Here is a 288,358-nt window from a genome sequence, read left to right on the forward strand (position 1 = left end):
GGACTATTTTATATCCCTTGAATATTGGTCGTGACATGTCACGACCGTCCATACCCAAACTTACGCCCATGATTTCAAGGGCATTCTCCTTCTGAAAGACAAAATGTTGAAATTATTACCTTTGTTAAAGGTATCCAGCAGGTACTCTTAAAGACATTGTAGGAGCTATTTCTCCATTTTCAGTTAAATCTTAGAATTTAGATTATTTAGTATATTTGTATTTTTTTTCTTATTTTCTAGCTGATTTATAATTAGAATATTTGTTTAATTTGTTATTTAGAATAGGTTTTTGGCTAGTGATTCACTTAATTAGTTAATTAGTTTCAGTTTGGGACGTGGGTGTGTCACAGTATAAATAGGAAGGTTTTAGTTAGGTCATTATGCACGTGGGTGGTCATATGATTTTGTACCAGTTCCAGTATCAGTCAGTCCCAGTTATGTCAGTTATCAGTCAGTCATCAGTCAATCAATGAGAGAACAGGTGCAGGAGTCAGAACAGGAGAACTAGTAGGATCCTGTGAAGCCTGCAACTTGTTTTTATCTGGAAATTAGAATAAACTAACGAAAGAGCTGCATTTTGACTGTTTTGATCCCTTTTTTTGAACTGCGAAAACCAGAAACCCACGGTGCATCAGGTGACTATTTGAGTTTAATTCACTTTGCTTTGATCACTTTTGAGTCTTGAGTTTGAGTTTTGGACAAAAAATCACTACAGACATGGAAGAAAATGTGTTAAATGTTTGTCCTTGTTCCTCCTCAATCTTGTTACATTGGTGATGACAATGCATCTTTTGTTAGTAAATATAAATCAATAAACATTTTGAAGACAAACCATGACTAAGCTTGATCATTGTAAATAGTATGTAAAAGTATGCATTTATACAACAAATTACCCAATATACATTCACTGATAAAAGACAGACAATTTCTATAGCAGCTTAACAAAAAGACTTCCCAGGAAAGACACTTTCCTAGTCATTTAACTGTTTTTGGTGTCACTAGTCATTTAAAGTCAGCCTCTATACTGTTACATGCTCACACTTTGCTTCCGCCTCCTGATTGTTTATTTTTGTTTTTATTGTTGGCACCTTTGACGGTTCACTGATGGGGGCGGGGCACAGCCAGCCCAGGTGTTTTAGCTGGGCTGGTGGCGCACCTGAGAGGGATGAGTGATGGTGGCGTGTACGAAGCGGCCGCAGCAGCTTCGTTTTGGGCGAAGAAAAATTAATTAAGAATACGGTGCGGGAAGGCTCTGGACGAAAAAAAGAGTGCCTTCACCTCGGGACGGATCCACCCAGAGGGGAGTGTCGGAAGTTTTGGCCGGGATGAAGTTTGTTTTTGTTTGTTTGGATTTGTTTTGGAAAAACCGACTGGACGCTAAAGCATTTTAGCACCGGGGAGCTACATGCCTGCCAAGATCAACCACGGACGAAATCACCAGAGGTGCTGGTTTTAGAAAAAGAGAAAAAACTATATATATTAAGATAAAGAAAAAAAACCCTATTAAACGGAGCGGCGGATGAATGAGAGATCGCCAGGGCTCGCCCTTTTCCAATGGATGCCAGCTGGTCAAGGAATATGATCTACTGATCAGACATCTAATGTAAGTCCCGCCACACTGTGTGCTCCGTCAGGTGCCCAGTTTTGTTTTCTTTACTTCGTTCCTTTTTGTGTAAATTATTACACACTTTGTTGCAGCCTCTTCTCTCCCGTAAATCAGCATTAAAAAAAATGTATAAGAACGAGCCAGTGTGAGGATAGCGGGACGTAACAATACTCAAACTATGATTACTTCTTTTTGGACAGTGGTGATAAGTCGGTCACTTGACGCCAGTCGTTGCTGACATTCTTCAATTGCCTAAAACATGAGCACTAAAACCTTTAGGTAATCCATAAACCACTATCATCCTAACAAAGTAATAGTTCTTACTTTTATGTGTCTTTCCTCCCAGCCCTTGTAAAACTGTCTTCTCCTTTCCTGGTAGAACAAAAATTGTACAACAACAACAACAACAACAAATGATGATAAAAATGTTAACTCACATTTTCTTGGTCTGCTAACAAAGACTCTTCATACTCTTCGTCTTGCTGGGACCGCAGAGATCGCCAATCTAGAAGTGTCTATTGTGAATACAGCACAGAGATTGTTAAAGTCAACATCAGAAGTAAGATATAACTAAAATGCATATATTGTTCTTGAAATAAATGACCTGCTCTTTCCCCAAATGTTGTGTGTTGGTACTCTCCACCTCTGGAGAGACGTCCTGTACTCCTGGTGCAGTTGAGGGTTCTGGAAACAAACTGCTGGACATTGCTGAGGTTGAATAGGTTACCTAGACATGACCAAGACATTTCAAATTATAGTGGAAGATATTACTTTGGATATACCATACTACATAAAATTATTTTTGGGTACAAAACAATCATACCTGTGACACATCTGCTAGTGGTAGAATGTAGAGTCTGCTTTTGCCAACCTTTTCCTTCAGCTCCCTCACAGAATTCTCTTGTAATTTTTTACCTTTCGTCCTTTTCCAGCTCTTGCCAGTTCAAAGCCAACCAGATTTAGGCTGATGTGTGGGTAGCTTTGACACACAAAGTTATTCAGTTCAGACAAGCTCCAATTCAGGTTCATTTTGGAGCTCCTGGTTTCTGTCCCCTCTTGCTCAGGGTTGCCTGAATAATCAATGGTGACAAAGCAATGTAAAACACAATAACAAAGAACAAGACATTTCAGTTTAAACTCATCAACCCGCCAGATGAGTCTGGTGAAAGAGTAAAATTATCATGAAGTGGTGAATTAAAACCCAAATGGAAATGTTAAAAGCAAAAGTAACTCCTTCTGTCACATTATGTGGGTGTATGAAATAATGTATTTTTTTTTTTAAATATGCCCACCTAATCCATGGTTCTTCAGTTCTTCGGTTGTACATCTGAGGGAAAAGGGAGAACGTCAACATTAGGGCCAGAAAGCAAGAAAATATTAGTCTTCCATTCAGGGCTCGGCAGCCTCCCAACCAAACTACAATGAACACAACAGAATCACACCATTGATCCGCCATAGATGCTAACTGGTATTCTATAACATGGAGTGTGCTAACTGGGGTTGCCACCTTTCATAAGTTTCAATAAGGAACGCCCACCACGGCTTCTCATGTAGATTATGAAAATTGTGAAACTAAAATGGGAAAGCCAATAATTTCATTTCTCATAATGAACAAAGACTGCGATGGACTGGCTACCTGTCCAGGTGTACCCGCCCGCTGCTGGTGCGAGATGGGAACAAATCATATACACAACAAATCGCTTCCCATATCACTACAATACGGAACGCAAAATACTGGACTATTTCGTATTTTATAGGGCGAATAGCAACTCCAGTGCTAACTAAATAGGCTACTTAAATTTTCCCAATTACTATTTCATTATTCCACTAGCACGAAGCTAACGTAGCCTGGTAAGCTACAGTTATACAAACCCACATCTGAACATCCACTTACCTTAGTTGCAGCGCTGAATATTGTATTAAAAACACGAGCATTTGAGCTGGACTGACCTGACATTGTGGACCACGGACTAGCACAATAAAGTAGCCTAAAGCTAGAATGCCTGTCCGCCAAAATGCTACGTAAATCTGAGACATTTTGACTAGACAGAATGTTAATTCAAGATATCAATAATGTCATTTTGACTAGTCAGAATGTCAATGTAAGATATCTTAAATGGAAAAGCTGAATAATTCAAGATATCTCTAATTCATTTAGATACACTGCCTGGCCAAAAAAAAAGTCGCCACCAAAAAATGGTCACACTCTCTAATATTTTGTTGGACCGCCTTTAGCTTTGATTACAGCCCACATTCGCTGTGGCATTGTTTCAATAAGCTTCTGCAGTGTCACAAGATTTATTTCCATCCAGTGTTGCATTAATCTTTCACCAAGATCTTGTATTGATGATGGGAGAGTCTGACCACTGCGCAAAGCCTTCTCCAGCACATCCCAAAGATTCTCAATGGGGTTAAGGTCTGGACTCTGTGGTGGCCAATCCATGTGTGAAAAAGATGTCTCATGCTCCCTGAACCACTCTTTCACAATGTGAGCCCCATGAATCCTGGCATTGTCATCTTGGAATATGCCCGTTCCATTTGGGAAGACAAAATCCATTGATGGAATAACCTGGTCATTCAGTATATTCAGGTAGTCAGCTGACCTCATTCTTTGGGCACACAATGTTGCTGAACCTAGACCTGACCAACTGCAGCAACCCCAGATCATAGCACTGCCCCCACAGGCTTGTACAGTAGGCACTAGGCATGATGGGTGCATGACTTCACCTGCCTCTCTTCTTACCCTGATGCGCCCATCACTCTGGAACAGGGTAAATCTGGACTCATCAGACCACATGACCCTCTTCCATTCCTCCAGAGTCCAATCTTTATGCTCCCTAGCAAACTGAAGCCTTTTTTTCTGGTTAGCCTTACTGATTAGAGGTTTTCTTACGGCTACACAGCTGTTCAATCCCAACCTCTTGAGTTCCCTTCGCATTGTGCGTGTGGAAATGCTTTTGCGTTCACAATTAAACATACTCCTGAGTTCTGCTGTTGTTTTTCTTTGATTTGATTTGACCAAACGTCTAAGTAATCGCCGATCACGATCATTCAGGATTTTTTTCCGACCACATTTCTTCCTGGAAGACGATGGTTCCCCACCATCCTTCCAGTTTTTAATGATGCGTTGGACAGTTCTTAACCCAATTCTAATAGTTTCTGCAATCTCCTTAGATGTTTTCTCTGCTTGATGCATGCCAATGATTTGACCCTTCTTAAACAGACTAACGTCTTTTCCACGACCACAGGATGTGTCTTTTGCCATTGTTGTTTAAGAAATGAGGAGTTACTCATTGCATCAGCTGGGGTTAAATAACTTGTTGCCAGCTGAAAGATAATCGCCTATGCAGTACTTATCCAATAGGAGGCTTGTACCTATTTGCTTAGTTAAATCCAGGTGGCGACTTTTTTTTGGGCCAGGCAGTGTATCTTAAAAGGAATTTTGACTAGTCAAAATTACAATTCAATATATTTTTAATTTAGTTTCGTCTAGTCATTATTTTCTTTTAAGATATCTATAATTTAGTTTTCACTAGTCAAAACTACATTTCTCCTATCCAAAAATACATTTAAGATATCTTGAATTATGGTGTCATTTGACTAGTCATAATTCTTTAATTAGAATTATGACTAGTCAAAACTAAAATTGAGATATCTTGAATTTACTTTATGACTAGTCATAATTTAATTGTAGATATCTGAAATGTGTATTTCAGATGGTCAGTAATTCATTGTAGATATCTTGAATTGAAGTCTCCATACAAGTCAATGGTAAATCTGACGTCATTTCGACTAGTCAGAATGTAGTTAGAGATATATCAAGTAGATATTTTGTATAGTCAAAATATAATTAGAGATATCTTAAATGTAATGTAATGTAATGGCAGTAAAACTATGGCAAGCCGTCTTAACATAAATTCGGTTGTACTGTCCTTACATTCAAGATATCTCGAATTGTTTTATGACTAGACGTTTTAGCGATTTAAGATTTTTAAGATTAAGAAATAGAGAGACAGAGAGAGAAAAGGGTAAACGTGTCAATTTGTAACTCAGTTTTTCACCGAGAGGTGGGTAGACTGTGAGATTATCAACCATTCAGCATAGTTAGCTTAGCTGTTTGCCTCCTTTTCACTAGCATTTAATGAATTAAGGAAATATACGGAAGAGGATTAGGGCCACTGAAAAAAAAATTATGGCCCAGAAAAGAAAAAATCTCAGAATTCTCATGTAAAAAAAAATAAAAAATTCAGTGTCCCAGAAAAAAAATAATAATAATCAGTGTCCCAGAAAAAAATTAAATAAAAAATTCAGTGTCCCAGAAAAAAAAATAATAATAATCAGTGTCCCAGAAAAAAAAAAAAAAAATAATCAGTGTCCCAGAAAAAAAAAAAAGATATGATTTTTTCTGGGACACAGAATTTTTTATTTTATTTTTTTACATGAGAATTCTGAGATTTTTTTTTTTCTGGGCCATAATTTTTTTTTCAGTGGTCCTAATCCTCTTCCGTAGAAATAAATTACCAACATATTCATATATTGAACTTGTCCCTGTACCTTTTACTACTCTTAACAACAGATGAGTCAGTCAGCAGCAGCTCTAACCCACGTCCCTCCTGACCCGTCCTCTCCTAGTGAAATTGAAGCTGCAGTATGTAACTTTTATAAAAGAAAAAAAAAAATTTTTTTTTTTACTTATTTGTTAAAACTGTCATTATGTTGTGACAGTATGGTATGAGAGATAATCTGTGAAAAATCTATTTCCTCTGCCTTCTCCCAGTACTATATAGAAATAGCTAATCAGAGACGGGAAAGTGCTGTCAATCACAATCTCATGTGGCTGCTCATCCCTATGCTGCAGCTAACGCAGCCTGTTGTGCTATGGTAGCTATGCTCAGTCTAGCTATGCTATGACAGCAGATAAACATTTTTCCTGTAATGATAAGTTGTTTTTCCACCATTAGCACATTTAGTAGTGAGTGAATGAGTTGATTGACAGCGCTAAGACCAATCAGAACGCTAAGACTGATTGGTTGTTTTTGGCCAGAACGTTGCATTACTAGCAATAGTAATTCAGGGAGCAGGTGGAGGAGATTGATTGTTTTCACAGATTATCTGTCTCATAACAAATTGTCACGACCAGTTACTTTGAAAAAGTAACTTTAATCGGATTACTGATTACTCCTTGAAAAAGTAACTTAGTTAGATTACTGACTACTTGATTTGGAAAGTAACTAAGTTACATTAAAAAAGTAACTTTTTTAGTTACTTTCAGCTGCTGCTAACAACAACTCTCTGCCTCCTGTGAAAATTACATTGAGCTTTGCCAATACTTAATTATAAGCTATTTTATAATGGTAACATCAACAATGTGTCTCACTTATAAGGTTGAACTGAAGAGGAGATTGTTTAATAGTTACAACAGTACAAATAAAAAACGTGATTAATTTGTTTTCCACTGTTGTCTGGAAAACTCTAAGAAGGATTTTAAAGCCCCCATACCCCCCAGCCTCCAGGTTCTGCGTTACGGCCCTGCGTTTGGTGTCAAAGCGCAGCACACAGAGCTCCTCCTGCAGCTCCACAACTCAGATGGCTGCACAGATTTGTGACACTTATCTTAATATTAATAATTATAATGGCGTTAAGTTGACATTATAATTATTGGCAACTACGGACATGTTTATTCGTGGTTGTTTTCACGTTTATTGCGCTATTCAAATTAGTCTCGATATTTGCAGTTTTCTGGAGCGCAACGCGAAGCTCGACGTCACTCAGAGGTAATATATTAACTTGACATTAACAAAGACACAGCGGGACGGATTATCCGGGAAATGATGGACAGGGAGAGCCTGACTAAAACTACCTTAATGACGGATAAATTCTGGGATTTATTATGAGTCTCTGCTTATTTCCAAGCCCAAATGAGCAACTTCACGCTCAAAAACAAGCCCAAAAAGGCGCAACCCGCCACTCATTAAATTTGCAAGCGACTTAAAAAACAAAAAAAAATCCCAAAGACGCTTATAATAATTGGACAGAAACTCAAAATAGTTCCAGATTTTCCACCAACAAAATGCGCATCTCCCTCCATTTACATTTCTGTCGCATAGAGACGTTGGTCACTCGACAAGACGCGTAGAGGAAATACGATTAAATAACAAAAGAAGATAGTAACGCACAGTAATGTAAAGTGATTTCGATAAGTAACTGTAGTCATATCCAGTAGTTCATATCACTACTGGATATGAAATAGCAACGCGTTAGATTACTCGTTACTGAAAAAAGTAGTCAGAGTAAAGATACCAAAGGAAACTATTGCAGTCCTCATGCATTTTCCAGGCTAACTGCAAAAAAACAAAACAACAACAACAAAAAAACAATGGGTAATGCTCCATAGATGAGCTATTTTGTTGCGTGCTTGATATGTGAAATCAGGTGATCTGATTCCTGTTCTTTTATCTTAATTGTAACAGTTACTTTGTAACGCGTTACTGACATCACTGGTCACGACATGGTGCCAGCTCTAACAAATATGGAGAAAACATTTTTTATTAAAGTTATATACTGCAGCTTGAATAAAATGCAGCTACATAGAATTTTTTGAGAAGTCTGGATTTCTTCATGTATATTTTGCATGTTGCCTGTGACTTGCTCATGGGGAGAGACATTTCAGTAATCTAAAACTAATAAAAAAAATTAAGCAACCTACTTGCTTAATGTGGACTGGTGGATGTAAAATTCATGAGCAGTAAAAATTGTGCTAGTTATCAGTCTTGGACCAAAGAAAGCAAGGCAATTGCAAGCCTTTAAAATTGTGAAGCTTTTGATGGGTCAGATAGACTCAAAAAACTGTAACAGCAGCTGCGTGGGGGGACCCAATTTAATTTTTTTGTCATGGGGCCCAAGATTGCTATCAGCACCCCTGGTTGCCGTTATCAGCTGTCAGCTGTTGCCGTTTTCTGCTCAATAAAAACTGAACAGAAATTTTCACCAAAGACACCTGAGCCTCCGTCATGATTCAAGAAGCTTTCACTCCATAACAGCTTAGTTTGGGGCCAGCCCTGATGTTAGTGAATATTGTATTGAGGAGGACATTGGATAAATGGATATTTGACTAGAATTGTTGCTCAGCCAGATTCAAAATGTACATTCAAATATTAAAAGTGTGTGTCCATCTGCCCTTGGCAGCAAAGAAAGAATATTATGCTTATTCAAACTGAACTCTTTAGTTTTCTTGCCTGTCTAAAACCTGTTTTGATTATCCTTCCATCAACAGTCTCATGGGACAATCACTTAACCCCAGTAATTAGGAGGATCATGGAAGTCTTGTAAAGGGGAGAGGATGGGGATGGGGATCATGCAGGTTTTTCAATTAGTAGTCAATGGCATCTTTGAGGGTTCTGATATAGGCAGGGATACAATATATCATCACTTCCCTCGCTGATCTCTGGGGGTCTCTTCATTATCAGGCCATTGTCACCTCTGTCAGTGTAAATGTGAAAGATGGGGTGTGGATTGGATGTGGATGATGATAGAGGGATGGAGTCAGGTCTTGGCTGAAAATGTAATCTTCAGTGGACCACTCTAAAATAATAGGCCTCATGACCTCTGAGGTCTATAATAACACCAGACCTCTCCCCTGTAGCCTCCGTCTGCTAATCCCCAGACAGTTCTGATGGTGAAGAGATCCTTCAGTAAGAGTACTGAAGGCTTAACCATGAATTGGGAGCAATAGAAGAAAATGACCGCAGCTCATTTGTTCCACTACATTTCTCAAACTGTTTAGAATTTTGAAGCCTTGAAAGTGACATTTTTTAAATTTAGGAGATTAAATTAAGGACTAGAGTAAAAACCATTTTTTTATTGTTTAGGAACTCACTTCAAATTAAAAATACAGATTGTTTTCAACATAGTTCTATTTTGCATCATACAAACTGCTGTACAAATGCTGCATTCAATTGTGTGACATTCTGTCTGTTATGCACCTATGCATAACATGCATCCTCTTCACTGCTGCCTTGTCTCTTCAACAGCTTGGGGAATAGTTAAGTTTGTACCAACAAGCTCACTGAAGGCAGAACAGAGATGTAAGATGTAGAGTGCAGGTAGCTCCCCAGTGCCAGCATACTGATTCATCACAACAATGGAACATACAGGAAGCACACTGTGGCATCGCAGGTGCCACAGTGTGCTTCTATTAATCAGAATTAATAGACCCAAGTTACAACGGAAAGTCAAATGATGCCTGATGAGTTCGCATGTGGGTTTAATGACATTTTGAAACCAAAAAAATAAACTACCATTCTAGTTCAGAAGAGGAATCATACAGAAAAATAAAGAATGCAAAACCACTGTTTCTTTTGATGTAGGGGGAAGTGCTAGGGGTCTAAACCAAATCAATATCACTGCACAACTGTTTGGGACTAGGAGAGGAAAATGCAAATGAACCACTGCTGCCAGCAGGAAACCTATGGCAGCATGTGTGTGGCATGCATAATGATCATGAAGAAAGAGGGTATATCCCTTGTGAGTAAGTCTGCACAACAATGATTACAGACTGGTGAATGTGTCCACCACTACACAAGAGGCTGTGATTCTGATGCAAATCAAAGCTGCTGCACCCTCAAATAAATCCATTCTTCCCAGCCATGAAATGAATAAGTGTGCCAGCAGCTAATTTATAATTAACCACAGCAATTCATAGAGCATGTAGAGCCTAGCCCTAGAGCACCATCTGCTGGGCTCATGCTGATTCAATGGAACCATCCACTTTTAAAGAAATTATCCATCAAAGATGTTTATATTAAGAGATGAACTCTTGTGAATTTAATGTATACAGAAAATTTAAATACCCTGAATTTTGTTAGATGAATTATATGGACACAAACTGAACCAGGGCTCTGAGATGGACTGGTGACCTGTCCAGGATGACCCCACCTCTTGCCAGCTGACCGCTGGAGACAGACACTGACACCCCTTGCGACCCGATAAGCGTGTTAGAAAATGGATGGTTGGGTTTATGGAAGGAAATTGTACCAGGTTCAGCTGGAAGTTGTCCGGCCTTTTTAATAAGCCTCTGAATACCAAACAGCTGAAACCTACATGGTGGCTCAGTCGGCAGCACTGCTGCCTTGCAAGCAGATCCTGGGTTCATATCCCAGTCTGGCGTTATCTGCATAGGGTTTGCATTTTCTCCCTGAACATTCATGGGTTTCTCTGGATCCTACAGTTCTGTTAGGTTGATTATTCTCTAAATTACCTTTTGGTGTGAGTGTGTAAATGCATGAGACAGCCCCTAAGCCCTCCCACCTCGGCGACCCTGCAATGACAAGCGATGGATGAAAGATACAGAAGATGGGAGGACAGGTGAAATCCCTTTTTCCCCATCCCCACCCCAAATTCAATCCCTTCTTATCCCTCCTTTTTATTTCCATTCCAAAGAAAGATACAAGACAGAGAGCTCAGGCCCAGATCTGCTCATCTGCACACACAGTACAGGTTAATGGGAGGGATACGAGAGGGAGCTCAGGCTGCTGCTGATTCGTCAACCAGTGACATGCAGCTTCTCCGCAGTCGAATCTGTCATTGTTAATCAGGAGCAATCTCTAAACAGCCAGCAAGGACTATCAGAGAGGTGAGCCCATTGCTTTTCAGAATGAAACAGATGATAAATCATTTGTACATAATTAGTGTTCGGCAAGGTTACAACTGACACGTATTTTCATCTTAATTATGGGGGAAATTTGTTCCATTAATTTAATTTGGTGTGCTTGAGTAGCTCTGCACCTAACCAAGTTAATCTTCCTCCTGTCAGGCTGGAAATGGACTCAGGCCTGGGATTACACAAGAAAATGGGCTCTTTCATTCTTCTCACATACCAACACACACACACATGCACACACATCCAAGACAGCTAAAAGATCAATCTGCGTCCTTGAATCTTATCTGGAGTGTGCAGAAAAGAAGGCAGAGGTAATGTGGGCATTACAGTTTCTCACCATCTCTGAATATAACACAGCATAGAATGGCTAAAAGGAAGACAGGGAGCCAGTGCTAGCTGTTGAATTCTACTTTGCACAGCATTAGACTTTATTAGGTTGAGTAACAGAGAAAAATATCTATTTTGTCATGACGCCTACTGATGGAACCAGGAGAATACAGTGCATATGTTCAGAGACTTCATGACTGTCTGTCACAGGCATACGCCCAAGCAAACCAGACCTCTCACCAGGCTGAAAGTCAACAGAAAAATACTATAACCAGAAGGCAAAGGGTCAGATTTTCAACCAAGGGGGACAGAGTCTTAGTCAAAGTCTGTCATGAGGAAGGACGGCAAAAACTAGGGGACAAGTGGGAGTCGCAACCTTACATTGTGGTGAAAAAGCAACCCAACATACACATACACATATTTGTATGTGGTGCGACCAGAAAACAGTGATATTGAGAGGGTGGTCCACCAGAACCTTCTGACACAATGTATGTTCCTCCCAGTAGACATGAACACAGCAGAGGAGATTGAGCCACACACAGCAGAAGAGTTGATGGAGAACACAGAGGATATGACAGGACAAGCCTCTGGAGTGACCATGCAGGGGATGGAGCACTCAGAGCCAGAGAAGTTGGAGGAAAATGTGGAGAACGTTGCAGGTGAGACAACAAATAAACAGGTTGTTTTAGTTCTCTCCCTGGTGGTAGTAACAACCTTCTCAGCATGTCAGTATTCTTCCTAGGCCTTTAATGAGCCATCATTTGATCCAGGTGCGTTAAACCAGGGAGAGAACTAAAACACATGGGATGCCGGCCCTCGAGGACCCACTTTAGACACCCCTGCTCTACCCACTGTGTCACTTTAGTGAGTGAAGAACAAACACGTTTTAAGCAAAAATGTGCCAGACACGATGCCTATTTTTAAGTGAGACTTTTCTTTTATACACAAGCTTTGTTGTTTTAATGTTATTTTCTGTCTGTTGAGCCTGTTGTGCTGTGATATTGAAAGACACAGTGACACAGGGCCATCACTACATCTTTCAGGGACCTACATTTTTATTTACATTCAAATATTTTTATTTTCAATGCTAAAAGAGGCTTTTGGACAAACAAGAGATTTTTAGAAGTCTGATCTTAAGGACATACAATTTGGAGGGAGAAGCTGGGGACAGATGTTCCCCCTTTTTCCCACGTAGAGCCACCCTGTTGTCACCTGCATAAAGCAATGAAAACCCAGCTTGATCACAGCTTTCATCTGCTCAAATGTATCTAATGTTGTTGGAGTCGGTGAAGCTCTGAAGGCTAATTCTCATTTTATTCCACAAAGCTTTACAAAGGTTTAGTAATTGGTCTGAAGAAGTGGTTCAGCAGAGAGTAATGTGGAGAATGTCATGATTTTCAATGGAATTCTCTATTGTCTCTTGAGCATTCAGGTTGACAATCAGTACCTGAACAGATGAATAGTCTATTATTGCATCCTGTCCACCTTAATAGAGTGTCTATCAAGTGTAATGGCTTTTCTTTTAAACTCTCCTGTGTATTCTGAAAAATAGCTGTGAGCAGGAGAAAAGAAGGAAGTTTGACATCAAATCACAAAAATGCTACTTTTAGACACTTCAACAGCAACCCTCCTTCCTTTTCATAGGAACTTTTAGTTAAGCCCAAAATTATTCTTAATTAGATTATGATGATGCCAGGGAACCATTCTAACCTCAAAGACTTTGAGCTAACCACCTAAAATAATAAAATTTCCCATGGAAACATGTAAAGAAGGTGGTCAGGAAACTAAGCAGGGTTTAGATGTCATTGTTAATATAAGTTCAAACAGACAAGAACAGCTAAATATTTTTAATCATGCAACATTATCGGAAACTAACTTCTTGATTGAATTAAAATATTAAATTTAAATCTGCAATGGGTAAGACTAACTGGGCCTAAAGATAGCTCAGAGTTGATATCTGAATGCAACAGATTGTTGCTACAATGTTTCTCACCAAATGCACAGTATTGTAACTGTCCTGGAAAACTCCTTTAGCATTAAGTTGCTGCAGAGCCGTTTCAAAAGTCTTTCTTCCCAACAACTACCAGACTACATAATCACCACTGAAATATTTAAAAGACAAATTCATTCACAAATACAAACATATTACTCTTTAGTGTCACTGGCTTTATGTTTACTCACAGCAACGCAGCACTAGTGTGGTTAAATTCAATGGCCATATTTCACTTTCTGCAGTATCTACACTCATTCAGTGAGCTAGAATATTATTAGAAATGTCATTTATTTCAGTCAGTCCATCACAAAGTGAAAAACACTATACAGTCAAAGATTGATGTTTAATATCTTTCTATGAAAACATATTTAACATTATAATATTACATCAAACCAAAAAGTACTATTTTTAAAAAGAGAAACATGGGTTTCATGAAAAGTTTGTTAAATATCTGGTTAACTTTTATTTTTCTCCAGGTACTTTTAACATGAGAAATGAGACTCATCAGGATGTGTGTTCTAACAACTGTATACAGGCTGTATAACACACTGCGTTTGTAAAATTTGGATTCTAATTAGCCCCAATTAAAATTTTATCTTTGGTATTTTCTGGCTGTTCCAAGTAAAGCCCAGGCTATGGATTATTCACATTAAATATTTTTATAATAAAATCAGTGTATATTTAAGAATTACTGTAATTTTTTGCATTGAAATTAAAGGTTTGATCAAGCCCTCAGGAACAAGGTTTACAGACAGAACTCAGTTTCAACAGATTACAACCCAGCAGAGACACATTTCTGATCCCTAGATACAGATTTATTTCATTATCCTTCTTGGTCTTTTTGCTATTTTGTTAATATATATATTTAATGCCATGGCAGTTATATTAAATGTTTATCTAATATCATTGCTGGTTTTACCTTAATAAAATCTTAGATTACAGGAAACACACCAAAGAATTGACCATATTAGATATTTTATTAATACAGCTTCACCAATGTCACAATGCCTCATTAGATCCTCCCATCTTTTACACTAAGCACACACTTTCCCACAATTTATCCAACAATAAGATAATTATGGAAAAGGAGCAGCACACACCAACATGATGATCTGTAAAAAGCAAACTGCATTCCACTGTCTGTTCACAGACACACAAGGCATTGAAATTACACATTTATTTAATCTGCTTCATTACTCAGTTGATATAAATGTGACTGAACAGAAAAGATGAAGCATTTCAGTTACACTCGTATTTCAAATCATTTTAAGGGAAATGTAATTTTTTCTTTGACATACATGATAAAATTAATCGGTCCAAAATTGTTCTAGTGAAAATTGCTGCCACTTTCTGATCTGCATGGACTTCCCCTAGCTACTAGCAACCACCTTCTTGTTGTTCTTCAGCAGTTCCTCCTCAGCCATGGGATCAATGATGGCCCCCAGCTGGGTGACCACTCTGGGTTTGGTGACCTTTTTCACAGTTCGCTCCGTGTTCCAGGCGCGGCCAAGTGGTGAGCGGATACAGCTCTCAAACTGTGCATGGTTCTCAAAGGGGAATGGCAGGGAATGAACCTGGTGGAGGCTGACAGAGGTGTTCCTCTTCTCAGAGATGATGACACTGGGAAGATGCTGGTCTTTCCTTGGTGGAGGAGGGGCACTCTTAACCCTAAACCTTCTGCGCTTTCTTTTTGGTGGCTTTAGACCCACCCCCCCCCAGTCCCCCCAGCCAGGCAGGGTGAGGTCTATCACCTTTGACTTCCCTTCATCCTCCTTCCTCCTTTTATCTTTAAGAAAGTCTGAGATTACATCATCTCCAGCAAAAGCTTCCTTAATCAGTCCTCTTTGGTCAATCTTAGCTTCTGGATCCTCAGAGTCTGTGACAGTTGGAGTAAATGGAACTTTGATAAGCTTTGTCTCTTTAGTGAGAACTTCTTTCAACTCTATTCCTTTCTTTTTCCTTTTGCCTAGGTGCTTCTCTTCAGAGGGAGGGGCTTTTGTAGTGGGAGGCTGACTGGGTTCATCTGATGGCTCATGAGGGAGAAGCTCCAAGTCTTCCACAGTCCTGATCCTCATCAGCCTCTCCTCCAGCAGAGCTGACCGCTCAGAGCGGTCAGTTGCTTTTGTCTCTTTCAGGACATTTTCTCTTCCTCTGGAGATGCTTGGGGGCTCCAACAGACAGCTGTCATCACTGTCAGAAGCCTCCGACTCGACCGCTGCAGCTATGTCCTCTGTCACCCCCTCTGATAAAACACCTCCTGCTGCGTCAGACTCCTGAGCTTGGTGCAGTTTCCTCCTACTGTTAAACTCTCTGAGGAGGGCTTCCTCTTCTGTTTCCCCAGTCTGACACTCCTCTTCCTCCTCTTCCTCACTGACTGAGGCCTGTGCTGCCTCAGTCAGTGCGTCACTCAGCTGCTGCTGTGCTGGTTCTGCAGATAGCTTGCCTTTCATCCACGGATTTGATGCATCTCGACCATCCACTGCATCGTTCACAAAGTCAGGAAGCATATCAGCCTCATCTGCTGCTGCCTCCTCCTCCTCATCATCATCATCATCATCGTTGAGTGGAGTAATCAGCCTTTGAGTGAGCTCTTTGTTCATCTCCAGCTGCTGCTGCATAGCTTTGCGAGCCTCTTCGTCATATTTGGCCATGATGGCCTTTGACTTGGCCCACTTGCTGCTGTTCTGGTGTTTTAATGTCATCCTCTCCTGCATCCTGGCCAGCTCCATCTTATTCAGTTCCTGCAGAGCAACTGCTGGATCCATCTGAACCATCTCTTCAAAGTGCTTCAGGAATTCCTTCCGCTTGGCCTTGTTCTGCACTTTGTGATACTTCTTGCTTTTGATTTTTCTCTCTCTCCGAGCCTTGGCCTCATAATAGGACTGCAGGGCCCGGGCTTTTTGCAGCTCAGCACGGCGGATCTTAGCCTCCTCCAGGCTCATGGCCTTTACTGACGCCTCCTCAGCAGGGGTCAGAATGGGGTCAATAAGGGGCTGCTTGTTGGCAGACAACAGAGCAAAGATCTCCTGCTCCAGTGGAGTCCGAGCCTTCCAGCCCACCACCAGTCTCTCTACAGGTCTGGGGCCGGCCGGGTCCCGGTTCAGAGGGAACAGCAGCTGTTCGGCCCTCTGGTTCTGGGTGATAACGCCGTCCCAGCGGCTCACCTCTGATGCTGCCTTCTGGAAAGCCATGTCCCTCTGGATCCTCTCAGTCTCTTGTTTGCTCAGAGGAGATTCAATGGTTTTCTTAGAGCGCTGCAGATTCTTCAACTGCTTTTTACTTTTAGCTGGAACGGCGGGGGTCTTTTCTAAGCTCCCGATCAGATCCGACAGCTGGACCTTACCGGGACCACCGTCAGGGTTCACGGAGAACTCGGACATTTGTCCGGCCGCCTCAGACCTCTCCCCCAGCGCCTTCTTCCTCTTCCCACCCAGCGACCTGATCCCCTCCAGCAATTTTTGCCGTTTTCGTTCATCCTCTCCCTCGTCCTCCTCGCTGCTCATGGTTTCTTCCTCTGCTTTATCCATACCGCCTTGTTCTTCTTCTTCGTCTTCATACAGCAGCTGCTGATCCCCCTCGCTGATGGCAGGATCACCGCAGCTCACCATTAACTTCTTTTTATTACTGTTTTTCTTGGAGACTTTCGCCATGCTAAAGACCACACTTAGCTCAACCTCACATGTGCCCCAAACACAACCACTGTCGCAACGCCTGATCGTAACAGGAGCAAAAGTGTCGCAAAAATGTTTCCGTCTCTTTGTAAACTTTCCTTCCTTGGGTTTTCTAAATTCTCTTTCCACGAAGGAACTTCTCGAACCTACAAGCCACATCATCAGATGGGTGATGTAGAAATCATTTCTTTGAGATGAAATGATGTCGCAATCATTCAACTGTTTGTAGAAAACTTCTTTATGTGATCAGATTTAAAAGGTGCACTCTTTCACTGCTACTGCAGAAAACGAAATGGGCTATGGGAACAGCAAGCTATAAATACTTGGCATACATGTTAAGATATATTGACTAACTTGACTTGACAGTGCAAGTCACATTTTCTTCTCTGTTAAAATAAGGGATGCAGCCTTTCCCATTTGTGTGAGCTGCTGCCCTCTGGGAGGCGCCATAAGGCCAGTTATCTTCCGATAGATGGATGGATGGATGGATGGATGGATTTTAAACAGTAGTACTGTGATCACAGTAGTATGCTCCAATTAAACATTTGGTTTATCATAATTGCTAATGAAGTACAGTTTTTAGCTACATTTCAATGTCCTTTATTTCTCAGCTTTGGATGGAATGAGCAGGAGAAGGAGCTTCATGCTGAGGCCAGGCTGCCTTAAAGAGAGAAGCATGGTCTTCTTTTTGAATATAAGAAACGGGCAAATGCAAATTTTAAATATGCCCTCCGTTTTATTAAAAGAAATGAGGATACAATGAAGTCTAATTTGCTTGCAAGAAAAATGCAAAACAACTGCACACATGATTTCTGGAAGGAAATAAAGAATATGAATAATTATAAAACTGGTCTGCCAAAAAATATTGATGGCGTAAATGGAGCAAAGGGAATTACTCAAATGTGGCAGAGCATTATTATGAACTATTTAACTGTGTTAAAAGCTCCTCGTTTATGGCGGACAGTGTTACACATGATGAAGACGTGAAGTTTCATTTTAAGAAACTTATAATGCAGTTATGGTCCTAAAGAATAATAAGGCCTGTAGTATGGATGAGGTGTCTGCAGAGCACTTCAAATGTTCAAGCAGAAAACTCTTCCCTTTGCTTGCTCTGTTTTTTACTGGGTTTTTAGTCCATGACATTTTAACTGATTCACTCTTAGCTGTTATATTAGTGCCTATAATAAAGGATAAAGTTGGCAAAATAAATAACAGGGATAATTATCGGCCCGTAGCTTTAGCCAGTGTATTATCCAAGGTTCTGGAGAGGATTATATTGAGTAAGATAGAACATTTTCTACTTACTTCAGATAACCAGTTTGGTTTTAAATCACAGCATGGTACAGATATATGTCTTTGCTTTGAAAGAGATTTTAGATTTGTATAATAGGTGCAACTCTACAATTTTTATGTTTTATTGACGCTTCTAAGGTTTTTGTTCAGGTTAATTATGAAAAGATATTTTATAAGCTACAGAACAGAGGGGTTCCCAGATCTATTGTTAGAATTTTGTCCTTTTGGTACACGCATCAGTTAATGTACATAAGATGGGGTAATTGTGTGTCAGTGTAACCTGGTTGTATTTCTCTTTTGTTATAATTACACAAAATATCTTTTTTTGGTTATTTGTATTGTTATTTACCTGACTGAAACACCTAAAAAAAACTGTCATTGTTTTAGCCGTGTTACTTTAAGAGCGGAAGCCCCTCCTTTTTATTTCTTCTTCTGTGGTATTGTCTTTAAATAGTTTGCGCCCCTTACACCCTCCCCTTTTGTGATGTTGTCCTGCGGGAGAGGACTTGGAGCGGGCAGCCTATAACACGGTTGTTTTCTATATGTTGTTCTCGTCAGAATAAATCGAGAAATCATCCTTTTAAAGACAAACCGTGTCTCGGCCTGATCACTTAATAAAACCAGCACAACGCAGAAAGGATCCGGTTACATCAGCTCTTTTTAAAATAAGAAACAGGGTTAGACAGGGAAGTATTTTGTCTCCTCTTCTTTTTAATGTATATATGGAAAAAAACCCAAAAAAAAACATAGCACTGTTACTGCCACTTTAAAGGTTTGTAATGATCTTATCCAGGCTCCTGATAACAAAAAACATTGTGTTGCTTTGTTTATTGATTTATCAAAGGCATTTGACACAGTAAATCACAAGCTTTTAATTGAAATTCTACACAGGATTGGGCTCTCACATCAAGCTACCATGTGGGTAGCTGATTATTTGTCAAACAGAACCCAGAGAGTTCAATTGGCTGGTGTCACTTCTTCTATTCTCACTATTTTAAATGGCGTACCTCAAGGCTCAGTTCTGGGTCCGCTTTTATTCTCTATTTATATAAATAACTTGTGTGACAATCTGTCAAATGCTTTTTACCATTTTTATGCAGACGATTTAATAATATACTGCTATTCTGCATCACTATCGCAGGCAATACAGTATTTGCAGTCTGCTTTTAGTGTAGTTCAAACACGTTTACAAACTCTGAAGTTGGTTTTGAATGTGGATAAGACAAAAGCAATGATTTTCTCACATGCTAGAAAACTACCAGAAACTTCCCTATTGCTTACCACTGCTGTAGGAGCACAAATCGAGTTTGTCAGTAATTATAAATATCTTGGTTTTATTCTAGATAATGAACTCTCTTTTAAAAATCACATAGCAAATCTACTACGGACATTGAAAATGAAAATTGGGTTTTATTATCGGATCTTGTTTTACACTCAAAGCTAGAAGAAAATTGGTAGCAGCGACATTCCTGCCACTTTTGGATTATGGAGATGTTTTATATATGAATGTTTCGACCAAATGTCTTCAAATGCATTGTGTCTCCAGTACACAATGATACTGTGTATCATTGCTCTTTAAGATTTATAACCGGTAGTAGACGTTTGACACATCATTGTGATTTGTACGCAACTGAGAAACAATCATTTAATGATCCTGATTTATAAATCTCTACTTGGGCTAACCCCAGCATATTTATCCACTCTCCTACATAGAACTGTCAGTTCTCGTTCTCTTCGCTCCAATAACATTATTCTTCTGCATGTCCCACGCTTTCAAACTGAAAAAGGGAAGCAGGCATTCAGTGTTTGGCCCCCACAGCGTGGAATCAGCTCCAGTCTGAACTTAAGATGTCGGAAATTATTTCACTGGACTTATTTCGAGCCGTTCTTAAAGATAGGCAATAAGATTCTATGAAACAGTGTCATTGTTTTTACATTGTTTTTATTGTCTTATACTTGTGCATATGTATTAATTGTTTTTATCTTGTAACCAGGTTGCTATGTATTGCAAATTTTTTGCCCAGTTCCCTCTTGAAAATGAGATCTAGATCTCAACAGGGTTTACCTGATTAAATAAAGGAATATGAATATGATTTATCAAAGTGGCTGCAACACTGTGGGACAGGGTGGTTGTGGGACCATAATTAACCATCTCATGTATGCTGATGATTTAGTTATTTTTAGTCCTTGTAGTAATGATCTTCAAAAATTATTGAGGACCTTCTCAATATATGGTCAGGAGTATGACATTATGTACAGTGCATTGAAAAGTAACATTATGATTATAAGAACCAAGGAGGATCAGAAGTTGGTACTTCCTGACTTCTTATCTGGTGTTGTTCCTAAAGTGTGTACTGCTGTCAGATACCTGGGGCATTAAATAACTGATGATCTGACTGATGATATGGACATTAACAGACAACGTCGTTTAATGTATGCACAAGCCAACAAGCTGGTACACAAGTTCAGGATGTGTTCTGTCTCAGTGAAAGTGGCTCTCTTTAAAGCAATCTGCACTTCTCTGTATGCTGTTCACTTATGGAGACAGTATAAACAAAGCAGTTTACAGAAACTCCAAGTTGCATATAATGACGGAATGAGGATGCTGCTTAGGATGCTGAGATGGACTAGTGCTAGTCAGTTATTTGCTGGTGTCTCCACTTTTCATACTGTCTTATGAAACCTTCTGTACAGGTTTATGTGGAGGTTACGTGTTTCTACAAACAACATCATCCAGATACTAACAGATATTTCACAAAGCTCAGCCAGGTCTAAGTCCAGAATGTGGAATCACTGGCGGTTTTGCCTTTCTGTAAATCAGTGACTTCTACATGTGATTATTGTCTTTTTATGTGATTGTTTTTTTAATTATTAGTATTATTTTTCTATGGACCTATTTGTGTCTTTAATAAAGTTGCTGCTGCTGCTGCTGCTGATGTACATTACAACATGCTTCACTATCCATTACAGTACTGCAAACATTCCAGTATGCAGAAGAAAGAATTACAAAACACTTTCCAGGTGATTCAGATTTATTCATGACCCAAATGTGCAAATAATGTTACAGCAAGAATAACAACTAAAAGACAAAGTATGTTAAAAACAATAAAACATACCAAAAAAGACATCAAAGATAAATCATTACGTAAGGGGAAAGGTACAGCAGTGTATATCGTCGTCGACTGACAGTTGCTCCAAACATCAGTGATACATGGAACAGCACCAACAATACGAGCCCCCCTACCTGGTCCTGCATTAAAAAGAGAAATTGCTGTAGGAACAAAGGAGTGTTTGTACCTGTTACTTTTCATATCTGAGCCAGAAGGTAGATGGTGAAACTCAGCATTTAAATGGTGAGAGCTGTTAGCAAGAATGGAATTAGTTTTCCTGATGATCCATCTATTGAAAAAAATTATATTCAATATATTCACATTTTTCAAGAGTACATTGCCAATATATTATCATAGAATTGTACAAATTGTCAGTATATTAAAAGTTTACAGACAACTTGCTTATGAAAAATAGATACACTTTAGAGGAAATGTGAAATATATTTCACCAAGGATAGAGTATTATTTTAATACAATGTGACAGTATTCCAGTATTACTCCAGACAAACTGACATTTCTCCGTCCTAAGAACAGTGAGGATCAACGACAGAAGATTCCTATTCACTGGACCACTGCGCTTTACAGAAACCTACGAAAAAGAACAATAGAGCAGTTAAACAGAGAAAGTTCTTGTATTTTAAAGAGTACAGAAAAACGGCAAAGAAAAAAGTAAGACAATTTTAAGACGTTGTGAACTCGCTATGTATGTGACATCATCAGAACTGATGATGATTGGGACCTGCTGCCTGGGGTGAAAAAGCATTTCTGGGTGTCTTCTTTGCCTGTTTACATATGGTGCTGTTTTTATGCACACATTTTGTACTTTTTTCATACTCAGCTGATATTTCTGTTACTCTGAGTATGCTATTTTTAATAACTGCAACATTTTAAAATAGTGTGAATTTACCTTTCTTATTCTTATTTTTCAGTTTTTATATTATTTTACCTTTTGTGAGTATTCATTTTATTTACCTGTAACTTGATGATGGTACATAAATTTTCCCACTGTGAATAGAAGATATTTCTATTATATTCTATTCTTTATTGTTCTCAGTTTATTTTATTCTATTCATTCAGATGGACTTGTTAAGTGTGAACAGAATGCCTCTCATGTTTAATTTTTGTATTTTTACAATTGTATTTTGTTGCAAAAGTCTCTATAAGTTGGTTGAAAATAAAAAATATATCTGGATGTTTTATAGTACTGGAGAAGATAAATTACTGAGAATTATGTTTTTGACCTCAGACAGACAGAATGAAAACTGTATGAGGGAAGGATAAAGCTGGGGCTAATCTCCATTAATATTTTTCCTAAGATATTTTGTTTTATTGATTAAAAACTAAATATTGGAAGTTACTGCCTGAGATCTGCTCAACAGACTCTGTGATGACAGAGCCATTACACCACAGCAACTGGAGGTTCTAGACAAGCGTCATGAGATCATGACAGCTGAGAGTCTGAATTGTTCAGGGTTCCTGAAGTGTCAATCCAACCCTCCCCTCCACACCAAGTTTAACAACAAAACTTTCTGGCGGAACATCTATTCACTTTTTTTTCATCTATTCACCTTCCACTTCCTGAAAAGTATAATTGAGCAATTTATTTGACATAGTTGAATTTGTCTTGGTTAGTCATACAGGATTAACCAGCTATTACAATTGGGAAAACATGGTAGGTACAAGATGTGACTATTTCTTTCCAGAAGACATAGAGGAATTATATTGTTCTGTTTTCATTGTGCCAAAAATCTTGAGCAAAGGGAACTGGTTTTTCATTTTGTAACATGCAACTGGACAACAGGTTTTGGACAACGTGTCTAGCTCAGAGTGTTATTATTATTATTTATTATTTTGTGAGGTACTTTAAAAAAGACTAAATTAATCGAGAGTATATACAGTAGTTTGAGTAATTGCAGGTTGGTGTCCTAATCATCACCTCATTCCAGTTGGTGGCGGTAGTACACCAAAACGTTGCATGTCAACCGGACAAGAAGAAGATCATCCAATAGTTCGATCATGTGACGTAGTCATGTGACTCAGCATCGCATTTCGTTCATCATGGCGGCGACTGCGTCTGTCTTCCTCAGAGTGAGAACAGGATCGAAGGTTGGAGCAGAGTACGACCAGGAAGGCCAGCTGATCCAGGTAGAGTTAAGAACCGGTCCGGACAGACAGGTTCCATCGAGTTCAGCTTAAACTACAGAACAGACCGAATGAAAAGTGGATGAGGATCAAATTGGGGCTAATCTCCATTAACACACAGCTGTCTGATTGTAGCTACTTATGTTATTCAGGTGGAGAGCAGAGAAGATGAGGAACAAACCGTGAAGCTGGCAGAAATCCTGGAGCTGCTGCTGGCTGCGGGTTACTTCCGGGCCCGCATCAAAGGCCTGTCCCCATTTGATAAGGTGCTTCATCTAATCAGCCCCAGCAGGGGCGGATCTAGAAAAATATCTAAGGGGTGGCAAGAGGGGGGCAAGGATTTTTCAAGGGTGGCAGCATATATCATTCTCACATTTAGCTTACATAGACCTAACATTGGACTTCATCTACTTGTTGCAAAATATTGTTTTTAACTTGCATTGTTTCAAAATGAGCTTCATGTAGCACTGACCACCAATAATCTAGTCCATGGTTGAAGTGTTCTAGTTTTGGAGCTAAAAAAATTTGGTTTTAGATATTATCGAATCATTGCAGAATAATCCAGACCAGGGGTCCCAAATCTTTTCATGGCATGTCCCCCACAAACAGAATTAGTTTCTGGGTGGGGACTGCTTTGGGAATCCACAGACAATGCTACAAAATATATAAAACATCAACTTGGTATGTTTCTTTTCACTATGTAATAATTATTACATTAGTTTAGCATAAATGTTGCCCATACTGTCTGATTTTTGATGGTTATGACTTCTTGCGGTTATTTTTAGCAGTGTTCTTCCAGGGTTTCCCCCAGTGTATTTTAAGCCTGGTGGGCCACCAGGCTTTACTTGCCTCTCCTCCACCAGGTTCAGAAGCCTTTTTTATCTTTTTAAAAAGGTTTTCCTGTACACCAGTAAACTACACTATGTGTATAATTATTAGACAAGTTTTAGTTTTGACCATAGCATCATTTTCATGCATATTTTCCAACTAAAAGCTGTATATACTCAAATGCTTATTTAATATAAACATATCAACTGATATGTATTTGTTTAATGAGGGAGAGTGAGGCCTATGGAGATCAACACTCTATATCAAGTTGTGCATAATTATTCTTTTCCTCTTTCAAAATGTGCCAAAAAAGAGATTTAAGAGACTCTGAAAAGTCCAAAATTGAAAAAGTCTTTCAGAAGGATGCAGCATTCTTGAAATTACTAAGATATTGGGGCGTGATCATAGAACCATCAAATGTTTTGCTGCAAATACTAGTCAACAGGGTCGCAAGAAATGTGTTAAGAAAAAAAGATGTAAATTAATTGAGAAAGATTTGAGAAGAATCACATTTGAAGCTACCAGGAATCCATTATCTTCCAGTGCTGTCATATTTCAGAACTGAAACCTACCTGGAGTTCCCAGAAGTACAATATGTTCAGAGCTCAGAGACATGGCCAAGGTAAGGAAGGCTGAAACCCGAGCACCGCCGAACAAGACCAATAAGTTGAAACATCAAGACTGGGCCAAGACATATCTGAAGACAGATTTTTCAAAAGCTATATGGCCTGACATGAGTGACTGTTGATGGACCAGGTGAATGGGCCTGTGGCTGGATCAGTAATAGGCACAGGGCTCCACTTCACATCACATCAGACCCCAGCAGGGTGGAGGTGAACAAGTTGGACCTTAATCTACTTCCAGGTTTTAGAAGACACTTTCTTCAAGCAGTGGTAGAGGAAAAAGTCTGCATCTTTCAAGAAGACCATGATTGAGACAATGCTCCAAGGCATACATGAAAGTACTTCACTATTGACTAGCCAGTAAAGGCTTTAAAGATGAAATAATAACAAAGTGTGCCTCTGCCTCACAAAACCTAAACCTCATTGAGAACTTGTGAGCCCTTCTTAAACAGGGGATTTAGGTGAAGGAAAACAGTACACATTTCTGGACAGTGTCTGGGAGGCTGTGGTAACTGCTACACAAAAAGTGTGTGGAATCCATTGTAATGCAGTGTTAAGGACTGCACACGTTTCTGTGGAGGTAACCATTGTTTACTCCAGAAGATAATTTCAGGACATCTGCTCCAATTTTATGCTAATCAGTCTGCTCCTTGGATTGAAAGAAATTTCAGCTAGACTTTCACTATTTTACTTGGTCTGACCATACTGTTGGTGATTTTGTTGTGGCTTCATAATTGTCCACCAAGAGAAGAAGCTGTTGTAGTTATGAAATAAAATCTAATCGTAATGAATCTCTCCCATCACTCTGTGTCTTGCAGAAGTCTTCATTATTCCATCTCTCTGAGCTTGTTCTTCCTTTGCTTTTTCACAGGTTGTTGGTGGAATGACCTGGTGCATAACCACATGTAACTTTGACATAGATGTTGATCTACTCTTCCAAGAAAATTCCACTATTGGACAGAAAATGTAAGTGATATGATGGCAGTGTTCAAGAAATCTTTTGAGCCATTTCTGCTAAACTTGCAAATGTGAGTGTCTCAGGCAAGACGTTTTGAAACATGTAGGACACTGTACTTGCATGCTGCGGAATTGCATTTATTGAAGGGACATTGTAGTGACCTGATTGAATATATATTCAATAAATGCAATATATATTTATAATATTTTTGTTCAGTATACAAGTGGACTTGTATACTGAACAAAAATATAAATGCCCCATGTCAGATATTGCTGCCATTTGGAGTTAACAACTGTAAATGACCATTTGCTGACATTTTATTGTACAAAAGTAATATTTCTCTTGATTTGTGTATAATTTTTAATCCAACTTCCTGTCAGTGAGCATTACTCAGTGAGTTGTTTTTTTACTTAGTGCATGGCTGGGGCATGTCCAGTGGGTGAGCAATAACTGGACAATCCTTGGACTTGGGACAATTAAAGGCCACCCCAAAATGTCAAATTTTGTCACAAGTCACAATGCCTCAGATGTTGTAAGTTATGCGGGAGCATGCCATTGGCATGTTGGATGCAGGGACTTCCACCAGAGCAGTAGCTGCACGGCTCAATGTCCATTATTGGACCATTGGCCGTTCAAGAGTTTTTTTCCAACACACTGGCACTACTGCAAATCGACCTCATCGGCCACGTGTGACCACTCCAGCACAAGATCGCCACATCCGACTCGTCCATCTGTGGAATCGGCTAAGACCAGCGACACACACAGCTGATGAGACTATTGGTTTGCACAACAGATGCATCACACCTCAGACTTCTGTAACCACCTACGAGAAGCCAACTTGGTCAAAATCAAACTCCTCAACCTGACCCCTATCATGTTCAAAGGACTGTCAATCTGCCTCAAATGGTCATACCACGATGTTATCAATGGCAATATGAAGATCAGTAATTACTGAAAATATAGTTTGAGAACATTTGGGTTCTGTATAACCCAAATGTTCATAAAACTCTTATATTTGATATGGAGCGTTTATATTTTTGTTCAGTATATATTTGACACTGACTTTAAACATCATGGATTATAATGCTATACATACAACAAATTATAGCTGCTGCTTTTGATGAGGACAGTTATATGCCTGGCAGTAATGTTTGTGATCATTGTGAGAGATTTGATGAACAGCACTTTGACACCAACTGTAGGACATTGAAGGGCTACTGTACTTCTGATTTCAGTGTGTTAAGAAAGAAGATAAAGAGCTTCAGTTAATAAGAATTATTTCTGTGTTTTATACAGTACAGACCAAAGGTTTGGACACACCTTTTAATTCAATGAGTTTCCTTTATTTTCATGACTATTGACATTGTAGATTCACACTGAAGGCATCAAAACTATGAATAACACATGTGGAAATATGCACTAAACAAAAAAGTGTAAAACAACTGAAAATACCCCTTATATTCTAGTTTCTTCAAAGTAGCAACCTTTTGCTGTGATTACTGCTTTGCACACACTCTGCACTTTCTTGATGAGCTTCAAGAGGTAGTCGCCTGAAATGGTTTTCACTTCATAGGTGTGCCCTGTCAGGTTAATAAGTGGGATTTCTTGCCTTATAAATAGTCATGAAAATAAAGAAAACCCATTGAATTAGAAAGGTGTGTCCAAACTTTTGGTCTGTACTGTATATTTATGTTCATGTCAATCTTTGACCTTCATGTTGTCAGTCACACTTAGTGTTTACTACAGACTGTTTCCTGTCTGGGTTTTTGTTTTGGTGACACGCCAAGATCATAACTGGCTTCTAGCCTTTCCTGGAAACATGCCAGACTTAGGGAGGCATTTAACATAAGCATTAATATTCAACTCAAGGGACAGGCACAGATAGACACTGCACCTGGCCTTTTTCCTCTGGACAAATAAAGGGCCCTTCTGAAATCATTTTGTTTACATTGTAGTGAGTCCCAGGGTAGCATTTCTGGATTCAAAAGTCTATATTACCTGTTGCCCCACATTTTTGTGATTTTGCCTGACGAGACTGCTTTTAACTGATATCCATATTTTCAGATTTATGTTCTTTCATAGTGTCCAAAATGTGTGGAGAGGGTAACTGATTTCCATTTCCTGGGGGTCCACATTGAGCAGAGCCTCACATGGAACATGAACACCTTCGAGCTGATAAAAAAGGCCCAGCAAAGACTGTACTTCCTGAGGGTTCTCAGGAGGAACAGCATCAAGGAGAAGCTGCTGGTGTCCTTCTACAAGTGCTCCATAGAGAGCATACTGACCTACTGTATCTGCGTATGGTATAACAACAGCACTATGGCTCAAAGGAAAGTTCTCCAAAGGGTTGTGAATACAGCCCAAAAAATCATTGGCTGCCCTCTCCCCTCACTGGAGGACCTGCACAGCGACCGCTGTCTAAGAAAAGCACAACACATCACAAAGGACACTTCTCACCCCGGACCTTCTCTGTTCACACTGCTGCCTTCAGGCAGAAGATACAGAGCAACCAGAACAAGAACCAACCGTCTCAGAGACAGTTTCTACCCGATAGCAGTAACAAAACTAAATGCAATCAAAAACAACCATTAATCATCATAAATGATGTATGTGAGAATGTGGCTGTTCTTTTTTTTTTTTGCCAGTTTGTTGATTCTTGCGTTGTGTGTGAATTGTGAGACAGTTATTTTTTGTTTTTGGGCATGTGCACCGACTGATGGCACCCTTTGAATTTCGTTGTCCTTGTGACAATGACAATAAAGATTTATCTTATCTTATCTTTCTGCATAATTGCAATCTTTTCACAGTGACAGATATTGCATTATTTGTTTTGGTTGTGTATCTAAAAGCTTTTATTTTGTGTGAGATTCTCTTTGATATTTAAAACTGTTCTCAGTTTTAAATGTCAAGTCCATTCTTTTCATTTTTGTGCAACTAAAGTATCAAAAGACCTACAAAATAAGTATTTCTTTGTTTACAATTTCAGAAGCTATAATTGTGTAACACAATGCCAACAGGAGAAATGTTTGGTTATTGTTGATGAATGTTCTATTTTTTTTGTCTGTTTCTTTAGAGCCCTGACAGAGAAAATTGTTTCTGTTTTACCAAAGATGAAGTGTCCTCATCGCCTGGAACCCCATCAGATCCAAGGCTTGGATTTTATTCATATTTTCCCAGTGATACAAGTAAGATGCATACTTCCATTAAGCATTTTAAAACAGCAAAATTATGATAGTTTTTACTTTAATTCAGTCATCACTCACTTAATATGAGTACTTTGCTTATTAGAAAACATTAAAACTACATAAGCTAGACTGTGTTCCAAGCCACATAAGTTTCTCATGACAGACAGCATGAGGGCATGTTCAGGTTGCACCACTTAATTAAATTTAAAAGAAGTCTGGTCATCAGCGGTCCACTGGATGAGATTCATACATTGATATCTGCCGTGACTCATTAACTTCTCTATACATTAACTTACCAACACTTAGACTAAGCGGTGACAGTTCAGGTGACTTCAAGTTTTGTAGAGTTTTTTTTCTTTAATTTTTTCTTTTTATTTAAGTCATGTTTTGGTTGCATGTGCATTGCCCTGGCTTTCTTTGGACATAGATTATTGAATGTTCCTAGAAATGGACTGTTTCCATTCTTGCTGTTGATTGCTGCTCTGCCTCTTCCACATACTTACAAGAAGTCAGGTTTCCAGTTGCGTACAAGATCACTCAATGATTTCTTAATTTTATTAACATAAACCAAAGAAATATTCACAATAATATCACACTGTGTGGAGGAAGCTGCCACAGACTTCAGACAGGATCAGTGTCAGCCCCACCCACTGACTGACACCAACTTAAACTTATTAGAAATATTTCAGATCAAACCACCCAGTTTGTGGTAAATAAATTGCAACAATTTAATGATGTTATTTCTGCACTTTCCAGTGAAGATATTGACCTTGAGTCATAGCAAATTCAGAAGAAGTTGTCTTGACTTTTTGTTTGAAGCAGCCAATCAAATGTCTGTTCACTTCATCCATAAAATTCAGCGGGACTATCCACTAAATTTGATGGGTGAAGTTGGCAGTTTAAACTTTGTGTTGAAACTACTGTGTTTCAACACTAAAACATAGATGAGGATAGGAACGTAGATCGACTGGTCAATCGAGAGCTTCGGTTTTGACTCGGCTCTCTCTTTACCACGACGGATCGGTACAGCGCCTGCTTCACTCCAGACACTGCGCCAATCAGTCTGTCGATCTCCCGCTCCTTTCTTCCCCCATTTGTGAGCAAGATCCCGAGATACTTAAACTCCTCTACTTGGGGCAGGACACCCCCCGACCTGGAGAAGGCACTCTACCTTTTTCCGGCTCAAGACCATGGCCTCAGATTTGGAGGCACTGCTCCTCATCCCGGCCGCTTCACACTCGGCTGCGAACCGCTCCAGCAAAAGGTGTAGATCACGACCTGATGAAGCCAACAGAACCACATCATCTGCAAAAAGCAGAGATGCGATCTTAAGGCCACCAAAATGGATCCCCTCAATGCCTTTTCTGCGCCTAGAAATTTTGTCCATGAAAGTAATGAACAGAATCAGTGGCAAAGGGCAGCCTTCGTCACTGTCATTGCCCACAAGAGCGTGGAAGTCCCCCAGCAGAACAAAGGAGTCCCCAGGAGGGGCACTCTCCAGAACCCCGTCCAAGGACTCCAAGAAGGATGGGTAATCTGAGCTGCCGTTTGGCGAGTAAACACCAACAGTCAGAACCCGTCCCCCCACCCATAAGAGGAGGGAGGCTACCCTCTCCGTTCACCAGGGTAAACCCCAACGTACAGGCGGCAAGATGGGGGGCAACAAGTATGCCCTCTCCTGCCCGGCGCCTCTCACCAGAGTGGGCATGGGCAACTCCAGAGTGGAAGTATGTCCAGCCCCTCTCAATGAGACTGGTTCCAGAACCAGAGTCATGCATTGAGGTGAGACTGACTACTTCTAGCCAGAACTTCTCAACCTCACACACTAGCTCAAGCTCCTTCCCCACCAGCGAGGTGACATTACCCTTCCCAAGAGCCAGCTTCTGCAACCGAGGATCAGATCACCAGGACCCCCTCCCTCGGCCACCACCCATCCCACACTGCACCCGACCCCCTTTGGCCCCTCTCGCAGATGGTGAACCCATGGGAGGGGGGACCCATGTCTCCTCTTTGGACTGAGCCCAGCCCGGCCACCAGACGCTCGCCAACGTGCTCCTCCTCCTCCCCCGTGATCCACGTCCGGGCGAGGGAACACCAAATCCAAAGTTATTGTCCATCATAAGGGGTCTTAATTATATCTTTAATAAATTACTTCACTTGTTATTTCCTGTTTTAAAAAAATGAATGACTCATTAATTAATTAGTTCATAAACTAGGTTCATTATTACTTGTTGTAATTTGATGCTCTCCACTCTCCATAGCACTTGGTTTGTTCTTGTATTGCATGAGACATTTGTTGTTGTTTCAGTGGTTGGTGAAGCGAGCCATAGAGACGAGAGAAGAGATGGGAGATTATGTGAGAGCCTATTCCATTTCTCAGTTCCAGAAGAGCCATTCCTTCCCTGAGGTATAAGCACATGGTTAGAACAGATGCAGAATTCTTAGACTGTGCAGTTTGCAGATTGTCATGGTGGGTTCTGCAACAAACTCTCATTTGTCAGTAGCTATATTATCTAACTGTGTGGAGTTTCTCTGTCATTAATCTGCAAAGTGCCGATATTCTATGTAACTGGTCCTCTTAGTAAGAACAATAACAAACTTATGCCATTGTCTGTATTGCATCTGAAACATTTTATTTTGAACTTCATGGCAAAGGCTGTTAATATTTAAATGTGATTGCTTGGTGTTCCATTTTGAATTTGCAAAAATCTCTACATTGTCACACCAGGGGGTATGTGTATGTAGAATTTTATTTAGAGAAAAGCTTGATTTTAGTACAATTTTGAAAGAGGCTGTGTTACGGTCCAACCAGTAAGGCACAAGGATAAAGGGATATAAAAAAATATTTTCTATTTATTTTTCCAAAAATTCTTAACAAAAGGCTTTCAACAGCAAATCTCAAAAATATCACAAAATGGGCCCAAAAGAAATCATCAACTGAGGCATACCTAACTCAGGATAACAAACCAAAACTGACCTCACACAATGAACACACAGGAATTTATACACAAAGACTAGCCTACACAAACGGGGAGGGGTGGGGAAGAAGACAAAGACAAACAATGCATAAACATAAACAACTAATTCAAACCAACACATTTTGACTACAACACAACTGTAACAACAAAACAACCTAACACCAAAAATGTTTTAGCAGTTATGCTATTAGTAGAAAGAGACAGATTCTTCATCATCAAGTCCCCTGCTTCCAGCAGCCTGATGGTTTGTTCCACTTCCTGGTTTGCCTTTCAACCAGTCCTCTCCCAAAGCCAGTCCTTTAAACTCAGCAAAACAAAATAGCTAGTGATCCAAATAAACATAAGGTGTTTACTAAATGTGTGCACCCATAATAGTAAGCAACCTAATGCAATAACCAATGCAAAAAAATGAAATTCTACATATATTATGTGAAAACATAATAACATTTACATAAATACTAACACTGGGGAAAAGATGGAGGAACCTCCACAGGCTATAACATAAAATATAGAAAAAGTGAAGCAAAGTGAGTATTTTCAGGATGCAGCCAGTGCAGTATAGAAGTGCTCCTACTTCTCTAGCAATGTGTTCCCAAATTATAACCATAAAGTGGTCTATACTGTATTCAAATTCAGTTCAGTTCACAAATACTTTATTGATCCCAAAAGAAAATTAAATGTTGTTGTAACTCATATTAATTCAAAGAGTTATCTACAAAGAGTAATTGTAGATAATGATGGCTGTTTACTGGAAAGGTCTGTAGTGGTCCGTAATGGAGCAAATTTGAAGAAGCCTCTGACTGAAGATACTCTGATTTCTCAAGATAGTCTCATGAAGAGGATGGTCAGGGTTCAGGTTCCACAGTCATCCCCAGAACAGAACCAGCCTTCTTTATCAGACTGTAGAGCCTTTTTAGGTCTCTTGCTCTGATGCTGCTGCCCCAAGAGATGACAGCAGAAGAGATGATGCTCTCAACACACTTGTAGAAGATCTGCAGCATCTTGCTGAAGGATCTTAGCTTCCTGAAGAAGTACAGTCTGCTCTGTTCTTTCTTATAGATGCTTCACTGTTGTATCTCCAGTCCAGTCTGTTGTACAGATGAACACTGACGTATTTATATTCCTCAACCACCTCCACTTCTTCTCCCATGATGGAAATGGGGTTTGATCTAATCCTGTTTCTCCTGAAATCTATAATCATCTTTGTTTGGTTTACATTCAAGATGAGATGATTGTTCCCTCACCATGCCACCAAGCGGTCCACCAGCTCTCTGTACTCAACCTCTTGTCCATCTCTGATAAACCTAACAACTGCAGAGTAATCTGAGTATTTCTGTACATGACAGAAGCCGGACTTATGCTGGAAGTCTGAAGTGTAGAGAGAGAAAAGGAATGGTGAGAGTACAGTTCCCTGTGGTGCTCCTGTGTTGCTGATCACCTGGTTAGACATACAGTCCTTCAGTCTCACAAACTGTGGTCTGTTTGTCAGGTAGTTATAGATCCAGGTGATTGCTGAAGCCTCCATCTTTGTCTTCTGGAGTTTCTCACAGAGCAAATCAGGCTGAATTGTATTAAATTCACTGGAGAAATTAAATAACATGATCCTCACAGTCCTGCCTTCTGTGTCCAGATGACAGTGGGTTTGTTGAAGCAGGTGTATGATGATGTCATCAACTCCAACTCCATGGCGATAAGCAAACTGCAGGGGGTCCTGATACGGGTTTGTCTGCTTATTCAGGTGGACCAACAGGAGTCTCTCCAGAGCGTTCATAATGTGGGTTGTCAGGGCAACAGGTCTACAGTCAATGATTACTAAAGGGAGAGTTTTCTTTGGTACCAGAACTACACAGGATGTCTTCCATAACAGTGGAACCTTCTCTTGGGACAGGCTAAGGTTGAAGAGATGTTGCAGAATCCCACAGAGCTGGACCTGCAGCCATGTTCTTGTTCAGTCTCTCCAGCTGCCTCTTCACCTGACTTCTAGATACAGAAAAGTGGGAGGGGGAGGCAAAGAGAGCAGCAGCATCTCCTGATTTGGTTGAAGACAAACTTGTGGAAGAGTCCATGACTGAGGTAGAAGATAGGACATCTGAAGTATGACAGGAAAGCTGTGGCAAAGGAGGGTGGGATGTCTGTATGGCTGGGGACAGGGGAGGATGATGATGAGTTTGTTCCCGAACTAAACCTGTTGAAAAATGTGTTCAGCTCATTTGCTCTGTCCAGAGTTCCATCTATCTGATCCACCTTTTGCTTGAAGGAGAGATGGTGGGCGGAGAGAGAGGGCGGAGAAGGAGAGGGCCGCGGGGGGCTAGCGTACCATTAGATACCATTAGAGGGCTGGGGGAGGGAGAGGGGAAGACAGACAGATGGGGGCGGGATGGACAGCGTATTGCAAGAAGAGGGAGGAGATCTGACTGTATGCTAACCGCCTCTGCCCCGCCAGATATGCTATTTTATTTACATGTATATAAATTATAAGTAATTTCCACTATCAGTAATGTTGAAAGATAATGACCAGAGGATTCCTCTGGTCATTATCTTTCATTAGAGCCTCATTGATGACTGTATGTTGAAGCACTGAGGAGTTACAGTCATTTGAAGTTTGTATATAGATGTTGTCCAAGTGTCACATTTGGAAACTCCATTTGGAGTCTCCAAAGTGTGCCAAATGGAGACTCCAAATGGCACACTTGGACAACACATGTACATCCTCTAAAATAAACATGTCCAAAATGACATTTCATTTTGGGCTATTTTGATCAATCTTGAAATCCACGAGCAGAATACTTTATTCTACAGATTTATTGTATTTTCCGGTCCATACATTCAACACTCAATGTGCATTTACAAGAAATAAAAATGAAAAATCTGGGTGAAGCAAAATTTTCAATTTTCTTTGTGTTACAAACATAATAGCTACAAACTACTTACAGTTTTTGACTGCTAAAATAGAAATTTATCTTGTCATCTTCATAGAGAGACCAAGCTTTTGCATGTACTCCAAAGTGTTCAAGAACAGCAGCTGATTTAATTTGGGTGTACCTTCTCAGCTGTTTTTGGAGATTTTGGGGGAGCGAGGGTTAAGGGGTTAACAGTTCTTTTAGGTCACATTTGATCCAGGGTTTGTTATTTGGGAAGCATCTCACTGTTCTGGTGGGGATGTAAACAGCTACCAAAATAAAAAATAACACTGGTGAACTCTCTTGGTATGGACGGAAACTTACTGCCAAGAGTTCAATGTCTGGACTGCAGAGACAACACTTCACACCAACATGTCCTGGGTGACACCATCTGTTGTTCACAAAACTGTTAATGTGTCTCCTTTTCTTTTCCTGCTGCTCTTTAAATATCTGTCTGCTTGAATAGTCAGGAAGCCTGACAGAGACATGTTGGAGTCAGGCATACAATCCTGCAGCCATGTCTCAGTAACACATTATGCTGCATTTGTTACCTTGCTGAGTCCTTGTCAGGCCTTGAAGTTCATCCATCTTGTTATCCAACAATGTCATGATGGCCATTACGACGTGAGATTGTAGAGAGGGTTTGAACTTCCTCCTTCTCTCTCTCCTTTTTGCTCCAGCTCTGCATCCACAACGCCTCCTTTCAACTCCTCTGGGATTTCTGGCTTTCAGCTTTTCTGATGTTGATCAGCTGCTCCCTGATCAACATGTTTACGCATCATAACAAAATAGCAAAAATACAGAAATATTGCCAAAAATCAGTCCAACCACACAGAATACAAAACAAAAAGAAGTAGCCAACCAGAAAAGCTATTTTCCTACAAAAAAAGCAGGAATGAATATTTGAAAAACAGAAAAAGTCGCAAAGAAATTAGAGCTACTCCAACGTGCTGCCACCCTCAGCTGGGTAATTCTAGAATTGTAATTTGGCACGTCACGCCTTCAAGTTAGCATTTTACATATATATATACTATTTCTCTTTTACTTTCTGACTGAATATCAACTCATTTGAAAAATAAAATAGAACTATTTCAATAACTGTTTAGTCTTTTGACAAATTTAAATAACCCTTTAAAGAATTAGTATGATTATTTGATATTCCAGTCTAATTTAGAATTTACAATTTTGAATTTCTCACTACTAAAGTTGAGATTGAGTATCTATTGTACCCTAGAAAAACAGACTGTTGAAAAATATCCTAATTTTACTTTCTATTTTATATATGTACTTTTATCTATTTAGTTCTTGTATTGTAAAACTCTGGTCTAGGATCAAGAACTTCTCCAGAGAAAAGACAAAGCTGTGAAGGCCGTTCTGGATGTATTGGTGAGCAGCTTTAATATGATTGACACTAAATGTAATGCTTGGTGTCTCTCACAGTTTCAAACTATGAGCAGATTATTTGGTTGTAGGTAACAGACTGATGGCATGTGAATGAGCTCTGGTGTTTTTCAGGAAGTGTACAAACCTGAGAGAAAGTACAGAAGACAGAAAGATGCAGAACTCCTCCTGGATGAGGAGTCCAGGATCCATTTTACTCTGCTGGAGTATGGCAGGTAATATTTCCCTCCAGGTAGCTGTGCCAGGCCACCGTGTGGCCAAGCTGTTTAAAATGCTGTTGAGTCATAGCATTCTGTTAAAACACAAAACCTGCAGCCCACTTTTTATAGGTAAAACACATGAATGTATTAGTTAGTCTTTGCTGTTCAAAAATTGTCACATAAATGTCAAAGTTATACTACTGTACAGCATTGAAATACAAGGCATACATGTTCTCATTCCAAAAAGAAAAAAATCTTCAAGATTAGTGGACAAAACAAGTACAGAGAACAGATGGTTTCCCACTCCATCTTCTTTACTCTTACAATTATTTCACTGCAGACTGTTGCACAAAAGCTTTAAAAATATATAAAAAACAAAAAACATGATTGAAGGTATGTAACCTTTGTAAAAAAAAAAAAACACTTTATTTTGTGAATAAATTGATCTCCTCTAGCTACTATTGCCATCTGGTCAGTGCCAGTAGTGCATTTCTACTGACACTCAGAAATACACCCTCCCGAGGCGTCCCAACCAAAAACAACCAATCAGAGCCAGGAGGAGAGCCTTAGCGTTGTTAATTAATCTCAAGCATTCTCTGCTAAATGTACTAATGGCAGAGAAACAACTTATCATGTTCCAGGAAAACTGTTTTACCGCTGTCATTGTTGGCTATGTTAACTAGCCTGAGCATTGATGACAGGCTGTATTAGCTGCACCCCTTTGTGTGAGCAGCCCACACAAAGGGGTGTTTGACAGCACAAAGACCTGCCCCCTGCCTCTGATTGGTTGTTTCTAGTTAGTACTGGGAGAAGACAGAAGACCTGGCTTTTTTCCCCCCACAGATTCTCATACTATGCTGTCACAACATTACAGTTGACAGTTTCAACAAATATGTATAACAAAATTTATATAAAAGTTACATACTGCATCTTTAACCACAATACTGAAAAGGGAGAGGGAATATTTGTCCAACCCTTCCTTCCCAGAAATGTTGGAGTCATCGTTGCTTACCGGACTACATGGCTCTTGTAAAGAGTTGCAGTCCTTCAGTAGAACCAGCTCCCTCTTCTTCATCACTCCATCTAGCTTCTTTCTCCAAAATTGCAGATAAATTGCTTAAATCTTTGCTGAAACATTCTGACATGGAACTAAGAGTTCATGACCAGAAGGAAAAATACCACGGTTTCTTTCAATTTTACAAAAAGTCAAAACAACTACATAACATTATCTTTGTATTTTATTTCACACAGAAAAGCATAGTTTATTCCTAGAACTGTTAAGTGTAAATATTACTTGAGTATTACAGAAATAAGTTATTTAAAAAGTAATTACTATTTTCATAAATTGTTCATTGCAAACATTTATGCTTGTTGTAAAGAATATTATTCTTGTTTATTATTTACTCTTTTATTATTTACTCTTCAGAGAGTAACATGTTTATAAAGCTCATGTTGACTCAGTATTTGTCAGGTTTCCTGCTCTGGCCACTCAGCTGGTTAGATATGATGCTCATAGCTTACAACTGTAGTTTTGTTAAGCCATCTTTTTGCTTACTGTACCAACTTATCCATAGAGAGTCGTGGTTCAGACAAATTAGTCTATCATAGAGCAATTTGAACACAGCCTTAACTTAATGTGATGGTTCTAATTATTTTTGGTCATGCTCCCCCTTGGGAACATACTTTTTTCATGCACACCCTGAATTGAAATACTGCAGAGAATCTGATAACAGAAATAGAGAAGTGGTTGTCCTGCAATTCACTTGTAACAGTAGCAACATATATAAAGGTTCACACAGTGAGTTCTTAAAGTGTTGAAAACAATATATAAAAAGTAAGGTTAATAATAATGATTTACCTGTTGATTCAATATCAAATAAAGGCCATTACAGCCAATAAAACCTTAAAAAAAACATGGTTCTATTGTTGTAATTGGTCATGTGGTTGAATTAAAAATGCAACATTCCCAACACTTCGACCATGATCTAATGTAGCATGTTGTCTAATTCCTTTAATGTATACATAACTGTGCAGTTTTTTTAACCATCTCAAATATGTACATTTTCTTTTTCTGGTCAAATTCTTCCTTCATCCATCCATCTCTGAACGTAGAATGTGTGAAGCTATGCTGTGAGTACTGGAACTGTGTGAGCATCCTCCTCTGCATGCCTCTGATAACGGTTGTGGTGAAGTGTGTGAGAAGCTGTCCATGTTTAAGCATGGACTCAAACATAGATGTGAATAGTTTGGCCTCAGTGTTGATTTGTAACTGTTCTTGTGAGGTTTTGTTTTAACATCAGTTTGACATTGTAAACCTTGACTAAGTGTATTTCTTTATTTTGTTACCAGGAGATATGGACTAAATAAGCAGTGTAAACAAAACAAGGTAAGCATGAGGATCATGTTGCTTGTTGGCTTAATAAACAGAATATTACAGGGTTTACATAATGCTAAATAAAACCCTTTCATGTGAGCAGTAAGGTTCTAGTTAGAGGATTTTTTATTTAAGCTTATTTGATAGGGACAGACACACATAGACAAACTGAACAGAACAGCGCTCCCTTGTTTGCATCATAGCGCTTATAGTGAAAGCTAATTTGCAGCACTCGACCCTAGATGGGCTTTTAAACAGTACATCTAAAAACTAGTAGAAATTTAAATAATAACCTTTTAAAATAATGCAACTTGACAAAATATACACAATCATGCATATAAAACAATGAAACATAAAACATTAGGTATGGATACAGTTCTGTTTTTGACATACAGTGGTGTGAAAAAGTGTTTGCCCCCTTCCTCATTTCCTGTTTTTTTGCATGTTTGTCACACTTAAGTATTTCGGAACATCAAACCAATTTAAAAAATAGTCAAGGACAACACAAGTAAACACAAAATGCAATTTGTAAATGAAGGTGTTTAGTATTAAAGGAGAAAAAAAATCCAAACCATCATGGCCCTGTGTGAAAAAGTGATTGCCCCCCTCGTTAAAATAGATTATAACTGTGGTTTTTAACACCCGAGTTCAATTTCTCTAGCCACACCCAGGCCTGATTATTGCCACACCTGTTTTCAATCAAGACATTACTTAAATAAGAGCAGCCTGACACAGTAAAGTCCACCAAAAGATCCTTAAAAGCTACACATCATGCCGAGATTCAAAGAAATTCAGGAACAATTGAGAAAGACAGTAATTAAGATCTATCAGTCTGGAAAGGGTTATAAAGCCATTTCCAAAGCTTTGGGAATCCAGCGAACCACAGTGAGAGCCATTATCCACAAATGGCGAAGACATGGAACAGTGGTGAACCTTCCCAGGAGTGGCCGGCTGCCCAAACTCACCCCAAGAGCGCAGCGACGACTCATCCAAGAGGTCACAAAAGACCCCACAACAACGTCCAAAGAACTGCAGGCCTCACTTGCCTCAGTTAAGGTCAGCGTCCATGCCTCCACCATCAGAAAAAGACTGGGCAAAAATGGCCTGCATGGCAGAGTTCCAAGAAGAAAACCACTGCTGAGCAAAAAAAAACATTAGAGCTCATCTCAATTTTTCCAAAACACATCTTGATGATCCCCAAGTCTTTTGGGAAAATATTCTGTGGACCGATGAGACAAAAGTGGAACTCTTTGGAAGGTGTGTGTCCCATTACGTCTGGCGTAAAAGGAACACTGCATTTCAGAAAAAGAACATTATACCAACAGTAAAATATGGTGGTGGTAGTGTGATGGTCTGGGGCTGTTTTGCTGCGTCAGGACCTGGAAGACTTGCTGTGATAAATGGAACTATGAATTCTGCTGTCTACCAAAAGATCCTGAAGGAGAATGTCCGACCATCTGTTCGTGAACTCAAGCTGAAACGAACTTGGGTTCTGCAGCAGGACAATGATCCTAAACACACCAGCAAGTCCACCACTGAATGGCTGAAGAAAAACAAAATGAAGACTTTGGAGTGGCCTAGCCAAAGTCCTGACCTGAATCCTATTGAGATGTTGTGGTATGACCTTAAAAAGGCTGTTCATGCTCGAAAACCCTGTAATGTAACTGGATTAGAACAATTCTGCAAAGATGAGTGGGCCAAAATTCCTCCAGAACGCTGTAAAAGACTCATTGCAAGTTATCGCAAACGCTTGGTTGCAGTTGTTGCTGCTAAAGGTGGCCCAACCAGTTATTAGGTGTAGGGGGCAATCACTTTTTCACACAGGGCCATGATGGTTTGGATTTTTTTTCTCCTTTAATACTAAACACCTTCATTTACAAATTGCATTTTGTGTTTACTTGTGTTGTCCTTGACTATTTTTTAAATTGGTTTGATGTTCCGAAACACTTAAGTGTGACAAACATGCAGAAAAACAGGAAATGAGGAAGGGGGCAAACACTTTTTCACACCACTGTAACCAGAGTTTTGTTTGTTTTTTGAACACACTAAAACTGGTTACAGACTTTAAATTCGCAGGAAGTGATTTCCAAACTATCCTCTAGGACAGAGCACTTTGTGCACAATTGCTATTTAATGCCACTCTGGTAGATTTACTGCTGCCTGCAATTTCTGTATACAATCGGTTAATGGTTTAGGTGCAAGTCTGTGTAGACATTTAAAAATGCATTTTAAAAGGTTAAAACTCAAAAGAATGCCAAAATTAGCAAAAATTTGAAAGTGATGGAATCAGATTGGTTTTTGATATAAAACCTTTAGGCTCTATTATAGAGACTTTCTACAGACTTGAGTATAGTTTGACTAGTTTGTGACCAGACAATAGCTCCGTAAGACAGATGTGAGAGGATCTTTGAGTTAAAGAACATCTCTGCATAGTGGAAGTGTAGGCCTGTCACGATAACAAATTTTGCTGAGCGATTGTCTCAAAAATTATTGCGATAAACGATAATATTGTTTGAAGACCTTTTTACACTGATTTAATGGAAATTACATAATAATGTATGCAATTTGCTGCCAAAGATAGATACACTTTATTTTCAAAAGAACACTAAACACTGGAACTGATAAACAAACTAAACAAAACAACCAAAAACAAAAATAAAATGGATTCTCAGTCTCCATTAACAAAAAATGTATTTGAATAAAAACTAAACAACATAAAGCCAAAGTGGAAATAAATACTGCATTCAATCAAAAGAGTGCAGATTATGAAGTCTGTATACTATATTGCCCTTCAGTAATCATTAGATTTAAATAGAGAAGACGGGTACATTCGACTACCTGATGCAATAGTTCATACTACACAATTTTTTGCCCCGATTTTCCCCTTACGACGAACTTAGAGCGTTGGACGTTCTAAGATTGTCGCTTGCGATTTCGTAACCGATCATCCTGTAGTGCGTGGTGTGTTACGGTAGATCGTCGTTGCGCTCCGATCTTAACGCAGCCTGCTGAATGTGACAGGTAGCCAATCAGAAAGAGCGGATTCCTCACCGTGTTTTCTGATGGTGTGACAGCTGTCCCGACTGTCACACACAGACAGAATTGGTAATGGTTTTCTGTTCTCCCTTAATATTACTTTATATATTGATTAGTGAGTAGTTTAGATTTTTATCTTTAAATTTGTTTTCATTAGTCTGACTTTTTAGTTAACTATTTGTTGTGCACCCATTTAGTTAACTTTATGTCAGTTCTTTGTATATTTTGTTAAATATAACAAATTAATTTCTTTCTTTTGAGTTACCAGTTTCCTCTGGACCTGTTGCTGAAAATCATATAGATGAGCTCCAGCTGATTGGTGTCCATATATGGGTGTCAAACTTCCTCAGCGGGTCGTTCCTTTTGTTCACCCGGGGAGGGGGAAATTTTTTCTTTAGTTTAATTTGACCATTTATTTAATGTTTCTTCTTTTGGAAAGTTAGTTAATTTGGATATTTATTTCATTTACAGATTTAGTAATATTCTGACCAGTATTTGTTAGGTTTTTGTGTGTTTAATTACCCCTAGTGTGTGTTAATGGTCTGATCAGCCACTATTTAAGTTCCCCTCATGTCTTGTTTGTTAGGTCAGTTTGTGCTTGAGTTTGTTCTGTTACCACCTGAGTTGTACTTTGTTATGTTGACCTCAGTTTGGGCCCAATTTATCATTTTTGGATTTTTTTTGTTAATAAATTAAGATTATATTTTGAATTTTCTTCAACGTCTCTCTGGCTGGTTTATGCAAAACCTTCACAGAGGGGAAATTACAGAGGGGAATGCCAAACAGCTGACACGGCACAACCCAAAGTCCAGCGGACATTGGAGATACGTGGAAACAACATTAATGTTTATTCAACATTTCATGCAAAGAATATAGAAATGACAAGGGGAGGAGTTGGAGCGAAATTGCTACAGCAGTTCATAAACCCGGTAACTTTTCAGCTGTTCTTCGTTAACGTGACATAAATGGGTTCTAATGATTTTCATTCAGTCAGGACTGACACTAGCCACATGCATTGCAGGTAGATTGTAGTAAAGCATTGATTAATGCCTGGTTTTAAAATTAGTTCACTGGATTTGTAGTAATTATTTTGTGCCCATTGTTGGACACCACACGGCAGGATTGAACCCGATTGAACCGTTATACCTAGGATTTCTGTCGGCTAATGTGTGATCTCAGGTTTTGAAAATGGGCCGACAATCGGCCAACAACTCTAAGATCGTGTAGTGTGCGCTGGACATTACACTAAGGAAATGAGAAAGGGAGGAGTCAGTGGAGAGCACTGGAGTTAAGTCTTTTTTCATTTAGTGTCATCAACAGAAAGAGAAAAAGGCCTGAAGAAATGATAAAGCCATGCTGTGGTGGCGCAGGGGGTTAGCACGCCCCACATTTGGAGGCCTTAGACCCGCGGATGTCGCGGGTTCGACTCCCGGTCCCGACGACCTTTGCCGCATGTCCTCCTTCAAAAAATGGTTCCGACTCAGCTGGCTGCCTGCAGACGCAGCTCCCGTCGTGTGTGTGTTAATCTGGGTATAAAAAATTCTTGCTGTAACTGCGAAATAATTTCCCTGCTGAGATGAATAAAGTAATTCTTCTTCTTCTAAAATGAGGTCAATAATTTTAATTAATCGTGCGATTAATTGATTATCGCGACAGGCCTAGTGAAGTGTTGGACAATTTCTAGTAATACTGAAACAGTTTATATTTGATCTATCTGTTTTGCTGATTTTATCAATATGGCTCCTAAAGTTTAACTGAGCATCCAGAATTATTCCCAAATATTTTTCTTGTGATACTTGTTCAATAGGATCTCCATTGTTCTGAATATGCAAGGACTGTAAGGATGTTTTCTTTATTGAAAAGCAAATGCACTTTGTTTTCTTTGTATCAAGAGTTAACCAAAAATCATGTAGCCATGGTGATAATCTCTGCAAGCTGTTAAGGGTTTCTCTGACTATGATACTGCTTTTGTCCGATGTGTAAACAATGGTGTCATCAGCATACACTTGCAGGTTAACTTCAGGACAAATTTCAGGAAGACTATTAACATACAAGCTAAAAAGAACAGGACCTAAGATAGTTCTTTGTGGAATTCCTGTTTCAGTTCTTCAAAAATGAAATTTACTATTATTAATGACAACACATTGTTCATAATCTTTCAAATATGACTGAAACCAAGACAATGATCATTCAGAAAAATTAAATGAGAGCTTTTGAGATCAGTAAATTGTGGTTCACCATATCAAAGGCCTTTTTTAGGTCAAGGAAGACTGCACCAACGATCTGTCTCCTGTCAAGTGACTGTTTAACCTGTTCAAGCAGCTGACGTATAGCGGTTTCTGTCAAATGATTGTATCTGAAGCCAAACTGAGGATGAAAAGATTATTTTCTACGATAACAGCCGTTCTAATATAATCTTCTCCAGCACTTCTGACAAGACCGGGACGAGACTTATTGGCTTGTAGTTGCTGATTTCATGAGGACTTACAAATTTCAAAATCAGTTCAACTGCTTTTTTGCCTTTTTTAGTCAGATTATTCAATCGTTGGAGAAATTGATAGAGTACTTTATTACTAAAACAATCTTTAGCTGCAGCCCTAAAAAACTGGAAAAAAACAAGCAGAAAAATACATGGGCTTTATTATGGAAGAACTAAAGTACGTGCATTTGGGGGCGTGCTGTGGTGGCGCAGGGGGTTAGCACGCCCCATGTTTGGAGGCCTTAGTCTTTGACGCGGACGTCGCGGGTTCGACTCCCGGTCCCGACGGCCTTTGCCGCATGTCTTCCCCCCCTCTCCTCACCCTCCTTCCTCTCTGCCTACTGTCGAAAAAATACGAGCCACTAGCGCCGCAAAAACTCTTCGGAGAAAAAAAAAAAAAAAAAAAGTACGTGCATTTGGAACAGAATTCAGCCTAAACATGTGGAGCACACATTTGGGTCCTGTATGTGAGACTTTTTACCTTTTTTGATTCAGAAATGACAGCAAGCCTAATCCTTTGCTTACAGCAGGTCGAATACATTTGGAATTGTTCAGCTTCTGCTGTAGGATATTGCGGAACCCATCTGTTTCTTTTTTTTTCTTCAGTCAACACAGAAAAATTTGCTGTTATCTAAATTAATGTGTTATTGCATCAGTAATGGCTCTAGTGGCTTTTATTTGAAAATGCTAGGATAGGAACGTAGGGTAATGAGAGAGAGGGAAGATGTGTGGCAAAGGTCACCAGGCCAGGATTCGAACGTACGACGGCTGCGTCGAGGACCAAGGCCTCTTCATGTGGGTTGTGCTCAGCTCCTTGCGCCACCACATCACCCCCATTAGATTGCAATGTTAAAAGCTTGTGTGGCTTGAGTTGTGTCACTCAAAGTTATTTTATCAATTGAAATATTGTGTGCCTATATCTTATGCAGCTAATTAGTTTGTGCCATATAGATAATTTAGAAGGAACATTTACATGGTATAATAGTTTTTGTTTTGGATTTTTAACCTTAGTGCATTTTCTTTTCTATTTGTAGGAAGATGAGGGGCAGTTCAGTGGGCCTCAGGCAATACCTGCCAGCATTACAGAAGTGTTGGAAGAAGACAAGCTGCAGGCAGCAGAAGAGGTGATCACTTAATCTAAGTACAGCTGTCCCTCTGTATCATTGACAAGTCATGTGAAATTCATATAGACTGATTCCACACTTACCTGCGGCATGATTTGTCAACAATGTCAACAGCAGTACTAGAAATATAATTATTGCACTGGCTTATCTATTTATGTTCTATTTTTGGTTAATCATTTTTCTTCAGTTTACCCCTGACGTTTACGGAGCTCTATTTAAGAAACCCAACAGATTGGCTTTCCAAACAACAAGTATTCACAGAAGACTCTGACTTAGCTAAAGATTTGTTAATAGAATTGCTGTAATGTAATTTCCAAATTTACCAACACTTGTTTATAAATTGGAAGAAGACAAGCTGCACAGTTTCACACAGTTTCATAACTCAGATGCAGAACTTGTCTTGGGGTCATTTTTGCCACAAATCTCTGTTCGATTGGGGACCAAAGTTGCAACCTTTGTTTTATTTTCAGCTACTGTGGTTCACTTTCACACTGCAGTGTCCAACTATCCAAACCCTTTAAACAATCTGTTCCCCTCCTCACCTGTGGTGGCGCTGCACCAAGAACTATTGAAGGAAACAACACAAAATCCTCTGACGAAGATACTTGGCGCTACTTCCTTTTTCACAACATTTACACAAAAATGGAGTAGCGTCAGGTTTTAGTAGCTGTAGGATTTCTCTTTTGTCTTTGGTAAAAGTCCACAGGCCATTTCTTCCTCTAGCGTTAGACTGTCACATTTGTTTTAGTTCTGTTTACCCAGAATGCCCTGCGCTATAGTCCACTTCCTGCTTTTGGAGCAGTCTCTGGTCCTCTTTTATTCACATATGCATTCGAACTGTGCCAGAGTTCACTTCAACCTGAACCTCAACCTGTATGTCCATGCAAAGGCTGCTGACATACAGCATCACAGTACAGTATAGCAGCTGTTCTGTTACAGACAGGATGAGGCTCCAGAGGACTGTAAAGGCAGCTTAGAGGATCATTGGCTGTCCTCTTCCTTCTCTGGTGGAAATTTACTCGTCTTGCTGCCTCAGTAAAGCTAAAACCACCACCAAAGACAACTGTCACCCTGTCTTCAACCTGTTTGACCTGCTGCCCTCAGGGAGGAGCTACAGGTGGATCAGAACAAAAACATGTCGTGTTCTGTGTTTTCTGTGCGTTAATTTCGAGTTTTCGGTGTCTCTGTGTCTCCGTGTTGTCCTGTTCTCCCCTTGATTAGTTCCCAGGTGTTTCTTGTTCCCTGATTACCCCCAGTGTATTTAGTGTCACCTGTGTGTCTGTTCTTTGTCGGGTCCTCGTCTAATGTGCGTTCGTGTTGTTCCGTTGTCCCTTCATTTTTACGGTTGCTACCGGCGTCGAGCCCTGGTTTCTGCTCGGCCGTGCTGCCCGTTATTTTGGGCTGTGTTTTGCTGGACATTCACCATTAAAATCATTCATTTATCACATCCTGGGTCTACAGCGTCTGCCTCACCACCTCAACACCCGCAATTCATGACAAAACAGCTTCTTCCCGAAAGCAATTAACGCCCTGAACGCTCACATACACTAATTATATAGTGATTATATGTGTATGTGTGTTTTTCTTTCTTTAACTGATTTAATATTGTAAATATTACCATATTTATATTGTATATATTTCCTACATTGTTTGCACTGTTTTGGAGCTGACAAACAATAGATTCTAATTCTATCCGAACCCAGACCAAGGTTTTTAGGTGGACCAGACTTTGCTTTTGTTGGTCCGCATCAGAGTTCGACTGCGTATTCACACCTAACCAATCGAACTGGGCTGTCGAGGCAGATGAACTAGAGTTTGATTAAAGCGGAGGCGTTCCAGCAGTACCTGCCCGGATGTGTCCTGAAGGATTTTCTTGATGTTCCTGAAACACCACGACCTCTGGAGGTGTTGATAGAGAAGATCCCACCTTAATCACCTTGTGATAGAAGCCACTGGAGATCTACGCACAGAGCCAGTCCATCAGGACAACAGCCGTGTCTCAGGGATGTTACCTTTGCTGAGAGAAGGCTGTGGTTAAGACTACTGCTTGTGACCTTCAACAAACACATTACTTCCATTAAATGCTTAGAAATGCCATTTGTTTGGCATTTCTAAGCCAAACAAATGGCACCGGCAGTGCACCTTTAATCCACAAAAGTAAATCACACAAACATATTTTTTGCAATGGTGAGTGATATGGCAAAATATATATCACAAGGTTCTAACATCAAAATTAATTTTCTTTGATATTTTCTGTATCTAAAACCAGAAACCTTGAAGATATAAGTGAGGGAGTATTCAGGCTGAAATTTCACTAGTTATAACTCTGGATATTTTGTCTTTCTCAAAACATTTAATTTAGTTTGTAAGCTGAACAGCACTAAGACTTGTTATAAGTGCCTTGCAAAAACTGGCTTATGCTTCTGTGCAAAATATTCTGTTTAGACATTTAAATTCTTTACTATCTATTATGACAATATCCTCCACAACCAAAGAAGATGTGTATTCAGCTGCTGTTAGAAAGGTTAAGCAGATCAAATCTTTCATCAAATCAGTTTGAAATTGTTCTTGGATGAATTGCTGTGCTTTGTTTGTTTTGGTGCAGGGGAAGCTGACTGCAAGTGCTGTGGGTCAGATAGTTGGACTCCAATCTGAGGAGATCAAACTGATTGCCTCGGAGTACGCTGGAAAGGTCAGCAAAACTTTATACTCATGCTGCACACAGCCAGCATTTTGTTTCTATTCTGGAAGATCACCAGCTCTATGGAATAAGAAGCAACAATGTAGGACATGGCCATATTTTGTGATTATGGAGTTGAGCTTTGTGCTCATATTTCGTCTTTCTGTGTATCATTTTGCAGCAGTTGAAACGTTCTTCAGAGGAGCGGTCAGAACGTTACGGTCCAGTACAACAGCACCGCCGGGCCGTCGCCTCACTGGACAAACAGATCCAACAAAAAGCCGAGCAGTTGAAGGAGGTCAGTGCTGCCTTCCTGTCATTTCAAATGTAAACTGTCTTTTTCGCTCTGATGTAGATGCTAGCCAGGGAAATTATTGCAACCTGCTCACAAAGAACACAGGTTTATAGCATCTTTCTGCTGAGTCTTTGCTTCACTGTAAACTAGAGCCTGGCACCTTTTAAAAATAAAAAACAGAAAACAATTAGTGGTCTTTATCTAACAGTAATTTGACAGGAAGGGAAAGTCACGTGGCGAAGGAACCGAGAACGGTAGTGGAAGTCGGGACGGCCGGGTTGGCGCCGCTCTAACCTCTGGGCTACACAACTTTATCTATTTGGGTTTGAAAATTTGTACTATTAGGTGAAAGTTTTATTAGAAGATTTATTCAACTGGGTTCACAGAATCAGTTGCAAACTCTGCTCGATATTTAAGTATGAAGTGCACTTTATGCTGATATACACTGCTCAAAAAAATAAAGGGAACACTTAAACAACACAATATAACTCCAAGTAAATCAAACTTCTGTGAAATCAAACTGTCCACTTAGGAAGCAACACTGATTGACAATCAATTTCACCTGCTGTTGTGCAAATGGAATAGACAACAGGTGGAAATTATTGGCAATTAGCAAGACACACTCAATAAAGGAGTGGTTCTGCAGTTGGGACCACAGACCACTTCTCAGTACCTACGCTGTCTGGCTGATGTTTTGGTCAGTTTTGAATGTTGGTGGTGCTTTCACACTCGTGGTAGCATGAGACGGACTCCACAACCCACACAAGTGGCTCAGGTAGTGCAGCTCATCCAGGATGGCACATCAATGCGAGCTGTGGCAAGAAGGTTTGCTGTGTCTGTCAGCGTAGTGTCCAGAGGCTGGAGGCGCTACCAGGAGACAGGCCAGTATACCAGGAGACGTGGAGGAGGCCGTAAGAGGGCAACAACCCAGCAGCAGGACCGCTACCTCCGCCTTTGTGCAAGAAGGAACAGGAGGAGCACTGCCAGAGCCCTGCAAAATGACCTCCAGCAGGCCACAAATGTGCATGTGTCTGCACAAACGGTTAGAAACCGACTCCATGAGGATGGTATGAGGGCCCGACGTCCACAGATGGGGGTTGTGCTCACAGCCCAACACCGTGCAGGACGCTTGGCATTTGCCAGAGAACACCAGGATTGGCAAATTCGCCACTGGCGCCTTGTGCTCTTCACAGATGAAAGCAGGTTCACACTGAGCACATGTGACAGACGTGACAGAGTCTGGAGACGCCGTGGAGAGCGGTCTGCTGCCTGCAACATCCTTCAGCATGACCGGTTTGGCAGTGGGTCAGTAATGGTGTGGGGTGGCATTTCTTTGGAGGGCCGCACAGCCCTCCATGTGCTCACCAGAGGTAGCCTGACTGCCATTAGGTACCGAGATGAGATCCTCAGACCCCTTGTGAGACCATATGCTGGTGCGGTTGGCCCTGGGTTCCTCCTAATGCAGGACAATGCTAGACCTCATGTGGCTGGAGTGTGTCAGCAGTTCCTGCAAGATGAAGGCATTGAAGCTATGGACTGGCCAGCCCGTTCCCCAGACCTGAATCCGATTGAGCACATCTGGGACATCATGTCTCGCTCCATCCACCAACGTCACGTTGCACCACAGACTGTCCAGGAGTTGGCGGATGCTTTAGTCCAGGTCTGGGAGGAGATCCCTCAGGAGACCATCCGCCACCTCATCAGGAGCATGCCCAGGCGTTGTAGGGAGGTCATACAGGCACGTGGAGGCCACACACAATACTGAGCCTCATTTTGACTTGTTTTAAGGACATTACATTAAAGTTGGATCAGCGTGTAGTGTTATTTCACTTTAATTTTGTGTGTGGCTCCAAATCCAGGCCTCCATTGGTTAATAAATTTGATTTCCATTGATGATTTTTGTGTGATTTTGTTGTCAGCACATTCAACTTTGTACAGAACAAAGTATTCAATGAGAATATTTCTTTCATTCAGATCTAGGATGTGTTATTTGAGTGTTCCCTTTATTTTTTTGAGCAGTGTATTTTAAGTTGTACAGTCTCTTTTTTTCTCCCAACAACTTTATCCTTTTCTACATACTACATAAGTCTTTCCCCTTATGTAGAGAGCAGACTGCATAAGAACCTGAACTCACATGTTTTCTGTCCTGACAGCTCAAAGTAAAGCATGCAGAGGAGAAAGCCTGCAATGAAGAAGCGAAGAGGAGTCTGCTGGAGGTAACTACTCCTGGGCATTTTTTATCCAGATATCTCTATTTATGTTGTCTGTGTATTAATAGTGATAACTGATTATTGCTACGAGTGCCCAGGGTAACTACAGATAGATGTCTTTATTTGTTTTGTAACAATTGGTTTCCAACAGCGACTGACTTATTGTGAAACAATATGTATTACTGCAGCGGTGTGTTTTATACAACATGCAGCCATGTTTAGTGTCATGGTCAGAAATGGATCATAATTTCAACTTAAAGTTGACAGTGTTTTATTTGAACAGAAACAAAATTTCAGTGGAAATTAAATGCTGCAGTGGAGCTTGTTGTTTTTTCCTGGTATATTTTGGCCAAGCTACTCCTCAGTGAGAAGCACCTCTTAAATTTCTTCAACACTTGCATTCTAGTTCTCAAGTTTGAAAGATTCATAACAAGTTTCTTGGACAACCAGCTTCTCACTAACGGAATCAGAAGAGCTTCCTGAAAGTTTAAGGGCTTTGTGTGAAAACTGCTTGCATTTCACTACCTAATGAGAGCAGACAAGTTAATTAGGGTACATTACAGTAACCTTCACAAGCCACTTGTATTTAAATAAGAGGGAAAAACAAATGCCTGCCAATGACATTGTTTTAGGCAGTCCATGTGTTGAAATACTGTAGATTTGAATGGAAATATAAAAGAATTAAGATGGGGCCCCAAAATTGATCTCTGGGAAACACTTTTTTGCTAAATCTTGAAAAGATCCTCCTTCTGTAAGGTGTGTAAGCTTTCCTCTTTAAATAACAAGACAACAAAAGCAGATTTCCAAACAGAAGGAAACTCATCAAAAAATCTAAAGGCAGGTGTATATTTATGAGATATATTTATAATTGTCAAAATTTGACAAATCAGTTTGTCAGAACTGATTTGTTGAAGTACTTGTCTTTTGGTCTTGTCAGATTGACATCAAGCCATCAGACACTGGCTGCAACCAGTTTAGTTTAAGTTTCCTTTCAATTTCATTACAATTTATTTTTACTAAGAGCTACATTAATATTGCTAGAGTCTCACCTGTGGTTGAGAGGGGTCAGTAACAACTAAGGATAATTAGGCGCATTGATTTGGAGACCTCAAGATTAAAACTTTAAAAGAATTTTATAAGACTTTTGTCTTTTTAACTTCGTAGAAACAGATTTATGGGAAAGTTGTTTTGGATTAAAAACTGCAACTCCCTCCTCTTTTGGGCAGGGTAGTCTGTCCTATAAAGGGGAGCATGGGGAGTAAGTAGTTACATGTAACAGCATTACAAGACATAATAATTACAAAATAAAAGGAGCTGTAATTCATTAGTTAATGAAGAAAAGGTGTAAATTAAATTACTTTGAAAAATCGATGTCAATTTCTGTTACATTTAAATAATCTTCTGTTGTATTCATCAACATTTACCTTTTTATTTTAATATTTTTATTGGATTTTCAGCAAAATAAAACCAACCAACACATTCAAATCCACACATCTATTACATAGATGGAGAAACAAACCAAACAAAAGAAAACCCCCCACAAATTTTAGTTGACTTTATGCTGAATTGACTGGGAGTCTCTCTATGCCACAAGATTGATTGACATATTTTGTAAAATGTGTGGGCAGAACCATGCACAACAGGCCTCTGTTATTCAGCTTTGAGATTGGAGAGCAAGTCCTCAATCCATCGTTTATGGGAAAGGGGTGTCTCTTTTTTTCCATGATAGGATTATGAGTCAACGGGCAATCAATGTGGAAAAGGCTACAGCTGAAGCTTGCCAGGTGGACACACCGCATATCGGAGGAACAACCCCAAATATTGCCGTGAGAGAGTTTGGGGGAATATTAATATTCAACGACTCAGATAGGAACCTAAACACATTTGTCCAGAAGGCCTGCAGTTTTTGGTCATTCCCAGAACATATGACCAAGTGTCCCTTTCTCACTTTTACATCTTGTCTGACCCTGGGAACAACTTTGCAAGTTTACTGTTTGACAAATGGAGCCTATGAAAAACCTTAAATTGTATTAAGCCATGTCTAATACATATAGATGATGTACAGATAAGCCTACTGCCACTGCAGGCATTCATCAGTCCATCTGTATGCTGTAGTCTGAAGCATTGATGAGAAGAATTTTTAACAAAGCTCCACAGCTGCAAATATCTAAAAAAAGTTGGAAGAAGGTAGGCCAAATGATTGCTGCAGCTGTTGAAAGGAAATAGGATGACCATCCCTGAACAGGTCTCACAGTAGTTACAGTGTATCACAAAAGTGACTACACCCATCGCATTTCTGCAGATATTCAAGTATATCTTTTCATAGGACAATACTGACAAAATGACACTTTAACACAGTGAAAAGTAATCTGTGTGCAGCTTCTATAACAGTATAAATTCCTAAACTGTTCCCAGATCTTAATCACCCCCAATGGAACTTGGTTATTTGTAATCAGTCGTTTATCTAATGGCAATGGCAAGCAAACAACTGAGGCCAGTGAACCAGATTTACAAGATTTTGTTCCATCAGTGACCAAATGGGCACCGTTTCATTTTCTGCAGGCTTAAACCAAAAACAAAGTTTACAGACATTAGCAGCCCAGTCAAAGTGCATATAATTAGGCATGGCCAGTCCCCCCTCTACCCTTCGCCTCTCCAAAAACTCCTTTCTGATATGAGGAATCTTCCTGTTCCAAATATACATAGAAGTTATCTTCTCTAACTTTTTAAAAATGATTTAGGAATAAATATCGGAATTGTCTGAAAAAGGAATAGCAATTTAGGCATTACAACCATTTAACTGAATTTATCCTTCCTGCCAGGGACAGAGGAAGGGATGACCAACGCTCCATATCCTGCTTAACTGATTGAAGGCAATATTAAAGTTGCGCTTGAATAGATCTTTATAATTTCTGGTTATGTTCACTCCTAAATATGCAAATTTTTCAGAACTCACTGTAAATGGAAGAGAGTTTGGGGCAACTGGTTGGCTTTATCATAACAGGAAAAATAAGACATTTTGCTCTGTTAATCAAGTATCCTGATATCCTACCAAATTCTTCAATGCACTTTATAGCTTTAACAATGGAGTTGCATGGGTCAGCCAGAAAGAGGAGGAGGTCATCTGCATATAATGACACAGTGTGGATTTGTCCCGTTCTACACTGCCTGGTCAAAAAAAAAGTCGCCACCTGGATTTAACTAAGCAAATAGGTACAAGCCTCCTATTGGATAAGTACTGCATAGGCGATTATCTTTCAGCTGGCAACAAGTTATTTAACCCCAGCTGATGCAATGAGTAACTCCTCATTTCTTAAACAACCATGGCAAAAGACACATCCTGTGGTCGTGGAAAAGACGTTAGTCTGTTTAAGAAGGGTCAAATCATTGGCATGCATCAAGCAGAGAAAACATCTAAGGAGATTGCAGAAACTATTAGAATTGGGTTAAGAACTGTCCAACGCATCATTAAAAACTGGAAGGATGGTGGGGAACCATCGTCTTCCAAGAAGAAATGTGGTCGTAAAAAAATCCTGAATGATCGTGATCGGCGATTACTTAAAACGTTTGGTCAAATCAAATCGAAGAAAAACAACAGCAGAACTCAGGAGTACGTTTAATTGTGAACGCAAAAGCATTTCCACACGCACAATGCGAAGGGAACTCAAGGGGTTGGGATTGAACAGCTGTGTAGCCGTAAGAAAACCTCTAATCAGTAAGGCTAACCAGAAAAAAAGGCTTCAGTTTGCTAGGGAGCATAAAGATTGGACTCTGGAGGAATGGAAGAGGGTCATGTGGTCTGATGAGTCCAGATTTACCCTGTTCCAGAGTGATGGGCGCATCAGGGTAAGAAGAGAGGCAGGTGAAGTGATGCACCCATCATGCCTAGTGCCTACTGTACAAGCCTGTGGGGGCAGTGCTATGATCTGGGGTTGCTGCAGTTGGTCAGGTCTAGGTTCAGCAACATTGTGTGCCCAAAGAATGAGGTCAGCTGACTACCTGAATATACTGAATGACCAGGTTATTCCATCAATGGATTTTGTCTTCCCAAATGGAACGGGCATATTCCAAGATGACAATGCCAGGATTCATGGGGCTCACATTGTGAAAGAGTGGTTCAGGGAGCATGAGACATCTTTTTCACACATGGATTGGCCACCACAGAGTCCAGACCTTAACCCCATTGAGAATCTTTGGGATGTGCTGGAGAAGGCTTTGCGCAGTGGTCAGACTCTCCCATCATCAATACAAGATCTTGGTGAAAGATTAATGCAACACTGGATGGAAATAAATCTTGTGACACTGCAGAAGCTTATTGAAACAATGCCACAGCGAATGTGGGCTGTAATCAAAGCTAAAGGCGGTCCAACAAAATATTAGAGAGTGTGACCATTTTTTGGTGGTGACTTTTTTTTTGACCAGGCAGTGTATTTATTCCCATCACCCCTGGATTGTTCCTAAGTGCAATAGCAAGAGGTTCTATATCTATGTTAAACAGCAGCGGGGATAAAAGACATCCCTGTCTCATCCCACGAAAAAAAGGAAAGTAATCCGACACAACATCATTTGTCTGAACTGCAGCCACTGGAGATCTATAAAGTATTTCTATCCATGCACGGAAAAATGGCCCAAACCCAAAATGCTCAAGAGCCTTCATCAAATAGCTATGTTCAATTCTATCAAATGCTTTATGAGCATCTAATGATATGATAACCTCTAGCACAATATCTCTGCCCAGCAAATGCATATATTAAACAAACTGAAGCCACAGTATACATGAGTTTACGGACCAATAAGAAGTAGTCAATTCTTGAATAGGACTTGTGTGGGGGCGAGAAAAATGAAAACTTTTTCAGGGTTGGATTTTTAGATAAGAAGATAAGATTTATTTGTCATTGTCATCAACAGATTACGAGATTGAGATTTGCTCGACTCGAGTTAAGATGCAGGTTATGTGTATATTCATAATATACAAAGATAAAGAAATAAATAGTACAAAATGAGAAATAAATAGACATAAGATGGTTGCAGCGCCTGGAGGTGTCGCAACAGAATTTACATTTTTAACAAAGTGGTGTCAAGAGCAGAAGTTCTTATGCCTTTGAATTTAGTGCCATGATTGCCATCGGGTAAAAACGGTTTTTCAGGCGATTTGTCCTGGTTTTTATTGCTCTGTATCTCTTGCCTGATGGCAGCAGCTGGAAGAGACCATAGCCAGGGTGTGAAGAGTCATTTAAAAGGTCCAAAACTTTCTTGTGGAGCCTGGAAGTGTAAATCTGTTCCATAGTGGGGAGGGGGCAGCCTATGGTTCTCTCTGCTGCCCTAACAACCCTCTGGATCGCCTTCTTGTCCACAGATGTGCTGCTGCTGTACCAGACACTCAGACTGTACGTGAGCACACTCTTTTAGCCCTCCAAGGGTCAGCCACCACATATCAATCAATCAATCAAATTTTATTTGTATAGCACATTTCAGCAGCAAGGCATTTCAAAATGTGTGAGTTGGAGCCAGCATCAGACACATCTGCCGTTGTGGTGATGCTAAAGTTTGACAGCCCTTGAGTCTAGGCGCAAAAAAATAATTAACATGGCCTTTTAATAAACTTTTACAAATTAAGTAGTTTTATGGTTCACAAACTACGTTTAACATCTTATGCTATTAGTGAAGAATAATGTAGTCCAGGTTTGAAGTTTTGTAGTTTTGAAACTAGAGCACATTAAAGATGCGTAAGATGGTGAGAAAATAGGTGGAATCTCCCGTTAGCCATTTCCTGAAGCAGCAACAGGAAGCCAACTCCAGCATTAACTGCGACAGCAGCTGGGGCATCCAGTGCTGGCCGTCAGCTTGCATTTAACATTTCAGATACAGCTACTCTGGAAGCGCAATATTACAATATTATTTAAAAAACTCATTGCTTCCGTGAGTAACTTAAGCTTTGCTCCCTTAAAGCCCTGGCATCTCAATATCCACGAAAACCCACCTTCTTACAGGCGTCCAATCAGAAAATGAGAATTCAAGATAACTCCTGTTTCAGTCAAACTCTCACACACACCACTATACTCATTGAGAATGATTGTGAATTAATTCTCACATTCACAATCAAACTGTTCTATATTTACTGGTATTTTCTTTCTCAGTTTCTGTCATTCATTCTCACATTTACTATTATGTTGTCAAATTTATAGAGCTACTTAAATGGGGGTAATGGTTGTAAATCTTTTGAATAAATTTAAACTAATTTAGAAATACAACAAACTCAAAAGTCAAAGCAAAACTTTTAAAAACAAGAATGATCATTAAAGAATAAAATAGTTTGAAAATGAATACATCGCTGCCTTACAATAAGTTTTGTTTTTTATTGTAAATATAGTTCAGATTTTGAGTTTATGTAATTAAGTTTATTTCAAATAGTTTTTTTTTGTCTGGTAGTAACATATGTAAAGAGAGCTTGATGATAAATGTATGAATTTATTGGTATAGGTTGGCATATATGAGAGTTTATCATATATGTGAGAGTTTGATGGTGTTTGTGAGAGCGGTTTGTTGTATTATGCAAGGGAATGGTTGTGTTTGTGTGAGAGTATAATAAACAGTTTTGTCCCTTGGGGCCTCGACGATCAGCATGAACTTTTGGGCTATGCTCAAATGTACTTCAAAATTAGTAAAGCTCGATGGTCAAATTACTCTTGATTGTTATACAGCAATTTTAACCTACCTTAAAGTACCCAGTCTAGGTAGTTTTTTTTTTCCCCCAACACCAATTTTGAAAATACAAACCTAAATGTTGTCCTATATCTGTTCCAAGGCTACAGAACACTCAATAAAACTGGAGACTGAGATGAAGACACTAGAAGAGATGGAGGAGCAAGCAGACAGTGGGTGAGCCATCTTATTTTTATCTTACAGAACTATACAGGTACCTCATCATAAAGTTGATCACTGGCAGCAGCGGTCAGATTTTTAATGGAACGCGAACATGCGCACACAAGAAGACAGAGCCGGGCTTGAATTAATAGCAGGTTTGGAACTCAGGACCCTTGACTAGTGGCAGAAGTAATATAATTTTTGTCGGCAGTCTGATGGAGAAGCTCAGGGCTTTGGTGACGATGAATGAGAACCTGAAGCAACAAGAGCAGCAGTTTCGGACACACTGCAGAGTGAGCACATAAACCAGCAGTCTTGATGGGATTTTTTTCCCCTTAATCTTAAAATGGTCTTTACTATGTTTTGATTTTATTTAATAAAATCTGCTTTATATACAGGAAGAGATGGTCCGTCTACAGCAGAACATTGAAGAGCTGAAGTCAGCATCAGGACAGGACACAGAGGAGGAGCAGGTTCATGTCCAGCTGCACTAATATATGTAGTATATTAATTAGAATGTTTATTTCCAAAACCCATGTCAATCCAGAGTTTTAAATGGGACCTTTTCTTTTCCCAGGAGAGGAGGCAGCTAATAGACCAACAATACAATTCAGATAGAGAGAAGCTGCAAAAAGTCCGCCTGCTCATGGTAACCACTGCTCTAATATTACACACAGACTGGAGTTCTCTCTCTAAACAGTGCAGCATTCTCACCACCAGTAGCACTTTATTATTGTCCCCAAAGGAAAATTTCTCATTGAGCTAGGTGAAAAATTAAAACACAATCACAGACTCAATCACTGTCTAATTGTAGTCCAAGCAGAAAAGGACACTCAGGAGAAAGCATCAATACAAAAACCATTAAAGCATCAGACTGAAATGACATCACATTCACAGCTAATGGTATGTTAAAATTTAAGAGACTGGCGTGCCCTGCTAAGGCAGCACAGAGAGGAGCATGCTCTCTGCAGACTGCAGCTAGTAGAGCGCACCCTGCTGCTGGTGGGGGAGTGGAGCGCTCTGTTGCTTAGGTGGAAGGAAGCACTTTACCTAGGCAGCAAGAAGTGAAGTGTGCCCTCTTTATGCAGTAAGGAGAGTTGCTATGCAATTTGGAATTTTGTTTATAATTTTTCATGTTTGGATAAGAATGGAGAAAAAACTTTTTTCCTTCTTTCACTTTTCTACGAAAATGTAGAGGTGCTTAGTATGCACAGTGATGTTTCTATTTAAATGAGTTGCTTTTTATTTGATTTGCCAGATCATACCATTATTTCAACATTTTACCCATTTGTTAAATTACTGACTTAAGTGGATAGTTATACAATTACAAAAAATAATTTAAATTCAATCACGGGTACATTCCAATTGATCCTAGTTATTAAACAGTATATTATGCTTAAATAATTGTTCAAAGTAGATTAAAAACTCTCTAAGGAAATCCAGCAGATTACATAGTCATGACCTGCAGCATTCACTTCTCCTGGACAAGCATGTTGTGACAATCGCTTGCGTTGTCATTGACTTTACAGCAATCCCTCATACAGAGCATGCATGTAGCGACAGTGAGAAAAAAAAAACTCCCCAAACAGAAAGAATCCTCCAGCAGAACCAGAACCTGGCTCAGTACACTCGGAATATCTGCCTCGACTGACTGGAGGTTTGAGAAGACAGAGCAGAATGCACAAGAAGAAACAGATGAACTGATGTAGGGTTATTTTTTTTAAACTTTTTTTATTTTTGCAGTTTTAGAAATATACATACATTGAACATTGAGACCCCCACGAACAACAATTACAGAGCATCTAGTTGGACAAGAGCAATTAAATGATAATTAAAAAAACATAAAACTCAAAAAATTAATAGGGGAGAGAGAACGATTGGTTGACAGCATTATGTCAAAACATTAACAGGACTTCTGACCTTCAAGTCTGATTTGAGGAAGTACAATCTACTTTTGGTTACGGGTCAAGGCTTTGGTAAATGGCTTGTACTTGAACAGTGCCCAGAGGACCCCAAAGTTAGTTATTCACACACACACTCACACTCTGATGGTGGCAAGCTACTGGATAGTAGCCACAGCTGCAGCCTGCAAGGCTGCTGTGCTGGCTGGGCCTTTTGACCCCCACCAGCAGGCAAGGTGGATGAAGAGTCTTGCCAAGGACACTTTATCCACGTAGCAGGGATCGAACCAGCTTCATTACCATTGTCCCAACTAAGCTTCAATCGAGCTTTAGACACAATTATAAACATATTTTCTGTCAACCAACTGCCACAGGACTGCTTTTGCTCTCCTCAGGCTCGCAGGAACCGTGAGATCGCAATCTTGCAGAGGAAGATCGATGAGGTGCCTAGCCGGGCGGAGCTGACCCAGTACCAGAAGAGATTTATTGAACTCTACAGCCAAGGTGGATTCCTCTTCTATATCTGATATAGTTACAGATGGTGTTATATAATTTCTTCATGTGGACCTGTCTCTGTAAAATGTTTATTAATCTTGTCTTCCAGTTTCTGCTACCCACAAAGAGACCAAGCAGTTCTTCACTCTCTATAACACCTTAGATGATAAGAAGGTCTATCTCGAGAAGGAGGTAGGGTAATCACGGCAGACTGTGGCACCAAAATTGAATCTCTAATTGAATTTCGCCTATAACAGTGATTTGGTAAACATGTTTAAAACATCACTGAAGAATAATAATCTCATTTAGGTAAATCTGCTGAATTCAATTCATGACAACTTTCAACAGTAAGTAAAAAGTATCTTGTTAAAAATTAAATCGTAATATACAGTTTTGATGTAAAGAAGAGTGCAACTTTTGTTTTTCATCATCCCTAGTTGTTGATGTTTGTGGTTTTAATCTGTAACTTTCGTTTTAAATGGCTCTGCTGTCTTCCAGAGCTATGTCATCTGCAGCTGCCAGGGATCAGTTCCTCAGACAGATGGAGCAGATAGTGGAGGGGATCAAACAGAGTCGCATCAAGGTACAGGTGTCGCTGCAACTGAGTCATTGGTGTTGTAAGACATTACCTCCATCTATTGGCCTGCATCTCTAACAGATGCTTCTCCTACCTGTCTGCCTTTTCAGATGGAGAAGAAGAAACAAGAAAACAAAATGAGAAGAGATCAGTTGAATGATGAATACCTGGAGCTGCTTGACAAGCAGAGGCTCTACTTCAAGACTGTTAAAGATTTTAAAGAGGTAAGAAAGTCTTATTTTAAATAACTTTTGAATCAGTCGTCCCGAAACCTCGGGCAGCGGACCGGTACCAGTCCGTGGATCAATTGGTACCAGGCCGCACAAGAGTCTGGAGAATCTTTTATTTTGAAAATCCTTTAACCAGATTCTCTCGGTTACATCTTGCGCGCCAACATTGAGCCACAAGCAGCAAAATGAGTCAGAAACAGATCAGATTATTTGGAAAGTTTCTTTGCGAAGGGAAAGGGCCAGAGAAGAGACAGGAGAATGGATTTATCCCGGAGCAGTAGGTGATTCCCACATTCCAAGCCTGCTCTAAATAATATGCGGTGACCGGCTCGCTAATGAGGCAATGAAGCCTTCAAACTGCTTCACCACATAGAGACCAAGCACCCTATGCATAAGCAACACTTTTGGGTGTCATTGTCTCCCAGATGAACCGTCTCGTTGTAGAGAAACAAGCTCAGGGCTCCCATTAATTTGTCGTTATCATGAGTAAAAGTTTTCATGAAAGTAAAATGTTTGTTTTTGTGGCGCATCTATATCTTATTTTGAAGGGGTGTGTAAATGTTACCATAGCGACTAGAGTCAGAGAGCGTTGGTGGTCGAGACAAGAGGAGAGGAGTAGAGCTTGTGAGTTTTAAGTCTGGTTCACACGGCACAATTTAAGAATTGTCGGTGGATTTCCCAAACCTCTGTGACCACAAACGAGCTGATAAAAGTGGAACAGGTTCGATCGGTTCGTGTGTCCAGCCACACGGCAGGAGCAACACACCACACACCTTCCAATTCCACTCACCAACATCCCGATTCCAGAAGAAAATCCTGTAAAACCCCAACATACCATACGTGAATTTAGAATAATCAAACACGGATGACGATGTAGAAGGAATACTGATCGTTTGTGGTCTCATTTTAAGTGAGCTGGCGTCAGCGTCAAGCCCTGACTTATCGTTATAACCTATAACCTTATCGTTATAATTATATTACGTCAGGTTAATGAACGTTGAAAAGTTACCAAGTTTATCTACGGCAGTACAAGTTTTGCTCCAGTTCCTCTCATTATCATTTCTGTTGATATTCCTTGCACCAAATACTGAATAAACATTCATGCTGTTTCCACATATCATTTGTCCACCGGACTCTCGGTTGCGCCGTGTCAGCTGTTTGGGATTCCCTTCCATGCTTACGTCACCACAATATCTTCATATTGGCATTGATAACATCGTGGTATGGCCATTTGTAGCGGATTGACAGTCCTTTAAACATGATAGGGGTCAGGTTGAGGAATTTGCCAAGCATGCTTTGTTGTGTACTCAACTCACAACAAAGCGTACCAAAGAACATACTTCTTACTGATGCATTTGCAGACTGCAAAACTGGAATTTTTTTGTATTGATTCACCAAATTAGAGCATCCAAAAAGCTTTTCTTGTTGTACAGAAGAATAAATAACTGGATACAGAACAAATCTCAATCATCCCTTTAAATGCCTTTAAAACTTTAAGGCATTTGCTCAGAGTATTCCTTCAAGAAAAGCAAAAAACGAAAGAAAAAAGTGAAATTTGGGCTAATCAAAGTTCCAGGTGTGCAAAGTTTTATAAAGTTTTGAGTATAACATAATCTTTTTTTTTTCTATCACCAGGAGTGCCGCAAAAATGAGATGCTGCTGTCCAAACTAAGAGCAAAAGGAGCTTCCTAACTTTGTTCTACCTGCTGGCTCTGTGTTTTCTTAAGCTAGCTTGAAGCTTTGATATACATTGATTGAAGTGTGTGGGATCACAGAACATGGTTATTTTAGTTATGCTTCACAGGCCAGAAACCCAGTTTCTTAATGGGTGCCCATCACAGCAGATTTTACCATAAATGTGTCATTTGGCTTTAGAACGTTTTCATGGGATTGAGGCCTTTGTAACATAAAGATTACAAATGACCAACATGCTTTGTGATATCTGTTTAGTCCGAGCTATTGGTGTATTATAACAAGACTGAAGTAAACACTATTCCTGATACTGTATGCTTTCCCAAAGTCAACAAAAGATCTTTGACATGTCTGTTCCTGCTTTAGTGCCTCAGATCCTGCTGTAGCCATTGTTGCAATACAATTACATTATTGTAACTAGCTGTTGATAAAATATTTTATGTTGACAATAAAATATTGGAAAACTTGATAATCAAGAGTAAAAGTGGTTAATGATGAGTCTATGAAATAAACAGCCGATGGGTTGTGAATGTGAACAGTCAGAACTTAAATCTCCACCAGGTGAGTAATGGAAAAAAAAATCTAAATCAATAAACATGTAAAGATTCTGACATTAATGTAATATATTCTTCTTCTAAGGCTTTTCGCTTCAGGGGTCGCTACAGCAAATCATCCGTCTCCGTTTAGTCCTGTTCTCTGCAGCCCTTTTCCTTTACACCAACTATCACCACATCCATAAATCTCCTTTGTGGTCTTCTTGGCCTCTTGCCCCATGACTCCAGCCTCAACATCCTTCTACTGATATAGTCATAGGTCCTGTCCCAATACTCGCACTTCTTCCTTTGTTCAGGGACTTTGGCGAAGTATATTACCCACTTGCATTGCTGCAAATGATGTTTTGAGTTAAAAGGCGGATTTATGGCAATGTTTCTTTTTTCCATCTTCATAGAAAATTCAACAAAATTGAATTGGACAGGTTTATGACACAGCACATATTAGTGATAAAGAAATTTGATATGATAAACTGGGATAGTCACAAACTAAGGAAAGTAAAACAAAATGTTACAAATGCAAGACAAATTTCAAATCTTAAACTAAACTATTAACATATTGGTATAAAGATTGGACTTTTGTGATGTTGCAACATTTAAACACTCAAATTAAATTATTTAACTTTAAAAATGGAGGTGATTTTTAGAAAGCAGTATTTGTGAATAAAAACTTAACTTGAAGATTAGATTGTTGATATAATTTAACTCTTCATCCCTAATTTCATTATATTAAAACTTAAAGATGGAATTAGATTTCTTGTACAATAGCCACTTTTGAAAATCTTTCTAAAAACATTAATGAAGTTGCAATTGAAAAAAAGGTGCATTGTTTCAGAATCTCAGTCACAAAATGCTGGTATTGATATTAGAATTTCTTTTGCAGAAAATCATTACAGGGAAAACTTTACATAATTATGAAATTAATATCTTACATTTTTTGGTGGAGTAGAATAGAAAGCTGTTTGGTTCCTATTTTCTTTAGAGATGTCGTCATGATTTTCAAACAAATGTTTTCTTTTCAGGTTAGCGGGGAAGAAATTTGATGTTGGTGTTTCCCAGAAATTTCCTGACATTTTTGGTTTATAAAGTCACAATTAGTTTATTTTAAGAAGGGAATTTTAGTTCCATTAGTCTTTTCACAATGTAGCATCAGACCTTTGTACTGTTTTGTTGTTTACATATGCCATATGTTTGTCCTTTTTTGTTAGCACATTAGCTTCACTTTATACAAAGCTAACTTTTAGCCACATGAGTTTGTTTTTTTTCTGAGTGACAGCTGAATATGTAATTATGTCTCTTTAGTCAAATTGACTGTTATATTCAATGTTAGTGTATTTTTTTGCCATCTTAGAAATATGACAATGCTAACAGCAAGTTGTGTCTGTCACAAAAAAAGAAAAAAGTTTTCAAAATTAAAGTATTGAAAATTTTTTTCATTCTACTGACCATGAGTGACTACATCAAATTTTCCTTTGTTTTCAATAAGTCATAACAAAACACATTTGGACAGTCAAATATATCCAGCAATGAATGTGGAAAGCAAAAATACTTTTACTGTACATTTCAAAGTTTTTTTGTTGTATTTTTAAGCAGCACAAATGCCTAACACCATTTTTTATGTCCAAGTTACGACACAGGGACTTACTGTCCTAATTATCACATTTTTGCAGGCTTTGTAACTTGTGCACTCAAAACCTTATGTGCACTTTGAGGCCACACTTCATAGAGGGGCGTAGGGTGCAATCCAAGTACTGGGACTGGGTCACTACCTCTCCTCTGAACATAAACAAGCAGGGCCTATCTGCCACAGCCAGAGCCAGGCTGTGACAATTACATAATTCAATTTATTTTAATGAAATATTGTTCAGCCATTCAATGGCCAGTTCTGTTTGAAAGAACAAGAAGTGTCTAATCAAGGAAAACAACTAAGGATATTTGTTAAATGGAGCTATCCTTTCTACAAATTGACCATTGTTGGGGATCAAACGTGGCTGCTGACCCACAGGGATGATCAGAAGGAGCTTGAGATCTGGACTTACTCTGTCTACTTCCAGGGCAAATTTTTACAAAAATATCCAAGTGCGAGATGAGGTGAAGACTGAAGTCAGCTTTCACTGCAGCCCAATGAAACTATTTTTAAAGTAGAGCAGTGCAGTCAGGTTATGTGTATAATTGTTCATGTAATAACTAAAGAAACACAACATTCTTACTATCAGTTCAAGTCCATCGTTTTTATACTGCAGTGCTCTGCAGTATAAAAACTATCCAGGCCTCAGAGTTATGCTCCAACTCTTCCCCAAATTTTTGCTACTTTCATGTGATCGTATTTGTCTTCCTGAGTTATACTTGCTGTATATCAGCACAGCACAGCTTGCTATGTCATCTCACTGATTGTGATACTAAACAGACAGTTTCCATTTTTCTCTCCAGTCCACTTCAGTAATCTGCAGTCTGGACCTCTTGAGCTATCTGACACTTGCTGAACTCTTTGTCCTAAAGAACAACATGGTGCTCTCTTCAGTAATCATGTTTTAAATTGGCTTCTAGCAGACTTTCTGATATAGACCTGATAGTGACCATGTTGTCTCTTGGGTGTGTCCCTATCAGCAAGTGCAGTAGAGTAGAAATAGGCATTGATAGAGGAAAAGACTACAGAACATTATTCAGGGTTCCATATGTACAGTCAGGACTGTATTCAGGCTTAGTGCTGCTCCCAGAGGACATGAGTACTTGTGAGATACCACTGTGTGGTCCTCCTTCAGATGCCTGATGTTTTACACCATGACAGTTACCTCAGTTCTGTCTGGCCTTCTGTTGCTTTTGATGTTACCAGTATATGGTCAGCTAGTGGGAGCAAAGAGGTCACAAGAGGCTGAAGAGCAAAGTTCCCGTCTGCAGGGCCTCTGGAAGCTGCACGTTAGGGCATCCAGGCTGAAAGGAAAAGGTAAGCAAAATCCTATATAAGTATCCCAATTTTTAATACAGCCATCTCTAAAAGTTTTTTTTAATTCCAGCAGTTGTTTAATTTGGAGATCAGTTGTTTTATTAATATAGTTTGTATCAGTATGGCTAGAGATGAATAATTCTCTTTCATGAATCAGCTTCTCCTGGTATTGGTATCTAATATTTCTTTTTTCATCTGGGATGTAAAATTATTTTTTATTTTGGTATTTTCATATCCTTGAAGGTTTATGCATATTTTAAACCACTAGAATGGTGGTTTAAAATACAGGCTTATTTTATTTTAAACCTGTATTTTTCTAGTTTTCTACAGGCTTAGAAAACTAGTTACCAGTCCATAAAGTTTTGCATCTATACTCTTTAGCAGCGCTTGCTTCTATTTCTTAGAAGTGACCATTGCCAGGGCTTTTATCGGGATGTTAACTGTTCCTGGTTGCTCTCTTATTAGGTTTCCAATCTGTCACTTGGCATCAGTTTCTTCTTCCTGGAAATTGTTTGCTCTTCTCTTCAGAAGTTACAAATGATCACAAAAAAGTTTTTTTTTTTAATATGTTGGGGCTTTTGCTAAAGGAAAGTTTTACCTAAATGTTATGTGACTCACAACACACCAAGAGTTGTATCTTCAAAAAATCTTGATGTACATTTCACTAAACATTCAATTCTTAGTCATATGCTATTTTTTATTTTACAAACAAAACATTCAGGCATTAAATACAACTTAACCTTTAAAATAAACAAAACTGCCAAATGATGACAGAATGTGATCATTTTATCAGATTTACTATTTTTGAGAAATGTATTTTGAAAACCTCATTAACATTACTTTCCGTCTTTATACTGAATGATAAGTTGAAACATCACCCGATCATGAGATCCATCTACAAAGTCAGATTTAGTCTGACATCCAATTTAGGTCAAATATTCTAAACTTGTTTTTGTTTGATCTTGAAATTCAACATAATGGCAGTCGGATAGATAAGATTATTGTAGCTGCTGGAACAGAACAGGAGGACTTCAGCAGCAAATGAAGCTTAGGAAATTCAGCTCACCTGCACTGGAGTTACTGGAATATGAGAACATGTGTTGAACAGGTAGAGTCTGCTCTGATCCTTCTTATAAAGAGCAGTGTTGTGAGTCCAGTCCAGTTTATTATTCAGGTGAGCACCTATAAGAGTTCACCATCTCAATGTCCGCTCCCTGGATGTTCACCGGTACCATTGAGGTGCCTGCGATGAGAGTTATCACAGTACTGAAGATGACAGCATGGGGAGTTAATGGAGAAGTCTGTACTGTAGAGGGTGACTAGGAATGGTGCCAGAACAGTCCCTGTGGGGCCCCTGTTCTGTACGCCAGCCTGTTGAAGACACAGGCTGCCATTAAAATGGAGGGGAGATTTCCATGTGTCTCACCACATTTATCCATGCAGGGTCATGAGGGGCCAGGTACCTTCTCCATAATCCTCTTGGCGAAATACATGGCACACCCTAAAGAAGTCACCAGTCCATTACAGGTCAAGCTAATTATGTGTGAAATAAAATTTTATGATATCTGTCAATGTGTCCTGTGAGTGTTCTGTGCGTATCTTAAAAAATATACTTTGGGAAAATTGTCAATGGTTTCTCTTCAATAAAGGATCAAGCTCTAGCCCAATCAACGAAGTGGCCAAACAACTTCTGCTCTACTGCCGGGCCGGAATTGGCTACCACCTTCAGATCTTGCCCAATGGTTCAGTGGGAGGAGTCCATAGACCTACTCCATACTGTGAGTTCAGTCAAAATGAGTGAATATTTACACATCCACGCCCGCACACACATACACACATATATACAGTATATATTTGTCGCTGCACACAACCAGACCCCCTCTTCTCTCTACTTCTCCTTCTGAGAGGGTGAGACTCGCCTGGTTCCTGATGACCTTCATTCAGTTGTCCCACCCTTCTTCCCCCTGTGAATTAGCCAGACTGAGCAGCCTGCAGTCAACTAGTTTCACAGAGCACACCTGTTAACGGTCACTCTTTCTCTTTGTTACAACATGCTCTTGTTACTGAACCAGGTTTGTTTTAGTGAATAAAATGTTGTTTTACACATAGTTTTGGGCTAAAAGCAACCTATAAACCATTTTCTACCTTTTCCTCTCCAGAATCAAACATTACAGCTATTTTACGACCATCAAAGAACTTTGAGGTGACCAGGGGCACAAATGCATACTTTCTGACAGGAGCAACAGCACCCCCCCCCCCCCCCCCCCCTCCCACCCCCCCGCGCTGCCCCCCAGGTTTAATATGTCCCTGTAGCTCTCCTTTATTCATGCACTTAGAAATTAAAACCATCATGGTATTTAGGTTTTTGTTGCCTCCCTAATGTTATTATTCCGTCCTGATGTGTGAAAAAATTGCAGCCTACAAGGCCATTAAAAAAGAATGAAACAAAAAGTAGGCCAATAGTTTATCATTTAATATATAAGTGAGCCAAAGAGCCACTTCCACCAGCTTCTAGAACCACCTATGGGCTGCAGGTCTGAGGCTTTTTGTTAGCATGTTTTCTATCATTCTTATAGCTTGATAGGAAGCCTTATCCAAACTGGCAACTCACATTAATAAAATGCTGAAATAATATTGACCACAAAACACTGTATTTGTGAAAGATATCAACTTTTTTTTTTTACACAAAAAGCCCTAACAAACTAATGTAGAAACAATTAAACGGTTTCTCTTCACAATATTTTCTTTATTTACCAATTCTCTATTAGTATTGTTAACGGGGCCCGCGGATGGATTGTAAAGGTGCAGGATAATAACCACTCCAGGAGGGAATAATGTTAATCCTTCTTTAATGAAGATAACCAAACAGGAGTACAGCTGGGTGGTTTAGGTGCTCTAACGCCGATGCAGACGAACTTTATACGTCCACACCAGAGTCAGCGAGCATCCAACAGCAAAACAGTCCCACCACCAAAACATTCCCCTGGAACACACACCCACTGCATGCAGAGTTCCGTTAACGAGATAAATGCACAGTAACGCACCCAAACTCAGATCAACCTAGCAAGCATTCAAAATAGTGCTGGCATAAGCAGAAACATACAAGTACTACACTACACCCCTTTTCAAAGAACATCAAACTACTATGGCATGCTAAGTTTACAACCAGATGCACATTTGCAACATTACTAGTGCAAACATTGGAACTTTAACATAACTCATCTCTTACTGCAGGATAATTATTCAGTCCAGTCATTTTGATAGCGGGCAGGGGCCCGTATTTCTCGACCCCTAAAAGTCTTTTGAATACAGGGTTCTTGTTTGTCTCCTTCAGATCCAGAGGTATGTGGTTCATCTTGCTGCCGATGTTGCACAGCCAACCTTCTTCTACGGGCTGCAACCTGACGCTTGCCCTTTTTCCTTAGCAGTTTCGGAGACCCAACCAGAGCTTTCTTTTCGCTGTCACTTCCAGGCTCATCTGCTGCTGGTGTAGGGGAAGTGGTCATGTGTTTGGGTAATGGGACTACATCTTGGCACTGAGGGAGGACCACATGTCTTTGTCGTCTGACCCATGCTGGTATGACATCGCTTGTGTAAGGCCTCAACTGATCATGGTGCATGACCTTTTTGTCACGTTGTGTTAAGATCTCATATAGTACAGGTCCAAGCTGGGCTTTAATAATACATGGGCCTTTCAAGGGCGGCTGCAATTTGGGACTAAAGCCCAGCTTCCTCGTATTGTCCTTTACATAGACCAGATCCCCTATGTTGTAACTGCATTCTTTGGCACGCAGGTCATGGGTCCTCTTCTGTCTGAGCTGAGTTCCACGTAGATGCTGCCGTGCCATGTCATGAACCTCGCCAAGGGTTTTTTCAAGGTCATGAGCGTACTCCAGGGGGTCCTTTTCACTCCACGTTTGTTCTGCAAGACCTAGCCAGAGGTCTTGTGGCTGATGAACTTCTCTCCCCAGCATCAGCATATTTGGCGAGAATCCGGTGCTGGAGTTCTGTGAACTGCGATATGCAGCTGTTAGAAGAGGCAAATGCTCGTCCCAGTTTTTCTGATTTTGGTCTACATAGCAGCGGATCATCTGCAGAAGGGTGCGGTTAAATCGCTCCACTTGCCCGTTTGAAGCAGAATGGTACGGAGTGGTTCTAGTCTTGGAGATCTGAAAAAGTTGACAAATACTTTTGAAAAGCACACTTTCGAAGTTGCGACCTTGGTCCGTATGGAGCTCTAATGGGGCTCCAAAACGAGCTAGGAAGTTATTGACTAACATTCTGGCAGTTGTTTCTGCTCCTTGATCTGGAACTGGGAAAGCCTCAACCCACCTCATAAACTGATCCATGATGACAAGAATATACTTGTTTCCAGAGCTTGAGATGGGAAAGGGGCCCAATATGTCAAGGTGCAACCGGTCCATTGGTGCTCCTGCCTGGTAACTTTGAAGTTTAGCTCTCTTCGAGGGGCTGCTTGACTTCAGACCTTTGCACTGGGGGCATTGTTGGATGTATTTGTGGAGGTCACTTCCCATGCCATACCAATGGAAGCTCTGCCTAAGATGTTGGAGGGTCTTTGTTTCACCTAGATGCCCTGAAAGTGGTGGGTCATGGCAGGCCTGCATAACCTCCATTTGCAATGAAGCAGGGACCAACAGCAGGAGGGAAGGTTTTAAGCTATCCACGTTTTCCCAGCGATAATATAGAACCCCTTGATGGAGTTCTATCTGTAGCCAGCAGAGCCAGTATTTTCTAACTGCTGGACTCTCAATCGCAACTTCATCCTTTGTTGGAAGACTCCCTGCTTCCTTCCAGCTATGTAGGACGGAAAGTACAGTGTCCTCTTTCTGTGCTGCTGAAAGCTGCTGGCTGCTAACAGTTTGCACCCAATTTATTTGGGGAATTTGAGTCTCAGCTTCGGCTTGGTGCTGCTCCTGTGTGCTGTTTCCAACTTCTTCCCCTGTCACATGCCTTATGACGAGTGGGACAACATCATCAACATCTTCTTCAAATCTGGTCCACTGTTTGTGCAGTCTTTGACAGTGAGAACATCCTCTACAGGGAAGCTCTGTTACATCCTTGCCTGCTTGATAACAGTCTCAGTTTGTTGACCCTTCTGTAGCCTGTCTTGAGAGTGCATCAGCATTTGAGTGTTGCAGACCAGAGCGGTGTTCGATGTCAAAATCATACTGACTTAGTTCTTCAAGCCATCGAGCCAGTTGGCCTTCAGGGTGTTTGAAGCGAAAGAGCCAGGCTAGGCTTCCATGATCTGTTCGAAGAAGGAACTTTCTGCCCAGGAGAAAGTGGCGGAACTGTCTTGTGTATTTTACGATTGCCAACAGCTCTCTTCTGGTCACACAATATCTCTGCTGTGTAGGAGTGAGGTGGTTGCTCGCATATGAGATGACTCTTTCCTCCCCCCACTGGACCTGTGACAACACTGCACCAATGCTATAATTGGAAGCATCAGTGTCCAGGATGTAGTCACTTTCAGCTGCTGGGTAAGCCAGGACAGGTGCGACAGTCAGTCCCGTACCTGGGTCTACAGCGTCTGCCTCACCACCACACCCCGCACCTCATGACACTTTAAACCCAGACTGAAATTCCTCTTGTATGTTATCTATTAAGGAATTGAGCTGAATAAAAACTAACTTTTCGAAAACCTTAGATAAAACAGGAAGTCTAGATATGAGCCTGAAATTTTCTAATACACTTGAATCTAGATCAGGTTTTTTAAGGAGGGGTTTTAACCACAGCATGTTTGAGAACTGATGGGACGCAACCTGACTGCAATGAGGCATTTATCACCATTAAGATGTAAGGACAAAAATGTCTCTTATCAAATGGGTAGGAAGACTACCCGTGGTAATTTGATGGCTGCAGATGTTTAATTACAGAGGTCAGTTCAACTAGTGAAACTGGCCGAAAATGATCCAGAGTAGCTACGCATTGTGGCATTCCATGAGAATCTAAATCTAACCGTGTATTTGAGCTTCTAAGAGTTACAAATCTTTCATTGAAAGAGTCTCACTCATCAGAGGCTAAGGAGCCAGCTATCATCAGCATGAGATTAATTAAAAGCAGGTTCAGTTTATGAAGAAAACTATATTAAGTCACAACACACAGAGTTTCCATACAGCTATAGCATGAAGTTGAATGATTGACATAATAACAATAATCATAATAATCACAATAAAATTGATAAAATACCTATTTCTGAAACAAACATAAGGTTGCATAAGTTTGTTTGTATATGTACTAATTAAGCATAGATAATTAGCATTTTTAAGCAAACTACCACCAGCTTGTAACACGTTAACAGCACATTTAACTTGAATATATTTTAAGAAAGTATACAAAAATACATTTAAAAAAAAGAATATTATAAGCATGTTTTTAAAAATGTATTTATTTTACATTTTTAATATAATCTTAAGTACTTGATAATGTACTAAATGGACAGATATATAGCGGTTTTCAATCATTTTGACCACTCAAAGCGCTAAACACTAGAGTCACATTCACCCATTCGCACTCACAAACGCTCACATATTTATACACCGATACGCAGATCAGTAGGCAATTTAGGGTTAAGTGCCTTGCCCAGAGGTGTCAGGAGGAAGCTGGAATCGAACCTACAACTTACTAAAATGTATTTCAGAAAAATACTGTACATTTAAAATATACTTTAATATATATTTCTTTCCACCTGGGTGTATCAAGCATTTTTTGATGTATTTAGTTTTTCACAGACTTTTATATTGAGTTTGATAAAGTATGACAGTGGAATCTGTAGTATGGGGCTTTGAACACTTGACGTTAAATTTAAAGCATATTAGAACCTGGTCAGCATTGAAATCTTAAAATCCTTCAGAAATTGTTTAAACAAGATTGAGTAATTGGTTGGACACTGATGATTCTATATTTGCTTAGCACATAGGGAATGGGAGAGAATGAAGAAAAGTGCACACATTTCTGTTTTTTAAGGTATAAACAGTGTTGTATAGTAACGAAGTAAAAATACTTCACTACTTTACTTAAGTATATTTTGGAGTACTTCATACTTTCCTCGAGTATGAAAATTTTTGATGACTTTCACTTTTACTTCACTATATTTCCGAACTTAATTGCATACTTTTACTCCGATACATTTTCAATGTGTGGTTTAGTTACTCGTTACAAAAATGCGAGAGAGAGAAACGCAAGTGTTTTGACCCCACCTACTGATTAGCAAGTAGCAAGTAGGCTACCGAACAAAGTCGGTAGCCTACTTGCCTGGGCTTGTTCATCACCTCCAATAGGATACACCTGTTTCGCTTCTCCCATTAAACACAAAGCAAGTCTCGCAATCAGCAGCAGCCACATGGAGGAGGAGACGGAGACCACAACGACTGCAACTACGTCGGACACGGCTCCAGGGGAACCACCAGCTGGTGATGAGAGCCCATGGCCTTATTTAAACACAATATACTCTTTCGTGGGTGTTAAAGATTTTGTCGTACCACATGCAGTTTATGTTATTCCTGCCCGAAGATGTGGAAATTCTATCTTACAAAAACTCCCGTCCAACTTGAAGAAACACATCGAGGTAACGCCTTATGAAATGGTTATAATCCTCCTGTTTCAGTAACTATAGCTTGGTCACTAGACACTACTGTATTGTGAAACGTTGACCATAAATGAACTTTGTTTGGCATTGTTTCAGTTCCACACGTGGTGTATTTAGCTTAGGCCTAATGTTGACTGTAGCAGGCTACCTAGACTCCTCTGTTCAAGGGGGGACAGAAGCCATAGCGATAGCAATTTAGACTAAATTTAACGAATATAGGAAAGGCATGCAAGTTCAAAACCAGGTTTACAGATGCCAATAAGCTGCATTTCCCTCCCAATTCTTTTTTTCTTTTGCATAATGACCAGTTGTGTGCACCACCTACTGACTGTAGCATTGACTGATTCACTGATTTGTGAAGTAGAGTAATCGTAACAGCTCTTTTTCTTCATGTTGGCCGCATTTTCTGTACTATTTATTTTTCTCATTTTCAGCACTGACCTTACTTGAAGGGAAAACTTAAGGCTTACAAAAACTTTGTATTTTCTGTCCTGGAGGGTTTACTAAGAAGCTGGTTCAGTTGTAAAGCAGGTTAAGTTAACCTTGTGCTATAGGTAAAGCACCTAATTTTCTTAACTAAATGATGCCTGCAGGTATATCTATTAGCAGGTTTAATTTTGCCTGCACTTGGTTGTGTACATTATTTTAAGTGTATTTGACAAGTTTACCAAAATATAAAAAATGTCATTCAAACTGCATTTGCTTTGTTTTACTTTTTACTTGTACTTTTCATTACATTACTTGAGTACATCCATTTTTACAGTAATTTCCATACTTAAGTACAAGAAGTTTCAGATACTTTAAGACTTTAACTCAAGTAACATTTCAGTCAGTGACTTGGACTTTTACCAAAGTCATATTTTGGAGAGGTACTTATACTTTTACTTGACTCTGAGATTTCAGTACTTTATACAACACTGGGTATAAATAATAATAAAAAAAGGCCTCATCATCGATTACCACACTTTGGATGCACTTCAAACGAGATTTTACTGCACAATTAACTTAAAGTCTATGTTCGGTCAGAGGTTAGAGTGGAAAACTTGTTCTTTGAAAGTGCTACTTGAACAGTGTCAATTTAATTTAACACATGAACATTCACTCTGTGTCTGCATCTCCTCCAGGTTGGCTGAAGATGTTTGCTGTGAGGCGTGGAGTGGTAGGAATCAGAGGGTTGAAGAGTGGCTTGTACCTGTGTATGAGTGGGCAAGGACTGGCATATGGAGAGGTACATAGTCTACTGCACACAACATATTAACATATGTTAATATGTCAATATTAACATATTAATATCTATCTATCTATCTATAGGCAATTCCATGTTATGAGGATATGTAATGGGAATATCCTGGTTAATATATCTGGTATATCTGGTTTGTATATCCATATACAGAATATATGAATGTATCCTAGGTAATGGATGCTTGTATCACACAAACACCACTGTAAAGATGCTGCTTACCCTTTTTGATCTGGCAATAACAATGTGACAATGGTGGTAAATAGGAACTCCTCCCCCCTCAGTCTTTGTTGCGCTTGAACAAGGCACAAGATCCAGCAGTTCTTCAGTGGATGTTGTAACAAAATTGTTTTTTATCACTTTGTATAATTTTCAGTGAATAAAGGATGTGCACAAGTTTAGATGAGCTAAATGCAAAGGCCAAGTTTAGTGTAAAAGTACGTTGCCCCCTAAAGGAACTCTAATATTTATACATTGAAATGAAGTCAAATAACAGAAGATTACTTTCTTTATTCATTTTGTCTAGGAGCAGTTTTCTGACAACTGTCTGTTCAAAGAAAGCGTAGAAGAAAATCACTACACCACCTACTCTTCTATGTCCCACCTGGGTAACTACCTGGCAATTTCCCACAGAGGACAGCTCAGGAGGGGCAGCAGTGTGAGCCCAAATCAGTCCTGTGCTCATTTCTTACCAAGGAGAATATGATGTCTGTCCATTAGCTTTCCCAAGCTCCTGAACCTATGACAAAGTTGATACTTGTTATTGAATAGCATCCCTGGGTTATTAAATAAGCTATATTCTACACACCACCCTGTTCTCAATCAACTTCACTGACTCCCCATCCATTTCTGCACTGAGTTCAAAATCTTCTTGTTGACATTCAAAGCCATCCTTATGTTACTCGTCTCTTTCACATTTAAACACCGTCTCACATCCTTCATTCCTCTTTTGACTCACTTCTCTGTACGCCAGGTGCCCGGCCGACAAAATGTCACATCAACGTTACAGGACTAATTTTGGATATAAAAGGTGTTATGTGTTATTTAACCCTCCTGTAATGTTTGTTTCTGAGGTACAGCCTGCAGGGTTTCCCCCAGAAAACTTGCTAAGCCCGGTGATCGGGGCACCGAGGCGGTCCACCGGTGGTCCACCGTGTTTTTGTATTAAAAGATGTTAAGTAGACAAGAAATGTGAAAATATATCTAGATAATTATATGTTATATGTAATATTTTAACACAAACCACAGATACATAAATGTAACATTTGTTTATTCAGATCATCAATGCTGCTAAATTTGATTTAATGGTTTCAGCATAAATAAAAGATTTTAAAGTGTTTAACATTTATATGTAAAATTTTAAGGAGCTGGCAAGTTTACTTTGTAAAAGTTCAAAGAACAATATTCATAGTTAAATTGTTTTGTTACCATAGCAATAATCTGATGCTGTGAGTTCAATCTTTGAGTTTGAGCTCTGTTTGTTCACAAATACAAATGAGTAAAATGCGGTTATAACTTATTGCTTTTTAGGTTGGCCAATTAAACTACGCCCCCTCTCCCAGATTTCACTAAATCTAACCCAGAAGTTGTTAGCAGTGCCGAGTCAAATTCTGCTCAAGGCCCCATGCAGCCTTGGACCGGCCCTGCATGATGAGATAAACTCGCTGCACTGCGCAGAGTTGCGCAACAAATGTGAGATTTAATTAAATGCTACTCAGTAGCTCTTCCATTTCGTGTCTGTTGAGGTTTTAATAAGGGGACACAGAAACTATTTTGATTGGTCTCCGCGGCCGCGCGCATTAACTCTGTCTGACTAAGTGGACAAAGCATTTGATATGGTTTGATGCATAATGTAATCGGAACAATAATACTACTAATAATAATAAATTAATTAAATTATTATAAAACCAGTGTGATGCGTGACCGCGAGGCGAGTGCAAAAGCTCCTCACCGGACTGAACCTGCATGATGTTAGCGCTGGTTCGTTAACCACTGACGCACAGGTGTTCTGTTTATCTGTGCTACCCGTAAATCCGTCCTACCTTATGGTAATGCGGATGCGCACATCGATGCTACGTCACATACTGCTTACTCAGCAGATTTCTTATAAATACGTCCTACTTGTGGAAGTTTCGTTTCATGTGTTTTATTTCATCGCAGATTACGGTAAGCTTTATTTAATTTATTTTGTACCTGGCTTTCATTAAGCTGCTGTATTACTTCATGGTTTTAGTTTACATGACAGGCAGCGTGTAAATATATTTATAAATATTTATATAGTTTGCCGTCTGCAATGTCGTTACTGTAAATAAGTTATTATTTGGCAGTTAATCGGGACAAAATACATTGTTTTGTGGGCTTTTTTGTCCCTATACTTTAAAATATTTTAGTTTAGTAACTCTCTTTATTACTAAACCTTGCTAAATAGATGTTGGTAGCGATACTATGATTGAAGCTGTGCAATAGCCGTGTAATATTAGTGTATATTAATCATATCCTATCATTTCAGGTGCACAGTGACCTGCGCAGTTCGGTGAACACATTGTGGCTGCGCTGCATTTAATCAAGTCTGTCATACAACGGATTAATCCACAAGAAAGTGTTGCGGTGATCTGTATTTGTCTTTAATTTAATTCCAATAAAAAACCTGTTCCCCCTCTCTGATACTGTTTTATTCTTACAAACGCCTCTGTATTTAAAATATTTTTAACAGGTAGGATATTCTACTAAAAGGATTAGTGCACATTACAGCTTTTCATTTTAAACGGGTAGAATATTCAGATGAAGTTAGTGATCTTCTTGTGGTTTCATCATAAATTGTTCCAACGCTAAGGCAAGCATAACTCCTAAGCTTCCACTTCAGTCCCGTCACTCAAATAATGTTATCCAATATATTTAACATTAACACAACCCGCTATAGTTTTCTGTTTGTAAACATGACGGTAGGAGCTTTGGGCGCGTAGCACTGACAGATAGACTTAGCCATCTATCCGTGCTACGGTAGGAAAATCTGACCAGGTAGCACTGATAGTCAGAACTCCGGCCAACCGGGAACACATAGCTACATAAACTTTATCAGCCCAGACAGAGCCGGGAGCTGGGCAGCATGTTGAGAAGGAAAAGCCGCACAAAATTCTTGGTCCACAAATATGAATCATTCTCACCGCTCGCTCAACGCACCTCTGAAAGCGCGACTACAAGTTATTCCTGCGGTTCACGTAGAAATGCGCAACCCGAGCTAACGCGGTGGGGTTTAAACTCCTACCTTTATCAGAAAATCTGGAAAGAATCATAATTCCTCACATGGGGTTGATGTAAATATCCATACAGTGTGTCCAGTGCCTGTGTCCAGTTTGAGTGAAAGGAGGCGCGCGCGATCCGTGCTGAGGCATCCAAATGCTGCAGCGCGCGAGGCAACGGGCAGAGGCGATATAAATGCATCAATTATAAACCTATCTTCTATAAACCTATCTTTTAGGAATAATCCTGCCCCGCCAATGAAACGCTCAGAGCAACAGAGACGCTTGCAATCTGGCTTAAAAAAAAAAAAGAAAGAAAAAAATAAAAAGCAATTTAAAAAAAAAAATTTTATAGAAATGTAACACAGTAGAGAAGGGTGGTATATATATATTAGATAAATGAGCCAATAGGTTCGGCTATCGGAGCACAGTGGAGTGTTTAAATGACACACAAAGGCAGTTGGATGTATCTAAAGAACTGGCTTTAGTGACATAAAACATACAATTGACAGTTGCACAAAACACACAATTATGAAAATAAAATTACACACAATAAAATACATAAAATAATGACAATATTACTTGGCCAAGTGCTATCTCTTAGATTCAAATATTTTGGGTGCACCCTAGTAATCTGCACTCTAAATTATATTAGTCAACAGATTAATTAAATTCATTTCCAAATTGAGTTAACTCGACATCGTTCACAGAGGAGAATTTCCACCACAGCAGTATGTTATAATGTATGAAATAAAATTGGTCCAAAATGTATTGTCCAAAATAAAAAAAAACAATAAGAATGGAGAATGTCAGTCGGTGGTCTCATATATAACCAACTGTGTGTGAAGATGTGTGTTACACGCCTACCACACCGCAGGGTGCAGCAGGACTCCAAATGGGACAGACGAAATCTGGTTCTTTCTTTAGGTCCAGGTGGGAAGGCTCGCCATCAAGGTCAAAGGAGGATCCACTTCAGGAACAATCCAGCATAAATAAAAAAACCTGACCTGTCAACAGACAGGACCAGCAGAAATATAGGATTTTTACTAAGCTGTTCTAGCTTTAATCCTTTTTTCCAATACAATAATAAAACATTTCTTAATTACTCAAATAAAGGATATTTTAACAACAATGTGACAAACAACAAAAACCCAAATGAAAGGCTCAGAATATGCTCACCGATCTCAATGCGACACGCCTCAGACAACTGTATAGTGTCTCTCAGTCCGGCTGCGTGGGGCACTAGACGGTGTAACAAGGCATATTTGACCTAAATAATATAAACTTAATAAAGCAAAAATAGGTTATAGCCTAAATTTTACCTTTAACTGAACGGAGAACAAGATGAACCAACTGCCAGAAGGAGCTAACGGTTCCTAACGGCTCTAACAGCAGAAAACTGAAGTTTAGTCTTTATACTTAATAAATCATTTCCAGCCCAGAAGCTGGACGATCAACAGAAAATCTATTTACAAAAGAGTTAGTTTATAATACAGTTTGTAAATAATACAGTTCGTACGAAATACTTTAACTGTCACAATACATACGCTGGCGCTGCACAGCTCAGCTGTCTCATTACGTCGGAACTCTAGGGCAAACCAACAGTACTGCAGACCCGGGGGAGAAGGGCGGGACCCACAACGGCAGTCTGCATTCTGATTGGTTCAGACGCTCTGGAAACTAAACTTCCTATTGGCCAGGTAGACCACCCAGCCTCCTTAACCTCTGTCTCATGTGGGTTACAGAAACATAAGCAAGAAAGGCTTAGCCTGGCGGTGGGGCTAGTAAAGCATGGCGGGCCGCCAGGCCTATAATACACTGGGGGAAACCCTGTATATTTTCTTCCAGATGTAAAATGAAAAACCAAGCAGGTAGATCACAGGCCCAGGTAAGATATTCGCATAATTTCTGTCATTTTTTAGTGTTAATTAGTGTGTATGTGTCTTGTATTTAGTTTTATTTCAAATTATATGTAGTATGCCTTTTGCTGTGTTATGTTATGAAATTAAATTGGTGTTCTCATAATTCCCTATTCTATTATAATCAGCAGAGTGCAGCTGAAGCAGGACAGGACATTTTTGCTTTTATGGTGCCATATGTATTCTGAGCAACTTTTTGTTGGTAGAGTCTTATATTGATTCTATATATAAGAAAAAATAAGATGAAACTATTTAATTTATCAAGGTGGAAATTTTCCTCTGACTCTAAAACAATAAAATAAAACACATTCATAGAATCACAATATCAACCATTTGTGCATAAAGTAAAACAATATGTAACACTAGTAAAATACAGTAAAACACATGGCACGCTCTAGGTAAATGTTATCATTTGGTTTGGTTACAAATGATTATTGAGCTGTGACTAAATGACTTCTAATAAATGTTCTTAGTTGCCAGAGAGACACAATAACGCCTTCATGAGCTCAGATATTCAAACCGACAACAAAAGAGGATGGATGCTCTCTGCTAAAATATTCCTTGCCGTCTTTCATGTTGGACCTGGAAATGATGGACCTGGAAGGCCTGACTAAAACTAATTGGATGTCCAACACATTCTGGGGTTCATTAAGAATCTCGGCTTATTTCCAAGATCAAGGAGCAACTTCACGTTCAAAAATGAGCCCAAAAAGGCGCAACCCATGACTCAATAAATTTGCAAGTGAATTTAAAAAAAAAGGAGAAAAAAAAACAAGCCCAAAGCCGCTTATAATAATCAAACTTGGCAAGCGAAACTCAAAATAGTTTCTATTTTTTCATCAACAAAATGGCATCTCCCTCCATTTCTGACATTATTAGTTGATGCTGTCGCACAGAAACGTCGGTCACTCCCCAAGTCGCGTAGAGGAAATAAAATTATATTACAAAAGAAAATAGTAACGCAAAGTTATTTCACGCAAAGTGATATTGATAAGTAACTGTAGTCTGACTACTGGATTTGAAAAAGCAACGCACTAAATTACTGAAAAACCTGGTCGTTACTAAGTAACCGTTACTGACATCACTGATCATGATACAGGATATATTTCACGATATTTCTTAATGTTATTGATTCTTTTAATTTGGTGCAGTCTGTGACTGGTGCTACCCATGAGCATGGTCACACTCTTGATCTGGTTTTATCTTGTGGTCTACCAGTTTTTAATTTAGTGATTGGTGACTCATTGTTTTCTGATCATATGCCTGTTTTATTTGAGATAACGCTGTCCTGTGCTAAAGCTAAAGCACATGTTGCAGTTCAGCTCTGTCATGTTCTTAACTTTTCTACTGCTGGTCAGTTTTCTTCTGTTTTTAATCAGAACTGTACCATCCCAGAGGCTGTGGGAAATAACACCGAGGAACTCAGCAAGTGGTTTTATTCTACCAGTAAAGCAGCTCTGGATTTGGTGGCACCACTAAAAATTAGACTTCCAAAATCCAAGCGTGAACCCTGGTTAAAATGAGGTCACTCTGGCTGCCAGGAGAGACTGTCGCAGAGCTGAACGCAAATGGAAAAAGGACAAACTACAGGTGTCGCTCCAAATCCTGAAGGAATGCTGGCGCCGTTATCAAAGGATTGTAAAACGCCCAAAGAAGACACCTGTCCGGTCTGATTGTATCAAACAGTCACAATCCTGCTATTTTATTTAAAACCATTAACTCTGTTCTAAATAATCCACATAGTGGTTTTATGGAGACTTCACTTACTGTATGTGAAAGCTTTTTACACTTTTTTGATGAGAAAGTTGCTTTTATTAGGGCCCAGATTGTCCCCTCTGCTTATGACCTTCAGTTTTTGTGCCTTGTTCTGCTGTTTTACACAGCTGCAATCATTGCAGGTGGTGGTTAGTCACTTAAGGCCAACTGCTTCTCCCGATGATGCTATTCCACCCCAATTATTTAAAGATCTTTTTCTTACTATATGTCCTTCTGTCCTTGCTCTTGTAAATAGCCGCTTGTCCTCAGGTGTTGTTCCTAAAACTCTGAAACATGCAGTTCTGAAGCCTCTACTTAAGAAACCGATTTTGGATCCTACTGTTCTGGTGAATTATAGATCCATCTCTAAACTGCCTTTTATTTCAAACATTCTTGAGAAGGTAGTCAATAATCAGCTAATGGCTTATCTTAATGAACATAACATTTTTGAGGTTTTCCAATCTGGTTTTAAACCATTTTATAGCACAGAGTCAGCTCTTTTAAAAGTTTTTAATGATATACTTTTAGCAGCTGATTTTGGTGACTGTGTTGTTTTGGTGCTGTTGGATTTATCAGCTGCTTTTGATACAGTTGATCATGGCATCTTACTTTCATGTTTGGAACAGTGGGTGTCGGTCACATTGCGCTGGATTGGTTCGAATCTTATTTGGCCAAGAGTACTTTCTGTGTCTGTCTTGATGCCCATAGGTCCCCCTCTGCTCCACTGTCGTGTCCCACAGGGCTCAGTTCTAGGCCCTCTTCTTTTCTTGTTGTACCTCCTTCCTCTTGGCTCTATTTTTAGAAAATATGGGATTGCTTTTCATTGTTATGCAGATGACACACAGATATATTTACCAATGAAGAACACAGACTCCACCTCTCTTCGCTCTCTGTTTTTATGTCTGGAAGATTTGAAGGCCCGGTTGGGCCTAAATTTCTTGAAACTTAATGAGGATAAGACAGAGGTCAGTTACTTGCTTGACTTTGACAAACTTAACTTGGATGTGCTGTGGAATAAGGTGTTTTGGTTCAGCTTAAAAATAAAAAAGGTGACCTACACACAAACTGACATCAGTAGAGCAGGTGTTTAATTTAGCTAATTAGTTGATTAGCTAAATCAACTGATTTAGTTGATTAGCTAAATCAACTGATTTAGCTAATCAACTAAATTAGCTACATCAGTACTAATTTAGCTGATGTAGCTAAATTAGTACATCAGCTAAATTGAACTCAGGACTTTTCAGTAGGAGGAAATAAACACAGAAATGAGAAAAAATAACTCTGATCTGCAAGAAAAGTCCAGCCTGTTGTTTGGACTCAGGGAAACCTCTGTATCCCCTTACAACAATCTTAAAACGTTGGTCTTTCTAAGATTGTGTGGTGTGTTATGGTAGATCGTCGTTGCCGCTCCGATCTAAATCAGGGGTTTTCCCCGACTGGGATCTTAACGCAGCATGTTGAATGTGACAGGTAGCCAATCAGAAAGCGCAGATTACCTCCTGCTTTCTGAGGGGAAATTACGGAGGGGAATCCCAAACAGCTGACACGGCGCAACCCGAAGTCCAGCGGACATCGGAGATGATATGTGGAAACAACATTAATGTTTATTCAACATGCAAAGAATATAGAAATGACAAGAGGAGGAGTTGGAGCGAAATTGCTACTGCAGTTGATAAACCCGGTAACTTTTCAGCTGTTCTTCGTTAACGTGACGTAAATAGGTTCTAATGATTTTCATTCAGTCAGGACTTTACGCTGACACTAGCCACATGCATTGCAGGTAGATTGTAGTAAAGCATTGATTAATGCCTGGTTTTAAAATTAGTTAACTGGACTTGTAGCCATTATTTTGTGCCCATTGTTGGACACCACATGGCAGGACCGAACCCGATCGAACAGTTATACCTAGGATTTCTGTCGGCTAATGTTTGGTCTCAGGTTTTGAAAATGGGCCGACAATCGGCCGACCGCTCTAAGATGGTGTAGTGTGCGCTGGGCTTTACACTAAGGAAATGAGGAAGGGAGGGGTCAGTGGAGAGCACCGGAGTTGAGCCTTTTTTCATTCAGTGTCATTAACAGAAAGAGAAAAAGGCCGGTAGAGACGATAATGCCGATAATTAAAATGACATCGATAGTTTTAATTTATCTTACGATTGATTTACCGTTTATCGCCACAGGCCTAGATATACATATAATCCATGATGTGAGAGTGATATACTGTTATCAGGCTCCAGGGTTTATTTGTGGTCTAAACACAGTGGTGGAAGGTTAAACTGTGATTTAATGCATTCACTTAATTAAAGTAGTTTGAATTCTAAGATAGTTATGCCAGTTTACAACAACTGTAAGATACATGCCCATGAAATATGTCACTGTGTGTGATTAAATATGCATATAAAGTGCAGTGAATTGAAGGTACATGTTACCTGAGGGAATTGTGACAAAATATGATGTTATGGGATTATTTCTGATTTAAGGAAAGCTAATGTTGATGTCTATGATGGAATATGTCTAATGTGTACAGTAAGTTACTGAACTATAAATTGGACTGTATTGACAGTTAGATGAGCTGGTTTGTTCAGTAAATAAGCTGAGAGAAATTGGAGTAACACAGAGTGTGTCTCCCTTGTGCTCATTTACATGCTGTTTTTCAGCTTCATCTGCTGCTGACGGGTCCGGAATCCTGGTACCCTTTACCCTAGTCTGAACTAAATATTTAGTTCAGAGACAAATATTTGCCTTGTTAGCCAAATACTTAGCTCAGAGCTAAGTATTCAGCTTGCTCAAGGCTTATCATTTAGCTCAATATAATATATATAGCTTGGTCACTAAATCTTAAGCTTAAATAAATATTTAGCTTAATGCTAAATGTAGTTTGTAAACTAAATATTTATTGTTTAGCCTGACAGGGCTCCATGGGTTAAAGCCTGGCCACCAGGCGCTTGCCAACGTGCCCCTCCTCCAGGCCTGGCTCCAGAGTGGGGCCCGTTGACCCACGTCCGGGAGAGGGAACACTGTTTCCATTGGTGGTCCTCATCATAAGGGGTATTTGGGCTGCACTTGGTCTGGTTCCTCACCTAGGACCTCTCTGCATTGGGTGACCCTACCAGAGGCATGAAGCCCCTGACAGCATAGCTCCAAGGATCACTGGGACACTCAAACCCCTCCACCACGATAAGGTGGCAGCCCATGGAAGGGATGTGTATATGTGTGCATGTTGGGGTGGGTGTGTGTGTGCATTTATGTATGTGTGTATGTACAGTATATGTATGTAACATTTATTATTTAAGAACGAGAGAGAACGAGAGAGAGAGAGAGCAAGAAAGAATTGTATTTTTTTCATTTTTTTTCAACATGAGGAAATGAGCACAATGTGGTGGCAGGTATATTTTTAGTTTTTTATTCTCTAGTGGCCTTTATTAAACAGTAATTGAACAGGAGATTTGGAGGAGAGAGAAGGGACTGACATGCAGCAGATTACCCAAGACTTGGAATTGAACCCGGGATAACTGTGTTGAGGTCTACAGCCTCTGAAGATGTTGAGCATCCTGTCGTTCTTCTCTTTTATACCAGTAGACTACACATAAGCTCAACAACACATAGGTTTCTATTTATAGCAATGTATTCATTTAAGAATCGATTTTCCTCACCAACAGTAATAATTTCTGATTATCTTCTCTGTTTCATGGATTGTGCTTCGTTTTTACTTTTTCTACTCAGTTTTTCATGTTAAATTGCACTTTTTTTTATTAAGTTTGTTATATTATATTGAATACATTTTTCTAAATAAAGACTAACAGAAAGATCACACAGTTCCTTTCATTTTTGATAAAGCCTGTTTTTTCTTATAACAAACAAACCAGATAGAACAAGTTTGGGCTTCTTCAGGGTCCAGAGTATTAAATTATGATTACAATTATCATCTAATATTATGCACAGATGTAATTCTAACCTTAATTTAACACCCGGGGACCCTGAAGAAGTCCAAACTTGTTAAATCAGCTTTTTTATGTTTGGTGTAAAAAAAACAAACACAGGATTTATCAAAGAAACAAAAAGATGAATGGACTGAACTTATGAATTGCCTTGCTAATCATTTTGACCACTCAAAGCACTTCACACTACAGTCACATTCACCCATTTACACCGATATGCAGATCGGTAAGCAACAAAAGTGCCTTGCCCAAGGGGACCTCGACATGTGGCAGGAGGAAGCTGAACTCGAACTTACAACCTTCTGATCACAAGACGACCACTCTACCCACTGAGCCACAGTCACCCTGAAATCTTTTTTTTAAAAAGCCACTGCATGATCCTTCTGTTAACCTTTTTTAAATTCCGGATTTAAACACATTTCACTACGAAAAAATGCAAGTGCAACATAAAATGTGAGTAGAGAAGGTAAAATAAAGGACAAACCATAAAACTACAAAAACAGAGAGAAAATAAACAGAAATCATTTCTATTACAAGAAGAATTTTAATTCTTAAATTAATCGGTTGCTATAAATATTGAGCTATGTGTTGTGGCACTGTGCCATCTGCCACTAAAAAAGTGAAGGGAAAAGGGCTAAAGTAGAGGAAGCAGCCATCGTTGGAATAGTCTTAGATTTAGTGCTGATACCTCAAGACTTTTAGGCGATTTTTAAAGCAATTCTTGCAGTTTCTTTAACACTTTTGGGGGGCAATTTACATTGACCAATTGACCTAACCTACATGTTTTAGGAGATGTGGGGGGAAACCAGAGCACCTGGAGAAAACCCACGCAAGCACGGGGATAACATGCAAACTCCACACAGCAAAGATCTGACACATCCTCCCTGTGAAGCTTCAGTGCTAACCACTGCATCACCGTGCTGCCCGCTTTTTTTCTATTTCAAATTCATCTTAGCGTTTGATTGTTTTTTGAATTGGGTTAGGAAGGGATCTTTGTTCTAGTTGGTTAATGGGGGGAAAAAACTTGCCTTTTTAATTTTTGTCATGACGGAGCGTCGCATGGCATGATAGTTAAAGTGAGATGTTCTTGATTTTCGTTCACTCTTTTCCTTCTTTTTTCTGTTTCTTCAAACACAGAATGTTTCGTAGTTTTTTCCAAACTGAAAGCTTTGGCTTTTTCCTTTTACCATCCTGCATGGATTTAGGATCTGGGTTGTCCACATTCTCCTGGATGGTTTCTACAGCGAACTCCGTCTTTGCTGTGGATTCCAAATCCGTGGAACATCCTGATGAGGTTTCTTCTGAGAAATCCTTCTCAGAAGAAACCTCTTGATGTAAAACGTCAACCTGGTCAGGTTGGCTCTCTGAATCTTTCTCCTTCTCTTGAAAATCTGCAAACTCTTGTGATGTTTTTTGTTGTAGGTCTTCCCTCTCATCTCTCAGAGAGTTGGCAAGCTGGAGATCTTCATTTTCTCTTTCCAATTTAATATTTCTCTCACAACTTACTTGCTGATAGTTTTCTGCTTGTTGTGTTAGTGCAGCAACATCCGTTTCATATCTACAATTCAGCTCCTTGTACAAACCTTTAATCTTCTCTAACTCAGTCTGTGCATCCCTTTCCTTTTCTTGCAGGATTTTCATATCTTTTGCTGTGTTTTCCTGGAGGTCGGCATTCATGGCTTTTATGTTGTGGAGTAGAGCCAAGTCTTCCAAGTGAGCTTTTTTCTCCTCAGTTATTTGCACCTGAAGATTTTGCACCTGCTGTTGAAGTGAAGAATGGCTTGTGTCATACTGGCCTATATTAGATTTTAAATGTTTTGCGAGCCCGTTGAATTTCTGCTGCAGAGTCTGGAACTCTTCTGTCATTGTTTCATAGAGATGATCTTGCTCAGCTTTCAGTTTGTTGATTTCCTCAAGGTCTTTCTTCGCTCTCTCAGAACTGGCTTCTCTTTCACGATCTATCTCTTTCTTGTATGTTTCTACTTGGGCTTTAAGTCCAGAAACATCTCTATCATACTTCCCGTCGAGTTCTTCATATGAACGTGTGACCTGGTCCAATTCGTCCTGCAAACTTTTTTCGCTGCTTTGCAGAAATTTGATCTCTTTTGACATTTTTTGAAACACATCTTCTTTTTCAGCTCTTAGATTTTCAAGGAGCTGTTGTACCTCACTATCCCTCTCTTCACAAAACGTTTGTATCTCAGCCTCCTGCCTCACCAGAGCAATGTCAGCTTCATACTTAGAGCAAAGCTCCTCGTAAGAAGTCTGGAGTTTGTCCAGTTCTTCTTGGAGGGCTTTACCTTTTTCTTTTTCAGCCTGGATTTCTGACGAAAATGCTTCTTGGCTGAGGAGATGGGCCGTCTTTAAATCTACAAAGTCTTGTTGCAGCATCTTCTTATTCTTATGTCTCACATCGTTGTGCACCTTGGAATTAAGGATCGCAGCGCTGACAGCTGCTGGATCACTAAGCTTCTCTACTCTCTCGAGTTCCCTCTTTGACTCTTTGGACTTGTTGATGAACACTTCTTTGATAGCTTTCTGCCTTTTTAACTGGAGTTTCGTTTCTTCCAGCTCTTCTTCCATGTGGGCCAGTCGTTGGTTATCTTCAAACCTTTGGGCTCTCTCCATTTCCAAAAAAGCACGCAGCCTTTGGATTTCCTCGTGTAAAACATTCGGGTGCACAGGAGGGAACCTGCCTTGGGCGTTGTGCTGGAATCCCCTTCTCATCTGGGGTCCCATCTTTCCATTGTGGTATCTTGGGTTTTGATGAAACATTTTCCCTTAAATAGTTCTTTAAAATCAGTCGGTTTCTAAATTACCTGAACGGTATTTGAAAGAGCTTTGAGTATGTCTGAACTGGTCAGCGATATAGCAAGCAATGAAAGATATGCAGAATTGTGTTCTGTACATATATGTCTAGTTGATGACATCACACAGACTGCCTCACTAGTGACATCACAGAATCTTCTGCTGGTGGTGTTACATCATCTCACCAGTAAATTTCATGCTTTTTATTCTTGTTTATATTCAAAATAGTCTGATTCACTTGTTTTTTTCCGCCATATGTGATCATTTCTTTTGAACATTTTTCAATATCTATTCATTAGAAAGTTAATTTTGCTAGTTTAGTCAAACATTTATTTTCTTGTTCTTGTGTTAGCAAACATTGGAAAAAGAAAGTTGGAAAGAAAATTTGTAATAAGTAGATGAGGTCTGGAAAGTTTGTTTCTTTTATCAAACATTTATTGCTTTTGTAGTTTTTTGTTTTTTTTTGCTTTATATACATATATTGATGTGGGAAGAGGTAACATTTTGCTAAGTTAATGCCATGAGTAGAAATAAATATATAAATATAAAATCCTTTAATAAAATGAAAATGACAAGAACTAATTAAAATAATAATAATAAAACAATTGAACTAGTCGGGGCTGAGCACAAATAAAGTTGCAAGATTTACCCATGAGAAAACCAGGGATCTCAAACCCATCCCACCATGCTTGACCGCCACAAACTCAGTGTGTGCCACAGTAAATGTTAAGCCTAGGTCATTTTCAGACCTATGCAAATGCATGATTTTTGTTTGTATGCCCTCATATTTAGGTCCTCTCTTCCATGATCTACCATCTTGGATGGTAGATGAAGACAAACCAAGATCAACTGACCGACCAGCAGGTGGCGGTAGTGTACCAACTTGTTCTGTGGGAAGAAAACAACAAGGTGAAGAAGAAGAATATCTGCAACGTGCTGCTGTTGTGGTTAGATGCTATAGCCGGAGTCTCACTTTCTCTGGTTTTACTGTAGTCGACATTTTTTCGCATTTGGGTCAGTACATAGTTCACACAAGAACTATCTTGTTGCAGACACATTTAACCCCAGAATATTCTAACATATTTGACTGACTGCTACAAAGGTTATTATTGGCATTTGTTCCTGGATTTCCTGGTTCCTGGAAAAGTTTCAGATCCCTTCACAGATGTTGAAGTCTGGAGAATCGTTTTAAACACTTTGGGACCTTCATGTGCTTCCTTAGCCACTCCTTTGTTGCTTTGTTTGGGGCAATACTAACAGGACTCATCCTTAGTTTCTTGGGCACATAACCAGTTCTCTAATTATTTTATAAAATATATTTTATTGTTGCATGCAGTTTTGGTTCATTTTTTGTTAGCAAATGTTAAAAATCTGTGAGGCATGTTGCACCGTAGCCCTCTGAATGAACATAACCAAGTTGTATTTCGCAGGAGTTTGAACTGAACTTATTAATTTGCTGAAAGAAGACAAGTTTTTATTTTTTGAAGTTCATAGTTTTGGTTCTTCAGTGAAATTTAAAGTTTTACAGTTTGTTTTTTTTTCACAGGGTTTCAGAAAGTCACAGCTGATGAAACCCAACAAATGGTTGAGTGTGAATAAAGTAGAACTAGTTTGGAGCTAAATACTCCAGACTAGTGTGATGCCCACTGGTGTGTGCCCACAATAGGAAAAAAAGGAGCATGCATTTCTTTAAATGTTTATGGGGTTATGATAAGTAGCTATTTTATTTGTTGTTAACAGGGATTAATGACGACGGGTGTAGTAGCGGTGTTTCACCAGTAGGTGTCGCGTGGAGACTCTGAGCTGCCTGTTGCTCTACCGTTTCTCATAAGTTGAGAGAAATGGGAGTAACGCAGACTGCGTCTTACATAGAATAGAATAGAAGTACTTTATTCATCCCAGCAGGGAAATTACTTCGCAGTTACAGCATAGAGACAAGACACAATAACAACTACCACTGAGTAGTAGTTGTAGATAAAATAAAATAAAAATATAAATTGTAAAATATGAAATGCTGTTAATATAAAAAGCAACTTAAGAGCAGTCCTTGCAAAGATAAAAAAAAATGCAGATATGTATATATAAATATATGTACAGCAAGTGTGCCATAGTGCAGTTGTGCAAAATCGGACTGATTAGTGCAGAACAATGATTTAGCTTTTATTGTACAGTGAGATGGCATGTGGCAGGAAGGATTTCCTGTATCTGTCACTACGACAGCAGAGCTGGAGCAGCCTATGTGAGAAGGTGCTCCGCTGTCTGTCCACTATGTGTTGGAGAGGGTGCTGTTTATTGTCCATAATAGACAGAACCTTCTTCAGTGTCCTCCTCTCCACCACAGTTTCCAGGGACTCCAGCCTTAGTCCCAGTACAGAGCCAGCTTTCCTGATGATTTTGTCCATCATGCTGTTTTTCAGGTGAGAATAACCTTTAAGTTTATTTTAATAAAGTACTTTTTTAATTATTCGGTATTGTTCGAGAAATGTTTAGGGAAATGCGTCAATGTGTGAAAGATATTGGAAGAGTTTTGTTGTGTTTTGGAGCCAACAGCGGCTAGAGGAAGTAGCCAACATGCCGTGATGCTAGTTGGTTAGCACACTGTAGCGGCAGATAATAGCGGGTTCGGTAGAATTACTAACAATAACCGCTTGTAAAGGAAGTTGGGATATACATAGGCCTGTCACGATAGCAAATTTTGCTGAACGATTAATTGTCTCAAAAATTATTGCGATAAACGATAATATTGTTTGAAGACCTTTTTACACTGATTTAGGGTAGGGTTAGGGTAAGGGGTTAGGGTTAGGGTTAGGATTGACTAGCCGTACTTGGTGCTAGAGTGGCTAACACGAGTAACAGTTTAGTCCAAAGCCTTTTCTGTTAAAATAAAATCTTTAGTGTATGTCAGATACAGACACATTGCATATTGATCTGTTTAGCTAACGTAAGACTGTGTAGCAGACAGGCTTCAAGGTGTAGAAGTTGTATCAGTTCTGCCATTATGCTGTACTTAGCTAACGGGAAGCTAAGTGTGTTTGTGAGATGGCCGCACACGTGACCACGTAGAATGGGCATCAGCCAATGAAAAGCGGCCCCTGTGGTAAGGTCCATAGTCACATTAGGTTGCTGGGTTTCAAATGACGTAGCACCGATGTGACCCAATGCAGATGGAGGGCAGGAAGTCAATGGAGCCCATTTATTTCTGTTGATCCAGCATCAAAAAGCCTAAAGTCTGAGTCCTGTACGGTTGTTCCAGTTGTTTTAATAGAGAGAAAGATAATCGTTATTTTCGTGTTTTGAAGGTAGTTGGTCACAAGGGAGTTAATTTTAAAAAACATCGAGAAAAAGAGGAGAAAAGTGGATCAACAATCTACAGCTAACAACAGGAGGTATGAAAACTAACAATGCCAAAGCTTACAGCAATTACTTTCTAACAAGTTTAAATTGTATTTTCAGATGTTTTATCGGACAGTTACTAACAAAGACAAGCATTCATACAGTATGTAAGGTAAGATATATTATTTTTATGCACTAGCGTGGTTGCCCTCAGAGTGCTAATGTTGTTAGCAGCTAGCTCAGTGCCGAGTCACAGAGAAAATATAATGTTTATTCAGCAGAACTTTCATACTAAAAAATAAAAGCTAAATAAATGAAATATCACCTATCCAGCCATATAGTCACAGGAAGCTGTGACTGTTCCCCCCCATGATTGGTGTCTGTCTGGCCATGAACTATATTCGTGGTCAGACATGAACAAGGGGGTTTCTGTAGATCGGTGTGAATAGTTGACCTACATTGGACCTGATTCCAGCATCCTACAATGACTCAACATTCACATACAACTCCAGCATGAAGTTAGGTTTACAAAAGCTAAATAAATTATACCAGGAGATTGAAGCTCATAGAAATAACATGGGTTACTTAAAATAGCACAATTCACTACTCACCTGACAGAAACAAGTCAACAGTCATTTAATGCTTATTTTGAGCCTAATAAAAAGTACGACAACACAAAAATTGTTTTTAAATGTATAATATAGGTATTTTTGCTTTCCAAAGTCACTATTGGAGATGTTTGGTAGTTCTAATATGTTTTGTTATGACTGACTGACGACAAAGCAAAGTTACTGTAGGTAGTATTCACAAATGTAGAGCAGAGTGAAACAAAAATTATTTCTATACTTTAGATTTGAAAACTGATTTCTGTTTTGCGACAGACACAGCCTGCTCTGTGAACATTGCCATATTTCCAATGGCAACATTTTATTGTATAATGATTTTGTCAAAATATACTCATTAAAATGTACTAACATTCAATTTAATAGTCTTAAAGGCAATTCCTCCAGCTACTGTAGTGATTATTTGTCTCAAACTCAAAATTCCAAAATCAAAAAAACTCAAGAGTCAAAAGTGATCAAAGTGAATTAAACTCAAATAGTCACCTGATGCACCGTGGGTTTCTGGTTTACGCAGTTCAAAAAAGGGATCAAAACAGTCAAAATGCAGCTCTTTCGTTAGTTTATTCCAATTTCCAGATAAAAACAAGTTGCAGGCTTCACAGGATCCTACTAGTTCTCCTGTTCTGACTCCTGCACCTGTTCTCTCATTGATTGACTGATGACTGACTGATAACTGACATAACTGGGACTGACTGATACTGGAACTGGTACAAAATCATATGACCACCCACGTGCATAATGACCTAACTAAAACCTTCCTATTTATACTGTGACACACCCACGTCCCAAACTGAAATTAATCAACTAATTAAGTGAATTACTAACCAAAGAACCTATTTGAAAATAACAAATTAAACAAACATTCTAATTATAAATCAACAAGAAAATAAGCAAATAAAAATGAACTAAATAATATCAATTCCAAGATTTAACTGAAAGTAGATAAATAGCTCCTACAGCTACGATTCACTTAATTAAAGGTATGATTCCATATTCAGCTGTTACTCTAAAGAACTATAAAGAACCATGTGTCAGGAGGCTGGATTTTGGGTTTTGTGTAGGGTTTGCCTTCCTCAGTGTCCTCCAGAGGGAGCCAGTTAGCCGCTGTGGAGGATGGACCTGCCATACATCTTGCACACCTGCAATTCATCCGGGCTCGTCCCTCGAGATGTTGCCAGTCCCTCGACGCCCGAATGTTAGCCTTTATGGTACGCTGAGCCCTCCAGTGTTCTACCATTGTTGCTCTTTGTGTGAAAGTTTTATTAGCTCTGCGACTCACCTCTACTATACCTTCTTTAAAGGTATCTTCTGAAGAAGCTCCTGGAATTCTCCCTTCAAATCCCTTCGGTCTCTACCTCTGGATCTCATACCACGACTCAACATTAACATAGGGTATTAACATGCTCGTTGTGATCAATTTTGCTTTGTTTTGGACCAGAGAAATCCCCTTCCGGCCCTCCAGCTGAATTTCACGCGTCATCCAGGTCACATGTCTGAAACCCAGCAATTTGTGGTACAACCTTTTGTGGTAACAGTTTTATAACATGTTTCGCAAATTACCTCATTTTTTTTTACATCCTCCATATAAAATCCAAACCACTGGCAAATTATTGATCCAGCGCTGTTTCTCTTTGGAACTATATGAGTTCATCTGATTCCTCTTCAGTTACACGTCTCATTCACCCGCTTGTTTCAAACTCTCCACCATGTTGGTTGTTTTTCCAAGTGATTTTTAGAACATTTTCAGGTTGGGAGGGGGAGGGACTAGTGATGCATTCATAGGGTGTCGGATAAACCATACTCACAGTGAATTAGATGGCAAAAGCTTACTATTTTAGCAACAGTTTTTACTCGATGGTTGCAATAGAGCCATTTTAACCATCGTAAATTAAAAATCTCGCGATACATCGAGTATACTCAATACATCGCCCAGCCCGCCTGGAGTGTTTGATTCTTTCATGCAAATTTGAAAAATCCTTTAATCTCCCGTGGCAACCATTCAGCTGTGCCAAACACCTGGTTGGACCTAGCCCCTCCTTCAAGTTCCTCCTTTAAGCTGCAGTTTCCAAGCTTCCTCACTTCAGAGCTTCCATCTGACAGAGCAGCCCTTCACAACAACTCCCCACTCAGCTCCTTCATATTAGTCAGCAGCAATTAACAAACATCTGGTGGAACTGCACATCTGCTAAGCCCATTATACGAGCTACTTCTCTGATAAAAACATTTTTAAAGGGTAAATAGAGGAGCCATGAAGTCATTCCTGAGCTTCAGGAAGAGCACGAGATTTTAAAAAGACAGAAGCCCAATTTCAAGATGTTAAATTACAAAGTAAAATTTCTTTTAAATCATATTTGATATAAAGCATTTTAATAAGTGAAAATCACATAGTTACTTGATTATGCGATAAAATTGTCACAATGTCAGTGTTTTGGGATGTGTTGTGGGTTTTTTATGTTTCATAAGTTTAGTTTTCTTTCGGATGTCAGGTTTTATTTCTTGTCTATATGGATGTAGGTCATTGGTTCTCCAGCTCTGTCTCTTCTGTTAATTTAGCTCATGTTTTTCACCTGTGTCTCCTGATCGGTTACCTGTTTCCTGTAGTATTTAAGTTCGAGCCATGTCCTTGTCTGCTGCTGTATTCTTGTACAGTGGTGTGAAAAAGTGTTTGCCCCCTTCCTCATTTCCTGTTTTTTTGCATGTTTGTCACACTTAAGTATTTCGGAACATCAAACCAATTTAAAAAATAGTCAAGGACAACACAAGTAAACACAAAATGCAATTTGTAAATGAAGGTGTTTAGTATTAAAGGAGAAAAAAAATCCAAACCATCATGGCCCTGTGTGAAAAAGTGATTGCCCCCCTCGTTAAAATAGATTATAACTGTGGTTTTTAACACCCGAGTTCAATTTCTCTAGCCACACCCAGGCCTGATTATTGCCACACCTGTTTTCAATCAAGACATTACTTAAATAAGAGCAGCCTGACACAGTAAAGTCCACCAAAAGATCCTTAAAAGCTACACATCATGCCGAGATTCAAAGAAATTCAGGAACAATTGAGAAAGACAGTAATTAAGATCTATCAGTCTGGAAAGGGTTATAAAGCCATTTCCAAAGCTTTGGGAATCCAGCGAACCACAGTGAGAGCCATTATCCACAAATGGCGAAGACATGGAACAGTGGTGAACCTTCCCAGGAGTGGCCGGCTGCCCAAACTCACCCCAAGAGCGCAGCGACGACTCATCCAAGAGGTCACAAAAGACCCCACAACAACGTCCAAAGAACTGCAGGCCTCACTTGCCTCAGTTAAGGTCAGCGTCCATGCCTCCACCATCAGAAAAAGACTGGGCAAAAATGGCCTGCATGGCAGAGTTCCAAGAAGAAAACCACTGCTGAGCAAAAAAAACATTAGAGCTCATCTCAATTTTTCCAAAACACATCTTGATGATCCCCAAGTCTTTTGGGAAAATATTCTGTGGACCGATGAGACAAAAGTGGAACTCTTTGGAAGGTGTGTGTCCCATTACGTCTGGCGTAAAAGGAACACTGCATTTCAGAAAAAGAACATTATACCAACAGTAAAATATGGTGGTGGTAGTGTGATGGTCTGGGGCTGTTTTGCTGCGTCAGGACCTGGAAGACTTGCTGTGATAAATGGAACTATGAATTCTGCTGTCTACCAAAAGATCCTGAAGGAGAATGTCCGACCATCTGTTCGTGAACTCAAGCTGAAACGAACTTGGGTTCTGCAGCAGGACAATGATCCTAAACACACCAGCAAGTCCACCACTGAATGGCTGAAGAAAAACAAAATGAAGACTTTGGAGTGGCCTAGCCAAAGTCCTGACCTGAATCCTATTGAGATGTTGTGGTATGACCTTAAAAAGGCTGTTCATGCTCGAAAACCCTGTAATGTAACTGGATTAGAACAATTCTGCAAAGATGAGTGGGCCAAAATTCCTCCAGAACGCTGTAAAAGACTCATTGCAAGTTATCGCAAACGCTTGGTTGCAGTTGTTGCTGCTAAAGGTGGCCCAACCAGTTATTAGGTGTAGGGGGCAATCACTTTTTCACACAGGGCCATGATGGTTTGGATTTTTTTTCTCCTTTAATACTAAACACCTTCATTTACAAATTGCATTTTGTGTTTACTTGTGTTGTCCTTGACTATTTTTTAAATTGGTTTGATGTTCCGAAACACTTAAGTGTGACAAACATGCAGAAAAACAGGAAATGAGGAAGGGGGCAAACACTTTTTCACACCACTGTATGTGTCTCACCTGGTGTCACCCTTATTTTGCTTACTCGTGTCTAAAAACATCAGTAGATAAACTGCAAGATGTCACGCCACCATTCATTTTTTGGTTCGCCTTCACATCCTAAAACATCTTACCTGACAAAAATGGCACAATGTGTCTGGAAAATACATACTACTGACCTTTTAAGTATTACTCAAAGACAACACAAGTAAACACAAAATGCTTTTATAAAAGAAAGTATTTATTTTTAAGGGAGAAAAATTTCAAACCTACATGTCCATATGTGAAAAATGTTTGAACCTTAAACCTCCTTGAATAGTTGAGGCACCTTTTGCTCAGTGTACAGAATTATAAAAGGTAAATTGTAAGTACTTGCAAATAACCAAGAGATTCATCCTCTAGATGTCTGGAACATGGCCATTTGTAATCCAATGCAACAAGTGGGAGGGATTCTGCAACCTGAGCCAGACACCTGAGAACCAAGCCACTCAGGTGTCTCTTTCTAACCGGAGACATGACAGAAGACTGGGTGCAAAGGAAATAAAAAATAAAAACGGGAGCACATTGTCATTGAAAGTACGGTGTGGTTGGACTTAATTTTTTTCAGATAAAGCTAAATTACATGTGGACAATGACATGATGAGTATTGCAGAAACAGGTATGTTTAATTTGCAAGCTACAGTTTCATAGAATTACTTCATACTATATTTTTCTTTGCTGATTTTCTTGCTGATCTGATTCTTATTTTTCATTATCTTTTACCCTTCCATTGACTCTCTACCCCATGTCTCTTCACAGATACTGCTGCTAACACCACTGATACATCAAGTACAACAACAGTAAGGGACAAAAACTGAAAAATGATCAAATTAAATGTTTGTGCAAGTATTTTTTTTAGAATTCATGTAAACAAATGGTGCATTTGGTGATTCTGAAGTAATTTCATGTCCATTTTGTATTTCTAACTTTATTTGTGTTCATTTCTGTTTCCTGGATAATATTTCAAGAAAATATGCATAAGAAAGTTAGAGCAAATGAAGATAAGAAGTAGACTGGACTTCATAAAATAAAAAAAAAGTTTCAATATTCACCACCTGCCTCCCTTGTTAGTAACACCTAACTGCTTATTTGCACTCAGAACAGGTAGCCTATCAGATGGCAGAAACTCAATGCATTTAGGCATCTAGTTTCACACAGAAGGCAAATGGGACCAAATCTATTTTTTCCCCCCAATATATGACATGTATCCGACTTTTTATTGACAGTTGGAATGACCTTGTTATGTGTTACTAAGTTGGATATGTATGATTGTTTTCAAAGCATTTCCAGCCTGAACAGTCATATCGCATTTTATCGGACTTTTATGACATTGATGTGAGACGTGTAATTTTGCACCAGAAAAATCCGGATGCGGTCATAAGTTCATTCATGAACTTATGAATGAAGTCTGACAGTGAAGTGCATCACTGACAGACCTGGGGCCTCATGCATAAAGCGTGCGTGCGCACAAAAAATGTGCGGCATTGTATTTTACGCACAAGCCGGCATGTATAAAAATTAACTTTGTATCAAAGTCTACGTAAATGTACGCACATTTAGCTGCCGTGAAAATGTGCGGCAGGACGGCAAACTTTTTCAGTGAACAATATCAAACTACAAAGCGTCAAAACTCTCCTAAATACACTGAAATCTGACTCCATTCAGTTATTTAGACCAAGAAGTTTCAAACCGAATGTTTTTTCATGATTTTAATATTTTATTGTTTATACGTAAACAATGAAACTGAACCACATTTGTCCTCAGACAATAATATAACACGCACACAAAATAAAGAAAATAAAAATAAAAGCGTGTGAAAACCTCACTCGAATGTAAATAGTACTTTTCCTCAGTTTTTGTCTCATAAAGATGTAACGCATTGGTCTCTGTGCCGAAATGCTTGAAATGAAATGCATCTATGGGGTCATTTCATTCTCATTAAAAAAGAAAACACTGTTGGATCACAAAGAATATTGTGTTAGCTGTCTTATACAGCTAACGCACTGTTGCACTGTTGCAACACACGGCAACAGTGTGTTGCCATGCATCGTCAACATTCTGCTTCTGTGAATGCAGCTCGCTTTGGAGTTGTAAATTTTTTACTTACAAGTCTCATACTTGGCTCATTAAAAAAATATTTATTTCAGCAAAAAATCTGAATTAATTATTAAACTATGCAGTGTGATTGTAGCCAATGCAACTTAGTGAAGTTCAAAGTGAACGTATGAATGCGGAAAACAGTTTTTTTAATGGAAAGGACAGTCTCCCAGGTACAGAGAGGATGGATGATGTCAGAGGAGAAATGGCTGAGTGGTTGTAGAATATACAAAGCCAACAGAAGCTCAAATAACCACTTGTTACAACTGCATTATGTATAACACCGTCTCTGAATACACGTCAAACCTTGAAGCACATTTGCTACTGCAACAGATCATTCTGGTTGCTACTGCTGCAATGTAATGTAAGAAACTGAACTGAGACCTCTGGTTATTTTGACACTCTTTGGGACTCTTGTACTAACTGAAAATTGCTTATTCTTATGTCACTGACTACCTGAGTTCTGTCTCTGACCATGATGACTGTCCCTTTATGGATGGTTTATCCATTTTCTGGTGGCTGTTTCTAGCAGGTTGATGCACCATGCCGCAAAGTTTCAATTATACATGCTGGTTTTCTGAAAGGGACAAGAATTTAATCGTAGTTCACCTACCTCCAGTCACCAGAGTCCTTTTTTTTGAAGAATCCTAAGACTAAAGGTTACTCCTATTGTTGTCATTTTAGGAAAATTCTTAAGCGTTTTCCTTGGTATAATAAGTTATTCTCAAAGCACTTTAGGGCTTAAAGGTGGAGCATTAAGCATTTTCCAGGCATGTAGTGCACAATAGCACAATCAAGTAATTACGGTAGTTTCATCCAGTTGTTATAAAAATGCTGTTTATATCAAATATGACTTACAAGAACTTTGACTTTGTAATGTAAGGCCTTGAAATTGGGCCGCTGTGTCTTTAAAAACTCCTGCTCTTTCTGAAACTCAGCCTTAAGGAAGTCATCTCAACATCACTCTTCAAGGCCCATACCCAATATTCGCACTGCACCCTACATCCCTCTATGAAGTGTGTATTCAAAGTGAGCATAAGGGTTCAAGTGAACAGGGTACAAGGGTGCAAACCAATCACAGGCATTTACTTATAAAAAGTACAACTACAACACAAAAGTTGTTTTTAAATGTATAATATAGGTATTTTTGCTTTCCAAAGTCACTATTGGAGATGTTTGGCAGTTCTAATATGTTTTGTTATAACTTATTGACAACAAAGCAAAGTTAGGTAGTATTCACAAATGTAGAGCAGAGTGAAACAAAAATTATTTCTATACTTTAGATTTGAAAACTGATTTTTTTTTGCAACAGACACAGCCTGCTCTGTGAGCATTGCCATATTTAGATAAGATAAGATTTATTTGTCATTGTCATCAACAGATTACAACGAGATTGAGATTTGCTCGACTCGAGTTAAGATGCAGGTTATGTGTATATACATAATATACAAAGATAAAGAAATAAATAGTACAAAATGAGAAATATTGCCATATTTCCAATGGCAACATTTTATTGTATAATGATTTTGTCAAAAAAATACACATTAAAATGTACTAACATTCAATTTAATAGTCTTAAAGGCAATTCCTCCAGCTACAATTCAGTTAATTAAAGGTATGATTCCATATTCAGCTGTTACTATAAAGAACTATAAAGAACCATGTGTCAGGAGGCTGGATTTCGGGTTCTGTGTAGGGTTTGCCTTCCTCAATGTCCTCCAGAGGGAGGTAGCCAGTTAGCCGCTGTTGAGGATGAACCTGCTGTACATCTCGCACACCTGCAATTCATCCAGGCTCATCAGCCAGAGGATAAGAGGAGATGTTGCCAGTCCCTCGACGCCCGAGTGTTAGCCTTTATGGTACTCCAAGCCCTTCTTTGGAGGTTGTCCCCCAAAATCTCACGTTCTCCGTGATTTCCTGAATGTGTTTGTCTTCGTATATTTAAATGACATTCTCATTTACTCCAAATCCCTGGCAGAACATCAAAAACATGTCCGCCTGGTTCTTCAGCGTCTCCTCAGGAATTGTCTTTATGTAAAAGCAGAGAAGTGTGAATTTCATAAGATGTCTATCTCATTTCTTGGTTACATCCTCGAGCGCGGACAGGTTCGCACAGGTCCAGGGAATGTCAAGGCTGTTCTGGATTGGCCCCTACATGAGACATGCAAACAACTTCAAAGGTTTTTAGGTTTTGCTTACTTCTATCGCCGCTTCATTAAAAACTAGTCAGACCTCTAACTGCTCTCACTTCTAAAAACGATTCCATTCTCATGGACTCTGGAAACCAATCCAGCTTTTCTTGACCTCAAAGACCGCTTTGCTAAAGCCCCCATTCTCATTCATCCTTATCCACATAAACAATTCATTTTCGAGGTTGATGCCTCTGAGACAGGGGTCGGTGCAGTTCTCTCACGATCACCCTCTGATAACAAGACTCATCCTTGTGCCTTTTATTCCTGCAGACTGTCCCCTGCCGAGAACGTACGACATGGGGGATCGAGAGCTTCTTGCCATAAAACTTGCCTTGGAGGACTAGCGTCATTGGTTGGAGGGTGCAGAGTTTCCCGTGTTGGTCTGGACTGATCATAAGAATCTTTCATACCTCCAATCCACCAAACGTCTTAACCCCCGTCAGTCTCGCTGGTCTCTATTTTTCTCACACTTTAACCTCTCCATCTCTTATAACCCAAGTTCTAAGAATGTCGAGCCGGCTGCTGTTTCCCGACAATTCCCTCCAGATGACCAAGTCAAGAACCCTAGCTTCATCCTACCTCCCAGTTGCACCGTTGGCGCAGTTTCCTGGGACATAAAAAAATGCCATAAAACAAGCCCATCTCACTGAACCTGACCCTGGCACCAGTCCCTCAAACAGAACTTTTGTTCCCACCTCAGTTAGAGCTCGCCTCATACACTGGATCCGCACAGCTAAGTTCTCTGCTCACCCTGGAATAAGCCGAACTATTGCCCTGATTAACCACCAGAAATGGTGGTTAATCAGAATCTCTCCATCAAGATGTCAAAGAGTATGTCCTAGCCTGTTCTATCTGCACTGGTAACAAGACCTCCCATAAACCTCCTGCCGGTCTCCTTCAGCCACTAGCCATGCCCAAATATCCTTGGTCTCACATCGCAATTGATTTTGTCACTGGACTTCCACTCTCCAAAGGTATGACCACAATTTTCACTATAATTGATCGTTTTTCCAAAGTCTGTCATCTTACTCCCCTCAGAAAACTACCCACCACCTTCCAGACAGTTCAGCTCCTAGTCAAGCATGTTTTCAGACTCCATGGCATTCCCCAAGAGATTCTATCTGATCGTGGTCCCCAGTTCATGTCTCAAGTCTGGAAACATTTTTGCTCTGCTCTCGATGCTCAAATCACTCTCACCTCCGGTTACCATCCTCAATCTAATGGACAAACAGAAAGAATGAACCAAGAATTAGAATCAACGCTCAGATGCCTCACCTCATCCAACCTCGCAGACTGGAGCCAGTACCTTCCGTGGGTTGAGTATGCACATAATTCACACATTTCTGCTGCTACTGGTTTCCCTTGGCTATCAACCGCCACTTTTTAATACAGATGAAAAAGAAATCTCTGTTACCTCAGTCCACCATCACATCCGCTGCTGCAAACACATCTGGTCCAGAACCATCCAAGACTTACATTGCACCTCAGAACTGAATCGCCGTTTTGCTGACCGCAGAAGAATTCCTGCTCCACAACATCCACCTGGACAGAAGGTCTGGCTATCTGCACGTAATGTGCCTCTCAAATTTGTCTCCATAAAACTCGCCCCCAAATACGTTGGCCCGTATGAGATTGACTCCATAATCAGTCCCACAGCAGTCCGTCTTCGCCTTCCCCCTTCTCTTTGCATTCATCCCACATTCCACGTATTCCAAATCAAACCTGTCCAGACCAGCATGTTGTGCCCTCCTTCCAAGCCCCCTCCACCCGCCGAGTCATTGAAGGGCACCCCGCTTATGAGGTCTGCAGGATCGCGGACTCCCGTCGACGGGGTCGAGGTTGGCAGTACCTGGTCGACTGGGAGGGCTACGGTCCGGAGGAGCGCATGTGGGTGCCCCGTTCTTTTATTTTGGATGATAATCTTATTTCTGACTACCATTCCCTTCCGTCCTGCTCTTCTAGGCCGCCAGGTGGCGACCGTTGAGGGAGGAGTGGTGTCAGGAGGATGGATTTTGGGTTCTGTGTGGGGTTTGCCTTCCTAAGTGTCCTGCAGAGGGAGCCAGTTAGCCGCTGTTGAGGATGGACCTGCTATACATCTCGCACACCTGCGATTCATCCGGCCTCGTCAGCCAGAGGATAAGAGGAGATGTTGCCAGGCCCTCGACGCCCGAATTCTACTGTTGTTGCTCTGTGTGAAAGTTTTATTAGCTCTGTGACTCACCTCTACGTGTCCTTCTTCAAAGGTATCTTCTGAAGAAGCTCCTGGAATCTTTCCTTCAAATCCCTCTGGTCTCTACATCTGGATTTCATACCACAGCTGGCAACATCCAACTCCTCTTCTTAACACCTGAGAACCTGTCCGTCCTCCACCACCCGGCGACTGTCCCTCTGGACAGTCTCAAGATCTCCCCGACGCCAAGACGCTTCCCCACATGGGCCAGCTCCCTGATCTCCCAGACTGAAGACCCACATTGAGAATTATCTTTGTACAATAAACTTTATTATCTTTTATCACCTGCCTTCTGAGTGTGTTCTGCATGTGGGAAAAGAAACTACCCAAAACCATGACACCATGTACAGTAAATAACTACAGAGACAAAAATGTAATAATGAATTCATAAGGAACACTCTTGTCAATGTTCTTCCTCTCTACCATGAGAAGAATGCATTTCTTTAAAAATTATATCTGTAAAAGAAATAAAAACCAAATACTGTTCCTTTCCAAGCTCACAAAATATTAAAGAAATTCAACATTTCTTTAATAAAACATATGAAATTTCCCTGTAATGACTTTCTGCAAAAGAAATTCAATATAAATATCAATTATTGTGTTTTTTGTGACAGATATTCAGACAACACACCTTTGTTCAATTGCAAAACTGGATCTACAAGAAATCTATTTGGCATTTAAGTTTTGATATAATGTAATTTGGTCTTAGAACAGGTGAAGAGTCAAATTATGATCTTAAGAATTTAATCTTTTGGCTAAATTTTTATTCCCAAATGCCGCTTTCTAAAATTCGCCTCCATTTTTAAATCTTTTTAAAGCTGCAGTATGTAACTTTTTCAAAACCATGGATTTAGTCTGAAAAGTTGAACAAGCTCCCAAAAGCCCCGCTCCAATGCTCTCTGCTGTGTCACACAGCCCTCTCTCCTGCACAGAGGAGGCTAGTGTCAGGACGCGCAGCCTAGTAAACACGGCTCCACTGTGGCGGATAAACAGCTATAACATCGTTAGGTGTCAATAATATGCTGTACATTTAAAAAATAGTTCATATTTTAACATTGCACTCATTTTATACGTTATAAATAGCTAGTAAGCTAACATAAAAGCAGCCATGGTGCGTAATTACTCAATGTTAGATGAGGTTTGCTAACTATCTAGGCAACATGTCAAGCCAGTGAATTAGCAAATTACATTTTTCGCTTTGCACGGGGTGACATTTCATCTGTATGTTAAGAGACATGGAGTCTATGGGCTCCGATAAGGAATTTACACAAACAGTGATGGGCGGATAGAAGAGGACGTGTCCATGGAGAATCAGGCAGGGCAGGTGTAAGATGGGTCAGAGGTCGCGGAGTCGATTCAGCTCCTGACCATCTCAGCTGAGGACTTGGGATGTGGAGAATTTAAGATCAGAGGTTGCTGCTTTTGAACGTGCAAGTTTGCTCCGTTTCACTTTTTTCTCTTTGCACATTACAAATTACAGTGAGGAAAATATTTTAACACCCTACGACAGGGGTACTCAATACGTAGATCGCAATTGACTGGTCGATCGCGGAAGGTTTTCAGACGAACTCGGCAGTAGGTGACAAACTGAACGCCTCCAAGAGGCTGAAATCAGCGCGTCCTTCTCTGACGTGCTGGTTTCGCCACGGCAACGGGTGTGCTAAAACGACAAAGAGAGACGAAGAGTAAAAAGGTACGACTGGTTTTGAGTTGATCACCTGTTCGGGTTGTTTTACCTTTGCTGTGGTGCATTACAGCCACTGTAGTTTCTGAATGTTCAATAAACGACAAAAATTTGGACTAATTACCTTGTTCGTTTGCGAGTATACGTCACAACAAACATCAAATGGGACAAATATATTTCATTAAGTAACAAACAAATGGCTTCTACCACGATAATTATATGAAATTAAATTAATTGTCTATTGCATAAAAATTAGTTTGGTGTTCTCTGGCATCTTGCTTTGAGCTCAGAGTCTGAGAGGCTTTTTCTCTAGCAAACATTTATTTTCGTCTCTTATTTAGTGGAAATATTGATGTTGATGAGATTTTCTCATTTTGGGGAAAATCTCATCAACATCAATATTTCCACTAAATAAGTGGAAATATAGTCCAATATTGTTGGACTGGAATTTATTTCAAAGTCATTTGTTAATGTTAGCTCATTTTCAACAGTGGACCTTTAAAGGTCCACTGTTGATTATTTTCACCACGCCATCTACACCATACTTCTTCTTCCATTTAGTCAGGTACTTTAAGTCACCTGGCTCTATCTGATACATAAACTTTTCATCCCCTCCTTGCCTTGTGAAGAACACATTTTTCAGTGTTTTAGTCAAGTTCCTTAGACACCTAGGTGGGTTCTACGGAACGGGGATGTGGACAGTTAAGTTCTTATTGTGGTAATTCTCACTTTGACTCAACGGTTAATTGAGTGGAGAATTCTTGCTATGCATCCACAACAAGCCCGTCACTTACTTTCCCACTGCTTTTAGACTTCACCCTTTTAAACCTTTCCCTTCATGGCTTTTAATTCTTTCCCTTTTCCTTAAACGGGGGACTCAAACCTCCAATACCATTCACTTAGTTGGTTGATCCCTGCTCTGTCCCGGTTTGGATCCCGTCAATCCGCCGTTGGTAGAAGGAGATGACCTAAGACGCTGGCCCCATGCCCCGGGACCTTCAGGACAGGTCCTCAGACCCTGACTGCCAGCAGATTTCAGTGCGTTGTACTCCCTCCGTCAACGGGCGGGTATGTTGGGATCCCGGACAAGCCCCCAAGATGTTGGGTCTATTTTAGTTCCCAACCTGCAAGGAATCAACCAGAGACATAAATTGCTTTTCTGCAGAAGAGGGAAGAGAAGCCAGACACGGAGAACCACAGTGAAACACTGTCTGGGATCAACTTCGCCTGCTCTCAGTCCTTAGCTGCCTCTTATTATGATAACAAAAAAGGGGTTGGGTTTCTTCATACAGTCTGACAGGCAGTTTAGTCAGAGTCTTCTACCACAGACTGTTCTGGGACATTCTGTGATTATACCCTTACAATGACACAAGGCTGACCCATTTAAATCAGTTTCAACATGCAGTTTGATAAAACAAGAAGAGTGTGTAAGCGTTTCTTTTCTCCAAGCAAACATCCAAGGAACAGTTAATAATGTACCATAGAAAGAAAAGAAGCCAAAGTTAAAAACATGAAAGAATAATATGAAAACATATCCTTTCAGATAAACTCATAATTTAAATGAACTTAGATAATAATTTTTCCAACAAGTATCAATGGAGAAAAGCAGACTGATGTAAACCTTTTAAAACAACGGAAACAATCCCAGTATTCTGATGATTGAAATTCAAAAGTGCTGTGCTACTATCGTTTCATCACTTTCAGCACCGATGTTAGCTTTATAAAATGAACGCTCTGTATGATATCACCCATGGAGAGATTTCTTTATTTAAATTGGTTCATTTTTCTGAGGGATACACAGTGAGTGTATCGTTATTTTAGTTACATAAGAGCGATATTCTGTTGTCCTTCCATGGAAGCGGGCAGCATCCAGACGGACAATAAAACATTTTATAATATAAGTTGCTGCTTTGACATGACTACAACACTGTTCAAACATATGTACAAACACCCTCAATAAAACATAAAATATTTCAAAATCAGACACCAGACAAGTGAATCACAGCAACGTCATTAGCTGGAGAAATGCTGCACTGATGCGGTGATCAGTAGCAGGAGAACGGAGCTGACAGAAAGCTGACAGAAACACTGAAGGGTAGGAGAGCTACCATCGATACAGTTGCAGCCAAGCATGTTTTAATGTTACACAATACAGTTTTATCAAGTTGCTCAAAGGCTAAACTAGTATTGTTGTGCATTTAAAGTGTAAAGTTTACCTTCGAGCCAATGCCCCCCAAAGGAATCTCAGCGCCCCCTTTTGTAAAAATTTCTGCAAGTGCCCCTTGCAGTCTTCTGAACACCCCCATTGAGAAACGCTAATCTAAATGTTCAGAAGATCAGGAGGCTTGAGCCACACAATGGCCACTGGTCTAAGAAGCCAGAAATAAAGTGAATAGATCATTTCTGAAAGAAGGCTATGCTGTGATTGACAATCAAAGAGTAGATCTGAACAGATAATTAGGGGTTACTGATTTCAATTCTCAGGTATGCTGGTTGTTGTTTAATCTGTCTAAACTTATGTTCTCTGGCTGCTGAGGGTTATTGCATCACTTACTCTCCATTTATGCAAGATAGAGCTGTTCCTTCCTGCATGTAATGTAATTTTACTTGAATCTAAAAAAATCTCTATCAAGTTGTAAATGCTAAAGAGCTAAAAAAAAAACTAGATAGAAAGTTTTGGGGTTTTTTTCCATTTTTTTCTCCGAAGAGTTTTTGCGGCGCTAGTGGCTCGTATTTTTTCTACAGTAGGCAGACAGGAAGGAGGGTGATGAGAGGGGGGAAGACATGCGGTAAAGGTCGTCGGGACCGGGAGTCGAATCCGCGACGTCCGCGTTGAGGACTAAGGCCTCCAAAAGTGGGGCGTGCTAACCCCCTGCGCCACCACAGCACGCCCCAACTAGATAGAAAGTTAAGCAATTTTTCTTTTCTGTAAGGAGCAAAAAACCATGTGTTTTTCTACAAGAGACTCATTCAGCAGAGACAGAATTTTACAAAATTCTGCAAAGTACATTGTGATGATGCTGTTTTATGTACAGTACACATGGTTATTATAAAATAACCATTGCAAAAATGATCACTCCCATCTATCTGTGGGAGTGATGATGTTGAGCCATTTTAGGTCCCTGGCTCTGATGCTGCTGCCCCAACAGATGAGAACAGAAGAGATAACACTTTCAATAACAGACTTGTAGAAGATTTACAACATCTTGCTGAAGGATCTTAGCTTCCTCCAGTCTGCTCTGGAGGGTTAGGGTTAACCCTATGTAGGGACCTATGTAGGTCCAAGGTGTCCAAGGTGGTGGGAAGGCTGCTCCCCATAGTTGTCTGTGCAGCCTAACCCACCCTCTGCAGTGCCATTCTTTGAGCAGCGGTGCACCTACACACAATGATGCAGGTGCAGAGAATCCTCTCCACCACACAGCGATAAAAGCTCCTCAGGACTGAGTTCCCAAGTCCTACTCTCTACAGCTTTGTGAGGAAGTACAGACACTGGTGGGCCTTCCTGGCCAGATAGCGGGTGTTGGCACTCCAGGTGAGGCCACTGGATTTATGCACACCAGGTACCTGTAGCTGGAGACTGCCTCCACAGCTGCTCCTCTGATGTACAGGGGTTGAAGAGGATCCTTGTTCCTTCTGAAATCCACCACCATCTCCTTGGTCTTCCTCACATTGATGCAGAGGTTATTGTCTCTGTACCCCTGCACTAGGTGTTCGAACTCCTCTCTGTATTTGGACTCATCACTGTTTGTGATGCGTCCCACTACTACTGTGTCATCAGCAAACTTCAGACAGCAGGGGTGTCTTGCCGAGCAGTCATATGTCAGCAGAGTGAAGAGAAGGGGGCTCAGCACACAGCCTGGCAGCGAGCCAGTGCTGAGGGTCATGGAGGAAGAGACGGTGTTGTGGATCCTTACAGTCTGAGGTCTATTGCACAGGAAAGTCCAGAATCCAATTCCCCAGTGTGGGACTCAGTCCAAGAGAATAGAGCTTCACCATTGTCTGGTACACCAGGGTCAGCACCAGACCAGGTGCACCTGGTCTTCAACTCCTTGGTGTTGAAGCCCAAGGAGGAATCCAGGAAGAGCAGATGGATGTAAGAATTTCTACTCTCTGGGTGGATGAGGGCTGGGTGGACCACAGATGATATGGTTCCTCCTGTAGGCACTCAGATGTGTATCCACAGTGATGTTGTTGGAGTCCTTGATGATGCGTCCCTGATGTTGTAGTTTCTGATGCACTTCATGCCCTTCCACATGCGCTGGGGGTCGTTGGTGGTGAAGTGACCTTAAATTTTCTGGGCGTATGTGGCTTTGGCCCTCAGAATGCCTGCAGTCAGTTCTTTCCTCTCGGAGTACTGACGCTTCCCCTTTCCTGAATGCAGTGCCCCTAGCTTTCAGCAGAGCTCTCACCTCAGCATACAACCAGGGTTCCTGGTTCGGGTAACAGGTTACTGTCCTCGTGGTGATGACATCAACAGCAGGTCTAGAGATGAAGCCCAGAACAGAGGAGGTGTATTCCTCCAGGTCCACCAGCCAAGCTGTGCACTGAAAACAGTCTTGGAGCACACAAACATCCCTGGGCCACACAGTGACTTTCTTCTTCTTTGTACTAATCCATCTCATCAGCAGATGATATGCTGGCACCAGCAGGATGGAGATGTGGTTGGAGAGGCCAAGATGAGGGCAAGGAAGAGCTCTGTACACAACGTGAATGTTAGCATACACAGTCCAGAGTGATTTCTCCTCGTGTGGGAAAGGTGACATGCTGGTAAAAACTGGGAGAGTGTTTGTCAGTTTCACATACCGTATTTTTCGGACTATAAGGCGCACCGGATTATAAGACGCAGTATCAGTGAACGGATCTATTTTCATATATAAGACTCATCAGATTATAAGGCGCATAAAGCGACACAAAATACGGTAGTCGGATAGGTCAGACTTTATTCAAATCATTAACAATAACTGTCAATATTCCACAAAAAAGTACACTCACTTTTTCAATCATTCATCTTCTACAAATCCATCAAATTCCTCGTCTTCGGTGTCGGAATTTAACAGTTGGGCGATAGCGGCATCAAGCAAGCCTGGATCCCTCTCGTCATCATCTGATCATGAATCGGATGATGACGATTGCTGTTGCTTGGCTGTTCATTGATGACTGAAGCACCGCACGTATCAGGAAAAGTGGTTCGCCACCCCAAAACAAGTCTGTCTAGACAGCATAGAAAGTTGACTCCACAAGGTTTCTGACCAGCAGCAATTATGCTTCGACAATCAAGGGGAGTGGCTTCGTCGCTTACCAAAGTCGTAATAAAACATACGGTACACTGGTCATACATAAGGCGCACCGGAATATATGGTGCATTGCCAATTTCTTTGCAAATATAGGGATTGTATGTGCGCCTTATAGTCTGAAAAATATGGTAATTAAAGTACCTCACAACAACCACTCACTTAAAACACCTCCAGGTGTTTTATTTGCAATGAGCTAGTGGTGTCATACAGCTTCTTCGATGCTTTGTTAACGTTAGCACCTGGTGAAATGTAAACAATGGTGACGAACACTGCAGTAAACTCCCAAGGCAGATAGCACGGCCAACATTTCACTGTCATAAGTTGTCTCAGAGCAGCAGCTTTTTACCAGTCCACAGTTCAAACACCAACCTTCATTGATGTGCATACAGAGTCCTCCTCCCCTTGTTTTTTGTTAGTTGCGGTCCTCTCGGAAAGCTAAGTCCGACATGTTGTTCTTATTCCAGGTTCCTGTTAGGCAAAAAACAACACAGTTCTGGATCTCTGTAGAAACCCTCAGCCTCAGATGTAAAAAATCCACTTTATCATCTAGTGAGCGGACATTAGTCAAAAAGAGAGTCAGAATCAGTGGCTTCATAGCCTTCACCTGGGCCAATGCCCCCCGACAATTCCCCGTCTTTTGTTTTCAAGCAGCATGAGGATAACAAATCAAATAGCGAAGGAATACCTGATTAGCAATTATTGTAGGAAGGGTTTAATTGCTATAATGCCAATAAAAATGTTTCTATTGACCATTGAGAAGTGTATAAATGTTTTTCAACATGACACTTTAGAGTAAAATTTATGCAAAGAAAATAATTATCTTTTTATTGATGCAGTGTTTTGATGATCTTTTGAGAGATGCTGGTCTCATATTTCCTATCTGAAACAAAAAAAAATGTGGCCGAATGCAAATAATCGTATTTCTAAATCTGTCATTGCCATAAAATGATTTTGGGTTAACTGTATGTTGATCAGTTGGATGTCTAAATAAATTTTTAACTTTACATAACTTTCTTTTAGGAATTGAAGACGAAGATAGGTGGAGGTTCAGATAGCTCCAAGATCGAAGTGGTTTCGGTTACGGAGGACGATTTCCCCACGGTAGAAACCCCCAACACTCTTATTATCAGTCCCCTTGGCAGCTTTATTGCAGATTTTCGACCAGAGAAAGATCCAGGCAACCCAGAAGAGCTTCATTCTCAAGCTGCACCCAGTCTAACCATGCCAGTCACAAAAGTTCAGCCTTTTGTTCATGGTGAGATATGTTGATGTTTTCAATATGAGCACACTTCCTGTTAACCATGGCAGTTTGGCAAATAACTCTACTTCCAGTGGCGCAACTTGTTTGTTGCACCATTACTATGCTTTGAGTGATGTCCACAAAACCATACTGTTCTGATGTAGGATAAGCATGAATCTCTTCCAAAAATGGTTGTAACACCCTTGTTTCTTTTCCAATTTCTGTAAAATTTGACTAAAATTAAAACTGAAAAAAATTGTACATGTGGGTGATATATCTTACTTATAGAGATATGCTCAAGATCCCGATTTAGTTTCTTGAGATCCTGAAAAACTTTTTTTGGGGTGAAAATGCATGTTTATACAGTTTCTGGAAATCCAGTAGTGGTGGTGGAGTGTAAACGAGAGGCATAAAGAATGATTTACAACGTTTCCTATTGTCTAGAGATGTCCTAGATGACGATATTAGGCTGAGAGACACGAAGCTGAAATTAGTTTCCGATTGCAGCTTCTGATTTGGGAAATGGCTAAAGGGCAATTCCACCTATTTTTTCACTATCTTCTGTATCTTTCAATTCTAGTTAAAAATACAACACTGAGACTCTTCAAACCTGACTAGATTATTCTGCTTTAATGGCAGAATATTTAAAACCAAGTGTGAGATTTGTGAACCCTTTATTTGATTTGTGAAATTTCAATAAAGGGTGATTTCAGCCTTTTATGTACCCTATCAGCTGCTACTTTTTTCCCACACTTTGAACCATGCGGCTTATAGACTGGTATGGCTTTTCTGTGGATTTTTCTTCAACCACCAGGGGGCTTTCTAGCAGGAAGTGAAACATTGGAAATCAAAGTTGGAAATCAAAGAATAAAGTGCTGATTTTCATTTAGAATAAGCACATGCTAGCAGCAGGCACAACAGAGAAATGTTTTCAAACTCAGACCCCCTCATCATGGAAACCACAGGAAGAAGTTCATATGATGCAGCTTTTAAGTTGAAGGCAATTGATCTGGCAGTACAGGTCGATAGCCGCTGCACGTAAGCTCAGCGTGAACGAATCCATGGTTTGGCGTTGGAGGGATGCGTTTTTAATAGATTTTTTAAGGAGCCAGACCTCTGCTACATCCTTGTTGAAAACCGAGAGTGCGGCTCATATGTATATTTCCAGTTTATATAATATGATATTTGGATCACACTACAACATCTATACACTTCAAAGATGGACAAGATTCTTCTACCGTACTGGCTAAATAATTTGGGCAGAATGACAAGAAAAGTCATAATAGACATGTTTGTGTTAGTGTGGTGGCACTATGGTATGAATCTGAGACTCTGCCCCTCAAAGCAGGGTAACCAGAAGGGGTCAGCAACGCCACCTTGGGAATTGCACTTGGGTTCGTGACCAAATGAGAACAAGACTTTATTCCACCAAAAAAAAGTTACATTTTATTGTTCCATGTTTTAAAAAGACAATTAAAATTTGAAGAACCACAATGGGAAGTGCACAGTACTGAGACCTACCAGCAGGGGGAGGGCAGTCCAAATGTGGGGAACTGGTTCCTAAAACAAATGAATAAATCCAAATAAATCACCCCAAGCACTTGTGAACAGACACTCGATTGTGAAGAAATCCCAACACCGGTCACTTGCAAATCACACAGGTCCAGTCCCCTGGACGCCCCCCTCCCACCACCTTCAGCTCTCAGGCTGGATACAAAAGGGTGGGGTTAAACAAAGCAAAAAAAAAAAAAAAAAAAAAAGAAAGACACTACATTTTAGACATGAAGTGCTAAAATTAGGTTACCCCTAACCTCTGACATATCCAGTCATTAAAAATCAATGCTTGAATTAAGTAATCTAAAAAGCCAAGGCTGCTACCTGCAGCAAGGCCGAAGGCCACACAGAACAACCCGAAATAAATTTAAACAAAAAGCACAAAACTAAGAAACCAAACAAATAATTGAAATAAACAAAGCAGAAAATAAAAGAAACAAAGCAGCAGGGTCTCCAGCGAGGTGCAGCAGCTTTATGTCTGAAATGAAGTTACAGATTAATAGGTGATTTTAGAAAATGGCAGAAGGTAGAGAAAGCCATTGTCACCTACAAACTCTGCAGTGGTCAAAACTGCAGAGTTTTGACCACTGCAGAGATGGATGACTCCACCCTGACCAGTGAGCCCCTTCCGGCCCAACAGCAGGAGGATCCACTTGCCAGTTCTTTTTATATATAAATAGTCGTCATTTTTGTGCTATTGAACTGCATGGGTGCAATTAAAAAAATAAAAACATACCCGTTTTATGTTGCCAAGCTGAACTGGGGAGGGTAAATTACAGCCACACCCCAGTACCAAGCAGGAGACTTCAGGCAGCTTCTAAATTTAGACATTTTGAGTTGACCTACTAAAATTGCAGATCTTATACAGGAGGAGAAACATTACTTACTGATGTTAGAGTTTTGACCACTGCAAGCTAATCAAGCGACCTTCCTACTGAAGTGCGACCAAATGCAGGCATAAAGAAAACAGGTGAGAGAGTCTTCCTTTATGCTCCACACCCATTTATGAGGTAATTAGGTGCCAGGTGTCCTCAATCCTGGGGTAGGCTTCATCCTGCTACATTCGTATGAGGAGTCCTAGTTAAAACCATTAAAAAAAATTTATTTGTAAACATTTTTATTTCACAGCTTTTCTTTGATTTTGATTTGAACATTTCTCGACTTCTGCTCATAGTTGCATGAGTAGCTTTTCTTTCTCACTACAAAAAAGACATTCAGTTATGAATCACCTGAATTGTGTTTTTGTATACATAATTATTTTTGTATACAAAACTTTAATTCTCTTGGCTATACTCCATTTATTTCACTGCCTGAGATCTGGTAGGGATTTTGTGTTTTCCAGTGCATTTATGGATGCCTGCCTTACATTCAAAATGATTGACTGTCAACTTCTGATACTGGTGCACATACTAAGCTACCTGTTTTATTGTCCCTGAATGCATGCTGCCATTTTCTACTGTCACTACCTGCTGGTCCAGGAGGGTTGAATGCTGCAAGTCCATGAGTTGCTGGGTAAACCTTTTAAACTAATTAGGATAATTAACTAGGTTTACTATACTGTCTGATAAATAGGATCAAATCTTGCTACACTGAATATAAAAAATGAGAGAAAACAAAGTTAAAAGTACAAAACAGCAAAATAATGCTAATTTCGGAGAAGGTGGAGTTCAGTTCTCGTTTGGTCCAAATGCAAAAAAGTGGTTTACTGAAGTCTCACAAATCACAAACTTGGTTTTAAATATTCTGCTGATAGAGCAGAATATTCCAGTCCATGTTTGAAGAGTCTTTGTGTTGTAGTTTTTTCAACTGGAGTAGAAGAAAGATGCTTAAAATGAAGGTAGTGAAAAAATTGGTGGAATCGCCATTTAGCCATTTCCCGAATCGGAAGTTGCAATCAGAAATGAACTTCCACTTCCTATCTTTCTCTTTGCATGTGTATAATATCCTCATCTAGGACATCTCTAGACCAAAGAAAACATTGTAAATCACCCTCCATGTCTCTCGTTTAGACTCCATCACTTCCTACATTGCATAAACTGCATAAACAGCCTTTTCACCCAACAAAGGAACATGCAATTTTTCGAGAAGTTTCTTGGGATTTTGAGAAAGTACATAGTGTCAATACTCCGCCTCCCCCAGTCTCACTTTCAACTTGTGCTTGAAGTGCACATTTTAAACTACACACCAGTTTTTAAATTGTGTTAATAGGCCAAGTAAAACCGGAGTTATGCTAAAATAAGTAAACCATATTTTTCCGAATGTCAGATAAATGTTAAAAACGGGTTTTTCTGGGAATGTGACAGGAAATGAGCTTCAAATGCAAAAACGAAACGCAACATTAGATTCCTTTGTTATTGGAAATCTCACATCTTCAACAAATAATTATGGGCTGTATTTTGTTGCAAAGAAACTAAGTAAAATTGCTCAAGTTACAGTGAAAGAGAAGCGGAAACGGAGTAGAGGCGCGAATGGAGTAGCGGGAAAGGCAGTGAGATCGCGAAATTGATGCAAAGTTTGGATATCGGGGCGATCGGTGGCATCCACTTCGGAATTTGTTTTTAGCTTAGTGGTTTCTGTTCTGTATATAAAGGATTATGTGAAGAATGAACGCGCAGCATGCAGCGGCGCTCTGTTTTGAGACGGAAGATGAAGACGGGAAACCCGCAGCCGGAGTCTGGGCGCAGTGAGGATTGCCATGATGACGATGGCTGATCGATCATTCTTATTAGCAACTGACAAAGAGTATCAGAGACTGAGAGTATGATGAGATCCTGGCAGGTTGAGAGGCATCTACTCAGTAGTGATGTGTCGGTCGCGAACGATCCGGCTCTAAGAGCCGGCTCTTTGAAGTGAACGATTGGAACCAGCTCCACAATGGGAGCCGTTTTAGGATCCTATTTGGGAGCCGGGTTTTTTTCTACAGTATATCGCTGTCTCTTCGCCTCCCTGTCGTTGTGCTTGTGCTCTGCAAGTGCCAGAGCCGATAGTTTTTCCCCACATCGTTTTTTTTTTGTCCTGCGGTGCCTCGCTGTCTCTCCTCCCCCTTCTCCCTCTCCTTCGCGTTCTGCTCTTCTGCCAGTGCTAGTAGAGCGGAGAGTTTTTTTCCCCTCGGTCGGTCCACTGCCCTCATGTCAAGCCTGTGCTCCACACATCTGACCAATCACACATAGTTTCAATTAATAATGTGGCGGGAAAACACTGAAAAAAAAGTTTATCTCCACTTTTTTTGTGGAAACGGCAGGCAGTTGGCCAAGCTGTATAGCGTTCGTCGGCAGGTGTTTATGTACAGACACTCACTCAGCGGTCAAGAAGCACAGAAAGAAGGGGAGTCAGTGTGAGAACTGAATAGGTGAAAATAAATGAGTGACAGAAAACGGAGCAAGATTTGGACTCATTTTAATGCTACATCAAGCTCCAGGGCAGAGTGCAGACTGTGCAAAGTCAGCATTTCCTATGGTGCAGGCTCGACAAACAACCTGCACAGGCACATGCTGACATCACACGCATCGGTATTGCTATAGCATTGTTATGCGGCATTTTTACTCATCATAAGTGCTTAACAATGTCAATAATGAAACAAAATATTATAAAGTTAGGTTTAAGCTATTAATTAATTAATAATGTCAAAAATATATATGGGGAGCCGTTTGGGAGCCGAAAGAGCCGGCTCTCCACAGTAAGAAGAGCCATTAGAGCCGCATCTCGAAAAGGAGCCGAAAATCCCACCACTACTACTCAGAGATCCAAGAAGGGGAATGGCGGCGCTGCGCAGCTGCAAGGTCGATCACTATGGGGTGAGGCAGAGCCGCTCACCCAGCAGCTAGTAGTAAAGAGCTTACAGCCACCTAACTCTGGGAGCCAAGGTTTTTCCTATAGTCCAAAAGACCTTTTTTTAACCTTGTTCCCCCAAACAATTACACATTTTTTATCATCTTGTTTTGACCTATGACGGTTTTTCAAAAATTGCATATAAACGAATGAGGAATTGCCTTCATTTTCATGCTAATAATGATGTAAAACTGTGTTGTTTGCAATATTTTTACATCAGTTTAAGAAATTTACAGTATATACTGTAATTCTAAATTATAAAAACCATTTGTTGTGAATATTTGACATTTTCACAGTGAAAAAATTAACATTTTTCCAAATCGGATTTAGTTTGTCTGTGACTCAAGGTCCAAAATGCAGCCACAGTATGTCCAAAAGTAAAACCTAAGTGTAAATTCATAAAGTTCAGATTGTCCTTAAAAAAATGATACCACATAAGGCAATATTATATATAATATAATGGTTTCTATTTTATTAAGGTAAAATCAAAATTGGTCAAAAATGACCATATGTACCTGGTCCCATCCATCCATCCATCCATCCATCCATTTTCTGTTCACCCTTTGTCCCTAATGGGGTCGGGAGGGTTGCCGGTGCCTATCTCCAGCTACGTTCCGGGCGAGAGGCGGGGTACACCCTGGACAGGTCGCCAGTCTGTCGTGGGGCTGTACCTGGTCCCCAGAGGGTTAAAGACAACCACAAGGGGAGCTGACATCTATAAAATGGTGAAGGAGTTTTTTGTACAGAGAAAGGTACCAATGGAAAAGCGGGTAGCAGTGATGATAGACAGTGCACCTGCTATGATTGGCCGACATACAGGTTTCATCGCTCACTGTCAAGGTGACCCAGACGTTCCAAAATTTCTGCATTATCACTGTGTCATTCACCAGCAAGCATTATGTGCAAAAGTGATCAGCCTTGAGCATGTGATGACTCCCATTGTAAAAATCATAAATAGCATCCGATCCAAAGCAAAACAGCACAGAATTTTCAAGGAGGCTATTGGAGGAGATGTCAGCTGAATATGGTGACTTGCTGCTACACACCGAAATCAGATGGCTCAGCAGGGGGCGAGTTTTACTTCATTTTTTGTCACTTTTGGATGAAATCAAAGAGTTCATGCAGTCCCAAAGTGAAGATGTCTCACTGCTAGAGGACACAGAGTGGACACTTGACCTGGCATTTTTGACGGACATTGGTGGGAAACTGAATCACTTGAACTGCGAGCTGCAAGGCAAGGACAGACCTGATACTCATCACTTGTGGCAAGAATGTTGGCGAGGGGTCAATGGCCGGAACCACCAAGTTCACAGGGGTATGTATCAAAAGACACGGCATCTATTAAGCAGCTATTAGCAACATGTACTAATAAGCTAAAAGCACACAAAAAATCTGCACCCAAAATAGGTAAAGATACAGAAGCTATTACAAAGTCCCACTGAAACTGATGTACGTTGAAACAGACAGAAACTAACCTCGATCCAAAAGTGCAAATTGGGGTGCCGTTAGCCGCGTCCAGCGATAGTCCACCAGGAAACGCCGTCCAGAGAACTCATCCATGATGAAAACCAGCTTGTCCAAACTGCCGGCACACACCGATGCTAGCAAGCGCCAGCTCTGTCGTTTCCCTGACGCACGAACGAATATGGAGGGATGCAGCGCTTCGCCTTCACTCCGAACCGGCGATGGTAGAAGCAGAGAATGTCATCCATCCGTCGCTCCGTCACCGCAGCCACGGCATCGACAGGCTCCGACTCTCCTTGAGTCACACCTGATAGAAGTGCATTCATACTGTAGTGCCTGGAAGCCAACAAAATCTGGTCTGCTTCTTCAGCCATGGAGCGATAATCTTTTGTCTGGATTAGCGGGGAGCTGGCCAGCGCGGTGCAAACAGGTGGAGGGTTAGAGCAGAAACAGATGTGCAAAAAGGAAGCAAACATCTCCTGAGCCAAGTAATGCCAGCATGTTCTCCAACAGCGCGGAGGGCTTGCGATCCCCGAACGCCATTCAGAGAGAGCAAGCGATCGGCCCGCTCCATGTCTGACAGCTGGTAGAGCCGAAGCAGATTCTCTTTGAGTGCGCTGTACTTGTTAGCGCTTGGTGGGTTCCTCAGCAGACCCATCGGACGGTGGGTGGAGACGGAATCCAACGCAGCAACTACATGGAAGTACTTGGTCTCATCTGTGGTTATCCCACGGAGATGGAACTGGGCTTCCAGATGCTGGAGCCATGGATCGTGCTGCCAGAACTCTGGAAGCTTGATAATGGCAGCAAAAACAGAAGCGGCGGTTGGAGTAACGGTCGCCTGGCAAGAAACTGGGTCCGAAAGCACAACTGGCAGAGAAGCTACGGCAGTATCTGGTGAGTTCTCGTTAAAAAACATGTTCAGGTGTTCGCAGATGTTCAGGATCACCAATGTGGAAGTCAGCAGAAAAAGAAGAAAAAGTAATTTGAGTCTTGGTTTATTCTCAATGTCTTCCAATATAAAAATAAAAACGAATGAAGTACAACCGTTGGTGTTTTCTCTTCTCACCTTCACAATAAAAGTACCGTATTTTTCGGACTATAAGGCGCACCGGATTATAAGACGCAGTATCAGTGAACGGATCTATCTTTATATATAAGACGCATTGGATTAAAAGGCGCATAAAGTGAAACAAAATACGGTAGTCGGATAGGTCAGACTTTATTCAAATCATTAACAATAACTGTCAATATTACACAAAAAAAGTACACTCACTTTTTCAATCATTCATCTTCTACAAATCCATCAAATTCCTCGTCTTCGGTGTCGGAATTTAACAGTTGGGCGATAGCGGCATCAAGCAAGCCCGGATCCCTCTCGTCATCATCCGATTCATGATCGGATGATGACGATTGCTGTTGCTTGGCTGTTCATTGATGACTGAAGCACCGTACGTATCAGGAAAAGTGGTTCGCCACCCCAAAACAAGTCTGTCTAGACAGCATAGAAAGCTGACTCCACGAGGTTTCTGACCAGCAGCAATTATGCTTCGACAATCAAGGGGAGTGGCTTCGTCGCTTACCAAAGTCGTAATAAAACATACGGTACACTGGTCATACATAAGGCGCACCGGAATATAAGGTGCAGTGCCGATTTTTTTTTTGCAAATATAGGGATTTTATGTGTGCCTTATAGTTTGAAAAATACGATATACATTCGGGTGTGAAATATATACATTGTATCCACTACAAATTCACAATTGTACAATTCAGTTCACGACAAATAAATCAAGCAACAATTAAGGATCCGTCCTGGGACGAACCGCCACGCCACAGCAGACGCCACCCAGAACGGCACTAGAAGAATCAGTCCGAACTGGTCATAAACCAGCCCAAATCAGCAACACTGGACGAGTGACAGGAGCCAGCTTTACGCCAACCAGGGCAACGGGCATGAGGCCGGCAAACAGGACAACAGGTAGGCAGCCGACAACAGATAACCAAAAGGACAGGTGGACCGCCAGCCAGGGACAAACAGAACAACAGGCAAACAGCTGGCCAAGGACAAACAGCAGCGTCTATCAAAAATAAATGTCAGAAATGGAATCTGGAAGCGTACAAAAGATGAGCATTTTACTTACCACTGAGCTCTATATGTAATGCCTCTGACAGGAAGGGAAATCAGGCAGCATATACGGGCAGCCTGGATAGACAACAGTGTGGTGTGTTATGGTCCTCGGGGCATTCCATACCAGAGGCGGGTTATGTACATGTATGGTTTCCGGTAAAAGGGGTTTTGTTTTTCAGTAAAATATGCCTGCCGGCTAAAGACAAGCTGTTGTCAGAGTCCTCAATTAATGGTCTACAAATTACTACATGGTGTCAGAAGTGGTGACTCTTCAACGTTATGCTGCATTCCCAATGCACTCGCAACTAACATCAAGATAACTGCGCAGGGGAGATCGTCGTATTCACAATGTCCAATACCGAGAGGGAACGCGCTAACTCTGCTGCAGCTAGCAACGTTGGAGAGGAGTTTCACCTAAGCCCGCCAGAAAAGTTTGACTGCAGAGATGTCCAAAACTGGCCCAAATGGATCAGATGGTTTGAGAGGTACAGGATCGTGTCGGGGCTGGAAAAAAGGGAAGAGGCTTTTCAAGTGAATACGTTGATATATTCAATGGGAGATGAATCAGAGGATATCCTTAATGCGTCAGAGCTAACGTCTGCAGACAAGTTCAACTACAAAAAGTAAAAGAGTGCTTTGGTGAACATTTTATTGGAGAACACAATAGAATTTTTGAAAGGGCAAAGTTTAACATGCGTAAACAAGAACCGGGAGAAACGGCCGAGAGCTTTATCACCGCGGTTCACAAGCAGGTGGATTATTGTAAATTCGGGGCTCTCAGAGATGAACTGATCCGCGATTGCATTGTTGTCAGCATAAGAGATGACACGCTCTCCGAGAAGTTGCAGATGGATGCAAAACTGACCCTGACTACAGCTGTAACACGGGTCAGACAGAGTGAAACTGTGAAACAACAACAGTGTTGGATGCGCGGTGCGAGTGGCCCTGTATCCATTAAGAAGCCCAGTGAAGAGATGCATGCGCTTTCACTTGCACGCAAGACAGAGGGCAGTGCACAACAGAAACCGAAACCGAACAGGTATGCAACATCGTCTGCCTGTTATAAATGTGGGAGGGCTCCATCACACAATTGGAAAGACTGCCCTGCCAAAGAGGCTGAATGCAGGAAATGTCACAAACGAGGACACTTTGCTGCTGTCAACAAGTCTAAGCAGCCTGTACACGAGATGACAGAGGAAGAGGGACTCTAACAGAACAGTCTGTTCTTAGGTGAGATGAAGTCAGACAGCAATGGCTGGTACTCAGACATCAAACTAAATGGGGCAGTAGTTTCCTTTAAACTAGATACAGGTGCAACAGTGGCCGCCATTCCTACCAGACTGTAAAGCTACAGAAGAGACGGCCCTCTATTGCACACCCACAAAAAACTGTATGGCCCAAACAATACCAGACGGTGGTAGGTCAGCTTCAATGCAGTCTTGAAAGCAAGGACAGTAAGTCCACTCAGTCAGTGTTTGTCATTGATAGCTTGGGTAGGCCACTGCTGGGTTTACCGGAACTTACAGAACTACGTCTTATGGAGCGAATGGGAAAAATTGACACACTGGAGGAGAAGGGGGACCTGGTGAGAAAATTCAAAAAGAAATTCCCAAAGGTGTTTACAGGATTAGGCAGACTGGAAGGTGACTATCGTATCCGGCTGAGAGACGATGCTGTTCCCTATGCCCTTACAACCCCTCGCCATGTGCCAATACCGTTAACTGCAAAAGTCAAGGAAGAACTAAAAAGAATGGAGGAAATGGGGGTCATCTCCAGGATAGAGAAGCCTACTGAGTGGTGTGCGGGGATAGTGGTAGTCCCAAAACCCAATGGCAAAATTAGACTTTGTGTCGACCTTACCAAGCTTAATGAAAGTGTGTGCAGAGAAAGACATATCTTGCCCTCCGTGGACCAGTCATTAGCACAGCTGAATGGTGCAAAAATATTTCACAAAATTGGATGCACGGAGTGGCTTTTGGCAGATTCCATTAGCACAAGAAAGTAGGGAACTAACAACATTCATTACTCCCTTTCGCCGTTTCTGCTTCAATGTGCTACCCTTTGGGATAAATTTGGGCCCAGAACATTTTCAAAGACGCATGTCCCAGCTCTTAGCCGGCCTTGAAGGTGTTATATGCCATGCAGATGATGTCCTTGTGTTGGGAAAGAATGAAGCAGAGCATGATGAGCGGCTCACAGCTGTCCTGACGCGACTCCAAGAGGCAGGACTAACACTAAATGAGAAATGCACCTTTGCACAGTCGGAAGTTCTGTTTGTAGGACATAAAGTCAGTGCATCAGGCATTGAACCAGACCCTAAGAAAATCAGAGCGATTACAGACATGCCTGTCCCACAGAACGCAGCAGACCTTAGGCTTTTTTGGGGGATGGTGACATATGTTGCAAAATTCCTCCCTCACTTTGCAGCTTCTACCAAACCACTCAGAGATCTGCTGGTAAAAGACAATGATTGGACCTGGAGTCATATGCAGCAGACAGCCTTTGACAAGCTCAAGAATGAGCTGGCATCACCAACAGTCTTGGCTCAATACAGACCACAAGCCAAGGGTGTCAGTGGACGCCTCGTCTTTTGGCCTTGGGGCAGTCTTAATGCAGAGAGAGGAAAATATGCAGTGGCGTCCAGTTGCCTACATTTCCCGAAGCCTCTCTGAAACAGAGCAACAGTATGCCCAGGTTGAAAAAGAGGCACTAGTCGTCACCTGGGCCTGTGAGAGGCTGAGTTCATACCTGATCGGAGTACAGTTCACAATAGAAACTGACCATAAACCCCTCCTCGCACTCCTAGAGACAAAAGCACTGGATGACTTACCTCCCAGGATTCAGCGATTCCGGCTGCGACTGCTTAGGTTTATATACAACATAGTACATGTACCTGGAAAGGCCCTCATCACAGCAGATACATTGTCCAGGGCCCCGATAAGGCGTCCACTGACAGCAGAAGAAACACAGATGAAAGGGGAAGTACAGATTTTCATTAACACAGTACGTGATAACTTACCTGCATCTCAGTCCAAACTCCAGCAGATAGCTGACCATCAGCGTCAAGACGCCATCTGCAGTCAGCTGATCCGCCAGTGCCAAAGAGGCTGGCCACGACAAGAGGAACTGTCCCAGCAGCTGAAGCCTTATTGGATTCACCAGGGTGAGTTACACATGAATGGTGATCTTTTGATGAAAGGACGACGTATTGTCATTCCAGAGACATTGCAAAATGAAATGCTTGCCCGACTGCACGAGGGACATATGGGGATATCCAAATGCAGGCTGAGGGCTCAGCAATCTGTGTGGTGGTTAGGCCTGAGTACCCAAATCACAAAAGTTGTGGGCCAGTGTGAGACATGTGTTAAGTGTTTTCCTCTAGCTCTTTCTCCTCTTTTGCCACAGACTTCAGACATGTCACCAGTAGTCCATACTTCGCTCAGAGTAACGGAGAGGCAGAGAGGGCGGTAAAAATAGTGAAAAGCCTCTTGAAGAAGTACACCGACCCATACAAGGCCCTGTTGGCATACAGGGTCACGCCGCTGAGTCAAGGCCCTTCACCAGCTGAGCTCCTGATGGGCAGAAGGCTGCGCTCACCCTTGCCACTCTCACCCAGTCAACTTAAACCACAGTGGCCAAACCAAAAGAAATTTGCAGAAAAGGACAAAGAGTTAAAACAGGCACAGACATTGGCCTACAACAAAAGACATAGAGTGGTGGTCAGGCCAGAGCTAAAAGCAGGTCAGCGCGTCTGGATTACAAACACCCAGGAGACGGCTACGGTGCTGAGAGAAGCAGACACTCCTCGTTCCTATGTCGTGGAGACCGATTCAGAAGAGGTGAGGAGAAACAAGGCACATCTCAGACCCTTACCAGACATTCAAAGCCCAGCAGCACCAGACATTCAAAGCCCTACAGAGAATGTGGGAGACACAGAACAAATTACAGCAGCACCAGAAGTGAGGGTGGAGGAGAATGTGAAAAAGGTTCATCCAAGGAGGGAGGTGAAGGCACCAGCATGGCTCAAAGATTATGTCCAATAAGGCAGAACATTTTCAGAACATTTAAAACCTGTTTCAAATGTTATTGTTATTATGTATGTTATTTTAAGTATGTTATTTTCAGTATTCAGTAGACAGACTGTATGCTTTTAGTTAGGTAGTCCATGTTTTGTTTAAAATTTTATCACTACTTTGGGGAAGGGGAGATGTGGTGGATTATGGTCCTCGGGGCGTTCCGTACCAGAGGCGGGTTATGTACATGTATGGTTTCCGGTAAAAGGGGTTTTGGTTTTCAGTAAAATATGCCTGCCGGCTAAAGACAAACTGTTGTCAGAGTCCTCAATTAATGGTCTACAAATTACTACAAACAGAAGCTGAGCTAACGCTAAGCTAACAAACATTAAGTGTGGGAAGCTTCTTACCACGAGGAGGGTCAATCGACTAGAGTGTATTTAACTGCACCATTCAAACATGCATTAGTGTGCGGTTGTTATACAGAAAATAGAAATAAGCTCAATAAAGAGATTAAGCCTGCCTTACCTAGCGTGCAGCGCCAGCAAACGCCAAGGTCTGAACAGGAAGGAATACAACGTGATGTCAACCAGGTGAGGGAGGGCCCTTAATATACCGACAGCCAGCGCCGCAACCAATTAGATTCAGGCATTTGTGTGGTGCATTCCAAGCCTACAGGGCATACTGCCACATTAGGATCACAACTCTGCTTTTAACAGATGATGTGGTCCTATTGGCTCCATCTGGTTGTGATCTACAGCTGGAGTGGTCTGCAGCCAAGTGCGAAGTGGCCAGGATTCCCCTGTAGCAGCTGGCCCAAGTGGGTGGAGAGAGGGAAGTCTGGGCCTCCCTTCTTAGGCTTCTACCCCGACCCCAGATAAGCAGAAGTTGATAGATGGATGGATTGGTGGACATTCTGATAAGTGAAACCAGTCAAATGCACTGTTCATGTGTCACTCATTCTTAAAGGATTTTATCTTCAAAAATCAAAAGGAAAAATAATGTTAAGGATAAATTCAAACTTTTTAAGATGTTCAAAATCTCGGCTAGCCTTCATAGCTGGGCTGAACCTCGGTATTACCAAATGCACTATGGCTAATATTAGCTGGCATTTCGCTGGTGGACATAAATAGAGTATAGTAATATTCTATACTATACTCTATAGTATAGAGTATACTATAGAGTAGTAATATTCTATTCACAAAAATTAAACAATATGTTCATCTTACTTGTGAGAAGTTATCCTCCGAGCCTTCACGTCAATTTGAACAAAAATACCCCAGAGTGCTGAAGCATCTTCTGCTGTTTTGGTTTAGCCAAGTAGAGCAAATACATCTTGCTGCAGGTAACAGTAAGGGGCGAGGCCAGACCACATGGCAGACCAATACCATATTTGAAAATGGGAAGCTTCCACTCCGGAAATGAAGGGGGCGCTATTTCCTATATTATCTGTGGTCTCCTGTTTATATTTTCTTTTGAAATCTGTGATATCTTCATCTTTAGGAAGGAGTTCCACTTCCAGCATGTATTCGAACTTCTCTCTTTTATTTACTTCAGCGCAGCTCACAGTTCTTAACAAATTCTATAGCTTTCTATGTTTTTCTAATTCTGCTCCTTAGTTGCATCTTCTTGAGTCTAGTACTGCCTCTAGTGTCATGGGGGTGGTAACACAACTATCATAAATGTATCACAATACCACAAAGTCTTTATTATTTATTATTAATTCCGGCATTACTCGCACCGTAAAAGATAAATTCTCTAATAAAACACCATACTTTTTTCCATTTTCTTAAGGATGTAGAGGTAATTAAATGACCTAAACAAGACCTGAAAGTCTTGTTTAGGTCCCCCTGAAAGTGGGATCAGTTTCACTCGATGACCAACCTGTTGAAACTGTGACAAATTTTAAATATCTTGGGTCATTCCTGAACAGTCAGCTCAACGTTGCTGAAAACACTCACTATATTTTTAAGAAATGTTCTCAAAGACACTATCTTTTAATACGACTTAGGCTACGATCACTCTACAGGTTACAGTGACCCAATTCCGATTTTATTTCATAACGGGAATTTTTTGCCATGGCCGTTCACACTTCCAAATATATGTGACTTGTATGTGATCTCCATTGTGAACTGTAAACAACCTGAAAGTGTCCCGCATGCGCAGTAGAGGGCAAAATAACATCAGACATAGAGAGCATGTTCAGTGTTTTGCCAACCGCCATAAAAAAGAAGCATTGCTCAGTGTTTGCGGAAGTAATCAGGGATGCTAAATGTGGAGCATATCTTGCGATTTTGAAGTTGTTGTCTGACCAGCATATTTACAACTTAATTCTTGTTATTGTCTACCATAGTTGTTGTTTTCCTTTCTGCTTGGGTGCGAAATATTGACATTTGTCGAGTATCAATGACATTCCAGTCGGATGAATGCAACCTGGACATTAGGTCACATTTGTATCGTATCTACATATTGGATGTCTAAGTGGCCTCTGCTGCATTAGAAAAAAATCAGTTCAGACTGTCATGAAAAGATCAGATACAGGTTGCATTACGGCAAAAAAATTGGAATTGGGTCACTTCAGGCTGCAGTGTGAACGCAGTCTTTACAGGGCTATCTCGGGGATAGCCTATTAGAGCTTTTGTACAAGACAATTATTGAGAGTTTTAATTTTTCATCTCCTCTGATGGTTAGTCACATGAACTGAAGACTAACAGACAAACAATATGACTCTACCAACAAAAAGGCTCTCAGAACAAAATATCCTCATGTGAGCAATAGTAGGCACAATCCATTTCGAATGTCAACCTTTGTGAATATGAAAAATATTCTGATTATCAGAAAGTACAAAATACTGGGAGAAAGTATTTATTCATAGGAAAAATCAGCTAAATATTCTAAACGTTATTCTGTGTTTTTTTTATTAGCAGACAATGACTTGGATAAGGGATGGAAAAACAGACTCATCCCTCATCGATTTGAACTGCTGATTGCTTCAAGCCTCATCTTGATGATATTTCTTGTTCTCGGGATTGGCCTTGGAGGTAAGGAGCACAGCTTTGTGTTACCTCTGTGGAGCTGTCAATGACTGAGACAACCACAAGATCCTGATGCACAGTTGTTGTACAGAAGGTATTTTTTTTCTGTTCCAGGGTTATCATCAGTTCATTACAGTGTTGTGAATAACTGTTTGACACCTTCTTGATGTCCTTTATTTGCAGGCTTGTCACACTTCAGTGTTTTGGTACATCAAACCAATTATATTAGTCAGAGAAACACAAGTAAACACAAAATGCAGTTTTTAAATGACAGTGTTTATTAAAGGAGGAAATAACAGGTTAGGCAACTGTAATCAAGCGTTTGCAATGAGACCTCCAGTGCTGTGGAGGAATTGTGGCCCACTCATCTAGGCAAAACTAGTTCTAAGGGTTTTTGAGAATGAAGTGTCTTTTTAATCTCAATAGGATTCATGTTGGGACTTTGGGTTGGCCAGTCCAAAGTCTTAATTTTATTTTTCTTTAGTTATTCATAGGTGGAATTGCTGGTGTTTGTAATTATTGTCCTGCTGCAAAATCCAAGTGCATCTCAGATTGAGGTCAGATACAGATGAACAGACATTCTCCTTTTGGGATTATTTGAGCAAAATAGAAAAAACTGCGATGATGTACTTCAAGCGAATAAATGTGGACTGCCATTATTTATATGGCCAAACAACTTGCCAGCCACAATGCGCTCTTGGTACAGTATTGATAACAATTGTATAAAACAGCAAAATGCCCATTAGTTGTTGTGTGGTTCTAGATCAGTGTTCCTCAAACTTTTTCCGACTGAGGACCACTTAACCCATTTAATAAACACTCACAGACCACCTAACTGGTCCTGGGTTGTTTTGAGGTTTGTTTATTATTCTGTGTTTCATAGTCTCCTTTTTTTAATTAGATCAGCTGTGTTCCTATTTTTCTTTTGTACAGTCCTTTCTTGATGATTCTACTTTATTTATTGTGTCTGGTTATTCTTGATTACTCTAGTTTAATTATGTTTCCTGTTTAGTTATGCTTTAGTGTTAGATTCATATTTCATAGTCCCCTGTGTGATCTCCCTCGCCCCCTCTCTCTCTTTCTGTCTCCTCAGTCTGCATTCTGCTGTCTCCCCTCACACCTGAAACCAGTTTCAGCCATCCTTTTCTTGTTCAGTAGTCACCCTCCTCAGTATACCTCATTTCCTCCTCTGGCTTCCTTTATTCACTGTGATATTTATTAGTTTTCAGTTTTATCACTAGAGAACATTCAATATGATCCACGTATGCATTTTGGGTCCACCAACAAACACCTCATGATGCCAACTAGAAATTGCCCCACTGAACACATATTAATATACAACCTGAAATGAAAATATTAGTCCCTTAGCTCACTTATTGTTGTCTTCTTTGTTCATACTAATAAGAAGACTGGTGCTGTTTTGTAAATGTGACTGACCATAATAAAATCATGAACAATCTACTCATTAATAACATTTTAGGGCTATTTGTAATTTAGAAGTATAATAAAAGAAAAATAGCCTGGAGTTGCCCTGGTAGAAAAAGAAAATCCCTTTCTGGTCCAATAAATATACAAATTATCCATCCATTTCTATCAATTGTATTTATCTATTTTACTTTAACATTTTCCTTAAACATTTTAAATTAAATAAAAATAACAGCTGTTGACATGCTGTATTTTTAAGATAAGTCATGAAAACAAAGCTCTGTTTGAGACTTGAGTCCTACCATTCACAGTAAAGAGCTGTTCAAAAGAATTGAATCACTTGTGAATGCCCTCGTTGCTCTATACCTGAAATGTACTGTGTTCCATCAATAGTTATAGAATAATGTGACACAGCAGGGTTTCCCCTAGAAAACCTGCTGAGCCAGGTGGTCGGGGCACCGAGACGGTCCACCATGTTTTTGTTTTAAAAGATGTTAGTTAGACAGTAATAACAAAAATATTACTGTTAAGGGAAAACATCGCCAGTGAAATGATATTTAAACCCACAACTAGTCTTAAAACAACAAATCAAAAAATACATTTAAAATGAATATTAATTATTTGCACTTCTGTTTAATCCAAATTAAGTCAGCGGATCCATAAGGCCTCCCAGTGCCTCCAGGACCCCATAAATGCTAATATTTTAACACAGGCCACAGATACACAAATGTAACATTTGTTTGAAATTATCGATGCTGCTCAATTTGATTAAATGGTTTTAGCATAAATTAAAAGATTTTAAATTGTTTAACATTTAAATGTAAGATTTTAAGGACCTGGCAAGTTTACTTTTAAAAAGTTCAAAGAGCAATATTCTGTCATGAAGTGGTGGTGTGGAGGTGGTGAGGCAGAACACTCTAGACCCAGGATGTAATAAATTAATTATTTTAATGATGAATGTCCAGAATAACACAGTCCAACATAGTCCAAAAACACCGGGCAGCATGCCCGGCATCAAGCCGGGTTGCTACCGGCTTGATGCCGGCTTGATGGAACGGGCTACACTAAGGACTAGATGACAAACTGGGCACACAGACGAAAGAGGCAATACGAAACGACAGCTTAGACAAGGACCCGACAAAGACGCAGAGACACAGGTGACACTAAATACACAGGAGGTAATCAGGGAATGAGACACACCTGGGAACTAATCAAGGGGAGACAGGACAAACGGAGACTCAGACACAGAGACCTCGAAATAAATGCACAGAAAAACACAGATCACGACAGTACCCCTCCCTCAAGGGCGGCTACCAGACGCCCCAAAAAAAAAAAGTTCAAGAAACAAAATCACAACAAGGGTGGGCGGAGGGGCGCTGGACGGGGGGCCTGAGTTCAAAACAACAAAAAACAACCCAACAGGGTGGGCAGAGACGCAGAAAGGAGCCAAGAGTCTAAAAACAACAGAAAACAACCCATCAGGGTGGGCGGAGACGCAGGAGAAGGAACCCGCGGGGAAAGTCCGGAACCACAGATCCGGTGGTCGGGGGTCCGGGGGACGTCCGCAGAGGCAGGAACCACGGGGGAGGTCCGGGGGACGTCCGCGGCGCTGAGGGTGATGGCGAGGAGCTTTAGGGGCCTCCCGAAAGCGGCGACGAGGAGTCTCGGGGGCCGCACGGAGGCGGCGACGAGGAGTCTCAAGAGGAGCACAAGGAGGCGGGGTCTCGGGAGAAGCACTAAGAGGCGGGGTCTCGAGAGGAGCTCTAGGGAGCTTGGGTGGAGCACGAGGGGGCAACAAAGGGTTTGTAGGGGGCGATGAGTAAACACTAGAGTGCGACAAGGGACCACTGAAAATACTAGGGAACGAGGAGGGAGCACAAGGAAACTCTGAGGAGGGACTAGGAATCAACGAGGAAACACTGGGAGGGGACACAGAGGCAACACTAAGAAGCTCAGAGGGGGCACTAGGAAGCTCTGGGGACTCAGGGGAGATGCTAGGGAGCTTGGAAGAAGCACTGGAAAACTCGGAAGAAGCACTGGGAAACAACGAGGGAACAAAAGACCCACTAACTGAGGCTGATAACCCACTAACCGGGGCCGCCTGTCGGGCTGGAGCAGTCTCTTGAGCGGTGGCATGAGGCTCGGGAAAGCCGGCAGGTGCGCCGGCTGGAACGGGCTCTGTGCGCCGGCTGGAACGGGCTGAGGTGCGCCGGCTGGAACGAGCACAGGTGAGCTGGCTGGAACGGGCTCTGTGCGCCGGCTGGAACGGGCTGAGGTGCGCCGGCTGGATGAGCCTCTCCTCTCCTCCCCCTGCCCTAGTGGTACAATGACCCCTCTTCTCCTTTGCCCCCCCAGCGGTACAATGACCCCCCCCCCCCCCCAGCGGTACGATGACCCCCCTAGCGATACGATGACCCCCCTCTCTCCTCCTCCCCCCCACACTCTAGTGGTATGGTAAACCCCCTCTCCTTCTACTTCGCCCCCCCTCCATCAACCAAAGGTATCCCCCCTTTTGTTGCTGGAACTTTATGGGACAAGTTTTTCAGATCTCCGCACGGCTGCACGCATTAACTCTGGCTGACTAAGTAGACAAAGCATTTGGTGTGGTTTGATGCATCGTGTAAGCGGAAAAATAATATTACTAATAATAACAAAATAATATAATACCAGCGTGATGCGTGACTACGAGGCGAGTGCGAAAGCTTCTTACTGGGCTGAACCTGCATGATGAGGTTAGCGCTGGTTCGTTAACCACTAATGCTCCGGCCAACTGGGAACACAGACATAAACTTTACAGGGGAAGACAGAGCCACATGCTGGGCAGCGTCTTGAGATGTAAACACCGCACAGAAAGATAAATTATTCTCACAACTCCCTCAACCCGCACCTCTGAAAACGCGACTACAAGTTATTCCTGCGGTTCACATGGAGCTGCACAAACAGAGCTAACGTGATGGGTTTTAAACTCTTACCTTGAGGTACAGTTCTCCAAAGAAAAATAATTCCTCATGGGGGTTTCATGTACATATCCATAGAGGTGAGCCTGTGTCCAGTTTGAGTGAAAGCAGGCACGAAATCTGGGCTGAGGTAAACTTGAAACTGCGGCAGAGCGCGAGGCAACATGCAGAGAGGCGCCAGCTGTGTGATTGTTCCGCTCTCCGGCTTTAAATACATCAACTATAAAACTATCTTTTAGGAATAAATTTGCTCCGCCAGTGAAATGCTCAGAGCAACAAAGACCCTTGCAATCTGGTTTAAAAAAATTTTAATTTAGTGATTTTTTCCTTCTTTTTTAAATTTTTCTAAAAACAAAAACAACATTAGGGTGGCAGGTGGAAGGGCAGTAAAGCATAGCGGGCCGCCAGGCTTATAATACACTGGGGGAAACCCTGAAACAGGTAAAAAAAAAAAAAAACACTTGTTTGCTGTTATTGAGAACAGGCCATTGTTCTCAATTTTTAGATTGTATCACAGATTTGTTATTTGATAAGATCATTATGGTGGGGGACTTAAACATTCTTATTGACACTGAGAGTGAATGCCTAAATGTACCCATTAATTCTATCTCAGACTCAATTTACTCAAATCATTTAATCCTGTCCAGTCTTGTTGTCATATGTCAGACCTTGTGCAGATATATGGAATTGGGTGTGTAGTACTTCTCCATAACCCTGTGTTGTCCAATCATTTTTACTAACCTTTCAGCTTATTTCATTTGAGTATTCCAAATCTGAGTAAAACTTTTACTATTGTAGATCTCCAAAGACAATGCTGTAAAAATCTTTTTAAAGAACCTGTCCTATGTTTACTTTCCTCAGAATCTCAGAGAAACACAGCAGAAGGCCGCAATTAAATCTGTAGTCCAGGGATCCTCAAATCCAGGCCTTGAGGCCGGTGTCCTGCAGATTTTAGAAGTGGCTCTGCTTCAAAACACCTGAGGAGGTTTCTTTTCCTAGGTTTCTTTTCAGTACAGTTGCCAAATTTACACATTTATTCATAGCTCTTTTGAGTCTTCAATTCCTTCAGCTCTCCATAGTAATGACTTCATGGGATAAAATTGATTGTATTGGAAATAAAATTGTTGGAACCCTCCCTTGCTTCATCCTCATTAAGTGATATAGCACTAAATGTAACTATAGAATGTGATGTATGTGTGGACTGTTTTGAATCAGTTTAGCTTTCTGTCCCAACCAACTTCTTTAAATAAGTGTTCCCTTTGATTACTGCCCCCATTTTAGGCATGGTTAATCTATCCTTAGTAAATGGACACCTGCCACAGACTGTAATTAAACATTTACTTAAGAAACCATCTCTCAATCAAGATGACTTAGTACATTACAAAGCTATATCTAATTGTCCAGTTGAGTGTCATGATAAAAGGATGGAGAGCTTACTCATTCACAAGCAAAGATGGCATGAGCAAATATTCCAACAATTTAACAACAACATCTCTCAATGAGTAATTGGAAGGAATTAAGAGATTTCATCGTCTATAGTCCACATTATCATCAAAAGATTCAGAGAATCTGGAGAAACCTCTGCAATTAAGCCACAAGGCCCAAAACAAACACTGAATACCCGTGACCTTCAATCCCACAGGTGACACTGCATCAAAAACCGACATTCTTTAACAGAATACAACAGGAGCACTTTAGAAAACTACCATCAGTGAACACAGTTCATCGCTACATCTACAATGTTGCTCTGTAGTAAAAGAGTGCGGCCTGCCTGTCTGCAGTTTAGAAGCGTACTGAGTGTAGACCAGTGGTGCCCAAAGTCGGTCCTCGAGGGCCAGCATCCTGCACGTTTTAGTTCTCTCCCTGGTAGTACTAACAACCTTTTCAGCATGTCAATGTTCTTCTTAGGCCTTCTAATGAGCCATCATTGGATCCAGGTGCGCCTCGAGGACTGATTTTGGGCACCCCTGGTGTAGACCAATCAAAGGAGATGATTGTAGATTTCAGGAGAAACAAAATTAGATCAAACCCTATTTCCATCAGATCCTTTCTTCCAATAGCCATCACTATCTACAATAACTGTTTTTTTTTTGTTGTTGTTGTTAATTTGAATTACAACAAGATTTAATTTCCCTTTAGGATCAATAAAGTAATTTTTTAAATTTAAATTTCAATTGAACTGAAAATAAGTGGCACATTATGTACTCACAACTAAGGAGAATGTAGAGAGATCAATCAATCTAATGGTCATGTTTTTGGACTGTGAGAAGAAGCCGGAGTAACCAGAGAAAACTCACTTTTGTTGCCGGTGGTTTAGACATTAATGGCTGTATATAGAGTTATTTTGAGGGAAGAATAAATTTACACTGTTGTATAAGCTGCACACAGACTACTTTTCATTGTACCAAGTGTCATTTTGTTAGATATGCACTGAACAAAAATATAAACACCCCATGTCAAATATGAGAGTTTTATGAACATTTGGGTTATGCAATATATATAAGAAACTCAAAATATATTTTCAGTAATTACTGATCTTCATATCAGCATTGATAACATCGGGGTATGAACAATTGTAGTGAATTGACAGTCCTTTGAGCATGATAGGAGTGTTAAGGAAATAAATAAGTTTTACCTAAGATGGGATGTTGAGTCAATCAAGAATGAATCTAAATTAATTTTGATTATTATTTTCTTAAGAAATTAAGCAAACTATATGAGCAATAACTCCCCTGACTAGTCCAGGGAAGTGAATAAAAGATAAAAGTACATCTCTTGTAATATCCACCATCCCTCTTACAGAGATGGGAGCAAAAGGGAGTATCCCACCAGTTTCAGTTTACTTCACAACTCTGGTATTTGCACCTAAAGAAGTAAATTGGTTAAATTATGACAGCAATACCTGGTGGGCACATTTATGGGCCAGCCCATAAATAGGCATCTTTGTTTGCAGGCTTATGTGTCAAACACTTCCATACTCTGTTCTGAGGCTGCTCTTAGAGGGGCATTGTACCCTCAGATCCTCTGAGATCTAGTAGTCACAATATTAGTTCTACAAGCACACTTTCTGGGACAGATAATCAGCCTAAAACACAATAATATCTAATGTCTAATTTGTAGTATTAGTTCACGTGGCTACATATGTACTGGTATATGTGTTTTGTCAGTGAGTATATGCATAGGATCATTGTCTTATAACTTCTTGTGTGTCATATATTTTGAACAAATACTTAGATATGTTGAGGATAAGCAAAAGAAATGATAATCCATTATTATCAAATTTAACAAACACTACACTGCACACATTTTTCGTCTTCTCTTCATCTACAGTGGGTCTAAGCTGTGTGGGAAAGTTTCGCTGCGGTTCATCATCCCAGTGTGTCAGTACTATGGCTCAGTGTGATGGAACAATGGATTGTGAAAACCATGAAGATGAGCTTGGTTGTGGTGAGATTCACTGGTATCAAGACACATTTCCTGTCTCTGCAGCTGAAACCAGATTTACATGCTGTATTTTATTTCCTTCACTGTCTGGTGTAAAATCAGACCAAACATTTTCTATTTTAGATAAGCAAGGATTACTAGCATAGCTTCCAAATTTTGAAGCCAATTAATGAGACTATTTATTAGATGTTTTTTTTAAACTTTCTCCAAAGTTAAAAGTTTACATAATTTGTTTAAGTATTTTGTACAACTGATTTTTTACCTGTATGACCTCAATCAAACTTTGTAGCTTTTTACAACAGTCCAATATACCTATTAGCACCCAAGGTTTGACATGTTGGCTAATGTCTTTAAATGTTCAGTTAATATTCACATATCTCATATGTTCCTTCTTCATGATCCCATCCATTTGTGAACTGCATAGATCATACATGCACATACCTACTCTAAATTTAGTTTAAGAAAATCCAACAGTATTAGATGGTATTGAGTCAGATTTCCCTTATACTGAGCATTCATGCCCTCCTATTTGCCAACATTTTCCTGTCCCTCATGCAGAATAGTCATGAAAATGCAGAATGAAATAAGAAGGGAATTTATTTACAATAAATTATAAAAATATACACAATGAACTCCTGATAACTATAATATAAAGATTAATTTTGCAGAAAAAGGAGGAACTGAAGAAGCTAACTACATAGAAGTGGGGGTTTAGACTTGAAGGAATTGTGGGATCTTGATAGCAATGGTCAAGCTGGCAAAGTCAGAGGAATATTGTAGTGTGGACAGGCGCTACAATATTCCTCTGACTGCTATCCTTTCAACTCAGGTTGAAAGAATAGCAGTTAACCATGTTTAGTGTGCTACGAAGCAGAAAGCTGACGTCGTTGTTTCCCCCTACATTCAGTGGGTGGTGCAGGTGATAGTAGCCACACAGGCAGACCTACTAGAAGGAAACAATGCACTCAGTACAACACTTTCATTCTATTGGCTGACAGGTTGTCAGGCGACTGTGACAAAAGGCAGTTTCATGTTTGTAAGTTAGCAGAGACTAAGTTTGAGCGCGACGAAATGTTTTGAGGACAAGCATTACAAGTTTTGAGAAGAAAGACAAAAAGTCCTGCTTTCAAAATGAAAATGTAAGCAAAAGTATTAAAAGCTTAGAGAACAAAAGACATGAAATCCTTTTTTCAGACTGAAAATGTGTGCTCTTGGATTATGGCAGAAAAATTCCTCTATAGGGAGTGTGTATTTATAGACATAAAGCCAACAGTCTCTGATACGTGATGGAAAGTTTATCAGCCTTAGGCAGAGGCCAGACACAGATCTACAGATGTCTAGAGTGAGGGAGATGGTGGGGGAAAAGTCTTGTACACTTCAGCTCTGCCTCAATCTGTCATGAGTATGAAAGTGTGAAGGTAAAGTATACCAACCCACATGTGGACTGACTGGTAAGCAGTGAGAGAACAGGGCTACCAAATAGGAGCAAGGCTGCCACTATTGAGCAGAATAGTGCTCAATAGTCCACTATTGAGCACTATATGAGCGGAAATGAGTTCCGCTCATATGTTTCAAGATCGGCCCCAAAGTCCTAACATGTCTGGGAACATTATCACTGAGAGTGTAGCATATTTTTTCGAGATGTAAACAGGAAACCATGTTATTCACCCAGTACTTAAAAGAGGGAGGTGAGGCAGACTTCCACTCTGTGAGAATGACAACCATCCGAAAAGAGATAGCCTGTTGTACAGGCAAAGGAAGAGCGGAGCAAAAGTCAGATACCCCAAAGATGGCAATAAAATAGTCTGAAATGATCTGCTCTCTGTTATCACCTCAATAAAGACAAAAAATGTCAGACCAAAAAGCTGTTAAATCATGGGTCAAGGTGGGTTAGGCTTTTTTTTTTTCTGTGTGTGATCCGGCAGGGCTTTTTGTGTGGTTTTGGAAATTGACAGTCTGATGAGACCACCCCTTCTTTCCCACCTGTCCAACTGTGAAATTTTCTGTGCTCCTCCTGAGCGTCGCCCTAATGCAGGAAGGTTAAGTTAAAATTTAAATTTGTCTAAACAAATATATAGATAATGTTTTACTAACTGTTCTGTTTGTGATCTGTCTATTCATTAGTTCGTCTGAGTGGCAGGAGCTCAGTTCTGCAGGTTCAAAAGAGAGGAGAATGGAGGACAGTGTGCGCTGAGGAATGGAACAACCAGCTAGGGATCTCTGCCTGCAAGCAACTGGGATACTCAAGGTTTTCTTGCTTTCTTCTTTATTAATATTAATTGCTAATTTTGATATGTGTTTCTCTTTTTCTGCTTAGAGTTAGTTTAATATTTTAATTGGAAGCTTTAGCCTCTTGTTCTGTTAAAGAAGAGTTAAGCTCCACAGAGTGAAGGCAGAAAATAGTTTATTTCAGTTAACTTAAGATGACTTGACATGAACAAAGACATTAGAATCAATGAACGATTAAACACAAGATCAACAAGTTGAATATTTAATATAGATCTCAAAGATCAATATACCACTGTTAAAGGTGCTGAATGGTGGTGTCTCATTAGCATGCACTGTAACTGTTGGAAAAACAGTTAATTTTATTATAACATTTATTTCATTCATATCTCACAAAGTGGTTAAAATTTAAATATAACCACATTGTTTTGCTGCTATTGCTATTATTATAGTTGTCACATGAGTGTGTAAGTGTGGAAAAGGTACTTTGTGGGGCAGATTGAAAAGGTAGCAGAAGAGAAACAGCCCAGAAAGCATGGGCATTCTGCATGCTTTACAAGGCGCGAATGGTAATGTTGTATAGCATGTACAACATCGGCAACAGCTCAGGATAGAATGTAAACAGCTGCCAAAATAACACTGGTGAACTCTCTTGGTATGGACGGAAACTTACTGCCAAGAGTTCAATGTCTGGACTGCAGAGACAACACTTCACACCAACATGTCCTGGGTGACACCATCTGTTGTTCACAAAACTGTTAATGTGTCTCCTTTTCTTTTCCTGCTGCTCTTTAAATATCTGTCTGCTTGAATAGTCAGGAAGCCTGACAGAGACATGTTGGAGTCAGGCATACAATCCTGCAGCCATGTCTCAGTAACACATTATGCTGCATTTGTTACCTTGCTGAATCCTTGTCAGGCCTTGAAGTTCATCCATCTTGTTATCCAACAATGTCATGATGGCCATTACGACGTGAGATTGTAGAGAGGGTTTGAACTTCCTCCTTCTCTCTCTCCTTTTTGCTCCAGCTCTGCATCCACAACGCCTCCTTTCAACTCCTCTGGGATTTCTGGCTTTCAGCTTTTCTGATGTTGATCAGCTGCTCCCTGATCAACATGTTTACGCATCATAACAAAATAGCAAAAATACTAAAATATTGCCAAAAATCAGTCCAACCACACAGAATACAAAACAAGAAGAAGTAGCCAACCAGAAAAGCTATTTTCCTACAAAAAAAGCAGGAATGAATATTTGAAAAACAGAAAAAATCACAAAGAAATTAGAGCTACTCCAATGTGCTGCCACCATAGCCTACTGAAAATTATTTTTGAAGGGGTATTTGGTACTTGAGGAGGACCTAATTCCTGCTGTAGTAATCTATCTATGATTCAAATACTATTTAATGTGTAGCATAGTGAACAGATGTTTACTCTGAATGACTTCAATGTCAAGATTTAGCAAAAGCACAAAAAACAACCTTTGGAAGCTATGTCATTTTACAGTAAAAGAAATAGTTCCTTGTATCAATCAATCAATCAATCAATCAAATTTTGTTTGTATAGCACATTTCAGCAGCAAGGTGCTTTACATCATTACAAACACAGAAACACAATGCAAGATAGAATCAACAATCAAAACACAGCATTAAGTCAGGTTCCATCAATAAATTTGTAATTGATTACATTTCAAATACAATTCTAAACAGGTGGGTTTTTAGTTTAGATTTAAAAGAAGTCAGTGTTTCAGCTGTTTTACAGTTTTCTGGCAGTTTGTTCCAAAGTTGTGGTGCATAGATGCTGAAAGCTGCTTCTCCTTGTTTGGTTCTGGTTCCCGGGATGCAGAGCAGACCAGAACCGGAAGACCTGAGAGGTCTGGAAGGTTCATACAACAACAGCAGATCTTTAGTGTATTGTGGTGCTAAGCCGTTCAGTGATTTATAAACTAACAACAGTATTTTAAAGTCTATTCTTTGAGCTACAGGGAGCCAGTGGAGGGACTTTAAAACTGGTGTTATTGTAGGATCGAAAAAGGTCTTAAACTCTTAATTATATTTATAGATAAGAAATAATACTCAGAGACGAGTCCGTTTACTGCAGGTCACGGCGGGCGGAGATTTATTACACTGTTCCACAGATCATCTTACAGTACAAAGTCAAATCTCAAAAATCTCCCCAAAATCTCATCGTATTGTTAGAGTCAGTCTGTTTTATAGAATCTCATTTTCATTGGTGTAAGTTGGTAAGTTTTGACCAATAGCATTACTGCCCGTGTTTGACGCATGTTCTTACGTAAGAATTCCATCAGCTTTCAAATGAGTGTGTATTGGAGTTTCTTTGGGAATATTCAGACCTGTTGACCTCCAACATCTGCTCCGTTTCAAAGGTGCAAAACAAGCCAATTATTATTCTTATCTATCCAAACAGTTTATTTCCCAGACATTCAAGGGGAAGCCGGGAGCCAGGTCAATTTGACCTTCTATGGCGCCAGATTTCCTCAGTAAAAAACAACTCCATAAAGAGTATTTCCGCTCTTACATTATGTGCTCTATCTTCCTGGTTTTAGTGAGAACACAAGCAGCAGCATTTTGGATCAGCTGCAGCTGTTTAATTGATTTGTTGGACAGACCTGTGAAGACGCTGTTGCGACTGAAGATGAACGCATGGATGAGTTTCTCTAGATCTGGCTGAGACATTAGTCCTTTATTCCTGGAAATGTTCTTCAGGTGATAGAAGGCCAACTTTGTGACTGTCTTTATGTGGCTCTGGAGGTTCAGGTCAGAGTCCATCACTACTCCCAGGTTTCGGGCTGATCGCTGGTTTTCAGTTGTAATAACTGAAGCTGTGCATTGACTCTAGATCTATAACTCTAGATCGTTCCTCTTTAGGTCCAAAAATAGTAACTTCAGTTTTGTTTCTGTTCAGCTGGAGAAAGTTTTGGCACATCCACACATTTATCTGCTCTAAGCATCTGTTCAGTGATTGGATGGGCTCTGAGTCACCTGGTGACATCGTAATGTAGAGCTGTGTGTCATCTGCATAGTTATGGTAGCTAATATTATTTCCTGTTATAACCTGAGCTAGTGGGAGCATATAAATATTGAATAAGAGGCGTCCTAGGATTGAACCTTGGGGTACCCCACATGTGACCTTTGACCTCTTTGATGAGAAGTTTCCAATTGAAACAAAGAAATCCCTGTTCTTTATGTAGGATTCAAACCAGTTAAGCACTGGACCGGAGAGTCCGACCCAACTCTCCAGTCAATTCAGTCATGGTCAACAGTGAGGTCCAACAGAACCAGCACTGTGGTTCTCCCACAGTCTGTATTTATATGGATGTCATTGAACACTTTTACGAGGGCGGTCTCTGTGCTGTGGTGAGCACAAAAACCAGACTGGAAGGAGTCAAAGCGGTTGGTTATCGTTAGGAAGCTATTTAATTGTTTACACACAGCTTTTTCAATAACTTTGCTGATGAATGGGAGGTTGGAGATCGGCCTGTAATTCTGCATTAGTGATTTGTCCAGATTGTTCTTTTTTATCAGTGGTTTGATTACTGCTGTTTTCAAAGCCTGGGGAAAAATGCCTGATGAGAGCGATAAGTTTACTATTTGGATCAGATCAGCAGCAATAACAGGCAGGACTTTCTTAAAGAAATGTGTGGGTAAAACATCCAGACAGCAGGAACTGGAGCTTAGTTGACTTATAATTTCCTCTAGGGTTTTATAATTAAGTAGTTAAAATTGGGTCATTTTTCCTGTATTTGTTTTGTTTGGGTTCAGCATTGGTACTGACTTTATAGTGGATGTGCAGATTAATCCTCTGATTTTTTGAATTTTCTCTGAAAAGAAGCTGGAAAACTGGTTGCAGGCGGCAATACATTGGAATTCAGGCGGTAACGTCACAGGAGGGTTTGTGATTCTGTCAACTATTGCAAATAAAGTTCGAGCATTGTTAATATGTTTTTGTTTATGGCATCTGCAAAGAAAGCCTCTCTTGCATGTTTTAGTGTTAAATGATAGTTACATACGTTGTACATACTTATATTTTTCTAACTGTGTTTGAAAATGTGTTACTAGGTATGTGGAGTCCTTCTTCATCTCTCTGACCTCCATCGAGCAGGACCTTCAAACCAACTTAATTTCCATCAACTATAGCCAGGCAGAGGTCATTAAGCTTCAGAATGCTGCAACCTTCAGGTATGCAACATTTCATCATCAAAGGTGAGGGAAGTTTATGCAGAATATTCAACAAGAATAAACCCCTAATTTTGGGGTTTTAGAGAATAAAAAAACCCAATTTGCAGCAGTTTGGCTGAGCCTGTCTCTCTATGAATACAACCAGCAAAAAAGTAGCAAAGGGGCCAGACTGATGAGGTATCTGCTTGTACACTGCTCAAAAAAATAAAGGGAACACTTAAACAACACAATATAACTCCAAGTAAATCAAACTTCTGTGAAATCAAACTGTCCACTTAGGAAGCAACACTGATTGACAATCAATTTCACCTGCTGTTGTGCAGATGGAATAGGCAACAAGTGGAAATTATTGGCAATTAGCAAGACACACTCAATAAAGGAGTGGTTCTGCAGTTGGGACCACAGACCACTTCTCAGTACCTATGCTGTCTGGCTGATGTTTTGGTCAGTTTTGAATGTTGGTAGTGCTTTCACACTCGTGGTAGCATGAGACGGACTCCACAACCCACACAAGTGGCTCAGGTAGTGCAGCTCATCCAGGATGGCACATCAATGCGAGCTGTGGCAAGAAGGTTTGCTGTGTCTGTCAGCGTAGTGTCCAGAGGCTGGAGGCGCTACCAGGAGACAGGCCAGTACACCAGGAGACGTGGAGGAGGCCGTAGGAGGGCAACAACCCAGCAGCAGGACCGCTACCTCCGCCTTTGTGCAAGAAGGAACAGGAGGAGCACTGCCAGAGCCCTGCAAAATGACCTCCAGCAGGCCACAAATGTGCATGTGTCTGCACAAACGGTTAGAAACCGACTCCATGAGGATGGTATGAGGGCCCGACGTCCACAGATGGGGGTTGTGCTCACAGCCCAACACCGTGCAGGACGCTTGGCATTTGCCAGAGAACACCAGGATTGGCAAATTCGCCACTGGCGCCTTGTGCTCTTCACAGATGAAAGCAGGTTCACACTGAGCACATGTGACAGACGTGACAGAGTCTGGAGACGCCGTGGAGAGCGGTCTGCTGCCTGCAACATCCTTCAGCATGACCGGTTTGGCAGTGGGTCAGTAATGGTGTGGGGTGGCATTTCTTTGGAGGGCCGCACAGCCCTCCATGTGCTCACCAGAGGTAGCCTGACTGCCATTAGGTACCGAGATGAGATCCTCAGACCCCTTGTGAGACCATATGCTGGTGCGGTTGGCCCTGGGTTCCTCCTAATGCAGGACAATGCTAGACCTCATGTGGCTGGAGTGTGTCAGCAGTTCCTGCAAGATGAAGGCATTGAAGCTATGGACTGGCCAGCCCGTTCCCCAGACCTGAATCCGATTGAGCACATCTGGGACATCATGTCTCGCTCCATCCACCAACGTCACGTTGCACCACAGACTGTCCAGGAGTTGGCGGATGCTTTAGTCCAGGTCTGGGAGGAGATCCCTCAGGAGACCATCCGCCACCTCATCAGGAGCATGCCCAGGCGTTGTAGGGAGGTCATATAGGCACGTGGAGGCCACACACAATACTGAGCCTCATTTTGACTTGTTTTAAGGACATTACATTAAAGTTGGATCAGCGTGTAGTGTTATTTCACTTTAATTTTGTGTGTGGCTCCAAATCCAGGCCTCCATTGGTTAATAAATTTGATTTCCATTGATGATTTTTGTGTGATTTTGTTGTCAGCACATTCAACTTTGTACAGAACAAAGTATTCAATGAGAATATTTCTTTCATTCAGATCTAGGATGTGTTATTTGAGTGTTCCCTTTATTTTTTTGAGCAGTGTATATACAGAACATTCCAAGCTACACATAGAGAATAAATAAAACTAAAAGATGTGATTGTAGCATCTGATCAGGCTTTTCAATTACATTTATGAATTTAAAATTTGCATCAGTCTCAAAAATAAAACTTATCTGTCTTGGAACTATCAATAATCTATTTGAAGGCATACATTATTTTTTTAATGAGGTTCCCCAAAATGGCATTTTTGCAGATTATTTATTTTGCTAATCAAAATATATATTTTTACTGGAAATTAATTTTTTTTGGAAATAATTAATTCAAATGAATTCCAGTAAACTAACAACATGAGATTCTAGGGGTAATGATGAAAACTGCTTTTGGTCAAGCTAGTTTTTCTCATAGAGCATATCACACCTGGATGATATGCTTTATCATCCAGGTAAATGATACCTGGATGATAAAAGGATAGAATAAATCCTTTATATAAACAGATTTAAAGGCATCCAAGTAAATTTCTTTAAAATTATCATCTTTTTTCAATTTGCATATTAAACTGTCAGCCCAGATGATCAATTTATTTTCTCCTAATCCTATGCAGAGACCTTTTCACGCTTTCGTAACGTTTATAATAGATTGTTTAATAGATCTACTTTTATGTAGATGTTCTTTATATAAAGAACATATAGAGATAAGTCAAAACTCTATAAGAATGCTTACAATAACAAGAAAACTAGTTTACATCACACCAATTGTAAGGTATCTACATTTGGTACCTGTAGATTTTAGATTGCTTTTGTTGGTATTTAAAATCCTTAATAGTCAGGATCTGGGAAGTCTTTGTTGGTAACTGTTTGCTTGGATCCAGTAAGTCTCAAACCTTCTTATAATAAAATTTTAAACAGATTTGATGGCCTTGAACCAACAAAATCTATATCGGACATGTAATCTTGAAATGACATAAAACATTAACTTTAAACATAACAGCCATTTACAAGCTTCTTAATATCACATAAGATTTGTCCCTTCAAGTAAGCATTTCTGCTTCTACCTTTAGAATTCCACCTCTAAAAGTCCAAAGTCAAGGGTATTCTTATACCCTTGACACAAGAATATCTGAAAACAATACAATTAAATTACAAATCAGTTTTACAGTTTTGTTGTTCATTAATAACATTTTTATTATTGATTCATCAAATTACAATGAAAAGACAAACGTTTGATGGGTGATTACATTATGCATTATTTAATGTTTATAAATTAATAAAGTATTTTTGAACTGGAATTTGTATTGTACATATCAAGTATGCCAGTATATTGGTGCATCAGTTTACAGTCAGCTTTGATGAATAGAATTTACTTCATGCAGGGTTTCCCCCTGAAAACTTGCCCGGTGGTCGAGGCACTGAGGCGGTCCACCAGGGTTTTGTATTAAAAGATGTTAAGCTGACAGGAAATGTAAAATATTATTGGGTAATTATGTCACTGGAAGACATTGCCGACAATACTTAAACCCACAATTATAGTTTCAAAAACAAAACAAAAAATATACAATTAAGATAAATATAAATTATTTGCACTTCTGTTAAATCCAAATTAAGTCAACCGCTAGAGGATCTAAAACCACGATGTAATGCTGATCACATTGGGAACCGGCCCAAGGCATAAATGAATTAAGAAAATATCAATGCTGTTAAATTTGATTTAATTGTTTCAGCATACAATCTTCATAGTTAGATTGTTTTGTTACCATAGCAACAATCTGATGCTCTGAGTTTAATCTTTGAGTTTTAGCTGTTCCTTAATGCATCTTAGTAAACAACAATTACATTTGACTGCTCAGTCAATTAAACTTCCAGATTTCACTAAATCCAAGGTGAAATGGGTTAGGGCAGGGGTTTTCAAAGTATGAAAGGGTGAGCCCCCCTCCAAGGAGCACAATGCCTGCCCCCCCCCCCCCCCCCCCCCCCCAATAATCAACCCACACACAAATAAATGCCACTACAAAACACCTTCTAATTGCTTTTATTTTAGAACCATCTCATCTTTTAAAATGACACTTTATCTGAATGAAATTTAACACGTGAACATTTTAAAACATTTCCTCCCATTTCAATTATTTTTATCAGGGCCTTTGTATGGCAAATACGCCCTTTTTTTCATTTTTCTAATGATAAGAACAACCCCAAACTCATTTTTCAACCGTTTTCTCAAACAAACGTTACATCTGAGATTCTGAGTTTAATGTTTGAGATACCAACAGTGTTTTCACATCTTAACAAAAACATTTTGATCAGATCTTTGGAACACATCTGTAAATGTTGCACATTTCCTTGAAATTAAAAAATAAATCAAAAATCTAAACAGTTGCAAAACCGTGGAGCTCTTTTTGTAGCTCATCTAAACAATTTATCTCGAGCTAAAAGAGCTTGCTGTATGAAAGAGCGGAGGCATACAAAGGAAAAAACGATTACGCACGCTATGCGCACCCTTTCTTTTTCTATCACAGTCCTGAATCATGTGTAACTCGTTTTATTTATGATTTTAACTAAATTGGCAACATGGCAACACATTGGCAACATTACTCTTCAGCTCACCTTAGTTTTAGTGGGAACATTCATGAACGGCATTAGAATATGATTTTATTGTAGATTCAGCTTGTTAGCTTCAGCTAACGGCAGTCTCAGTGGATTACTGGCCTGCCGTAAGTTTCTTCTCTCCCTCCCGTACCAATGCAAAGCAACTACAGAGCCCCCTAGCAGAATGGGAGGAGTGAATCCAACATCCCGACCCCGATGAACTCTACAGATGTTCATCCCAGGTAAATCGGTGAACGAGAAGTTAGAGTAAAGTATTAACCTTAGATAATGCTTTAATTTGAACCCTGTCATAAACCTTTCCAAATAAAATAAAATATCGGTTACATTCCCTTTTTCTTTAAACCTAAATTAGTAACTACAAGTGCACAGTTATCATGAACATAAGACTGAGTGAAAGTCATCTTTAACATATAGAGAACCCATACAAGCTGAAGGTAAGTAAATCTACTCATCCATATTTCCTTCAAGTAAACACAGCTTATGTATTGGACGGGTGTAAGTGCCTCTGTGAGTCTTTACTTGCACTGATCGCACCAGACCATCAGCTCCGATGTTGACATCAGTAACCAAACCAAGAGGCCACTGACTGCGAGGCGTGCCTTCGTGCAGGATCCGTACAAGATCTCCGACCTAATAGTTTCTGGAATGGTGGTTCCACTTCTGCCTTTGCTGCAGGCTGGGTAGGTACTCCTTCACCCATCAAACCCAGAAAATGTCTGCTAAATACTGGACTTGGCGCCAACGTTGACGATACAGATCCTGTTTTACAAAGTGACCAGGAGGCAGAGCGCACTCTGATCTCAGCAGAAGCAAGTCATTGGGAGTCAAAGGTTGACCATCTCTCGGGTCATCTGACAACTTTGTTAGTGGTCTCCCATTGATGATGTTTTCAATGATACAGAAAAGTGTCATTAATCCTTCATTAATCCTTCAATGGCCATCATTGTGGTCAAGCGACAAGGCTGGGACCTCTTCTGCATATCCTTTATTAATGGTTGGCTTCATCGCCTTAACATACTTGTCTTTCAGGTCTGGGTCCTTTGTTAGTCTGCGTTCCAGTAGTTGTAGTCTTCGTGTTGCTAAGTTGATAATGTTAGGCAGTATCACTGCTTTGTTCTTAAAAGGTATGTCTAAGGTATAGTGAATAGAATAGAATTAGAATAGAATTCAACTTTATTGTCATTGCACTGTCACAAGTACAAGCAACGAGATTTAGTTTGCATCTATCCAGAAGTGCTCTACGAGATATAAATATTTATTTACAGATGTACAACACTATGTATGTATGGGCTATAAGGGGTTATAGCAAAGAGATATAGATATTGTGTATAAATATAAATATGGGAGCTATATGCACAGATTATACAGAATATACAGATTATACAAGAATGTTAGGGAATGGATTATATATGTATATAATATGATACAAGATAAATAATGGCAGATAAAATTTACAGGTTGTATGTGTGTGTGAAGAAAACAGTCCGTGATGTGTGTGTGTGTGAGGATAGTCCATGTGTTATTGTTGTATGAGAGGATAGGGGAGTACAGTCCTTATAGTGTATGTTTTATGTCAGGAGGCGTTCAAAAGCATGACAGCTGTGGGAAAGAAGCTGTTCCGGTGCCTGGTGGTTCTGGTCCGTAGGCTTCTGTAACGCCTCCCAGAGGGCAGGAGGGAAAAGAGTGTGTGTGCTGGGTGAGTGGAGTCCTTTGTGATTTTCCCGGCCCTTTTCAAACACCGCTTCCTGTAGATGTCCTTGATGGCAGGGAGCGGTGCCCCGGCGATATACTGGGCAGACCAGCCCAGTATATCGGGCTGGGGCACCGATATACTGGGTGCTGATATACCAGCAGGCACTGCAGGTCTTGCCGGTCGGAGACAGACCAGTTCCCGTACCAAACTGTAATACAGTTGGTGAGGATGTTCTCGATGGTGCAGTGGTAGAAGTTCGTGAGGATCTCTGAGGACAGGTTGTTCTCCCTCAGGGTCCTCAAGAAGAAGAGGCACTGATGCGCCTTCTTAATGAGTTTGGAGCAGCTGGTCGTCCAAGTCAGGTCCTCGGAGATGTGGACTCCCAGGAACTTAAAGGTGTCCACACGCTCCACCACTGTCCCCTTAATGTGGATGGGTGGATGTAGGTCAGCGTTCCTCCTGAAGTCCACGATAAGCTCCTTGGTCTTCTCGGTGTTCAGTTGCAGGTTGTTTTTGTCGCACCACTCAGCCAGACGGTCTACCTCCTCCCTGTAAGCAGCCTCGTCATTATCTCTGATGAGGCCGATCACCGTGGTGTCGTCTGCAAACTTGATGATGGCGTTAGAGTCATGGTCTGCAGTCGTAGGTGAAGAGGGAGTAGAGGAAGGGACTCATCACACAGCCTTGTGGCACTCCGGTGTTTATGATGATGGTGGATGAGAAGTGGTTGTCCAGCCGGCCATGTTGAGGTCGACTGGTCAGGAAGTCGAGCAACCAGTTACACATGAGTGGACTGATCCCGAGGTCTGTGAGTTTGGTAATGAGTTGTGATGGGATGACAGTGTTGAATGCTGAACTAAAATCTACGAACAGTGTGAGCCTTCTTTGGTAACTGAGTTTTCCCACCATTTAATTACCTTTTGGTCATTAATTGACAGATTGTTCTCTTGAGCGGGGTCGTCAAGTTTCCAAAATCTTTCCACCTGTGTATGCAGACTTTGATCTGACTTGAGGAAGTAGGCTTTAGCCGTCCTAACTTCTTTGTAATCAATGGGTTCATTTATGGCCCAGCCGAGTACTGTTTTGGTAGCGTAAGGGTCATTATCACCTCCTACGCGGTATTCTTCAGCTCTGAGAAGACAGGGAGCATCTTGTCCAATGACAAGGTGCACATCATTGGACTTGATGCTGGGAATAGGGATGTCTGCTAGGTGATCCCATCTGGCTGCCTCGTCAGGTGTCACGAGACAGCTAAGTCCTATGTTTAATTTTTTAAGTGTTCTCACACCATTAAGTGTGTAGATGCTGCCATCATGCAGAGAGTCAATCTCAAGATCCACACTTTGAGTAAATAAGCCTTCTTGGCTTCCTCCTACTGTATCAAGGTCTAACCTTGCTGGCTTGCCTTTGACCGCTAGCTTCTTGGTCAGTTCTTCTGACACCAAACTGGTGTTGGCTCCAGGATCGAGTAATGCATATGTAACAGAACTGATGTTTGTAGCTTTGCCCCTAACGACCACAGGAACAATAGGTAAACAAACTTTACCATTTTCAGTTCCAGCAAATCCACATGTGACATTCGGTGATCTGATAGGTTGTGTTTGTTGGGTAGTTTTATTGTCATCACTGCTGTCCTGGCCTGCTGTTGTATTCTGTCTGTTAGTGTGGTTAGGATGCAGCCATTTGTTGTGTTTCTGTCCACAACCAGGCACATTGCACACCCAGTTGCGCGTGCAAATCTGGGCACTGTGCCCAATCATGAAACACTTTTGGCACAGGTCTTTTTCTTGAACAAACGTAAGGCGCTCACTGTTGGTGATCGCAAGCCTGGGCACTGGTTTAAGAAATGGTGCTCTGAGCATTTAAGACATTTTAAATAAGCTGGCTGCTTGGTACGTGCGGACTTATTCTCATGGACTGCAGCCACTTTGACAGTGGTGGGGTAGTTTTGACGATGTTTCTTTGAGACTTTGGTAGGTGATGTAAAGTTGTTTGGCTTCTTATGTTTCTTGCAGCTAATTAACCCACCAAAGACTGGATTAGATCTCTTTTCAGCCTCTGTCTCCACTAAGCTGACAACGTCGAGTTTCGGTAGACGTCCTTCTTTTGCGATGTCGTAGTTTTTATTTAGCCACTTGGCCCTGAGATCTGATGGTAGCTTGCTAATTATCTCACATAATGTGCGGCGGCCACTGAGCTCTTCCTCACATTTCATGGCAGCAAGCGTGTCCTTACAACCTCTCAGCTGGTCTGCGAAGTCTCCGAGTTGCATATCGTCTCTTATCTCTTTAAAGTTCGAAACCTTTTCAACCCAAGCTTGGGAGATGGAATGAGGATCTCCGAACCTTGATTTTAATCGGTCAAGTGCTTCCTTGAAACCCGCGCTGGGATTAGGGTTGTATAGACAGTGACTAATAGCATCTCGAGCCTTTCCTTCTGTGTACTGGTACAGACGAGTTAACTTTTCTTCAACAGAAACAGACTCTTTGTCCACGATTGCAGTGAAAAGCATCATGAACGTCCAGTACTGGAGGGGTTCACCATTGAACTTGATCAGATCCCATCTGTCGGTGGGATCAGTCCACTTGATCAGTCAGTCATTGATCAGCCATTAAAAAACAAGAAACAAACTGTGGGATTACATTTTTACATCTTCTCTTTTAAAATCAAGTCACTCCCTTCCTAGGTATCTCATGATTAGAAAGAATCTGTAATTTTATCTGCAGATGTAGATGTGGGAAGCTTTTGAAACCCTTGTCTTGTGTCTTAAGTAGTAATGTTTCTATGCAATGTTTCTCACACTGTTGGGATCAGTCCACAGTCCACTGCTAGAGTTCTCAAGGCTGCTGCCTTGAGAACTCTAGCAGTTGTGAGGGAGCCTGAGACTATCCACTTGGGCTTGATACAACAGCTTGATACAACAGTATCAAGCCCACTTGATGCAAGCCTGGATAGTCTCAGGCTCCCTCACAACTGCTAGAGTTCTCAAGGCAGCAGCCTTGAGAACTCTAGCAGTTGTGAGATCGAATCATCTGCCATCTGGGATGGCGAGGGTTGCAGTGTAGTAGGAATTTTTCCAGTTTTAGGTGTAGAATGGAGATCCGCCGTTAGGGTTTGCATCTTTTGATGATTATGTAGCGTCTGTGCGTCCAGCTCAGCCTTGTGATATAGTCGCTGAAGTTCAGCTCAAAATCCTCTTTGTTGAGTCGAAGCAACAGCTCAAAGTTTTACTTCTCTTTCTGTCTTAGGGCTTGGATTTTTTTCTAGTTCTGCTGATGTGGAATCTTCATCATTTATATCAGCTGGAGAGTCACTGAACAAATTAACTTGTGTAGTGACATCCGACTAATCATCAACATATGGATTAACACTAGCTCCATCTTCTTCTTCTTGCAGCCAGACTAGAGCTTCATGACGCACATCTTGAACGTTCATTATGATAAGCTTCTCATAAGCATCAGACTCGAATCTCCGCTCTGATTGGTCGGAAAGTCTGTTTCAAGTTTGCGCATGACAACGTAACGCGCTCTGCCATTTGACTGCGCATTAGACGTCAAGGACAGTTCCAATTTCTAGGCCGCGAGAAGACAAACGTGATTGGAAGGTTTTTTGGTGTGAAAGGCGGACAATTGAACACAACAAAGAAGGCGGTAGGAGCTGATTTGGTGGATCACATAAGCTGTGCATTGACTGTAGTAGCATGGCTTCTACATCAGGAGGAAATAGTGGAAAGGAAATGGAGTGGATGATATCGAGGTCAGCAAAAATGAAAAGAGCAATCAGAAAGAGACATGAAAGGGCAAGAAGTTGGTCGGATGAAAGTGAGCCAGGAGCGGAAGGCAGTAAAAGGACAAAAATAAATCAAAGAGCGAGTTCACGGGAACAAGATAACAGTAAATCAGAAGTGGAATACAAAGTTGTGGTGGAATTTCAGCAAGAAAGGGGTTATATTCATCCGACAAAGATAACCAAAGCAATAGAGGAAGAGATAGGGAAAATTAAAACGGCCAGAATCATGAACAACAGAAAAGTGATAATTCAAGCTATCAGTGAGGCACAACAACAGAAGATAATCAAAATGAAAGCTCTGATGGGAGAAAGAATTAAATCATATATACCAGGTTATATGGCAAGGTTGAGAGGAGTAATTTCAGGAGTTCCACTTGAAATGACAATGGAGGAGGTGAAGAATGAAATCAAAGGAGGGAAAATAACAAATGCCATCAGGATTAAAAGTAGAAGAGAAGGGGAACTCAAAGATACTATGGCTGTGATATTACAGTTTGAAAACAAAATGTCAGAAAATATTCAGCTAGGATTCATGAACTATAAAGTTAGAGAGTACATCCCGAAACCGCTCAGATGTTTTACCTGTCAAAGAATGGGACACATTGCAAAAGAATGTAAGGGAAAAATTAGATGTGCAAGATGTGGAGGTCCACATGAATTTGGAAAGTGTGACAAAGATGCTAAAATCAAATGCTGTAACTGTGGAGGTGATCACAGTGCAGCCTATGGTGGATGTATAGTTCAAAGGGAAGCTAAAGAAGCCCAGAAAATCAAGATAACAGAAAAAGTTTCATATGCAGAAACATTAAAAAGAGTAAAGAAAGATAGTACAAGAGGAATGAGGCTGGGAGAAACAGATCAAAGTTACACTTCTTGGAACAAAAATGAAGGACAGAATGATCAGAGACAAATACTAATGCCAACAACAAATACGTATAATACATGTGTGCATAAATGTAAAGTAGAGGAAAATACAATGATGGTGAAAAAAGAAAACTTTGTAGCATTTATATGTCATATTATTAATGTTACAGTCCAAATGAAGAAGAAAAGTGATAAAATAAAAGCAATAGTAACAGCAGCAGGGAGGTTCCTAGATATGAAAGAAATTCAAGCAGATCAGATTCATACCATTTTGAGTGCCACTGAAACAACAGAAAATGGTCAGGATTAGGATACAAGCTTTGTTGATGGTTCTTCATATTCTTCAATGGAATGCCAGAAGTTTAATAGCCAATGGACAAGAATTTAAAAAGTATGTTTATGAATTAGAAATAATACCAGATATAATATGCATACAAGAAACATGGTTAAATTCAAATTTAGATTTTAAAATTCCTGGATATAACATAGAAAGACAGGATAGAAGTAATGGTAGTGGAGGAGGATGTGCCACCTTAATTAAGGAAGGAATTGCTTATAAGAAAAACTCATTAAATAAAAAATTAGAATGTGTTAATATAGAAATATTTAATTTAAGGAAATATGGAAATATTAAAATTATAAATTATTATAATCCATGTAAAAATCTTGATAGTGAAATATTTAAGGAAATAGGGAAAATACATAGAAGAGAAGTTTGGTGTGGAGATTTTAATGCTCACAATAGTCTATGGGGTAGCAAGAAGACAGATCATAATGGTGAAATAGTGGAAGAATTAATGGATGAAAGGTCATTAGTTTGTCTTAATAATGGAAAAGGTACAAGAGTAAATATACATAAAAATGCAGTTTCATGTCTTGATATTACATTAATATCAGACTGTCTTGTTAATGCATGTGAATGGGATGTTAATTGGGAGTCTACAATAGGGAGTGATCATTTTCCAGTAAGTACAATAATTGATGACAATATAAATAGACAAGAAGAGTTAACATTAATAAGATGGTGCTTTAATAAAGCTAATTGGTTTAAATTTAAAACAAAATGTGAAGAAACAAGTCATGTAGTAACATTAAAAGGTAATATTGAATAATGTACAAATCAAATAACAGAACATATCTTAAATGCTGCAAATTATAGTATACCAAAAATAAAAGTGAAAGGTCAGAAGAAAGTAGTTCCTTGGTGGAATAATGAATGTAGTAAAACAATTAAAGATCGTAATAAAGCTTTTAAAATATTACAGAAAAATTTAACAATCGAAAACCTTATTGATTATAAAAGGAAAAGAGCAAAGGCTCGGAAAACTATAAAGGATGCAAAAAAGAAAACATGGAGAGATTATTGTTCATCAATAGGTTCAGAAATAAATTTAAAGAATGTTTGGTTAATGTTTAGAAAAATGATGGGGAAAAAGAATAATGTTGATATTCCATCATTAATAAGAGGACAGGAGGTATTGGTTTTAAATAAAGATAAGGCAGAGTTGTTAGGTGAGACATTTGCGGCAGTTCATAGTGGTGATCAGTTGACAGATACTCATAGAAGGCAGATGATTCAAAAAATTGGAAATCATAAAAATCCACTAGAAAAATATAAAAAATATACGTCAACATTAGATATGAATATAACCATGAAAACAGTATTGAAAGGGACAGGATATTCAGCTCCAGGGGAGGATCAATTATGTTATGCTATGTTTCGACAGATGCCGGAAGTAACACTGAAATTAATATTAAAATTATTTAATAAAATATGGAAAGAAGGATCGATACCAAATAGTTGGAAAAGGGCAATAATATTACCATTTAATAAGCCAGGTAAAGATCCTACCTGTCCAAATAATTACAGACCAATTGCTCTAACTTCTCATTTCAGTAAATGGATGGAGAAAATAATAGTAAATAGACTAGGATATTTTCTTGAGAAGAATAATCTAATTAATGGATATCAATGTGGATTCAGAACAGGAAGATCAACAATGGATGCTCTAACTAGAGTCAATAATGAAATAGAGAAAGCTTTAAAAATGAAGGAACTAATGATTATAGTATTTTTTGATATAGAAAAAGCGTATGACTCACTATGGAAAGAAGGATTACTTATAAAAATGAAACAGATGGGAATAGGTGGGAGAATGTATAATTGGACAGCAAATTTTCTGCTAGATAGAAAAATAAGAGTAAAAATTGGGAATGATTATTCAAAAGAATTTAATGTTGAAAATGGAATACCTCAAGGTAGTGTAATTAGTCCAGTTTTATTTAATATTATGATCAATGATATTTTCTATGATACTGATAAATGTATAAAATCTGCACTATATGCAGATGATGGGGTTATATGGATGAAGGGGAAAAATATTAAATATGTGGTAGGAAATATTAAAAAAGCAATTAGTAAAGTAGAAAAATGGTCTTATGAATGGGGTTTTAAATTATCAGCAAGCAAGTCTTGTTATATGGTTGTCACAAAGAAGAGAAATATTAATATAGAAACAATAACATTATATGGACAAACGTTAGAAAGAGTAACAGAATATAAATATCTAGGTTTATGGTTGGATAATTCTTATTCATGGAAAACACATTTAGATAACTTAGAAACTAAGTGTAAAAAAGTTATTAATCTATTAAAGGCTGTGGCTGGAAATAATTGGGGTGCAGATAGACAGTCATTATTAAGCATATACAGGGCTCTCATGAGATCAATAATAGATTATAGCAGTATAATATATGGAGCAGCAGCTAAAACATCATTACAAAAAATAGAAAGATTACAGTGTAGGGCTTTACGTATATAGGAGCAGTAAAAACAACACCTATTAATGCTCTTTTAATTGAAACTGGGGAAACTCCACTGGAAATGAGGAGAATTAAATTAGCTTTAGCATATTGGATGAAAATTAAAAGTAATAAAGATGATAATGTGAATTCAATTATTTTACAGAATTGTTGGGAATATTTGAAGTTCCAAAGTAATGGATTTGGATGGATGGTTAGGAAATGGATTAAAATGTATAGATTAGAGGACAAGGAAATAGCTCAATTTAATCCAATTAGCGTTATTCCTCCATGGTTAATACCAGAGGTTAATGTAGATTTGAAAATTATTACAATGAAAAATGATTGGAATTTAAATGAAATAGGGATCAAGACTGATATTTATTTAAGAAATACATATAACAATTATCTTAAAATGTATACAGATGGTTCTAAGAATCTAAAAGGATATGTGGGAATAGGAATATATATATCAGAGTTTAAAAAATTTATTTCTAAAAGAATATCAGATCATTTGTCGGTTTTTACAGCAGAAATGGTGGCAGTTATATTAAGCTTGCAATGGGTTGAGGAGGTCCGACCAGACAGGGTGGTGGTGTGCACAGATTCCAAAGCAGTAGTAGAAAGTATTAAGGGAGAAGGAAACGATAGAAAAGATTTAGTATTAGAAATTCATCATATTTTATTTAGATTATATAGGGGTGGCATTGATGTTTGGTTTTGTTGGGTGCCAGCACATGAAGGAGTAAAAGGCAATGAAAAGGCAAATAAATTAACTAAAAGGGCATTAGAGGGGGAAATAACAATTTCAATTCCTTTTGGGAAAGGGGAAGGGAAATCACTTATTAAAAGTAAAGAAATGGAGAAATGGCAAAAAATGTGGAATGAAGATAAGAAAGGAAGAAGATTATATGAAGTACAAAAGTCAGTTAGAATTCGAAGCATTAATGAAAGAAACAGAAGAGAAGAAATAATAATTAGTAGATTAAGAGTTGGTCATACCTACTTAAATGACATGCTTTATACAATAGGGAGGAAAAATAATGATAAATGTGAGAGATGTGGAGAGAAAGAAAATGTAGAACACATATTGATGAACTGTAAGTCATATGAACTCGAAAGGGAAGAATTAAAGAGAATAGTTAGAAATATAGGGCATGAATGGAATCTTAAAGGTATATTAGGAAATGAAGGAAACATAACAGATATTCACAAATTAAGGAAAGCATTGTATATTTATCTTAAGAATACAAAATTAAAAAATAGAATTTAATAGATGTGAAGTAATGCTTCTACACACTCATGTACAGTAGGTGGCGGTATGCACCTTAAAGTTGCTTGTGATCCGCCATAATAGAAAAGAAGAAGAAGAAGCATCAGACTCTTCTCTGTCGATATCATCGATGAGCCCAGAATGATAACATTTATGTGCCTCCTGCAGTTGTGCAAGGGCTAGGTCAAGGCTCTGCAGCACTGACTTTAATTCTTCTGGCTTATTTTCTCTGATTTTTTCGTTCGCCGAGGTTATCATCTTAGTTACAGCTGCTTTAGCTTATCCTCTCTTTCTCTTTAGCGTAGCAAGGTTTATTTCTCCTGCAGAATCTTTGGTTTCAGACATGATTGCCTCGTGTTTAACTTTATGTTACAAAGAACATAAGATAGTCGTTGTTGTTGTTGCTGTTATTAATTTTATTGCCGAGTGCTTTTACACGGACGTGCCGTCCGGTTAAACTGCAAATAAAGTAAAAAACAAAACATCGATACTTAGTATTGCAGTATTCAATAAACACAAACTTAAACATAGATTTATTAGCTAGGCTTGACTAACCAGTTATAAGGCAAAGTTTACTCTTAGAACTCTTCGTCATATAATAAACATCGGCATTCAAATATCACAGTGCAGCAAACACAGCATTCGGCTAATTAGCTCTAGCAAATTCACCGAGTACACGCTTAGAACGGATAACAAAACTCATCTCCCCACAGCTTACAGCATTAATATAACTCACCACGTTGGGCAACACTCATGAACGGCAGTAGAATATGATTTTATTGTAGCTTCAGCTAACGGCAGTCTCAGTGCATTACTGGCCTGCCGTAAGTTTCTTCTCTCCTTTCACCTCCCCTCCCGTACCAATGCAAAGCAACTACAGAGCCCCCTAGCGGAATGGGAGGAGTGAATCCAACATCGTGCACCTGTGAACACTGAGCACAGCTCAATGTGAACATTTGCAGTTCACATTGGGCTGCACAAGCATAGCAAATGCGGTGGTTTAAGCTTGACTCCTACCTTGGTGAATTTTACAAAGAAACATGAATCCTCATCTTCGCAGGGGGTTCATATAAATGTCCGTATAGATAAGCCTATATGGGTGATCCGTGCCGAAGTAAACTTCAGAGATCAAGCTGTGACAGCGCGCTCAAAGCAGCCAACACAACAGAGGCAACAGCGGTCTGATTGCTGCGCGCTCCCTGTTCACCAACTACAAAAACTATAAAGCCATATTTCTTTCAGGAATAATTCTGTCATGATGTGGTGTGGTGGTGGACCCAAACACAGCAGGCAGTAGACGTAGAATTATAATGGATGTTTTAATGAAGAAAATTAACCAACAAAATCCAAGGTTACAAGAAAATTCAAAAACAAAACAAACTGGAAACATGAGGAAACAACAGGTAATCCACGAAGGAAAGTGTGGGTAGTGACAATCAGGGTGACAAGACAGACTGGCAAGTTGTGACTGGGATAGAGGAGCTTAAATACTGGAAGGTAGTAAATGGCCTAGCTAGATGAGAAGAGTGATTGCAGGTGTGAGTAATTGGCACAGGAGCTGGCTGAGGGGCGGGGAGAAGGTGGCACAGGGAAACTACAGAGATCTGCTGGGAACACAAAAGGGAGGAAACAGGGAACTGAAAAATACTACTAATACAAAAGACACTAAGAGTAAAGAAAACCTGATGAACAAGGAGAAAAACATATGAGGGAAACCATAACCGAACCTAAATTGAAACAAGGCTGATGTAACAACAATAAGAACTAAGGGTTCAAAGAAATAACCTAACTAGAATTACTAAAGAAAGACTAACCAAACCTAGAGACAAAATAAGAATTAGTAACACTAAGGGGGAAGTGATGAAATTAAGAAATAAACATTACTAGAAACACTGCAGGGAGGCTGAAATAAGAAATAGCTACAAGGATAAAATAGAATTAAACTGTAGTCATTAAAGAAGGCTCGACCTGGACTCAGACAAACAAGGACAGAACTTAATGTAACTAAAGAATAAACCTAGAAACACTATAAAGGACTAAAAAACAAGGAAAGCAATAAGAGAATTCTTATTTTACTAAGTACCTCAAATAATAATAATAATATCAAAAGGACCATGAAGGGCTAAACTAAAGTGAACTAAAACATGAAGCTAAATAAAATGAGAAGCAAAACCAACCCAAAAATCCAGTGTCCTGACAAATTCTGCAATGCCAGTGAAAGGCTCACCACAGAAGAGATGCTTGCAGTCCGGCTTATTTAAAAAAGAAATTAAAAAAGTTATTTGAATTTTTTTTTTCTTTTTAATAAAAACAAAAACATACAACACTTAGCCTGGTAGGGGGGCACGTAAGGCATGGCGGCCTGCCAGCCCTTTAATCCTGTTCATGGATCCCCAAGAGGAAATTGCTTATTTGTTGAGAAGCTATTCCCACAGCACAGAACATCTCTGATACTGGATGTAGCAGAGATGTGGTCCATCTCTGCCATCCAAAGTATTAAATATTAGTAAATATGAATATAACTGTTAGTGATATAACATTTCAACACAAGTGTAAAATTTACAAGTAATTTAAAGTGTCAGTGACACGATAAACCCAGTAGTTCATCATTTAAAACGATGAACTAGTGTGTTTTTGAAACCCGACTAGAATTTACTCAGGTTCAGACAGCAGTCTACTATCAACTAGTTATGTTTATTACAAGTCACTGGACTGACACATACAACTTTGTCTTAACTTGGTCATAGAGTTCACTTGGAAAACCAACAAGAAAAACATTCACTCCAAACATCAGTGAAATATATTCATTGTGCTTATTTCACATAAACACGCTTCTGAACTGTGTGGGACAAATTATATTTGTCTCTCACTTAAGTTGTCAGGTCTAAGCACCTAGAACATCAAAATGCAAGACACAGGAAAGTCAGAAGAGAGTTAGTTTCTTTTTACTCGCGAGAACGGACAGAGATGTGTTTCAGTTACAATCTCTGCCTATTCTGAAAACACATTCTGCCGCACCTCTCTTTTTATTGAAAATCATCCCTAGTTACAATGCACATTTCAGCTCTTATCAAAACATATGCTGCTGCAACGTGATTCACAGTTCCATAAGATAAACTAGAACATTTACTATGAACAGACTGAATGAACTGAATAAGGCTAATCAGCACCATTACGCTATAAACTACAGTATCTTATTATAAACATGAAGAATAGGATGTCCTTCTGCTGAGCAGCCGTCTGATTAGAACAAGCTGGCGGCCGCTGTCTCTGCATCCTTCAGCAGGGCCTCCTTTAACATACTCAGAAACATACTGATTAGTATTTATATAGGTTATTATTTTAATTCTATCATTTCCCCCCTGAATAACATATATAAATACCCAAATTCTCACACCACTTCTCTTTAGATTTTCAACTGAAAAATCATATTTGAGAGTTCATTATAACATTATTACATTCAGAGAAAAAAATGCTAAGTAAAACACATGTAATCATTTACTGTTCAGGATACATTTCAGACAAGCAAACATTCTTCACAGTGTCATCATCATCAGCGTCACAAAAACAATTTTTAGCCTAACTGGGATATATTTTGGCTCTGTGGTCTTCCATGGGAAATTGCAATCTGTTTAGCAAAGAACGCAGACTAAAAATGAAACCACATCCACACCAGCAAATATTGCAATGCAAAACAGAAACAGAGGAAACTAGAGTGCGATATTTCCAAAGGCATCCATCCATGAGTCCCACATGGACATGTCCACTCCACTCCTGAGTGGATTTTCATTTTCCCATTCCAGGGTGCAAGCCTCTCAATTGCCTCCATTAGGCTACTGACTGCGGCTATTATTGTGTTGGAATAAATATGCAGCTGTTTCTCCAAACAGTACACACACTTTTTCTTCTTCTTAGTCAGCAGTGTATCAAGGGTAATTCTGTTCTAGAATGCCATGAGAGGTAACAGCAAAACTTGTCATGCACAGCTATAAAGCTGTGCATTATAAATAAAATGTAGACAGAATGAATTACATCCACTATAATGTGCAGAAATTATTAAACTGGACAGGCAGTTTAGGAAGCTGATGATACAACAAAAATAAAAACAGCAAAAAATACAATACAATAAAATGTACAATTTTACTCATTTGAAAGCTGCACCAATTATTGATCGGTGCAGCACATATCCTGCACATATCCTGGACAGGCAGGATATGTGTTTATATCCTGCCTGTCCAGTTTAATAATTTCTGCACATTATAGTGGATGTAATTCATTCTGTCTACATTTTATTTATAATGCACCACCAACAAATGGAAGACTCAGAAACCCTGTAGCCACCTGATTCACAAACTTATTGACATGGTTCAAAGTTAATATTTTCTTTCAATGTCGAGCAGTAGTTCCTCAGATTTCTGTCCATTTATTTTCTTCATCAGCTTCTGCTTTCACATTTTCAGATAAAAGGTAAAATAATATTGTGGCATTGGTTTGTTGGGACCGTATCTAGTACTAAGAAGAAATATATTTTACATTCCATAACAGTAAGGAACTTATCACTTATTTATGTTTTTAATTAGATTTTATTTTATATATTTATTTCTTCAATATTATTTTTTATGTCAGTGTTAATGTCATGATGTTGTTAAGTGACTAAATGGCACTTTCAATTTGACTCACTAGGATTTGACCAAGAACCAGCTTCATTCTTTGCAATTTCAGTACAGTAAAACTATTAATCTATAAATCTATAAGTCAATAGAAAGGTCTATTGAAAAATATCATCCATGGTTCTGTCCCATATTTCTATGGCATTAAAATGATATTGGAACTTTTGCTTTTCCACTGAAAGCTATGGTTTGCACAGTAAATGCCATGTGAGTGAAATTGTATGCATATGTCCCATTCTCCTGAAGGCAGCACAGCGCTGCACCACCAGAAACTGACAGAAACACTGAAGAGAATAAGAGTTCTGACTGATATAGTTGCAGTTTGTTTTAATGTTGCAGAGCACGGCCTTAATGGAAAGTTTCAAAGTTAAAACTGGTATTGCTATGTGACTTATCTGGCCATTTTGTGCAAGATTTAGTAATATCAGAAAATGGCACAGAACAAGATTTTTTTTTCCACTCTGGTTGGCTGCTGATAAAGCCTACCAATTTTAAGTTGAATGTCCTTTCATTGCATTTTTCTTAGACACCTTTAAAAATAATTTCTTTTCACATGGCTTTTTTGTTCTTTGGAAACTAATAATTCAGTAATGTGTTTCTCTTTTGAGTATTTTTGACAATAAATACAAAAACAATACAACTCAAGACAGCAACAATAATGACAGTAATATTAATCATAAAATAATATTCAGTGCAAGTAGGGTGCATTTTCTTTGATGGGGGGTGATAAGGGGCCTGAATGGTGGATAGGGGGCGCTGGCCCGAAAAAGGTTGAGAAACACTGGTGTAGATGAAGTTTGTAAAAGGCAAACAGTTTTATCCCACTTTCCTGTCTGACAAAAGACAAAAAAAAGACCTCTGGAGCTGACAGAACCTCAAAAGAATAACAGATTATTTTAAAATCATCAACAGAGACATAATGTGTTTAATTTGCTGTGACAAACAAGAAGTCATATCTCTCACTTGGTATAAGAAAGTTATCTAATGATCCCCTGTACATCTAGAAGGAATACATTTAAACTCTGATGTGTGAAATAGCTTTTTCCTAACTGGAAGTATAGTACTTAAATAAATTTAAAAATTACCTAGGCTAATCTAGGTTATATTGTGTGTGCCATCTCATAGTTGAACTAACTATTTCTAGTGTAGATAAGGTCTGCTCTGGATCTACCTAATAATTGATGAAACTTGTTTATATGTGCGTGTATGTTATATGAACCTGACTGTGTCTTTGCAGTAAGAACCAGTGCACCTCAGGCATGGTGACCACTCTGAAATGTATTGGTGAGAGAACACATTCAATCTGACTTCAGTTTTTTTTACTAACAGTATTTAATGTAAAGCTTGAGAAGTACAGTTTATGACCAGGACTTGCACTTATCGTGGGCATGAATGTCATATTAATTTGAGGCTTTTAATCTTATATTTGAACTGATATTTTTCTGGGTGGAATCATAATTCACATGCACATGTCCAAAATTGGTGGTACCCTTCTGTTAAAGAATGAAAAGCCCACAATGGTCACTGAAATAATTTGAAACTAATAACACATAAATTTGAAACTAATAACACATAAAAGTTAACTGAAAATGAGCCAATAAAGATCAGACATTGTTTTTAAATTGAGGTTTAGTATAATCATTTTTAAAAAGATAAACTAATGAAACAGACTTGGACAAAAACAAGATTGAAAATAATTTAGCCGTATGATGCCAAAAGTATTTGCTCAGCCATCCAAATTATTGGAATCAGGTGTTCCAGTCACTTCCATGGCCACAAGTGTATAAAATGAAGAACCTAGGCAGGCACACTGTTTTTACAAACATTTGTGAAAGAATGGCCCGCTCTCAGGAGTTCAGTGAATTCCAATGTGGAACTGTGATTGGATGGCACCTGTGCAACAAATCCAGTTGTGAAATTTCCTCACTCTTAAATGGTTCACAGTCAACTGTATCATAAGAAAATGGAAGTATTTGGTAATGAGAGCAACTCAGCCACAAAGTGGTAGGACACATAAACTGACGGAGCAGGGTCCTGACCCTGAGGTCGGCAACGTTCTGCAGAGTCAATCACTACAGACCTCCAAACTTAACGTGGCCTTTAAATGAGCACAAGAACAGTGTTCAAAGAGCTTCATGGAAAAAAAATTGTGTTGTGATGGTAGAGCATGAGACAGATAATCTGTGAGGGGCGAGCATTTCACCGGTGCATAAATGGATCCGTCTCCGTTTGGATTTGGAAAGGAAAGTCTGCTGCGGTCTGACTGCTTCATGGATTTTATTGGATTGTTTTTCACAGATCACCTCTCTCATAGCATACTGTCATGACATGGTAACAATTTTAACTGCTATGTAAAAAAAACATTTTTTGAAAGATACATACTGTATCTTTAAGCATTAATTGACTATTTTATCTTCTTTTTAAAAAATGGGTCTCTAGAAAGACACGAAAAGCTGCAGCCAAGCTAATATGGCTGTGTTCACACTGAAGCCTGAAGTGACACAATTCTGATTTTTTTGACATAATGCAAGCTGTATCTGATGTTTTCATGACAGTCTGAGCAACACAGGTCGGATTCTTTTCGAATGCGACCCAGGTCACTAGGGTAATTTGACAAAAAATCGGAATTGAATCACTTAAGGCAGCCTATGCGTTAGCCAGCAAATCTGATTCTGATGGTGTCAACCACACTAACAGAATGGATTAGGCATATGTCTTAACAGGCTTTATACAATTCAAATTTAATTGTAATAGAAGTTCCATTTTATTGTCAAATGAGAACAACAAAAACAAACCGGCATTTATCAAGAACAGTATACTGATTACATCCAGAGAAAACATGTCATATTGTACATTAGCTTTGATGAGAGCCTAGTACATTAGTTATGCAGATAACAAAAAATTCATAATGTATCAAAAATGTTGAGTTGAAATTTATTTTTCATCAATTTTACCTTTACCTTGACACCCATACGTATTAGAATGCTTTTCTACGTTAATATTTTGCTATGTGAATTTATTATGGGGCCCATGTCCTCAAATGTTTTTGCAATAATTTGATTGTAGATCATTAACAAAATATATTTGACTTTTAAATTGATCATTTGATAGTTGTTGTCCTGCATTTTTTCTCAGAGTGTGGTTCTAGGCCTCAGTACAACACTCGAGTTGTCGGGGGTAATATCTCCAAACCAGGTCAGTTTCCCTGGCAGGTCAGTCTCCACTTCCAGAGGGAACATATTTGTGGAGGCTCCATCATAACGTCAAGCTGGGTCCTTACTGCAGCCCATTGTGTGTATGGGTAAGTCATACAATCAAACCTCTCTCTGAAATTCTTTCAAGGCTGATTAATTGGAAAAATGTCTCACTGAACACTCAAGATTAGAAAAGCTAACAGCAGGACTCTGGATGTCTGGTCCCTGTAAGCAATGAATAGAATTTACAAATCTTCAGATAGCAGTTTACTACCAAGCTGGACTGAAATACATCAAACTTAGTCAAAAATATTCACTTTAAGAGGTGTTCAAATAACACAATTCTGAACCGTATTTGGCACAGTGTATATTTGTACCCTCAGTACCCTCAGTAAAAAGCAGCGACAGCCTCGGAAAAAAAGCAGGGCCAGCCTCGGAAAAAAAGCAGGTGGAAAAGCTCTGAAAGTGAGCCGAGCCGGTGGAAAAGGGGCAAATGTTGATATAGAGTTTTACGTTTGTGTGTGTCTGGTGCATATAAAGAAAATAAAAAAGTAAAGGATGAACAATCCCGTTCAGTTTGTTCAGTCTGGGAGGAACAACCCAAAATGATGATAGCAACTGTTCTCCACCACAGCTGCCATAAGGGAAACCTTTCTATCCTCTTCCATATGCACTTCTCGGCAGTTTTCTCTGTTAGCTCTTACTAATAAGTAATAAATAATTATAGCAGGAAAACATCCTATTACTGTCCCGATTAATGGTGGATTGATTGATTTACTCAATGCAGAAACATTGAGAAAATGATGAATATTTAATGAAAAATGACAAAAACCACAGGAAACATGGGGAGCCAGCTAGAGCAGAACAAAAACAGGAATCCAGGAGAAAAGACAGCAAGTTACAATGGGGGAAAAACAGGAGGAGCCAGGAAGGATTGAAAGCAGGAGAGGTGTCAAAACTTAGGGGATAAATGCTGGAACAAAACCAGGGACCTCATGTATAAAGCAGCACAAAAAAATGTGCGGTGCCATATTTTCCAGTTGGGCAAACTCACACTCACCCTCTAGGACCTTGCTGAGGGTGTAAAGCTGGTCCAGCGTTCCACAACCACGACGAAAACCATACTGTTCTTCCTGAATGCAAGGTTCAACTATTCGACTGACCTTCCTCTCCATGACCCCTCAATAGACTTTGTCAGGGAGCTTAAAAGAGGGACCCCTCTGTAATTGGAGCACACTCTCCGATCCCCCTTTTTGAACACCCCAGTCTGCCAATTCAGGGGGACTTCCCCCGATGTCCATGCAATGTTGCAGAGTTGAGTTAACCAGCACAACGCTACAACATCCAGAGCCTTAAGGAACTCCAGGCGAATCTCATCCACCCCTGGGGCCTTGCCACAGAGGAACCCTCTAAGTACCTTGGCGACCTCTTCCCAGGAGGTCAAACTGTTAAGAAAAAAAAAGTCTAATCAAGTTCAAAATCGTCCCCCTCAACCCAGACATTCAAAGTCTTATGAGAACTCTTAGTGGTAAAATGGCAAAAATGTCCATATTTTTTTTTCTGACTAGTATAAGTACAATATTAAAGAAAATACCACATTAGGAATAAGTTCAAGTAGATCTTAAGACAATCCCATTAAGTGAAAGATATGACTCCAACATGTTAAAATTAATTCATGGTGGGGTCATCCCTGGAGATAGGAGAGTCCAACCCAGAGTCTTCGGACTGCACTTATTCAATGGAAGGCATGTTGGTGGGATTGAGGAGGTCTTCGAAGTACTGTGCCCACTGGCCCACAACGTCCCAAGTAGAGGACAGCAGCACACCATTCCCACTATATAAACAGTGTTTGGGCTGTACTGCTTTCACCTCCTGAGACGCCAAATGGTGGACCAGAATCGCCTCAAAACCATGCTGAAGTCTTTCTCCATGGCCTCTCCGAGCTCCTCCCATTCCCAAGTTTTGCCTCAGCAACCACCCGAGCCATAAGCCACTTGGACTGCCGGTACCCATCAACTGCTTCTGGGGTCCCGCAGGCCAAAAAGGCCCAATAGGACTCCTTCTTCAGCCTGACAGCATCCCTCACCAAAGGTGAACAAATGGGTTTGAGGGTTTCCACCGCGACAGACACCGACAATCTTAAAGTCACAGCCCTGATAAGCTGCCTCAACAATAGAGGAACATGGTTCTCTCAGACTCCATGTGGGAATGTGGGAGTTAAAGCTCAGTCTCACAGGAGACTCTGCCAGACATTCCCAGCATGAACGTGTTAACATGTTTGATCCTGCCAGGTCTGACCGGTGTGCTCCCCCACTACTGGAGCCGACTCACCACAAGGTAGTGGTCAGTGGACAGCTCCACATCTCTCTTCATCCGAGTGTCCAAGACATGTGGTTGCAGATCCGATGAAACAACAACAATGTTGATCATTGAACTGCAACTGAACTGGGTGTCCTGGTGCCAAGTGCACATATGGACATCCTTATGCCTGAACATGGTGTTGGTTATGGACAATCCATGATGAGCACAGAAGTCCAGCAACAGAACACCCCTTAAGATTGGGGTGGGGTGTTCCTCCCAACCACCCCCCTCTAGGTCTCACAGCCATTGCCCACATGAGCTTTGAAGTCCCCCAGCAGAACAAGGTAGTTCCCAGTATAGGCACTCTCCCCCTCAAAGAACTCTAAAAAGGGTGGGTAATCTGAACTGTTGTTCAGCGCGTAAGCACCAAACAACAGAGCCCGTCCCCCCACTTGTAGGCAAAGGGAGGCTACCCTCTAGTTCAGTGGGGTAAACCACAACATAAAGGCACCAAGATGAGGGGGGCAACAAGTATGCCCACTTCTGCCCAGCGCCTCTCACCATGGGTAACTCCTAAGTGGAAGCATGTCCAACCCCTCTCAAGGAGATTGGTTTCAGAACCAGAGCCATGTGTTGAGTTGAGACTGACTATTTCTAGCCAGAGCCTCTCAACTTCACAGAATAGCTCAGGCTCCTTCCCCACCAGAGAGGTGACATTCCACTTCCCAAGAGCCAACTTCTGCAACCGAAGATCAGATCGCCAGGGTCCCTGCCCTCGGCCACCACTCATCCCACATTTCACCCGATCACTATGGCCCCTCCTCCAGGTGGTGAGGCCATGGGAAGAGGGACCCACATTTCTCCTTCAGGCTGAGCCCAGCCACGCCCCATTGGTAAAAGCCTGGCCACCACTCCCTCGCTAGCGTGCCCCACGTTCCAGGGTGGGGCCCCAGTGATCCACGTCTGGGCAAGGGAACACAGTTTCCAAAGGTCTTCTTTGTCAAAAGGGTTCTGAGCATCCTGCCTTTATCCAGACCGAGGGGAACACATAAACAAGAGATATTGCTGAACTGATATCTCTGCTTGATGAAACAAGTGCACCACAGCTACCTGGTAGCTGCTTTGGTATCTGCAGAGAAGAACAGGCTCCATCCAGACACTTATTGTTACTCTGTTGTTCTCAGTAGGACTTGAGTGAACAAGGTTGTCATGTTGGATTAAAGTTTCTTGACCCACAAGAAGGTTCACACATGAAACCAGAAAGTCTTTGATGTGGTGAAGATTTATTTACAGTGAATCTTGACTGTGATATACAGTATTTATATACAGTGATGCGCTCTGGAATTCGGGTAGGCGGGGGGCTGGCCAGCTCAGGTTCTGTTTGGAGAAGGGAGAAGTTGGTAGGAACCAGGGTTGAGAGATCTGACAGAGGAATTCATGGAGAGGGCATACAGTCTCAAAGGTGGAGAGCCATGGATTCAGGTAAGTACAATTGAGGCTCTGAGGTAGTAACGAGGAGAGAGCTGGCAGGCCATGAAGTATGGAGCCCAGCTGGGTGAGGAGCAAGTAGATTTGATCCTCTGACGGGATATGATTCCAGGCTTGACTCAAAAAAATCTCTTGATCGAAGAGATGGCCTAACAAGATTAGCTTAGGATGAGAGGTTAAAAGTCAAAACAACAGTATTCAGCAACATGAACTTGAGGCTTGATTCTTACCAACAAGTGGGACCATCGAGCGATGAATGACTGTTCCGCCGGTTCTTAAGAATCCAGCAGCCGATCACTAGAATCAGGTGCAGGTGCAACAGCCTGCTGGAATTCTCCCACGATGATCCTCTTTAGGAAGACCACTCACAGAGCACAAACCTGAATCCTAACAGACGTGATCATATCCAGTTCCTTTGTCCTTGTTCTTACTCCTCAGTAGCTTATTCAACTTGAGATTTTTTGCAGTGCCCTTGCCTTTTTAATGTGTGTATTGATGATTTATCTAAACTGTTGAATCAATGTAGGACTGGCTGTCAGGTTGGCAATAGAACTATCAACCACCTGATGTATGCTGACGAGCTTGTGATCTTTTGTCCATACAGTGCTGGCCTGGAGGAACAGTTAAGGGTTTGTTTTCAGTATGGATTGATTTATTATATTAAATATAATGTAAAAAAAAGAATAACATCATGATTGTCAAGAGCAAATAAGACACTAAATTATCTTTCTCTGACTTCACTCTGCTGCTAGACAGCATCCTCCAGGTCAGTGATGAGGTAAACTATTTGGGACATTGCATTATTGCTCACCTGTCTCATGATAGAGACATTTAAGCAGCATTGTAGGCAAATGTACAAGCGAATGTACTTCTTCGGAAGTTCTCTATGCGCTTATTATCTGTCAACACTGCACTCTGTAAAGCATATTGTACTACACTGTATACTACCCACCTGTGGTGGCTTTACAGGAAAAACAGTGTGCATAAACTTCAGGTTATGTATAGTAGTGTCATGAGGATGATGCTTAAGGTGTCACAATAGAGTAGTGTCAGTCAGATGTTTGTAAATGCCAGTGCACTAATTTGTGCTGCTGTGGTTTGAAACATTATGTACAGATGTATGTGTAAGTTAACCGATTCTGTAAACAGCATCATTCACACCAACCAAATCTTGTTCAAATCTCAGTTAGGTTCTTTAGTTTGTGGAATCACTGGCAACTTAGTTTATGTGGTAATAGATTATATTGTTTTATTGTCTTTTTGTTGTTCTGTCTTTGTTTATTAAGGGCCATATATGTGTCTAAATAAAAAGGTTTGATCGATCGATTGATTAAACTTCTCATTCATCCTTTCACCCAGGTAAGTTTTGAAAGTGAAGGTGAAGCTGAACTTGTACCTTGTACAAAGTGGGAGGCATCTGCCCAAGTGTCTGTATTAAATTACCAAACATCAGATGAACATAAAAGGCTCATTTAAGTGCAAAAAGATTGTCTGAAACAAATATAAAAATAAATAGAAACAGGGTAGCTTCAAAAGTAGAGACACAACTAAGAAAATCAATATCTTTAGTACAGACAAGAAATTTTTCCTGCCAACAGCCATCACAATCTACAATAACTCTTTGAAGAATTAATGAGTTACAACATTTAATTTCCTCTTGGGATTAATAAAGTATTTTTGAATTTGAATTAGAATCTAATGTTTTGTTTGTCTTCTTGTCTGTGGCCAGATTTGAAAACTCTTCCCTGTGGACGGTTCATGTGGGGCTGACAGAACAGCTGATCCATGGTGCCCATTCTCTGGCTGTAAAGAGAATTATACGCCATCCTCAGTATTGGCAAAAAGGACTGGATTACGACATTGCACTGATGAGGCTGCAGGAACCGCTTGTTTTTGATGGTACTGGTAATGTTTTCCTAGCTATTACTTAGACTAAATTTTCTTATGCTTATGAACTCATGCTTTCTTCTAATTTATTCATGGCAGTTCAGGTTCAAATCAGTTCACTTTCTTCTGCTTATCAAACAATGCAGTTACATTCAATTTATTATTAAAATTGGTAAATGAAAAGGTTTTCTATCTAAAGAAACCCAGCAGTACTCTGAGTCGCTGATTTGCAGCAAAGACTCCTGCTGGACAACCATATGGGACAGTGGACTGATTGCATTGGATCCTTTGCAGCAATCCCTCATTCTGAACATGCTTGTAGCATGAATTTAAGATTAACCTGTAATTTTGCAAAAGCAACTTATCCAATTATCAAACAATTATTTGATAATTGTTGTCTTAAGGTATGGAGGCTGGGAGGGAAAGTAAGAGAGCTGAGTTTCATTTTAATCAAATCAAACTCTATGACAGGCAACATTTTCTTAAAGAAAGCTGTGGGTAAAATACATCAGTATGGGGGATTTTTACTGCCTAACTTTGAGCAAAAGTGGTTCTTCGAAAGGGGACCTTACAATTTCCATCTAAAGCCACTCTAGTAGATCTGCTATTTGTCATGATACCATGGTATCATGATGTGGCGGCACTAGATTGAAATCAGGAATATTGTGTAATTTAAATTTCTGGACCCAAATAAGTTGCTCAACAGCGCCACCCTGGGAATTTCACCCAGGGAATATTACCTTCTTCTTAAGGCACACAGGTTCGGTCATGCATCGATGGAGACATCCGACACAGTTTCAAATGTACAAAAAGCTGTTTATTAAATTCTTTTAAAATACTCTTTTTAAAACCAGTTCTTCCTAACAAAAAAAACTAAAGAAAACAGAAGAAACTACAGTAGCTGAGGGTACAGGCAGAAGGGGCCTGTACGGCATCCAACAAACACAGCAAACAAAAACCCTTTAAAGCACCAGACGCAGTGAGACAACCCAAACTCAGGAATCACGGCACACAGAAGAGGAAGACACCGTCACCACACCAACACCGCCACCGGACCTCAGCAACTGCCAACGGAAAAAGACAATTAATAAATGCAACAACCATAAACTTAATACAACAAAAGAAAAACAGTATCAGCCCAAATAAATAAACAGTTATATAAAGAACCAAAAAGGGCTGAAAACAAAATAAATAAGAAAACCTAGAAAATGCAAGTTAAAATATCATCAGCACCAGGTATGGCCCTCTGGCTACGTCGCAGCAGGAGGCCAACTGGGCTCGCCGATGCCGCACTCCAAACACCACCTCAATTAGGGCGTGTCCGACCACAGTCCGACTTTGATTAGTAACGTGCAGAAATCCGGGAGACAGCAGAGCAGCAATGGTCCAAATATGGGGAGACCTATAAAAGTTAATTAGTCACCGTTTCAAATAGAACTGCAACGAACTGGAGCTTACAATGAGCGTTAATTCCTTACCTGCCAATCCACACAAACGCGCACACACACACTCGCTGAATGAGGAAGAGGAGGAGAGCAGCACAGTAGCGTTTCACCTACGATCACACTTAAATTTAGATTTTTTGACAAATAACAATAGTGCAGGGAGAGAGAAGACCTACCACAAGAAAATCAGAGCAGCATGCACCACACTTGGCGATATGTTGCCTTTTTACCGCCAGAACCCAAAAGACGCGGTCCACACAGTGGGATCATGAAGAAGACATGTCTCCGACTGGACGCAGCGGCTTCTTATATACCACGCCCACTTTACCCAACCGGAACTTCCTACTTTGAAACTGTTTGTGTAGAAATACGTATATTTCTATACCATTACAATGACAAATAGCACAAATTGTGATACTTGCTCGTGGTACCACGAGTAGTAGTACTTCTCTTTGATGAGGGAAATGCATGACACCTGGAAGCCACACCTTCTTGTCACATCCTGCAGAGGAGGAGGAGGAGCAGTAGAGAGCAGACATCCAAACGCACACCAGTCTGTGGATATGACAGTACCTCCCCCCTCAATGGACGCCACCTGACGGCCGAGAGGAGGAGGCATAACGCCTCTCAAAATCTGAAATAAGGGTACGGTCTAGAATAAAGGAGTGAGGAACCCATGAACCTTTCCAGTCAATGTGGTACTGGAAACCTCTGCCATGGGAACGAACACCCACAATGCGGCACACCTCAAATGCAGGATGGTTGTCGACAAGCCGGGTGGGAGGCGGGGGATTGGCCGGAGGACACAAAGGACTGGACCTGACTGGTTTGATTTGGGAAACATGAAAAACAGGATGGACTTGAAAATGCGACAGAAGTTGTAGACGAACCGCAGATGGGCTGATGACGGTTTGGATAGGAAATGGCCCTAGGAACCTGGGAGAGTTTCTTCGAGTATGTCTTTAAGGGAAAATCTTTAGAAGAGAGCCAGACTTTCTGACCTGAGTGATGGGGGGAGCCAGAGTGCGTCTGCGATCAGCAAATCTTTTGTTTTGGGCGAAAGTCTGGTCAAGTGCTGCCTTGGTCTGGTCCCAAATTCTCTGGCAGTTCCTGAAGTGAGTCCCGACTGTGGGAATGGTGGAGTCTGGAAATGAGGAGGGTAGGAGAGATGGCTGAAAACCTAGAGAGGACTCAAAGGGGAAAATGTTTTCCAAACCTGGGATATAAATTGAGGCTCCCGGTCAGAAAGAATCTCAGTGGGAGTCTGAAGACATGGAAGAACAGGAGTCTGGCCGTTGCAGAGGCTGAGGATCATGTTTTGTTTTTAGAAGCTAGAAGGCTGGTGACAAAGTCGAGTGAGATGTGGTACCAGGGTCGACTCGAGACAGGAAAGGGTTAAAGCAAACCTGCAGGAGGACAATGGGAACTCTTTCCTCTGGCACAGACCAGGCACAGACGAAATCCATGGTGTCCTTGTTGAAGGAGGGCCACCAGAAGTAGCGACTGCCCACAAGCAGCGACAATTATCAAATAACTGTCTGGTGGCAAGAGGGCGGAAGGACAGGTTCAGGAGTTTCTTCTGAATTGTCAGGAGAAAACTGTCGTGAAAGTCCATCAGGTTTGTTGTTACGTGTTCCTGGACGGTAAGTGATATTGAGAATGAACCTAGAGAAAAACAGGGTACAACGGGACTGTCTGGGGTTGAGTCTTTGCTGACTGAAGATAGGACAGGTTTTTTATGGTCTGTCCACACTATCACAGGTGTATCTGTGCCCTTTAACCGATGCCTCCATTCTTCAAGAGACAATTTAACAGCCAGAAGCTCCCTGTCACCAACATTATAATTTCTCTCAGGAAGGGTGAAATGTTTGGAGAAGAAGGCACAAGGATGGAGCTTGTTGTCTTCTGGGCATCTTTGGGACAGAACCGCTCCGACCCCCACGGCAGAGGCATTAACCTCCAAAACAAACTGGGAGTCCGGCTCTGAATGAATGAGAATAGGAGCTTTGGCAAACCTGTTTTAGTTCAGTGAATGCTCGGTTAGCTTCAGGGGTCCAAAAGAATGTCTTTTTAGTGGAGGTGAGAGCAGTGAGTAGAGAGGCGATGATGCTGAAATTTCTGATAATCCTCCTGTTTCCAAACCCTAAAAAACACTGGAGTTCCTTCCTGGAGTTTGGAACCGGCCAATCCAGGACTGCTCGAACCTTTTCTGGATCTGTCTTCACCTGTCCACCCTCAAAAACAAAACCCAAGAAAGTTATGGAAGGAATATGAAATTCACATTTTTCAGCCTTTTTTTTCCAGGAGTCTTTGTAGGACTTTTCAAACATGGATCCGATGTTGTTCTAAATCTTCTTCTAAATCTTCTTCTGAGAAGATTAGAATATCATCCAAGTACACGGAGACAAAGGCATTGAGGAAGTCTCTCAAGATGTCATTCACCAGGCCCTGGAAGACAGTTGAGGCATTACAGAGCCCAAAGGGCATCACTAGATACTGAAAATTACCTATATGGGTCTTAAAGGCTGTCTTCCATTCATCACCCTCTCTGATTCGAACAAGATGGTAAGCGTTACAGAGGTCTAGCTTAGAAAAGATGGTTGCCTTCTGAACTGGTTCAAAAGCTGATGAAATAAGAGGAAGAGAGTACTTGTTCTTCACTGTGATCAATACTTGATAGAAGAGTCTTATCTTTCTTTTCAACAAAGAAGAAACCAGCACCAAGGGGTGATGTCGAAGACCGGATAATTCCTGCATCAGGGGACTCATTGACATATTTCTCCATGGCCTGTCTTTCTGAGCGAGAGAGGTTGAATAATCGACCAGAGAGAAGGGGGGGCACCAGGGAGCAAGTCAATTGCACAGTCATATGGTCTGTGTGGAGGAAGAGAGAGAGCCTGGACTTTACTAAAAACCCATTCCAGGTCACGATACTCTGGGGGAACATTAGACAGATCAGATGGAGCCGGTTCTATAAGTGAAACAGTGTTTTTAGAAGGGATCGCTGACAGAACGCAGTTACTGAGGCACCGGGGACTCCAGGACTCTATGCGGGACTTAGACCAATTAATCTGGGGGTTATGTTCCCGCAATCATGGATAGCCCAGAACCACAGGGGCATTTTGGGTTGGGAAGATGAAGAAAGATGTCTGCTCATGGTGATTACCAGAACAGATTAGTTCCAGTGGTTCTGTTTGATGAGTTATGGTTTCCAGGGAACTTCTACTGGGCTGGGGGCTAGAAGACGTTTGATGGAGATCTGATGCTGCTGGACAAATTCTGGACTGATTAGATTTTGCTCACAACGAGAATCAATGAGAGAGAGGACTGGAATGGTCTTTTGTCTGAAATTGAGAGATGCCTCAACAGATAATTGGGAGGATTTTGTTTAGAGTAGAATTGCCCACCAGTGTCCCCAGGACTACTGGCGGGCTGTGGCTTTTGGGCAGATTGGGCAGTCCGTAATGAAATGATGTGGGGAACCACAGCAGAGGCAGCGACCAGTAGCCAAACGGTGCTGGCGCTCATCAGGGGTCAAGCGGGCCCGGCCAGTCTGCATGGGTTCATGCTCAGGGGGAGGTGAAGGAGATCGAAGACGAATTAAATGGGTAGGAGCCCTCAGTTCTCGAATAGGTCGAGATGAGGAAGTTGCCAATGGTCTGTCTGTTTCTTTCCCCAAGTCTGTTCTCTAGGCAGATAGCGAGTTCAATTAGTTTATCTAGCCCAGCAGGTTCATCTCTACAGGCCAGTTCATCCTTAATCTTTTCATTAAGTGAATGGTGCAATGCCCCCTTCAGTGCTGGTTGATTCCACCCTGAGTCTGCCGCCAGGGTGCGAAATTCTATGGCAAACTCAGCCACTGATCTGTTCCCCTGTTTTAAGCTCCAAAGTCTCTTAGTAGCCTCTTCCTCACTAACACTTGAATGAAATGTTTGTTTAAACTGTTTGAGGAACTCAGTATAAGACGAACTGTGAATAGCTGCTTCATCAAAACAAGCTCACCTCAAAGCCTTGTCCCTTAAAAGTCAGATGACGTAGGAAATTTTACTTGGATCGTCAGGGAAGGATCGAGGGGAGCGACTAAAGACAAGTGTGCATTGGAGTAAAAACCCTCTGCACTTACCCAACTCTCCAGTGCGTCTCTTGCTGTGTCTGTTGCTTGCTGGTGGACTGGGTGAGTTGTGACCGGTTTGGTTTTTCAGGTTCCTTGGCCGGAGGAGATGGACAGTAGGAGGGTGGACAGGCAGGTGAGGACTGGACGTGAGCCACAGATGTTTCAGAATGGGAGCAGTGAGGAGGTCAAGAGACAGACGCTGCAGGAGGAAATCCCCAGGCCGGGGAATCAGCATGACACTGGGCACCTACAAGAAAGGAGGAGATCAAAGATAAGACGAATAGTAAGTTGTCTGTGAGGACACAGCGACCGTAGTAGTACCATGAGTAGTAGTAAACCATCTGGCATTTGTCTCTGGGAATCCACTCTTCTAAGTACTGCTCCTTGATGAGGGAAATGCATGACACGTGAAAGCCGCACCTGCTCGTCACACCCTGCAGAGGAGGAGGAGCAGTAGAGAACAGACATCCAAACGCACACCAGTCTGTGGATATGACACTATTTCCCTGCAGTCTCTGTATGCAATCGCTTAATGGTGTAGGTGCATATTCATTTAAACACTTAAAAATCTATTTTAAAAATTATACTTTATAAAATTAAGAAAGTTCAAAATGCCAAATTTAGCCAAAATGTGACAATGATGGAATCTGATTGGCTTTTCATATAAAACCTTTGAAGCCCGATTATAGAGACTTGCTAATGGTTTGAGTATAGTTTGACTAGTCTGAGACCAGACAGCAGCTCCATAGGAAAAATGTGAGAGGATCATTGAGTTCAAGAACATCTCTGCACAGTGAAGTGTGAAACAATTTCTAATCATTTTAGAACAGTTTATATTTGATCTAACAGTTTTGCTGATTTAATCTACATGGCTCCTAAAATTTAACTGAGCAACCAGAATTATTCCTAGATATTTTTCTTGTGATACTTGCTCAATAGGATCCCCATTGATCTGGATATTCAAGAACTGTAATGATGTTTTCTTGATTGAAAAGCAAATACACTTTGTTTTCTTGATCCTTGTTAACCGCCAGTTGGCCTTTTAACAAAGTGGTTGAGCTTTTTTCTTGATCACATCCTTCTATTAAATCTTATTTCTGTTTAAAGGATAAAATGAAATGCTGGTGTGTTCTGACTCATTTTAGTCAACATTGTAAAAATCTATGTATAGGAACTGTTGCTTTATTTTCTGTGTTGATTGAGTGTATTACATTGTTTTTTTTAATCTTGAAACTACATCTGTTGAGAAGTAATGCTATATAGATAAACTGAACTGAATGGAATAGATTTTGCTGGTGTGCATGTAATCCAAACACATGAGATAAACATACAGTAAATATTGTCAAATTCTCTGAGATATACACGTTTTCCATAGGCCTTGTGGAACCCATTTGTTTGCCTAACTATGGAAAGGAGTTTACAGAAGGTACAATGTGCTGGATATCTGGTTGGGGAGCCACAGAAGAAGACGGTAAGTCTGTGTAGTTTGTCAATCCAGTCTCCTACATAACGTTAAATTTGAATGTTATGATAAAATTCTCTCTAAATATTTGCTTTTCATTTTTTAACTAATGTTGCTAGGAGAGTCCAGTGTTGTTCTACACTCAGCTATGATACCGCTCATCTCTACCAAGACCTGCAACCAGGCAGATGTTTACAAAGGCCTAATCTCTTCTTGGATGATATGTGCAGGATATCTGGAAGGAGGAATTGACTCCTGTCAGGTACAGTTTGTTTCCATTTAACATGGAAAACAGCAGTATTACAAAAAACATGGGATGTGCTGAGATGGCGCAGGGGTTAAGCACAACCCACATAAGGAGGGCTTAGTCCTCGACGTGGCTGTCGCAGGTTCGATTCCTGGCCTGGCAACCTTTGCCCCTTCTCTCATTACCCACTTTCCTGTCAATTAACTATCAAATAAAGGCCACTAGAGCCAATAAAACCTTAAAAAAACATATTGCCTTCTTCTTTATTGCTTCTATTTCCATGATGCCGCAAATGGCTACTTCTGTGTTTTGGTGCTCTCTGCCTTGTTTGTTTTTATGTCTAAATACCATGAACATACTACATACTACAGACATACTATTTCTAAGTATTTATTACCAATCTTTGTAGCATTTGCTGCAGATTTAGCATATCTCTTGACTAAAAAAGTGAGTCACCGCAAAAGAGGATCGAGAGGAGAGGTTCTTGTTCGGCATCGCAGACTTGGACTACACATAAATTTACCTAGGATTTTCCTCTCTAACATTTACTAACTCAGCAAGAAAGTGGCCCTGCTGATGAGTAGGAACAGAAACTTCCTCTTGTGCACTATGCACAACATTATTATTAAATGTTAGACCACAGCAGGGAACACTTTGAGCCACTGTTATGCTACTGTAGCCAAGTAGCATAGAAGTGATATTAAGTCATTATAATTTACCACCACTAGAGTGGGCTGTTTTCCTCTAGTGACCACAGAAAGCTTTAGGAACAACGCTACTTTGAACACATGTCTCACTAGCTCGGTTGGAGGGAGTTTCAAGCTTAGACGATCTGTGGGGAAGAATGGTTGCCGGCATGCTTGCCAGGTGTGACATTCTAGATTTAACCATTTCACTATAGCAATGGGCTGCACAGTGGCACAGTAGGTAGGCTACCTGCTGGTCATGGGTTTGATTCCCGGCCCGGGGTCTTTCTGCATGGAGTTTGCAAGTTCTCCCTGTACATGCGTGGCTTCCAGTCCAAAAACACAACTGTTAGGTTAATTGGTCTCTCTAAATTCGGCATAGAATAGAATAGAATTCAACTTTATTGTCATTGCATTGTCACAAGTACAAGCAACGAGATGTAGTTTGCATCTATCCAGAAGTGCTCTACGAGATATAAATATTTATTTACAGATGTACAAGACTATGTATGTATGGGCTATAAGGGGTTATAGCAAGAGATATACTGTAGATATTGTGTATAAATATAAATATGGGAGCTATATGCACAGATTATACAGAATATACAAGAATGTTAGGGAATGGATTATAGATAAATAATGGCAGATAAAATTTACAGGTTGTATGTGTGTGTGAAGAAAACAGTCCGTGATGTGTGTGTGTGTGTGAGGATAGTCCATGTGTTATTGTTGTATGAGAGGATAGGGGAGTACAGTCCTTATAGTTTATGTTTTATGTCAGGAGGCGTTCAAAAGCGTGACAGCTGTGGGAAAGAAGCTGTTCCGGTCATAGACATAATATAAGGGTAGACGCCGCATTGGGCGCTCCGGCGCAGGAAATACGGCGGCCATCTTAGAGCGGTATACCCTCGTACTTTGCTGAACCAAAACAACAGAAGATGCCTCAGTTCTGCTCGGCTTATTCGTGTTTAAATCTACGAACTGTTGATGTCAGGGACCGGGGGATAACTTTTCACAAGTAAGAATGACATATTATTGTTAGTATGTTGTGAATGTAATATTACTGTACTGTATTTATGCCCACCAGCGAAATGACAGCAAATGTTAGCTATCGGTCTTCAGCCGGAGATTTGATGACAGGAATATGTTTCAAACAGGCCTACTCACAATTTCAGTAGCTTTGTTTAATTATCATTATCAACAAATTTTAATCAAATTTGGAGTTTTATGTTCTTTAAAATATGAAGATCAAAAATAGTGAGTGTAACGTTTTTCTGAATGCTCAGCTTAAGCAGGCAACAAGGCTCCTTAGTTTCAACCGTTGCAAATAACATGGACCTCATTCGGACAATGTTTTTGTGTACACACTCCCAGATATCACGTTTTTGTTTTAAAGGTTTCCAAAAGATAAAGAGAGGAGGAAGAGGTGAGAAATAGCTTTGAGGAGGGATGGATTCACTGCAAGTGATTCATCTGTACTATGCAGTGAGCATTTCAAAACAGAGGATTTTGACAAAACAGGTCAGATTGTCAGACTGAGAGCTGATGTGATACCATCAATTTTCAGCTTCCCAGTTCACCTTCAAAGAGTAGGTGCATTATTAAAAGTTCATTAGCATTCATAAATGTGCATAATGTTAACCTTAAGGGATATATGTGTGTTTATGTACAGGTAGTATATACTGTGAAGTCCATATTCATAAGGTTTTTACATTTAAGGTTGAAAACTACAGAACTACAATAACCTCCACAAAAGCCCAAAGTAGTGAGTATGTGGCCTCTCAAGATGACCCAGAAACTTGTAGTTCAGACCTGCAACCTCAGTCTAATGATGTGAGTATTTTTTCTATTGTAAATATCATATCATAATGGTCAAGATCATATTAAAATCTAAATTATTTTCTAACCCTCATGTTGAATGTTCTCACAAATAAAACAAATAAAACCAACATAGTTGAAGACACACACAGTGCTGCTGTCGTCTGAAAGAAAGTGTGCCATAGTGATGTCTAAGTGATGGGTGATGTCCATCTCTCTGTCTTTAGGATCATTGCTATGCTTTGCCAGCTTCTCTTACCGCTGTCACTGCAAAACATAAGAGAGCGTTGGCAAGAGTGGAATATCTGGAGCGGGACAAGAAAAACACCATGGCCAGAGAGAAGAGGGCAAAGACCACAGCAAAGTCACTTTTGGGGGAATTGAGTGAAAAAAATCTCATTACTGAAGAACTCAAAGAACGGCTTGAATTCTACTCTGGTAATTCAAAATTAATTCCTCAAAATTTATGTACATTTTCTTGTATGTTTATTTTTCCTCCTGAGCTACATCAGAAGAAGAGTTTATATTTTTTCCTCTTAAATTGTCAGATCTACAACTAGAGTTTATGGAGAAAAAGGGCCATGAATACTCCAACGAATATAGAGAGTTTGCCCTCACACTTCATCTCCATGGCCCAAAGGCATACAAATACCTTAGAGAGAAGCGAAGATTTCCCCTCCCACATCCGCACACATTACAAAGGTAGCCTTAATATTCCCCAAATGTTTTTTTTATTTTATTTAACCTTTTAATATTGCAAACATGTTAAATATTGATGCTCCTCCTACTTTTTACAGGTGGTTGTGTTCAGTAGATGACAGGCCTGGCTTGAACAAGATGATGCTGGACATGCTGGAGAGAAAATGCCAGGAAGACCATGCTAAATATGGATTTGTTGCACTCATTTTGGATGCAATGGCAATCAGAAAACATGTGCAATATAATCTACATACACAGTCATATGTATATATATATATATATATATATACATATATATATATATATATATATATATGTGTGTATGTATAAGGCTATTAGATTGTGTAAAAATGTAATGAATATGTAAATACTGTCACAACAGATAAGTATGCATGTGTGTATGTGTGTATATATGAGATTATCGGAATATATACATAATGTGTGTGAATAAATTGCATCTTTGGTTGTATCTTGCAAAACATGTCATACTTTAAAACATTGTATTCCACCAAAATTATTTAAATATGCTAAACTATACGTTCCTATACATGCAATTTTAATAGCTGTATGCCTAAAATTTAATTATGTGACAATGTGATTACTATTCAGCGTGTTATGATCTATTAAATGCGCTGATCCTTTATTGTGCCTGCCAAATATATAAGGCTGAGTGGAGTGGTATACCGCTCCAAGATGGCCGCCCTAAATCTCGTCAGCTCCAATAGGCGAGAGCGGCCCATGAGGCGTCTATCCATATATTATGTCTATGGTTCCGGTGCCTGGTGGTTCTGGTCCGTAGGCTTCTGTAGCGCCTCCCAGAGGGCAGGAGGGAAAAGAGTGTGTGTGCTGGGTGAGTGGAGTCCTTTGTGATTTTCCCAGCCCTTTTCAAACACCGCTTCCTGTAGATGTCCTTGATGGCAGGGAGCGGTGCCCCGACGATGTGTGTGTGTGTGTGCACCTCCAGCACAACCACCCTGTTTGTCTCTGTGTTGCCCTGCAATGGACTGGCGATGTGTCTCGCTGGAGATAGGTACCAGGACCCCTCCCAACCTCAAGAAAATGGATGTCTCTTTTGAGCTAACTGAGGCTGTTTATGGAGACCGCTGAAGTTGTTCATGCTCATGTTTTATTTTATTTTCTTTTTTTTCTCCGAAGAGTTTTTGCGGCGCTAGTGGCTCGTATTTTTTCGACAGTAGGCAGACAGGAAGGAGGGTGAGGAAGACATGCGGCAAAGGTCGTCGGGACCAGGAGTCGAACCCGCGACGTCCGCGTCGAGGACTAAAGCCTCCAAACATGGGGCGTGCTAACCCCCTGCGCCACCACAGCACGCCCTGTTTTATTTTTGTTTTAAACTTTATTGTATTTAACACTGGTTCACGTTTGTGGAGTAGTACGGGAATAAAGACCCCAAAGCATATTTTGTGTTTGGTTTGACCCTAATTTCACCAGCTTACACTACTGTGGGTGGAGCCTATCAGACGGTGCCTCAAGTAGCTCTCAGACTTTCAGACTATGTAATGGTTCATCTGATCCCTGCTTACAGGCAGTCAAACATGCAAGGGGGATGTCAAATAATTGGATCAACACGACTATGGAGGAGCTACAAACCTGACTGGATTCCACAGATTGGGAGATGTTCAGGGTGGCTACAGACAATCTGGATGAGTTTACTGATACTGTGATCTCATATTTCTGTAAGGATAGAAAAATGCACAGGGGTATATAATAATAATAAGTCTTGGTTCACAGGTAAACTCAGGCAGCTCTGGCTGGAGAAAAAAGACAGCATTCGGGAATGGGGAGGGAGACAGCTACAAAGAGGCAAAATACAAAAGGAGGCTTAGAAAGGAGGTTAGGAAAGCTAAATTATTGTATTCTGAGAGACTCCAACAGCAGCTTTCTTCCAACAACTTTAGGTAAGGTAAGGCAATTTTATTTATCTAGCACATTTTCAGCAATAAGACAATTCAAAGTGCTTTACAAGAATGAGAAGGAAATACAAACAAAACAAAAAAACCCCAAAAGAAAGACAAAAAGGCAAAAGTATAAAACTGCATACTTGGTTCAAATGTTGAATAAGAATAAAAATAAGTAGTCCATAATTTATGAACTAGTAGGGGGTTCTCTGGATTATTGTTTTGATAAAAGTAAATGTTGGTTCTCCTTGTTTGATTCTATTAGTCAGTATTTAGCTAAATGTGGGTTGCGGTTGTTCTGGGTTGAGTTCTAGATTTGTACAATGTTGAGTTAAAAGTTGGTTCTCCATGCTTTCTTGTTCTGGGTTGTTAAGTAGATGGTACTTTCTACGTTTGTTCTAGATTTGTAAACTAACAGGAGTTTTTGTAGTTCTTGCTCCAATATTAGAAGTATAAAGCTAAATGTTGGTCTAAAGTAGTAAGTACTTCACCGTAGAGTAGCTAAACTCTGCTGCAGCAGTAGAACTTGGACTGGTTCTGAGCAATTTTGTGTTTTTGGTTTGCACTCCAAGTGTTCTCTTACTGTCATAAGACCACAAGCAAGGGAAACTGGCCCTCAAATGGAAATAAAACAGAAGTAGTTTGGCTTGTCAATCTAGCCAACCCAGTGTTTTACATCATCTTGACAGGCAGATTGGTATGACATATAAGTTCTTATTTTATTTGAAGACTGCAAACAGAAGGGTTCTGTGGTGGTACCAGGGTAAAGCACAACTCATGTATGGAGAGCAGTGATGTCTGCAGTGATGCAGTGATGTCGGTAACGCGTTACTGACGTCGGACCACTTTTTTCAGTAACACGTAATCTAACGCGTTGCTATTTCATATCCAGTAGTCAGACTACAGTTACTTATCAAAATCATTTTGCGTTACTATTTTCTTTTGGAATTTAATTTTATTTCCTCTACGCGTCTTGTCGAGTGATCGCCGTTTTTATGCGGCAGTATCAGAAGCGACAGAAACGTAAACAATGGAGGGAGATGCGCATTTTGTTGGTAGAAAAACAGGAACTACTTTGAGTTTCTGTCGCCAAGTCCGATTATTATAAGCAGCTGTGGGATTTTTTTTTATTTTTTTTTTTTAAAGTCGCTAGCAAATGTAATGAGTCGCGGGTTGCGCTTTTTGGGCACGTTTTTTAACGTGAAGTTGCTCATTTGGGCTTGGAAATAAGCAGACAGAAACCCCAGAGGTTTAAAATCCTTCTTAGAGTTTTCCAGACAATAGTGGACCACACAGAAACATGCACAAATTACTAACAGGTTTTTTTGTACTGTAACCCTTAAAAAATCTCCCCTTCAGTTCAACCTTATAAGTGGAGACACATTGTTGATGTTACCTTTATAAAATAACTTGCAATTAAGTATTGGCAAAGATCAATGTAATTTTCACAGCGTTGTTGTTAGCAGCTGCTGAAAGTAACTAAAAAAAGTTACTTTTAATGTAACGTAGTTACTTTCCAAATCAAGTAGTCAGTAATCTAACTGAGTTACTTTTTCACGGAGTAATCAGTAATCCAATTACAGTTACTTTTTCAAAGTAACTATGCCATCACTGATGGAGAGCTTAGTCCTGGAGGTGGCTGTCACAAGTTCAAGTCCCGTCCTCAGGACTTTTCCTGCATGTCTTCCCCCTCTCTCATTACCTACTTTTCTGTCTGACCACTTTCAAATAAAGGCCAATAAAACTAAAAAAAATACACACAGAACATGTAAAAAGATTAAAGAGTGTGACTTGTGCGTTGCTTTCTTTGTAACATCCATTTTCATTGCTGTGAGAGATCTCTATTAAGTCATACTAGAAGTAGGAATAGCAGAATATTATTTGAATAAGAGGTTTACATCTATTTTTGCATGTACATTTTCACAGGGGGACAGCGGGGGTCCACTTGCATGTGAAGACTCATCCGTGTGGAAGCTTGTTGGGGTAACTAGTTGGGGGATTGGCTGTGCTGAGAGGAACAAACCAGGAGTTTACACTAGCATTACAAAGGCACTCAGCTGGATCCGCCTACAGATGGAAGTGAGTATGTAAGACAATTCAGTCTGTTATAGGGTTAGTCTTGAATTTGCACCTTAAAGCTGTAGTATGTAGTGTATATAAAGAAGCATTTTTTGACATATATGCTGTTAAGCCCAGAACTAAAGCCCACTTCTGGGGTTAACAAGAACTATCTCCGTGGTCTTTCATTTTCTTACTACGTTCCTCACAGTGGGAACTGACAGGTTAAATCTCCGAGGTAACTTTTTGTATCCTTCCCTTAAACTATTATGTTGTACAATCTTTGTTTTCAGATCATTTGAGAGTTGTTTGAGGTCCCCGTGATGCCACTCTTATTTGAAGAGTTTCAAATAGAACATCTTGCAATTGGGCAACTTCAATACCTTTTCTCATGATTGGCTACACCTGTCTATGAAGTTCAAAGCTTAATGAGGTTACCAAACCAATTATGTGTTTCAATAAATCAATGATAAGGGTATTCAAATCAATAATAAAAAAAAATAAATAAAAAAAATAAAAAAAAATATATATATGTATATATATATATATATATATATACATATACACATAACCTGCATTTTAACTCAAGTCGAGCAAATCTCAATCTCGTTGTAATCTGTTGATGACAATGACAAATAAATCTTATCTTATCTTATCTTAAAATAGTAAGGGTACCCAAATTTTTGCACCTGTCTAAATTTGTTTTAATCATATTGCCCATTTTCTGTTAGTCCAATAAACTTAATTTCAATACTGAAATCTTACTGTGTCCATCTGCTATTACATATGTCAACTGAAGTAGCTATTCCAAACACCCAAATATTTGGAAATAAAAATAATTAAGAATAATTAATAATACGGATGCAAAAACATTTTGATATGACTGTAAGTATCGTCCAAAGTTAAGGAAATTTACGCTGATAAATTGGCTGGGTGATAAATGTATCCTATATTTTACATGCATATAGGATATAATGTAAACAACACTGTCAGAGATGCAATAAGTTTATAGCAGGTGTGTGAATGATTTAATCGTCTGACTGTTGATTGCAGCAATTCACATTATTAGCAGAAAGAGAGGGCCCCAAAACCAAATTTTTCTTAGGGCCCTATGGTTCTCCAAACATGGCGTGTGTCATGACATCCAAAGAGTTAAATTTTGTCATCCGATCAGAATATGTTCTCCCAGTATTTTACAGGCATGTTATGATGCAAACTTTAAACAAGCTTCAGATTCTTCTTCAGAAATGGAGTCTGGTATGATGAGCATTCATACAGGCCATGGCTATTGAGTTCATTGCTTGTTGTTTTCTTTGAAACAATTGTACTAGCCAATTTCAAGCTCTCTACGTGGGACTTGGAGAATTCTATGGATAATTCCTTTCACTCGTCTGTCAGAAATCTTGCGAGGAACACTTGGTTGTGGCTGGTTTGTGATCAAATTATGTTGTTTCTATCCATTATGGCCCCAAAAGTGCCAACTTGGAACTTTCAGAAGTTTAGAAATCCTTCTATATCAAAATGTCTTGCAACAATAACGTTGCATAAGTCTCGAGTCCTTCATCATGAGATATTCGTAGTGACACCTAGGCCACCTTTTCTGATGGTGGCCATCATTTTGGACTGAACCAGCCAATATTAATTTGCATCGACAAGGGACAGAATTGCTTTCTGATTTGTGCATTAAGTTTGTCTTAAAATGGTCAGAAAAACGAACTTTCTAATGAAACTTGTCAGGCTAACCTTATTCTGAGAAATTAAGGATAGTTTAGTTTTAACTTGATTGAAGATAAACTGTGAGCATTACATGGTTGAATCACATGTTTTCACAACCACAGTTTATGCTTTGGCTAAACAAATAGTTCATTTCTTAAGGGGGCTAATAATTCTGACTCTGGTAGTATTTGTTTTTTGTGAAAGAATTTGGTTTCCGTGTGAAGAGAAGATTAACGTAAGCATTCAAAATTAAAAGTAAAGATGTGCCTTTTCTAAACATCCTAGTTTAGAAAAGCTGTTTTGAAAACTCATTGATCTGTTTATCAGCACTTAAGATTTTGTTTTTAAAAAATACTCAAGTTTATTGAAAGTGAATGTTCTTGAAGACTATAATTGGTTTTAGGTGTTTATTAGAAGTCTAAAGCTGATTTAGCTAAGGCTAAGAAACGATTTGTGAGTTAATCCAAACCTTGGAACCTCTCTCATACCATTCAAATGATTTTACCATATAAGCCCAACAACTACATTTTGAAGAGTTAGCGTATGACACTGAAACATTTTTACGCTTTTGTTAAAAGTGAACTGTTCCCTTATGTTCTATTTGTGTTACTAACCAATTTACTACTCTGTAATTAGCAGCAGGCACTGCTGAATGTAAGTAATGTTTGGAAATTACAATTCATGCTGAAAAATTGAAAATTGGGAAAAAAAAAATAGATTTCCCCACCTACCCCCCCAACACACTTTTATGTTAATGTCAAATCACAACTGAAACTGATGAAAATTGCTTATACTGGCCTTTGACAGTGAAGTGACAAAAAATTTTGTAATGGGAGAGGGAGAAGACATGTGGCAACAGCTAACAGGCCGAGACCTGAACCTGTGACAGCCGCATCGAGGCCTCCGTATCTGGGTCGCCTGCTTTCCTCCTGCAACCTGTAACCGTTATGAACTTTTGATTCTACAGGCATATCCAGTAAAGATGTGCCTGTAGAATATTTTTGTGAATTCAGTCATTTCCGGAACTCAAATTAGTAAAACACAAAGAATAATTACACATAGACTGATGTTTTCAAGCCTTTGTTAATTAGAATGAATTCCCACAAAAAGCAAGCTTAGAATGTTACATCAGACATAAAAAGCAACAGCAAGACCAGGAAACAACCAACTTATCCATTTTTACTAATTTGCCAGAAATGTATTTGTGATACGGTCTGCTCATTTGTGTATTCCTGTCCAAACTTTAGTACTGTGTGTTTAGGTAGAAATAACATTTTTAGATTAAACACCTTAAAACCCTAAAACAATATGACATGAGAACAAATTTTTTCCATATTCTCAGTTTGAGAATATGGAAAAAATATCATCCAATAAACAAAAACAAAAAAAACCAACTGAAACCAACTGCTTTAATGCTGCAGATGAACACACCACACGATAGAAATTTGTGGCAATGTGAAACATGTCTAATCTGGCTATGCATAGGTCATAATAAACACTTTCCATTTTTTTCTTTCAGAGAGAAGAGGCTTGGAGTCTGACAACTACAACATATAACTGAAAATTAAGATTTGACCAACATCCTTGCTTCAAAAAGATTCATATCAAACAACTTTAAAAATCTTTGAAGTGGGACAGAAATATCTACCGTATTTTCCGCACTATAAGGCACACCTCATTATAAGGCGCACCTTCAATGAATGGCCTATTTTAAAACTTTTTTCATATATAAGGCGCACCGCATTATAAGGCACATAGAATAGACGCTACAGTAGAGGCTGGGGTTACGTTATGCATCCATTAGATGGAACTGCGCTAAAGGGAATGTCAACAAAATAGTCAGATAGGTCAGTCAAACTTTATTAATAGATTACAAAGCAGCGTTCTGAAAACTCCGTTCATTCCCAAAATGAATAAACAGCTGTTTTATTATTTTCCCCGAGGTAAAGTAAGTGTCGTGGTATTTTCGTGACACAGTTTATCTTTTAACAACAGCAAGGTATAACATATAGTGGAGGGGAACTTTTCCTCGATTCAATAAACACGTAAAAAACAGTCTGATACTGTTACGGTAAATCAAACGTTAGTGCAATCACAATATATATCCACTTCTGCACCATTGATTCGTTCATGTTAAATTCTCTCGCTGCTGCTCTATTCCCGTGTTCTACTGCGTCACTGATCGCCTTGAGCTTAAACTCTGCATCGTAAGCGTGTCTCTTAATAGGAGCCATTTTGGGGTCTTTACACAAAACCCAGCGTGCACCGCGCGCTTCTTCTTCTACGGGGGAAAATGAAGTCGGCGGCTGCTTACCGTAGTTGCGAGACCTGTTGTGGCTCAATATTGGTCCATATATAAGGCGCACCGGATTATAAGTCGGCTTTTGAGAAAATTGAAGGTTTTTAGGTGCGCCTTATAGTGCAGAAAATACGGTACTTTAAGGTGAACATATGAACAAGACAAACAGGAGAGAGTTGGGCATTCTTTATTCCAAAATAGAAAGCTCTAAGGAAAAACAGACAAGATCATGGTGAACAAACCCAAATGAAGAACAGCTGTGTGCGGTCACATGGACCAAGTGTCTAACAAGACTGATAAAAACTAGATTACTTAACTATTGTTCAGCACAGGCTTACCATGATTTAGACAACTGCCACCCCAATTTGTGGCGTAACAACAGCTTAATGAAGACATTTTGATTACTTCACTATAACAGTGACAGAAGACCAAATGAAGGTATTTTCCTTCCAGTTCTTCTTTAACTGAATTTCCTTAATCTATGCAGTAGATTCATCACAAAGAAATAAAAGCTGAATGCATCCAAAACATCCTCTGCTGCTTGTTGGTGTGATCCGCTGTGGAGTGTGTCTTTCCACAGATTTCAGTCTCTCACCCTGTGATTGTGTAGTTAGCATAGTGTTCTTGATTGTGCAATTGACATGGTCATGCCAAGGGTACAACTGTGAAATGATTCAAATACGTAATGCATAGTATACACAATATGGGTAAACTGGAGTTGGATTAAAAAAAAACATGAGCACAACAACCAATTGACTTTGCATGATTATTTCTTCAGATATCGATCTGGCTGCGACACACAAAGTCTATCTTTTACAACTTTGTTCTGCAGTTTAGTGTCTTTTCATAAATTTTCCAAAGGGTCAACATTGTTTGTGCTTCTTGGCAAGAGATCTATGAAAGGAAAACATAATAAGGCCTTGTTACTTGGTCTTTTGAGTTTAAAAATCAATTTAAATAGTAATGTTCATCACCATTCAATTTTTTTTAGAAAACTTTAAGGAACCCTGAAAAACAGGCCTGCTATTAGGAATCTGTACATAAACATTCCTTACAAAACAGAACACAAAAATGAAAAACAAAAACACTAATGTCATGTTTGTATAGAAAAATAAGCATATCTATTTTTTTTCCTCTCCCACTCTGCTCACGTGAGTACTGGAGAGCAAGTCTGAAGAATGCGTACATCTACTCAAAACACAAGCATGCAAAGAATGAAGACAAACCATTACATATACAACTTATGTGTTGGCATCCAAAAAAGAGATCAAAAAGCAAAATAATAATAAAAAAAACCAAGAAAGTCTATTAATAACGGAGCATACAAACTTGTTTCTTGTGTTTTCAACACGTATTTTCTGCTTGATTTCATCTTTTCAGTTTAAATATACAAAAAAGTGCACTCGCCTACACAAATAAACTTGTTAAAAAACAGTTTCTGAAGTGAAACTTCTGAAGTACACACACGCAGCGCAGACTTGAGGTCAGCTGGAAGAGCACAGTACTATCCATGGACATTCTGTGCTTTTGTGCTCGGTGTAAACCCTATGTGTCTGTGTTACACATGCCTTCTGAGTATGTGTAGGTCAGTGTGTCAGCTTTTACTGCAATGAGTCGCTGTTGTCTAGCCCCAGAACGGTCATGTCTGCATCGTCATCATCTTCACCACTATCACCCGACTCATCTTCGCTGTGGCCTGCAAGCATTACCTGCTGCACTGCCAGTGTGGCTCCATCTGATGTGAGGCTCTGCAGACTCTCCATGTTCATTGTCACCATTGTACCTGCAGAGAAGCATTAATATTTCTATGGCTACATCTGAAGGAAGCTGCTAAATATGTTAGCTGTGTGCGAATTCAAAGTCTGCATCCTTCGAAGGATGGACCGGGTTCTTCCAAGGCCGTGAAAAAAACGACGACCGGAAGAGAGAAGCTGTGAATTCGGACAGGCCTAGCCTTCACCAACTGTCCACGCCCCTACCTCAGCGTAACTCATGTTGCCTAGCAACCGTGACAGCATGAAGCAGGGAGCGGCGAAGAAAAAAACAACGGAGCAGAAGTTTGTTTTTCAGTCATGTGTTACTCCTGATTTCTGTATTATTCTTCACCTTTTATAGTAAAGGATGTTCCATAGTAAAAAAGAAATATGTTAGTTTGATTCTAAAATGTTCAAACATGTATTGCACATTTCTACCAGTAATAAATATAAGCAAAATATTCATTTTCAAATATAATACTCTCCAAATCTCAAATAAGCCATTACAGTTAAATAAAACTGGTATGTTTGAAGGCTTGACTTTAATCAATCAAACCTATTTGCCCAGGAATAAATTAAATACTTTAGTAAACCAAACATTTTACAACTACATATTTAATGTCTGAATATCGGTGTTTAACTTCCACTCATTTTAGAAAGCTAGCAGGAGTTTTTCTAACAATGTAGTTTACCGGAGTCAGGCGTTCTACGGTAAACCAAACCTGGAGCGCCCGGACAGCTGGCGAGGGGAGCTGGCTGTTAACGCAGCGGGAGCAGCCATGTCCGAAAATGTCAGCGTAGGTTATGTTTTGGTGAACCGAGCAGATATTTGAGACTTACACACTTACATTCTCGCCTAAAAACGTCGTACAAAATCACTTTGTGTCATTTAAAGTGTAATATAACAAAATAATTTGCCGCTCTTCATCGCTATTGTGGCTCTGCCTGAACGCCCGCTTGGGACCCACAATGAATTATGGGATATGGTGGGCCGTGAAGGATACACCGGACCCATCCTTCAAATCTGGGGAAAAGAAGGACGCATTTGGAGGCCGCATGTGAAGGAATCTTTGAATTCGGACAGGCCTTGTCGCCACGCTATGACCTAATCGGCCTCCAAATCAGTCCTTCAAAGGATGCAGACCCTGAATTCGGCCACAGCTGTTTACAGTGCTCTAGAACAGATGTCAAAGGCACTGAAGGCCCAGTGCCTTAGTTTTACGGCACACCATAACTGGTCCTCTAAACTCTAAATTAATGGAATCCCGATAGCGCTATCGGGCCGTTACCAGTGTCAAGTACTCATACTCATAAAGCAAGCCGATACTCCTAACCGACACCATTGTTCTGCTGGACAGTTCTCCTAGGCTGCACAATAGTACAACTCAAAGGCTAACCCACACTTCATACCAGGTGGTTGGGGTAGCCCACCACCTTATTCAACAATAAGTTATTTTCTGATCATCCAAAAAAGAAAACAGAAATAGAAGGAGACTTTGGTGGGAGGGGGCAAAAATGTCCTAGTTTGGAGCAGAAGCCGCACTAGACTTTTTCTTGTCCGTCATTTTGACAGATGGTGCCAAAAAAAAATCCTGTCATCTATTTTTACCCAACAATTTAAATTACATTTCTTTTAATTCTAATTATGTTTAATATTCAACAAGCTGAACAAATAATCCAAATTCTGTTATTATCAAAGCTGAATACATTTAACTGTTTCTCTGTAGTGGCAAAGTTTGGAAATCAGGAAACATATTTCATCAATGGGAGTGACCAGAAGTCAGCAAGACTCTATGACCCAGCCTTCAGGAATACCGCCTTCAGGTCTGGGGACAGGACCGTCTACAGTACAGCCCGAGCTAACTTGAAGAACGGCATCAGAATGACTAAGTCTGAGGAGGATAGAGGGCTACCTTGACAGCAACAACAGCAGGCAGGTGTGGCAGGGAATCCAGCATCTCACCAACTACAGGACCAACCTCGCAGCTGCGGAAGGCGACGCCACGCTGGCAGAGGAGCTGAACCTCTTCTTTGCCCGCTTTGAGGTGAAGCCAACAGAGGCAGCCACACTACACCAAGCAACCCACAACACCACGCCCCTCGTTGTAGAGGAGCACGAGGTGAGGCGCACACTGCGGGCCGTCAACCCAAGGAAGGCTGCTGGACCTGATGGCGTCCCTGGACGTGTCCTGAAAGACTGCGCCGATCAGCTGGCTGGAGTCTTCACCAGGATCTTCAACCAGTCCCTAGCCCTGTCTACAGTCCCATCCTGCCTGAAATCTTCCACCATAGTCCCCATACCCAAGAAACCTCACATCTCTTGCCTCAACGACTACCGGCCAGTGGCACTAACCCCTGTGGGAGCAGCAGGGGATGCTCTTTGTAGACTACAGCTCTGCTTTTAATACCATCCTCCCTCACAGACTGGTGGACAAATTGGGGGACCTGGGCCTCCCTCACTCCACCTGCATGTGGATTCTGAGCTTACTGACCAACCGACAGCAGAGAGTTAGGGTGGGAAAACATACATCTACTGCCCTCAGCCTTAGTACTGGCTCTCCACAGGGCTGTGTGCTGAGCCCCCTGCTCTATTGTCTGTACACATACGACTGCACCTCTGCCCACCACAGCAATACCATCATCAAGTTTGCTGATGACACCACAGTGGTGGGGCTCATCTCAGGAGGCGACGAGTCCGTCTACAGGGGTGAGGTGGAGCAGCTGTTGGTGTGGTGCAGGGAGAACAATCTGCTCCTCAACAACTCAAAGACAAAAGAACTCATAATAGATTACAGGAGGAATAAAACGGACATTACACCACTAACCATTGGGGGAAAATGTGTGGAGAGGGTAACTGATTTCCATTTCCTGGGGGTCCACATTGAGCAGGGCCTCACATGGAACATGAACACCTTCGAGCTGATAAAAAAGGCCCAGCAAAGACTGTACTTCCTGAGGGTTCTCAGGAGGAACAACATCAAGGAGAAGCTGCTGGTGTCCTTCTACAAGTGCTCCATAGAGAGCATACTGACTTACTGTATCTGCGTATGGTATAACAGCAGCACTACGGCTCAAAGGAAAGCTCTCCAAAGGGTTGTGAATACAGCCCAAAAAATCATTGGCTGCCCTCTCCCCTCACTGGAGGACCTGCACAGCGACCGCTGTCTAAGAAAAGCACAACACATCACAAAGGACACTTCTCACCCCAGACCTTCTCTGTTCACACTGCTGCCTTCAGGCAGAAGATACAGAGCAACCAGAACAAGAACCAACCGTCTCAGAGACAGTTTCTACCCGATAGCAGTAACAAAACTAAATGCAATCAAAAACAACCATTAATCATCATAAATGATGTATGTGAGAATGTGGCTGTTCTTTTTTTTTTGCCAGTTGTTTGTTGATTCTTGCGTTGTGTGTGAATTGTGAGACAGTTATTTTTTGTTTTTGGGCATGTGCACCGACTGATGGCACCCTTTGAATTTCGTTGTCCTTGTGACAATGACAATAAAGATTTATCTTATCTACTCTCCTCAGCAGGATAATAATCCCACAGCAATGGTTCATCTGCACCACATGCGCTCCAAAGCCTCTGGTCCGTAACTCTTCAATGCGTCGCTGTCAGCCCTCAGTTAGCGTCCAGATCAGAGATGACACTTTTTTAGAATTTAGCATTTTTAGCATCATCTGGGATGTGTGATTAATTGGATCATAGCGATGAAGCTGCGTGAGCATTTCCTGTGCAGCGCACTCCTCTTGTTAGTTCATCTGCACTTAAATCTCTTTTCTTTCTACTCCTCTATTTATACTTTAATAAGTAGATAAACACAATTTGATTATGCACTCTCTTTTGGCCTTTTCTGTGTATGTACCAATGTCTTACCCACCATCAGGCAAGAAACAAGTCTGACCTGGACCAAATTTCGGGTTGGGCTACAGATCTAAATTCTTAATTATCAAAAGAGTAAAGAATCTGTATTCCTCCATTTATGATTTGTTAAAACAATCACAGGGCCTGTAAGGTCCTTTTGATATGACCCAAAAGGAAAATAAGTGTGACACCCCTGTTCTAGATGATAGAATATTCCAATGCAAATGAAACTTAAAAACAAAATAATTACCAAACTTAATATGTTTCATGATGATGTCATTTTTTTAATACATGTCACCTAGTATCTGTGACTTGGTGTTTAACCAAATAAAAGCTTGAAGGTTTCAATTATGTTGCCTATGCAATGTGCCAGCAAACTTCGTATTCTCACTTTAGGGAAAATAAAGAGCTTGACTAGACATCTGGTCCTTGTGCTAAGGATGACCCAAAGCACCACTTTACCCAGGTAAAGTTGAGGATTAATATAAAATTAAAATACAGTTTTAGAACTATGAAAAAATTTTGAGGGAGACCTTTAAGTAGATCAATGTATTGTATTAATTAAATGTTAGATTGTATCAAACTTCACCAGCCTGTTTCAAGCCTTTCAGAAAATCCCTTGGCCTCAATAATCTGTTTTATGTTTTTTATTTAAGAGCAAAATTCCTTCCTAGGTCACATGTAGAAAGAAGTGTTGAACATGTCACAAATTGTCTAAATCAATACATTTCTGAAGGTGCAATTGACAAAATTCTCACCAAATGTTAACCTATCCAATCCAACTCATGCAAATTAATCAAATCATAGGAAATTAAATAATGTATAATACATTGAAGAGACATAGGAAAGGTATTGAACTGAAATTAATGTAATATTTTGTATAAACAGCCTTTGTTGTTGATTACAGCTTCACTATATGGAGAAACAAGTTGCATGGCTTTCTTGGCTGTGATCTTGGCCCATTCCTTCACAGCCTTCAAATCCTGAAGATTGAAACATCCTTCCTTATTTCATCTTTCTGCAGGTGGCAGCAAATTTTTATCCAGAATGCCTCTTTACTTCCATTTAGATTTGTTTTTGGGGTCACGTATAGTGCCGTGAAATAAGAATAAACTTTTCCCATTTTAGATAAATTAGGTTTACTAAATTTTTTTCTTTACTAAATGCCCAAATAATGAGAGCATTTTTAATACTTTATTTAAATTGAAAAGTTTAAATACACTAAGATTACGATGCCCTTAAACAATCTGGGACATTTGATGTCATGTCTATGAAGCTTCTGATATATTTATTGGTAACATCTGAGTTAATTAGAGACACACTTGTGTCTCTAATTAATAATTTAATTGTTAAATTAAATTTAACAATTAAACTAATAATAATTTAGGGCACACCTGACACACACACTTTGTGGAACATCATGGGAAAGTCGAAAGAAGTCAGACAACATATCAGGAAGAGAATTGTTGGACATGCACAAGTCTGGTTCATCTTTGGGAGTAATTTCCAGAAGCCTGAAGGCACCTTGTTTATCTGTGCAAACAATTATACACAAGTAAGATGGGATGTCCAGTCATCATACTGCTCAGGAAGGAGACAGGCTCTGTCCCAGAGATGAACCTACTTTTGTCCCAAATGAGCAGATCGACCCCAGGACAAAAGCAAAAGACCAGAAGTCTGATCTATAAAATATGTGTATGCAAAAACAATGTGCGTTGCCATATTTTACACACAAGTAGGCACTAATAAAAAGGAACATGAACTGAAAGTTTGTGTAAATATACGCAAACTTTTTACCTGCAGTGAAAATGTGCAGGAACCACATAAACTTTTTCAGTGGACAATAAACTACAGAGCACCAGAACTCACCCAAATACGCTGAAATCCGATTCCATTCAGTGTTTAACCCACATCAAACCCAATGTTTTTTTTTATGATTTTAATCTTTTCTTGTTTAAATTTAAACAATTAAGCAGTAGATAACACTGTTGCCTTGCAGCAAGAAGGTCCTGGTTTCGATTCCCAGCCTAGGGTCTTTCTGCATAGAGTTTGCATGTTCTCCCTGTGCATGTGTGGATTCTCTCTGGGTACTCCGGCTTCCTCCCACAGTCCAAAAACAAGACGGTGAGGTTGATTGGTCAGTCTAAATTCTCTTTAGATGTCAGAGTATGTGCATTGTTGTTTGTCCTGTCTGTCTCTGTGTTGCCCTGTGATGGACTGGGGTCTGGACGCACAGTGCCTCACAAGTTCCTCCTGGTTCGCATCTGCGCTAGTTCATCAGTCTGTTGGATCTGTCTGATCCAAACCGATTAATTGAACTCTGCAAGCTTTTTACTCTGCATGCGGTCCGGCGGGCGTTTTTACAAGACTTTTTTTTGTGGTTTCACTTTCCCGAAACGGACAGATCCCAGATAGCACGCGATGTTAATTCAACGTTGAACTGTAGTCAGAATAATTGATTTTTGGTTGAGGTCGACAATTGACGGTGGATCAACCATCAAACAATCATGCAATTCTAGCCAAGTAACCAATGTTGAAAAGATGTCGTTGAATCAATGTTGTTTTGTGGTTGAAATCTAATGAATGAAATGCCAACGTCTCATCAGATGTTTTTCAACACTGGTCCTCAAGTCACACTGCCCTGCAAGTTTTAGGCCTCAGCACACATGATTTCAATTGATGGCTGATTAACAGAGTTTTGCTGAATTGAAAACATGCATGTTAGTTTGACTTAAGGATCGGGTAGTAAAAGTGTGATTACTCTTACTGAGGGTAAGGTGTAAATAATCACACATGTACATAAGTAGCTATAAAGAGGTGTGTGTAATTGTGGAAAAACGTCATCTTTGGCTCTGCTGGAGAACATCGCCAGTGGAAGGATTCGAAGGGAGTGTGTGTTCAGAGAACATATTGATCTGCAGGGACATATTGGTGATATGTGACTTATTAGCCTTCAGACTCAACTTGGCCCAGACTTAGAAGGAGCCGTTACCACTGTAGCTGCAGATGGCTGAAACTGACAGGTCCAGACAGTCATCCCTGAGTGGAGCCATGCCAGCTTTGTGAATGAGCCTTTATGAAAAGATAGCCTCTCCATTCTGTATATGTGCAACTTAAATACAAAAGTGAATAATAAATGTAGTGTCATGTTGGGCTGGTACAACACACGACTCCTCCATAGTATTTCCCCTAGGCACTAAACCTTTGGGTAAGAGGTCATTTTCTGAAGTACGCAGGTTGATCAGGTTGATTTCTTTAATTTTGGACCATCGACAGTTGGTCAGCACTTGTAATATGTGAAACCGATTTTTTCTAACATCACAAGACAAAGAGAGAGGGCTGTGATCAACAATAGTCAGCCTACTGTTGAAAACTGTACAACCTTTTTGCAATATTTCATACAGAAGCAAATCTCTAAAGGCCAAAATCAGTCAGATTTTTTAAATATCAGCCAGAAAACAGCAATCAGTGCACCTTACTTTCTTTTAATAAATCAGTCTGTGGAGCAATTGAGTTATGACCGTTAATATGAACAAAATGTGTTTAACAGCTCCTAAAGAAGTACTAAGCATGTTTTTAATATGTTTACATATTGACAGAACATTCATAAGGAAAAACACTATTTTCTATCTGGTTATTTTCTGCATAATTTATTATTTTTATTTTTTGTGAGGTGACCTTGTGTGCCCAGAGAGGCGACTTTTAAATAAAATACATTACTATTAAAACTATTCATACTGGAACAAGCAGGGACATGATTATTTGGACAAGTGGTGGCAGCCTTCCAGGTATTTATAGATAGATAGATAGCATTTATTGTCATTGAACAGAATTCAACGAAATTTCCATTGCAGCTCCCGTGCAAAAGGTCAATACTAATACTAATAAAAATACTAATTTAAATATGTATTAATGGGCAAGACATACAGGTATTGGCCATAAAATTAGAATATCATGAAAACATTGATATAAATCAGTAATTCCATTGAAAAAGTGAGTTGAAATACTCACCCTGACTATCTGAGCTTGGTAAGGAAATAAACCTGATAAATAGAGAGAAAGATATAGTTGATAAAAATTGAAAAAGGAAGACTGATTAAAAAAAGATAGATATGATGGATAGATAAATAAAGTACATAGAGAACGAATATAGAACATTGTCAAGTTTTTCTTCCTTAGGAATGCTCTGTTGAATATGTAGACATATTGAAGACATTCAAATACTTCTTTAATAACTACTAAATGTATTTTGTTTGTAGTAATGGTCTTTACATTGATTACAGTAATCAACTGTTCTGCAGACAGATCAAAAAGAAAGCAGTGGTGCACTGACTGCAATTTTCTGGCCGATCTCCAATCTTTAAAAAACCTGAAGTGCTGATTTTACTTTTTTGTGTGTGCAAAATATAGCGAAAAGGTCACTAAGTTGGGGTGACTGTTTAACCGTGCAAATGGAGAGTTGACCTGGAGGGTGGGACTGTCCATTATCCCTCTCTCATGGCAGAGCAATAGGAGACAGTGGCTGATTATCGTATAGGGTCCGCACATTGGCTCAAGCTGAGGGGCCCACGCCCTCCTATGTCCGGCCCTGCTAGCCTTCTCGGCCTTCTCAATGGGGGCAGTACCACCCCTCAGGAGGCGTTCAGAAGACGGCAGGGTTCCTTTGGGGGGGCATTTGCTCGAAGGTAAACTTTACACCTTATATACACAACAATACCTGTTGAGACTTTGAGCAACTTGCTAATACTGTAAGGTGCAGCATTAAATCATGCTTGGCTGCAACTGTATCGATGGTAGCTCTTCTTCTCTTCAGTGTTTCTGTCAGCTTCTTGGCCAGCTCCACGCTCCTGCTACTTTTAGCTTCACCGCACTATCAGTTCAGCGTTACACCGGCTAACAGCCTTCCTGTGATTCATTTTTCAGGTCAAAGGTGTCTGGTTTTCAGATATTTTATGTCCAATTGAGTTTTTATCAGGGGTGGAAACTAGCACCTGCGACTGGCCAAATGCGGATAAAAGTATGAAGTGGCATGTAAATTGGAGTAACGCACCAGTCACTGTGGCGAGTTGACAATTTGAACAGAAAAAAAAAAAAAAGCTGCATTCAGTTTGAACTTCTGTCCAGGGGAGGACTGACCGTCTGGAGTCCAGACTGATGCATTTACTGTCCATATCTGGTGGCCCTACGCTGTCATAATTTAATACAAAAATTATATTAAATCTAATTTTTATCGACCGCGACAGCCCATTGGTTGATTTTATTGACAGACATTGGGCAGATCCAATGAAATCCCTCAGTCCTCTTTGGCCCGCCCCCTCCCCTCTAAGGTTATAAATAGCGCTATTTCAGCTAACGGTTGCTCCTAACCAAAGTCCGAGAAAATGAGCGGATAAGAGACGGGGCGGGTCAGAAAAACTACGACAAAAGCTAAAAAGAGCATAAGCCCATTCAAAAAATGTGTCAAACTAACCGATATGTTAATTACTGCACTAACTTTGACCGCTGAAGGAGATTCAGTAGCGGACAAGGAGAGGGAATGAGCGATTCAGGGGCTTTATTATCGTCGGAGGATGATGATGAGAGAGACGTGACCAGGGACAGATTGAGGAAGAGTTCAGATTAGCTGCTGCTGCCCAGTAAGAAGGAGTGAAAATGTTCATAAAGAAAAAGTTTCATGCAGGCAGGAAGGCAGGTGAGTGTGAGGGGGAAGCTAACACTAAGCTCCAGGTAGTCAGAAAAACTCTGGAATAACACAGGAATGATGATGATAATGATGATGATGGCCCGTGAAATTAATAATGAACACATTCTGAGATATTTTAGTAATAATTGTTAATTTCAATAGAAAACCTAATAAGTAAGGGAAAACAAGTAAAACCGTTAGAAAACAGCTATTGCTACAATTTAAAAATATTTTTAAAATGACTAGACACATCTTTAATAAATACTATCAGGGAGAGTTGTTGCCAAAATGTGGAAATGTTCAACATACAATTGCAAGAATGTTAGGGTTGTGTAGGTAAAGTATGCTGTTAGTAATTACTTCAAATTAACTTATTGCACTACAGCCCTGTTAAGGTGTCCATGCTTTATGTTAAATTATTCTGTATATGTATGTACGTACATCTGTATGGTAAACTTATTGTCAGTAAGTTGGTTTTCATAGAGTTAAGAATAAATCATACATTTTCTATAATTTGCTTGTACTTGTGGGGTTTGTAATCGAAAGAAAAAAAATAAAACAGTGGCTGGTGAAATGTCTCAGTGGCTGGTAAAAAAATTTCTCTACCAGCCACTGTAGCTGGTGGAGAAAATTTTTAATTTCCACCCCTGGTTTTTATACATATGTTTTGGCAGTGATGTAGTTGTGTCAAAGCACCAACATAGACACAACTTTCAAATTAAAACAAGAAAAGTGTTTTAATGTTTGTCTGGATGCTGCATGCTTCCGTGGAAGGGCAAAGGAATATCGCCCTTATAAACGTGTAATTACTAAAATCATGAAACCCTCATTGTATTTCTCAAGAAAATGAACTGATTTAAATAAATAAATCCTTCCACGGGTGATACCACGATAGAGAGCGTTCATTTAGTAGAGTTAACACCACTTACTTCTCCTGTAAGCGGTCAGAACACCTGTATGCAATGGTACTACCAGTACTTTTAAATCTCACTTATCAGTTTACCGGGATTTTTTTCCATTGTGACAGGTTTACGTCAGTCTGCCTTTCCCCATCGATACGCTCCCCAACAGCAACTCGCTGTAGGGGGTTAACAAAAAAAAAACGCGCACGTTGCGCAAAGCTAAAAAACAGGAAAACTGGGACATAGAATGGAGCAACAAACTAGATGTGAATAAGGATATAAAAACAAAGAATCCAACACTTATTCACGCTGAACAGTGAAAAATCAAAAGCTTATATGAGAGCAGATGAAGTGAAACACATGATGAGGCAGCGCAGCAGGTGAATGGCATGATGATTGAAGATGGTGACCGTCAATAGAAAGGGGAAGCAAACTAATAACAGGAGAGAAATTAAAGAGGACATAACAAACCAAGAAAGAACAGTACTAATCAAAGGACGCTAAAAGAAAATGCACAAAGAACAAAATGCAAGAATTAACTAAGAAACTAAACTAAATACAGAGGAATAAACTGGTATGGCAAGACCTTTTGAGGAATAATTAATACAGGGGACTTTATGGCAAGAACAAACGGACACTATTTTCAGATAAAAGGTAAAATAATATTGTGGCAAAAAAAAACGCCTAGATATTGTTGGGACCATATCTAGTACTAAGAAGAAATATATTTTACAGACCAAAAATATATTTGGTCTGTAAGGAACAGTAAGGAACTTATCACTTATTTATGTTTTTAATTAGATTTTATTTTATATATTTATTTCTTCAATATTATTTTTTATGTCAGTGTTAATGTCATGATGTTGTTAAGTGACTAAATGGCACTTTCAATTTGACTCACTTGGATTTGACCAAGAACCAGCTTCATTCTTTGCAATTTCAGTACAGTAAAACTATTAATCTATAAGTCAATAGAAAGGTCTATTGAAAAATATCATCCATGGTTCTGCCCCATATTTCTATGGCATTAAAAGGACATTGGAACTTTTGTCTTTCCACTGAAAGCTATGGTTTGCACAGTAAATGCCACGTGGGTGAAATTGTATGCATATGTCCCATTCTCCTGAAGGCAGCACAGCGTTGCACCACCAGAAACTGACAGAAGCACTGAAGAGAATAAGAGTTCTGACTGATATAGTTGCAGTTTGTTTTAATGTTGCAGAGCACGGCCTTAATGGAAAGTTTCAAAGTTAAAACTGGTATTGCTATGTGACTTATCTGGCCATTTTGTGCAAGATTTAGTAATATCAGAAAATGGCACAGAACATCCTCTCCTTGGGCTGCCACCTTATCGTGGTGGAGGGTTTTGAGTGCCCCAATGATCCTAGGAGCTATGCTGTCTGGGGCTTTATGCCCCTGGTAGGGTCACCCAAGGCAGACAGGTCCTAGGTGAGGGACCAGACAAAGCGCAGCCCGGAGACCCCTTATGATGAGAAGCAACTTTGGACTTGGTGTTCCCTCGCCCGGACGCGGGTCACCGGGGCCCCATTCTGGAGCCAGGCCTGGAGGGGGAGCACGATGGTGAGCGCCTGGTGGCCGGGCTTTTTCCCATGGAGCCCGGTCGGGCTCAGCCCGAAGAGGAAACATGGGTCCCCCCTCCCATGGGCCCACCACCCGTGAGAGGGGCCAAAGGGGTCGGGTGCAGTGTGTGATGGGGGGCGGCAGAGGGAGGGGACCCTGGTGTTCCGATCCTCGGTTGCAGAAGCTGGCTCTTGGGACGTGGAATGTCCCAAGTGGGGTGGGGAAGGAGCCGGAGCTAGTGTGTGAGGTTGAGAGGTTCCGGCTAGAAATAGTCGGTCTCACCTCGACGCATGGCTCTGGTTCTGGAACCAGTCTCCTTGAGAGGGATTGGACATACTTCCACTCTGGAGTTGCCCACGGTGAGAGGCGTCGGGCAGGAGTGGGCATACTTGTTGCTCCCCATCTCGGCGCCTGTATGTTGGGGTTTACCCCGGTGAACAAGAGGGTAGTTTCCCTCCGCCTACGAGTGGGGGGACGGGTCCTGACTGTCGTTTGTGCTTACGGTCCGAACAACAGTTCAGATTACCCACCCTTTTAGGAGTCCTTAGAGGGGATACTGGAGAGTGCCCCTCCTGTGGACTTCCTTTTTCTGCTGGGGGACTTCAACGCTCACGTGGGCAATGACAGTGAGACCTGGAGGGGCGTAGTTAGGAGGAACACAACACCCGATCTGAACTCGAGCGGTGTTCTGTTGTTGGACTTCTGTGCTCATCACAGATTGTCCATAACAAACACCAAGTTCAAGCATAAGGGTGTCCATATGTGCACTTGGCACCAGGACACCCTAGGCCGCGGTTCAACTTTGTCATCATTTCATCGGATCTGCGGCCGTATGTCTTGGAAACTCGGGTGAAGAGAGGTGCGGAGCTGTCCACTGACCACTACCTGGTGGTGAGTTGGCTCCGGTGGTGGGGGAGGATGCCGGTCAGACCTGGCAAGCCCAAATGTGTTGTGAGGGTCTGCTGGGAACGTCTGGCGGAATCCCTTGTGAGACGGAGCTTTAACTCCCATCTCCGGCAGAACTTCGAACACGGTCCAGGGGAGGTGGGGGACATTCAGTCTGAGTGGACCATTTTCTGTGCCTCCATTGACGAGGCGGCTTATCGGAGCTGTGGCCGCAAGGTTGTCGGTGCCTGTCGTGGCGGCAACCCTCGAACCCGTTGGTCCTATCAGGCCTTTTTGGCCTGGGGGACTCTGGAAGCAGCTGATGGGTACCGGTGGGTGAAGCAGCCTGTGTGGTTGCTGAGGCAAAAACTCGGGCATGGGAGGAGTTTGGAGAGACCCTGGAGAAGGACTTCCGTATGGCTTCGAGGCGATTCTGGTCCACCATTCAGCATCTTGGGGGGGGGGAGCAGTACAACACCAACACTGTTTATAGTGGGGATGGTGTGCTGCTGACCTCAACTCGGGACGTTGTGGGCCGGTGGGCAGAATACTTCGAAGACCTCCTCAATCCCACCAACATGCCTTCCATTGAGGAAGCTGAGCCTGGGAACTCTAGGTTGGGCTCTCCAATCTCTGGGGACGAGGTCGCCGAGGTGGTTAAAACGCTCCTCGGTGGCAGGGACCCGGGAGTGGATGAGATCCGCCCGGAGTTCCTTAAGGCTCTGGATGTTGTAGGGTTATGTTGGCTGACGCGACTCTGCAATATCGCATGGACATCGGGGGCAGTCACCCCAGTCTGCCCTGGATTGGCAGACTGGGGTGGTGGTCCCCCTGCTCAAAAAGGGGGGCCGGAGGGTGTGCTCCAATTATAAGGGAGTCACACTCTTAAACCTCCCTGGCAAGATCTATTCAGGGGTCCTGGAGAGGAGGGTCAGTCGGATAGTCGAACCTCAAATTCAGGAAGAGCAGTGTGGTTTTCGTCCTGGTTGTAAAACACTGGACCAGCTCTACACCCTGAGCAGGATCCTGGAGGGTGCGTGGGTGTTCGCCGAACTGGTCTACATGTGTTTTGTGGACTTGGAGAAGGCATTCGACCGTGTCCCTCGGGCAGCCCCGAGGGGAGTCCTCCGGGAGTATGGGGCACGGGACCCTTTGATACGGGCTGTCAGGTCCCTGTATGACCAGTGTCAGTCTGGTCCACATTTCCGGCAGTAAGTCGGGCTCGTTTCCGGTGAGAGTTGGACTCCGCCAGGGCTGCCCTTTGTCACCGATTCTGTTCATTACTTCTATGGACAGAATTTCTAGGCGCAGCCAAGGTGATGAGGGGATCCGTTTTGGTGGCCTTAGGAGTGCATCTCTGCTTTTTGCGGATGATGTGGTCCTATTGGGTTCATCAGGTCATGATCTGCAGCTCTCGCTGGAGCGGTTCGCAGTCGAGTGTGAAGCGGCCGGGATGGGGATCAATGCCTCCAAGTCCGAGGACATGGTCTTGAGCCGGAAAAGGGTAGAGTGCCTTCTCCGGGTCGGGGGGTCCTGCCCCAAATGGAAGAGTACAAGTATCTCGGGATCTTGTTCACGAATGGGGCAAGAAGGGAGTGGGAAATCGACAGGCGGATTGGCGCAGCGTCCGCCGTCAAGCGGGAGCTGTACTGGTCCGTCGTGGTGAAGAGAGAGCTGAGCCAAAAAGCGAAGCTCTCGATTTATCGGTCAATCTACGTTCCCACCCTCATCTATGGTCATGAGCTTTGGGTGATGACCAAAAGAACGAGATCGCGGATACAAGCAGCCGAAATGGGTTTTCTCCGTAGGGTGTCTGGGCTCTCCCTTTTAGAGATAGGGTGAGAAGCTCAGTCATCTGGGATGGACTCAGAGTAGAGCCGCTGCTCCTTCACATCAAGAGGAGCCAGTTGAGGTGGCTCGGGCATCTGGTCAGGATGCCTCCTGGACGCCTCCCTGGTGAGGTGTTCCGGGCACGTCCCACCGGGAGGAGGCCCCAGGGATGACCCAGGACACGCTTTAGGGACTATGTCTCTCGGCTGGCCTGGGAACGCCTTGGGATTCCCCCAGAGGAGCTGGAACAAGTGGCTATGGAGAGGGAAGTCTGGGCCTCCCTTCTGAAGCAGCTACCCCCGCGACCCGACCCCAGATAAGCGGAAGAAAATGGATGGATGGATGGCACAGAACAAGACTTTTTTTTCCCACTCTGATTGGCTGCTGATAGGCCTACCAATTTTAAGTTGAATGTCCTTTCATTGCATTTTTCTTAGACACCTTTAAAAATGATTTCTTTTCACATGGCTTTTTTGTTCTTTGGAAACTAATAATTCAGTAATGTGTTTCTCTTTTAAGGATTTTTGACGATAAATACAGAAACGACAATACAACTCAAGACAGCAACAATAATGACAGTAATATTAATCATAAAATAATATTCAGTGCAAGTAGCCTACATTTTCTTTGATGGGGGCGATAAGGGGCCTGAATGGTGGATAGGGGGTGCTGGCCCGAAAAAGGTTGAGAAACACTGTTCTATACGTTCTAAACGGAGCACTTTGCTGTCAGATTGCAGGTTTACTAGAGGCTCCTAGAGTTTAGTGGAGGAAAACAACCCCATCTACTTCTAAGATTACACTTAAAACTTTCCTTTTTGATAAAGATTACAGTTTGGTTGGTTTATGTTATCCTTGCCATATATATATATATACATTAGGTGTACACTATTATCATTTTTAGGCATATTTTCTTGCTACAAGCTGTACAGATGCCACTGCTTAATGGATTTAAAAATAGCAGGGGATGTGTGTCTCTGTAATGATTGAAGTTGTGACCTAAAGACATCAGCTCTCAGTATCAAGGTGTGCATAAAGGCCTGAAGAAGGAAGGAGTGTGCGTCTTTCAAAAAGACAATGATTTTTACGCATGACAATGCTCCATCACATGCATCATCTGCATGGCTAGCAAGTAAAGGCGAAAAACATTTGATATCGCCCACAACACTCGGATATAATTTTGATGAGGGAATGACATAAAATGAGATGAACCCCCCTTCATGTTTTAACTTTAGGATCTCCTTCAGTTTTATCTCTTCATAGGAATTGTATGCCTTGGGGGCATCCTATGATGCCACCATCAACTTGTTCTCCTTCCATAGATGATAGACTTGACTCTGTCTTTTAGTGTTTCTCCATCCTATTTGCTGAAATTTTGCTGTGCCTCTAAGCCTATAGGAATGAAAGAGGCACAGCAAAATTTCAGCAACTTGGCTCAGAGCTTATCTGCTCAGCTAATAGCTATGTTACCCTCCAAGATGAAGCTACTTGGAGGGTAGCTTCCTCATGGGCACTACTAGCCATGATTTGTATTTTGTAAGTAAAATGCTACAGTTAAAATAATATTGTCTTTTACCTGTAGCTAATGTAAAGCAACCTTTTTCCTGAAATTTGAAATGTGCAATTTATACTATATGTAAAGAGTCACGGACTCTTTATATATAATAATTGATTTGTCCTAATAGGTTGCTACTTACCATCAGGCATGGTAACCTGCTGATGAGTTCCTCCCCCAGCAGCAATAGAGTCAGGCCAGAAACGCTGCAGTGGCCGATTTTGTGGAGTTTTCTTCTTGGTTTTGGTGGTCTCAGAAGAGCTTGCATCCAACATCGGCTGCAAGATCCGTCTCCGTGCATTTATGAACCTAGAAACACCAGATGTTCTCGGGTCTTTTTCAAGTTGTATTTTGTATCCACTTTTACATAGTTTAGGTAGATAGGTAGCAAAAGTACATATCTGCCATAAAGTACCTATTTGGCATAGATTATTTTTTGGGGTAAACAAACAAATGGGTGTAGCATGTATTAGAACAGAACATTTCCCCAAATTCAAAAGGCCAAAGAGCAGTACAGGAATTATAACAATTGATGTACAGTAGTTCAATTGTACAAACTAAGTAGCACTTGCAGCTGTTTAAACAGTTGGTGTGTAAAGTCATGGTGGGCTGCTTTTTTTTTCTTCACTAAAACACTAGTGCTGACCATTTCTGTCAACTAAGTCAGATGAATGTCTTTGGAAAACTTTGAATCTCGACAAGACAGGCTCACAGTTCAACAACTGAGGTTTGCTCAAGGCAGCAGAGGACAAAACCTCAGATAGGCAGGAATATTTAATCTCTCTTGTCACTGTTCTTAATTATGTAGCTTTTATTAAAAAAAAAAATAGATGTTTTTTACTGATTTGTTAAAACTGCCACTATGTCATGACAGTGTGGTATGAGACAGATAATCTGTGAAAAAAAATCATGCTCCTCTGCCTTCTCTCAGTACTCACTACAGAAATACATAGTCAGAAACAACCAATCAGAGTCAAAAGCAGGGGCTTAGTGATGTGAATTATTCTTGTGTGTGGCAGGTCACATCCTTCCCCTTTCTCTGCTACAGCACAGTTGGCAACATAACAACCACCCAGAGACAGTGCATGTGGTCGCGGGTGATTTTAACCATGCTGATCTGAAAGTTGTTCTCGCTAAATTCCATCAACACAACAAATGTGCCACTGGAGGAGCTAAGGCGCTGGACAAAGCCTTCTTCAACATCAAGCACGGATACAGGACCAGTCAGATCCCCCATTTGGGCTCCTCTGTTCACATATCACTGCTTCTTATTCTGGCATACAAACCAATGAAGACAGCACCCCCCCAAAATAAAGACTGTGAAATCTTGGCCCAACGGTGTCACTCAGCAAATGCAGCAACCACGGACTGGGACATTTTCTGGCACCAGGAACTGGAGGTGTTCCCTTCAGCAGTACTCATCCAGCACTGTGTTAACACTATCACAGTGGACAGGTACATCAGGGTGTTTCCCAACCTGAAGCACTTAATGAAGAAAAAGGATAAGAAACTGCTGAGTGAGAGAAATGGAGTTTTCAGATCGAGACACAGGGACTTGTACAGCTGCTCCTGAGCCTCTCTGAAAAGAGGCATCTGAGAGGCCTAGGGGAACTACAAGCAGAGGCTTGAGGAGGAATTCAGCAGCAACAACCGCCAGTACGTGTGGTAAGAGGTCCAGCACATCACTAATTTCAGATCCAGCAACACCAAACAAATCTCTGGGGACGCTTCACTGGCAGAGGAGCTAAATTATTTCTTGATCCGTTTTAAGGCTGAAACACCAGCAGAGCCACTACTGCAGCCGACATGCCTCCACAGACAGACCATCACTGAACAGGAAGTATGGAGAACCTTGAGGGCAGGGAACCCCCGGAAAGCTGTTTGAACACCTCCAAGTCGAAGGAACTGATTGTCGACTTTAGAAGGTGTAAACCAGGCGTTCAGCCCATCATTATAAAGGAAGAGGGTGGAGATGGTGCCAAATTTTAAGATCCAGGGAACCTACATCAGTTAAGATGTGACTTGGAACGCTAAATCCACTTCAGTCCTGAAGTAGGCACAGCAGAGACTGTACTTCCTGAGAATGCTCAGGGAGAACAATCTGAGAACTGAGCTCTTGGTGTCCTTCTATCGCACCGCTGTGGAGTCGGTGTTGAGCCATGGCATGGTGGTTCCCCAGCTGCCACAGTGCAGCTGATTGGTTGGCAGCTGATTGGTTGGCAGAGAGGAAGCAGCTCCAGAGGGTCATAAACACCGCCCAGACACTGATTGGTTAACATTTTCAGTCTCTAGAGGAAACCTACAGTTCCTGCTGCCTCCAGAGAACCCGCAGCACCATCAAGGACCCCCAACACTCCAGAGTTTAAAGAGGCCACCACCTCTTCAAACGTCTGAATAGAATAGAATAGAATAGAATAGAATTACTTTATTCATCCCAGCAGGGAAATTACTTCGTAATTACAGCATAGAGACAAGACACACAACAACCACCACTGAGTAGCAATTGTAGACAAAATAAAAAATAAAAATAAAATATAACATGCTGACCTGGGGAGGTGCTTCAAGGCAATAAAGACAAGGACAAAAATACTAAAAACAGTTTCTCTCTGAGAGTTGTTGTTGCACTGAACACAGCTAATCCATCTAAAACCTAATCTTTATTAATTAATTAATTAGTTTATTTATCTATTTATTTACTTATTCTTAACATCGCGGTTGTTTTGTGTTTCTTCGAGAGTTGCTGTTTTTTTTATTTTGTTGTGCTTTATCCATGCACAATGACATTAAAAGGAATTCTGATTCTGATTCTAAGTTGTTTCTTTGCCATCATCACATTTAGCAGCACGTACACAAACTAATTGACAGCCCTAAGACACTTTCTCTTGGCTCTGATTGGTTGTTTTTGATTGGGAGAGATGCCTTGGGGTGACGGTAGCCACAGTGGTAGGAGTTCATCACACAATCAGTGGGCTGCCAGTTCGATCCCTGCTTTGTCTGTCTCTGTGATTGTATCTTTGGACAAGACACTTCACCTGCCTTGTGATCAGAAGTGGTGCCACTGCGTAGCAGCTTTGCTACTGCTACAGCTACAGTAAGCTTACTGCGCAGCTTACTGCGCAGTAAGCGCAGTAAGCGCTTACTGCGCAGCTTTGCTACGCAGTAAGACAGTCCCAGGGCAACTATGGCTACAATCCAGTAGCTCACAGTGTGTGAATGACCGAGTGTAGAGTGAAGTGCTTTGAGGTCCTCTGGACTTGATAAAACACTAATAAGTACGGGCCATTTCTCATTTCTGCAGATCGCACAGTAGCTCAGGAAGGGGATCCATTTTTTTCACAGATTATCTGTCTCGACATGGTGACAGTTTTAACAAATATGTAAAAAACTTTTTTTTCAGTTACATACTGCAGCTTTAATGATCTAGTAATGCAAAGGAATTTTACAGGATCTTAATACCTTGTCATATTTCGTAACACAATAAAAATCATATCTTTTTTCCTTTCTTCCAAATCCTGCTGTACTTTATTTTTAAAATAAAATACTACATTGTTTCCTGCTGTGATTTTCTGGAACTTGTTTTTTTCATAGGACTTGTTATAAACAAGAAATGTTGATCTCATTGATATTCTGACAAAATAAAAATTTATTCTGTGAAAATAAATAACTAAAAGAAAAACTAACCAGTTATTGACTTGCAGAAGTGTCAGGTTTGTTTGACCGGCAATCTGTTTCTTCTCATCTTCAGTTGGATAAGGATGCTATATGAGAGAAGAATAGAAAATTCACAAATAAAGGTTAAGGTATGGCCCATTCATATGGTGTCATTAATATCTACTTACCCCAATATGCTGGAAGAGCCAAGAGCGCATGACATTGGTGGCGTGTTTGGGTAGAACGCCCCGTTTATTTTTTGTTGAGTTGTCCTCGTGATTAAAGAGGTTCAAGTCCTGGTGAAACTGTAGCTGAAGCTAAGAACACATGGTCAGTTATTTTCTGCAACCTCTGTGTTCAACTTTTGAACAAAAAGTAAAACAAATACCAACTATGAATGCCATCATGACATTTTTTTTAAACTTTAGTTTTTAGAACTAGTTTTTAAGGATGAACTGACAACGCAGCTGTCAAGTCACTATTCAACAAATAAATCTTGCAATCTCATGTAAGAACACAGATGATCTACACAGCACACAAGTTTTATAAATTCAGTTTTAAAATCATATTTAAAGCATGCCTTCCCTGGAAATGTCTTTCCAAATTACTCTTTAGTTATTTGACAACTTCTCGAACAAACATTCAGGTAAACCTTCCGCATTGGCAATGAATGCAAATGATTCGGTCCAAGAATTGTAGAATCTCTCCTCGGCTATTTTTCTCTTTTCCTCTTTGCTCTCCATGGCCCAACACACACCCGTCAGTTTGTTTACAACACCCACCTGCCTCGCGCCCCGCCCAGCTGGAAGAAACGTGCGTTGCAGGCTAAGACGCAAATCTTCGTTGACAGAAATGTTGAAATTTAATATTTATTCTACACATTTTTATAGCATTGGAAAATGTTAAGAATGTTTGTCACGTTTGTCCTCCTACAGCAACCATATTAAAACAAAAAATATATTTCCCACCCCCATCTTTTTCCATTTTCAAACATTTTTGAAAAAACTCCAGGGAGCCACTAGGGCAGCGCTAAAGATACAAACATACTGCTGGACACCTTACATCTGCCTCTAAGGCCTATAAAGAGTATTAATACAGAACTAGGTTTTCTTTTAGTTTTCAGGCAATGCCACAGTGTAGCCCACCACCAGAAGACGTGACTTAGAAATGCAGAGCTAGTTCACAGTGATAAAACAGAGAAACAGTACCTGATTGTTTTGGACACGTATTGTCCCAGGAGACAGGGCCTGAGTCACCACCTGGCCCTGAGGAGTGACGACTGTTACTGGCTGGTAAACTGTACTTCCTGAAAGAAGCATACACACATATCCACTCAGAGAGTCACATGTTTTGCTGCTGACAAGTCAGTGAATACAGCTGTGCTTCACTTGGTTGATAAAATTGACTCAGCACTGAGTAATAATGAATATGCACTAGGTATTTCCTGGATTTATCTGCTTTTATAAATTTATAGGGTTCCTGCAGGTTTCACCAACTCAGATTTAAGATTTTTTAAGACCATTCTGAATAAAAGTTAAGACCTGCTTAACGACAGAAATTTACAAATATTTTGCGATTACCTAAAAATCTTGTCACATCCTTACATTAGTTGAAGAAATGAATTACAGTTCGTTTGAATCTTTTTCCCTATTTGTCATCATGATTTCTCTTTTCACCTGTGATTTCATTCCCTACTCCTTTTATTTTTCTTGTCTTTCTCAGTTGTTTTTCCCTCCATGGTAACAACTTTGTCGAAATAAAATTCTTCATTATATAAGACTTCAGAGTTGGGTAGCACCAAATGCTGCTCTTCAATTATTTATATAGCACATTTACAACAATCTCAGCTGACCAAAGTGCTTCAGAACAATCATGACTTCACAGGTAGATATGATAAAATAGGAAATAATATTAAGTTGGGCAAAAATCATTCCCCCTTTTTTAATTGATGTTGAAGCCCAGTGAGAAAAGATGTGTTTTCAGTCTGGACTTAAACTGACCGACTGTCTGAGAAAGCTTAAAAGACAGAAGAAAACTGTTCGCCAAAGAAGATTCGGTCCTCTCTGGTCTTTACTTGGCTTTAGGCTGGTCTGTTGACCTCAAGGCTCTGGGTGGAGTGTAGTGCTGCAAGAGCTCACTGAAGTAAGATCAGTGCTACATCAGTGCTGGTAGTAGTAGCTGCAGTTATGCTTTTCTGGGAAGCTTTAGAGAAAGTAAAATGTGCCTCACCTGCACATTTCACTTCTGGAGCTGTTGTGAATAACTGTTTTATTCCACAAGCAAAGAACAAACTAACTAGTTAACTAAGCTAGAAAATGTCTTACCTGTAACTACTTGGGTGGGGTTGACAGCTGTAACAGTAACATTCCCTTGTTGCAGGGCTGAAGCTGGCACCACAATTTGACCCTGGGGGCTGAGGGTGCCTGAGATGGAGCTTGGAGTCTGGAAATTAAAGCATTCACACACAAAATATTTCCCACTCAGATGGCTGGTTTTAAAACATATGCTATGCTAAGCTTTACACAAGGAAGTGGTGGAGCCGTAGTGGTTGCAACCCTAAATTGGTGCTTGGGCACCTACACTGCACACCTGAGTCTTGGTAGGTGAGAAGTTCTGTGCCTGGCCTTGCAATGGGGAGTACGGGCTTCCTGGATCTCCACTCAGAAGAGTCTCGCTATTCATCTTAGTCTTGAGGCAGGCGATGTAGCGACTGCAAAAGTCCTTACACAGGTCACTCACCTTCTCCAGCTCCAGCAAATGGATCCGTAGCACTTGAATAGCTTTCACCATCTTAACATTGAAAATATAAAAACAAAGAAGGGGTAATCAATCAAACCTTCAACCAGACTTTATTCATCGGGCACTGTTCATACAATCGCTTTTAACAAAGATAACAGCATAAGAGAAAATTAGAATAACTATACACAACACTTGCTGGGTGTTGTGTAAAGGCGGGAGACCTAAAAGGCTGAGACACAAGCCACTCTGCTAAAAAGAAAGTTAGCAGTCACATCACACGTTTGCAAATGACACAAAGATAACTATCGGTACTACAGTAAAACCAGTGACACATCCTCCTTGTGTCAAAAAATTAGAAACAGACTCAGAGTTTATTCAAACAACACTCAGGTTAACGGCTACTTCACACACACTCCCACACACACATATATATATACAGAAGACAGATAAAAATGGAATAAAGTGTGTTCTTTGTTACTGTGAGCTCTTACTCAGTTTACAAGCCTCTTGTGAAATTTTACTGACAACATGAAAAGGCAGCTGAGCTCTGTGTTTTATTTCTCTGCAAAACTATCAAAAAAATATTAAACTATGAAACTCACCAAGTTATCAAGTTCAGGGTCTTCACTGAAGAAGGGCTTCCCCTCTTTTTCCTGACAGCGTACAAAGTTCTCAATGTCCACATCAAAGCTAGCTGATGTGATGCATTCAGAGCTTAGTGTGGACTGCTCACACTTCTCAAAAAGCAGGGCCAACAAGGGAAACAGGGGATGTCTGTGGAATATTGACCAACAGTTACAATGCTAAACTGCACTTTGTTTTTTTAGCACTCGTTATTGGGTTTCATGTATGAAAAAATATCAAAATATCATAATATCAAAATTATAGTATTTCATAAATGGTGCAGTGATATTTACTCTGAAAATAACAAGGACAGGTAGTAATAAATTCTATGGATGATGCCTGAGAGACAATATTTTCACAAAATACATAAAAACAAGGTTTTATTACCGATATATAGATGCTTTGTCAGCATCCATGGGTGTCTGTGGTTCAGTGGGTATCGGGTTGGACACTTCAAGCAATGTCCCTTCAAATTTAGACTCAGAGTCACAGTCTACCTTTACCACACTTTGAATCTGTAATAATTAAGCAAAATGAGAGCAAATCAAATGAACAGAAAACCTGAGACAGGCACAGAATACAGACTGAAATCATGTGTAAGTCAAAAGTAGCTGGAGGATGAAGCGCAATACTAAGATGCTACATCAGGGTCCTGTTATTGTATTTGCTGGCCCAAGGCATAAACTGATACAGGGCATCTCCACTAAGGTATACTGTCCCTGTTTTAAGTCAAATAAATCGAAAATCGTAACATGAACTTTTGGGATAGTTATGTGCAAAAATTTTCATGCACTTGAAACTTTTCACCTGTTTTCCCCAGACAGTCTCACTCTTCAGTGTACTTAATGGGATTTTATGTGAGATTCACCATTCAGCAGAACTACCTCAAACACAAAACCAGCTCTTTCACTAAAATTGTTGAGACTAAAAGAGAATTTTTTAAACAAGATTTAAGAAATTGATGTTTACAGATGCTCTACATCCAATCTGAGGTGATCTTATTCATCTTCTACAAAAATAACTAAAATTAAATAAAAATACTTAAAAAAACTGTCAAGACTTGTAACTGTAGCTAAGAGTGGTTCTACAAAGTCAGTGGGCTGCTCTTTGCTCTTGTTATATATTTAGTGTTAATGCCTACAGCATTCCCACTATTGAACTAGTTTGAAGAGCAACACTATTTTCTGGTTGCTCTGTAAATTTCACCGCACTTCTTCTCCTGCATACTTTGTGCTATTTTCACCATTCAACTTTTGTACTATTCAGTTTGATCTCCTAATGCCGGCTATATCTCTTGGTATTCATAACCTTCATACTTTTTATAATATTCAGCTTTTTATAAATTTTTCACCCCATGGGGGAAACCGCCCCATCCTGTGGCAGAATTGAGAATTACAATATAAAATGTCCATTGTGTTTCACAGTGGATGTTTTAGATCCTGCCTATTAATGGCAATCAATCATCCAGTTCCAGAGCTGTCACGGAGCACACAAAGCAGTGGCCATTTTGAAGTAAGGCAGTTAAACAGCTTTTATGCTGTTTAACACCTGGGAATAATTTGAGCTTTTGACATTGCTTTTTTTGCACTGCATGTGGCATATTTCTTTGTAGTCACTATGCTAAACGATGCCTCCAAACAAATGAAAGGTAAGGAACCATAAAAGGCATGGATTTCATTCACCCACCGTTTTTATCAAAAGGAATAGGGGAACATTTCTGTCCTTTCAAATTTTAGGTTTTACATCAGTTTTTTTCAGGGGTTTTTTTTTTACATTGCATGGAATATATCACTGTAACCCAGCATGTTAGTGGTATCCTAAATGCTATCATTAGGATCTAGTTAATTTTGGCTAGATGCTAGTGACCTAGCCAAATTAAGTTTTAACTTTTTAGCTAATTTTGTCTTTTACTTGGGTTTTTCACACGGAATTGACTATTTCTTACCTTTCTGCAAGTCTTCAGTAGTTGGCTTCAAACACTTTTGCCATTTTCACCAAAAGCATTCAAGCATTGAGCATTCACACTTGCATTTTCATAGGAAATGAACACTTTCTAGTTAACATTTGTGTTTGTTAAATAGTTTGAAAACATTTTATATAGCATTTTCTCTCTACAATTATGCACATTTTAATGGCAATCACAAAAAATCTAAAGTTTGTTAGAAAAATAGCAAAGAGTTTGAATAATTTTGCAAGGCACTCATCTTTGTGGAATTGCTGTAAATCAGCCACATTGGACAGTTTTCGAACAAGAATGGTCCTTTTAAAGGTCATGCCACAGCATCTCAGGATTAAGGTCAGGACTTTGACTGGGCCTCTACAAAGTCTTCAATTTGTTTTTCTTTGGCCATTCAGAGGTGGACTTGCTGGTGTGTTTTGGATCATTGCTGCAGAGCCCAAGTTTGTTTCATTATAAGGTCATAAAACAATGGGCGGATGTTCTTCTTCACAATTTTATGGTAGACAGCAGAGTTCATGGTTCCAGTTATCACAGCAAATCTTCCAGGTCCTGAAGCAGCAAAACAGCACCAGATCATCACTCTATCACCACTGCATTTTCTGTTGACATAAAGTTATTTTTCTGAAATGCAGTGTTACTTTTATGCTAGCTGTCATGGCAGGCACACACATTCCAAAGAGTTAAACTTTGGCTCATCTTTCCATCCTTAGGAATCAGATGTGTTCCTTTTTTTTGTCACTAGTAGTCTTTATTTGACCGTAATCTAACAGGAAAACAGCATAGAGAATGGGGAAAGACATGAGGCAAAAGAACCAAGAACAGAACTTGAACACAAGATAGCCATGTTGAGGTTAGGGTAGCGCTCTTCGGCCCAACATGTGTTCTTGAAAAATTGAAAAGAGCCTCAATGTTCCTCTTATTCAGCAAAGGTTTTCATCTTAAAACTCTGCCATGCATGCCATTTTTGCCCAGTCTCTTTCTTATGGTGGAGGCATGACCTCTGACCTTAACTGAGGCAAATGAAGACTGCAGCTTTTTGGATGTTGCTGTGGGGTTCTTTTGAGGGGGCAAACACTTTTTCCCACTTCTGAATTAAATTAATGTTTATTGTGTCACCAAGAGCTGACAACATAAATGTTTACAAAAGAGGGGAAAAAATATAAACTGTACTTTGTTTGAATTTCTTACACAACTGCGCTCCTGGTTACGTTGGTGTCCACACATATCCAAATGCTGTGGAGCTACCTTATAAAATTAAAGTTTAGAACATTGCAAGTTGGTTTCAATGTTAACAGAGGTTTTGTCAGCAACAGTTTTTACATACATGTATTAAAACTCAGGTCCCTCTTGCACCCACCTGCTGTTCCCCCTTTGGGTATTTGTCTATAGAAACCGCCTGGGCTGCCATCACGTTCACTGCCAGCACTGGGGCATTATAGAAACCAGGGACAGATGGCCAACCTACACAATACACAAGTTCAGTTAAACCACTGCCACATTCAAGACAAAATTCTAGAAATTCAACCAAAAAGACTGGTTAAATATATGGAAAAAGACTAAAACTTAGTAATAAAATATATTTTCCATATACAAAAACCTTTAACACTGCTGCGATAAAGTATTAACTGTATCGACAGCTAAAAGTTAAATAAAATCTCCTGATTCCAATAACTAAACGGAACGTGGAAGGGTCGTTATAAGGAAAAAAGAAAGTGAGACAGCGTCGAGGCACAGCATTCATCACTTTATTTCTGTACACCTTTAATAATTCAGCTAATAACATAGTTATGTAGTTAGCGTTGGCGTGCAACCGTGTTAACACACCCACCATGAATTAGCCTTTACCCGATGTTAGCGACAGACATTTTATACACAATATATGTAATTATTAGGGACAATTTTAACGCACTACTTTCAAACATGGATGCACATATTTAAAACTATAAGCTGCAAAGTTTGAATTAACTCGCTTTCTTAGCTGTGCCGTTACGATAGCACCACGTTAGCATTAGCTTGTGATACAAGTCTGATGCAAAACATTCGGATCCAGCTAATGCTAAATATAGTGAGCTAGTTGCTAGTGTTGAACGGCAATATCCAACAATCGTCGACAGCATCATATTAACACATTGAAGTAGATCTAATTATTAAATAAGTGTAGAAATGTATCAAAAAATAAAACTGACGTTACTAAGCGGCTACGGAAAATAAGACCGCTGCAGATTGATATGAAGTAAGTCGTAAGACCAAGGGATATGAAACATTTCATTTTAGCTTTGGTCGAAAAAACAATAAGTGCTTGTTTGTTTTCTACTCAAAATAGATTAGAACAAGGAAAACGTTAGCAGCACATGACGGTAGCTTGCTTTGAGCTCAAATCCTTCCCATCAGTCAATCAATCATGCAGGGACAGCTGCCTTCTCCTTGTCTTTTCTCCCCTCCCCTCTGCGCCAACACTACCGGGCCTAATCTACAACTCTGGCCCTTCACTTCAGCACAATCCTCCTCTGCCCCTAAAACGCCGAGATTTTTCTTGACCCCCTCCCTTATATACATATTTATATAAAAATATAGAAATAGAGACATATAGATAGATAGATGTTATCACAGAAGCTTTATCGCTTCGACTTCAATTCAAAAAACAGTCTGGCTGTTTTGCCCAGGTTCACGCTCTTTGCCCCGGGGCATTTTAGCGTGCGGCCTAGATTGTTTGATTGATAGGGAACGGAAAAAGAGGGATTTTGAGTGACAGCTTACCTGAGTGCCAATCTTCGTCACACTGACAAGCGGTTGCAGCAATCGGGACCCGCAGTTGTCGTGTTGCGTCATCACGCAAGGGTACGTTGTTGCGCTATGCTCATGTATATGTATGAGGCGGGCGGAGAAATGACGTCCTGACGCTAGCAGTCCTTGGTAGATCTTTTTAGTTATATTTTTTTGCTTATTTGAATAAGGGTTTCTCTGGTTTCAACATTTACATTTCACTTAACATACATAATATACGTATGTTAGCTCATAAAAATGAGCAAACATAGTATAGCTCATTTCTAACCAGGGAAACTGTAGTTTCTAAACAATAATCCTTACAATAGAAATATATACACCATGTGCTCATTCTGCTCCATTTTCACGACCCCTTAAGGCTTAGAAGCAGCTTAAAAAATGTCTGATAAAAAAATAAATAAATAAAAATCACATTTTAATTACCACATGCCTCAACTGAAGCTTCTTCAGCTTGTAGAAATATCAGCAGGGCATCATGAGCAAGTTCTCCCTTTACATGGCACCAAACAAAGCAGCCATTGCATCAGACAAAAACAGTTAATTTCTTACACTTCTTTAATCATATCACATTTTAACAACCAATTTTGCAACATCGCCACCACCACTATGCACACCACCTACTCCCTAGTGTCTGGGTGACAGTTTGCCGGACGAGGGCTGAGGGAGGCGATACTTGGCCATCTCTTCATCCAGGTCTGCAAATGTGTAGCTGGTGTAGCTGTGGTGCTGGTAGTTTTTGTAAGTGCTGTTGTCAAAAGATTTCTCAGGCTCTGGAGGTACTGCTGCTGACTCTGCAGAAGAAAAAGAGAAACTCATGACGGAGATGCAACTTCCTGCATTTCACACATGAAACACAAACCAGGTTAATTACCTGGAAGCATTTTTTTTCTCTTCCCCTAAAAGCAAACTGTTGGCAGGCATACACTAATAAGCAGGAAGCTATCAAGAAATGAACTATGAGGATTTTTGGAGGCTGCAGTTACATATTCACATGCTCTGATAAAGAAGTTTATAGTATCACATTTCCCACAATAACAAGGCTTGTGTGAAGACACACTTGTGGGAAAGACCTGAAGGTTCATGTTCATGGGATATTAAATAGAAGCCTGTAAAAGTAAAACAGATTTAACCAATACAGAGTGCTTCCACTGACAAAATTCATTAGGACTTGGGGAAAAGGGGGGGGGGGAGAACAACTAAAAATCAGTGTAATACTTTAAGGAGCACATATTTAGTCATATACATTTACATCTAAATGTTACTGGAAAACTGCTGGCAATGAAAATGTCAAGCTCACAACCAAAGGGGAAAAAATTCAAGAGCAACTGACATTAGTTATAAACACTCCAATCCATTATTCCCAGATAAAGGACAGACCAAAAAGTTAAGAGAGAAATAATACGCAGGTATAATCACCCAGGAAGCAAGAAAATTTGGCTGTTTGATGAAGTGTCAGACCTTAAGAAATTTTAGAAACACCAGTAACCTTACTTTATAAAATAAATTAACAGTCAAACCATCTCACCACTACCAGCATGTGCAGCAATATTAACGTTACCAATATTACATGGTTCATTCAAACTAAGCAGTGGACATAGTATTTCAGTTTATATTATTTCAGATTTAATGAGCCCTTACTTACACTGACACATTCAAACAATGTAAAAGAGCCAAAGAGAGGAATATCTATATCTAAAAACAAGCAAATCTTCCCTCCAAAATATAAATAAATCTGAGCGTGAAGATGAGGATCAGAATAAGAGTACCCAGCCTGGAATATCAGTCTGAAAAAGTAAGCTCTAATGATTCAAAAGCAAGCAGGGACAAAAGCTGCGTTTCCATTACAAATGTGCACAAAACGCAATTAAAATCACACTTGAATAAGTTTGTTTATGCAATAAGTCATTAAAAACATGCTGTGCCATCATCCTCCAACTAATTTTCTCATCTTCTTCTTTGTGGTTTGCACCATTGGCAACAGCCAACTGTTGATCATGTGACTTGTGCAATGCAAAGTGTTTCCATTGCACTTTTGAGAAAAACAAACAAACTATGATACAGCCAAAAAAATAAAAAAACACCTCACCCTAGTGCCAAAACGATTTCCATTACGTACATTTATTCAATGGAATCGCAGCTAGTGATCACGTCATCATTCATGCACTACAATGAACTACTTGGTTGACTATATACAGTGTGTGTGTGTGTGTGTATATACAGTACAGACCAAAAGTTTGGACACACCTTCTAATTCAATGGGTTTTCTTATTTTCATGACTATTTATAAGGCAAGAAATCCCACTTATTAACCTGACAGGGCACACCTATGAAGTGAAAACCATTTCAGGTGACTACCTCTTGAAGCTCATCAAGAAAATGCAGAGTGTGTGCAAAGCAGTAATCACAGCAAAAGGTTGCTACTTTGAAGAAACTAGAATATAAGGGGTATTTTCAGTTGTTTTACACTTTTTTGTTTAGTGCATATTTCCACATGTGTTATTCATAGTTTTGATGCCTTCAGTGTGAATCTACAATGTCAATAGTCATGAAAATAAAGGAAACTCGTTGAATTAAAAGGTGTGTCCAAACTTTTGGTCTGTACTGTATATATATATTACTTTTGGCAATATATACACACTATATTGCCAAAAGTATTTGCTCACATGCCTTAACTCACATATGAGCTAAAGTGACATCCCATTCCTAATCCATAGGGTTCAATATGACGTTGGTCCACCCTTTGCAGCTAGAACAGCTTTAGCTCTTCTGGAAAGACTGTCCACAAGGTTTAGGAGTGCGTTTATGGGGATTTTTGACCAGTCTTCCAGAAGCACATTTGTGAGATCACATGCTGATGTTGGATGAGAAGGTCTGGCTCCTAGTCTCTGCTCTAATTCATCCCAAAGGTGTTCTGTTGAGTTGAGATCAGGATTCTGTGCTGGCCAGTCAAGTTCATCCACACCAGACTCTGCCATCCATGTCTTTATGAACCTTGTTTTGTTTACTGGTGCAAAGTCATGTCAGAAGAGGAAGGGGCCAGCTCCAAACTGTTGCCACAAAGTTGGGAGCATGGAATTGTCCAAAATGTCTTGGCATGCTGAAGCATTCAGAGTTCCTTTCATTGGCACAAAGGGGCCAGGCCCAGCTCCTGACAAACAACCCTCCACCAAACTTTACATTTGGCACAATGCAGTCAGACAAGTACCGTTCTCCTGGCAACCGCCAAATCCAAACTTGGCCATCAGATTGCCAGATGGAGAGGCACGACTCGTCACTCTAGAGAACACATCTCCACTGCTCTAGAGTCCAGTGGTGGTGTGCTTTACACCACTTCATCCAAGGCTTTGTATTGCACTTAGGTGATGTACAGCTTGGATGCAGCTGCTTCACCATGGAACCCCATTCCATGAAGCTCTCTGTACATTGTTCTTGAGCTAATCTAAAGGCCACGTGAAGTTTGGAGTTCTGTAGTGATTGACTCTGCAGACGTTGCCGACCTCTTGGTATTATGCGCTTCAGCGTCTCCTGACTTTTTCGTAAAGTCACAAGATGATCATCATGGTATGATTATGAACAGCGTATGAGACGTCAGGGGGGAGTTTTTGTCTCTTGGAAATTCATTTCTAACTTCTTTTAGTGCAGATGTGGAGAATGTATTTATTATTTAGAGGGAAAAAATATACCAAATCGGGATTTTTCTCTAAACTTATTACTTCAACAGAGGATCGTTGAAGTAGTCTTAACGTTTCAGTTTTTGTGCTTCATGATAAAAATTACAACTGAATAGCGGAGTGCAATCCCACACAAACTAGTTGCTAGCAATTTAACTACAGTTGAAAAATCAAGTAATTGTTAATAGATATGTCGTTTATGTGTCCTACCACTTTGTGGCTGAGTTGCTGTCATTCCCAAACACTTCCATTTTCTTATAATACAGTTGACTGTGGAACATTTAAGAGTGAGGAAATTTCACAACTGGATTTGTTGAACAGGTGCCATCCAATCACAGTTCCACACTGGAATTCACTGAACTCCTGAGAGCAGGCCATTCTTTCACAAATGTTTCTAAAAACAGTTTGCATGCCTATGTTCTTCATTTTATACACCTGTGGCCATGGAAGTGATCAGAACACCTGATTCTAATAATTTGGATGGGTGAGCAAATACTTTTGGCAGTAAGAGTGTATATATTGTGTACTTTCTGTGCAGAGTGGGTACAAAAAGTATTCAGGCTATATGGCACTTTGCTGTGACCTGTCACACCAAAGAGTCTGAATACTTATGACCATGTGATATTTCAGTTTTTAATTTTTAATGAATTTGCAAAAAATTTCTATATTTCTGTTTTTTCTGTCAAGATGGTAAGCTGAGTGTACATTCATGAGAAACAATATGAACTTTTTTGATTTTAGCAAATGGCTGCAATCAAAAAGTGAAACATTTAAAGAAGTCTGAATATTTTCTGTATCCACTGTACATATATAATTAAATCAAACCAGAAGAAGGAATGAACCATAAAGTCAGGGAAAAGCATTCTCACATGTTTCCCTCAAATTAGCTGGATGCCAGGAATAAGTTTGAAGGTTAGATGTTGAAGTCATAAAAGTTTAACAATAATATGAGTGAAAGAGAATGTGAGGGAACCTGCTAAAAGACCTTATTCTTAGCGACAGGAAGAAATACAAAGCGTATTTGTAGCGTTAAAGGTTTGGAGTGAGGGGCAAGGTGGTGTAGTGTAGTGTACCCTTAGTCTGTTCAGCAGTGGTCTTGGCATGCAGCTCCTCTCCAGTAGCTTCCACTAGCACCTGGGCAGAGTCCTCCAGCTCAACAGAGGTGCCAACTTCAGCTGGATGATCAGCAGCTACTTCAACAGAGACAGTTTTTGACTGTACAGGCCCAATAGTAGAAGCTTTTTCCCATGATTCTTCACCAGCATCCCCTAAGCCATCTTCAAATTCTGTAAGCACCTTTACTGCTTTTAAAAGAGAATTTGACTGGGCTTTTTCTGGAGCTTCATGTTGCTCCACATGTACAGCTGGAGCTTCACACAGGGTGTCAGTAGGAGCAGTATGGGTTGAAAAATCTGAACTGGTAAGCTCAACTGTGCTCTTTGTAGCAGTAAGGATATCAAAGACTGAGTCTCGCGAATTATCTCTGGAGGCCTGTACTACAGATTGATCTGCTGTTTCCTCTGCATTAGGAAGGGCCTTAGTCACTCCACTAACTATAAACTCTTTAATTTCTCCCTGTTCTTGATGACTTGGTTGTTGCAATTCCAAAGAAAAGCTTCTGGTTTCAGTTTCTGCCTCTAAATTCTCATCTTCAGGAATGCACTCCGAGTCTGACTCTGTATCAGATTCGCTGGATGATGAGGAAGACAGTTCTTCAGCTGCTGAATTCCCAAGCTTAGAAGAAACCATAGTTGGTTTTACAACATCATCTATGGTCACAGCAAGGGAAGGAATGTCTCCCGGTACTGAGCCTTTACAAAGTGCCTCAACTGAACCATCTTCTGCTGGTACAAATACCTGTAAAGTATCATGAGAAAGTATCTGAGAAACTTCTTTTTGGCTTTGATACAGGTCAGATGAAGCAGTGACAGCCGATGATTTTTCTCCAGCAGATTTAGTGGAAGCAGTAACAGATGCTGCAGTTTTTTCTGATGTGGCAGTGAAGCGGAATGGCTCTTTAGTTACACCTAGGAAGGGTGGCAAAACTCCAGGATCCGATAATTTAACTGGAAAGGCCACAGCAGTCTTGTAAGTCCACTTAGCTGCCCTCTCATCTTCACCTCCTGAGGAAAATAATAAATTGTACACAAATAGGTAAATGCTAGTAAAGGTTACTAAACAGAAAGGTTTTTCTAAAAAGTTATTTCCAAAAACTTGACCTCACTAAACAGAAAGGTTTTTCTAAAAAGTTATTTCCAAAAACTTGACCTCACTCTTTGCATACAAACTTTACTGGAAATTCACCACAGAAAGACCATGGAATACATATTTAGCTTACTTCTTGCTAAAACTTACAGAGAGCTAAAAATATGGTATGTATAATGTTTTCCAAAACACATGGACTGAAAAGTAAAGGGAAAAAAGCACTATGATTCACTAAAAAGTAAGGAATGCATTTCTATACAAAATACAAATTAAAATGATAGATTTTAGATTTAAAACAATGATGCAAGTTGTGTAGCCTATTTAAAATTAATCTACATACATACAGACCATTAAAATTTATTTAAATATAAAGAGACTATAGTTACTTAGAAATAAGAGAACAGAAAAATTATAAAGAAATACAGAAAACTAAGGAAAATTTGGGTTAATGATACGCAACATCATTATCACAAGTTTTCTAAATATTGTGATATAGGAATTAATTATAAGCTGTAATCAATTAAAACAATGTTTAAAACTGTACAACCCGGGTCCTCCGGATAAGCAAACAAGATAGTGAAAGCTTAGCCAAGTAGCTCCTTGACAAATTCTAAAAATCTCCTTTTTCTATGCAGGATATAAATACGCTAATGAGTGAGTCACGATGCCTAAGTCCAAATAAAAATAAGCTCTACTGTCTCTACAGTCAATTTTACAACAAGAAGAAATGAACGAAGAATGCACGACTAGCCTCTCGGACTTGGAAGCATTACTGGTGGCTAACGACATAGCTGACGATACAGCTGACGAGACAGCTAATTTACAAACTATTCTCCAAGAACTGAGAGAATCACATAGTGAAAATGCAGAGGGCTTCCGAGAAGCAAAAGAGGAAAAAAAAAAAACAAATGGAAGACTGGAAGTATTTTGGAAGGATCTAGCAGATTGAAGAGCCAGCTGTGAAGCTAAGTAAATCACAGGATGAGCTTGAGGTTGAACTAATTGAGCTCGAGGAGAGATCAAGACTGGAAAACATACGGCTCCATGGCATTGCAAAAGGCTCTTCCTCTACATCAGCCTTCATAGAGATCCTACTCCAAGACAAACTAGATATTCTGACATTATTTGACCTGGGTATTGAAAGAGCTCACCACTCTCTGGGATCCAGACCTCTAACTGATGCTCCCACACATTCAATAATAGTCAAGTTCACCACATTTATAGTAAGATGAAGTACTAAAACGAGTCTAGCAAAAGAAAGGCTTTAAGCTGGCAGGGGAAAGAATAATAGACAATGGCTGTGTCCCAGACATGCTGCTAAAACATTGACATGTACACCTTGAAGCGAAGCCGGTCATCAGAGAAACGAAGATCAAATTCCAGACCCCATTCCCAGTCAGGTTGATCGTATTTTACGAGAACAACACACGTGTCTGCAACTACGCGTCTGTAGCAATAAAAGACACGGTGAGTTGAGGCTTCAAAGTCACCATCATCCAACTATCTATAACCTGGGTTGACAGGATCAAGAGTGCGATGTGGGCCAAGTCGGGAAGGACAGACAAGGAGCATCCACTGAATAAAACACAGGAGGGATATAAGAAGAAACTGGACACTTTTAGAAGAGAACAACCAAACCATAAAGGACAAAAGGAGCAGATGGATCGAACATATCCCATTTCTTTCTGAAGTGATTTGGAATCAAGGATCGTACACGGCAAAAAACACCACCTGGAAAATGGAACGCCATAACTAGCAAAAAATTAAATAAATAAATTACAGGATACCAAATATTTAACAATCACATGAAGGAGTGTGCTGTCTGGATTAATATCCAGAAAAATGTAAAAGATTGTATTACTCTTTGTGAACAGATGAAACTCATTTTTGTCAAGTTGTTCTTAAATTTAAAAAAAAATTAATTAAAAAAAAAATACACAACCCTTGGCAAAATAACTATAAAAGAACTACAGCAGACATTTGATCCAGCAGATTGGGGAGAGATCTGTAATGGGGTTTTCCCCAAATGCACCTCGATTTCTATACATGAACAGAACTTTAAATTCTTCTACTGAACTTATTGTGTAAGTTTGGTAGAATGTTCCCTGATGCTTCAGATCTCTCTCATAAATGCTAAGACATAGGAGCACATTTATTCATTTATTTGGTCTTGCAATTATACTCAGATGAAAGCAGATCATGTGATAATACAGGAGACGGGGTAAAACAATCTGTGGTAAACAAATGGGTTATTTTTGTTTTGTCTGTGATGGACTGGTCCAGGGTGACCCTGCCTCTCTGTTGACCACTGGAGATAGGAACCAGCACCCCATCCAACCCGTCTATATAGGTTGGATGGGGTGGACAAGGTTGGACAAGGTTGTCTTATAATGAATGGATGTTTCTGTTTGTTTGCTTTTGTAATTTTGTTTACATAAAATTCTGAAAATCAACAAAATAAAATGAAAAAAAAAAGAAAGAAAAGATCTGCTGTTGTTTTATCAACCTTCCAGACCCCTCGGGTCTTCTGTTCTGGTCTGCTCTGCATCCCCAGAACCAGAACCAAACATGGAGAAGCAGCATTCAGCTTCTATGCTCCACAAATCTGGAACAAACTTCCAGAAAACTGAAAAACAGTTGGAACACCGAGTTCCTTTAAATCTAGACTAAAAATCCACCTGTTTATGGTTAGTTTTGAATCATAATAAATGAAATGCTGAATACTATATTTGATGAGTATTGATGATTTTGATATAATATAATGTTTGTCACTGGTTTTCTCAATTGTTGATTGTACTGTGTTTTTTATGACTTCGTATTTTTGTGATGTAAAGCACTTTGAACTCCATGGTTTCTGAAATTTGCTATACAAATAAGACTGATTGAGAGAAAAGTGGAAAAAACTTTTTCACCATAAATCAGTCATGACCAGGTGCTTCTAGGAAGAGTTCTATTTGATTAAATGATCCTAAAAAAAAGTCAAGGAAAGTCTCAGCAACTTTCAGATGAAGGAAATTATGGTGCTATAATTGGCCAGTTCATTCCCCAACTTAATGTAATTTAATTTAAATTCAATTTAGTTTATTTATGTAACGCTAATTCACAACTACTTAACATCTATACAAAGATTTGAAAGTCAAAGTGAAAACAAGAGACCCCATAAACCACAGGTGTCAAACTCCAGTCCTCAAGAGCCGGTGTCCTGCAGTTTTTAGATGTGCCACAGGTACAAAACACTGGAATGAAATGGCTTAATTACCTCTTTCTTGGGTAGATCAGTTCTCCTTGCTAATGACCTAATTATTCTGTTCAGGTGTGGTGCAGCAGATGCACATCTAAAAGTTGCTGGACACCAGCCCTGGAGTTTGACATCCCTGCCATAAACCTTCACGATTTGAAGGGAATTTGTCAAAATAACACTATGAAACTACCATTATGTTCCATAGACAGCTTTTCTCTGAGTGTGAATTACTTGGGTCACTTCCAACACTTAGTCTCATTACAGATTTTTTTCTTTTACAGAGAAAAACATTAACGTGTGCCCTACTTATTTTTCCTGCTGATCACATACGCAAAAAGCAGCATTAGAGTGATACATCTAAAACATAATATCACCACATGTAATTGGTCTTACTCTTGTCTGGATCCTTTGTATTTTTCACTGGTTTTACTGGCTCTTTAGCTTCACTGCAGAACAAAGCAGGGGGGTAATGTCTCAGAGTGCCCCAGCTGTCAAACTGGAGAAACAAAAAAAAAGAAGAAAAGAACAGTTTTGGAAACAAATACTGTACAAACAAATTTAAGTATTACATAGTGTTTTTCAGCCAAAAACATCATACAATGTATAAAGTTCCAGCCACCCCAGGTTTGTTAGAAACTCCATGAGACACAGGTAGAGGCCTCAACAATTGCCTCAATCAATGACTACATGACACACAGAGCACAATTTGTGAGACGAAAGGTTATATGTTTAACCAGGGAGTCAGCAGCACACCACATCGGACTGAATTTCCACCAATATTTTTTATTCTTTATGCACCTCTAAACTTCCAGGTAGAGGACAGACTCCTGCCATCAGTAGTATTACTTTGCAGTGTTGGGTGTATGATATGGATAGGAAGCTGAGTATTCAGTAGGCTTTGTAGCTTGGAGTGGTAATAATCCCATCTTGAATCTGAACAAAACAACGACTGATTGTAAATAGAGTAAAAGTAAAAAAAATTAAAGAAAAATCACAGCTATATTTTTTATAATCTGAACGATACCAAGATGGTGGAGATGATGACAGCCTCAGTATTTCATGTGTTTTTGTGTGTTTATTATGCTCTATGCTATTACAGTATGTGGACACTTCCACTAGAAAATAACTCCAAACCCTAACCCGCCGCAGCTGCTCACTAAGATGTGCTTGTGAAGCTTCAGAAACAAGGAGTCCGTAACCTTTGCCCTTTACCTGTTTTATGTCCACCCTAACAAAGTGGACAAACTGTTGCTTCTCAAGTCTTAAAAACTTAGACTATCAAGGATTTTTGCCCTCTGCTTCACTAAAACCTGGTTCAGTGAGCACAACACAGACAATCCACTTCTGATGCTGTGCTTCCAGCTTTTTGGGGCATACTGCAGCTCAGAGGTCGAATCTGACTTTAAATTAATGAATGTTGGTGTACTGATGTCACAGAGTTACAGAAGACATGTAGTCATCTGTAGTCCTTTCTTATTGACAGTTGTCAAAATACCTGAAAATCGACAGCCCCCCCTCAATTAAAATAATTAACTGTAAAATATTATTTCAGTTCAGTATTCAACCGTTTTGTTGTGTGTAAATTTTGAGTGGAAATTATGGAAATGTTTTCTACACAAAAAACAAAAGGATCAACCCACGATAGGGCTTTCAATGTGGTATGAGCCTTTTTCTCACTGTCTTCTTGCAAATTTATTACATTCAAAAAGTTCACTCAGCCACAGTTTTAGAGAAAGTTAATTCAATAAGATTTGATGATTTTTGCAACTTCTGTACTGTTTTTGTTTTGCTAGATTTTATGGTCTGTGTCTGCTAAGCTCTGCAAACTAAAGCAATGAAAATCTTACTAGATGTTGTGGAAATATGACTATTGAGGTCGTCACCTTTAAAATTTCTTCATGGGATTGTTGTGCTCAACAAAATTATAAGAGGTTTTTATTTGTTGCTTTGACCAAGAAAATAAACAAAATTCCTGAAGTCTATTTATCTAGATGTCTAAAACAACTTGTGCAACTGTGATTGAGGTCATGCGGACACAGCCATACCTAAAGTTACTTAAAAGTAGTAATAAATAGCTCTCACTTTAATCACTATCACAATAGAACAACAAAATATCGCTAAATCCTATGTCCATCTCTTCCAGTCCTAGTCTCCGTATAAGGATGTGCTTTTTTCTGCTTTATTTTAGGAATCATAACACCCACGTACTTCTCAATAACGCTGTGTTCTAAATCAAAACACACATAAGTAGTTTAAAGATGTGTTTATCTTAGCTTTCAAAAAAAATCTATAGTCAATTTGATTTTCCTTTTTTTTTTTTTTTGCAACTTTGAGGGTCATTGGGAACGCTACCACCTATCATGTCACATCAGTTTCCAAGCATGCGCTTTAAAAAAAAAATACTTGTATGATATCGTTAATGATCTAACATCACCACAGAATACAGTTTAAAAGCTTTTGTATCAGATAACTAAATATTACCTTGAGTGCACCAAGTCGACTTGAACGCAGCAACCAGGCAGCCATTTTGTGTTCCAACTGTTTTGTTCCGACTGGCCTCAACGTCTGTGGTTAATACAATGGTTCCACGAAGAAGCAGCTGCACGAAGCAAGTACACCGAGAAGGAGAAGGACCTCGCTACAGCAAACAGAAAGGGGCGGGGACGGACACCCATAGACATAATATATGGATAGACGCCTCATGGGCCGCTCTCGCCTATTGGAGCTGACGAGATTTAGGGCGGCCATCTTGGAGCGGTATACCACTCCACTCAGCCTTATATATTTGGCAGGCACAATAAAGGATCAGCGCATTTAATAGATCATAACACGCTGAATAGTAATCACATTGTCACATAATTAAATTTTAGGCATACAGCTATTAAAATTGCATGTATAGGAACGTATAGTTTAGCATATTTAAATAATTTTGGTGGAATACAATGTTTTAAAGTATGACATGTTTTGCAAGATACAACCAAAGATGCAATTTATTCACACACATTATGTATATATTCCGATAATCTCATATATACACACATACACACATGCATACTTATCTGTTGTGACAGTATTTACATATTCATTACATTTTTACACAATCTAATAGCCTTATACATACACACACACACATATATATATATATATATATATATATATATATATATACATATGACTGTGTATGTAGATTATATTGCACATGTTTTCTGATTGCCATTGCATCCAAAATGAGTGCAACAAATCCATATTTAGCATGGTCTTCCTGGCATTTTCTCTCCAGCATGTCCAGCATCATCTTGTTCAAGCCAGGCCTGTCATCTACTGAACACAACCACCTGTAAAAAGTAGGAGGAGCATCAATATTTAACATGTTTGCAATATTAAAAGGTTAAATAAAATAAAAAAAACATTTGGGGAATATTAAGGCTACCTTTGTAATGTGTGCGGATGTGGGAGGGGAAATCTTCGCTTCTCTCTAAGGTATTTGTATGCCTTTGGGCCATGGAGATGAAGTGTGAGGGCAAACTCTCTATATTCGTTGGAGTATTCATGGCCCTTTTTCTCCATAAACTCTAGTTGTAGATCTGACAATTTAAGAGGAAAAAATATAAACTCTTCTTCTGATGTAGCTCAGGAGGAAAAATAAACATACAAGAAAATGTACATAAATTTTGAGGAATTAATTTTGAATTACCAGAGTAGAATTCAAGCCGTTCTTTGAGTTCTTCAGTAATGAGATTTTTTTCACTCAATTCCCCCAAAAGTGACTTTGCTGTGGTCTTTGCCCTCTTCTCTCTGGCCATGGTGTTTTTCTTGTCCCGCTCCAGATATTCCACTCTTGCCAACGCTCTCTTATGTTTTGCAGTGACAGCGGTAAGAGAAGCTGGCAAAGCATAGCAATGATCCTAAAGACAGAGAGATGGACATCACCCATCACTTAGATATCACTATGGCACACTTTCTTTCAGACGACAGCAGCACTGTGTGTGTCTTCAACTATGTTGGTTTTATTTGTTTTATTTGTGAGAACATTCAACATGAGGGTTAGAAAATAATTTAGATTTTAATATGATCTTGACCATTATGATATGATATTTACAATAGAAAAAATACTCACATCATTAGACTGAGGTTGCAGGTCTGAACTACAAGTTTCTGGGTCATCTTGAGAGGCCACATACTCACTACTTTGGGCTTTTGTGGAGGTTATTGTAGTTCTGTAGTTTTCAACCTTAAATGTAAAAACCTTATGAATATGGACTTCACAGTATATACTACCTGTACATAAACACACATATATCCCTTAAGGCTAACATTATGCACATTTATGAATGCTAATGAACTTTTAATAATGCACCTACTCTTTGAAGGTGAACTGGGAAGCTGAAAATTGATGGTATCACATCAGCTCTCAGTCTGACAATCTGACCTGTTTTGTCAAAATCCTCTGTTTTGAAATGCTCACTGCATAGTACAGATGAATCACTTGCAGTGAATCCATCCCTCCTCAAAGCTATTTCTCACCTCTTCCTCCTCTCTTTATCTTTTGGAAACCTTTAAAACAAAAACGTGATATCTGGGAGTGTGTACACAAAAACATTGTCCGAATGAGGTCCATGTTATTTGCAACGGTTGAAACTAAGGAGCCTTGTTGCCTGCTTAAGCTGAGCATTCAGAAAAACGTTACACTCACTATTTTTGATCTTCATATTTTAAAGAACATAAAACTCCAAATTTGATTAAAATTTGTTGATAATGATAATTAAACAAAGCTACTGAAATTGTGAGTAGGCCTGTTTGAAACATATTCCTGTCATCAAATCTCCGGCTGAAGACCGATAGCTAACATTTGCTGTCATTTCGCTGGTGGGCATAAATACAGTACAGTAATATTACATTCACAACATACTAACAATAATATGTCATTCTTACTTGTGAAAAGTTATCCCCCGGTCCCTGACATCAACAGTTCGTAGATTTAAACACGAATAAGCCGAGCAGAACTGAGGCATCTTCTGTTGTTTTGGTTCAGCAAAGTACGAGGGTATACCGCTCTAAGATGGCCGCCGTATTTCCTGCGCCGGAGCGCCCAATGCGGCGTCTACCCTTATATTATGTCTATGCGGACACCTGTCAGTCGCATGCCTTATTTGGAAATGGGACCATTGCACTCCGGAAGTGAAGGGGGCGCTATTTCCTATATTATCCGCGGTCTCCCGTTTTTATTTTCTTTTGAAATCTGTGATATAGCTTCATCTTTAGGAAGGAGTTTCACTCTCAGCATGTACTTGAACTTCTCTCTTTTATTGACTGCAGCGCAGCTCACACTTTTTAACAAATTCCGTAGCTTTCTTCTAAATCTGCTTCTTAGTCTTCATCTTTTCGAGCCTGCTACTGCCTATAGTGGCGTGGGGGTGGTAACACAACTAATATAAATAACACAACGTCTTTCTTATTTATTATTAATTCTGGCATTACTGGAACCGTAAAAGATAAAGTCGATCACAAAACGCCATACCTTTTCATTTCCTTTAGGAAGTAGAGCTAATTAAATGACATAAACAAGACCTGAAAGTGGTTTCAGTTTCACTCCTGTTGAAACTGTGGCTAATTCTGTCATTCCTGGACAGTCAGCTCAATTTTGCTGAATACACTGGCTATATTTTTAAGAACTGTTTTTAGATACGCGATCCTTTAACAAGACTCAGTGATCTCGGGGTTACCTAACTAGAGGTAGTGTACAACCTCTAGTTAGGTAGAGGTTGTTGAGTTAAAATGTTAAAACGTAACATTTTAACTTGATTTTTAACTCAGCTCAAGTTGTAACTGTTGGGTGTTTTAACTTTTCATCTTTTCAGCTGGTTTGGTCACATGAGCTGCAGACTAACAGACAATCTTTTAAGAATAATTTTAATGGCAGGTAAAATAGTAGGTAATAGTTTGAGCTCATGAAGACATTATTGTGTTCCTCTGGTAACTATAGAACATTTATTAGAAGTGATTTATTGACAGTGCAATAATTATTCTTAGCCAAACTAAATAATAGCATTTACCTATAGCATCCAAAGTGTTTTACTCGATGCACAAATTGTTGATACTATCATTATATGAATGAGGTTTTTTTTTTATCATTTTAGAGTCGAAGAAAAATTTCCACCTTGGAAGACTAAATAGTTTAACCATATTTTTTCCTATATATAAGACTCTACCAACAGAAAGTCTCAGAATAATATATATGGCACAGTGAAAATAATGTGAATTATTGCTTGTATCTGTTTAACAACCCTGGTTATTCGTCTGTGAACCTAATTAATGTGTTTATTATTGACTTTTGCTCAATTAAATTTCTTATGTATACATTGTAAATGGTACTTTTATTATAGTTAATCATGTTGTTTTTCATGTCCTATTTCTTTTGTTCCTCCTATAATTGATGGAGATACTCAGATATTATTTATAATGTATAAAGGTATTGTTTATGTCACTTAATTAGCTCTACATCCTGAAGAAAATGGAACAATATGGTGTTTTAGAGGATAATTTATCTTTTACATCGCCAGTAATTAATAGTAAATAATAAAGACTGTGTGGTATTCTAGTTTAGTGACGCGCCCCCTTCACTTCCGGAGTTCAATGGTCCCATTTCCAAATAAGGTCTGGCCTCAACGTCTGTGGTTAATACAATGGTTCCACGAAGAAGCAGCTGCACGAAGCAAGTACTGTACACCGAGAAGAATACTGCAGCAAACAAAAAGGGGTGGGGACGGACAGTCTCATACCTTATTTGGAAGTGGGACCATTGCACTCCGGAAGTGAAGGGGGCGCTATTTTATAGTTACATTTGTTTCACAATTATTCAAGCAAAAACAAAAAAAACAATGTTAAGCAAAAAAAGTAGTATTCAATCAAAAAAAAGGTTTCAAACAAAAAAAACTTAAAAACTTTTTAATTTGTAAATTTTTTTTGCTTGCGCTTCTCAATCTGTTGCTTGCGATTCAAAGTATGAAGACTAGGTTAGTGCAGTAAGAGGAGACTAATCTCTGTCTTAAGCGCAGTGGTGGACGTGGAAATTGCTACTAAAGTTACAAAAGTTCAACATAACTGACAGCGGGGGAATTCCGTAAGGAATCAGCCGTTAAAGACACTTTGTAACAAAGCGAGGGGGGGAGCCGAGATGGCGCCTTGGTAAGGCTTCTATTCTCAAGCTCCATTAAAAACTGTACTTAAAGCTAAAATTTAAACATATCTGTCTAGTTTGGCATCTCGGTCCTTATCACAATCATGCAAAGATCGGATAACAAGAGAAAAGACCGTAAGTCGTCCAACATGAACAGTGTAGACCTTGATTTGCATAACTTCTCTACTGGCAATACTACTGCCGAAGTTATGGATGTCGGGGACTTTTCACTCTTGTCTGATATCCCAGTAAAATCCCCTCTATACAGAAGGGAAAGCCCTCCGCCAGATGACATTATTATCAGACTCTCCGCCATCATCAATGCCCGGGCCGACTTACTCGAGAGCATGGTAACATTAAAAATTGAGGGACTTAAGAAAAGTATTGACTTTGTCTCTGAAGAATTGATGGATATTAAAAATAAAGTAATGGAGGTGGATGCTAAAGCAAAAAAGGGGGAGGAGGAGCTGGAAACTGTGGAGAACAGCATGATGGTGTCAAGAAGTGCGGTGTAGAGGTAGTGAGGCAGACGCTGTAGACCCAGGATACGATAAATAAATGATTTTAATAATGAATGTCCAGAATAACACAGTCCAACATGGTCCAAACAATGGTCAGCACGGCCGAGCGGAAGCCAGGGCTCGACGCTGGTACATGTCGTTTACACGACGGACGAGACGACGGACTGGGTACACAGACGACAGAGACTAGAATCCAAATGAGACGAGGACCCGACAAAGACACAGACACACAGGTGACACTAAATACACAGGAGGAAATCATGGAACGAGAAACATCTGGGAACTAATCAAAGGGAGACAGGACAACACGGAGACACAGATACACAGGAAACTCAAAATAAACACACAGAAAAACACAGATCACGACAGTAACCCCCCCTCAAGGGCGGCTCCAAGACGCCCAAAAACAAACAAAAAAAAAAAACAAGGGTGGGCGGAGGGGAGTCGGACGGGAGGCCAGAGTCCAAAACAAAAAACAACCCATCAGGGTGGGCAGAAACACAGGGAAGGAGTCAAGAGTCCAAAAAAAAAAAAAAAAAAAAAACCCCACCAGGGTGGGCGGAAGCACAGGAGGCAGAACCCACGGGGAAGGTCAGGCGGCCGTCCGCAGCGCTGGAGGCAGCGACGAAGAGTCTCGGGGGCTGCCTGAAAGCGGCGGCGAAGAGTCTCGGGGGCCGCATGGAGGTGGCGACGATGAGTCTCGGGGGCCGCCCGGAGGCTGCGGCGATGAGGAATACTAAGAGGCAGGGTCTCAGGAGGAGTACTAAGAGGCGGGGTCTCGAGAGGAGCACTAAGAGGCGGGGTCTCGGGAGGAAAGACAGAACTAGGGAGCTCTGGAGGAACACTGGGAAGCTCTTGAGGAACACTGGGAAGCTCTGGAGGAACACTGGGAAGCTCTGGTAGAGCAGAGAACCCACTAACTGGGGCCGAGAACTCACTAACTGGGGCCGAGAACCCACTAACTGGGGCCTAGAACCCACTAACTGGGGCGGGAAAGGCCACTAACCGTGCCGCCTGTCGGCCCGGAGCCAGGCGGGCCGCCTGGAATCCCATCACCGGGAACAATGGCTGGAGCAGTCTCATAAGCGGGGACTGGAGGCTCGGGAAAGCTGGCAGGAGAGCCGGCAGACGCTGGAGCGGGAGCAGCGACGAGAGGCAGAAGATCCGGAGAAGCGACGAGAGGTGGAAGATCCGGAGCATCGACAGGCGGAAGATCCTCAGCTGCGGCGAGGGGCGGAAGATCCGCTGCTGCAGCGAGAGGCGGAAGATCCGCTGCTGCGGCGAGAGGCGGAAGATCCACTGCTGCGGGCTCTGGAGGTGCTGGACCTGGAGTTGACAGAGCTGGGGTGGTGGAGCGGATGGAGGGAATGTTCGGCTTGAGAGGCAGAGGGTCGCCAGCCATGACTGCTAGAGCTGCCTCACTCTCCCACTCTGCCTCCCTCTGCAATTCCACCAACCCCGGGTGCGGAAAGCGTGGAACCCAGAAGTCCAGCAGCAGTCCCAAGCGAATGGCGAAACCGAGCCGTCTGCAGGTGGCGTAGGGTTTGGCCATGGCCTCGACATATTCCTTGATCGTTTCCGTGAGTTCCTTTAAATCCTCTGGGTCCATGATGTAAGCAAAAAAGCACGCCTCACCATACTTTCTGGTCGGGTCCTTCTGTCAAGAAGTGCGGTGTAGAGGTGGTGAGGCAGACGCTGTAGACCCAGGATACGATAAATAAATTATTTTAATAATGACTGTCCAGAATAACACAGTCCAACATGGTCCAAACAACGGGCAGCACGGCCGAGCGGAAGCCAAAACACAGATCACGACAGATGGAGCTTGAATGCTACTCTTGCAGTTGGAATCTGCACCTGGTTGGGGTCCTTGAGAACGACCAGGAGAACATCAGAAACAAAGTGATGACATAAATGTGGCAGACGGAATCGACATCGTTCACAGGCTTGGGAAAAGTGATCACAGCAAGAAGACATTATCCAGTTTCTGTCTCGTATGGTGAGAGACGCCCTCTGAAGAGCCGCCAAGAAGTCCAAGTTCCTGTCGGACAACAACATGTGCTTCACAGAGGACCTGACAGTGGAGGACCAGCAGAAACGACGCCTATTCTGGCCATCATAAATGACATGACATTCTGGAAAAGTCAGTGGGGAAAGGCAATATGGGCAGCACATGGCTCAGAGAAAACTGCTGGGGTTTTGATACTAAAAGATAAATTTCCAGGGAAGGTAATGAATTACTACAGGGACCCCAAGGGGCATCTCATTGCTATGGTTCTTGCTTCTCACAGACTATTGTAATAATAACCAACATATATGGCTACAACTCTCATTCAGACACGAGGGAGCTTTTTGAGTTATGGGATGAAAAAGTTTCATCTTGGTTATCAAAATTTCCTGAAGCCATTCTAATTTTCGGTGGTGATTTCAATTTGGTTTATGTCAAGAATCGGGGTGTTTGGGGTTTCCTTGTTGCTTCTAGGTTTGTCCACCAGGAGGCATCAAGACTCTTTGTTTTCCCTGGGAGAGCCTGTTGCGGCTCAGCTCACCTGAACCCAATTACCTCATCCTACCAGGAGTACAAGAGGAGATGACCGCCAGCACCTCTTCGCTTGAGTGTTAGCCAGTTACGGGTGTTTTTTCCTGTGACACTCAAGATCCTCCACAAGACGATCTCTACTGGTGATTTCTGGAAACATCCTCCTCGCGACGCCGCGGGTCTTACCCGCTGGTTGCCCGAGTCCCACTTTCACTTCCTCCGTCGATCTCTAGTGGTTAGTGATGGTGAGATGAAGCCTCATGAGGCATTGAACCACTTGAGCCAACTGGTTCGAGAAAGGGTTCATTTCTTGAAGCTTCATGTGCACACGAAACCACCTACTGGCCAGGTGTATAATCACAGTCAGCTGTATCTTAACACATGTGATGCATTGAATTTTTGTCTATTATGGCTCTTGGGAATGACTTCACAAAAGGTGTAGGACGAAATCATTTGTCTACATAAATTATGTATACACATATGTGTATAATAAAATATTGTTTGAATGTATTCTCTGTGTGTAATTATTCCCAAAATAGTAGTGTCATGTGATATGGCATGTTGTGTAATAATGTTTTTCTGTGACTCTAGAAAAATGGCATGAGCTTAATCAGGCAGAGGACAGTGAAAGTGCTTGTGGAACTAGGGAGGGGGTAGTGAATAGGCTAATGTTTGTGTAACTTGGATGATTTCATGCATTTTTATTAAGAAACAACAATTTCTCCACAGTTTTTGGTTTCAAACGATTTCTCTTTTTTGACACTACATGGATGAGGTCTTATTATTGTACCCCAACTCCTTGGAGCACAATAAACACCTCACCTTTACAGAAAATAAGAAACAGTGAAAAATACAGTTCCTCATAAGCAAACCTAATGCATCTGCAAATGTTCAGTTCACCTTACCTTGTTAGGGCTTATGAAATCGAAATGTTCCCACATAGGGGAAATCCTCCTCTTTCTCGCCGGCTCCATCCTACTCCTATCCTGTCCTCGCGCTCCTAAATCTCCTATCTATCTATCTCTCTCCTAAACTCTCCAAACACCAAACTAACTGTCTCAAACTAAATAACCACTATCCAAACTCTGCTATCCAAACTATCAAAACTCTATCCACTCTCTCAACTGACCGCAACTCGCCTACAACAACCCACATTTTGAATGGAGCCTGTGGGGTTTCTAAAGCTGTCAAACCCCGCGCCAAACTCTGAGCCACTTCCCGAAGCAGTCACGTGGTACAGCCGGGCAGCGAGGCTTCGGACGTCATCGTTTTCGGCTCCTCCCCTAAATGAAGCAAGCTTCGATACGCGCTTTACGGAAACGCCCCCTCCATTACTCGACACACGCCTCGAAGCCTCGGCACATCACGTAATATCACTACTAGTGGTCCTGGATTCCTTCCCTGCTGGTGGTCCTCGCTCTTCGGTCTCCTGGTGCGCCCGCTCTTACCTGTCCGTCCTCCTCCACGTCTACCCACCTCCGTGCAGATCCGCTACGGCTGTAGCCTCTTCCCCCTGGAACACGGACTGTCAGCCTACGTAAGCCCCGACTCCTCAGTCGAACCCCTTCCCTGGATTGGCCGTCTACCTCACAAGTAAGAATAGCCCTGCTCCGTTGATCACTTCCTTTTCCCATTTTTCCCTGAACTCATCATCTCCTTTGACTGTTTTGTAGTGAGCCGACTGTTCCGTGAGTCCATCCTGAGGATTTCCTCCCCTCTATTCCTCATTATCCACCCTTGTTATAATAAACATCTTTAACTGATTCTATGATCTCCTGTAGTGTTCTGCATGTGGGCTAAGACAGTTAACTCCACCATGACAGTTTATGATAATAATATTGATAGATACCCTCCTACAACTCAACTCTAACTCATCCAACTCTAACAACTCTAACTCATCCAATGGCTACCTGAAAGACTCTATGGATAAATTTGATGTCTTAGACTTTTTTAGGAAAAAATTTCCTACACATAAATTATTTACATGGAGTACCAAAGACCTTTCTAAAAAGTCCTGTATTGACTTCTGGCTGGTATCAAAGCAAGTCGATTCTGCTGCTGTTAATATTGATACACACCCTGCTCCTTTCTCTGATCATAAATTAATCACGTTAAGTCTTTCACTCTTGACGCCTGGCATTCCTAGACAGCTCTAGGAGTCTGTATAGCAGATAAGGTCTTCTCTGAAGACTGAACAACGGTCTTCTCTCTTAAGAGGATGTTACTGAAATGAAGAGATCCCTCATTAAGTCCTGTTGGGAGGAAGCCTGTAGACAAAACTCCTTTAGTCCTTTTTGGGAACTGTTAAAATATGACATAGGAAAATTCATGAGATCCTTCAGTAGTAACCTTGCAAAAAAGAAACGGCAAAAGGAAGAAAGTCTTTGCTCTCAGATAGCTTCTTTATCCAGGATTAGCCATGATAACCTTAATGAGGATGACCCATCTCCCCTTAGTGAATGTCAAACTAAACTTGATTAAATATATAAACAGAAGGCTCAAGGCGCGTTTGTCAGGTCTAGAGCGAGATGGTTGGAGGAAGGGGAGCAGTGTTCTTCCTACTTTTTTGGTTTAGAAAAATCTAAACTTCATAATGCTTTAGACACACTTAAAGTTAATGACAAGATTGTATCAAACCATAAAACCCTCGGATCATTTTGTTCCAATTTTTACAACAACCTCTACTCTGAATACTCAGATGAAAAAGCTTCTTTACTGATTGATTCTATTAAACATTGTAAATTATATCTGAGACTGATAACAAAATGTGTAATGGCGAACCTCACTCTACAGGAAGTAGAAGAGGCTATTTTAAGCCTTAAAAACATCAAATCACCAGGTACTGATGGGCTGTCAAGTAAGCTTTATAAGAAATTTGTAAAAGAACCGAGTCCCTTTATTCTCAGCATTTTTTCAGAAAGTATTGGTTGTGGAGAATTGCCTCCTACTTTAACACCAGGCCTTATTACTTTGATCCCAAAGTCTGGCAAAGACAAGTTACTCATTGACAACTGGAGACCTATTTGTTTACTGAACAACGACTATAAAGTTTTTGCTGTTATTTTGGCCAGAAGAATTAAACAAACCCTCAGTTCTATTATTGATGAATCTCAATTAGGCTTCATGTCCCACAGACACATCACAAACAACCTAAGGCTTATGCTGGATCTATTAATAAATGATATCAGCTTTATTTTGTTTTTAGACTTCTATAAGGCTTTTGACTCTCTAGAGCATGGTTTTATGTATTGGGCCAAATTAAATTTGGTTTCAGGCAATATTTTATAAAATCTATTCAGACTCTTTACAAGAAAGGTAAGTGCTGTATTAAGCTGAATCATGGCACCTGTCCCAGATTTCCAGTACCCAAAGGAGTGAGACAGGGCTGCCCTGTTTCCCCTTATTTATTCCTGATCGCAGCCCAACTTCTTGCAACATTTATTCTGGAAAACAATATCCGTGTTGCTGATAGAGAAATTTGTATTAGTCAAATTGCTGATGACACGACACTGTTTCTGAGAGATGCTGACCAAATTCCTGTTATTAAGCTCATCCAAACTTTCTCTGATGTTTCAGGCCACATACTTAATTTAAACAAATGTGAATTGCTTCCCATATCATCTTGTAGCAAATCCCATCTTTACAACATTCCTGTTAAAACACAAGTTTCATATATTGGTGTAATTATCACAAAAGATGCCAAAGAAAGATGCAAGCTTAACTTTGACCCTACAATTGATCAAACCAAAAAGAAATTAAACCACTGGCTTCAAAGAGATTTATATTTACAAGGAAGAATACTGTTATCTAAAGCTGAAGGAATATCCAGGTTAACTTATGATGCACTAAATGCATTAAATGTCAATACTGCTACCTGTAAAACTATTGGTAAAAAAATAAAACACATTACATCAAAGACTCTGTGCTCCGAAACCCTGTAGACTCAGGTGGTTTAAACTTTTTAGATTTCTCATCTATAAATCACACATTTAAAATCAATTGGATCAGAATTTTTTTATTGAACCCTGACTCTTTGTGGAATTTTATCCCTAATTATATTTTCTCCAAACTTGGTGGCCTTTCATTTTTACTTAAGTCTAACTATAACATAGAAAAACTTCCCCTAAAACTAGCCAATTATCACGAACAGATGCTCCTTGCTTGGTCCTTAATTTATAAACATCCTTTCTTCCCTCACACGTCTCATCTGGAATAACCAGAATATTCTTTACAAAAATCAATCTCTGTTTTTCCCTAACTGGTTTAATAATAATATTAGTTTTGTAAAACAATTATTTAACTCTGACGGGTACCTAAAGTCTTACTCTGAATTTTTATCCCAGTTCCCCCCAGAGAATTTGCTATTGTTATGGACGCTGTTCCTAAAGAAGTTCTCATGCTCTTTAAGGGCCATCTTCATTCTGGGGAGGACAGAGCTGCAGACATACATTCTTCTGTTTTTGAATCTGCTGTGGGTAAAATTTGTTTCTCCTTTAAACCTTCTACTACAAACAGGAATATAAGATCCTTATTTCAGATGGACATTGCTACTACACCTTATGTGACCCACTACTGGAGACAGTTTGTTTCTGATATCAAATGGACAACGGTTTGGACTCTGCCCTTCAAATACTTCATTATGAACAAACCTCGTGATGTGTGCTTCAAACTTCTCCACCGGTGCTACCCTGCAAAACAAAACCTGCACCAGGATATAGACTGTAGCTGGACAATGAGACAACAGTCCGCTTATTCTGGAAATACCCCTTCACTGTCTCTTTTTGGAAAGACTTTGCTTGTTTATTATGTTCAATCTCATAATTTTTCACTTATATACACAGATGTACTTTTTGGTTTCTACAATGTCTGTCCTGCTAATAAGAATCAATTCTATGTAATTCCGCTATTGTTAAGTCTAGTTAAATTTCATATTCATACATGCAAATTTTCTGGCAAAAAGCCTCTATTTTATCTGTTTTTATCTGAATTATAACACTATGTAGTAACTATACAGACCTCTACCAATCCCAAAGCAGTAACGACTCTTGAAGCCCTAAAATTCTTTAACTGTGTTCCCTGAAACACTGTCTTGTCTCCGTTTGTGATCCTTTTATTATACATTCTATTGTTTTTATTCCTTGTAACTTCTGGCATCTTTTTTTCTTTTTTTTAGTTTTCCCTCATTCTATACATTGCATTTTATTGTATTCTATTTCATTCTATGTATTGTATATGCCAAAGAAATGCATATTGTATATGCAGATCCGACTGCTAGCCGCCGTCGGATCTGCCTGCTAGCCGCCGTCGTCAGCTACCACCTCTGCCTGCTAGCCAGTGGCCCTACATGCTAGCTGTCATCTCCGCTTGGTAACACCATCTCAGTTTGTTACATTGTAAAATTTCCTGAACTCTAAGAAGAAGTGAAGGCAGGACATGACATTTGGTCAGATAAGTATAATAATGAGACTCTTTCTGATATTGTTCTTAGGTGTTTACACCTTTGAAAATGCGCCAAAGTCCTCTGTGGACTTGTATAACAACTCAGCCCACTCCTTCAAGAATTATTCCTGGTCCATGACCCTCGATCAGACAATTTGGACTCCTTCAGATTTTATTACTCACTGGTACTACTTTAATCAAATGCCAATAGATAACCTAGTTCATCTAATGTGCTTGTCTGTCTTAAGAAACTGTTTTATGTTAAATGAATCTTCTCTTATACGTGTTACTCAGAACAGGAGTAATGACTTGGTATCAAATGTAAATGGTCAATGGAAAAGACTTATTCTACTTTTACTCTTACTATCGGGTAATGTGCAACCGAATCCAGGTCCAATTTTCAATAACTTTGATACACCAGCAGAATTCAAAACCAGATCAGGGCTTGGTATATTACATATTAACTCTCGCAGTCTATTGCCTAAGATAGACCTGGTTAAAATCTGGATTGAAACAACCAATACGGATATTTTAGTTTTGACGGAAACATGGTTAAATAAATCCATTACAAATAAAGATATTTCCTTAGAAGGTTACAATGTTTTTCGTTGTGATCGCCTCAAGAAAGGTGGCGGTGTTGCCATCTATGTAAAAAACAATTTTCATGTCACACTGCTATCTTCTCTATCCATTCCAAAACAATTTGAGTTTCTAGCCTTGAAAATTGAATTCACTATGGCTCAGAATACCACAGTTATAGGGTGTTATCGACCACCTTCTGCAGGCTGTGATGCACTTCCTAATTTGTACAAATATTTAGCTGACCTAAATAACAATGAATTTGTTTTATTAGGAGATCTAAATCTAGATTGGTTGACAGCATCTTCAGATAGCTTAAAAACTATCTGTGATTCTTTAAATATCACCCAGTTAATTAACTACCCCACCCGACCTAATAACAAATGTCCTCTAAAATCATCTCTCCTAGACTTAATTATGACAAACGCTCCGCATAAATATACGGGGATAGGAGTTTTTGCAAATGACCTTAGTGATCATTGTGCAGTAGGTACAGTTAGAAATCTTAAGTTACTAAAACCCAAGCCACGTATCTTGTTCAAAAGAGATCTAAAACACTTAAATGAACAAGCTTTTGTTCATGATTTGCTACTTTTTAACTGGAATAGGGTTTCTCTTTTTGATAATGTAGACCTTGCCTGGCAGTATTTTTATGAAGAGTTTTCAAGACTAATAAATAAACATGCTCCTAAACGTAAAATTAGGGTGAAGGGGAGAAATAATCCTTGGTTTTCACCAGCTATTGGGACTCTGCTTAAACAAAGAGATGCAGCCTGGGCTAGGGCAAGAAAAAACAATGCTGAGGAGAGCTGGCTTTGGTTTAGGAAATTGAGGAATAAATGTACCTCATTAATCAAGAAAGCTAAGTCAGACTATTTCCTTGCCGAAATGACAAAAGATTTAAATGATCCAAAGAAATTTTGGAAATCAGTTAAATCAGCTACTGAGCAAGCACCACTGAGTGACTTTCCAAATTTTGTTTGGAAAAAAAGTAAAATGGTGTCTGATAAATTAGAAATTTTAAATTATTTTAATGAGCATTTTATTTCTGTAGGATCTCTATTTGATGATTTAAATTAATTTACCCAAAATGTAAATACTGATGAACTGTTTTTGAATAATGAGTGTAACTCCATCATTCTTAACTTTTCCCCTATTTGTACAGCTGAGGTTCTCAGAGAACTGAAAAACATAGACACCAGAAAATCAGCGGGGCCAGATAATCTGGATCCTTTTTTTTCTAAAGTTGGCTGCAGAGTTTATAGCAGAGCCATTATCTCATATTTTTAATCTAAGTCTAATCTCTAATAAAATCCCTAGTGTATGGAAATCAGCATTTGTTTTGCCTCTATTCAAAGGTGGGGAATCATCACAGGTAAACAATTACAGACCAATCTCTAAACTATGTATCGTAGCAAAAATTTTTGAAAAATTAGTTGCAAATCAATTGAAGAATTTTTTAGATTCTAATTGTGTTTTACAAAATGTTCAGTCTGGTTTTAGAAAAAAACATAGCACTGTTACTGCCAAGTTAAAGGTTTGTAATGATCTTATCCAGGCTCCTGATAACAAAAAACATTGTGTTGCTTTGTTTATTGATTTATCAAAGGCATTTGACACAGTAAATCACAAGCTTTTAATTGAAATTCTACACAGGATTGGGCTCTCACATCAAGCTACCATGTGGGTAGCTGATTATTTGTCAAACAGAACCCAGAGAGTTCAATTGGCTGGTGTCACTTCTTCTACTCTCACTATTTTAAATGGCGTACCTCAAGGCTCAGTTCTGGGTCCGCTTTTATTCTCTATTTATATAAATAACTTGTGTGACAATCTGTCAAATGCTTTTTACCATTTTTATGCAGACGATTTAATAATATACTGCTATTCTACATCACTATCGCAGGCAATACAGTATTTGCAGTCTGCTTTTAGTGTAGTTCAAACACGTTTACAAACTCTGAAGTTGGTTTTGAATGTGGATAAGACAAAAGCAATGATTTTCTCACATGCTAGAAAACTACCAGAAACTTCCCTATTGCTTACCACTGCTGTAGGAGCACAAATCGAGTTTGTCAGTAATTATAAATATCTTGGTTTTATTCTAGATAATGAACTCTCTTTTAAAAATCACATAGCAAATCTACTACAGACATTGAAAATGAAAATTGGGTTTTATTATCGAAATGGATCTTGTTTTACACTCAAAGCTAGAAGAAAATTGGTGGGGTTAAATAACTTGTTGCCAGCTGAAAGATAATCACCTATGCAGTACTTATCCAATAGGAGGCTTGTACCTATTTGCTTAGTTAAATCCAGGTGGCGACTTTTTTTTTGGCCAGGCAGTGTATATGTTTTTGTCTTGTTTTATTGTAATAAACCTGTCAGATTACTACAAACCATTCAATTTCAATCTACGGTTCTCAGGAGTAACCTGAGAACTTAAGGTCTTACCTGAGGTCTTATTTATCAATCACAATATTTAGAACAAGCTCAACATAAAATTTTTCAAGCTGCTGTTGACCTTCTACCACTCATCCATAGAGCGTGCTGACATACAGCATCACAGTACGATATAGCAGCTGTTCTGTTACAGACAGGGTGAGGCTCCAGAGGACTGTAAAGGCAGCTTAGAGGATCATTGGCTGTCCTCTTCCTTCTTTGGTGGACATTTAAATTGAACTACTAAGAGAATTCTCAAAGTGTCGGAAAATGAACACTCATGATTTATGTAACTGATATAGAACCAAATTGTCTCTCTCTCTCTGGAAAGAGTGAAGCCCTAGTTAAATTTTTGTAATTATTCTATAAGTACTGCAATAATTATGCTTGCTTTTAGCAGCCAAACAGCACTAATGTCCATAAGATAACATCTGTTTTGTATTATATGAAGTTCCTCATGTTTTGGTCTTTAAGGATGGGGAAACATAGAAGCAAAAAATCAGACAACTTATTTGAGTTCCATGCTATTTTTAAATGAACATCTCTTTGATACATACAGTTGAAAAATTCTTGAGAGGAATGAAAAAGGAGACAACAGAAGTCACATTATTCTGTTGTCTCTAAATCTAAAGATTTAGATTCAGACAACCTAATTTGCATCTCTAAGATCACTCTGTCAAACGTCATGGAAAAAATGCAAAACCTTATCTTCTGCAGGCACGAAATCTACAGTTTCTACAAATCCAATGTTTTATCTTCACATATAAGCAACAGGTAGAGGTTCATTTGCTTGACAATCACACAAATTCATGTTCCTGTGCACAAAGTTGTAAAGGTTAAGCAGAAGTGCTGATGGTTCACTTCTGGGAAACTTCATCCCACTGGGGTTCTGAAACAAAAAACACAGCTCTGTCATTGAAATTGTTTAACACCAACATCTTTTTTAAAATTAACTTATCTTCAACAATAGATGCAGAAATATAAATTTCAAAATCTTCAAACTACAGCCATCTACAGTAGTTACAGTAGTATAATCTGAAAATCCAACCATAAATGTGTGAAAGCGACAAAAAAACCCATGTTAAGAAATAATTTCAGAAGCGCTATGGGGACATAGGGCAAAGCATGACCCACATATGGAGGCCTTAGTCCTCGTGGCAGAAGTCATAGGTTAGAATCCCGGCCTGGTATATATATATATATACAGTATATAGTATATGTGTGTGTGTGTATATATACATTGTATCACAAAAGTGACTACACCCATCACATTTCTGCAGATATTCAAGTATAACTTTTCATGGGACAATACTGACAAAATGACACTTTAACACAGTGAAAAGTAATCTGTGTGCAGCTTCTATAACAGTATAAATTAATTCTTCCATCAAAATAACAGGCAACATTTCCCGTATTCTCAAAACCAAAGCTTGACAGGTATGGGGCAAGGTGATAATTCATCAATTAAACTGACTGAAGAAGAATACATAAACTAAAAGCTGGATCATAGACAATTTTTATAAGCATATTTGTGAGCCTGCCTCTTTATTATTAATTGGAATAGAATTTCAGATCTTTGTATAACTTTTCTTCAGGTTAACTTAGAAAGTGAGATATTATTGTTACAGGTTAATTTCCTAAACTACAAAACTAACTGTTAGGGATGCTCAAAAATGAAAAATTGGACTGCTATTGATATCCGATAGTAACACTAGTGTTATGAAACATTTACCAATATTTTATTTTATTTATCCAATTACTCGATTAATTGTAAGAATAATCGATAGATTATTCGATTACTAAAATATTTGTTTACAACAGCCCTACATCTCACACATGCTCACTCAATCCAAGCACTGGCTCTGTGTTTGTGCTTTCAACTTGACAAAGTTTATGCCCACAAGTCATTTTTATTCAATCTGAAATCTGTTTCTTGAAAATACTGCATTTGCTTGAATAAATAACCAATCACAACCACAAAATCAAGAGACTGCATCTTGTGGTAGGATTTAGGAAAATAAAAGGCTTAATAAAATGCCAGAATTGTGCATTCTAAGAATATTTAAGCATAGATACGCTTATAATTTTCCATTTAAGGTGATAATTCTTTATAATGTTTGTTTTAAGATCCTCTGGCTGGTTACTTCATTAGGATTTGACGGGAGTGCACATAATTGATATTTTAATTGTATTATTTTGTGTTTTCCTTTTTTAAGACTGTTTAATTCATGTCTACGTATTATCAATATTGTCTTGCAATAACATAATTGCCAAGTAATATCTTTCAAATTTTCTGTCAAATTATAACACTTCTTAAAACAAAAACACGGTGGGCTGTTGGTGGACTGCCCTAGCGTCTCTACCACTGGGCTTAGCAAGTTTTCTAGGGGAAACCCTGTGTCAGTAAAGTGAAAATTGGTCATCACTGGGTTTTGCAGCAGGCAAGTGATCCAAAATGTAAAAGGGACCTCAACCTTCTTTCATGGCTATCTGAGTTTAAGAGTGAAGAGTACACCAAGGACTTACTTCTAGGACCTAGTGAGATTCTGCAAAGGGAAAAGTGTCAAAGATTTCTCTGCATGCTCCAAACTGCTGAAATATCATATAAGTTTAAGTACTCTCTGGCTGGTATAAGAGGGTTGCGAAAAATATGAATAACAGCAGTCCTAATAAATGTGCCACATAGGGTTGCTTCCCGTCCTGTAAAATACGGAATCGTCTCGTATTTGGCTGTTAAATGTTGCGTCCCGTACTGAACTGATATGGGACGTGATTTGTTCTGTATTTCTATAAATGTCCAATAGACATGCCTATCACATACATATCAACACTAAGTGTAACAATAATTAAAACTGCAAGCAGTCTCCAACGGCACTCGTAGCTCAGCGCCTCTCTGACCTTATTGTGACTGCGGGTGGTCCAGAAACGCCACCCGCTCACCACTGTCGACACTCTTGCTCAGTTCCTGCACCCGTCTGCTAGGCAATATGCATTGCTGTGTTCGGCAGTGCTCCCTGATGATGCACAAAAAATCTGGGGGCAGATCGGCTGATTTAGAATAGAATAGAATAGAATAGAATTACTTTATTCATCCCAGCAGGGAAATTACCTCACAGTTAGTGAGGAGATATAGCTGGATTAACCTAGCTGTTAACCTAGTGGAGTCAAATTACAATTTAATGCTATTAGGCTCTTTAGAGATTTACAAAAGTTAATCATAACAAGTTTGGTGCAAATCGGATTTGTTTATGATTTAGAGACAACTGTTTGCTTAGGACCAGGGATTGAAATTGAGCTACAATGGACCCCCAGAATGCTAAGGACAGATGGTGTTGTCATGGTTGCCTAGAGACAGACACTATGCAGTCGTGGTGAGCTGCTATCAACCCATGTCTTTTTAAAAGATCCTCTACCCGATTCCATGTTCTTAGAAGCAAAAATGCTTTCAAAAATACATACGCACATTCCAGATATGGTACAGAACATTTTGCTATGATTGATTAAGTTTCTTATTGTGCTTTTAGTAGACTATTATGGTTTGATTATTTGGCAAGGATGTTGAGTTTGGATGATAGTTTATTTAATATATAACAGTATCAGACAAAGTAATATGAATGGCAATTTCAAGAACAAATCCTTCTAATAGATTAACAGTAAATACATAAATATTTCCTACTTTGAAATGGTTTGTTAGGTCTTTCTGTGTGTTTTATTAAGAAATTCATATATTTTATGAATTCAGTTTTCAGTGGTCAGTAATAACTGACCACTGGCAGTGAGTAACAGGGAAATATTATTTCACTATTATTTTATTAATGTGATTTACTATTATTTTATTAACCTGACAGACAAAATGCACCAAACACAGACCTGCAGCCCATGGGCGGTTCGAGACAGGGGCCAACAGGGGAACCGAAGAAATTATACTACCGTATTTTCTGCACTATAAGGCGCACCTAAAAACCTTCAATTTTCTCAAAAGCCGAGAGTGCGCCTTATAATCCGGTGCGCCTTATATATGGACCAATATTGAGCCACAACAGGTCTCGCAACTACGGTAAGCAGCCGCCGACTTCATTTTCCCCCGTAGAAGAAGAAGCGCGCGGTGCACGCTGGGTTTTGTGTAAAGACCCCAAAATGGCTCCTATTAAGAGACACGCTTACGATGCAGAGTTTAAGCTCAAGGCGATCAGTGACGCAGTAGAACACGGGAATAGAGCAGCAGCGAGAGAATTTAACATGAACGAATCAATAATGCAGAAGTGGATATATATTGTGATTGCACTAACGTTTGATTTACCGTAACAGTATCAGACTGTTTTTTACGTGTTTATTGAATCGAGGAAAAGTTTCCCTCCACTATATGTTATACCTTGCTGTTGTTAAAAGATAAACTGTGTCACGAAAATACCACGACACTTACTTTACCTCGGGGAAAATAATAAAACAGCTGTTTATTCATTTTGGGAATGAACGGAGTTTTCAGAACGCTGCTTTGTAATCTATTAATAAAGTTTGACTGACCTATCTGACTATTTTGTTGACATTCCCTTTAGCGCAGTTCCATCTAATGGATGCATAACGTAACCCGAGCCTCTACTGTAGCGTCTATTCTATGTGCCTTATAATGCGGTGCGCCTTATATATGAAAAAAGTTTTAAAATAGGCCATTCATTGAAGGTGTGCCTTATAATGTGGTGCGCCTTATAGTGTGGAAAATACAGTAAATAAATGTCTCTTTTAATATTCAGGGGTATATTTTTTTAATCTTCACAACTTTACCTGAACAATTACCAGTAATAAAAAATTATAGTGCTGCACTTTTAGCTGCTGTATCGAGATAGCATCACACTGTCCATCTGCTTGATCAGGATCTGCAACCTGGATCTCTGGATACGCAAGTAGCTCTTTGGCTAACAATATTAAATGATGAAATATATTGTTCTGTTTTTGTTTCATTCTTTTATAAGCACCCATGAAAAAACACTGACTACCCTGACCTCCATGGTAAATTTAGTCTAGAAACAGCCTAAAAACCAAATTCCTTTTTTGTACAAATATTTTGTCAATACTCTTTAAAATACCAGAATGTTCACATAACTTTTATATTTCCGACTGTCTGAGGACACATTTTGAATATTAAATCAGGTTTTATGATCAGTTACTTGAGTTAACTTTTACCAAATACTTTTACACCTACTCAATTAAAGCTTAAGTAAATCTACTTAAGTAAAAATGTGTTGCAGGTATGTTACTCTGATTGGAGTACAATTCTGGGGTACTGTAACCAACCTCTATGTACGTATAAACTATTGTTCTGTGAATCACTGTTTTTTTTTAACAAACACTGCCATAAATATTGTCCATCACTTCAGCGGCCTTCCCACCCCATGAGAAGGCCGCTGTAGTACTCTACTACTACTAGTAGAGTGGCCAACTCTACTACATGAAAGTAGGGTGACACGGGCTATGGTGGGTGTCCCATATTTTAATTTCTGAAAGGTGGCAACCCTGGTACCACAGGCTGATTCTGGAATGTTGTTTTATAAATGGGGCTTCTTTCTCCACTGCACTAATGTACTTGATAATATATTGTGTTTTTCAAAATGAGTCTGTAGTGTGAGATTATACTACTGCAATAAATGACAAATTCATTTAAAGGATTTTCACATATTTTCACTGGGATTGTCAAAAACTTTCCATCTGTACTAAATACCAAATACCCAATTGTTAACTTACCTGTAAATTTGAAATTAGGAAAACTGGTTAGGTCTCCACCACCATATAGTCTCTGTAGCTTTACTATTTCCTCTTCCAAAACCTTTTGATACTGTGAGCCAGCATCAACCAGACCACCAGCTGCTCTGTTTTAGAACAGGTGAAAAACCAATTAGTCAGCACCTCATTAGATCTTTTGCACAAAAGAGTATCATAACACATAAATGTTGATGCTTACTGGGAATTTGTTGAATATTCTCGTATAGAGTCCAAGAATAGCCTCTGCACTGGGTCCATATGAGCTGAATGTCACAAAAAGACAACAAATTAAATATTACTCACATAAGATTTTAGGTACAGCAAAAAAGGCAGTTTTGTAGACTTTTATCCAATACTTGATAATGCATTTTGATTTACTGAATCCATTATGCATTATGCAGCTTATTTGAAGATTAGATGGTAGCTAGCTGAAGAAGAGAGACTTTAGAAAAGTGCATAAAAACAGATGTTTATAGGCCCAATTCATGTCCCAGAGAACTACCTTCTTGCAACTTTTAGATGCATCCCTTCTCCAAAACACTTGAATCAAATGACTAAATGCATTCATCAGCAGTCATTCAGGCCTTCAAACACCTACTGGAGGATTGTAGTAATGGCAACATCTGAAAGATGCACACGTCATATTAAAAAAAAAGAAAGAAAACTGAACAAAAGCTCTACAGCTTCTGCTAGCACGACTGTACAGACCTTAAATAGGTTTTAAATGCTGCAAAAAGGAGGACTGTGAAAATCACATTAGCAAATATTTAAATTTATATTTAAACATACAGTACAGACCAAAAGTTTGGACACACCTTTTAATTCAATGAGTTTCCTTTATTTTCATGACTATTGACATTGTAGATTCACACTGAAGGCATCAAAACTATGAATAACACGTGGAAATATGCACTAAACAAAAAAGTGTAAAACAACTGAAAATACCCCTTATATTCTAGTTTCTTCAAAGTAGCAACCTTTTGCTGTGATTACTGCTTTGCACACACTCTGCATTTTCTTGATGAGCTTCAAGAGGTAGTCGCCTGAAATGGTTTTCACTTCATAGGTGTGCCCTGTCAGGTTAATAAGTGGGATTTCTTGCCTTATAAATAGTCATGGAAATAAAGAAAACCCATTGAATTAGAAAGGTGTGTCCAAACTTTTGGTCTGTACTGTATGTGCTAGCTGTCGCCAAGGTTTCGCTCCAGGTTTCCAGAAATTAAAGCGTTAAGAAATGACGCGGTCATCAGTAGCTGTTATAAATTAAAAAAAAAACAAAAAAACAGTTGACTGGAGAAACTGTGCAGTTTTTCTCTTTTGTGCAAACTCGCTGCGCTCACGCGGTGCAAACATTTCAGCAGTTCATTTGATTCAGGTGTTGGAGAAGGGGCAAATTTAAAAGCTGCAAGATGAAAGCTCTTGAGGATTGGACTTGGGCTCCTCTGATATATAGGTTATGGGTTAGGGTTAGGTTAACCCTAACCCTAACCCTTATGGAAGATTTCAATTTACATTAGCATTGATTTTAACTGTACAGATAGGTGACAAATATTGCAAAATCTGGATAGAATTTCTGAAAAGCAGTTGCCAATGGATCTCTGCATTTTCAGAGCTAGAGAACATGGAGAAAGGGTACTTTCTTTTCTTATTTAGGAATTAAAGGAGCAGTTCCGTATACTTGAGCAAAGTTCATGCCACATTAATATGTATATATACCAACTTGTGCGTAAAATATGGTGCTGCACATTTTTTTCCGACCAAGCCTTGTATAAAGCAGCCCTTTGTACTACACAATGCTTCGTACAGAGGGTCTGGACTTATGTGAAAGGAGTTGAAGAAAAAAATCACATTTAAATTTACATGTAAATAAAGTGCATAAGTCAGACATGTCAGGGCTATTATACCATATTTCCATGCAATTTGCAAATAAGACATAAAAAGCAACAGGTGAGTATATTTAGTAAAGTCTGAAGTACTGAAAGGTGTAAACGGCTGGAAAACAATGACTTTCATATTCTCAATTATTAGTTTAAATTAACAACATTTTTGACTGGGGGTGAAACTATGAATCTTTACATCAAAGTTTTTATATAAATATAAATATTTGCATATCTTTTAGGAACATAAAAATGTTTTAATAATTTTCTAAAGGAAGAATATAAATTTAGAAGCACAAACCAAAGTAACACATTTTCTAAGGGCACAGAAATTAATAACATAAAATTGACACTTTTCATTAGTGCAAACCCATGCATCACAAGAGACTCTCAACTGTGTAAAACATGTGACAACAAAGTGAATTAATGCTGCATTTCATTTGAACTCAGATGGGTCTGACTTCTGATTCATTAAATCAATTTCCAGAGTATCCAAATTTGGGATTTGACTTGAAAAGACTAAAGCTTCACTTAAATGTTAATCCATCATGACTGCATCACACATAGTTCCAGCAGTAAAGCATTTATTTGCACTTCTGTCAGTCATCTCATTAAATCGCTTTCATAAACTATATAGAAGTGATTTCTATAAACTATATAGAAATCACTTGGCTAAATGTTTGGATGGAATAAGCACAAGTCAGTTGTTAATCTGGGTAACAGTAATTACATTTTTTTTTTTCCACCCAACTTGCAACATGTTGGGAGTGACATCATTCCCCAGTGAAGATAAATGAAAAGCAGCATAGAAGAAGATTTGGGTAAAATAAGACAGACAACAGGGTAAGATATGAGAAGGAGCAGAACTAAAAGCAATAGTTACTTGTTGCAGGAATTCACCAAGTAACACTTAGAAAGACCATTAGGACACATTCTCTGAGAGGCTAAGAAGAAAAAGGTGCCTGGTCATATAGCATTTTTCTGTAGAAATACAGGTTCCACAGAAGAAAACAGAAGGATTGTAGGGGAGGGGGAAGTTGTAGTGTGTACCCTGTGATGGTCCAACTGCTTCAGCAGGGGAATCCATCTGTAGCTCTTCTTCAGCAGCCTTGGAAAGGACCCAGGCAGGGTTCACAAGATCCTCAGAGCCAGGAACTACATCTGTAGCATCAGTAATTTCTGCCACAGGCTCCAGCACCACCTCTGCTTCAGGCCCTGGCATGGACTCTGCAGGGTCCGGTTCTGAAGGAGTTGCTTCTGCCACAGGCTCAGGGACTGCTTTTGCCACGGGCTCCAGGGATGCTTGAAGGTCTGCAGTTAGAGTTTCAGGGACCCCACCTGACACAGTTGTCAGTGTTACTTCCATTGCAAGTTTTGGAGATGGCTCTGTGGGAGCTGCTTCCACCACAGGCTCCAGGGACTCCTCCTCGGGGGCTGCTTCCACCACATGTTCCAGTGAGACCTCCACAGGAGCCACTTCCACCACAGGCTCTAGTGACAGCTCCCCATGGGCTGCTTCCGCTGAAGACTTCCATGACACATCCACGTGAGCCACTTTCACCACAGACTCCAGTGACACCTCCTCGGGGGGTGCTTCTGTCAAAGGCTCCAGTAATGCCTCCGCATGAGCCCCTTCCACCACAGACTTTAGTGACCCTTCTGCAGGAGGTGTTTCTTCCACAGGCTCCATGGATCCCTTATTTGGCACAGCTTCATGAACTAGGTTCAGGGCCCCATCTACCAGCACAAATGGATCAGGAGCCAATTCTACAGAGGCAGGAGCAGGATGCATAGGGACTTGTGGTACATCAACTGCAGGCTCAGCAGCCACTTTGGAGGCCTCTAAAATTAGGGCATCTTCTCCTGGAAAATCTTCAGGAAAAACTTCAACAATAGATTCAGCAGTTGTTATTTTGGAGGGTACTTTTTTAACAAAGGATGTTGTCACTGGTTGAGTTGTTATGTCATAAGTGGTTGCAATAGTTTCAGCTGAAGCAACAGGGGACATGCACTTTGTTGCTACAGAAGCTATGGCTTCCTGTGCAGCTCCAGTTACTGCAGAGGCAGTTGGAGAAACTTCTTTCTTAGGGAAGTTGCATGGCTTGTGTTGAACAAGTTTTTCTATGTCGAAGTATGTTTTAGGCTTGTTTTTGTCTAGAATGAGGGACGTTGAGCAAACAAAATACAATTATTTTTTGCATATGATTGGTCATCAAAGCGTCTAATACAAGTATGGAATGTAAAAAATATTATACTAGCATATGGGAAAGAGAAAGGTTTAAAGAAAACATAGCCCTTTTAGTCTTATAGGATGTATGAATGAATTTGTGCACTGGTCATCATCAAAAAATGTTCAGTGGAAACCACACAAACAGATCAAGGAAAAACAAATAATATGAACTGTGGCACAATGATCACTGACATAATAATAATAACACTTATAATAACAATAAGTGTTATTAATATACTAATTATTATTATTATTATTATTATTATTATTATTATTACTATTATTATTATTATTATTATCATCACCATCACTAAAGAAAAATTTCAAAGTCTTTACCAGAATTGAGACATTTCTTCAAGCTAGTACCACAACCTGCTGAGTTGGAGGTATCACAAACAGTGTGGGGCAAGCTAGTTTTTAAAAGTAATTAATAATAGTTACTTTTTCAAAAAAGTGGCCTCATTCCAGGGTTTCCTCTAGAAAACTTGCTAAACCCAGTTAGTTGGGCAAATGGAGTGGAGCCAGTTTTTTGACCTCTCTTTTGTTTATTCTTTATTCTTTTTGTGGAAAAGTAACATTTATAATATACACTTGTTTTACACAGTTTTTTTTCCAATTCAACTTCAATTCTAATTCAAAACCACTTTATTAATCCCAAAGGGAAACTAAATATTGGTGTAACTCATTAATTCTTCAAAGAGTTATTGTAGATGGTGACGGCTGTTGGAAGGAAAGATCTTCTGCAGCGGTCTGTTAAGTGAAGTGAAGTTTCACAAATCAAATAAAGGTTTCACAAATCCCAAACATGGATTAAAATATTCTACGATAAGAACAGAATAAACTAGTTTGGGTTTGAAGTGTCTAGGAGTTGTAATTTAGGAACTGGAGCAGTCCTAGTGTGATACTGATGCAAAAAAGTGGTGAAATCAACCTTTATTGAAGTTTCACAAATCAGAAAAGGTTTTCACAAATCACAAACATGGTTCTAAATATTCTGCTATTAGTTGGGAATAATCCAGTACATCTTTGAAGTGTCATGGTGTTGTGGTTTTGGAATTAAAGCAGTTCTAATATGATCTAGATGCAAAAAAGGATAAAAACTGCACTTTATTGAAGTTTCACAAATCACAAAATGGTTATAAATATTCTGCATTTAGTTGAGAATAATCCAGTCCAGATTTGAAGAGTCTAGGTGTTGTAGTTTTGGAATTAGAGCAATTCTAGTGTGACCAAGATAGAAAAAAAGGCCAAAAATGGTCTTTTATTGAAGTTTCATAAATCAAAAAAAAAAATTCACATATCCCAAACATGGTTCTGAATATTCTGCTATTAGAGCAAAATAATCCAATCCAAGTTTGAAGTGTGTAGTTTTTTTAACTAGAGTTGATTAAAGATGCAGAAGGTAGTGAATAATTAGTTGAAATCGCCCTTTAGCCATTTCCCGAATCGGAAGCTGGAATTGGAAACCAACTTCAGCTTTGTACTATTGACCGCCTGTCCATCTGATCCTGGGATCTGGAACCGCTTGACCTGGATTTGGATTCCCTGGCTCTGACCCTGGCCTGTCTGACTGTGAAAAAGCCGATCCCTCAATAAACACCAGTTCTGAATTCACTGCTCAGTTCCTCCGTACATCAGTGCTTGAATCAGGCTTTAGCCTGGGCGCTAGTGTTTGATTCTGCTACACATTTAACTTCCCTTACCTTTAAAGAGTTCTGTTCAGAATTAAGCACAGTGTTTGATCACCCGGATCATGTTGGGGACGCCTCTAAATGTCTGTTTAAACTTCGCCAAGGCTCTCGTAGTACAGCCAAGTTCTTGGTGGAGTTTCGCACATTGGTTACCGACAATAAATGGAACAACGAGGAGCTCAAAGGAGTGTATTATCAAGCCTTATAGGATGGCCTGTCCGTCAGTGAAGATGTCAAGGACTTGAACTCACTAATCACAATCTCTATCCGGTCTTGATAGCAGACTTCGTGAGCAGCCCAGCCAGTCTGCTACAGCTCTTCCTTGGCTGTTCCTGCCTGTCGTGGATCGAGCCCTCTCTCTACCCCCGCACCGACTGTACGACTGTGCGATAGAGCTCCTGCCAGATGCACTGCTGCCTAACAGTTGATTGTTCAGCTTGTCTAAGCAGGAACATGAGGCCATGGAGACCTAAATTAATGACTCTGTGGCAGCTGACATTATCCGCCGCTCGTCATCCCCACTAGGTGCCAGTTTCTTTTGTTGGAAAGAAAGAAGGCACATTATGCCCATGCGTTGACTATAGGGGGTTAAACAGGATCCCTATAAGGAATAAATACCCACTACCAGATATCAAAAGGCATTTGAACTTCTGCATGGGGCAACCATCTTCTCCAAATTGGATTTACAAAATGCCTATCATCTAGTCAGGATATGTGAGGGAGATGAATGGAAAGTGGCCTTTAAGACACCTGTAGGCCATTTTGCCTTTTATCCTAACTAATGCTCCTGCTGTCTTACAGGCATAGTTAATGACGTTTTGAGAGATTTCCTAAATCATTCTGTGTTCGTTTACCTTGATGACATACTCATCTTCTCACAGACCAAGGAGGAGCATGTCGGTCATATTCTCCAGAGGCTGCTGGAGAACAAACTGTCTGTTAAGGCTGAGAAATGCAGTTTCCCTCTCTCCACAGTCAACTTCCTGGGGTTTGTCGTTGAGGATGAACAGATCAGAGCCGATCCCGACAAGACCAAAACAGTGGTGGAATGGCCCAGTACATGTAAGCAACTCCAGCGTTTTCTGGGTTTTGCAAACTTTTATTGTAAGTTTATTAAGAGCTACAGCGTTGTTGCCCAGCCACTAACTCGACTCACTTCAATCAAGCAGCTCTTTAAATGGCCACTGAAGGCAGCAGTGGCCTTCAAAGAACTTAAACAACTGTTTTCTTCCCCACCAGTCAGGGCCGTCCCAAGGCATAAGCAAACTAAGCAGCCGGTTAGGACCCCAGGGCGACTAACTGGCCTCCTCACTGGAGATGATTTTGGTTTTTTTTAGTAATAATTTCTATGTCACTATAATATCAAAAACACACAATTTCACTATGAAGTGATTTGTTTTTACAATAATATGTATTTGATAACGTATGAATGGATGTAGAAATTATTAATTTATTGATTAAAAAAATTAAAAATTGCTCCTGGGGGCCCCTGGTGGCCGCGGTAGGTACCGCACTCTTCGTTGGTAACATGAGCTGCCGTGCAACGTGCAGAGCGCATCCAAACGTCCAAAGCTTCGGTCAGAAGATAAATAAACAAAACAATGTCTCAAAAAATGACTTATGCTTCAGGGAGGGAGAATAGAAAGAGGAAGAATAGAAAAAAGCCAAGATAAAAATTTGTTTTAATATGTCTTGGTAATGTAATGTAAAACATTTGTAAAGCTGCTAATAGAAAATTAGCTTGAACAGTTCAGTTCAACAGCCAAACATTTATGCTAGGTGTTTGTGTGAAGCTGAGTTTTATCTTTAAATGAGTTGATTCTCATGCTTGGCTCTGCATATTTCTGAGGTATTTTGGCTTCAAAACGCCGTGTTTGATAACATTTGATAACAATAATTAAAACTTCTCAATGTTTGACATTGTTTACCAAAATGTTTTCATGTCAGGCTACATAGCTGCTACATCGATGAGCTGCTCTATGCTGTAGTTGGGGAAATGTTGTTTGCTGCTAAGCAAAATCATTTTGTGGCTAAAACAAACATTATTTTGACATCAACTTCTAAGTTATGTGAAACTTCTTTTAAAATCATTTGAATGCATAGAATCAGTCCAGTACCGGTACCGGTCCACATTCTAGGAGAGAAAGACTCACGCAGTATAAATTACATTTTTAGCTATTGGAGTAACACTTAAGAAAAATGAATTTAATCATAGAATGTCATGAATATGTGTGTAGAGCTGCACTGATGGCAGTTTTCTAGCCGATCCCTGGTTACTGATCTTTAAAAAGCCTGACCTGCTGATTTTGATTTTGGCTGATATGAATTTTTTTTTTGTCTAAAATGTTGCTAAATATAGCAACAAAAAGTCGGTGAGTTGGCAACAGTGGGGTAAATATTGTTAACTGTAAACATGCGGACCTGACCTGGAGGAACCGGTCTGTCAGTAAAACCTCTCACTGCAGAGCAGAAGAGGACAGAGGCTGATTTTTAAATCTGCTGACGAAGATAAGATTATGGGATAAGATGGGCTTCATGTGTAAGTATCGGCTGATCATGATCCCCCAAAATTAAGGAAATCGGCGCACAGAAATCAACTGGTCGATAAATCAGTTGACCAATAAATGTATCCAATTATACATGTACATAATGTAAACAACACTGCCAGAGATGCAATAAGTTTATAGCAGGTGTGTGAATGACCTAATGATCAGACTGCTAATTGAATATACTGTATTATTGTATATTCATTTAGCCAGTCCATATTGTTAGCAGAACTAGAGGGCCCCAAAACCAAATTTTGCTTAGGGCCCCATGGAGGCTTGGGTCGGGCCTGCCACCAGTCCTCCTTCAGCCAGATTCCTGAAAGCAATTTATTGTGGAGGTGGATGCATCAGCTACTGGAGTAGAGACAGTTCTGTCCCAGCCTTCTGGCTCTGCACACAAGAAATATAGAAATAATATTTCTATATACACCTCTGGAGGTGGTAGCACCAGGTTACCACCTGATCCAGGACCATCATTTCATGTGCCAGACTCTCTCTGAAGCAAATTGGCTATTGAATTAGTACAGCAATGCCACCAAAAGAGTTGAACCTAGCTACAGAAGAGGTAGATGACATTAAAAAAAATCTCTTGACATATTGACAAAAGACAATACTGAACTTGGTGGAAGAGGTAAAAATATTGAGGATACAGAACACAGAAAAAGACCAAAGGATTGTGTCACTGGAAATCCGTGTTGCTTAGCTGGAGCAATATGCCAGACTGAATGACATCATAGTAACTGGATTCAAAATCAGACCACAGTCTTATGCACTGGCAGTGACAATAATGGATAAAGAGGTACCAAATAAGCAAGATGGTGAATCTCTTGAGCAACAAGTAACAGCTTTCCTGAACTCAAAAGGAATTACACTGGATTGATACCAAATTGAAGTCTGCCAACTGCTGCCACAAAGAAGCAAGATGGACAAACCAGCCATAATAATGCAATTTGTGAGTAGAAAACACAAGCTTGAACTATTGAAACAAGGTCAAAAGGTCAAAAGAAAGGTAGAGATGTGTACTTGAATGAACTGAAATCATGCTATTTGGGAATAGCAAGTCAAATAAAGAAATCAATATAAACACATATGGTGTAAAAATTGAAAGAGTAAGTGAATATAGATTTCTTGGGGTCATTGTTGATGATAAAATAACATGAAACCTCAAATTATATATACACACAGGTTAAACTGTCTACAAGTCTGTTTATTTTAAATAAAGCCTAATGTGTCCTAGAGGAAACAGCGCTCCATATTCTTTACTGTTCCCCTAGTCTTGCCTCATTTGAGTTATTGTGCAGTTATGGGGCAACAACTACAGAACTTCACTACAATCATTAATAACATTACAAAAATGAGTAATAAGAGTAATACTATTACTCTTATTACTTATACTCTTATTTGTATGATCCAAATAACCAACCAAATAAGGTTGGTTATTTGGATCACACAAACGCACTACTCATACATAGGATAGGAATTAATCCTGTAATCATGGGGCTGTTGCTACTATCCAGTAGCTCAGTGGTGCTCAAAGTGGGTCCTGGAGGGCCGGCATCCTGCATGCTTTAGTTCTCTCCCTGGTTTAACACCACTGGATCCAATGATGGCTCATTAGAGGCCTAAGAAGAACATTGACTTGCTGAAAAGGTTGTTATTACCACCAAGGAGAGAACTAAAACGTATAGGATGCTGGCCCTCCAGGACCAACTCTGGGCACCCCTGCAGTAGCTTGTGCCATTACCGTGTGTATGTGTGCAAATATTGGGTGAATGTAGTTTGCAAGTTTACTTGTTTTTTTTTTGTTTGTTTTTTTTTAACCAAAATTCAACTGCTTAAAGTTTTTCTTTCAAAAGTTATTGTCTGTGCAATCCACTGGATAATACAGCTTCCCCCTTCTCAACAACGATACCCGAAGTTAACTCCAAGCCTCTCGAAGTAGAACATCCTCCTCGTCTGAATGTATGGGACAAAGGAAAACAAGCTGTTCTTCACTGAGTTTGTCTTTCCATTAGTCGAATAGACTGGGTCTCTGGTCCTGTTTTCATGATCAATTCCTTGAAGGACTTTCTGAGGCTCGCTACTATTTACATACTTATCAAAAGTTGATTGACTGAAGTATTTAGTATCCACAAAATGAGGATGTCGATTGATCGCTTCCTGACAAACCCACTGGATTGATTGACAGGTGGTATCATGTCAATTGTTTCAGAAACTCCTGAGAACTCATGTAGGTTATTTGGGAAAATACATCTTTAGAAATGCAAACAGTACACAAAACAGTAAATTTAGCACTATTTCTTCCACTGAAATAGTGGAAGCAACAAAAAAAAAAGCAACAAGGGTTGTCTTTACATTTGCAGTAAACAGAAATGAAAGTGCCATTTGTAATACAGACAATAGAACTATGCATAAAATATTGCCTTTAAAGTTACATTAGGTAATTTTTATTAATCTTTGTTTTTTACATATTTAAAACTGTCACTGTGCCCTGACAGTACAATATGAGACAGAATCTGTAAAGAAAAGTAAATAAATAAATAAATCAAGCTTTTCAGCCACCTCCTAGTGCTATCTCCAGAAATACCCAGAACAGGTCAGAAATAACCCATCAGAGCCAATTACTTTAATAATATTTATCTTTTATGAGAAACAATTTAAACACAGGATGTTTCAGGGCTTCCAATGACCAGGTAACTTTCAATAACATGGAGATAAAGATAATAGAAGGTGAAAAGTTATTTGCATGTACCAGGATAACAAAAGCTGTTCAACAAAAGTATGCAGTCATTTGGTAAACAGCACTAACAGTCTAACTGTGGTTGTTAAACTCAAGGGGTGCCCAAAACTCCCTGAGCTATTGGGCCCCATTTTCTGTGGGGTCACCAGGTTCAAGGTTTCCAAAATAACATTGAACCTGATCAAACTGCAGAAAGACCTTGGGTTTCAGTTCACCCCTCTTTATTATTTCTTTTTTTATCTGGTCCAATTGTAGGATTTCTGTACCACTCAATGAAAATTATTAGATCAATGATTTTTGTGCCGCAGTTCAAATTTCATTTAAAAGATTAGAAAAGTAAAACATAACCTAACAGCAGAATTTGTTTTCTAAAACTTACCTTTGCTGGTCTTTTTTGATGAATTTTTGGATCCTGATGATTTTGTGCTAAAAGTCAAAGCTGTAGGTGCTCTGCTCAGTATATTCCAACTCTGAGTCTGCAAGCACTGGCAGCACAACACAAAAACAAGAGAAATGGTACAGAGTTTACTGCAATTGCAAATGGTTACAAAACTACAGGAATGCTTTTCTACACACTTCCACTTGTTTAAATCAAAGCAACATTAGTTTTGGTTTTGATTATGGAATAATAACATGATATAAAGCTCAAAAAGTAGATTTTAAATAATAATATCCTATACCAGAGAAAAGACATGAAAACCTGAGACTGAGTGTAATTAACCTACAGTTGAGGTCAAAATTAGTAGACCTATGAAATGTACATGTTTTGTCAAAAAAAAAGCAAAACTCAGTGATTCTTCAATACAGCTTTTCCAAACATCCTAGTTTTTATTTTAGATGGTTGGTTTACTTTGCATACAGAAACTCAATTCTTTCACAAAAACCAAAAACTACCAGGGTCAAAATTATTAGTCCCTTATTAACTGTCAATTGTGTACCGTTTTGGTTGGATAACAACATGCAATAAGGGCAGGACTACTTATATGATCGAAGGAATTCATGTCTGCAGGAATAGTTTTCACTTCACTGGGTTAAGTTCAAGAACTTGTTTTTAGAACATTATTTCAATATATAGCATGCCACTGGCAAACAGATCTAGGCCCGTACTGCTGCGGCTGTGCGGAGTGCAATATAATGGTGACAAGGCAGCGAACAGTCCTGTACCCATGCTGACTAACAGCATGTTGTACAGGGGTGGGCAACTCCAGGCCTCAGGGGCCGGTGTCCTGCAACTTTTAGATGTGTCTCTACTTCAACAAACCTGAATCAAATAAGGAGGTCATTAGCAGGACGCTGGAGAACTTAGGAGGTGATTCAGCTATTGGATTGAAGTGTATTGGACCAGGAAGACATCTAAGAGTTGCAGGACACTGGGATTGCCCACCCCTGATCTAGTAGCTTTAACACCAAGATAAAATAATTACGTATATTGGGCTTTCTTTGGGCTGAAAGAAAACATTGACTAACATGTTACATTATTAGTTTTCTTTTGCTTATTTTAGGGACTCCCAAGCTGTTACACAGCCAGCTGAAAAACCCTCCAGCATGTTTTAGGCGTGGTTTAATTCCACAAGAGCTCAAGGCTCACAGTTGACTCCACAACACAGCCTTGTCATCAGAGTTCCAGAGCACCAATGGACCAGCAGTGATTTGAAGTACACTGATAAAAATATTCTGCTCTACTTTAAAAAAATAAGTTAAATTGAGGAAATGCTTAACATTCAGGATATCCCCAGATGTTACTTCATTTCTGCTCAAGCAAACCTGCAAACCGAATAAAAAGTTTTGAACATTTGTATAGCTGATTTCTGTGTTGGAAAAACAAAATATACACTGATGATACCATGGCTTAAAACAATGCTGATGTAGGCAGAAAAAGTAAATTTGAGAATAACACTTAAGTTTCAGAATATTGTTTACCATGGAAAAGTCTAGAGACCAAAGACCTTAAAACTTACCTACTTAAATCACACAACATAACTTCACTTGTTTGCCATATAAAAACATTGATTTCTTCTTTAGGACATTGGTTTATATGTGACAGCAGGAATTGGCCAGCAAGACATTGCACGATGCATTGTGCCACCAGCAGCGGTAACTAATTAAACCACTCTTTTATTTGTCACAAAGATTTGTTTTAAGATGTTTAAGGTAAAAACGCAGACTCCAGAGCTTTGTCTATGCAGTCAGTTCATCAAGAATGAAGCTACTTTCAGAGCAGTAGAGCGCTTATTAGCTAGTTTTTAGACATTAAACTGCATCATAAGTGAGTTGTGTGCTCATTTTCATGACCGACAGGCTCTGACTGACGATTTGACCTTGCAAATAATTGTGTTTGTTTTACCGAAAAAAGTTAAACTATCACTGCTTTCCATGCCTGGTGAAAACCAGGCCTTGTTCTATGCTATTTGCTTTGTACAGTCTGGATTCTTGATTGTTGAGAAAAGATTGCTTCCTTGAGCCATGGCTTCTATTGAAGTTTTAAATTTTACACAATCACTAACATTTGTCCATGTTGTATGTAATGTGCCAGTTCAATGTTATGAAGCTTGCCAGAACTTTCCTGCACTATTAACAACCATGCTCCAGCGGTGGAGCATGCTAAGACAGCATGCTCCACTGCTAAGACAGGAGTACCAATATTTGCTAGCATGGTCAATATGAACTGAACGGCTTTGTTCAACTCCTCAGCTGAAATTGCTGCAACTAAAGGGAGAGTATGCTAACACAGAAAAGAAAATCAATGTCCTTGTTCACAATTTCTCCTTCTGTTCGCTGATTGGCCTGGTAGAAATGATGGAAGCCAATTCAGTGGGAGAAAGGCAAGCCCAGATGGAGTTGCAAAGAGAGATTTGAATAGAGTGGAATTTTATAGGAAGGCAATGGCCAGGCTATCCCTTTTTCTATGTGATGATTTTCTGCTCTCTGGTGCTGTCATTCATTTTTGTTTGTTCATATCATGCCACAATATTAAAGTTTAAACATAGTGTTTTTTGTTTTTAGAGAAAAACTACCCTGGTGAAAAACATATATACAAAGTATGTTAAATTTTAACATACATACATACATAGCATACTTTAAGTCAGATTAATCATGAGTATACTTCAAGTTCACTTAGAATTAGTTAACTTAAAGTGTGACATTTTGGAACAACTAATTTTGGGCTTAGTGTATTTTAATAGTATTTAAATTGTACTAAAGCACAATTTAAAGTGTACTAAGTGTACTTCAACAAACTTTTTTGGACAACTTAAGTTAAACTTAGTGTACTTTCAGTGTATTGCTTTTTATGTAATATAAACCTGCATGTTTAGTATATTTTGAGTGTACTATTTTTGTTATTCAATTACATTTAAAATATACTTAGAATGTATTTTAAGTATATCGGCATTACATATTTTATGCATTAGTAATGTGATTACAGTATGCTACAATTACACTTTTGTTTTATTATAATTGCTGATGAAGTACACTTTTTAGTTACTTAATGTATTTTATTATTCTGCTTTGCCACTTTGTACATTACATGCTTCATACACACTGCAGCACTGCAAACACATCAGGATCAATTACAACACACTTTACAGGTGAAACTAATTACATTGTGCTTTCAATATATTACCATTTTGGTAACACTTTGTTTGATGAGGTGTGCATAGGTCTGACATAACACTGTCATCCAACTTTTAAGGCAACTTCTCATTAGAAGTGTCATTATTTACCGAATAACACTTCATAACACCTATTAGTATGTTCCTAACAGGTGTTATGTTTATGACAGTATCATGTCAGTCTTATGCACACCCTGTCAAATAAAGTCTTCCACACATTTTTCAAGAATACATTGCCAATATGCTATCACAGAATTGTACAAATTGTCAATACATTTAAAGTTTACAGACAACATGCTTATGAAAATTAGCACAATAAAACAATAGATACACTTTAGAGGAAATGTGAAATATATTTCACCAAGGATAGAGTATTATTTTAATACAATGTCACAGTATTCCAGTATTACTCCAGACAAACTGACATTTCTCCGTCCTAAGAACAGTGAGGATCAACGACAGAAGATTCCTATTCACTGGACCACTGCGCTTTACAGAAACCTACGAAAAAGAACAATAGAGCAGTTAAACAGAGAAAGTTCTTGTATTTGAAAGAGTACAGAAAAACAGCAAAGAAAAAAGTAAGACTTACAATTTTAAGACGTTGTGGATTCGCTTATGTATGTGACATCATCAGAACTGATGATGATTGAGACCTGCTGCCTGGGGTGAAAAATCATTTCTGGGTGTCTTCTTTGCCTGTTTATGTTAGAAGTAGAAAAAAAACAGTCAGCAATCTCATAGAATCAGTTGATGTTGGCTTTAACTATGAAGCCGTTTTAAATGTGGACTTAAGGGAGATAAACTACCTTAAAAGCTTCTCATCCATGATCTGAACACGCTGATCCTTGCAGGATCAGTGTGGCTGGTCCTGCACACTGATCCCTCAGGACCCTCAACCTGAGGACCCTCAGCCACGATGAGGGGGGCTGGTGGTGCCCGTCTCCAGCAGTCATCAGATGAGAGGCGGGGTTCACCTTGGACAGGTCACCAGTCCATCACAGGGCCCTGAAAGTTAACAATGAATAAAATGTATGAAAGAGAAATGGTAGATTAACAAGAGGAATAAATTCTGTCCAATTATTTTAAAATCAAATCATGTTTATTAAGCACTTAGTGTTGGAAACACACCAGTTTTGCTGTTAAAAATGTAACCAGCTGCTCAGTAGAAAAAAAACAAAAATCCTTCCACCATGAAGACGATGTGGAGCTTCATCCTCAGAACTGGTTGGTGATCTGGTGGAGCCAGAGCCTGTTCTGAGACAGGAAAGTCTTTAGGCTTTCTAATTCTGACTTACAATAATTCTGACTTTTGACTGTTGTGTGAACTCCCAGCATTGTGATAAGTCTTAACTTAACTGGATGGGAGTCTGCTTGTAATTTGTTAATCAATTCTTCACTAACAAATGTGTTGTCACTTTGTGTGTCCAATAAAGTGTAAACTAACTGTTCTTTAGATGGACTCTCTGCAGTAGAAACCCATACAGGAACAATCATGGAGGTACTACCTGACTGACCCACCTCTGTGACACTCAGAGCTGTGGCTGCTGTAGAATCACTTTCTGTGATGTTTGTGGAGCTCTCAGCTATTTCATTTGCCTTGTGATTCTCATTATACAGACAGGTGGGGTGTCGTCCCTAAAGCTTCGGCACTTTGACAACTGATGCCTTTCATCTTTACAGAACATACAAGTGACCTTTAACCTTGTGCCATTTAACATTGTTTCATCTGCATGTATTGTAGCATGTGTTGTTAAGACTTGAGTTGTAGATCGGCTTGATTTAATCTCCTTTGCGTATCTATTTTCTGAAGAAGAGCTGCATGAATGGAGGGCATATGAAGAAGTCATAGGATTGCATGCTACTTCCACCTCAAGTGCCATAAACTCAGCAAAATCTTTGAAGGAGGGAAAATCTTTACCTTCCAAGAGAGCAACTGTGACTTAACGATTCCACCGTGTTGCAAGCCATTCTGGAACCTATTGCAGCAACTTTTGGTTTTCCTCACAGTCACTTAAAATCTCCAAGCTCTTTACCTATGATGTTGCTTAGAGACAGGTTGTGAGAAAATCAGAAAATGCTCATAAACCTTCTGCATCTTTTGAATGAATTATTGGCCATTTTGTCTCTAAATGCCTTCTGAACAATAAAAGGCTGACTGTAGAGCTAGTCAAGCCTCTTCATTGCATCTCTGTATGCATCTTCATCACTGTGATAAAATATGCCCTCAAGACATTCAAGAGCAGGACCAGTGATGTACCTTTTTAGTAGATGCAGATTATCAGGAGGAGATATACTTTTGCAGTCCACCAGTGAGACAAATGAAGCCTTCCATTCAATATAGGTGATGGGATCTCCGCTCAACACCATGGGCACAGGCACTGGGATTCTGTTTACAGCTATGCTGTATTGGATAGCTTTAGCCAGCTGGGATATGTCTGTGAGAAGCGATGGAGCAGCAACTTGAGGGTGTGATTGTTGTAGAGGATTGTTTGCAGGAACTGATGCACATTGTTGCCAGAGTGGTTGATATGGACCTGTAGAATCCACTGGAACTGGTTGTGCAAAGCTCTGGTTTATAACAGAAGTCCTATTGTTCTGTATCATCAACTGATTTTCCATGTCAACTTTTAATTCCTTGTCATAAATCTCTAACCTTGCACGTGCAGCTTCCCTTTCCTTTTCTGCTCGTAAGCGCTCTAGTTCAGACCTTTGTTCATCCAGTTCCCTCCTGTGTTTCTCCTCCATTTCTCTTATCCTTTTCCTCTGATTGATTTCCTCTTGAGTGATTTTATAATCACGGTAAAACAGGTATTGTAGACCAAGATGGCGGCGCGTGAACAACGCGAGGCTCAGCGTCTCTCCAGAATCTGCTCTTTAGTGGTTTTTTTATCTATTCATTATTGGACTTTTTTTTTCAGAATTGCACAGTGTTGCTGCGCTACAGCAGACATGAACTTCTGGACATTTGGAGCTACAATTTTGATTCTATGATCGCTCATCTCCGACTCATCCCAGAGATCTCCAGAACACCAGAGGCTGCTCACTTCTCCCGGCCGGGTGGAAGTGTACGCAGGCCACGACGAGAACGTAAACAAAGGCGGGGCAAGCGTGGAGGGGTGCAAGCTAGGCTAAAGCTAACACCACACCGGCTCCCTTTACCCAGCATTTTCCTTCCCAATGTCCGTTCTCTGGCTAATAAAATGGACGAGTTACGACTATCCATCACGAGTGACAGACGGATTATGGACTCAAATGTCATGTTTTTCACCGAAACATGGCTAAACAACAGCTGCACGGACAATGCTATCCAGCCAAGTGGACGCCACACACACCGAGTCGACAGGACAGCAGATGACTCCGGCAAGACCAGAGGCGGAGGTTTGTGCATTTATATTAACAAAGCTTGGTGCACAGACTCTGCTACTACCGAGAGTCACTGCTCACAGAATGTGGAGTTTTTAATGGTCAAATGCAGACCTTATTACCTCCCAAGGGAATTCATCTCGATCATCCTCACTGCCGTGTACACCCCCCCGGATGCTAATGCCAAGCTAGCCATGAAAGAACTCTATGCGGCTATTAGCAAACACCAAACCAAATACCCCGAGGCTGCTTTTATTGTTGCGGGTGATTTCAATCACTCCAACTTGAAGACAGTTCTTCCCAGATTCCACCAACATGTCTCCTGCCACACCAGAGGAGACAAGACCCTGGACCATGTCTACTCCAATCTGGCTGGAGCCTACAATGTGACACCCCTCCCCAACATCAGACAATCAGACCATCTCTCCCTGTTCCTCACACCTCGGTACTTACCACTCATCCAACGTGTGAAACCTACCGTGAGGACAGTAAAGGTGTGGCCAGAGGGCTCAGACGCTGTGCTCCAGGACTGGTTCAGGAATACAGATTGGACTATTTTCCACCATACAGACTTGGATCAGTACGCCTCATCTGTACTGAACCATATTTCCACCACCATAGAACGTGTCACCACCTGCAAACGCATTACCATGTACCCCAACCAGAAACCCTGGATGAACCGAGACGTTCGTCTCCTGCTGAAGGCCCGCAACATTGCCTTCAGGTCAGGGGATGCACAGACTTACAGTGCAGCCAGGGCTGAGCTGAAGAAGGGAATCAAGAAGGATAAACACCACTACAAAAGGAAGGTGGAGGATCATATTTCTAACGCCAACCCCCGACGTATGTGGTAAGGCCTTCAGATTCTCACAGACTACAAGAACCCCAATACCACCCCCGCTTCTACTGATGTCTCCTTCCTCAACAAACTTAACAACTTCTATGCTTGTTTTGAGAGAGGGAATACCACAACTGCAACCAAAACAGCTACCACCCCAGGCCAACAGCCACTGACTTTCCTCCCCACTGACGTAGGAGCGGCTCTGAGCAGGATTAAATCCCACAAGGCTGCGGGTCCTGATGGCATACCTGGACGTGTCCTCAGAACGTGCTCTGGGGAGCTGGCAGGAGTGCTGACGGACATCTTCAACCTGTCCCTGGCCCGCGCTGTGGTACCGACCTGCTTCAAGTCTAGCTCCATCGTCCCAATCCCCAAGAATCCCAACCCAACCAGACTCAATAACTACCGCCCGGTAGCCCTTACCCCCATCATTACCAAGTGCTTGGAGCGGCTGGTCCTAGCACACCTCAGATCCTGTCTCCCCCCCACACTAGACCCCCACTAATTTGCATACAGGCAGAACAGGAGCACAGAGGATGCAGTCTCTATAGCGCTGCACTCTGTCCTTTCTTACCTGGACAGTAAGAACACTTACGCCAGACTGCTGTTCTTAGATTTTAGTTCAGCATTCAACACTGTCATCCCATCACAACTCATTACCAAACTCACAGACCTCGGCATCAGTCCACTCATGTGTAACTGGTTGCTCGACTTCCTGACCAGTCGACCTCAACATGTCCGGCTGGACAACCACTTCTCATCCACCATCATCATAAACACCGGAGTGCCACAAGGCTGTGTGATGAGTCCCTTCCTCTACTCCCTCTTCACCTACGACTGCAGACCTGTCCATGGCTCTAACGCCATCATCACGTTTGCAGACGACACCACGGTGATCGGCCTCATCAGAGATAATGACGAGGCCGCTTACAAGGAGGAGGTAGACCGTCTGGCTGAGTGGTGCGACAAAAACAACCTGCAGCTGAACACCGAGAAGACCAAGGAGCTTATCGTGGACTTCAGGAGGAACGCTGACCCACATCCACCCATCCACATTAAGGGGACAGTGGTGGAGCGTGTGGACACCTTTAAGTTCCTGGGAGTCCACATCTCCGAGGACCTGACATGGACGACCAGCTGCTCCAAACTCATTAAGAAGGCGCATCAGCGCCTTTTCTTCATGAGGACCCTGAGGAAGAACCACCTGTCCTCAGAGATCCTCACGAACTTCTACCGCTGCACCATCGAGAGCATCCTCACCAACTGTATTACAGCTTGGTACGGGAACTGCTCTGTCTCTGACTGGCAGGCGCTGCAGAGGGTGGTGAAAACTGCCCAGTATATTGCCGGGGCACCGCTCCCTGCCATCAAGGACATCTACAGGAAGCGGTGTTTGAAAAGGGCCGGGAAAATCACAAAGGACTCCACTCACCCAGCACACACACTCTTTTCCCTCTTGCCCTCTGGGAGGCGTTACAGAAGCCTACGGACCAGAACCACCAGGCACCGGAACAGCTTCTTTCCCACAGCTGTCACGCTTTTGAACACCTCCTGACATAAAACATAAACTATAAGGACTGTACTCCCCTATCCTCTCATACAACAATAACACATGGACTATCCTCACACACACACACACATCACAGACTGTTTTCTTCACACACACATACAACCTGTAAATTTTATCTGCCATTATTTATCTATAATCCATTCCCTAACATTCTTGTATATTCTGTATAATCTGTGCATATAGCTCCCATATTTATATTTATACACAATATCTATATCTCTTTGCTATAACCCGTTATAGTCCATACATACATAGTCTTGTACATCTGTAAATAAATATTTATATCTCGTAGAGCACTTCTGGATAGATGCAAACTACATCTCGTTGCTTGTACTTGTGACAGTGCAATGACAATAAAGTTGAATTCAATTCAATTCAATTCAACTATACTGAACTTCCATTGCAGCTAGTTCTGCAGCTGCATCAATTCTTTTGGCTATGATGCTTGCTTCAGTATGGTGACTTGTCTGTGATACAGTACCAAATATGGATTTGGCATGTTCATAGGTTAAGAGCTGATGGAGGCGCTGCCTTTTTCTATCTGCATCAAATTCATCTATCGTTGTTAAATGCTCAGAAATTATTTTCATAATGTTCTTTGTCACTGATTCGCATGAATCCATTTTGCGCCTTATGACTTGGGCAGGTGCTTCACGCTCTCTCAGCTTGTTGTAGATTTTTGTCATGTCGTTTACAGTCTTTTCAATATTAGCCATTTCTGCTAGCTGTAAATCCAAAAAATCACGTTTTAGATCTTCTCTGTACGATCTGACCTGGCCTTTCCAATGTTCATAAATGGTTAGCAGCTTCTTCTTTTATTTTGTTCATCCGTTTGAAGTAAGAGCATTTTTTCCGTGGGTACACTAAGCCGTTCCGTTCGTCTCAGTAATGTTTTATTAATTATTTTGTCCGTTTCTTGTTCCTTTTCAATTTGTTTTTCCATATATTTTCCATTATGTTAATAAACGTTACCGACCGTTGCTGCAGCTCGTTGCTCCGTGCCGTTTCTTGAGCTCGCTCCTAATGCCGAAGGCGAAACTCTTCTCCCGGAAGTAAAGCTCTTACTCCTGGAGGTCTAAGCTCTTACTACAGCAGACGCCCCTTCAAATGAAGGATTTGGCTTTACTGATGAACAGGTTTAATGGGAGTGAACCCTTAGTTTCACCGTAAGAGCTGTAGCACAAACACAAACACAAAAAGATAAGACACAAAACACGCTCTTAGAACCATAATGTTTGAAAACTGAAAACAACGTTCACTACTATCAATATCAATCGATTCAAAGACTATATCGTATTTGATTACAATAAACCAAAAATCCCAATCCCAATTGATCAATATTAGAAATATCCTATTTACAAAATAAACGTACCTTGTGCCTTCATCAAAGGGTCCGCTAATAAGATACATTTATAACACTATTGCAACTTATCTTCCGTTCTTTCTGTTGCCAAGCAGCCGCTGCACAACATAAACAGCGGTAGTTCTCTCATCAATATAAAAGCATTAATTCAAAAGTCAACTAACAAAAAGGCAATAAGCGCAAAAAGGGGCATATAACAAATAAGTTGGGGCTATTTACAGTAATAATCATAAAAGTCACAATAAAATTTATAAATTATTTCTGAAACCAACGTAAGTTTGTTTATATATGTACTGCACTATTTATAATTAATCGAAGACAATTAGCATTTTGAAGCAAACTTACCACCAACTAGCAACACGTTAGCAGACTTCGTCCCTTCGGGCTCCTTTGGTGACACATATTTCACTTCCATCCGGTTCTTGTCTAGTTGTGTTGTCGTTTAACTCGGAGTATGATGTCACCAGCTTGAATTTACCAAAACTACTTATCATCAAGGCCCTCTCTACTTTTAAGGCAATATTATGCGAGTAAAAATGGCAAATTTGAACAGCGTCTGTTATCTTCTCTGGCTTCATGGCTTTTCTTCTCTTTATGGCGTTTTTCAAAAAAACTGAAAGTGTGCAATACCTCCACCATCTGGTCTGGAGTGTGAACAGGAGCTAATGCCGTTCAATAACAGATCTTACATCACACATCTGAAAATAGATTGGGTAAAGTCAGCTTCCGTGTTTTAGTTAAAAAACTGAAAACAACAGATTATATTTAGAGAGATGTAAAACTGAAGATAACTCCTTACATTTAGTGTTAAGGACTAACACATATTTTTTTAAAAATAGCTAAAAAGCCTTATTTTATTTTTTACTTTTTTTGAGTGTTCTGAGCTTGATTCATATTGAAGTATTGTTTTTGTTGTAGCACCTCAAAACTGTCAATGTTTGATATTTTGATGTATGAACATATTATTTACTTTGTTAAACAACATTACATCAAGTTCCCCTATAAGGACTGTTATGTTTTTATATTCTTTTCCATTTTAACAAAATAGTAAAAGATTATTAAGCCACCTAAAAAGGCATACTTTATTAGCCCAAAGTATACACTGAGATGTAATTTTAAACATACGGAAATTAATCATTTAAATTAAGTGTTAAGTGAATTTCAAAAAATTCTATTTTGAGCATATATTTTAAAATGTACACAAAATATCTTTAAAAAATATTTGAAAGATATTTAAAATATCTTTTAAATATAGACTTGAGCAGAGGTATATTTACTCTTGGGAAAATACATATTTTGTTCACTTAAAGTATACTTTTATTTATATTTATTTCTTAAAAGTGTATTTTGGTACAATTATATTTAAGTATGTTTAAAGTTATAATGTCAAAATTGGTACAAGCATACTTTTAGTATACTTCGTATATATTTATAGGTAGTACACTTAATAATTAGTATACTTAAAATATACTTAAACAAATGTAAGTATATTTGAAATACACTAAAGTATATATTTCTTTCACTAGGATACTCCTAAAGGTACATAAAAAAGATATTGTGTAAATGTGAGAAATTACTACACACCTCTGTTAGTAGTATGTAGAATGGAAATATTTTGTGCAAAACAGTGTTGTCAAAAACAAAGAACTATCCATTGATCTCTGAATTCATGTCGATGCAGGCCTAATAACCATAAACAAGCAACATTATTTTCTGAAATGACTGGAGTTTTTGAAGCAAAGCACACTAGATTGGCTTGCATAGACACACAGAAAGACATTGGTTTGTAGTTTTAGAATGTAGCCACATAAGCAAAAAAAAGCCCTGAGGCTGCAACGTGAGCTTTTAAGTCAGGAGGAAGAATTACCTTATTGACACATCGCAGGTGTCCGATCCTTAACAGGGAGGTCGACATGTTTTAACAACCTGCATTAAAAAACAAACATCAACATTTATTTTTAAAATATAGTGACAATATCAAATTAATCTTCATGCCATTATCAAACCTGCACTTTATCTACAATTAAACTGGTTAGAAGAGGAATACCACAGTGCTTCCACGACGGTAGAGGTAAAATGCAGTCTTTTTATCTTTACCTTGTGAAGAAAGACGAGGAATGTGAACAGTTTGTTCCACTAAATCAACGCAGCTCGGTCAGCGCTCCTTTATGTAACAAAACACACCACGCCCCTTAAAGCCCTCACTCTGCTCCAGAAGAGACTAGTGCAGCCAACTAGAAAACACTCTGTATTATGTCTATAGAAAACACTACAGACTACGCCCCCTACAGTCTACTCCTCCCCGCTAAACTATGTATCTTTTATTTTCCACTCTAAATCTTTTAACTATGCTTTTAACGGCCGTGCATATTTGAGAAACTCTTCCCCTGGCCACCGCAGCACAAGAGGGCGTTTTGTGTAGTGTGATGAGGCGGGGATTGTGTGTTTTTGACAGGCCCAAAGCGGACGTGACATTGCAAGTAACCGTGACGTACTTCCTGTGGAGATCATCCCCGCATTCTCCACGTGGAAGACAAGAACTAAGAGCATTCAGTTCGGTACCGTGAGCAATGGCTTGTTTGGGTTTCTGTGGGGAATGGTTTCTGTCAACCTGCAGCAGCAAACTCATAGCGATCCATACCAAAGAGCCCAGGTTGGAATTTATTTATTTATTTTTTTACTTTTTGTTCTATTAGCTTTTTCTATTTCCCAGTTCTTTTTGTTGGACAGCCCAAGGAAAGGAGCTGGAATCAGTATCAGTTTCCATAGCAAGAGGTCTAATTTATTCTTGACCAAATATAAAATTGTGCAGCGCTGGACTCCTTCATGCAATGTACCACAGGAAGGGTAAAGTAATCAATGCACATTACAAATATCTTCTTGGGCACGCACACCTTTGACAATAGGCTGGATTTACGCACGCACCATTTAATTGACCATATGTTAACATCATGGGCAGGCCAGCCTCTATTATGTTATTGTTAATAACATCATATTCAGCAAATATGGCATCGATAATCAAACCTAAAAAGGCCAGCACAGGCTGCTTCCAAACATTTGGAAGCGACAAAAAAGTAATCTAATAACCAAAATAGGTAAATAAAAGAAAAAGAAATAATAACTAGGCGTTTTCTGGTAGTTTCAGATTGTTTGATACAGATGATACAGATCCACATATCATTGTTTGTCCATGAATTTTATAGATGAGAAGTGGTAGAGTTCCTTGTGAAAAGTGTGGGAACAACACAAATAATATATTATTTGTGAATAATATATTTGCCCATGACAATTATTACATTCAATAACCTTTCAAGTTTCTTTTCTTTTCTCAGGGTCCCAAAAATAATGTAATTCTTAGAAAATTCAAGTAGCTTTGGAATTTTAGGTGAAAGCAGCGCACATCATGCCACAAAGCTTTATGTTTGCTTCATTCATAGAAGTGGTGTTCTGTTGATTCATTATCACCCTCACAAAACATGGGCTATAATTATGTTTACATATTAATCTCCAGCATAATAACACATGCTGGTGAAAGAAGGAACGTTTCATAAGCAGTTTTTTAATGTTGAAGTCACATCAATAGCCACATTCCTAATTGTTAGAGAATATCATGAATTTTGTCTTGGTAAAATTTAGTATTCATATCATATTCATATCAACCCAGCTTTTAATTTGAATGAATTCTGAGGTAATAATATCCAAATGTTATTGTAGATTTTCACCAGAAGCTAAAATATTTCTTTCATCAACAAATAAAATTAATCTTAGAATTGATGATGTCATTAATGTATATGTATAATTTTGGATCTAACACTGACCCTTGAGAAACACCACACACAATGTCCAAACATTCAGACTGACATTCTCCCATCTTCACAAATTGTTTCCTGTTTTTTTAAGTAACTTTTCACTCAATTTAGTGCAATCCATCTGATCCCAAACTGTTCCAATTTACTGATTAAAATGTCATGATTTATAGTATCAAATGCTTTTTTGAGATCTCTTTTCATTAATAAAGTTAATGACATCCTCAAGTTCAATTAGTGCATGTGACACTGATTGTTTACTTCGGAAGCCATATCGACTATTCACAAGTAGTTGATTTTTTTTTTCAATAAAATTGCCTAGTGATGTTGAATAGCTATTCCAGGATTTTGGAAAATTGTGGAAGAAGATAAACAGAACGGTAATTTGCTAAGTGTTGTTTATCTCCAGATTTATGCAGTGGAATAACTTTAGCAATTTTCATACTATTGGGAAACTGACTGGATAATTAAGATAAATTAATGGATAAATTCATCTGTCTATTCTATGAGTTTTACATGTTTAAAGTTTCTCCCAAATATTAAAACTTATCTTTATTTATATGCACACCCAGATATTTGACGTTGGATTTTACAGGAATATTAAAAGCAGTAGATATAGGACAGTCCTTTAGAGGCAAAATTTCTCATTTGTTGAAATTTAATTTAAGCTTTTGAAAATTTTTCAATTAATTAGAAAGTTTGGGAATTTCATTCAGGTTGTTTAGGAAGCTGGTTGTGTCATCAACTGTCTGATTGAAAACCCCTGGCCTGGCACAGATGATTTACCAAACTGAGCATTTTTAATTCTCAATAAATAGAAAGGAGCAAAAACAGAAAGGAGGTTGCACATCCTTATTTTGTACCTTTGTTAATTCTAAATTTTGTGAAGTACTATGTGGAAGACACACTGAAATGTTTGTTTTTTTGTAAAATGTTTTAATTGCATTAATAAATTTATTTCCAAGCCCAAATAAATCTAAAACTTTGAACATAAATTCATGTTCTATTATATCAAAGACTTTATAAAAGTCTAAAAATATAAAACTTTGTTGTTTTTTTAAATAGTGTTATAGGTCTTAAATTATCATGAAGAGTTGGATATTTTCCGGGTTTAGAAATGAGTGTGACAATACCTTGTTTCATAGAGTGGGCATAATTTGTGTTAGACAGTGATTGCCAATATTTCTGTGAACATTCCAAACATTCCAAAATATATAAACCCAAAATTGTTTATAAAAGTCACTTGTCAAGCCATCGCAGCCTGGTGCTTTGTCTTTGGATATAGCACCTAATGCTTTATCCAATTCTTCTGGTAATGTCTACCTCACATATCTGCTTATAATTGTCATGTAGTGGTTTGCAGGCAGGGAAGAAACACCAGCATGAGCAGGTAAAGGTGTTTTAATACGCCAAAACAGGTAGTAAGCAGCTGTGCATCAAAACGTGCTTGGCGTCACCAAGGTTCACAAAGCACCAACAAAGAATCCACCCTGATAAGGGACACACAGATAACTTAAATACAGGCGGGAGATAATCAACAAACTGAAAACAGCTGATGGTGATCAAGGAAAATCACACAGAAACAAAGGGTAAAGAAGAAAAAACTAGCTGTCAAGGAGCAGATCACTACAATAATTGTCATCAATTTCAGGAATCAAATGTTGAATAGAATGTTGGTCCTCCCTTTGCAGCTAGAACAGCTTTAGCTCTTCTAGGAAGGCTGTCCACAAGGTTTAAGAGTGTGTTTATCTGGATTTTTGACCAGTCTTCCAGCAACACATTTGTGAGGTCACATACTGATGTTGGACAAGAAGGTCTGGCTCCTAGTCTCTGCTCTAATTCATCCCGAAAGTGTTCTATCGAGTTGAGGTCAGGACTCTGTCCTGGCCAGTCAAGTTCATCCACACCAGACTCTGCCATCCATGTCTTTATGAACCTTGTTTTGTTTACTGGTGCAAAGTCATGTCAGAAGAGGAAGGGGCCAGCTCCAAACTGTTGCCACAAAGTTGGGAGCATGGAATTGTCCAAAATGTCTTGGCATGCTGAAGCATTCAGAGTTCCTTTCATTGGCACAAAGGGGCCAGGCCCAGCTCCTGACAAACAACCCTCCACCAAACTTTACATTTGGCACAAGTGTAAAGACAATACTTTACTAAATACTTGTAAAGACAAGTATCATTCTCCTGGCAACCACCAAACCCAGACTTGTATGGGGAATGAGCACACATGTTCAGCACACATGTTCAGTCTGACAACAGGATTTCATGTCTTTTGTTCTCAAAACTTTTAATACTTTTGCTTACATTTTCATTTTGAAAGCAGGACTTTATGCCTTTCTTCTCAAAACTTGTAACCCTTTTATTCAAAACTTCTCCTAGCGCACACACTTAGTCTCTGCTCAGACTCTGCTCGTTTACGAAACATGGAACTACCTTTTTGGCACAGTAGTCTAGCAACCTCTTAGCTATTACAATGAAAGTGTTGTGCTTGGGTGCGTTTGTGTTGCTACTATCGATTGTAGCAGAAGCCTCAGCACTGCTGGATATTTTTGTTCATATCAACTGACTATTGACGTGAGATCTCGGGGGATAATGCTTCACAAGTAAGATGGATATATTGCCGTTTATATTTTGTGAATAGAATTATATATTATACTGTAATTATGTCCACGGGCAAGATGCCAGTTAATATTAGCTATAGTGGTGGGTGTGATACCAGGGTTCAGCCCCTGCTATGAAGGCTAACTGAGATTTTGTAAATCTTAAAAAGTTTTAATTAATCCTTAACATTGATTTAGAGTATGAGACACAAGGTGGCAAAGACTGTTATTTATATGTAATTCTTTCACTCTGTCAAAGTAAGATAATTTGTTTTTGTTTTAAATGTTTCATAAGGACACGATGTGAGGAAGGAAGAAGTGGGAAATGTTTTTAAGGAGAGACGGATTCACTGCACAGGATGAATCTCAGCTGCTGAATCTCTCTTAAGAGACCCATTGGCAAGCCCTGGATTTTCAAATTCCAGCAGTGTTTATAGAGTTCTAGTTCTATCAATTTTTATTAATCTCCGCATTTTCTTTGATGAGCACAGGAACATCTTTTTCCAGGCCGGAGAGTTTAGTTTCACAGTCTTTTATATCAGCTGCGTTCAATTCGGCTAACTTAGGGATGTTGGCCACCATTATCATGTTGTCACGTTGCTGCACACTGACGTCATCCATCTTGTTTGTCAGCTTGTTAATGGGTTCCACGGATGAGTTGTTGTTTTCCTAATTGCGGAACACAATTACCCTGCTGGGTGGTGTTGATGTTTTGATGGGCAATGGAGGAGATTTTTCTTTTGGTTAACGACGGCAATGAAGTCTCCATTGCATATCCCTGGTCGACAGTTGCAGAGCACACCTTAGAGCCGTTAGCTTGGCTACAGTATCAGTTTGGCCACATTATCAGCTTTTTCCACTTTCATATTTTGCGTCGTTCGAAAGTTGAAAAATAGAGTTAATATAAGGATTTCCGTTTTAATGATTTATAGGAAATATTAGTAATCTTTTTGGTGCTCAAAAACAGAGGTCTAAACTGTTATATCGGAATTAGTGCATAACTTCTTAAAGGAAGCCATCTGCCCAGAACTCCATCTTTACCAGACTCTTATTCACAAGTCAAGTCGGTGGAATGTGATGAGGTGTGTGTGTGTGTGTTATCTCAGGCTTGTAGCTAGTTGCTTCGGACTTACTGATAGTAGAACACCTTGAAGAACTACAGTGATCTGTTCTTAGCTCCAAGAAGATTATATTAAAAACAAAAATTTGATTTGATTTATATATTTCAGAAAGGGTTTTAAAAACAAGAAAAAAAACCAATCAGTAGGACAGAGAAAACGTGCATACATAACCAAGAAGAAAATATTTTGTTTACCACTACTTTTTGTTTGAAAAGGGATAGGAATAAGTGAACACTTATTTAATCCTACTCCTTATCTCAATTTAATGGAATATATTACTTACTTATTCAATAATTATCAAAGCTTTTTAATTAAAACTATGTTATAATATTCATGTGCCTGTTGAATATACTGGGCTAAAGAGCCAACAAATAAATTATATGACATAGACAAAGTGGTTGCAAACTAACTCATAACAAGACAATAATACTAGTATGATAACAATTGTAAATAACAACCGGACATAAAGCATCAGAATAATTACCAACTGCTTGCCAGTGTACACCTATAAATTATTCTTAATCTGTGTTATACAACAATAAGTAAAATGTAAAAAAACAGAGAGAGAAAATAAACGAATGATAATAATAATAGTAAGCTAACAATAATAAGCTACAAATAGTGGTAACGGTAACACAGAAGAAACGAAGGAAAAACTCATATTTGTGTCAATTCCCTTCTTACCTGTACAATGTGATTATCATAGTTTTGCATTTATTTTTAAACTGGTTGATGTATGGACATTGTTTTAGTTCCATATTCAGTTCGCTCCATTGTTTGACCCCAGTTACAATGATACAAAATCTTTTCATAGTTGTTCAGATGCTACATATTTTGAAATTCAGTGTTCCCCTTAAGTTGTACCCACCTTTCCTTTCAAAAAACATTTCCTGAAGATGTTTAGGTAACTGATCATAACAGATTTTATACATATAGTACAAAATCTGAACTATAGACAGTACTAATACTACGGAAGAGGATTAGGGCCACCGAAAAAAAAAAAAGAATTCTGATTAAAGTCAGAATTCTGAGTTTAATGTCAGAATTCTGACTTTCTGACTTTAATCTCAGGATTCTAACTTTAGTCTCAGAATTCTGACTTTAAAGTCAGAATTTTGACTTTAAAGTCAGAATTCTGACTTTAATCTCAGGATTCTAACTTTAGTCTCAGAATTCTGACTTTAAAGTCAGAATTTTGACTTTAAAGTCAGAATTCTGACTTTAATCTCAGGATTCTAACTTTAGTCTCAGAATTCTGACTTTAAAGTCAGAATTTTGCCTCTAAAGTCAGAATTCTGACTTTAATCTCAGGATTCTAACTTCAGTCTCAGAATTCTGACTTTAAAGTCAGAATTTTGACTTTAAAGTCAGAATTCTGACTTTAATCTCAGGATTCTAACTTTAGTCTCAGAATTCTGACTTTAAAGTCAGAATTTTGACTTTAAAGTCAGAATTCTGACTTTAATCTCAGGATTCTAACTTCAGTCTCAGAATTCTGACTTTAAAGTCAGAATTTTGACTTTAAAGTCAGAATTCTGACTTTAATCTCAGGATTCTAACTTTAGTCTCAGAATTCTGACTTTAAAGTCAGAATTTTGCCTCTAAAGTCAGAATTCTGACTTTAATCTCAGGATTCTAACTTTAGTCTCAGAATTCTGACTTTAGTCTCAGAATTCTGACTTTAAAGTCAGAAGTCAGAATTCTGACCTTAAACTCAGAATTCTGACATTAAACTCAGAATTTTTTTTTTTTTTTCGGTGGCCCTAATCCTCTTCCATATAATACCAATGTCCTGAATTGCAAGACATTGATATTTCACAATTTCCTGCAATTTTCATAAAATAGACTTAACAAATAAAGGATTTGTGTGTGTAAGAAAACTAGCATTGTGTATTACTCTGACGGCTCTTTTTTGCAATACTGTACTGTTAGTAGTTGTAATGTTGATTCATATGTGTTGCCCTACACTTCTGCACAAAAATTTAGATATGGCTGAATCATTGAACAATGCAAGATGTGTAGTGACTTACTATTCAGATAATATCTTGCTTTGGCCGTATTTGAAATACTTCTTGATACTTTATTACAGATGTATTTAATGTTGGGTATCCAGCTAATTTTATCATCTATAATTTTCCCTTGAAATTTTGTTTTAAACACTGTTTCTATGTTAAATTATGAAAATAAATTACATATATGTTACAAGATTTTCTCACATAAACCAACTGGATTATTGATAGCATCAGAATCAATGGGCAGTGAATGACGAATATAAGTTTGAAATAGGTGATCTCAAATAAGCCAATTCTAACAATTCCCAGAGTTGTTAGAACTCTGGGAATTCTGATAAGAATTCCCAGAGTTCTTGTTCTGGGAATTCTGGTTTTCGCCAAACTGTGGAGATACTGATTACGCTTTTTTCCCCCCAAGAACTTTATGTTTTGTTAGAATCACAAATTTAGACACAAACTGACATCAGCATGAACTAAAAAATATTCTTCATAGAAAATGTGGCAAGTGAAACAGTAACTTAAAGCACGTTGTGATTCTTGTCTTTCAGAATGAGTCAAGATTAAACTTTGTTCTGCTTTCTAAAGTACTGAAATATGAATCTACTAAGAAAACAGAAGTTTGGCAGGGATCTGGAGGACCTTGCCTTACATTTCCTTAACAGGAGCATTAGGTTATATGAACACCAAGTTGGTGGCGTGCAGCTATGAACTTCTTGATCCAGAAGTTTTGAAGCTTGTCTGGCCCTGGTGCTTTCCAGTTCTGGATGCCGCTGATGATAGCTCCAACTTCTTCTGCTGAAATATTAATCACTGTTTTGTAGACTTGCTGCGACCGGGATGGTAGGAAATTTATTTTCTGGTAAGCGTAAGTTACAGCAGCTCACAGTGTTCAGTCTATATCATTCATGAGTCTCCGCTCCACCACACATTTCGCCGCAGTATTGATATACCCAGATTATATCTTTGTATTCTTCCTTTGTCCAGTTATGTTTGGGATCTGCCAGGTGAGTTGGAAGGGTTTGACTGTTGTGCTTGTGTTGACCTTCACATCAAACCTCAGCAAGCACATAGTGATAGTGGCGAGAAATAGCTTCCTTTTAACAGGGAGGTTTGATTTAATTTATCACACCAACAATCTACGTAAGTCTAAAATATTTATTTATTTCTGCCTGAAGTTTTCCAATGTGGATAGAAGAAATCATGGAGTTGGTGCTAAACTGTACTGTTTTCTGCTGCCAATTCTTTTAAGTGATCATCATTTCATGTGTCACTATCACAGCAATGATTCAAATGTAATACATTAACATTTCTGTGCTATTTTGCAGAGAACCGTTTGTGTTTGACTGCAGCCGTGCTGAAAAGAGGCTAAAAATAGCAAAGGATGTAAATAGCAGGTAAAGAGAGTGCATTGGATAACCATTTGTACTAATATCAAAGGTGGTGCTAATTTTATAGCCCTGTCTTTTCTGTCTTTAGTGATGCATCAGAGGACACCGGAAGTGACACGGTCCTTGCTTTTGCAGTGTCTTCATCTGGCAAATTGATGGCGATAACTGATGACACCAAACGACTGATCCTGTTTCGGTGTGAACCTTCATGGCACTGCATTAGCATCAGGTAAACATTAGATGTTTCTGTGTTAGTTAGGTCTGTGGACAGTCATGATCTACTCCTCTGTAAGCAGCATTCACTGCAGCTGCTTATGTGATTCTTCTGTCCACCTGCCATAGTAAATGGCTGCATACCAGCTTTTCCATCTTTGAGTAAAAGTCACTCTTTTACAGAAGAGTGACTTCTGAAAAAGGAGATTTCAAAATTTGCTCATTCAACTGCTACTCAACTTTGAATTTAATCATAGCCCTCCCTCCATGTTTTCAGCTGACTTTCCTGAAACTGCTCAGTGAGAATAAGCATAAGTATTCAGTCCATGCACAAAGTATTCACAGCACTTCACTGTTTCCACATTTTGCTATATATAGCCCTCTTCCAAATTGTATTGAATTAATCTCTTTCCTCACAATTCAACATACAAACACCTCAATTTGACAATGTGGCAAACATTTTTATACTTTTGCAAATTTATTAAAAATAAAAAAACAAACAAATCACTTTTACATACGTTTTCACAGCCTTTGCTTGATACTTTGTTGATTCACCTTTGGCAGCAATTACAGCCTCAAGTGTTTTTGAATATGATGCCACAAGCTTAGCATACCTATCTTTAGGCAGTTTGGCCCATTCTTATTTGCTTTACTTCTCAAGCTCCATCAGGTAGGATGAGAGACGTGTAAACGTCAAGTGAATTATTGATATTGACATGACATTGACAAGTTATCAATATTTTGTCCTTAGCTATAATTTTACTTTGTAAAATTACTAATAACAATGACAAACATTTTGTAAAAAAAAAAATTGTCTGGATCAATACCCTGTTCTATATGTAATGCGTTGCACTCAGTTCCAGTTGTTCATTTTCCTGAATACATTGTGTTATGTATTTGTTGTTGCTTAGCTGAGCCCCATCACTGAACATTATACTGTGATACTACCTCTAACCAGTTCCAAGTCCGGTCCTGCTATTTCACTGTATGAGGATAGTCATTCCAACTTTTCCAATTTTTTGATGCATTTCACCATCAATACTTTGGCCTCTTCTGGTCATCAATTAAGCTTAATAAATATTCTATAGTTTCTAGTCTATGTGCTTTGGATTTTCTTCATTCTTCTCAGATAACGTGCTTTCTTTGCAATGTCAGCATTGGTCTTTGTCAGATGTTCATTCATATAAACATCCGTACTTTGGGGCGTCTCATCCTGTTTTAGGAAAGGAATCTTGTGTTGGTGAATGTCAATATGTTAACTGGCTTATCCTTTCTGTTACTTCTGGGTATCAGATGGCAGGCTTTCACATGATTATAATCCAGCTCAATGCCTTTTGTCTTAATAAATACTGCCACCTGTTGTTCCCCTTCGTTGCATGCATTCAGTGCTTTTGGATACGACCTGGGATTAATGGAAAGTCCAGTGGTGACAATGTCATTTGTTCTTATATACTGTTCAAGGTCCGCTACCGGACTTTCAAGGTAGCTAAACTGTTTGTCCTTCTCTGCTCTGCATTCTGCAAACGAAGCATCTTCACCTCATCAATCAGTGCCTAGATATGTTTCTGCTGTACTTTCACATCTGAGACTTCTTCCAATAGGAAGTCAAGGGACTTTTTTTATTTGATTGGCCAAAATCAGTGTCAAGTTTTTTTTTTGTTGTTGTTTTTTTCTTCCGAAAATCATCCTGACGTTGTTATCCATTGCGTATTGACGAGGCTTATTCAGCAGGCTGTTCACCGAGAACATTTAAATTCCAACTCGGTGTTGTGGTGACCTCCTGGTTTGGCAAGTCGGCTCCTTTTTACAGGCCCCAGCATTTGTTTAACAAATAAAAGTACTGTATAAACGTTTTTTTGTTTGTTTTTGTTTTTACAAATAACTACTGTACTGTAAAATAATAATTTTAAGCATCAATACGAACTGAAGGCTTCAAATTGCAGAGATCAGCACCGCCCCACCGCGACCCGAGTCATTGGATTAGAATGGGAGAAAATGAAAAATGATTATGAAAAAAAATACAAAGTACAGTAGGACAAATAGTGACTCACGTGTATTTCACTGCTCTTCTGACTGAGCCGCTGCATCCTGACTCCGCTCTGCAGCGTTTTTTGTCTTCTAAAGCCCGCGGTGCAGGTGTGTTTTTTCGAGAGAAGAACATAGTTATAGGTAGTTGTTGTCGCTCTTTTTTCTTCTGGCAAAAAGATTCTTGAATTTGGCAAGCTGTTTTACGTACGTGTACATATTAATCTGCAACGTTATTGACACACAGGTAGAGAAGAAGCGGAGAGACTGTTTAGCCAATCAGAATGCAGAACACAATGCATGATTCAAATCCGTGAAGCAGCGAGACTGTGAAAGGTGTACCACGATATAGCGAGGGTTCACTGTACATGCAAAAGCTTGGTCTCTTTATGAAGATGACGAGATAAATTTTCTATTTTAGCAGTCAAAAATACTTTAATTATAAGTAGTTTGTAGCTATTACGTTTGTAACGCAAAAGAAATTGAAAATTTTGCTTCAACCAGATTTTTCATTTTTATTTCTTGTAAATGCACATTGAGTGTTGAATGTATGGACCGGAAAATACAATAAATCTGTAGAATAAAGTATTCTGCTCATGGATTTCAAGATTTATCAAAATAGCCCAAAAAAGAAATGTCATTTTGGACATGTTTATTTTAGAGGATGTACATGTGTTGTCCATGTGTGCCATTTGGAGACTCCATTTGGAGTCTCCAAATGGCACACTTGGACAACACATGATGTTCATACTTCAAATGACTGTAACTCCTCAGTGCTTCAACATACAGTCATCAATGAGGCTCTAATGAAAGAGGCTCTAATGAATCTTTCAATATTACTGATAGTGGAAATTACTTATAATTATATAAATAAAATAGCATATCTGGGGGGGCAGAGGGGGTTAGCATACAGTCAGACCTCCTCCCTCTTCTTGCAATACGCTGTCCATCCCTGCCCCCATCCGTCCCCCCCGCCCTCTAACGGTACGCTAGCCCCGGCCCCCCTTCGACCCACCTCCCCCCTCTAGTGGTACGCTAACCCTCCTAAAGAAGGCTGGTTCTGTTCTGGGGACGACTGTGGAACCTCTGGAGGTGATGTTGCAAAGACAAATTCTTCATAAAATCAAGAAAATTAT

The 288,358-nt window shown here is 39.8% G+C and overlaps 7 protein-coding genes, 5 long non-coding RNA genes and 1 pseudogene across 23 annotated transcripts in view; 6 read left to right on the forward strand and 7 right to left on the reverse strand.

Moving 5' to 3' along the window:
- Positions 1 to 14,542: 14,542 nt before the first annotated feature.
- On the reverse strand, positions 14,543 to 17,313 carry LOC116723420 (U3 small nucleolar RNA-associated protein 14 homolog A). Its single transcript, XM_032568297.1, has one exon. The coding sequence runs from the start codon at positions 17,232 to 17,234 to the stop codon at positions 14,955 to 14,957; it is 2,280 nt and encodes a 759-aa protein (XP_032424188.1). The 5' UTR covers positions 17,235 to 17,313; the 3' UTR covers positions 14,543 to 14,954.
- Positions 17,314 to 23,670: 6,357 nt separating this feature from the next.
- On the forward strand, positions 23,671 to 63,302 carry ccdc93 (CCC complex scaffolding subunit CCDC93). 4 transcript variants are annotated; one of them, XM_032567188.1, is made up of 23 exons: positions 23,671 to 23,803; positions 23,953 to 24,066; positions 26,123 to 26,217; positions 29,283 to 29,394; positions 31,703 to 31,801; positions 36,602 to 36,658; positions 36,788 to 36,888; positions 38,986 to 39,003; positions 39,223 to 39,259; positions 45,797 to 45,886; positions 48,492 to 48,578; positions 48,748 to 48,864; positions 51,015 to 51,077; positions 57,877 to 57,950; positions 58,144 to 58,228; positions 58,334 to 58,408; positions 58,513 to 58,584; positions 60,232 to 60,340; positions 60,441 to 60,523; positions 60,641 to 60,678; positions 60,830 to 60,914; positions 61,019 to 61,132; positions 62,774 to 63,302. In XM_032567188.1, the coding sequence occupies exons 1-23, from the start codon at positions 23,717 to 23,719 to the stop codon at positions 62,828 to 62,830; spliced, it is 1,869 nt and encodes a 622-aa protein (XP_032423079.1). In that variant the 5' UTR covers positions 23,671 to 23,716; the 3' UTR covers positions 62,831 to 63,302. The 4 variants fall into 4 exon arrangements, with proteins under 4 accessions (XP_032423079.1, XP_032423080.1, XP_032423081.1 ...); XM_032567189.1 differs by having other exon boundaries at positions 58,147 to 58,228; XM_032567190.1 differs by lacking the exon at positions 38,986 to 39,003.
- Positions 63,303 to 65,886: 2,584 nt separating this feature from the next.
- Positions 65,887 to 76,416, forward strand: LOC116722785 (fibroblast growth factor 4A-like; annotated as a pseudogene).
- Positions 76,417 to 77,581: 1,165 nt separating this feature from the next.
- Positions 77,582 to 80,904, reverse strand: LOC116722580 (uncharacterized). The gene is made up of 2 exons (XR_004339788.1): positions 79,593 to 80,904; positions 77,582 to 79,420 (listed from the first exon to the last, which is right to left on the reverse strand). It is a non-coding gene; the product is annotated as an uncharacterized LOC116722580 (long non-coding RNA).
- Positions 80,905 to 110,047: 29,143 nt separating this feature from the next.
- tmprss3a (transmembrane serine protease 3a) lies at positions 110,048 to 188,279 on the forward strand. The gene is made up of 13 exons (XM_032567085.1): positions 110,048 to 110,053; positions 111,601 to 111,835; positions 127,732 to 127,848; positions 135,555 to 135,671; positions 137,793 to 137,916; positions 141,971 to 142,090; positions 162,745 to 162,791; positions 164,643 to 164,808; positions 170,220 to 170,389; positions 177,312 to 177,407; positions 177,518 to 177,660; positions 184,691 to 184,843; positions 188,058 to 188,279. Exons 1-13 carry the CDS (start codon positions 110,048 to 110,050, stop codon positions 188,097 to 188,099), a joined length of 1,536 nt encoding a protein of 511 aa, XP_032422976.1. The 3' UTR covers positions 188,100 to 188,279.
- On the forward strand, positions 179,187 to 181,103 carry LOC116723328 (uncharacterized). Its single transcript, XR_004339963.1, has 6 exons — positions 179,187 to 179,349; positions 179,728 to 179,920; positions 180,051 to 180,164; positions 180,377 to 180,587; positions 180,698 to 180,851; positions 180,947 to 181,103. It is a non-coding gene; the product is annotated as an uncharacterized LOC116723328 (long non-coding RNA).
- A 729-nt stretch (positions 188,280 to 189,008) lies between the features above and the next one.
- Positions 189,009 to 218,742, reverse strand: pknox1.1 (pbx/knotted 1 homeobox 1.1). Its single transcript, XM_032567049.1, has 11 exons — positions 218,626 to 218,742; positions 217,226 to 217,329; positions 214,296 to 214,423; positions 213,887 to 214,058; positions 213,135 to 213,335; positions 212,870 to 212,987; positions 211,754 to 211,851; positions 210,734 to 210,862; positions 210,576 to 210,652; positions 207,037 to 207,203; positions 189,009 to 190,620 (listed from the first exon to the last, which is right to left on the reverse strand). The coding sequence occupies exons 2-11, from the start codon at positions 217,274 to 217,276 to the stop codon at positions 190,439 to 190,441; spliced, it is 1,323 nt and encodes a 440-aa protein (XP_032422940.1). The 5' UTR covers positions 217,277 to 217,329; positions 218,626 to 218,742; the 3' UTR covers positions 189,009 to 190,438.
- LOC116722774 (uncharacterized) lies at positions 215,114 to 217,219 on the reverse strand. Its single transcript, XR_004339840.1, has 2 exons — positions 216,507 to 217,219; positions 215,114 to 216,417 (listed from the first exon to the last, which is right to left on the reverse strand). It is a non-coding gene; the product is annotated as an uncharacterized LOC116722774 (long non-coding RNA).
- A 447-nt stretch (positions 218,743 to 219,189) lies between the features above and the next one.
- ndufv3 (NADH:ubiquinone oxidoreductase subunit V3) lies at positions 219,190 to 234,502 on the reverse strand. Of its 3 annotated transcripts, XM_032567047.1 has the most exons (5): positions 234,431 to 234,502; positions 230,251 to 230,326; positions 228,163 to 228,265; positions 223,397 to 224,446; positions 219,190 to 219,443 (listed from the first exon to the last, which is right to left on the reverse strand). In XM_032567047.1, exons 2-5 carry the CDS (start codon positions 230,293 to 230,295, stop codon positions 219,277 to 219,279), a joined length of 1,365 nt encoding a protein of 454 aa, XP_032422938.1. In that variant the 5' UTR covers positions 230,296 to 230,326; positions 234,431 to 234,502; the 3' UTR covers positions 219,190 to 219,276. The 3 variants fall into 3 exon arrangements, with proteins under 3 accessions (XP_032422938.1, XP_032422937.1, XP_032422939.1); XM_032567046.1 differs by lacking the exon at positions 234,431 to 234,502 and having other exon boundaries at positions 230,251 to 230,885; XM_032567048.1 differs by lacking the exons at positions 223,397 to 224,446; positions 234,431 to 234,502 and having other exon boundaries at positions 230,251 to 230,436.
- LOC116722773 (uncharacterized) lies at positions 224,430 to 224,855 on the forward strand. Its single transcript, XR_004339839.1, has 2 exons — positions 224,430 to 224,509; positions 224,559 to 224,855. It is a non-coding gene; the product is annotated as an uncharacterized LOC116722773 (long non-coding RNA).
- An 11,100-nt stretch (positions 234,503 to 245,602) lies between the features above and the next one.
- LOC116722767 (magnetosome-associated protein MamJ-like) lies at positions 245,603 to 276,446 on the reverse strand. 4 transcript variants are annotated; one of them, XM_032567045.1, is made up of 8 exons: positions 276,156 to 276,446; positions 275,926 to 275,984; positions 263,687 to 263,792; positions 255,151 to 255,984; positions 252,423 to 252,486; positions 252,206 to 252,330; positions 249,365 to 249,514; positions 245,603 to 247,355 (listed from the first exon to the last, which is right to left on the reverse strand). In XM_032567045.1, the coding sequence occupies exons 2-7, from the start codon at positions 275,971 to 275,973 to the stop codon at positions 249,366 to 249,368; spliced, it is 1,326 nt and encodes a 441-aa protein (XP_032422936.1). In that variant the 5' UTR covers positions 275,974 to 275,984; positions 276,156 to 276,446; the 3' UTR covers positions 245,603 to 247,355; position 249,365. The 4 variants fall into 4 exon arrangements, with proteins under 4 accessions (XP_032422936.1, XP_032422933.1, XP_032422932.1 ...); XM_032567042.1 differs by having other exon boundaries at positions 249,365 to 249,499; positions 255,151 to 256,254; XM_032567041.1 differs by having other exon boundaries at positions 255,151 to 256,254.
- LOC116722771 (uncharacterized) lies at positions 266,781 to 274,335 on the reverse strand. Its single transcript, XR_004339837.1, has 5 exons — positions 273,672 to 274,335; positions 268,050 to 268,170; positions 267,728 to 267,926; positions 267,511 to 267,617; positions 266,781 to 267,419 (listed from the first exon to the last, which is right to left on the reverse strand). It is a non-coding gene; the product is annotated as an uncharacterized LOC116722771 (long non-coding RNA).
- A 104-nt stretch (positions 276,447 to 276,550) lies between the features above and the next one.
- Positions 276,551 to 288,358, forward strand: part of wdr4 (WD repeat domain 4) — a 48,016-nt gene continuing 36,208 nt past the window's right edge. For 3 of the 4 annotated variants that reach the window (XR_004339836.1, XM_032567051.1, XM_032567053.1), the window contains exons 1-3: positions 276,551 to 276,711; positions 284,922 to 284,990; positions 285,073 to 285,213. Coding sequence is in view for 3 of the 4 variants with exons in the window: in XM_032567051.1 (XP_032422942.1) it covers positions 276,629 to 276,711; positions 284,922 to 284,990; positions 285,073 to 285,213 (293 nt within the window). In the remaining variant the exon portion in view is untranslated. The remainder of the gene's footprint in view (positions 276,712 to 284,921; positions 284,991 to 285,072; positions 285,214 to 288,358) is intronic. The other variant, XM_032567050.1, reaches the window with a different exon arrangement.

Source organism: Xiphophorus hellerii, chromosome 7, assembly GCF_003331165.1.
Source record: "Xiphophorus hellerii strain 12219 chromosome 7, Xiphophorus_hellerii-4.1, whole genome shotgun sequence".
Lineage (NCBI taxonomy): Eukaryota > Metazoa > Chordata > Actinopteri > Cyprinodontiformes > Poeciliidae > Xiphophorus > Xiphophorus hellerii.

Coding starts and splice junctions, on each gene's coding strand:
- pknox1.1 (XM_032567049.1), bottom strand. CDS start 217,276: ATGGCAGCCCAGGCGGTTTCTATAGACAAATACCCAAAGGGGGAACAG. Junction 210,863..211,753: donor TACGTGTCCAAAACAATCAG/GTACTGTTTCTC, acceptor ATGTGTTCTTAG/CTTCAGCTACAGTTTCACCA. Junction 190,621..207,036: donor GCAGGTTACCATGCCTGATG/GTAAGTAGCAAC, acceptor GCTTCTCTGCAG/GTACAATGGTGACAATGAAC.
- LOC116722767 (XM_032567041.1), bottom strand. CDS start 275,973: ATGTCGACCTCCCTGTTAAGGATCGGACACCTGCGATGTGTCAATAAG. Junction 256,255..263,686: donor ATCAAAAAAGACCAGCAAAG/GTAAGTTTTAGA, acceptor CCCTCATTCTAG/ACAAAAACAAGCCTAAAACA. Junction 252,331..252,422: donor GAATATTCAACAAATTCCCA/GTAAGCATCAAC, acceptor GTTCTAAAACAG/AGCAGCTGGTGGTCTGGTTG.
- LOC116723420 (XM_032568297.1), bottom strand. CDS start 17,234: ATGGCGAAAGTCTCCAAGAAAAACAGTAATAAAAAGAAGTTAATGGTG.
- ccdc93 (XM_032567188.1), top strand. CDS start 23,717: ATGGCGGCGACTGCGTCTGTCTTCCTCAGAGTGAGAACAGGATCGAAG. Junction 29,395..31,702: donor ATATTTTCCCAGTGATACAA/GTAAGATGCATA, acceptor TTGTTGTTTCAG/TGGTTGGTGAAGCGAGCCAT. Junction 45,887..48,491: donor AGCTGCAGGCAGCAGAAGAG/GTGATCACTTAA, acceptor GTTTTGGTGCAG/GGGAAGCTGACTGCAAGTGC.
- tmprss3a (XM_032567085.1), top strand. Junction 137,917..141,970: donor AAGCAACTGGGATACTCAAG/GTTTTCTTGCTT, acceptor ATGTGTTACTAG/GTATGTGGAGTCCTTCTTCA. Junction 184,844..188,057: donor GGATCCGCCTACAGATGGAA/GTGAGTATGTAA, acceptor TTTTTCTTTCAG/AGAGAAGAGGCTTGGAGTCT.
- ndufv3 (XM_032567047.1), bottom strand. CDS start 230,295: ATGGCTGCCTGGTTGCTGCGTTCAAGTCGACTTGGTGCACTCAAG. Junction 228,266..230,250: donor GTCGACTTGGTGCACTCAAG/GTAATATTTAGT, acceptor TTGTTTCTCCAG/TTTGACAGCTGGGGCACTCT. Junction 219,444..223,396: donor CACTGCTGAACAGACTAAGG/GTACACTACACT, acceptor TTTCTTCTGCAG/AGTCAGCAGCAGTACCTCCA.